We start from the raw sequence: 286,637 nt of genomic DNA, 5'->3' as shown, positions 1-286,637 counted from the left end.
ATTTTCAGAAAGCAACTTGGCTTATAGAGTTGACCAAATTGAAAGTGCCAGAATCCTGGGTTCAAGTCACTTTTGGTAAATTCTTGTGCTTCAATTTCCTTCCCTTGTGTGAAATGGGAGGCACATTTCCTTGAGATGTGCCTCCTGGAGATGTCATAGAAATAAATGAAAGTCGATTTTAAAACTTCTTGCTGGGGGCCTAGACCTTGTAAATTGTCTCTATCTCTTCTGTTTCTTAGTTACAATTTACCAGGAGTAACTTAACACTGGGACTCTCTGCCAGTGCTAAAATTAGACTCCACCACTCTGGGGCTTCCTTTTCTCCTTCTTGCTTTTGTTTTTGGGGCTGGAGGGAAACATATGTGCTGCTGGAGTTAGTGAACTAAAGACTACAGAAAACATTTCCCACCAGAAAACATTGTTTTCATCCTTTTAAAGAAGAAACCCACATCTGCCCTGGATATTGATTATTTGATTCACTCCTAGATATGGACCTGGGAAAGCCTCGGAATCCCTGGGGAGTGAGAGAGGGAGGAATAAACAGAGTTGGAATGGAGACAAGCGAGGCTCCTGATAGCTCCAGCCAGCCTCCCTTTCCCAGCCAGACAGGCTTTCTGCCACTAAAACTGAGGGTCTCTGTCACATCACAAAAGGGCCTGGAGTTACTCCTAAGTGTGCTGACATCTTTTCTGAGGGTGGGAGGCTTCAGGTATTGGACACTTTTCTTGTCCAGGGGTCTGGGAAAAAGGAACAGGCAAGGAGGGAGTCAATCTTTTCCAGCTGTAACCTAGAGAGAAAAGGAACAAATTCTTCACCAGGGAAGATTGTGTAAACAGTGCCTTTGGCTGGAGCCATAGAGTTGGGGAAGCAAAGAAAGGGAGCTTTGTTCTCCCCTACCCCAGCCAGAGCACAATCGTAGAGCTGGGATTGTTTGCTTTGGCAATGGACTCCCTGCTTGAAAAGACTAGGCGTTCCAGAGACCGGTGAGAGGCCTCTGTTGGGTTTCCCACATGGAGCTGAGGAGAGGACAACCCCCAGCCTAAATCTTTTACCTAAGGAAGTGTGCTGGGAAACCTGGAGGCCTAAGGCATCTGGCCCATTCTTCTCTAGCTTTGTTCACCTCCTTCCCTTCCCAACTTTACCACACCACAGGATGTTCGTTAGCCTCAACCTTCCTGCCTTGGAGAGTGCTTTTGGTTCTTGTACTAGTGTTCTATCCCAAAAGAAGCTGCATTTTCACAGAATGCAAGACAATCCCAGGGCTCCTCTCTAAGGAATCCAACAGGAAATAAGGGTTCCAAGCTCATTTTGTCCATCCTATTCCTTTAAGTTGTATTGCACATGACCCTTAAAGTTGTAGTCAGTCTTTCCAAAAATGTTCAAAAATGTCCCATTTTCCTTGTAGCATTAGTGTCTCACAAATGTAAAATAATATTTATGCAGTGCCAGGTGTTTTGCAAATGCCATTTCATTTCATCCTCATGACCACCTTATTAGGTAGACACAATTATCCCCATTTTACAGATTAGGATACTAGGGATTAGCAAGATAAAGCAATTTGTCCAAGTCACACAGATTGTGTATTCCTTTACTAGGGCTGCCATAACAAAGTACCACCAGTTGAGTGGCTTAACGGGAATTTATTATCTCACAGTTCTGAAGGCTAAAAGTCCAAGATCAAGGTGTCAGCAGAGTTTGTTCCTTCTGAGGGCTATGAGGCAGAATCTGTTCCATGCCTTTCCCCTAGCTTCTAGTGGCTTGCTGGTAATTTTTGGCATTCCTTGACTTGTAGATCTGTGCCTTCATATTCAGATGGCATTGTCCCTGTGTGCATGTCTATGACCAAATTTCCCCTTTTTGTAAGGATACCAGGCATATTGGATTAACCTACCATACTCCAGTATGACCTTATCTTAACTAATTACATCTTAACTAATTATATCTGCAATATTTCCAAATAAGGTCACCTCTGAGGTACTGGGGGGTTAGGACTTCAACATCTGAAGTTGGAGGGGGACACAACACAACCCATAATAGATGGTAACTTGCTATGCCAATTTGAACTTGGGTCCATCTGACTCCAAAGGCCTGTATGTTCTGTCTACTGTACTATGCTGCCTCCTAAAAATCAGAAAGTTACTCAGAATGTCTTCTGGTTTCCAGTATCTCTCATCTTCAATCCAAAGTCTGTATTGCTGCTGCTGGTTATCTTTCTAAAATGTGAATTTGATCAATCATTCTCTTACTTAAAAGATCTTTTAGTGGCTCCCAGACTAACTGGATAGAGTCAGACATTTTATGGTGATAAACAGGGTCCTTCTTTCATGCCTGTCTTTTTAGCCTGCTTTCTCACCACTCTCTCTTCCTATCCTATCACCATAAACTCCAACCATACTGACCTATTTGCAGTTTCTCAAACACATAATGCTTATACACTCCTTCAAGCCTTGATTTCATCCATCACTTCTCCCAATATGTCCCTTTTACAGTTACCCTCATTTCAACTATTCAAACAAAAAAACTGTAGGCTCGGGCTTCCCTGGTGGCGCAGTGGTTGGGAGTCCGCCTGCCGATGCGGGGGGCCCGGGTTCGTGCCCCGGTCCGGGAGGATCCCACATGCCGCGGAGCGGCTGGGCCCGTGAGCCATGGCCGCTGGGCCTGTGCGTCCGGAGCCTGTGCTCCGCAACGGGAGAGACCACAACAGTGAGAGGCCCGTGTACCGCAAAAAAAAAAAAAAAAAAACAACTGTAGGCTCATCTTTGTTTCCTCTACTTCCTTCACTCTATACGTCCATCTCCACTGTCACCACCCTAGTCTCAGCCACCATCATCTCTTAACTGTACTGCCAAAATGGCCTCCTAACTGGTCTCCCTGCATCCATTCTTGACCACTCCATAGTGAAATGATTCCTGAAAATGAAATTGTGCTTGTTTTTCTTCTGAATGAAACCACCAATGGCTTACCAAATCAAATCTGAAGTCCTCACAATGCTTGTTAGGTCTTTACAAGATCTGGTCTCTACCTACCTCTCCAACTTCACCTCAGATTACTCCTCTCATCTCTGTTATAATATGTTAGCTATCTATAATTGTATAACAAATTACCCCAGACTTACTGGCTTAAAACAACAAATATTTATTATCTGACAGTTTCTGTGAGTCAGGAATTCAGGACTGGCTTACCTAGTTGGTTTTGGCTCAGGATTTCTCATGAGGTTGCAGACAAGATGTTGGCTGGAGCTGCAGCCCCTGTTGACACACGGACTGGGGCTCAGGGATCCAATTCCAAGATGTCTCACCCAAACGGTTGTTGGCAAGAGGTCTTATCAAGTGGGCCTTTCCATAAGGCTAGTGAAGGTCCTTACAATGTGGTACCTGACTTCCCCCAAAGTGAGTGATCCGAGAGAGAACAAGGAGAAAGCTGCAATGCCTTTTATGGCCTATTCTCAGAAGTCACACACCATCACTTCTGCCATACTCTGTTTATTAGCAGTGTGTCACTAAGTCAGTCCAGCCTACACTAAAGGGGAGTGGAATTAGGCTTCACCTTTTGAAGTGAGGAGAGTCAAAGGATTTGCAGATAATCACTTCTCATCCTTTAGGCTAAGATCAAGTATAGAATTTGTGGACACATTTTAAAACCACACTTGTTACCAGTGGTGATTTTTAAATTCAGGCTTATTGAGGAATAATTCACATAAAGTTCACCATTTTTAAATGTACAATATGTTGAATTTTGGCAATGTATATAGTAATATAATCATTGCAATTGAGATATAGCACATTTCTATGACCCCAAACAAGTTTTCTTTTGCCTCTTTGTAGTCAGTCCCCTCCTCCACCATCACCACGGTCCCTAGCAACCACTGAATTGATTCTTGTCCCTGTAGTTTTTGTCTTTTCCAGAATGCCACTAAATGGTATCATGCAATATGTAAGGTTTTGTGTCTGTCTGCTTTCACTTCACATAATGCTTTTGAGATTCATCCATCTTGTTGCATGTATTATTCCTTTTTACTGCTGAGTAGTATTTCATTATGTAGATGTATACTGTAGTTTATATGTCTATTCACCAGTTGATAGACATTTAGGTAATTTCCAGTTTTGAGCTATTACAATAAAGCTGCCACAAGCATTCATGTAGAAGTCTTTGTGTGGGCATATGTTTTTATTTCTCTTGCGTAAATACCCAGGAGTGGGATTTCTGGGTTATGTGGTAAGTGTATGTGTAACTTTATAAGAAACTGCCAAATTGTTTTCCAAAGTGGGTATATCATTTACACTGCTGTCAGCAGTGTATGAGAGTTCCAGGTGTCCTCATCCTCCCCAACACTTTGTATTATCTATGTTTTTAATTTTAGCCATTCTAGTGGGTATGTGGTTATATGACACTGTGGTTTAATTTGCATTTCCATAAGGTCTAATGATGTTTAGCATTTTTTTTTTTTTTTTTTTTTTTGCGGTACGCGGGCCTCTCACTGCTGTGGCCTCTCCCGTTGTGGAGGCTCCCGACAGGCTCCACAGGCTCCCGACGCGCAGGCTCCGCGGCCATGGCTTATGGGCCCAGCTGCTCCGCGGCATGTGGGATCTTCCCGGACCAGGGCACGAACCCGCGTCCCCTGCACCGGCAGGCGGACCCTCAACCACTGCACCACCAGGGAAGCCCGTTCAGCATCTTTTTATATATTTATTTGGTGAAATGCCTGTTCAAACCTTTTGCCCATTTTAAAAATTAGGTTGTTTGTTTTCTTCTGAGTTGTGAGAGTTCTTTTTGTAATCTGGATACCAGTCCTTTATCAGGTATGTGTTTTTCATACATTTTGTCCCAGGCCATGGCTGTTTTTTTCATTTTTTAAACAGGATCTTTTGAAGACAAGTTTTCAATTTTGATGAAGTCCAAATTTATCAATTTGTTTTTATGGTTTGTGTTTTGTATGTCCTAGCTAAGAAATCTCTGCTTAACCCAAAATTATGAAGACTTTCACTTATATTTTCTTATAGAAGTTTTATAGTTTTGGGTTTTATATTTAGGTCTATCATCCATTTCAAGCTGACTTTTTTTATGTGGTGCAAGGTATGAGTTGTAGTTCTGTTTTTACATACAGATGCCTAATTGTTTCAGCACCGCTTTTTGAAAAGACTGTCTTTTCTCCATTGAATTAACTTGGCACCTTTGTTAAAATTCAATTTACCATATGCGGTTAGGCTTATTTTTAGATTCTTTTTTCACTTCCACTGATACAAATGTCTGTCCTTACACCAAAACCACACTGTCTTTTTTTTTTTTTTTTTTTTTTGCGGTACGCGGGCCTCTCACCATTGTGGCCTCTCAGTTTGCAGAGCACAGGCTCCGGAGGCGCAGGCTCAGCGGCCATGGCTCACGGGCCCAGCCACTCCGTGGCATGTGGGATCTTCCCGGACCGGGGCTCGAACCCATGTCCCCTGCATCGGCAGGCGGACTCTCGACCACTGCGCCACCAGGGAAGCCCCGACCACACTGTCTTGATTGCTGTAACTCTACAGTAAGTCTTGAAATCGGGTTGTGTGAGTCCTCTAACTTTGTTTTCTTTTTCAAAATTGTTTTGGCTATTCTAGGTCCTTTGCTACCAGCAGTTCTTGCATTTGAGTGCCCCTCCCTGCCCCCCATCTTCTCATGTCTGACTCCTTCTTGTCACTCAAGCCTCTCCTCAAATGTTTCATCCTCAGAAAGGCCTTCTTTTACCATTCAGTTTAGAATGGACACGCACTAATACACTGTGTAACACTCTATCGCATTACCCTATTTAGTGCCCCTACTACTAGAGTGTAAGCTCTATGAAAGCCTAGCTCTTGCCTGACTCATTTATTGCTGTATTCTCAGCATCCAGAATAGTACCTGCCATAATGCAGATCCTTGATAAATATTTATTCAATGAAGGAATTAAGGCCTTTGAATATGTTGTTTCTTCAAACTGAATAATCCTCCACCCTCCAAATCTCATATTTATCCACTAAAACATTTCAGTCAAAAGGCTAAGTTTTGTGCCTTCCTCTTTGTGTCTGTATATATACTTATTATAGCACTTACTATTCATATTGTAATTATTTATATATATGTTGGTCTTGGCCACAAGACTGTGAACACCTTTGACATAGTAGCCACTCAATAAATATTTTTTAGTGGAGAATAAGTGAAGAAATATCCTACATTATGGCTTATCTTCTAGTTTGTTTTTCTACAAGGTGGAGCAACTTAAAAGCAAAAACAAAAATAAAAACATACACACACAAAACTGAAAACAAAAACACCATAAAGAACCACTCTTAATATTAGATGTAACTGATAAAAACTTACATTTACCAAGTACTTACTATGTGCCAGACAGGAGGAGACCCAGTTGGGTAAGGCCTGAAGTTTATACAATTTGGGGATTCTTTTTAAGAAAAAGAAAAAATAATTACAAATATAAAATTAAGTACAGGGCCTTGGAGGTAGCCTGTGCAAGTGAGATTCCCTAAAACTTAAATGTCTTTAGTTTCAAGGCAAATCCACCTCTAGTGCCAGACACTGTTTTAAGGGTATTGCTTAATCTGCTTAAGCAACCCTATGAAGTAGAATCTCCATTTTAGAGATGAAGATATTGAGGCCTAAAGAGGCTGAGCAGTTTTTGCAAGGTCCCGCTATTGGTAAACATGATAGGGCAGATTGGAACCCAGGATGTCTGGCTTCAGAGCCCATGCTCTTTTGCACTGCTGCCTTCCTGATTCAGTGTGAAATATTTATCATCCATTATAGGTCCATATCTGGCATATCCCATCTAAGATAACTCTTAAATCTTAAAACTGACTCAGTATAGGCTTCCCTGGTGGCACAGTGGTTGAGAGTCCGCTTGCCGATGCAGGGGACACGGGTTCGTGCCCCGGTCCGGGAAGATCCCACATGCCGCGGAGCGGCTGGGCCTGTGGGCCATGGCCGCTGAGCCTGCGCATCCAGAGCCTGTGCTCCGCAACGGAAGAGGCCGCAACAGTGAGAGGCCCGCGTATCGTTAAAAAAAAAAAAAAAAAAAACTGACTCAGTATAACAAAAGATGCAGTGCGTCTATTATCTATAAATGTCTGAGGCATATTCTCCATCTAGAAGCCTGTACTTCAGAGCTTAGTCAAAGATGAAAGTAATACTGAGTCTCTGGTAGCTCTCTTGGATCCAACTATTCTATTTTGTCTCTGAAATTTGTATATCTAATTACCTTAAACATGGTTCTTTGGGGTATAGCGTAAATCATTAAAAATATCATGGGGACTTCCCTGGTGGCGCAGTGGTTGAGAGTCTGCCTGCCGATGCAGGGGACACGGGTTCGTGCCCCGGTCCGGGAAGATCCCACATGCCGCGGAGCGGCTGGGCCCGTGGGCCATGGCTGCTGAGCCTGCGCGTCCGGAGCCTGTGCTCCGCAACGGGAGAGGCCACAACAGTGAGAGACCTGCGTACCAAAAAAAAATATATATATATATATAGATATATAGATATATATCTATATATCTATATATATATATCATGCACACAGATGAACCATAGGCAGTTTAATAATGAAACCTGATTTTCTTTCGGCCACAAGTAAAAGAGTAGCCAACAGTGCTCCTGTGAACGACAATTAGGAATCAAAATGATTTGAGGCGCTTTTTTTCTCCTTAATTAAAAAGTAATTATAAGCCTGCCTATCTTCTTACTTTCCTTCCTTTCTTCTTCCTTCCTTCCTGAATAATTCAGTCTAAAAGGCATTATGTGGGGAATGTAGGAGTCCAGTTAGATGAGCAGCAGCAGTGGCCCATACCATTGTGGTATGTTAGAGCCTGAGGAGGGTAAAGAGGATTCTGATTGCATGTGTGGAATCCATTTTGGGAGCCTGGCATGGGGTGTTGGAGCTCAAGCAAGCATCCGTGGTAGGAGGAGTGATGGGAAGCAACAGCAACAGAAGACTGGCTATATACAAGTGGGATTGGTCAAATAAATAAATATATTGAAGATAACGGGAGCCAGGTTTCTTCTGCCAGATAAGGGTCTCAAATGTGGAAAACAAGAAAATCAGAATGAACCCTGTAACATTAGGTTAGAATTAGAGGTATCAGGGTAAAATGTATATATCTATATCTATAATATATAGATATAGATATATATACACATAAACACATTTTCCCCCTACTTCAGTTCACTGAGAGGACCTGGGAATAGTGACACCCCATAGCATTGATCTATGGTTTCTAAATAGCAGTTCTCCAATGAAAAGAACCATTGATTCATGGGAAAAGGGCTGATTCAGGGGCTGGGGAGGGGAAAGTACAAGATGAACCTGAAATATATGGTTGTGCCAGGACAAAGTGTGGAATGCTCAAATAATGATGGGGACATGTCACTTATAAAATAAGTCACGGATGTAGTGTACAGCATAGGGAATACAGTCAATAATACTGTAATAACTCTGTGTGGTGACAGAGGTAACTAGACTTATCATGGTGATCATTTTGTAATATATAAAAATATCAAATCACTGTGTTGTACACCTCTAATATAATATTGTAAGTCTATTATACTTCTAAAAACTGATGGAGACATCATTTCAAAAGGATATGAGACAGCTTTAAACCAACTATACTCCAATTAAAAAAAAAAACAAAGAGCTTGAAGGGGCTCCCACTGGCCAAATCTGTGACAATTTGAACATCAAACTAAATAATAACAATAAAAGATTATAATCCACTGAATAAAACAGGAATCTATGAGTCATTATGATTGTAATAATTAATAAATAAGTGGGGGGCTTCCCTGGTGGCACAGTGGTTAAGAATCTGCCTGCCAATGCAGGGGACATGGGTTCGAGCCCTGGTCCAGGAAGATCCCACATGCTGCGGAGCAACTAAGCCCATGCGTCACAACTACTGAGCCTGCTCTCTAGAGCCCGCGAGCCACAACTACTGAGCCCGTGAGCCACAACTACTGAAGCCCGTGTGCCTAGAGCCTGTGCTCTGCAACAAGAGAAGCCACCACAACGAGAAGCCCACGCACCACAACGAAGAGTAGCCCCTGCTCGCCACAACTAGAGAAAGCCTGCGCACAGCAACGAAGACCCAACGCAGCCAAAAATAAATAAATAAAATTAAAAAAATTTTTTAAATAAATAAGTGGGAAGAAGAAAAAGGTTTTCTCAGTAAAAGACAACTAATTAATGTAGAAGGAATGATGGGATTAGAAAATACCATTTAGAAGCCATCGGTAATAATTAAGCCACAAAACATCAATGAATACTAAACCAAATGGGTGAAAATTTGATGAGGAGTAGGATATTTCCATACTTTCAAAGTACTTTCCCACAAAATACTCATTAATTACAAAAGGAAAAAGAATAATCTTACAGTGGAGAAACCTGGAAGACATCACCATAATCAAGGGATGAATGTTACTAGCATTACCATTAATGGGACAAATCAAAATAATATACAGGCTGATAGAGTGCAATTAGAACAGCATCACTTCCATAGTAATTCCTGACAAAAATGCATAATCTGAATCGAATTATGAGGAAATATCAGACATACCTGATTGAGGAACATTCTACAAAAAATTGGCCTGTAATCTTCAAAAATGTCAAGGTCATGAAAATCAAAAAAAGACCAAGACAAAGACAAGTTCCATACTGAGGGAGAATAAAGCAATATGACAACTAAATGCAACATGTGACCCTCAGCTGGATCCTTTTGCACTGAGGGATATGTTTTGGACAATTGGCAAAACTTGAACAGAGTATGTGGGTTATATGGTAGTAGTGTATCAAATATCAATTTCCTGATTCTGATGGCTCTCTTGTGGTTGTGTAGGAGAATGCTCTACTTGGTAGGAATCATACCCTAAAGTATTCAGAGCTGATGGTAAATGGTTTTCCTTTTGTAAATTGTTCAGGGGGGGGAAAGTTATTTGTACTCTTCTTCTTTTTTTTTTTTTTTTAATTTTTGGCCGCACTGCACAGCATGCGGGATCTTCGTTCCCCAACCAGGGATTGAATCAGCACCCTCTGCAGAGGAAGTGCAGAGTCTTAACCACTGGACTGCCAGGGAAGTCCCTATTTGTACTATTCTTGCATTTCTCCTTTAATTTTGACATGAATTACAAATGTTTAAGTGTGAATCATTTGAAACATAGAAATGCACTGAGAATTATAGAGATGTCTGCTCTCACCACTTATATTGAACATTGTATTCAAGATTCTAGTCAGTGCATAAAGAAAGAAAAGCATATATTTTAGAAAGGAAGAAGTAAACTGTCCTTTTGCATAGGTAACATGTTACTTATATAGAAAATCCTATGGAATCTACCAAAAAGCCACTAGACTTAAGAGTTTAGCAAGGTTATAGGATTCAAGATCAACATGCAAAAATCAATTGTACTTATACATTAGCAAAAATAATCAGATATTGCCACCTAGTAGACTATAAGTGGGTCTCCAAAAGTCGTTCAACTGTTCTATCAAACCAGCTGCTTCCAGATGGTAGGGAACATGGTAAGACCAGTGAATTCCATGAGCATGAGCCCACTGCTGCACTTCTTTTGCTGTGAAATGAGTTCATTGATCAGAAGCAATAATGTGTGGAATCCCATGACAGTGGATTAGGCATTCTGTAAGTCCATGAATGATAGTTTGGGTAGAAGCATCGTAGGCAGGGAAGGAAAGTTCATAACCAGAGTAAGTGTCTATTCCAGTAAGAACAAAATGCTGCCCCTTCCATGATGAAAGTGGTCCAGTGTAATCAACCAGCCACCAGGTATCTGGCTGATCACCCTCAGGAATGGTGCCACAATGGGCTCTCTGCAGTGGCTGTAGTCAGGTTGGCTTTGGTGAATGGAAGTCCGTGTTGCTGAACCCATGCATAACCTCCATCCCTGCCACCATGGCCACTTTGTTCACAAGCCCATTGAGTGATTACAGGAGCAGCTGAGGAAAGAGGCTGTCTGGTAGCCACAGAATTATTAAAATCCTGCTCTGCTGAGGTCATCCTTTGGTGACCCTTCACAAGGTACACAAATATTTTCACTTTTTCTGCCCATTCAGAGAAGTCTGTATACATACTTCTTTTTTTTTTTTTTCTTTTTAAATTTTTTAAGCCACGCAGCTTTCAGGATCTTTAGTTCCCAACCAAGGATCGAACTTGGGCCCATGGCAGTGAAAGCGCTGAGTCCTAACCACTGGACCACCAAGGAATTCCCTGTATATATACTTCTTCCCCAAATTTCCTTGTCCCCAATTTTCCACTCATATTCCTTCTGAGTCCCTGACCATCCAGCGAAACCATTAACCACAGCCCATAAATTAGTATATAATCACATGCCTGGCCACTTCTCCTTCCAAGCAAAGTGAACAACCAGGTACACTGCTTGGAGTTCTGCCCACTGGGAGGATTTCCCTTCACCAGTGTCCTTCAGGAATGTCCCAGAAAGGGGCTGTAGTGCTGCAACTGTCTACTGCAGCGTGGTACCTGCACATCACGCAGAACTATCTGTAAACGAGGCCTAAGTCTCTTCCTTTGTCACGTGATCACAGGATACTCTGCATGAAGCCATAGGTTCAGGCTGGGAGAGAAATGGCAGTGTAGCAGGAATGGGGATCATGGGCATTTGGGCCACGTCTTCACATAACTTACTGTGCCTTCAGGGCCTGCTCAAGCCCAATCTCATATATACTATTTCTGTTTGATGATAGACTACTGCTGTGCACAAACAACTTTATGACTTAGTGGGCCAGATAACACCCAGTTCCTGATGATGGGCAGCTGAGGTTGCATGGTAAATTCGTTGCTCACTGTTAAGGATTCAGTCTCTAGTAAGGCCCAGTTGCAGACCAAGAGCTGTTTCTCAAAAGGAGAGTAGTAATCTGCAGGGCTTTCCTCCAAAATTCTAAGGTCCTATGCCACAATTTACCAACAGAAGCCTGCCAAAAGCTCCAAAGAGCATATCTGCCACTGACACTTTCAAGCACCATTGGATCTGCTGGATCATGTGGCCAAGTAGGAGAGCAGCTTGCATAAGACCTGTTGCAGAGCCTTCTCTTGCCCCCGCTCCAAACTAGCAGCTTTCTGAGTCATTTAGTAAATGGGCCAATGGAACACACCCAAAGGAGGAATATGTTGCCTCCAAAATTCAAAGAGGCCCACTAGGCACTGTGCCTATTTGTTTGTTGTAGGAGGGGCCGGATGCAACAATTTATCCTTCACCTTGGCTATCTCGAGAGCCCGTGAGCCACAACTACTGAAGCCCGCATGCCTAGAGCCCGTGCTCCGCAACAAGACAAGCCACTGCAATGAAAAGCCTGCACACTGCAACAAAGAGTAGCCCCTGCTCCCGCAACTAGAGAAAGCCTGCGCGCAAAAACGAAGACCCAACGCAGCCTAAAATAAATAATTTTTTTAAAAAAAAGATCCCTGCAAACTAAATTATTACATAGGGCTGGAGAGTTGAATATACCCCTGAGGTAGCATAGTGAAGGTGTATCGCTGGCCTTGCCAGCTTAAAGCAAAGAGCTTCTGGCAGGCCCTGTTGACAGAGATAGAGAAAAAGGTATTTGCCAGGTCTGTAGCTGCATAGTAGGTACCAGGGCACATATTAATTTGCTCAGGCAATGAAACTACATCTCCTACTGCAGCTACAATTGGAGTGACCACCTTCTTATCCTGTGCCCAGCCTATTTTTCTACTGTGTTGTTTATGCTTTTTTTAAATAAATTTATTTATTTATTCATTTATTGGGTCTTCGCTGCTGCACACGGGTTTTCTCTAGTTGCTGAGAGTGGGGGCTACTCTTTGTCGTGGTGCGCGGGCTTCTCATTGCAGTGGCTTCTCTTGTTGTGGAGCACGGGCTCTGGGCGGGTGGGCTTCAGTAGTTGTGACTCGGGGGCTGTAGAGCACAGGCCTAGTAGTTGTGGCGCACGGGCTTAGTTGCTCCCTGGCATTTGGGATCTTTGCGGACCAGGGCTTGAACCCGTGTCCCCTGTGTTGGTAGGTGGATTCTTAACCACTACGCCACCAGGGAAGCCCCTGTTTATGGTTTTTAAAAAATTAATTTCTAGGAGTTCTTTATATGTTCTATATGCTAATCCTTTGTGTGGAGTGCAAATATCTTCTAGTCCGTGATTTATGTCTTCACTTTGTTCATGGTATCTTTTGATGTAGAGAATTTAAGTTTTTTAGTCTTCTCTTTTATGGATATGCTTTTTTAGTTTTGTTTAGGATTCCTTCCCTATCATGTTGTCATAAAAATATTCTTCCACATTTTTTTCTAAAGTAAATTCTGGCTCTGTTACCTACTAGCTATGTAATCTTGGGCAAGTTTCTTAATTTTTCTGGGCCTCAGAGTTCTCATCCGTAAAATGGGGATGGTAATAATATCTACTTCATAGAGTTGTTCTTAGGATTATTCATCTGTATGAGGCAGGGACCCAAAGAAACATCTTAAATTAGGATGATATGAGATGGGTTTATTTACAGAGATATGGATAGGTAAAGGGGAACCTTAAGGGGTATTACAATATCCTGAGGGTAGTAACAGCAAAGAAGCTGTTATAACACTGAGGCCAAAAGGGAGGAATATGGTAGGTAGTGGTTATTGGAAACATAGTGATCTTAGATCTAGGGATAGGGTAAATCTGAGGCAATCTCGCAGGGAAGAGCCTGTGGAATAAATACTCTGACTTCGTTGTCCTTCCTTCTCCAAACTCGTACTGGGGTTCTGCATGGGTTGAAGCCAGAGGGCACAGGAGTCCACTGATGTCCATACTAGATACTGGGAAGAAGGGGGAGAGTGGATCTGGAGGAGCAAATGAAAGATAATGACATACTTTCAACCAGAATTTATTGATTGCCAACGTGAGCCAGGTACTGTTCTAGGCACTAAAGATACAACAATAAACTCAGTAATGAAGCCTCTAACTTTATGAGCTTACTTCCTAATGGGAGCAAACAATAAATATTATTAAACATAATATAATATGTCAGGTAAATGCTAAGAAAAAATGAAGCAAGATGAGGAGGATAGAGTGATGGGGTATGAGGTGTAGAGTGGTCAGGGAGCATTTCTGAGGAGATGTCATTTGAGCAGTGATTTGAAGGAAGTAAGGGAATGTGCATACCTGGTAGAAAAATGCAGGCTCATGCTTGGCAGTCTAAGGAAAAGTGAGGAGGTGGTGTTGTTGGAAAACAATGAGTGAGAAGACAGAAGAAGGTGGTGATGAGTGGTGGGATCCTGGATATATTTTGAAAGTAGAGGATTTTCTGCTTCTACAGGATTTGCTGATATAGGATGTTTAAGAAAGTCATCAAGGATGACTCTAAAGGATTTGGCTGAAAAACAACTGGAAGAAATGACATCAGCAAAAATGATGGATTAAGAACCTCCAAAAATCTACTCTTCCATAAAAGCAATGGGAACACTGGAACGATTGGCAGGATCAGCTTTTGTAAAACTTTGGAAATTAACCAAAGGTTTGCAACAACAAAGGGAGTGTTTATGCAAGAAAAATGGCTGAATCTCAGTAAGAACAGTGAATTATGTGGCATTTTAATTTGTCCTATTCCCATTTTCCCCTCTCTCCAGCTCCATGGTAACCTTGAAAACCAAAATCCTGCAATCACGGTGAAAACCAGCAGCCCTTTAGGCCCATGGAGGGGGCAGAATGCAGTTGGAGCTCCTTTAAAGCCTCATCTTCAGAGAATTGTCATTGTTTGACCTATCTGGTGGTTCCCTAGAAGATTCACTCCAGGCTATCTTTATTAGATCTGACTCAGAGCTTGCCTCATGCAAACAGCCTTTTCCCTGGAGGCATTTGTTTAAAATAATGAGAGGCAATTTTTCAACATTGCAGCTGCTGTGGTTGTAGATAGCAGTTGGGGTAAAAAATTTAAAAAAAATTGGCTGACCAAAAAATATAAAAGGAAAATCTGGGGATTACAATGTCCACTGGGGCTTTGGAATGTTCTGACATGTTCCTGGGAGTCTAGAAGGCCATGCACATTCATAAGGCTGGGTGCATGGTCAGGGAAGAACTTAGAAGCACTTAAACTCTCACCATTGACTAAACTTGAGGCTCTGCGTAAGCAGGAAGTGAAGCCTAAGGCAGAGTTGCGAACTGCCTGGCTGAGTGTTGAAGACATACCCCAATATGAATTCGGAGTCCCTTGGCAAAGACAGGTTGGTTCCAGGCATTTAAGAAAATCTCTGTCAACTAATTTACCTGACTGCTAGGCTAACTCTGCAGAGATCTCAGAGGATACATGACAAAGAATACAGAATGTGTAGAATTATTTCAGAAAATCCACCAAATAAACACCACCAACAACATGAAACAGCATCAAAAGAGACCTCAGGTGAGGGGAAGAATCTGATTTTTATTGTTGCCACATTATACTATTATAAATGTCCAGTTTTCAACATAAAATTATGAGATATTCAAAGAAACAAGAAAATACAGGGCTTCCCTGGTGGCGCAGTGCTTGAGAGTCCGCCTGCCGATGCAGGGGACACGGGTTCGTGCCCCAGTCTGGGACGATCCCACATGCCGCGGAGCGGCTGGGCCCGTGAGCCATGGCTGCTGAGCCTGCGCGTCCGGAGCCTGTGCTCCGTCCACAATGGGAGAGGCCACATCAGTGAGAGGCCTGCGTACCGCAAAAAGAAAATACAGATCATACAAATAAAAAAAGTAGTCAATAGAAACTGTCTTTGAAAAAGATCAGATAATGGACTTATTAGACAAAGGCTTTCAATCAGCCGTTTTAAATATATTCAAAAAACAACTAAAGAACATGTGATACACACACACACACACACACACACACAGCAGAACACTACTCAGCCTTAAAAAAGATGAAATCTGACAAATGCAACAACATGAATGAAACTTGAGGGTATTATGCTAAGTAAAATAAGACAGATGGTGAAAGACAAATACCATATGATTTCACTCATATGTGGAATAAAAAAACAAAACAAAACAAAAATGAACAAAACAAACATATAGATACAGAGAACAGAGTAGTGGTTAATAGAGGTGGGGGTGGGGGGGAGGGAGGGCAAAATGGGTAAAGGGGGTCAACTCTATGGTGACAGTTGGAAACTAAACTTTTGGTGGTGAGCACGCTGTAGTGTATAAAGAAGTCAAAATATAATGTTGTACACATGAAACTTATATAATGTTATAAACCAATGTTACCTCAATTAAAAATAGATAAATAAAATATATTCAAAAAACTAAAAGAAACCATGTATATAGAACTAAATGAAAGAGAATGTCTGACCAAAGAGAGAATATCAATGAAAACATAGAAATTATTTTTTAAAGAGCCAAATAGAAATTCTGGTATTTAAAAATGCAACAACGAAAATGAAAAATTCACTGGAAGGGCTCAACAGCAGATTTGAGCAAACAGAAGAGAGAAACAGTGAATTTGAAGGCAGGTCAATTGAAATGATTCAGTCTGAGGAATAAGAAAAGAGAATGAAGAAAAATGACCCGTGATATGCTAACAAGTGTACCACAGGAGGCGAGAGGAGGAAAGTTACAGAAAAAATATTTGAAGAAATGATGACCAAAAACTTCCCAAATTTGATGAAAAATCTTAATCTACAAATCCAAGAATTCAACAGACTCCAAGAAGGAGAAGTTCAAAGAGATCCATACTTACACACATCATAACCACATTGTCAAAAGACAAAAATTAAGAGTGAATCTTTTAAAAATATATTTATTTATTTGGCTGCATCAGGTCTTAGTTGCGGCATGTGGGATCTTTTCATTGCGGTGTGTGGGCTCAGTAGTTGTGGCATGAGGGCTCTCTAGTTGTGGTGCTCAGGCTCTAGAACACGTGGGCTTAGTTGCCCCATAGCATGGGGGGTTAGTTCCCTAACCAGGGGTTGAACACACATCCCCTGTATTGGAAGGCCGATTCTTAACCACTGGACCACCAGAGAAGTCCCTAAGAGTGAATCTTAAGGGACTTCCCTGGTGGTCCAGTGGGTAAGACTCCACGCTCCCAATGCAGGCAGCCCAGGTTCAATCCCTGGTCAGGGAACTAGATCCCACATGCATACCACAACTAAGAGTTCGCATGCTGAAACTAAGAAGTCCGCATGCCACAACTAAGAAGTCTGAATGCCGCAACGAAAAAGCTCGCATGCCACAACTATGAGCCTGCATGCCGCAAGTAAAAGATGCTGCATGCCACCACTAAAGATCCCGTGTGCCTCAACTAAGACCTGGCGTGGCCAAAGTAAGTAAGTAAATAAATAAATATTAAAAAATAAAAAGGAGTGAATCTTGAAAGCAGCAAGAGAGGAGTGACTTACCACACACAAGGGATCCTCAATACAATTTCTCATCAGAAACCATGGAAGCCAGAGGTAGTAGTGGGACATGTTCAAAATACTAGAAGAAAAAGACTGTCAAACAAAAATTTTATAGCCAGCAAAGCTATCCTTCAAAAAAATTGAATGAGAAATTGACATACCCAAATAAGCAAAAATGAGAATTCATCACTAGCATGCCTGTCCTACAAGAAATACTAAAGGAAGTCCTTTAGACTGAAGTGAAAGGTCACTAGACAGTAACTCTAATCCACATGAAGAAATAAAGCGTACCAATAAAGGTAACTACATAGGTAACTATAATGTAAAAGATGGTATAAATGTAATTTTTGTTTGTAACTCTTTCTCTCCTATAGTATTTGAAAGATAATTGTGTAAAACTATCATCATAAATCTATTCTGATGGTCATACTGACTCCAGCGGTGAAAAGCTGGAAGAAGGACCTCAGTTCTTGCCTTCTTTTAAGAAAGAATTCAGCAAAGAGATCAAGATTGTGAAAAAGATAAAAGTGTTTATTAGAAGCATAGTACATGTGGAAAAACACAGGGGTGGACTTGGAGTGAATTATGCACCATAGGGGCAGCTTAGATTGCTTATATGGGGGCAGTTTTCTGGGTTTTCTCTGGCCAGTCATCTCCATATTTGGTCCTGGTGTGCGTGCTGATCTCTCAGCCAAGATGGATTCCATCTGGTACCTTCCCCCTCCTTTTGTCCTTCCCCTAGGCTGAGGGCCTTCTCTGAGCATGTGTTGGGCCAGGAAATCTACAAGAATGCACCCAATCAGGGCCCAATGCTCCCACTGGTATCCCATCTTGAAGCATCAGCAGGAGACCAGCTACAGCTGCTCAGCCTAGGGAAACCAGTTGCAGCTGTTCAGCCTGGGCCCTATCTATCTCCTACCTCCACACAATGTGGATAGATATAATTTGTACGACAATAACAGCACAAATAAAGAATATCAGTGAAAATATAGAAATTATTACAACAGCGCAAAGGAGAAAGGAAATAAAGCTATGTAAGAGCAAAGCTTTTGTATGCAATTGAAATTAAGTTGGTGTTCATGCAAACTAGATAGTTATAAACAAATAACCCAATTACAAACTATGTAAAGGATTTGAATAAACATTTCTCCAAAGAAGACATATAAATGGCCACTGAAGCGATGTTCAGCATTACTAGGCATCAGGGAAATGTAAATCAAAACTACAATGAGGGGCTTCCCTGGTGGCTCAGTGGTTGAGAATCTGCCTGCTAATGCAGGGGACACGGGTTCGAGCCCTGGTCTGGGAAGATCCCACATGCCGTGGAGCAACTAGTCCCGTGAGCCACAACTACTGAGCCTGAGCATCTGGAGCCTGTGCTCCACAGCAAGAGGGGCCGCGATAGTGAGAGGCCCACACAGCACGATGAAGAGTGGCCCCCGCTTGCCACAACTAGAGAAAGCCCTCGCACAGAAATGAAGACCCAACACAGCAAAAAAAATAAATTAATTAATTAAAAAAAAAAACTACAGTGAGATACCATTTCACATCCACTAGGATGGCTAGAATCAGAAGGACGGGTGATAAAAGTGTTGGTGTGAGGATGTGGAGAAATTGGGACCTTCATATATTGCTGGTAAGAGTAAAATAATGCAACTGCTTCAGAAAACAGTTTGGCAGTTTCTCAAAAAGTTAAACGTAGATATACCATATGACTCAGCAAGTCCATTCCTCAGTATATATCATGAGAATTGAAAACAATGTCTATGTAAAAACTTGTAGGTGAGAATGTAAATTGATTCAGCCACTATGGAAAACAGTATGGAGGTTCCTTAAAAAACTAAAAATGGAACTACCATATGACCCAGAAATCCCACTGCTGGGCATATACCCAGAGAAAACCATAATTGAAAAAAACACATGCACCCCAATGTTCATAGCAGCACTATTTACATTAGCCAGGACATGGAAGCAACCTAAATGTCCACCAACAGAGGAATGGATAAAGATGTGGTACATATATACAATGGAATATTACTCAGCCATAAAAAGGAATGAAATTGGGTCATTTGTAGAAACGTGGATGGACCTAGAGAGTGTCATACTGAGTGAAGTAAGTCAGAAAGCGAAAAGCAAATATCGTATAATAATGCATATATGTGGAATCTAGAAAAATGGTATAGATATATAGCAAAGCAGAAATAGAGACACAGGGCTTCCCTGGTGGTGCAGTGGTTAAGAATCCGCCTGCCAATGCAGGGGACACGGGTTTGATCCCTGGTCCAGGAGGATCCCACATGCCGCAGAACAACTGAGCCCATGCACCACAACTGCTGAGCCTGTGCTCTAGAGCCTGCGAGCCACGATTACTGAGCCCGCGTGCCACAACTACTGAAGCCCACGCACCTAGAGCCCATGCTCCTCAACAAGAGAAGCCGCCGCAATGAGAAGCCCATGCACAGCAACGAAGAGTGGCCCCCACTTGCCGCAACTGGAGAAAGCCCACACACAGCAACGAAGACCCAATGCAGCCAAAAATAAATAAAATAAATTTATATAAAAAAAAAGAAATAGAGACACAGACATAGAGAACAAATGTATGGATACCAAGAGGGAAAGGGGTGGGATGGGAGGAATTGAGAGACTGGGATTGATACATATACATTATCGATACTATGTATAAAATAGACAACCCATGGGAACATACTGTATAGCACAGGGAACTGTACCTAATGCGCTGTGGTAACCTAAATGGGAGGGGATATCTGTATGCGTATGGCTCATTTTTTTGTTATGCAGTAGAGGCTAACATAACATTGTAAAGCAACCATACTCCAATAAAAATTAATTTAAAAAATAAACAAAACGAAAAACAAACTTGTAAATGGATGTTCAGAGTCACATTGTTCATAATAGCTCAAAAGTGGGAATAACCCAAATGTCCATCAACTGATGGATGGATAAACAAAAATTGGTATATTCATTCAATAGAATATTATTCAGCCATGAAAGGAATAAAGTACTGATTGACACATGTTACAACCTGAATGAACCTTGAACATTATGGTAAGTGAAAGAAGCCACAAAAGGCCACATATATTATTCCATTTATATAAAATATCTATAATAGGCAAATCCACAAAAACAGAAAGTAGACTTGTGGTTGCCAGGGTTTGGTGGGGGTAGATTGGGAGTGACTGCTAGTGAATATGGGGTTTCTTTGGGGGGTGATGAGAACGTTCTGGAATTAGATATTGGTGATAGTTGCATAACTTTGTGAATATACTAAAAATCACTGAATTGTACACTTTATTTTTATTTTATTTATTATTGAAGTATAGTTGGTTTACACGTACACTTTAAAAAGATGAATTTGGGGAGTTCCCTAGTGGTCTAGTGGTTAGGACTCAGCACTTTCACTGCCATGGCCCGGGTTCAATCCCTGGTCAGGGAACTGAGATCCCACAAGCCGTGCGGTGCAGCCAAAAAAAAAAAAAAAGATGAATTTCATGGTATGTGAATTATATCACGATAAAAAAAATACAGCTGGAACTATGAAGGTAACTTTTACTAAGATAGGGAAGATTAGGGAAGGGGCACATGTGGGCGAGAAAGGAAGAATTTGTTTTGGACATGGTAAGTTTGAAATACCAGTCAGACATCCAGGTGGATCTGTTAAGTAGGCAGCTAGAGATATGTCTGCAGTTCAGGGGAGAGATATGGATTGGAGATATACATTCCGGGAAAAAATGAATTAATGCATGTAATACACTTAGAATGGTGCCTGGAACATAGTGAGACCTATAAACATTGTCTATTATAGTAATTATTTTGCATGTATAGAGTAATAGTCAATTGGTTTAACACAACGTGTGGAATCCCTTCTTCTCTGATTTGTAATGCCACCTCTGTTATATACAAATCTCCCATATATATTGAGGTCTGTTTCTATCATTGTATTCTTTTAAGTAGGAATTGTTTTAGGGGAGAGTAGATTGGAAGCCAAGACTCCTCTCAACTTTTCTCAGTTCACTTCACAAGAACATAAGTGATTGTATGTTTCTATTTCACCTTTGTTACCTGGGGAGAAATCACCTGGATTCTTTCCACCTTTCAGAGGCTATGAGGATAGATGAGATCCTAGGGAGGAGGTTCAGAAAGCAGAGTAATATAAAGCTGCAAAAGGAAGTTACCTGAGAGAAAAGCGATTCCATGGGTAATATTTTGAGTCAACTGTCCTTATACTTACAGTAACATTTTAAAAGTTATTTTTTAGTTGTGATAAAAAAAACCACATAACAAGGCTTCCCTGGTGGTGCAGTGGTTGAGAGTCCGCCTGCCGATGCAGGGGACGCGGGTTCGTGCCCCGGTCCGGGAGGATCCCGCATGCCGCAGAGCGGCTAGGCCCGTGAGCCATGGCCGCTGAGCCTGCGCGTCTGGAGCCTGTGCTCGGCAACGGGAGAGGCCACAACAGTGAGAGGCCCGCGTACCGCAAGAAAAAACAAACAAAGAAAACACATAACATAAAATTTACCACCTTCGTAACCATATGAGAAAATTTTAAATACAGTCTTTGCATTTGATGTTTCACCGAAAATCTTCCCAAGGCTGTCTCCTTCTCACAGTTCAAACGTTATTCCTTCAAAGGGGCCTCTCAACACCAGGAGTAAAGTTGCTTTCCTACTCTTGGTCACTTTCCGTCTCATTACCCTGCAGCACTCTTCACTAACTGAAATATATAATATTTGTGTTTATTAACTGTCTCCCCCTTCCCACTAAAACATAAATTCTACCAGAGCAGGGACCTGGTCTGTCTACTCTTCTCCCCATGCCTAGAACAGTTCTTTGCATGTAGTATGTCCAAAGTATTTGTTAAAATACTTACTGAGTAATAAATATAGTGCCTTTTAATTCCAAAGAAGTTTCACACATATTATTTCATTTGATCATTACAACTCTGAGTAAAATGGGATTGCTGGCCTCACTGTAAAGATACTCAAAGAAAATGATAGAGTTGGGAGCTCGCTTTTCCCAATACATGCACTTCAGTTCTAGGGCTAAGGGTATTTCAAACTACTTTGCCATTAAGGAAGTGATAACTCTGGAGGACAATAGAAACAACCTACACATTTTTTAAAAAGTCGCCAGTTCCTGCGGTTGAACTTTTACCACACCCCATCCCCATATACAGACACACAGCAGAGATTACGGCCAGTGATGCTACTGTAAGAGCAAAGAAGAAAATGCAACTATTCGACTGTTTGGAACACTGAATCATCTTATATAGCTGTCTCGGTTTTCCCCCCACTTTTTTAATTAAAAAAAAAGTTTTTTGGCGGAGCCGCTCGTCTTGCGGGATCTTAGTTCTGGGACCAGGGATCCAACCCGTGCCCCCTGCAGCAGAAGCGCGGAGTCCTAACCACTGGAATTCCCCCGCTCTTTTTTTTTTTTTTTTTTTTTTTGCGGTACGCGGGCCTCTCACTGTTGTGGCCTCTCCCGTCACAGAGCACAGGCTCCGGACGCGCAGGCTCAGCGGCCATGGCTCACGGGCCCAGCCGCTCCGCGGCATGTGGGATCTTCCCGGACCGGGGCATGAAGCCGTGTCCCCTGCATCGGCAGGCGGACTCTCAACCACTGCGCCACCAGGGAAGCCCCCCACCCCGCTCTTTTTAAAAAAAGTTTTACTGAGGTACAACCTTGTCTCGTTTTTAAAGTGCGCTACTTTGGGATAATCTAATTCTCTAGTATGAGAACCGTTTGGATCTCCATTACTACAGGCACCTGTAAGGAGTCCCTTTCCTCCTATTTCTTTTTTTTTTTTTCCCCTTAAACTCCGCAGCCGAACACGTGCGACCAGCGATTAGGAACTCTTACAGCCTCCCTCCTTAGCCCTGCCCATCGAAAGTCCAGCCCCTTCTTTTTCCGGAGCCCCGCCCCTCGGCCCCTTTCCGACTCAGGCCCTGCGGATCTCGCCCTTCCTCCAACTCCTCTCCATATCTCGCGAGAAGTGAGCGCGCCTGGCCGGACGAGAGAAAAGTATCTGCTCCGCTTAGGGGGGAAAGAAGGAGCTGGAGACAGATTGTGGGACCGAGCGCGGGCGGGCGGGAGGCGACGGAGCTACCAGCGGGTGAGTCCAGATAATATTAACTAGTCCATGATGTGACGGGAGTCTCCCCATCAACTCTGGCCAGTCCCCGTGTCCCAGGCCGGGGTCTCCCCTCCCAGTGTGTGTTGGACGGGGGCGCTGAGGCGGTGGCTGGGCCCTGTCTGAGGAAGAGGGTGGGGCATGGACCAACGTCGACCAATAAGAGAGAAGGAAGTTACGATTGGCGGCGACGAGCACTAATGGGAGGTCATCTTTACCTTGCGGAGTGCCGCCCCTCTTCTCTCCTTCCTCCCGCCTCCTTCCTTTGGGGGGAAGGCGGGGCCAGAGGCCTGAAGTGTGGGGAGAACTTGGGGGTAAGTAGCCCCGGGGGGCACAGGGCGTGGCAAGGAGAGGGGAGTTGAATCCTGAGGGAATGGAAGTCTAGTGGATCCTGTAATGGGGTGGAATGGAGAAAGGGTAGGGGTACTAAACTGGTTGAAGACCCCAGAGCTTCTTCAAAGAGTGGGGTTAGAGACTTGGCATTGGAAGAGTCAGGGGTAATAGGCAGGAGGTGGGGATGAGTAGGTGAAAACATGGTATTTGGTTTTGCTGGGAAGATAGGGAGGAGTAAGTGGAAGTGAGAGCATGGCATTTCGATTGAATTATAAAAAAGAGGACCAGGGACATGATATCGGAGAGAAAGTATGGATATGGAGAAAATTAAGTGAACGAGTTTAGGAAGACTTCATAGAGGTGGGCTAGTGGCCAAGAGGTATCACTTTGGGAAGGGTATGGGGGAACCAGAAGGGTAAGGGGAGGTGTTTGGTTAGGAGACGGCTCATATGTACAGGTGTTTAGCCTAGGTGTCAGAAGAAGCCTGGGAAATGGATTTAGGGCTTTTGGTGGATATGGCACCCAGTCTGGTGACCAGCCTGCAAGAAAGTTGGGATGGGGTAGAGAAGGAGAAAAATAGAACACTTTCATCACTTCTGCTCAGATTTCCTTTCTCCCTCTCTTCCTGTTCTGCACTTCATCTCTTCCTCAACTCAGGGATGGGGGCTTGGGACTTAAGCGGCCAAGTTGGAGCTCCATCGGGAGTTATACGTTACTCTGAATTGCTTGTTATGTTCTGTGACTGGGGTGTTTACTACCCAGGGCACCTCCTCCCCATATTCCCACGTTGCTGCTTCCCTAACTTTAAAAGTTTGTTTTCTGCTTATCAGAGGGTGTTTTAGTATCTTTGAGGTTGTGTCATAGTAAGTGTAGGTTTGTAGGGGTGTGCAGAGTTTTCTCCACAAGCTCACTTGATTCCTACTTTTAAAAACTTTTCAGTAGTATAAATAATTCTTGCAGAGACATAGGTCTTTATAGGTATTCTAAGCACAGAAAAATGTACTAAACTGGTTTGTTTTGTTAAATGTGTTTCTTACCCACTCGTATTCTTGAAGAGTTGCTAAATGAATGGTTGCAGTTAGTTTTAGTTAGCTTATGTTTTTTTAAATGGTGTAAATAAAATGGGCACGTATTTCAGGAAAGTGAAAAATTTTCAGTTTCTTCCTTTGTGTTCCGATTCAGAAGCTAAAGATAAGTCATAATATTGATATCTTGGGGGCAAGGGTTGGGGAAATCAAACACAATTTGTACTTAAACATGGAGGATACTTTAAGGTAAGTGGAGACTATTGCGAAATGTAACACGTCTGTGAGAAAGGAAGCTAAAGAAAAGTTTGGCAGCTATACTAAGTAGTCTTACCAGTTCTTAATTCTGTACAAAAAAGGGACAAGTCTTTGCCCTTTGTTTGATAGTTGTGTATTATTTAATAATGAGCTAATATAGCCAATTAATTAATGACTTCTTTGCTATTGCATAGATTTGTCTTTTACATTCCTTTTCTTCTCCTCTTACTTTTGGAAGCAAAATAACATCTGAAATATACCGGGAAAGGTGTTACATGAGGAGAAACCAGAGTATGTTACTTTGTATTAACCTTTGGTATTCAGCAGCCATTTGTCCTCCTGGCCAGGAGGTTACCCCTGCAGCACATTGAGACCAATTAATTACTGACCTTTTAGCATTAATTACTTAATTGGGTTCCAGTATTTCACATTGAGAGCATTGTTATTGGATATTCAGACATTTTCACAGTTTGCCTGGCAGCAGCACAAAAAAATATCCAATGAGAGAGCAAAGTTCCTTGTTTTATTCTTCCATCCTAGAATTTGTGATGGCTTTGACTTGGGCGCTATCTCAGTGTTAACACCTACCAGAAAGCTAGAGAATGATGAACACTGCTCATTTTAAACTTGTGGATCAAAGGTTACGTCCTGTGATAGTTTCAGTGTTGTAACTTTTAAGCATTTTTGTTTACCATGGCTTTTAAATGTTAATAGAGACCGTTATTGTATATCTCCTTTATCTTTCCTCTCCCTGCTTCCAACCCAAAATGAAATTTGTTTTTTCATCCTACTCTCAAGCTGCTGCTTTAAGTCCCTGGCTCTGCCTGAACACAGCTGCTCTGAAGTTCTCACAAGTTATTGTTTTGTACATGTCAAGAGTGAGTTTTTCTAGGCTGCAGTAGGAAGGAGTCAGTGTTACAGCAGCCTCCTCTCCACGTCTGATGAGGAGGAGCCTTTTTGGAAGGAAGTTTTAGGTGGAGCAAATAGCATTGCCATGTAAATGTCTAATAAAAACAGCTCTCTTCTTGAAACTAGTTGGCAGGCTGGCATACAGTTGCTTCTTATCCCTGATAAAGGTACTAAAGTTAAGGTGCATATGTTGTTTCTTTGAGAAAAACAAACGCAGCATTCAGTTAAAAAGAAAAAGCATTATTTCTCTTTTAGAGTTCATGAAAAAAGTCTTCCATCTCTAGAAACATGTCAAATAAAACAATTTTTAAGCTTCTCATTTTGAATATTGCCTTCCCCTAATAGGCTTATTTTAGGATCAAGTATTGATATATTCATGAAGTGTGAAAATGCATCATTTTGGAATGTCTGGTGGGTGGTCTTTTAACTTCTGAATGCTGTAAGGAAGAGGTCCCTACTTCATAGATACCCTGTTCCGTTATTGGAGCTCTGCTTTTTAGAACATTCTTTACATTGTGAAACTCTTTACTCCTGCCATCTGAAGCTACAATAAATAAAGCTAATTCTTGTCAGCATGGTAACCCTTCAAATATTTGATGACAGTTATGTTCTGTTAAGGCTTCTCTTACTGGGGTAAATATCCCACGTTCTTTCAACCATTCTTTAAGTGACATTTTTAATAAAGTTCAGTCTCCTTATCAACTTAGTTGCCTGAGTTTTTAGGGTTTCTTATCTAGATCTGACTATAACATTTCAGATATAATCTGATCAATACAAAGTACAGGGGAGAGTAGGGCCTCTTTTATCACTGCACTCAATACCTCTGTTCTTAAAGCCTAAGATCACATTAATTTATATAATTAATTTTTAAATTTTAATTGAGGAATTTGTGTTTATCCCTGTAATTGTCATCTTGTTAGTTTTGGTTTATTGTTTTAGCGTGATAATGTTATTTAGCCTTTTATTTTAAATTTATTTTTTATTGAAGTATAGTTGAATTACAATGTGTTAATTACTGCTGTACAGCAAAGTAACTCAGTTATACATATATGTACATTCTTTTTCATATCCTTTTCCATTATGGTTTATCACAGGATTTTAAAAAATATATTTATTTACTTGGCTGCACTGGGTCTTAGTTGTGGCATGCGGGATCTTCATTGCGGCATGCAGGATCTTTAGTTGCAGCATGTAGGATCTAGTTCCCTGACCAGGGATCGAACCCAGGCCCCCTGCTTTGGGAGCATGGAGTCTTAACCACTGGACCACCAGGGAAGTCCCTTATCACAGGATATTGAATATATTTCCCTGTGCTATACAGTAGGACCTTGTTGTTTATCCATTCTCTATATACCAGTTAACATCTGCTTGTTATTTTTAGCCTCTTAACCATTCCTCCTATCTTTCTGTCGTTGATAGTTAAATTTGATAAACGTGACACCTATGTTTTTGTTTTAGGTCACTGGTAAAAATATATAAGGGTGGAACAATGCTATGTAATATCAGAACACTATCACTAAGTTGATATTAATCCATTAATGAACCTTTTGGGTAAAATTCAGTTATGAATCCACCTACTGTTTTATTACCTAACCTATATTTCATATGAAGAAAGTGAAGTTAGACATGAGTTACTATTTAGCTTTCTTATGCTAGTGTTTATAGATCACTGCATTACTTGCCAGTGGTTCATAAGCCATTTATTTAATAATTCATTTTATAATCTTCCTGGGAAACAATATTTTATCAAAATATAGTGTCTGGACTCTACCTTCCCTGGCCCCTGTTTTTTCTAAGTATTATTTTTTCCCCACTTCCAAGACCTCTGGTCCTGCTTTCTTTCTTTTTGTTTTTTGCGGTACGCAGGCCTCTCACTGCTGTGGCCTCTACCGTTGCGGAGCACAGGCTCCGGACGCGCAGGCTCAGCGGCCATGGCTCACGGGACCAGCCGCTCCGCGGCATGTGGGATCTTCCCGGACCGGGGCACGAACCCGTGTCCCCTGCATCGGCAGGCGGACTCTCAACCACTGCACCACCAGGGAAGCCCTGGTCCTGTTTTCTTTAAAAAAAAAAAAAAAAAATTCTAGAATGATTTAACAGTGTTTCCTCATAGTTGTATGTTTTTTGTCATCAGATGAAATTCTGTTTTGGAAACTCCTTTAGGAAGAAACATCATTCCCTGAACATTTTAAGTTACATATCAAAGAATTAAACTATTGCCCAGGGCTTTCCTGGTGATATATATATATATATCATTGCTATTTATAATTTATTGGTGTGGTGATCTAAGTTTGTCATGCTATGTGCTTAAGGTAAAATGGTGCTTACAAATAAAATAAAACATCAGAAGACATCTCTAGGGACTAAATAAAGACTTTATCTTGGCAGCCAACAACTTTCCTGTGTGTTAATTTTAGCCTGATAGTTGAATTATGTTTGAGCAATTTTAGCTGATAAATGCAGTTTTAAAGCACCTTCCTCTTTTGAGGTTTTAATTTTTACTTTCATTTTTAGAAAATTGCACATTGTGAATGGAAATGTTTGTACATTTTCTTTTGACACATTCTCATCCATCTGAGATTGTAGTTATGAATTCTCCTGGAAAGCAGAAGGATGGACTTGATGACCCCTCAAGGTCCTTTCCAATCTAAACATTCGTAAGTAGAGGCTCAGATCAAGGAACTTACTATTGAAAAATCAGGAAGAAAAATAGAATGTAAAGAAATTGAAATGGTTCTACTGACCCAGTGGGGATGGACAAACAAAAAGTAAGGAACATAAATGACAAGAAATAATAATTCCTTTGAGCTAAACACAAAACAAATGAACAACAACAAACATTTTGCATTGGGGTCATTTTATGTCTTAAAATATTTTATCGTGACATTTTCTCTTCAGAATTTCCCTGGTGGACACTGTGTTGAAAGAATGTGGTTGGTTTTTTTCTTTCTGTTAAGTCATAGTATTTTGTTTCCTTTCCTTCTCTTGTTTGTCCTTTTGTTGAGAAATGTTTAAAAAAAAGAAATCTGAATAATTTTCTCACTGCCTGTATACAGTGAAGCAAAATTCAGTTCAGTTTTGAAAGTAAACATATACTGCATGGCTTCCTTGGAGAGGAGGATGAATGGTAAAATTCAGGAAAGGTTTTTTTTAATATATAAATTTATTTATTTTTGGCTGTGTTGGGTCTTCGTTGCTGCGTGCAGGCTTTCCCTAGTTGCGGCGAGTGGGGGCTACTCTTTATTGCGGTGCGCGGGCTTCTCATTGCGGTGGCTTCTCTTGTTGCAGAGCCCGGGCTCTAGGCATGTGAGCTTCAGTAGTTGTGGCACACAGGCTCAGTAGTCGTGGCTCGCGGGCTCTAGAGTGCAGGCTCGGTAGTTGTGGCGCATGGGCTTAGTTGCTCTGCGGCATGTGGGATCTTCCCGGACCAGGGCTCAAACCCATGTCCCCTGCATTGGCAGGCGGATTCTTAACCACTGTGCCACCAGGGAAGCCCAGGAAAGGTTTTATGAAAAGACAAATTTACTAACTAGTTTTTAAAACTTTGTAAGCAGACATCTAGGAAAGATTCCCAACTAAACCAAAGGTGAGCTACAACAGTAGTGTCATGAAGGAGAACAGAACTCATTACAAACTCATGACTTTGTTAGCTTCTTTTCATCTTTTGGTGAGTTTAATCCTGAATGTTCTTATATATTTGAAACCTGACTGTGAAAAAAGTTTCTCTAATTCAATACTGCATTTATCCTTAATAAATATCAATCTGTGAAAAGTCTAACAAGAGCCAAGATTTAGCTTGAAAAGTTACTTTGTGAGCTTGTGGCTGGGGCCTTCATGGGAATAGTTTTGTTCTGCCATCTCCTCACCTTCTCACAAAATCCAACTTGTTTTCTTTGTGTAGAATTACTTACTAATATCTTCTTATCTGATATAGTGCTTCTTTCTGACATAGCGGACAGAGGAGATTTATGTTCTACATTGGCCACATTTTATTTGGGGCTTAAAATTTACCATGTAGTAGAAAAATAAAAAATAGAGCATAACCATTCTTTTTGAAATAGGAATATGCCTGACTTTATTATAAAAACAGGATGACTAATTGAATATAACATACGATTGCTGTAAATGATTTGTGTTGGCACCAAGTTTCTGGCTAGTAATGTTTAAGCTATCAAACTTGAGTAACACCATCCTATTTTTATTTAACATGGTTTTTCTGATATTTCTGGTACTAACATGTCTTTTGTAGCACCATTTAAATTTTTTTTTTTTTTAAGTTTTGGTCAAGCATTAGTTTGCTAATATTTTACATATCTATGCTAGGGACTTTTGAAAGTCAGTGAACATTGGAATACCCCAGGTAGGTCACTGTGTTGCCAGTATGTGGACAGTCTTAGAAAATAGATTTTTTTCTTGAGAATTTCTAAGCGTCTCCATGATTATCATTGTGGGATATTGTAGCTATTTCCTATCTGGGACCAAACTCATACTGGGGTTTAATGTTAGAGTCTATCAGGTTTGTTGTTGTTTGCAGCCTATTTAAATTAAGTCCATGAAGGTTTAAAATTCATCCTTAAAGATCAGTGTTTTGGGGTTGATTGCTATTGCTTTGTTGTTTCACTTCATCTGAAAATGAGTACACAAAAAACCAAAACACAACACTAGATTTTTGACAGCCTACCAGTTTCCAGGAATTTCTTTACTTCTAAAATCATATTGAGGCCAAACACAGATAGGTATAATGTTCTCTAGTTATTTCTAACTCAGCTTCCTGATATCACTTTAGCAAGTTGTTGTCTTTGTTTTTGCTTTATTAGCCTTTCTGAGAATAGCTCAGAATCGTTCCTTGAATCCTCCAAAAGTCTGGAGAGAAAGTTCTAGTCTAGTAGTTGCCTGTATGAAGCTGTTTCCATATAGGTTCTAAGCTTTGGCCATGTGTTGCCTAACTTATGATTCAGCCTAATTCTCACTCCCATCTGTTTTCAGTCATTTGCTGCAAAACTATTTGGTCTATTTAAGCCGGTTCCGTTCTTTGAAACCTGTCCCTGCATGCCTGAGCCTGAAATCCAGAAATTAATTTTAACTTTCCCTTTGATCAATTCAGGGCACTCTACTGTTTATTTCTCAAACTGTGGGTCTCAAACTGCTTTTAGTCTCAGTACCCACCCCTCTATACTCTTAAAAATTATTGAGAACTCCAAAGAGCTTTTGCTTATCATGGTTATATCTATTAATATTTAGTATATTAGAAATTAAAATGGAGAAAATTTAAAAATATTTATTTGCTTATTTTAAAATAACATACACACAAAAAAATAACAACATAAATAACTATCTATAGTTTTAAAAAAAATTGGGGGAAGAACATCAAATGTCTGGCTAATAAAAAACAGCTGTATTCTCATATCTGCTTCTGCGTTCAGTCTGTTACAATATGTTGTTTTGGTTGAAGTATACGAAGAAAACCTGTGCTTACACAGATATGTAATAGGAAAAGGAAAGATTCTTTTCAGATAATTGTAGATAATCTTTCTTCTTTGATACTATGTCAAAATCTGAAAAGTGATAGTTTCTTAAAGGTTAGCTATTGTGTAGAATCTGATACCACATCTGTGAACTTTTAATACTCTGTTACATAAAAATGAATTGGCCTATGTTGCCCCTTAAATAGATCTTTTACCCTTGTATGATTTGAACACCCATGAACCCTCTGAAAGGGTCTCAGGGATCTGTAGGGATCCCTGGAGCCCACTTTGAGAACTGATGTCTTATGGTACCAAACTTGAAAAATACAGTTGTTTACCATACGGGAGGAATATCCAACCATTTAGTGCATCTCAAAGGGTAGGTTACTGACCATTTGCATCAGAATTACCAAGGGTGTTTTTTAAAGTGTAGATTCTTGGGCCCCAAAGCCAAGAGAATCCAGGAGGCCTGTGAATCTGTATTTTTACATGGAGCCTAGATGAATATGCTAAAGATTGAGAACTATAGAGGTAGATTAATCAATCATGTTTTAAGAAAACCTAATTTCTAAAAAAAAAAAGAAAACCTAATTTCTAAATTTCGAGAAGTCAGATGAAAAATTAGTACTTGAATAGTCACATAATAAAAGTCCTTAATTAACAATCACTCTGACACTTGTCATAATTGGGATATCTTAACCTTGTATTTTAATTAATAATAGTTATCATAAATACCAGGAGTTGGCAAACTAAGGCCAGATGGTAAATATGTGCTTTGCAGGCATGAGGTCTCTTGTTGTAACTACAGCTCCAGCATTGTAGCACAGAAGTAGCTAGCCAGAGACAACATGCAAAAGAATAAGCATGGCTGTGTTCCCATAAAACTTTATTTATGAACACTAAAATTTGAATTTCATATAGTTTTCACATGTCACAAAATTTTCTTCCTTTGATTTTTTTCAACCATTTAAAAATGTAAAAAACATTCTTAGCTTGTGGGCCATATAAAAACAAGTGGCAGGCTAGATTTGGCCCATGGGCTGGAGTTTACCAATCCTTGATGTATACTATAACTGGATTATGAGTTTAAAAATTATTATAATAAAATATACTTTAAAAAAATTTACTTATTTTTATTTTTTGGCTGTGTTGGGTCTTCGTTGCTGTGAGCGGGCTTTCTCTAGTTGCGGTGAGCAGGCTTCTCATTGCGGTGGCTTCTCTTGTTGCGCAGCACGGGCTCTAGGCGCACAGGCTTCAGTAGTTGTGGCTCACAGGCTCTAGAGTGAAGGCTCAGTAGTTGTAGCGCATGGGCTTAGTTGCTCCGTGGCATGTGGGATCTTCCCGGACCAGGGCTCAAACCCACGTCCCCTGCAGGCAGGTGGATTCTTAACCACTGCACCACCAGGGAAGCCCAATTATAATAAAATATACTTCATGTTCAAACTATCAACATTATTTAATTTTCCTAGACAAAAATAATGCTCCAAGAAATTATAGTCCCTCAAGTTCATATTTCTGGACATTCGTTTATATAATAAACATATAAGAAACACCTATTGTGTGTAAACTTGGAAATACATGATTCACTTAGGAGTAGTCATACAATATGCAAGTTGTCATACAACTTTCAGGTGTAATAAAAAGATACAGTGTCCATTTTTATATCTTCTTTGGGGTGTGTGAGAACAGGTAACCAGGGTTCAGTCCAACCTCAACCTCTTGACTCATCTTTTGCATTTTTTTTTTCTTAACTCTCTACCTCAGTTTTCCAATCTGTTAGCAAAGTGCTTTACAAAAGGCTAATTAGTTAAAGGTTATAGACTTATATATGCTTTTTTGTTTGTTTGTTTTTGTTTTGTTTTTTACCGGTACACGGGCCTCTCACTGTTGTGGCCTCTCCCATTGCGGAGCACAGGCTCCGGATGCGCAGGCTCAGCAGCCATGGCTCACAGGCCCAGCCGCTCCGCGGCATGTGGGATCTTCCCGGACCGGGGCACGAACCCGTGTCCCCTGCATCGGCAGGCAGACTCTCAACCACTGCGCCACCAGGGAAGCCCTATGCTTTTTATGTAATCCTTTTGGGGCATTTGGTTTACCTACTAATGAAATAGTGTGTTAAACTGTTGTTATGCTAAATACTACAGTGGAAAATGAACCCAGAATTTATGAACAGAAATTTCAATTCCTAAATAATCTACTGCCTAGTAAAACATGAGTCTTATTTGTTTTCTGCGGTTAACATACCTTCATTATAGTGTCACTGTTCATAGGTTTATTGGAATCTTTTCCTAAAGTCAGTGTTCTAGATGTAATGCAAGTCACAGGAGCACAGAGTATCTTATGGAGAATAAAATGTTGAGGCTGCTATGGTGAAGAGCTTCAGTGTTTGTACTCTTTGCTTAGCAGCAGCTAAATTATCTAAGAGTCTGAAAGTTGGTATCCAAAGTTATGGTTTTGGAAGAGAACTGTTTGTATATAATTTTTTTCTTTTTAATATCATAGGGGAATGGGGCCTGTAGAGCTCTGTTTGGGTGCCGGTCTAAATTTTTTAGCGTATTTGTAGCTTACTGAAAGGCATTCAGTACCTGCTAAGCTTGGTTTCAACTCTCTTTATTCCCTTTGTGTTGGACAGTTGGGGCAATTTCTAAGTGTTTAATATAAGTACTACTTGTTGTTAGGCAGCATTTGTGGATTCTGAAAACGGGTCCTTGAGGGTAACTAATAAGGAATTATCTTGAAATGCTTGATTTACCCTGTGTATCAATCTAAGTTTCCACCATGTCTATTTCTATTTGATGCTGTTAGTTTACATTTTTAGAAAGATGTTTTTGGTAGTTCATTTTGAACTTTGTCAGGTTCTGTGGTTCTGTTGCTTTGTAGTAGAGAGTGAACAACTTTGTATAATTTTTAAATACTATACTGTTTAGTGCTTTAGAGTAGTCTAGCAGAGGGACTTCCCTGGTGGTCCAGTGGTTAAGACTTCACCTTCCAATGCAGGGGGTACAGGTTCAATCCCTGCTTGGGGAGCTAAGATCCCACATGCCTTGCAGCCAAAAGACCAAAACATAAAACAAAAGCAATATTGTAACAAATTCAATGAAGACTTTAAGAATGGTCCACATCAAAAAAAAAAAAAATCTTAAAGAAAAACCGGAATAGTCTAGCAGATACGGGCCTTTTTTTTTTTTTAAACTCAGACATGTTTTTTTTTTAAGTCATGCAGATCAGTATTCTTTTTATTATTTATATTATAAAGTTTTTGATTTATTAAAAGCAATCTGTGGGCTTCCCTGGTGGCGCAGTGGTTGAGAGTCCGCCTGCTGATGCAGGGGACACGGGTTCGTGCCCTGATCCGGGAAGATCCCACATGCCATGGAGCGGCTGGGCCCGTGAGCCATGGCCACTGAGCCTGCGCGTCCAGAGCCTGTGCTCTGAAACGGGAGAGGCCACAACAGTGAGAGTACCGCGTACTGCAAAAAAAAAAAAAAAAAAAAAGCAATCTGTGATCATTGTAGAGACTTTGGAAAATACTGAAGGTAGAAAGAGGGAAATAAAATCATCTGGAATACCATTATCCAGAGATAACCATTATTAACATTTGACGTTAATTCCCTCATCTTGTTCTATGCTTATTATTTTGTTTGCTTTTTTATAGATTTGGAATTATGGTGCATATGCAATTTTGCATCCTGCTTTTTTTTTGCGGTACGCGGGCCTCTCACTGTTGTGGCCTCTCCCATTGCGGAGCACAGGCTCCGGACGCGCAGGCTCAGCAGCCATGGCTCACGGGCCCAGCCGCTCCGCCGCATGCGGGATCTTCCTGGACCGGGGCATGAACCTGTGTCCCCTGCATCGGCAGGCGGACTCTAAACCACTGCGCCACCAGGGAAGCCCCTTGTATCGTGCTTTTTTTCCCCACTTAATGTATAACATTTTCTCATGTTGTTAAATAGCTTTCAGAAAGGTTATTATTAACAACTTAAATATATCTATTGTAAGACAATATCTTAATTTATATTTATCCATTCTTTTTAAACATTTAATTCCTTTTTCTTTTTTGTTATAAATATGACTATGATGAACATTTTCATATATAAATGGTCCATGTTTCTGGTTTTAGCCTCAGAATAAAGTCCTGAAAGAAGAATGATTTGTTCAAAGCGTGTAAAACTTTTTAAGACACTTAATATAAACATTGCCAGATTGCTTTCCAAAAAGATTGTCCATATATGTACTCCCACAAGTCCCATATTAAGGTGCCCTCTCTGCTGCATCCTTGATTAGCAAGCATTCTTTTATACTTGAAAATATACCGTAAAAGCTCTGGTCTAGGTTTTGTTTTCAAGGGTCAGTTAAGTGTCAATTAACTTGACAAATACCTCCCCTCTCCCCATTTTTAACAGTCTAACCAAAACTGTAGAGCTTCTTTTGTGTTATTTGTATGATAGGAAAAGCATAGAATTGGTTGGGTGCAGTCACATAAAGTACCATAGGCACAAAGTAGTTATAAATATGTATTTAAAATATGTCTTAAATACATATAGCTTTAAATTCGTAAATACCTGCATAGTGGTTGTCTTGTGGACCCAGCAGCTTTCTGCAAAACTTTGAAAGATAAGTGTAAAATTTCAGCAAAGTATACTTGAATATCTACTTCAGATTAAATCAGTAAATATTTATTGAACATCAACCGTGTTATGAAAGGAAAGGCTTCCAGAAGTTTTTAACTGGATCTCTATATTCTTCCCCATTCCCCTTTTGGTCACAGATAATACAGCCATTTCCTTTTTATTCATGAAGCTAAAGTAGTCCACTTCTAGTTACTAACACATCACGATTTCATTTCTTTCATAACAATTATCTGCTCTTAATCTAAAATGATTTTGTTTATTACTTTCTTTGTGTTTGCCTCTTCTTTGTAGACTGTAAGTAAGCACTATGAGGGCAGATATCTTGTGTGTCTCATTCATTGTTGAATTTTGGGGCCTAGATACGGTAGGCGCTGAATAAAGTGTTCAGTGAATTAATGAATTTTAAAAAATATATTTATTTTTGGCTGCGTCAGGTCTTAGTTGCGGCTTGCGGGCTCTTCATTGCGGTGTGCAGGCTCTCTGGTTGTGGCACGCGGGCTCAGTAGTTGTTGCGTATGGGCTCCAGAGTGCATGGGCTCTGTAGTTTGTGGCACATGGGCTCTCTAGTTGAGGCGTGTGGGCACAGTAGTTGCGGTACGCAGGCTTAGTTGCCCCGCGGCATGTGGGATCTTCTTTCCCTGACCAGGGATCAAAACCACTTCCCCTGCATTGGAAGGCAGATTCTTAACCACTGGACCAACAGGGAAGCCCCTGAATTAATGAATTTTTTTAATGATTAAATTTACTTTTTGATCCCAAAGGTAAATTGTAGTTACTAGTTTCGTACGTCTTCCTTGTCAGATCTTTTACCAAGACTTAGCCATCTTTTTTGTGCTCGTATATACTCTGGAATTGCTAGTAAAATAATTTGATAAATGACCATAAAGAATAGGAGAAGGGCTTCCCTGGTGGCGCAGTGGTTGAGAGTCCGCCTGCCGATGCAAGTGACACGGGTTCGTGCCCTGATCCGCGGAGCAGCTGGGCCCGTGAGCCATGGCCGCTGAGCCTGCGCGTCCGGAGCCTGTGCTCCGCAATGGGAGAGGCCACAACAGTGAGAGGCCCCGCGTACCACAAAAAAAAAAAAAAGAATAGGAGAAATAGTAAGGGATCTAATACGTATACTGATCAACCTATGACTAATTGAACTTGTAAATTAAGCCATCATTCTTACCCCTTACTTGGCATCTTTCATGCCAGATGACAAGGATTCTTTTCCCGACCAAACTTTAGTCAGGCTCCTGAACCTTCTTTTAGGCTTACCTGTGTACTTCCTTGTAAAACTGAATTTCAGCAAGAACCCTGCTAAGTCAGTTTAGCAAGAGCCCCCCACCCTCAGTATCTGTTCTCTCGCATATCTGATTAGGTTCTTCATCCTCTACCATCCCTCAGGTGATGTCTCATCACCCTGGCCTGTCATCAGCAAGAATCTTGTTAGGTTAGTTTAACCAGAATCCCCTTTACCCCTTATGTTTCCTCTTAGTAATTTTCTAGTCACTGAACTCCACCCTGGTCCTTGGCTGTTAATTCCCACTGGCCCATGGTGTATTCAAAACTGAGCCTGGTTTATATACTGAGATCTCCTAGCCACCATTGCAGTAGTCCTGAATAAAATCCATTTTTTACTGCTTTAACTACTGTCCAGTTCTGGTTTTCTTTGACACAGTTGAGAGAAAGATTCTTTTTTTGCAAAAGACTATTGTCTTTATTTTTGTGTCCGCTTTGCCTGGCACTTAGTAGTTCTTTAGTAATGCTTTTGAGTGAATAAATGATAGCTAGTTTGAACCCCTTCTAGATTTTCATGAATCTTTGATATTTATGGTGTATATGCCCTTCTCATTTTTTTATACTTAGCAATATCTGCTTTTTGTTATTAGGAACCTGCAAACAGGCCATTGGGTGTGTTTATATTGATACATGGCTTTTATTCCTTATCTTACGTTGGGCCATCTTAATAACATCAGTTGGTTACTAAAGAAATAATTATATTACGCCAGGTCCAGAGAACTGACTTTTTGTAGACCTCAGTGGCAGACTCCATCCTCATTCCATTAAAAAAAAAAAAAAGATAGATATACATATGTATACACACAGAATCAGAGAATCAGTTTTCTTATTTGCACATTGACCATTTTAGGATATACTTCTGGCTCTGACAGAACTATTTAAGAAAGATTCTATGGGGCTTCCCTGTTGGCACAGTGGTTGAGAGTCCGCCTGCCGATGCAGGGGACACGGGTTCGTGCCCCGGTCCAGGAAGATCCCACACACCACGGAGCGGCTGGGCCCGTGAGCCATGGCTGCTGAGCTTGCGCGTCCGGAGCCTTGTGCTCCGCAACAGGAGAGGCCACAACAGTGAGAAGCCCTCGTACCGCAAAAAAAAAAAAGTAAGATTCTATGAAATTACCCCAATTATTAAAATCATTCTCTAAACCTTGGATTTTCTTCACTTTTCTGCCAGCATTCAGATAACTTTCTCTCTTTTAAATGAATACCAATTTTTATCATTCATGCATTCTGAGCACATGAGCCTTTTCCTTGGCCCCTAGGACAGCCTTTTTATGCATCTTTGTTTTCCTGTTCTAAGATCACCACTGAGAGCGTTTCACTTTCTTTTGGAAATGTCTCTAAATATGTGTATCCCCTGTCTGTCATTTATTGCTTAGTTCTAAAGAATGCTTGAGTTTCATCCTGAAGAATAGATTGAGAAACAGATGACAGACTTGAATGCCGTGCCTGGACACGTGATCTACCTGTCAAGCAGTACAGTTACAAATGGGCTGTGAGTTAAATTCTAGTGAATGGCAGTATCATTATTCAAGATTTCACCTTTTGTCTCAGTCTTTATACTACAGAAATGTGTTGCTATTTGTTTTTGAGGAGGCATCAGTTTGACCTCTCATTATCAGAGGTTAGTTTTAAGTATCAAATAGAAATAAGCAATGACATTCTTTATATGTAGCAATTGATACAGCAGACTGGGAATGAAAGAAATTTTTAGAATGATGTTAACTGGAAATTCTTTTTAAGTGGGGAGACAGATCATTATTGTTAAATATTTCATTTTTAAAAAAGACATCACTTTAAAGTTAAAAGCAAGAATGATGGAAATGAAAAGGAGCAAGAGATTGAGGGAATGATTGAAGAATAATTGTAGGGGGACTTCCCTGGTGGTCCAGTGGTTAAGACTCCACGCTTCCAATGCAGGGGGCGTGGGTTCGATCTGGGTGGGGAGCTAAGATCCCGCGTGCTACGCGGTTGGGGCCAAAAAAAAAAGAATAATTGTAGGTATTTAAGAAAGAGGGCCTTCTTCCTCCCATTGTGATCTCTCTTCAGTGAAAATGGCAAAACAAAAGGCAGCAAAATCGGAAGGAAGCAGGAAATCCTAGTTAGTGACCGACAGATTTGAATATTTAAGAGCCATGAAAATGCTTGGTTCTGTTACATTTTAATTCTCTTCCCCAAAACTTATTTTTGCCTTTTTTTCTGCTTTTAGAAAGTCTTGATTTTTCATCTCTATTTCCTAGCAATGAAATAAAATTTGGAAGCCATAAATTGTGATGTGATTGTGCAAAACCAAGTTAAATTTTGAATTCTGTGGTTTGAGGAAAACCATTCCAGAATTTATTTAATCAACTTCCTATACCAGTGCTGCCCCACTTCTCAGCCAAGACCCTTTTCCTCCTCTAAATCGGTAGAAAACTGAGAAAACTTAGCCTCAAAAAACATAATTAAGGTAAAAATAAGGAATCCTGCCTGCTTATGTTACATCTGCTCTATCCCTTGTAGTTTACTTCCTGATTGAAAATAGGTTAGAGGATCTTGTTGAAATAAAATTCTCATTTAGTGATTTTATTAGAAAAGCAGGTTCTGGGACTAGGATGTAAAATTACCTCCAGCACAGCAGTTGTTAGGAATTTTTCCAGAGATCAGTTGCTTTCCAGAAATGTTCTGAGTTTTCAGCCATAATGGCATTGGTCTTTGCATTTATTTACTGTTGTATATTTGTATTTATTTTTTGCACTGTGTTGTAGTTCTAGGAAGTGTATTTAAAACAAACGAACAAACCAGAAGACCTCCTTGTCCTGGGGCTGTGTGAAGAATAAAGCTCTCATTTTCCCAGTACCAAGCATCAGCTTGAGCTGGCCTCTCCCAGGAACAGAATTTATTGAAGCAATTTATCCTGGCTAAATGTGATATAAATCTGTGTACACCTATGTACATACAGGCTCTCTTCCATTACAGCAGTGCTGCAGCATCAGTTTCCTTCCTAGTCAGACCCTGTTCCTATCACAATGAAGGATTGCTAAGAAGCCCTTTGTATTTTATGGGGCACCCCACAATTTTAAACAGCGATTAGTTGTGGAATTACTGATCAGACTACCAGAAATACGGGTTTCCAACCCTAGAGTGAGTCTTAAGAGAGTAGGAGAGATGTTACCACTGCCCTCTGAGTTTTAGGCATGGTTTTCTGATTGCCAGATTTGGTCTAGCACTTTAATATTTATTTTGACGTAGATCTGACTGAGGTTAACCTGACATTTTGGTTTATCTCCAAGATGAAAATTCGAAATTTGGTTATAGTTCTGAAGTCGTTTCTACGCATATTCAAATTGTAGTTCTTCCTCTTTCATCTTCCCTTGTTCGTATTCTTTCATACAGCTTTCTGTCTTGTAGAAGGATGTTTGAAAATGTCCTTTAGGAGTTTATTTTATAAAGACTATTTTTGTGACCCCCCCCTTTTTTCTCTTTCACTCTTTCAAAATACTCTGTATCTTTTAGGAATATTTTTACTATGATTTGCATTTCTAATCCTTATCCATCTCCACCTCTATTTTTATTCCTAGTTGGGATATGAGAAATTTCCCCAACACATTCATTTGGAGTTATTGTTCTTTGACAAAGAATTTTGATCAACATTTCAAAAGTTTAGCTTCAATAATTAAAAAACAACAACAGTATAAACCCTGTTAAATTCTAAAGAGAAATGGAGAGGATGGATGGTGATGCCTTTTAGTGCCATTTCTTTTATCCCCTGCAGCAGCACACATCTGTTGGCTGCAACAGAGCAGCCCAAGAACTCTGGCCGAGAGCAGCACAAACAGCCGGAACATATTCACCCAGTAAACCCCCAAAGAGTCGACATTTGTTTTATTGCTGCTTTTAAAAACCTAGCCATAAATAGAATCAGGGGGGAAGGGCACCGATATTTCTCCATTTGCCACCGACGATTCGTGGGGGGAGAAGGAGGCTCCCCGTGGGGAGAGAAGGGTTTTATTTTTATTTTTTTATTAATGAAAATCATTTCCCATGTAGCCCAATAGGATGGGTGCTTTGTTTTCTTTGGCAATAATCTGGGATAAACGGCCCTTGCCAACAGTCTCATTGTTTATACACCAGGGAGCCAGATTATGGCCCTGTAAAATGGAGCACCCCTCCTATAATCCCTTAATTAATTAAATGACAAATTTTGGTCTTCTCTAGTTCAGAAATATGGCTTCCGCATCGAGCGTTCAGTGGATTTATTGACATAGGGAACTGCACTGGTTGTAATTCAGCATACTGGAGAAGTGTGTTATATACTGTAGCAGAAAGAGGGAAAAATCTAGTAAAAGGCTTGAAATTCCTTGACTCTTTAGGTTTAAATTTTTCTAATTAAAAGTTTCAACCGAGGCACAGTAGATCATATGCCACCTGTCTAATGGGTCTCCCCAAAGTAGCCTGTGTTTACAGCTTTGATAGACGGCATTCTTGGAACACCTGTTTCTAGGCTCGATATTTTTGAAGCACTTTTTTTTTTTTTAACTCCAACGTATTTAACATAACTTTTCCCCCTACCTCCCCCTCCTCAGCTCCGCTCTGCTATATGAAATATGGGAGACGACAGACCGTTTGTGTGCAATGCCCCGGGCTGTGGACAGGTACGTTTACAATATACTTTATTGTGAATGTCTCGTTGTGAATCAAAGTGGCTGTTTTATCACTGAGGCAAAGAGTTTAAAGCCAGTGTTTTACGTGATCACTGGAGGTAATCAGATCAGAGGATTTGTAGTGTGTAAATCCAAGTTATGAGGAAATGTAGACACTCTACCGTAATGAAATCTGCCTTGCTGTCTTTCATATTGTTATTCTACTGGTGTTTGTTTCGCAACACACAGTGTTGAGGAATACATGTTGCTCTCGCCTCCTTTCTAAAGCTATTTATTTAAATACAAAGCAAGTTTAGAAATATCCTTTCTTCAACCTTCATGGATGTAAAAGTCTGCTCAACATATTTGGATAGGAAGCTGAAAATGCACCCATTCATTTTGAACCTCAATTTGCCAGAGTCTATGTTGGATTTTCTAAATAAGAAAAAGTTTCTTTTGACTGTTGATCAAGAAAATCATTGTTAGCAGCTAAGGCAAATACCTGTCTAGGAAGGACAAATCCAACATAGAATCCGAGATCTCACAGCAATGTATCAGCTACAAGTTTTCTCAGCCATTTTCCCTGTCTGACACCATTAAATGCCTTGTTCTGTGTGTTAGCTGCCATGTTATTGTTTGTATGCGTATACATTGTGTCAAATATTTTTCATCATGTACTTTTTAAATAATTTTGTTGAAACTGCCTTTTTTTTTTTTTCATTTTGTACCTTCTTAACACTTATTCCTAGATCCTCCCATTCTGCCATGTTCCACAAAGGATGAAGAAAGGAATACAAAGAAAGTTTTATTCAAGAGAGTTTTATTTGCCTTCAACAGTTGATTTTATGGAGCCTGAAGGGTTGAATTTCTTTTCAGTTAGGAATATGTCATGTGACTGTCCAGTGACACTTACTGGTAGTATGTGAGATTGCAGACTAGTTCTATTAAACATTGTAAATACTTAGAGAAGTATAAAAAGGAGAGAGTTAAGTTCCAGAGATTCCTAAGAATTGGAATTTGAGAGACAAATAGGGTTGGTGACAAGGAATGGGCAGAAGGATGACTCCAAATTCCAGTAAATGCTGAAAGTTTCATAAAAGACTAAAAAAGCCAATTCTGAAGTATTTAGCATTGTAGAGTTTATTTCCTTCCTTGTCAAAGCTTTCAACTGTATTGTTTGTTGACTGCATGTTTTCCTCATGCGGTTTATGTGTGTGTGTGTGTGTGTGTGTGTGTGTGTGTGTGTGTGTGTATATGTGTGTATGTGTGTATATATATATTTTTTACAATAGAAGCCACTTGGGAAAATAGAGTAAATTTGTTTTCAGACAGCTTTATGGGAGTACATACCTGAATCTGATTCCTCCAAATTTTTGTGTGTGAATTTGTTGATTATAGTGCTTACTGTGACTCCCATAATAGTTACGCGGTACCCTTTTTACTTATCTCACTTACTTTAAAGAATCTGCACTTTTGGTGAAAAGATTTATTTTTCTTCACTTATTGTTTAAGCTGCTCAGTGCCCCTCTTATGTATTGTATGCTTAAGACTACCCAGACAAGGAGTTAAATAAATAAAAATGGATGGTAAAAATAAAGGAATACATAGGAAAAGCATCTCTTAAGCTTTCTGAGAAAGAAAATATATCAGTAGGGTTTCTTCAGGCTATCTCATCAGAAAAAAGTAGTTTTCACTGAGATTTGTGAGATCCCAGAAGGGCTTTGTGTTTGTTTCTTTGTTTTTGTTTTGCATTATTTTGGACTAGAGGTAGGAAAACAGGGATTTTTACTTTGGGTCCTTCTTGTATTGTTGGGTTCTGTTTACCATAAGCCTTTTCCTTCCCCTACTTTTCCCTCCCATTTCTGAATTGTTTGTTGGTATTTTGGTCATTAGGATTCATTATAACCTCTGGCATAGATCCTGAGGCTTTTTTTTCCCTCAGTGAGTGTGGAACTGAGGGAGATTGCTACCTTCTTTTGGATTCAAGTTACCTGTTTCATAGAAAAAAGGATAAAAAGCTACAACTTAAGGCTTTGAGGTAGCATGATTCATCCTTTTACCTGCTTTGCCTGTCAAAACTTATGGTCAGGTGAGATTGTAGTTCTCTTAATATTTATTTACTTATTTATTTATTTGGTTGCACTGGGTCTTAGTTGCTGCAGGTGGGCTCCTTACTTGTGGCATGCGAACTCTTAGTTGTGGCATGCATGTGGGATCTAGTTCCCTGACCAGGGATTAAACCCAGGCCCCCTGCGTTGGGAACACGGAGTCTTATCCACTGCGCCATCAAGGAAGTCCCGAGATTGTAGTTCTTTAGTTATATTTAGTCTCCTTTCAGGTTTCTCCCAATATCTAGTAACAAATAACTCTAGAGTGGGATCTCTACAAGATTTACTATGATTGCTTTATGTTATATGAAATAGTGAAAATCTGACAGAGAAGATAAATTTGGTAAAGTGAACTACCCTTGGCCTGTCGTCCCAACTTCCTTATTACCTTGAAAATGGTTTCATTCTGGAGCCACTTTGAGGCCTTCAAGCCTATTTATAATCAGTTGTCACTGATTCATTGATTACTCCAGAAATGGTAGAATAATAAAACGGCTATGTAAGTCCCAGGAGGGGTAATAAGGACCATGATCATTTTTGCAAGGCATGTTTAGAACTCAGCAGCCATAGAAGTCTCAAAAATCAGTGGCTTCTACCAGTTAGATGAAGAAGGAATGAAAGCAAATTATAATTCAAGAGACTGATCCATAAAAAAACCAACCAACAAAAACTGTAGGAATCTTATATTATTTAAATATCTGTTCTCTGCCCAGATTTTACCCTGTGTACCCTTAAATTCAGAAATCATCTTATGCCATAATATTAAGGGGAGGTGAAAGGAAAATTCACCTAAAATAGACTAGTGGATTATGCGCTGCACCGTATAATCAAAACCACCGGGCTTTCAATGGATACGTAAACATGTTTTGGTTGCTAGGTCTTTAATGGCTGTTATTTTTGGATTCTGTTCATGATCCACTTCCCAACAGTAAGTCTGATGTGACACAGCTGAGTTCTAAATATGCTACATGTACTTTTTAAAAAAAGATGGCTGCTGAAGTTTGTGTTCTTTGCATTCTTATCCGGAAAGACAGGTGATAGGGTTTTTTGAGCTAACTTATTCCTATTCTCCTGTTGAGTCTCTGTTTCTCTTGAGGCCTCATCACCCTCATGAAGAGGAACTCAGGGAAAGTAATATTCCTGCTAATATTTCTTTACAGAATGTGGTAGCAGGAATAGTTAATAGAGCTGCCTCTGGAGAATGGGTTAGTGTTGTTAAGGCAGCAGAGCCCCAGATACCCTGTGGTAAAGCGCTGGTTGAATTTGAGTTGTATGGGTTTCAGAAATGTTTATAAGATAGCATCTATTTAAAAAACATTGTAACTATAAAATAGCTTTGCCTCTGTGTTATTAAAATATTAGAAATACAGTTTGGTGCTGAATCTAGGAATACTTGTAAGTTTTTAATGCTTGGGGGGCACTTTTACTTGAAGGTGGATTATAAAGTTCTGTTGCATGTGGAAGCAGGGAAAATTACTGTGTGTCAGTAATCTTGAATTTGAGATGTTACTTCATGTGGATACAGTTCAATATCTTACCTTTTGGATGCCTTTTGTCCTTTTTTTTTTTTGGCCATGCCTCCAGGCTTGTGGGATTTTAGTTCTGTGACCAGGGATTGAACCCGGGCCCTCAGCAGTGACAGCATGGAGTCCTAACCACTGGACCACCAGGGAATTCCCTTAAAATGTTTTATTGGAAATTTGTACCTTTTTTTTTTTTTTTTGGCCGCACAGCACTGCCTGTGGGATCTTAGTTCCCCAGCCAGGGATCGAACCCGTGCCCCCTGCAGTGGAAGCTCAAAGTCCTAACCACTGGACTGCCAGGGAATTCCTTGTCCAATCTTTATTACCAGGAGTCAACAATTTCCATATTCCTATACCTCCCTTTCAGGCCCATGATGCTAGTTTGCAGTATGAATTATGCAGATTTAAGTAGTCCTGGTTACCACCATCAAGTCTTTGAGCAGAAGCTGGTTGTATAAGCTTCTTACTTAGAATGTCTATTTCCTTAAGAACAGGAACACATTTCCTCTGAGAAGGTACTATTCATGGGTAGTATCATCCCATTATTAGCCATTTTTGAGAAAGGTTTCTGTCATAGCCACTGTGTATCGACTCTGTCCTTTTAAGGAAAAATCCTTTGATTGTTTCTCTACCCATTGTGATGCTGAGGTGCTGTTATTCTATCCCCAACCCACCCCCACCGAGGATATCTACTACCAGATCTTTTCTTCTCCCAGAGAACATTTAGGTACAGGTTGATGTTCTGTTCATATCTTTCTGAGACACGACACGTATAACTAGTTCAAAGAACTCCGGAGCCTGCTTTCCCTTCCGAAGGCCAAGGTAGCAGTAGAGCCCTAGTTGTGGTGGGATGGAGGGCAGCTTCTTTACATCCTTATCTTGTCATATAATAGGAATAATGTTTATGGTGCTGTAGTCCTGGCTTCACTTGGCATTTAACCAACCTCCAGTGCTGTTTATTGCTTCGTATCCTCTGCCTCCATGAACATTATCCCTTAAATCTCTATTGCTTTGTAATATATGAGGCAACAAATAGCTTCTATGATTGGTTAAATGCTGGCATGCTGCAAAGGTGTATATTTTATTGCCTATGTAACACAAATCTATAGAGATTATTCCTGTTATCCCAGCCCTCCCATGAAATAGGCTCTACTGGTACTGTGGGACTCTGGATTGTTAGTTCTGTCCCTTTGGCAAGTTTTCCTATTAACTGGCATTGGCACAAAAGAAAAGCAAGGAAGAATGGCTGGTGTTGATTACTAATTCTTTATGTTAGGGGAGCATCTTGAATTGGAGAATAACATAGGAAAAAATGGCTCTGGTACGTAAACACCACTTGTGGTGATATGTGCTGTGATATGTGCTATCTTTACATGCTTCAACAGGTGAAAACAATTTCAGGCAAACAAATAAGCCTTTCTTTCTCACCGCCTGCCAAGAGTTTTAAAAAATTCAAATTTTTGGGCTTCCCTGGTGGCGCAGTGGATGTGAGTCCGCCTGCCGATGCAGGGGACACGGGTTCGTGCCCTGGTCTGGGAAGATCCCACATGCTGCGGAGTGGCTGGGCCTGTGAGCCATGGCCGCTGAGCCTGCGCGTCTGGAGCCTGTGCTCCACAACGGGAGAGGCCACAACAGTGAGAGGCCCGCGTACCGAAGAAAAAATAATAAATAAATAAAATTCAAAATTTTATTTAATAATTCATATTTCATTCAATAATTAATCCAGTTCCCATCTGGTAAGAGTGCCTGCATGCTGTCAGGCAGCTGAAGATACACTGCCTTATACACAATTAGGCCAAATGCTAACCTTGTTTTTTGTAATAATAATATGTTGATTTTGAAATAACTTTCAGTCCACTTTAAGTATGCTGCAGTTTTATGTAATCTTGTAATAGCAGTAGACCACTGTTATGCATAGTAAAGAAAAAAACTGGGACTGGGATAAAAAATGTAGTCATGTTAAGAGCAAGGAATTAAACCCAAGTTTTTTTAATGTCAGATCTGGCACTTTTGACATTTACTCTTAGAAACAAGTGGTTGGTTATTTTAGTTTTTTGTGTTATATTTATTATTACATTACTAAGAGCATAGTAGGTTAAAAGCATCCAAGCTCCAGTCTGCCAAAAAAAAAAAGCCGTATGAACCTAATTGGAGCTATACCCAAGAAATTAAGGTGAAAATTTTCAGTTACTCACTCTTGTTTTCCTTGGATATGACTTAATATTTGGTATGGGAGCCCAGAAACTGTTCTCAGAACATTCCTGATAGAAAAAAAAATCCTCTGTCTTTGTATCTCAGTTCATCCTAAGTCAGGAGAAGGGCCTCTTTCCTAGTCCCTTCTTTTACAAACTGCTGAGTTTATAAACCGCCTTCTGGATATGAGAGCCTGTCCTTCATTAATCCCTCTTTTGCCACCCCTGCAAAACCATGTACATATAACTAGGTTGTTAACTTACAAGATATTGTCATTATTATATAGAATTCTTTGTTCTTTTATCAAAAACTCTTCCAGCTAATGCGGCAAATTGAAGCACAGCCACTGTGCTCCCTCTGTCTGGTTAGCATGTTTCTTTAATGCAGATTGACTTGCTCAGCAGTCGCGTTTTGTCTGAAGCCCTTGTTAAGGCCTACTCTGTATGTGGATTCATAACACATCTGTGTGTACATCTACACTGCTGTATAAATAATAATAAGTAATCACCAGATGGCCTATAACTGCTCCTCTGGACCCGCTGGGTCTCTTGAAGCTGTTAGGAGAGTCTTCTGGCGTTTTGCTGGGGAAAACTTGTCATAGATTTATTTCTAAAAAAATTCAAACTCACAACTGGGTGTTTAGGACTAGATATTGCTGTGTTGTAAATATTTAACAGGCTTTGTACAATGACAAGTAAAAGCGCCATTACTAACCACACACAGTGGCTATGGAGCTCTTCTTCCCTCCCGGCCATTTAGAAAGGAAACGAAATGCCGATAAATTGTGCATTACGAACAAGGTGCAAGAGATGCTCTCTGGATGCTCTTTCATAGGAGAAGAAAGAGAACTTAAATGTTCTGCTCAAAGGATGTAACAGGGCAAACTTAAGTTTTTTAACCATATGCTAGTGACTTAAATAAAACAAAATGCCCCTTTTAAATTGGACTTTATAATACAAGAAAAGCACCTTCAGCTGGAGTTTGGTCAGAGCCAGGTTTCAGTCTTAATTGTCTTTATAACTAAACGGTAAATCCCTTTAAAAGGGTTACAGTTGCAAGTGTTAGTAAACACTTAGCTAAATTTCAGTTAGCTATATTTTAGACTTTGGGTTATGTCTAAAAATTTAAGACATATAATTGATCATTTGATAGTATTATTTATAGAGCAAAACTTTTTTTTTTTCCTCTTTTCCTTCATTTTTCTAAAAAGGGGTATTTTGTTTTGGGGAAAAAATATTACTCTGGTTTAGCCTGCTTATAATTTTCTGTGCTATATTTTGTTATTATTAATCCCCTTCCTCCAGTACCTATTCCAGGGTACTTGCTCAGTACAGTAATGCATGTTTTTAAAAATAAAAATAAAACTGACTCCCTCTAAATGTTAGTGTTTCTTAGTCTTTGTTTATCATAAGATAACATAAAAAAAGCTTTTAAACAAATTGGGTATTTTTTAACTCTCAAGCCTAGTTTTTCTTTTGTCTGTTGATGGTTGAATCTATTTAACCACAGAAGAACTGTCCTATAAATCATAGCATGTGGCTGTTATATTCGAGTTCGGATGTATAGAAAGCTTTTCTCGTTCAAAATCTCATCTTGAAGAAGTGACATACAAATTGTGAGGCAGAAATGCTGCTATTTATAGTTTATTGTAGACAGATTTTGCTTTTTACGTCTTCTCATAAAATTAACAGGTTAAGGAAAGGATTTCAAGGAGGAAAGAAAGCATCATGGAGAAAAGATGGAAGCTTTGGGATTTATCTCTTTGTAATGGTGCCTTTGTGTTTTTACTTTGAAATTTCTTTGTGCAGTGAAATATGCTACCTAAGATTGTGATTTGGTAAGAATCTGGACTATTTGCAATTGTCATGTGAAAGTACAGAGAGAATGAGAATGAATTTTGTGAAATTAGCCCATTCCCAGTCTGGCACACCATGTGCCCCGTGTGGCTGCTGATTCTGCTGGCAGATTGAAGAGCTGAACCAGCTTCTGCTCTAAAGACTAAAATTGCCAGCCATCATTCCAGCTTTAAATCTTCTTGTTCACATCGATGATGTCAGATTTGGAGCAAACATAGTTCTGTCTTTAGATCCCAGGTGGAATTTGCAATTCCCTGGGTTGGAAGGAAAGAGTTCTTCCTTTTTGCCTTTGAAAAACTTGAGTAGCTCTGCAAGGAAAGTCAGCAGAATAAATCTGCAGCTTTACCTTGTCCTTTGAGTCATTGTAGAAAGCTGAGTGCTCTGTTCGGCATTCAGCAGATTGGCTGTCAGAGTTGCAGCTCTGCTTATCAGATATATAATCTCTCTTAAGAGCCATTTATGTTATTCCAGAGAGGATCATCCAATGGCAAAAGGAACGCCTCTTTTCTCCTCTCAAGGGTCAGATCTTCTTTCGATACTGGGCAATTACCCCTTGATTTTTCTGAAAAATACCTCAATCTACTATACAGATTGGCACCAGCACAGGTTGCAGACTTGGTTACAATGACAAGCTCTGATTTCTTAGCCACAGGGAGAGGCATCAGGGTGACACTCGTAAGTATGCCAGAGGCTTAATGGTGGTGATTTTTCTGCTGAGTATCTCAGTGCCCCGTATGAGCTTGGCTTCTCTTCTCTTTCTCTGAGGGAGAAAACATTTGCTTTAGTGTTTTGCACACTAGTCACTATAAAAATGCTGCGAGAGTTATCTTTCTCTCATTTCCTCAAGTCTCTTTCCTTGTCTTAATTATTGTCCTCTCCAGTTTGAGATCAAGGCTTATAGTCTTAATTTTTTACTTTTGGCTTTCCTCTTGTACTGCTTATCTTGGCTCTTATTAGCCATTGTACCTGGTGGGCATTATTAACCAGTGTTTCCTCTAATTAAAAAAGATTAATAGACTTTATTTTTTTAGAGCAGTTTTATATTTACAGAATTGAAAGTCCAAGAGTTCCCATCTACCCCCTACCTTGTTGTACCTCCAGCCTGCCACATCTTGTATTAGTGTGGTAGATTTGTTACAACTGATGAGCTAATATTGATACATTATTATTAACTAAAGTCCATAGTTTACATAAGGGTTCACTCTTTGTGTTGTTCACTCTATGCGTTTTGACAAATGTATAACATGTGTCCTCCATTACCATGTCATACAGAATAGTTTCACTGCCCTAAAAATCCCGTTGTTCCACCTATGCATCCCCCACCCCACTTCAGCCCCTGGTAACCACAGATCTTTTTACTGTCTTCATAGTTTTGCCTTTTCCAGAATGTCATATGGTTAGAATCATGCATTTCTTTAATTTTTTTTAAAGTCATGAGCAGATAACCATGTGATTGGGAATAGCTGGAGAATGGGGGAGAGAAAATTAAGATGTGAGGTCACAGCTCTGAGGTCTCTCTAAAAGTACAAGAATCAAATCTAGGGAGATTTATGTGGCCAGCCTTTTTTCTCTACTGGGAGTCTCTCTAATGTTAAAGGATTTGGCTTGCCTGGAGACAGTTTTACTGGTTTTGGGTATTGGGAACAAGGACAGGATGAACACTGAATGGGCTGTTTCTGAGGAGTCAAGGTATTAGGGCTGGGCAAGGTGAGAGGAAGTAAAGCCTGTGATCCCTTTTCCTTTGTTGAAGTACATTTAAATAATGTTGTTGAAGTACATTTAAATAATGTACTTCTACATTAATTAAAGATTCATGTAAGTTAATGTTATTAGAAAAGTATGGGAGCTATCTTTCACACTTTAGTATAAATTAGTTTAACCACAGATGTAATATTGGCTACATAAAGGAATAGAAGTTTTTATTTGGGTTTAGGGGTTAGTAGATGAGAACTGGCTAAGGTAGAATGGCCCCTAAGCCAAAGAGACATGACGACTTATGAGGATGTCAAAGGTAAACAGATTTACTTGTTAGGTTTGTTTGGGGTATCTCAACTTCCTTCTGCTAGATGCTAGTTGAGAAGTATAAATCTTTTTTTTTTTTGGACACACTGCACGGCTTATGGAATCTTAGTTCCCTGACCAGGGATTGAACCTTGGCCCCTGCAGTGAAAGCGCCGAGTCCTAAACACTGGACCACCAGGGAATTCCCGAGAAGTATAAATTAAGAAGGGCACCAGTAAACACTAGAAACAACTTAACAGGGTAGAAAGAGACATTTCCTCCTTGTCCTGGTTTGGAAATTTTATTTTATTTTATTTTACTTATTATTACTATTTTATGGCCGTGCCGCACGGCTTATGAGATGTTAGTTCCCCGACCAGGGATTGAACCCTCGCCCGTGGCAGTGAAAGCGTGGAGTCCTAACCACTGGACCACTAGGGAATTCCCATGGAAATTTTAGACTGATAAAATATGGGGGAAAGGGAGTGACCTGATTTCTTTAGTTCTGGGATTCAAGTTTCCCATCTACTTAGAATGTTAAATCCCTGGTATTGGGTAAGATCTCTTTTCATAGAGATACTGACTCTTTATCTTTTAGATTCGACTACATATGAGAATCTTTCAGTCTTGGCCTCAGCACTAATTTAATTTCCTTACTTGTTGAACTGAATTGACTCTATGGTAAAAATGAACACTAGCCTAGGGTAGGCTCTATAGCATAATGTTCAGGATTAACAGCAGTTAGTGCAGGCCAACATCTTATGTGTGCATACATACATCTACAACTTAGAGGAAATGTTGTGTTTATATAATGTATAGGAAAATTATATGGGGATCATATGGGGGGAAAGGGAGAGAACAAAAACAAAGAAAATTGTTTAACTTTATCAATGTCTAATAATAATAACAGCAGCAACAGCAACAATAACTAAAGCTAACTGAGCTCTTATATACTGTGCAGAAATAGTTTACAGATATTATTTTATTTAACCCTAGAAATCCTGAGGGAGGATATAATATTATCTCCGTTTTACAAATAAGAAAACTAAGGCTCAGAGAGGTTAAATAACTTGTACAAGGTCATACAATACTTTGTGATGGAGCTGTAATACAAACCCAGGCACACTTCAGACCAGCACTTCTACTAGGATAAATTGCTTCCTTATTCTTCTCCATTCACATGTAAATATGCACATCTAGCACAGGGAAAGAAAAAAAAAAAGAATAAGTAGTGCTTTTTTGCACTGCTCCAAATGCAATCATTTAAGTAAGTCCTAGCTATAGTTTGTTACTGATGTAGGTAGTCGTCTGGCTGCCATACCAGAGAGAGCTGGATCGACAGCTGAGCTCTGCCTGTACAGAAAGGTAAGAATTCTTACTAAAACAAAGAGCCATCTCTGCAACTGCCTCAGCCTTATTAATCTATAGTGTTTTTTATGTACCTGGGAATGCTGCTGAGATGTATCTAACTCTTTGTGAGGTAAACAACCACTGTTTAGTAGTAGGGGCATGATTTTAAAATGGGAAGGAAAACTAATTCTTGACCAACCAGAAATGTAGACAGAGCTAGAAAACCGTGACCTAAAAATCATAGCTTCAGCATTCTCCACTAATAGGCCCAAAGAAACACTGTGCTGTCATCTTTTTGAATTCTAGACTGGGTCACTTCCTGACTCATATTCCCTTCTTCCTCACTCATACTCCCTTCTTCCTCCTCTTAGTTTTATGCCTGTAAGCTCCCAAATGCAAAGGATGGTATCTGGGTGTCTTGCTTTATGTAGTACCATGTAGCAGTGGGGCTTTTGTTATTGTGGCTGCCATACTGATTGTTAACAAGAGGAAATGTGACTAAGGTAGAATTAGGGTATGATTCGGAGTATGTTACCAGTGTAGTGAGATACATGATCTGCCCAATGATTGATAACTTGTTTATTCTCTGACTTTTTGGAAGTATGACTGCATGGAGGGTCTTAACTGTTAAATAATAGAATTCTTCTCCACTCAGATCTCACAATCTTTCCTTCTTTGACTTCATAGCACTTCCATATATCTGCTCTTTCCTTTTCTCTTACGAACTGTGGTGTGTTGATACGATGGACGTTTCATTTATGATTGGAAGTGGAAATATATGGCTAAGTAGATACATGGAAATATTTTTGTGAAATAATTTGTGAGAAAAACATGTAGAAGTACACATAAAGGATCAAAAGAGATCGGAGAGTTTTTTTTTTTAATTAATTAATTAATTTGTTTTTGGCTGCGTTGGGTCTTCATTGCTACGTGTGGGCTTTCTCTAGTTGCGGCCAGAGGGGGCTACTCTTTGTTGTGGTGCACGGGCTTCTCATTGTGGTGGCTTCTCTTGTTGCAGAGCACGGGCTCTAGGCATGCGGGCTTCAGTAATTGCAGCACACGGGCTCAGTAGTTGTGGCTTGCGGGCTCTAGAGTGCAGGCTCAGTAGTTGTGGTGCACGGGCTTAGTTGCTCCGCGGCATGTGGGACCTTCCTGGACCAGGGATCGAACCCATGTCCCCTGCATTGGCAGGCAGGTTCTTAACCACTGCGCCACCAGGGAAGCCCCCCAGAGAGTCTTATTTATTTATTTATTTAACATCTTTATTGGAGTATAATTGCTTTACAATGGTGTGTTAGTTTCTGCTGTATAACAAAGTGAATCGGCTATACATATACATACATCCGCATATCTCCTCCCTCTTGCGTCTCCCTCCCACCCTACCTATCCCACCTCTCTAGGTGGGCACAAAACACTGAGCTGATCTCCCTATGCTATTCCCACTAGCTATCTATTTTACATTTGGTAGTGTATATATGTCCATGCCACTCTCACTTTGTCCCAGCTTCCCCTTCCCCCTCCCCGTGTCCTCAAGTCCATTCTCTATGTCTGCATTTTTATTCCTGTCCTGCCCCTAGGTTCTTCAGAACCATTTTTTTTTTTTTTAGATTCCATATATATGTGTTAGCATATGGTATTTGTCTTTCTTTCTGACTTACTTCACTCTGTATGACAGTCTCTAGGTCCATCCACCTCACTACAAATAACTCAGTTTCGTTTCTTTTTATGGCTGAGTAATATTCCATTGTATATATGTGCCACATCTTCTTTATCCATTCATGTGTTGATGGACACTTAGGTTGCTTCCATGTCTTGGCTGTTGTAAATAGAGCCACAGTGAACACTGTGGTACATGACTGTTTTTGAATTATGGTTTTCTCAGGGTATATGCCCAGTAGTGGGATTGCTGGGTCATATGGTAGTTCTATTTTTAGTTTTTTGAGGAATCTCCATTACTGTCCCTGGAGAGTCTTATAGTTGACATTTTTAGTAAAGGGATTCTTTGTATGTTTCTCTGAATGTCTTTATCCTTTACCAGAAAGTTGCTTAAAATATACATTTCCTTCTTGATTCTAATAATGATTCAGTATATAACCATAGACTATGTGAAACTAACTCTGCGTTCAGCTGTAGGAAGTATCTGACTAGAGCCTTGTCTTTCCTACCTTTGACCGTGAAGTCAAATTCTTGGCTTCAGAGCTAAGAATACCTTATTGGACAAGGTCACAAGCTATCAAAATGATTACTCTGGATGTCCAAAGATCTCATTTGTTTATTTTGTTGGATGCCTCTGACAAGCCAGTTAGTTGTGTATGTGTGTGTGTGTGTGTTTGTGTGTGTGTGTGTGTGTATGTGTGTCCAGCCAGGAGTTTCTGAAAAACTGTAAATACAAAGAAAAGGTGATTCAGGGCAGCAACCTATCAAACAGAAACTACAAACTTGGCTCCGAAGAGGTTATCAGGTAGACAGTGACAGCCTAATAGGATGGATGATTATTTTAAAAAATGAAAAGAAAAAGGCCCTACATTTTAATGCTGGCCTCAGTTACCTCATTTTTGTGTCTCTCTTCTCAAGCTTACTAACCAAAACAACAATAGCAACAAAAACAAAAAAATCTTTCACTACCATAAGTTATTTGACTCAAGTGAAAAGATTGTTGAGGTAATTTTAAAGATCTGTTGCGGTGTGTAGGTGGAGATAGCTGTATAATACCAGAGTGGGCAGATAGTATTACAGACATCTATCACTTCAGTTAGCATCATTTTTTTTACACAGTGGCAATCTGTGTGCATTAATTTTTTTTCACTGTGTTAATGTTTATAACTTCAGACATTTGTCGTTTTATTATACTTCAGTTTCAGGCATTTCTTAGGATTAAGGAAGAGACTGTAGTCCACTTAGACTGTATTTGGAGGGAACAATAGAAGTAATTACTCCAAAATTTTCAGGGGTCTAGGTGTCTAAATATGTTCTATAAGGTACCATGTTAGGTTCAACAATTTAGCTATTCCCTCTTCAGCCTTTCCTTTTCTTCCCTTTTAATTTTTACCTAAATAATTGCAAAAGTGAAAAGGGGAGACTTTATTTCAGCATTATTTTACTTATATGCATTTGAAGCTACAGCCAGACAGGGCCTTATGGAGGCTTGTACTTTCAGTTATGCATGTGACTGCTCAGAGGAGAGTTGTGTGCACATATGTGGTAGCTCATGGCAGAGCGGTGGTTAAAGGTTTGAACATATTGTACCTTGTAGTCCTGAGGGAGGCATTTTGCTCCTCTGTAGACAGGAATCAGCTTGTCAGAGTCGAATGGCCTTTTGTTTTCTCTTTATCTAGTAAAATGCAGTGGGCTAAAAGCCTTTCTGGGAAGCAATTTCTTCCTACACCACATGAACAGAAGGTCATGGTTGCTGTCTCTGAAACAAAGGGGGGGAAGTGGTGATAGAAAAATCAGTGGCTAGGGCATAATTGGATTGGAGCTCTGTCAAAGAGACTACAGTTCTTGTTTAGAAGCTGGACTTTTCTGCTATGCCATGCTTTTCTGTCTTATAGAAATATAAGAAATGAGTACTCTACTTCAGGCTTAATTTTTCAGGCTCTTTTTCTGAGCACTCTATGAGAATAAACTTGCAACAATCTATTTACTTTTACTTAGTGGTTTTCCAAAAAAATTTTAAGACTTTTTTTAGAGCAGTTTTAAGTTCACAGTAAAATTGAGAGGACAGTACAGAGATTCCCCATATACTCCCTGCCTCCACACAAACATAGCATTTACCATTATCAACATCCCCCACCAGAGTGGCACATTTGTTACAACTAATGAACCTACAATGATACATCATAATCACCCGAAGTCCACAGCTTACCTTAGAGTTCACTCTTGGTGTTGTACATTTGATGGGTTTGGATAAATGTATAATGACATACAGTCATCGTTACATTATCATACAGAGTATATTCACTTCCCTAAAAATCCTCGGTGCTCCACCTAGTCATCTTTCCTCCCCCCCGCACCACTCCTGGCAACCACTGATCGTTTTACTATGTCCATAGCTATGCCTTTTCCAGAGAGCCATATAGTTGGAATCATACAGTATGTAGCCTTTTTCAGATTGCCATCTTTCACTTAACATGCATTTAAGGTTCCTTCATGTCTTTCCATGGCTTGATACCTCATTTCTTTTTAGCACTGAATAGTATTCCATTGTCTGGACGTACCACAGTTTATTTATCCATTTACCTACTGAAGGATATCTTGGTTGCTTCCAAGTTTTGGCAGTTATGGATAAAGCTGCTATAAAAATCCATGGGCAGGTTTTTGTGTGAACGTAAATTTTCAGCTCCTTTGGATAAATACCAAACTGCATGGTTGCTAGATCGTATGGTAAGAATATGTTTATTTTTGTAAGAAACTGCCAAATTGTCTTATAGCTTGGCTCTACGATTTTTTCATTCCCACTGGCAATGAATTAAAGTCCCTGTTGCTTCACACCCTTGTCAGCATTTGGTGTTATCAGTGATCCAGAGTTTGGCCAATAGAATAGATGTGTAGTGGTATGTCGTTTTAATTTGCATTTCCCTGATGACATGATGTGCAGCATCTCTTTATATGTTTTTGTGCTATCTGTATATCTTTGGCGAGATGTCTGTTAAGGTCTTCGGCCTATTTTTTAATTGGGTTGTTTCCTTATTGTTGAGTTTTAAGAGTTTTTTATGTATTTTGGATAGCAGTCCTTTATCAATGTGTCTTTTGCAATGTGTCTTTTGCAAATACTTTTTCAATGTGTCTTTTGCAATGTGTCTTTTGCAAATACTTTTTCAATGTGTCTTTTGCAAATACTTTTTCTCAGGCTATGGGTGACCTTCTCATTCTCTTGACATTGTCTTTCACAGAACACAAGTTTTTATTTAATGAAGTCCAGCTTATCAATTATTTCTTTTATTGATTATGCCTTTGTTGTTGTCTCTAAAGTCATTGCCAAACCTAAGATTACCTGGGTCTTTTCCTGTGTTATCTTCTGGGAGTTTTATAGTTTTGTGTTTCACATATATGTCTATGATCCATTTTGAGTTAGTTTTTGCAAAGGATTTAAAGTCTGTATCTAAATTCACTTTTTTGCATATGGATTTCTAGTTGTCCCAGCACTATTTGTTGAAAAGATTATCTTTGCTCCACTATATTGCTTTTGCTCCTTTAAAAAAACAAAAGAGGTATAATTGATATATAACATTATATTAGTTTCAGGTGTACAACATAATGATTTGATATTTATATATACTGCAAAATGATCACCACAGTAAATCTAGTTAACATCCATCAGCATACATAATTACAGAATTTTTTTCTTATTTATTTATTTATTTATTTATTTGGCTGTGCCAGGTCTTAGTTGCGGCATGTGTGATCTTTGTTGCCATGTGTGGGGTCTTCGTTGCAACGTGCAGGATCTTTAGTTGCGGCATGTGGGATCTTTAGTTGCGGCATGTGGGATCCAGTTCCCTGACCAGGGATCAAACCTGGGCCCCCTGCATTGGGAGCGTGGAGTCTTAGCCACTGGACCACCAGGGAAGTCCCAGAATTTTTTTCTTGTGATGAGAACTTTTACTTTCTTAGCAACTTCCAAATATGTAATATATTAACTGTAGTCACCATGCTGTACCTTTCATCCCCATGACTTATTTATTTTATAACTGAAAGTTTGTACCTTTTGACCCCCTTCACGCATTTGACCCCCTTAACCCACCCCCCCTCACCGTTGGTAACCACCAGTTTGTTCTCTGTAAGTTTGGTGGGCTTTTGTTTTGTTTTAAGATTCCACATATGACTGGCCCTCTGTATCCATGGATACAGATTAGTGTTGTTCCACATCTTTTCATGTATCATTTGGCCATCTGTATGTCTTCTTTGGAAAAATATCTATTCAGATCTTCTGACATTTTTAAATTGAATTGTGTGGGGTTTTGCTTTTGAGTTGTATGAGTTCTTTATATATTTTGGATATTAACTCCTTATCAGATATATGATTTGTAAATATTTTCTCCTATTCAGTAGCTTGCCTTTTCATTCTGTGGATGATTTTCTTTGTTGTGCAGAAGCTTTTTAGTTTGATATAGTCCCACTTGTTTATTTTTGCTTTTGCTGCCTTTGCTTTTGATGTCAGATCCAAAAAAAGTCACCAGTATGGATGTCAGGGAGCTTACTGCCTGTGTTTTTTCCTAAAGAGTTTTATGGTTTCAGGTCTTACATTCAAGTTTTTAATTCATTTTGAGTTAATATTTGTATGTGGTAGAAGATAGTGGTCCAGTTTTATTCTTTTGCATGTGGTTGTCCCGTTTTTCCCAACACCATTTATGGAGGAGACTGTCCTTTCCCCCATTGTATAGTCTTGTCATAAATTAATTAACCATATATGCAGGCGTTTATTTTGGGCTCTCTTTCATTGATATATGTGTGTGTTTTTATGCCAATACCATACTATTTTGATTACTGTAGCTTTGTACTATAGTTTGAAATCAGGGAGCATGATGCTCCAGCTTTGTTCTTTCTCAAGATTGCATTGGCTATTCGGGGTCTTTTGTGAATTTTAGGAATGTTTGTTCTTTTTGTGAAAAAATGCTATTGGAATTTTGATAGGGATTGCATTGAACCTGTATATTGCTTTGGGTAGTATGGGCATTTTAACAATATTAATTCTTCCAGTTCATGAGCATGAATATCTTTCCATTTATTTGTGTCTTCTTCAGTTTCTTTTGTCAGTGTCTTAGAGTTTTCAGTGTACAGACCTTTCACTTTTGTGGTGAAATTTATTCCTAGGTATTTTACTATTTTTGATGTGATTATAAATGGGATTGTTTTCTTAATTTCTCTTTATGATAGTTCATTATTAGTGTATAGAAATGCAATAGACTTTTTGTGTATAGATTTTGTGTCCTGAAACTTTGCTGAATTCACTTATTCTAAAAATTTTTTCGTGGTCTTTGGGTTTTCTGTGTATCATCTGCAAATAATGACAGGTTTGCTTCTTCCTTTTCAATTTGGGTGCCTTTTATTTCTTTTTCTTGCCTAATTGTTCTGGCTAGGACTTGCAGTACTATGTTGAATAAAAGTGGCAAGAGTGGGCATCCTTGTCTTGTTCCTCTTAGAGGAAAAGCTTTTGGCTTTTCATTGTTCAGTATGGTGTTAGCTGTGGGCTTGCCATGTATAGCCTTTATTATGTTGAGGTATGTTCCCTCTATACTCACTTTGTTGAGAATTTTTATCATAATGGTTGTTGAATTTTGTCAAATGCTTTTTCTGCATCTAATGAGATGATAGAACACTTTTTTTTTTAATATTTATTTATTTATTTGGTTGCATGGGGTCTTAGTTGCGGCATGCATGTGGGATCTAGTTCCCCATCCAGGGATTGAACCCAGGCCCCCTGCATTGGGAGCATGGAGTCTTAACCACTGTGCCACCAGGGAAGTCCCATCGAATGCATTTTATCCTTCATTTGGTAAATGTGGTGTATCACATTGAATGATTTGGGTGTTGAACTATCCTTGCATCCCTGGAATAAACCCCACTTGATCATGGTATATGATCTCTTTAAAGTATTGTTGAATTCTGTTACTATTTTGTTCAGGATTTTTGCATCTAAGTTTATCAGGGATATTGGCCCATAATTTTCTTTTCTTGTGGTGTCCTTGACTGGTTTTGGTATCAGGGTAATGCTGGCCTTGTAAAATGAGTTTGGAAGTATTCCCTCCTCTTTTATTTTTTGGAAGTTTGAGGATTGGTATTAATTCTTCTTTGAATGTTTGGTAGAATTCACCAATGAAGCCATCTGGTGCTGGACTTTTGTTTGTTGGGAGGTTTTTGATTACTGATTCAGTCTCCTTATTGGTAAACAGTCTGTTAATATTTTCTATTTCTTCATGACTCGGTCTTGGAAGGTTGTATGTTTTTAGGAATTTATCCATTTCTTTTAGGTTGTCCAATTTGTTGACTTATAATTGTTTGTAGTAGTCTCTTATGATACTTTGTATTTCTGAGGTACCAGTTGGAATGTCTCTTTCATTTCTGTGGTGTTTTTTTGTTTTGGTTTTTTGCTTTTCTTGTTTTTGTCCTCTTTTTCTTGGTGATTTCTGTGGGTTTTTTTTTTTTTTTTTTTTTTTTTTTTTGCGGTATGCAGGCCTCTCACGCTGTGGCCTCCCCCGCTGCAGAGCACAGGCTCCGGACACGCAGGCCCAGCGGCCATGGCTCACGGGCCCAGCTGCTCCGCAGCATGTGGGATCCTCCCGGACCGGGACATGAACCTGCGTCCCCTGCATCGGCAGGTGGACTCCCAACCACTGCGCCACCAGGGAAGCCCTGTGGGGTTTCTTTGTTTGTTTGTTTTGGTTTTTTGCTTTTCTTGTTTTTTTTGTTTTTGGTCCTCTTTTTCTTGGTGGTTTGTCAATTTTGTTTATCTTTTCAAAGAACCAGCTCTTGGTTTCATGATCTTTTCTATTGTCTTTGTAGTCTCTAATTCTTTTATATAAATTTATTTGTTTGTTTGTTTTTGGCTGCATTGGGTCTTCATTGCTGCACGTGGGCTTTCTCTGGTTGTGGCAAGTGGGGGCTACTTTTCGTTGCGGTGCACGGGCTCTAGGCATGTGGGCTCAGTAGTTGTGGCTTGCGGGCTCTAGAGCACAGGCTCAGTAGTTGTGGCGCATGGGCTTAGTTGTTCCACGGCATGTGAGATCTTCCCAAACCAGGGCTCGAACCTGCGTGCCCTGCATTGGCAGGCAGATTCTTAACCACTGCGCCACCAAGGACATCCCTCTAATTCATTTATTTCTGGTCTGATCTTTGTTATTTCTTTCTTTCTCCGAACTTAGGGCCTCGTTTGTTCTTCTTTTTCAGTTCCTTGAACTGTAAAGTTAAGTTGTTTATTTGAGATTTTTCTTGTTTCTTGAGGTAGGTATTTATTTTTCTTAGCTTCCCTCTTAGAACTGATTTTGCTACATCCCATAAGTTTTGGTATCTTACATTTCCATTTTCATTTGTCTCAAGGTATTTTTTTATGTATCTTTCAAGTTCTTCATTTTTAACCCATTGGTTGTTCAGTAGCATGTCTCATTTCCACATATTTGTGAATTTTCCAGTTTTCTAGTTTCATACCACTGTGGTCGGAAAAGATGCTTGATATGATTTCAGTATTAAATTTATTAAGACTTGTTTTGTGGCCTAACGTGTGGTCTATCCTGGAGAATATTCCATGTGCACTTGAGAAGAATGTGTGCCTTTGTTCCTTTGTTAAATATCAGTTGACTATATTTATATGGGTCTATTTCTGGACTTTCTATTCTGTCCTGTTGATCTTTTAATCTGTTCTTTCACCAATACTACATTGTCTTGATTACCCATAGCTTTACAGTATATCTTGGAGTTGGGTAGTGTCAGTCTATCAACATTGTTCTTCTTCAGTATTGTGTTGGTTATTCTGGGTCTTTTGCCTCTCCGTATAAACTTTAGAATCAGTTTGTTAACATCCACAATAACTTGCTGGGATTTTGATTGGGATTGCATTAAATCTATAGATCAAGTTGCGAAGAAATGACATCTTGACAATAAATACCCATTTATTCGTCTTTGATTTCTCTCATCAGAGTTTTATAATTTTCCTCATGTAGATCTTTTACATATTTTGTTAGATTTACACCTAAGTATTTCATTTTCGGAGGTACTAATGTAAATGGCATCGTGTTTTTAATTTCAAATTCCACTTGCTTATTGCTGGTATATAGTAAAACAGTTGACGTTCATATATTAACCTTGTATCCTGCAACTTTGCTATAATTGTTTATTCTGGGAGTTTTTTGTTATTTCTTTCGGATTTTCTACATAGATGATCATGTCATCTGCGAACAGTTTTCTTTCTTCCTTCCCAATCTTTATGACTTTTATTTCCTTTTCTTATCTTATTTCATTAGCTAGGATATCCAGTACAGTGCTGAAAAGGAGTGGTGAGAGTGGGGGACATCATTGCCTTGTTCTTGATCTTAGCAGGAAAGCTTTGAGTTTTTCACCATTAAGTATAATGTTTACTGTAGGTATTCTGTAGGTGTTCTTTATCAAGTTAATGAAGTTCCCATATATTCTTAGTTTGCTGAGAGTTTTTATCATGAATGGGTGTAGGATTTTGTCAGATGCTTTTTCTTTACCTATTGATATGATCATGTGATTTTTCTTCTTTAGCCTGCTGATGTGATGGATTACATTGATTAATTTTTGAATGTTGAACAAGCCTTGCATACTTGAGATAAATCCCACTTGGTTGTGGTTTATAATTCTTTTTATACATTGTTGGATTTGATTTACTAACATTTTGTTGAGGATTTTTGCATCCATGTTCATGACAGAGAATGGTCTGTAGTCATCTTTTCTTGTAATGTCTTTCTCTGGTTTGGGTATTAGAGTAATGCTGGCCTCACGGAATAAGTTAGGAAATATTCTCTCTGCTTCTATACTCTAGAGGAGATTGTAGAGAATTGGTATAATTTATTCCTTAAATGTTTGCTAGAATTCACCAGTGGACCATCTGGACCTTTCTGTTTTGGAAGGTTGTTAATTATTGAGTCAATTTATTTAATAGATATAGACCTATTCAGATTGTCCATTTCTTCTTCTGTGAGTTTTAGCAGATTGTGTCTTTTAAGGAATTGGCCCATTTCATCTAGGTTATCAAGTTTGTGGGCATAGAGTTGTTCATAATAGTCCTTTATTATCCTTTTAACATCCATGTAATCTGGAGTGGTGTCCCTCTTTCATATCTGATACTAATAATTTGTGTCTTCTCTCTTTTCTTTTTTTTTTAATATTATCTTTATTTTCCTTTATCATGACTTCCCCAATTCTTATAAAGCTGGTTTCTCCCTACCATGTAGTCTCATAACATGTCCAGATTTCATTAGGTTGTACTTAATTTTTTTTTTTTTTGGCTGCGTTGGGTCTTAGTTGCGGCATGCAGGATCTTTGTTGAGGCATGCAGGATCTTTCACTGCAGCACTCAGGCTTCTCTGTAGTTGTGGCGCATGGGCTTCTCTCTAGTTGTGGCGTGCGGGTTTTCTCTTCTCTTGTTGTGGCGCACAGGCTCCAGAGCGTGTGAGCTCTGTTGTGGCATGCGGGTTTCAGAGTGCATGGGCTCTGTAGTTTGCATCACGCGGGCTCTGTAGTTTGCGTCACGCAGGCTCTCTAGTTGAGGCACTGAGCTCAATAGTTGCGGTGCACAGGCTTAGTTGCCCCATGGCATGTGGGATCTTAGTTCCCTGACCAGGGATTGAACCCACGTCCCCTGCACTGTAAGGTGGATTCTTTACCACTGGACCACCAGAGAACTCCCTTTCTTTCTTTTCTTAGTTAGCTTATCTAAAGGTTTATCAACTTTATTGATCTTTTCAAAGAATCAGGTTTTGGTTTTATTGATTTCCTGTTTTTAATTTCATTGATTTCTGTTCTAATTTTTATTATTAATTTTCTTCTGCTTACTTTGGCTTTAATTTGCTTTTCTTTTTTATGTCCATTGTCATCTGAGAGCAGACATTGTATGATTTCCATTCTCTTAAATTTGTTAAGGTGTGTTATATGGCCTCAAGTGAGGTCTGTCTTAGTGAATGTTCCTTCCATGTGAACTTGAGAAGAATGTGTAATCTGCTATTCTTGGATGAAGCATTCTATAGATGTCAATTATATTCAGTTGATTGATGGTGCTGTTGAGTTCAACTATGTCCTTACTGATTTTCTGCCTGCTGGATCTGTCCATTTCTGATAGAGGAATGTCAAAGTCTCCAACTATAATAGTGGATTCATCTATTTCTCCTAGCAGTTCTATCAGTTTTGGTCTCATGTATTTTGACATTCTGTTGTTAGGCACATGTATATTAAGGATATATTTGTCTTTTTGGAGTATTTATCCCTTTATCTTTATGTAATATTTCTTTATCCCTGATGACTTTCCTTGCTCTGAAGACTGCTCTGTCTGAAATTACTACTGAAATAGCTACTCCCCTTTACTTTTTTTTTTTTGCGGTATGCGGGCCTATCACTGCTGTGGCCTCTCCTGTTGCGGAGCACAGGCTCCAGATGCGCAGGCTCAGCGGCCATGGCTCACGGGCCCAGCCGCTCCACGGCATGTGGGATCCTCCTGGACCGGGGCACGAACCCATGTCCCCTGCATTGGCAGGGGGACTCTCAACCACTGCGCCACCAGGGAAGCCCTCCCCTTTCTTTTGATTAGTGTTACCATGGTATATCTTTTTGCATCCCCTTACTTTTATTCTATACATGTCTTTATATTTAAAGTGTGTTTCCTATAAACAACATATAGTTGGGTCTTGTTTTTTGATCCACTCTGATCATCTCTTTTAATTGGTGTATTTAGACTATTGACATTTAAAGTGATTATTGATAGTTGGTTTAATATCTACCATATTCGTTACGCTCACAGTTCAGGAGGCCAGAAGTCCGGAATCAAGGTGCAGGCAGAGCCATGCTCCCTCTGGAGGCTCTCAGGAGAATCCTTTCCTTACCTCTTCCAGCTTCTGGTGGCTTCCAACAATTTTTGGCTTGTGGCCACATCACTCCAATCTCTGATTCTGCCTTCACATCACCTTCTTCTTTGCCTCTTTCTTATAAGGGTACTTGTGATGGCATTGAGGGCCCAACTGTATAGTCTAGGATAACCTCTTCATCTCAAAACCCTTAATTTAGTCATCATATAAGGTAACATTCACAGGTTCTAGGAATTAGAACATGGGCATATCTTTGAGAACTGTTATGGGTTGAATTGTGCACCCATATTTACATGTTGAAATCTTAGTCCCAAGTACCTCAGAATGTGACCTTATTTGGAAAGAGGATCATAGACGTAATTAGTTGATATGAGGTCATACTGGAGTAGGGTAGGCCCCTAATCCAGTATAACTGGTGTCCTTATAAAAAGAGGAAACAGGACACAGACGTACACCCAGGGAATAAAGATTGGAGTTATGCTGCCACAAGCCAAGGAAGACCAAAGATTGCTGGCAAACCGCCAGAAGCTAGGAGAGAAACATGGGACAGATTCTCCTTCACATCCTTCGGAGGGAACCAGCCCTGCTGACATCTTGATTTTAAACTCTGGCCTCCAGAATTATGAGACAATAAATTTCTGTTGTTTAAGACCCCAGGGTTGTGGTACTTTGTCAGCTCTAGCAAACTAGTATAGGAGCTGTTATTGACCTACCACACCATGGTTGAAATTAGCAGTTTGCTATAGTGAGTTGTTACCAAGAAGTAGGGACTAGGAGTACCACAGTCTACTTAGATCTTCCCTGACCCCTATCGGTGTGCTTGATGGTTTTTATATTTATCCTTTCTCTCCTCTCTTCTCCTAACAGATGGGCCTGTTGTAATGTGATATGACGGTTAATAGGATCCCATTACCACCTGCTGGTTTGTCTCCATTCTGATATAATGGGGGGAAGGTAGGGGAGTGGGGGTTCTATGTAACTGGATCAATTTATCATTTTAGACAACAATCAAAAATTGACTATAGGTTTTCACAAATGTCTCTAGTGAGAGACTTAGTGTACACAGAGGATCCATTGTTAAAATCAAGGCATTTCCTATTGTGTATTTTTCCAGGTACCTCTAAACTTGAGTAAGCCTGGGGACACGTTTCCAAAAACTAGTCCATGAATAATTTTCTCAATTCATTCAGCGCTTCTTTAGCTTTTGTGGGTTCAATTTAATAAAAAAATATTTGAATATCTGCAATGTGCTGGACACCATGCTAGATACTGTGACAGAAAGATGGATAAGACATCAACAGATTCATTGTCTCATAGGGAAAGCAGACACATAAAAATGTAATTGCTTGTAATATGATAAATGTAATAATATAAGTATTTGCAAGTATTGAGAGGTCTATTAGACATCAGGGAAGGTTTCATGGAGGAAATGATGCTTTAACTGGTTTTGAAAGGTAAATAGAAATTTGCCAGACAGAGAAGGTGGAGAAGAACATTCCACACATAAGAGAACAGCAGATACAAAAGAATGAAACAGCATAGCATGTTCAGAGAAACTGCAGATACCTTTATGTTGCTGGAGCATAAATTTTGGTGGAGAGCAGCAAGAGGTGAGGCTGGAGAGGTTAGCCGGGGCAGTTTCCCCAGTATTTGATGTTGTTGCTATATTAGATCACTATGAAAGTCAAGGAGCATGTGGATAAGTGTTACTGTTAGGCAGCATAGATTCCATTCTTTTCCCCTGCCTGCCTGTGTTCTTTTATTATAGACTTCTATTCAGTGGCCAACATTCTAAAATATATCTCTAATGGCTAAAAAGCAAACATCCAAATTTAATGAGTTTGCCATTTGCCTGGTTTTATTTCAGAACTTTCCAAGTTAGACACAAAGATAAATCAGCCGAATATGTCAACAAATCAGGGTAAGAAGTTTTTTCTGCATTAAATTAAGGTGACAAGGCAGAATCAGTATACCCTGTATAAGCTTCTGGTTTATTCTAGAGACTGCCAAACCATTTGAGTCTTGTCTTTGCCCATTTCTTCATCAGCCTGTAACCTCTTCTATGGTTCCTAAGGCTCTGGGCACTTAAGATTTGATAGCTTGCTTAAAACAAAAGTGTATTGCTGCATTTTGAAATTATTTTAGAGTGAGTGAGTGTAATCTTGTAAGCTTGCCCCAACAATCACTCAGTTTTGGAGACCGAGATCTCTCTCTCCTTCTCCTGTCCCCTCTGTCTTTCTCTCTCCGTCGCTCTCTCTCTTCCCCAGCTTTAATTTTTCTTTTGGCTTAACTGTTACAGTAGTAAATTGTATACGCCCTTACAAGGCAGGGTTTTAGTTATTGTATGCTCTGTACTGTGACTCATATATGCTCTGCTCAGTTTGTTGAAAGCATTCAGAATCTCCTGTATTATCAAGAAGTATTTAGAATATTCTTTTTCCGTAATGAAATTTTCAGCAGCCCAAGAGAAAAACACAGTGTAGTAGATTTTCCTAACTTTAATGGTTATGGTCCACACTGTTCACAATGCATGCTTGTCCTTCCCACCCATATGAGAGATCCAGGGATGACATCGCTTACTGTGTAGGAAATTAGACGATAAAAGTATTTGATGTTCTTTGGGACTTCCCCGGTGGAGCAGTGGTTAAGAATCTGCCTGCCAATGCAGGGGACATGGGGTTCAATCCTTGGTCCAGGAAGATCCCACTTGCCACGGAGCAACTAAGCCCATGTGCCACAACTGCTGAGCCTGAGCTCTAGAACCCATGTGCCACAACTGCTGAGCCTGTGCTGTAGGACCAACATGCTGCAACTCCTGAAACCCACACGCCTAGAGCCCATGTTCCGCAAAAAGAGAAGCCACCTCAATTAGAAGCCCGCGCACCACAACGAAGAGTAGCCCCCACTTGCCACGACTAGAGAAAGCCCATGTGCAGCAACGAAGACCCAACACAGCCAAAAAATAATTAATTAATTTAAAAAACAAACAAAACAACAAAAAAAGTACTTGATGTTTTTCAGGGGCTCATTATATCTTAATAAGAATTTGGGAAGAGAGATGAGATTGAAAAATATAAGTCTGTAATTTCAATAAGAACTTAATAGGACTGTGTGATAATCATTTTGATCCAAAAAGAAGTTTCCTTGCTTTGTTAAGAACTAAAGTTGTCCCTTTGGGAACTTTAATGGTACCCCAACTAAGTGGCTACATCTGGAAAGTAGAATACTGAAAGGTCTACCATTAGGCAAGAGCTATGGAGAAAGCAATTAACCATGTAACTGACAGGGGACCAAGCCCTGCTGAATTGTCCCTGGGATTTCTCTGCTCCTAGGCACTGGCCCTTTAAAGTTCGTTGAGCATTTAATCCATCCAAGTAAGTAGCGACCAGCTAAAGAAAGATAATGGACCTGTTGTTGTTAATTCTTTAGCATAGTTCTCAAGAGTGCCCTGGCATTTAGTGAAGAGCCAGCTATTAGGTACTGAGGGAGAGGGGCAGCCAGGAATGAGAAAAGATGTCCTTCTGCCTGAAACTCCATACCTTAGTGAAGAGTGATCTTTAACTACTTCAGTTTCAAGAGCAGCATGATAGGGTGCCTCTCCTACTGTTTTGTCCTTCCCAACTCAGACACAATATAGCTATTGTTTTTAAGGAGCCCTGAGGCAAAAACTGATGATGAGATAGAATAATTTATTTGGTATACTATGTGAAAATGAAAATGGAATTCCACATTAGGGTCCAATTGATAAGTATTCTTAAAGGTATAGAACGAGATATTTTATTGCATATTCCATATCCACGTTCCTTACATAGAAAATGAGGAAAAATCTATATTCTGAAAACCATCATGTACTGGTTAGGAATGGTTTCAGCTACAAGTACCTAACGGTAGCTTAAAACTTCATGAACACCTGTAACACAAGTCTAAGAATTAAGACTGAGCAATTAAGCAAGGTTATTGAGGACTTCCTACCTCTCTGTTCTGCCATTTTTAGCTATTTTACCTTTTAGTCTCAAGTGTGTTGCCTCACTGTCAGAGGATGAGGAAGAAAAAAGGAGTAGCACCAGGAATTTTCTTCTTCTAGCTTTCCCTTTTGTAAGGAAGCAAATGCCATTCCCAGAAGTGCAGTCTTCTGCCCCAATCCCCAGTGGATTTCTGTGTCTCATTGGCCTGAACTGTGTGGTGGCTTTAATCTTAGCTGCATGGGAAACTGGAAAAATGAGTATCTGGCTTTTCAGCCTTTATAATGGGAGGCAAGCAAGGGAGAAGGGTTGGGAATGAGGGTTGGGTTTAGAAACTAATAGTGTCTTTCCCAAACCTCTTACATTTCTGTTCCCACCCCCACCCTACCCCCACCTTCCCCCAAGCAATCTAATATGCAAGGCATTAATTGACAACAGTCATTTCAGGACCAGAGAGGCCTGATAAGCCATACAGATTTCCAGTTTTAAAGCCACTGGACACAGAATTTAGTTTATGGCCTTACTGAAAAAAGTCACACGAAAATAGTATTAAAAAGAGAGAGGGAGGACTTCCCTGTTGGCGCAGCAGTTGAAAGTCCACCTGCCGATACAGGGGACATGGCTTCCAGCCCTGGTCCGGGAAGATCCCACATGCTGCAGAGCAGCTAAGCCCGTGTGCCACAACTACTGAGCCTGTGCTGTAGAGCCTGTGAGCCACAACTGCTGAGCCTGCGTGCTACAACTACTGAAGCCTGCAGGCCTAGAGCCTGTGCTCCGCAACAAGAGAAGCCAATGCGACGAGAAGCCTGTGCACCACAACGAAGAGTAGCCCCTGCTCGCTGCAACTAGAGAAAGCCCGCGTGCAGCAATGAAGACCCAATGCAGCCATAAATAAATAAATAAATAAATTTAATAATAAAAAGAGAGAGAGAGAGGGATTCTGGGAAGGTGGCAGAGTAGAAAGGATCAAGAATCTGTTTCCCCACATAGACAATTGCACTAGCAGAATCTGTCTGATGTTAACTATTTTGGAAATTTGGAGTCTGTTGAAGGCTTGCAACTTCTAGGGGAAGAATTGGAGGATAAATTGTGGTTAATTTCAGTCAATTTCAGCTCAGCACAGTAGCAGTTACCCATCACCCCACCCTCAGCCAGTGCCAAGCATCTGTGCATGTGTTCCTAGAGCAGTTTGCACACAGCATGTGGGGGAGCTAGGATGGTCAAAAAGGTCCTTTCCTCTAAGTAGCAGAGATCTATGCTCTGGGTGCTGATTGTTGCTTCTGATCACAGAGGTATAGACAGGTAGCCATTTTGTTGAACCTCTTCACATTGTTACAAGCCCCTCCTTCTCTGGCTCAAGTGACTTCTAGGGGATTTAAAGGTCCTGTGCCCTTTTTCTCCCCTTCATTTTTCACTTTTTTCCCCTTTTGGAAGCCAGACATTAAAGTCAAGGACATTCAAAAACAGCCACATATATGGGGAAAATTAGGAAGTGACTGTGCATACCTAGGGAATGTGTCAGAAAAGACCTAAGAAGGCATTAAATTTACACCTCATGCTGATCCTTGGCACAGAGACCCTACAACAATCATAAAAACAAAAACAATATCAAAAATCAGCAAATTCTGCAGAAGGGAGAAAGAATATGATTTCCAGAGTTGTTTTATTAGATTGAAATGACTGGTGTTCAACAAAAAACCACAAGGCGTACAAAGCAACAGCAAAGTATGGCCCATTCAAAGGATAAAAAAAAATGGGGCTTCCCTGGTGGCACAGCGGTTGAGAGTCTGCCTGCCGATGCAGGGGACACGGGTTCGTGCCCCAGTCCGGGAAGATCCCACATGCCGCGGAGCGGCTGGGCCCATGAGCCATGGCCGCTGAGCCTGTGCGTCCGGAGCCTGTGCTCCACAACAGGAGAGGCCATGGCAGTGAGAGGCCTGCATACCGCAAAAAAAAAAAATCAACATAAACTGTCCCTGAGAAAGGCCTCATGACAGATTTGCTAGACAAAGACTTTAAAACACCTGTCTTAAATCTCAAAGAACTAAAGGAAGATGTAGAGAAAGTCAAGAAAACAATGTATGAACAAAACATAAATATCAATAAAGAGATAGAAAACCTAAAAAATTCTGGAGCTGAAAATTCAGTTACTGAAATGATAAATTCACTAGAGGGATTCAAAGGCAGATTTGAGCAGGCAGAAGAAAGAATCAGTGAACTTGAAAATAGGAGTTTGGGGAATTCCCTGGCAGTCCAGTGGTTAGGACTCAGTCCTTTCACTGCCAGGGCCCAGGTTTGATCCCTGGTTGGGGAAGTAAGACCCCGCAAGCTGTGCAGCGAGGCCAAAAAAAAACAAAAAGAAAAGAAAAGAAAATAGGCATTTGGAAATTATCAAGTGTGAAGAACAGAAAGTGAATACTGACAAGAAGCAAGCAAAGCCTGAGGGACCTGTGGGATACCATCAGGCAGACAAATATATGCATTGTTGGAGTTCCAGAAGTACAGGGAAGGAGGCAGGGAGGGAATAGAGAAAGAGAGAAGAAGGGACAGAGAGAAAAATTGAGGAAATAATGTCTGAACAATTCCCAAATTTGGTGAAAGACATAACTATAAACATCCAGAAAGCTCATACTCCTGGGGCCTTCCCTGGTGGTCCAGTGGTTAAGACTTTGCCTTTCAATGCAGAGGGTGTGGGTTCGATCCCTGGTCGGGGAGCTAAGATCCCACCTGCCTCAGGGCCAAAAACCCCAAAACAGAAGCAATATTACAACACATTCAATAAAGACTTAAAAAAACTTTTTAAAAACCCCTCAAATTCCAAGGAAGAAGAACTCAGAGACCCACATCAAAACACATTATAACAAACTTTCAAAGGCCAAAAACAAAGAAAGAATCTTGAGAGCAGCAAGAGAGAAGTGAATCATCACATACAAGGAATCATCAATAAGATTATAAGTAGACTTCTGATCAGAAACTTTGGAGGCCAGAAAACAGTTGACCAAACATATGCAAAGTGCTAAAAAAAAAAACCTGTCAACCAAGAATCCTATATCCAGCAAAGCTGCCCTTCAAAAGTGAGAGAGAAATTAAGACATTCCCAGAGAGGTAAAAGCTGAGGGAGTTCGTGACTGCTAGACCTGCCATGCAAGAAATGCTGGAGGGAGTCTTGAAAAGTGAAATGAAAGTATACTAGACAGTAACTCAAAGCTGTGGGGAAAAATAAGAATCTCAAGAAAGGTAAATACATGGGCAATTATAAAGCTAATATTATTACTGTAAGAATGAATGACTTGTAATTGTACTTTTTGTTTCCTACATGATTTAAGACAGTAATACATTTAAGGAAAAAAATTTATATTGTAAAAGCTAGTATTACTGTAACTTTGGTTTGTCACTTCAAATATTGTTTTCCATGTAATTTAAGAGATTAATGCATTTAAAAAATTATGTTTTGGGGTCCGCAATGTATAAAGTTGTAATTTTGTGACATCAGCAGCTGAAAGGGGTAGGCAGAGAAATGTAAAGGAGCGGAGTTTTTGTATGTTACTGAAGTTAAGATGGTATACATTCAAATTAGAGTATTAAAACTTTAGTATATTAAATGTAATCCCCATGGTAGCCACAAAGAAAATAGTTGTAGAATATACACAAAAGGAAATGAGAAAGAAATTTAGACCTTTCACTACAAAAACTCAACACAAAAGAAGACAGTAATGCAAGAAATGAGGGGCAACAAAGCTATAAGACATATGGAAGACAAACAGCACAATGACAGAAGTAAGTTCCTCCTTATTAGTAATTACTTCAAATGTAAATGGATTAAACTCTCCACTCAAAAGACAGAGATTGACAGAATGGATAAAAACACATGATCCAAAAAAGAATGCAGTATTGCCATTTGCAGCAACATGGATGAACCTAGAGAACATCATGCCAAGTGAAATAAGCCAGACAGAGAAAGACAAATATTATATGATATCAGTTATATGTGGAATCTAAAAAATAATGCAAATGAATCTTTATAAAACAGAAACAGACTCACAGACCTAGAAAATAAACTTATGGTTACCAAAGGAAATGGAGGCATAAATTAGGAGTATGAGATTAACAGATACACACTACTGTATATAAAATAGATAAGCAATAAGGATTTACTGTATAACACAGGAAACAATACTCAATATCTTGTAATAACCTATCATTGAAAAATAATGTGAAAAAATATATATGTATAACTGAATCACTTTGCTGTACACCAGAAACTAATGCAATATTGTAAATCAACTACACTTTAATAAAAACAAAACAAAACAAAATACCCTATATGATCCAACTGTATGCTGTCTACAAGAGACTTACTTGAGACCCAAAGACACAAATAGGTTGCAAGTGAATGGATGGGAACTTCTCTGGTGGTCCAGTGGGTAAGACTTTGTGCTCCCAATGCAGGGGGCCCAGGTTCAATCCCTGGTCAGGGAACTAGATGCTGCATGCATGCCACAACTGAGTTCTCATGCCACAACTAAGAAGTCCACAACTAAGAGTTCACATGCCACAACGAAGAAGTCTGTGTGCTGCGACAAAGATCCCACATGCTGCAACTAAGACTCAGTGCAGCCAAAATAAAAATAAATAAATATTTTTTTAAAGTGAATGGATGAAAAAAGATGCTCCATGCAAATAGTATTCAAAAGAGCAGAGTGGTGGCTCCACTAACACCAGAATAAATAGATTTTAGATCAAAATAGGTTACAAAGACAGGAGACAAAGAAGGACATTATATATTAATAAAAGTTTCAGTGCAGTAAGAAGATATATCAACTATGTATAAGACTCTTAGAAGAAAAATAGGACAAAAGCTTCATGATATTGGATTTGACAGTGATTTCTTGGATATGACACCAGAGGAGCAAGTAAGAGAAAAAAATAGGTCGGATTTTATTAAAATTAAAACATTTTTGTACATTTAAAGACAATGTCCACAGAGTAAAAAGGCAACCTACAGAATGGGAAAAAATCTTTGCAAGTCATATATTGGATACAGGATTAATACCCAGAATGTTTAGAGAATTTCTAAAATTCAGCAACAGCAAAAAAACAACCTGATAAAAAAATAGGCGAGGGACTTCCCTGGTGGCGCAGTGGTTAAGAATCCGCCTGCCATGCAGCGGACATGGGTTTGAGCCCTGGTCCAGCAAGATCCCACATGCCGTGGAGCAACTAAGCCCGTGCGCCACAACAACCGAGCCTGCATTCTAGAGCCCACGAGCCACAACTTCTGAGCCCGCATGCCACAACTACTGAAGCCCATGCTCTACAACAAGAAAAGCCACTGCAATGAGAAGCCTGCACATTGCAATGAAGAGTAGCCCCTGCTTGACGCAACTAAAGAAAGCTCATGCACAGCAACGCAGACCCAACACAGCCATAAATAAATAAATAAATAATTTAAAAAAAAAATAGGCGAAAACGTTGAATAGACATTTCTCCAAAGAAGATATATACAAGTAGCCAACCAGCACATGAAAAAATGCTTAATATCACTCATCATTAGGGAAATGCAAATCAAAACTACAATACTACTTCACACCCATTAGAATGGTTACTTAAAAAAAAAAAACAGATAATAACCAGTGTTGGCAAGAATATGGAGAAATTGGAACTCTTCTGACCTGTTGGTGGGAATGTAAGATGGTACAGCCAATGAGGAAAACAGTATGACAGTTCCTCAAAAAATTAAAAATAGGGTTACTATATGATCCAGCAATTCCACTTTTGGGTATATACCCAAAAGAACTGAAAGCAGAGATATTTGTACAACTGTATTCATAGCATTATTCACAATATCTAAAATGCAAAAGCAACCCAAGTGTCCATCTACTGATAAATGAACAAAAAAATGTGGAATATACATACAGTGGGCTATCATGCAGCCTTAAAAAGAAGGAAATTCTGCAATATGCTACAACGTGGAGGAACCTTGAAGATGTGCTGAGTGAAATAAGTCACAAAAAGACAAATACTGTATGATTTCACTCATATGAGGTACTTAGAGTAGTCAGAATCATAAGGACAGAAAGTATAATGGTGGTGCCAGGGAATGAGGGGAGGGGAGAATGGGGAATTATTGTCTAATGGGTATAGAGTTTCAGTTCTACAAAATAGAGTTGGAGACTTCCCTGGTGGTGCAGTGGTTGAGAATCTGCCTGCCAATGCAGGGAACATGGGTTCGAGCCCTGGTCCGGCAAGATTCCATATGCCTCGGAGCAGCTAAGCCCGTGTGCCACAACTATTGAGCCTACGCTTCAGAGCCTATGCTTTAGAGCCTGCAAGCCACAACTACTGAGCCCACGTGCCACAACTACTGAAGCCCACGCACCTAGAGCCCATGCTCTGCAACAAGAGAAGCCACCGCAGTGAGAAGCCCACGCACCGCAACGAAGAGTAGCCCCCGCTCGCCGCAACTAGAGAAAGCCCGCACGCAGCAATGAAGACCCAACACAGCCAAAAAATAAATTAAAAAAAGAAAAAGAGTTATGGGGGATGGATGGTGGTGATGGTTGCCAACAACATGAATGTATTTAATACCACTGAACTGTACATTTAAAACGGTTTATATGGTAAATTTTGTGTTATGTATATTTTACCACAATAAAAAAATAAAAAGAGCAAGAGGAGGAGCAGAAAAGATTTATACTTACTGCTTTCCTGTGATACTAGGGAATCCCATGGAAGTTGAGATGACCAGGACTTTCTAAGTACATTGAAACCTGAAGTAAAATTATATTTTTCAATCCCATAATAAACAAGATTCATAAATAAAATAAAATACCTATTTTTCCTCAGTTAAACTGACAAGAAATTATATTTGCCACCCTCTTTTCTACACTGCCCAATCCCTAGTTGGAGTTGGCCTGTATGACCTTTGGAGCTTGTTTCCTTTCTGCTGTGATTTATTAGGCAAAAGATACCACCCATGGGGCTCATGATTTTTCACATTTGTCATAAACAGGAGGAGGGAACAGGAACGAAAATAAAATGAGCGATTGGGTGTGGCTGAGTGTTAAAAACTTCTGCTACTTAGAGGAATAGTTGCATCATTGGTCTGTATGTTATGGAATAATGCATTAATGTTAATCCCAGATCCTAACAGTGAAGATCCAGCAATTCAGTGTTGACTGTGGGTTTGAATATCATTTTTCCACTCCCCAACCCCCAACTGGTTTGTTGATTTGATTGTAATATACCTTTTCCTCTTGTCAGCTTCTCCAGGGTAAACTTTGTAAACAGAAGAATCCAGTTCTTGACATGGCTTGACTCCTGTGGGATGCTGATATTCTGCCCAGTAAAATTCAAGTAATTGAGATCCTAAAAGAAAATGCTTAAAAGGATGTGGTTAAAATTACCACTAGTGGTTTGGGGAGTGAAGAAGGAAAAGGTTGCTGTTGATGAATTGACATTTTTTGCACAGAGCATTTTAGCTGGTAATAAAGTTCAGCAATGGACTCAGATACCCAAAGAAAGTAAATTGACCCACAAGACATGGCACCAGTATCCTTTCATACAACAGCAATATAACTCCAGTGTACTGAAAGAGTCCTAAGTGCCTTTCTGTAATAAAGGGAATCTGGTGTCTAACAAAACAGTGGGAACGATACACTGATTCTCACTTATTTGCATGATGAAATATACTTTGGAAGTAGAGATGGAAAGGGATCAGATCATTCTGAAAGTGTGCCCTGTTAAAGGTCTTAGGATCTAAAGGTGATAAAGCTTTTCAACAGTTTTTCTCATACCACTATATAAAACTTGACCTAATCACTTAAAAAGGAATTTATTGAGCGCCTATTGTGTGCTCTCCACGGGGTTAAGCCCCAACCTGGGGTTGGTGGGGAAGGTAAGGAATAAGTGTAGGGGAACTCCTTGGCGGTCCAGTGGTTAGGACTCGGCGGTATTACTGCCGGGGCCGGATTCAATCCCTGGTTGGGGAACTAAGATTACAAAAGCCACATGTCATGGCCATAAAAAAAAAAAAAAAAAAAAAGGAGTAAGTGTAGGATACATTTTTAACCCTCTGGTAGTTTATAGTTTAAAGGATAAAACTATATCCTTTATAGTGAGACCATGTAGACTAGAATTCTAAATTATATGGTGCAGATTGTTCAGAGTACCATACAAGTTCAGGAAAGATAGACTACTGAAAATTAGAGAAGCTTTCAAAAAGCAATTGGATTTCAGCTGGACCTTGGAAAGTTGTAGTACTTGGATAAACTGAGGGGAGAGAGGAAGGCATGTCTGAGAATAGGGCGATTGTGTGGAAGCACAAAATTGAAAACAGGTGGATTTTGCAGATCAGTAGAGACTGACCTGGATAGAAAGTGTTAGTGGAAAAATAGGAGAAAATAAAGTTATAAAAATACAAGAGGACCAGGGACTTCCCTGGTGGCACAGTGGCTAAGAATCTACCTGCCAGTGCAGAGGACACAGGTTCAAGCCCTGGTCTGGGAAGATCCCACATGCCACGGAGCAACTAAGCCTGTGCAGCACAACTACTGAGCCTGCACTCTAGAGTCCACAAACCACAACTACTGAGCCTGTGTGCTGCAAGTACTGAAGCCCACACGCCTAGAGCCCGTGCTCTGCCACAGGAGAAACCACTGCAATGAGAAGCCTGCGCACCTCATGAAAAGTAGCCCCCGCTCGCCACAACTAGAGAAAGCCCGCACGCAGCAACGAAGACCCAACGCAGCCAAAAATAAATAAATAAAATATTAAATTATTTTTAAAAAATCATTTACAAAAAATACAAGAGGACCAGAAAACTAATAGATTTTACATTGCTTTAAAATCTCCTTTGGAAATGATTTCAGCCCCCGCCACCCTCTGAGTCAAGAAATTCTTCCCAATGATTTAAATCCCCTTTGCTGCCATTTTGATCTTTTCCTGTTGTCTTAATTTTTGAAATTCTATTTGTTTCTTATTCTAAGCTCCTCCCATTAGGGTATTCTTGGTCCCCACTGGGCCCAGCCTTTAGTTCCATAGGAAAGAGCTGGTGTTTACAATATCAACTCTCCTTTTGAATGTTGATGATGAAAATACTCCTACCATTGTACACATGGATAAGAGTTTTATAAGTTGGGGATGCTTTGTAGCCCTTTAATGAGATATGCTAGTTGGCATTTATTCAACAGCTGTTTATTAAGCACCCACTATGTGCAGGTACTGTTCTAAGTGCTTGGAATACTTCCACGAGCAAACATATGAGGATTCTTGCCCTTGAGGGGCATATATTCTATCAGATGGCTTCTCTGCTAGACCAACTATCAAATAATGTCTCTCCTCTCAAAATTCCTTCTTTTTACAAGGGACTGATTTAGTCAGCTGCCAGAATCTTCTAAGACACTCAAACAGCCTTCCCCAAGCAGAAAATTCCTCAATCCACAGACAAAGAAATTTACCTTAGGTACAGTTTGGTGGGTTTTTCCCCCTCCCTTTAGTTTATACTCCTTCATTCCCCTGACAACATTTTCTCTTAGAATATTTTGAGAAGAAGTTTCCTGTTCTTATTTTTCCTCTGTAAATTACCTTGCTCACACATGCAGCCTATGAGCTGCTGCTGCTGTGGTTGTATTTATTTGTTGAACAATCCTGTACTTTGAAATGATTCATTCAAGAGCCATGAAGCATTCAAAGCAGGATGTGTGACTCATTTCGTAAACAGCAGCATCTTGAAGTAGAAAGCAGGAGCCTAAGATTGACTAAGGTACAAACGAAAGTTATGTTGGATTGAGGTATGTGTATTTAGTCCCTTCCCTTCTCCCTTTCCCCACTTTCCCAAATATAAATGCTGCATTGGGAATAGAAGCTCTGCAGTGAGGGTGAGAAGCCTTATTAAGACTGTTGCTGATCTCCCAGTTTCTTCTTTCAGGATATGTGATCAGCTGAAGTGATTAAATAGTGTTCAAAAAAAGGTCAGCTATTCTTGCCACCCTACTCAGCACCAAGATCACTGTATTCTATAGCTTTCTACCTATAGTTCTCAGTTTTCTCCCGCTTTTTCAAACTATTTTCTTTCATCAGAATATGCCCAAGTGTAGATACTGTAATAAAAGAAAGCTATTCTGTCCATGAAGCGCTGCCAAACCCACCAAGTTTGGAGAAGAGAGTAGTTAGGTTTCAGCGTAAGTGACTTTCAGACTATCATAACTATAAACTCAGTTGCCTGATAGTTTAGGCATTCAGGGCTCATTTCCTAATAGCTAAAGAGTTCTGATTTGTCTCCTTCCCCCAGCCTACTCTTCTAAAACAAGGAAAGGGACGTGAATTAATCATAGGTCAGGATATAAGAGCATTTTTAAATGTGAGACAAATCCACATGGAAACTGGAGCTGTGGTGGCCAAAAACAACATTTCAGGAATGAATTTGGCTAGGGGTTGAGTGCATACTGCACAGAAATTTCATTAGTCACAAAACTTTACCAAGGATTTACTTGAAACTACTACATTTCTGATGCCCATATGCTTGTGCTTGGCTCAGAGTCAAAAGACAAACATTTAGCTTTAGTTTGGCCTGAGCTCTCATTTGCCCTGAGCCTTCTCTTCAATTCTGTTTAGTGTTGCTGTTTCAGAAAGCTTCTGGGAGACTAGTCTTAACGGGATTAGGAAAAGAACTCTAAGTACTGACCTATTTAGAATTATTCTACAAAGAAAAACTAATTTTTACTACAATACCGGTCTGCCTTGAGATTTAAAAAGGGAAAGAGGAGAGAACTAACTGAATACATGCTGTATGCCAGGTACTAAGTGTTTTATATAATTATTTCATTTAAAAGCTTAAGAAAAGTGGGGTATGAGGGGGCCTTCTGGGGTGCCCGAGATATTTCATCTCTCGATCTGGGTTGTAATTACACCAGCATGTACTTATATAAAAATTCATTGAGCTGTATACTTGAGATTTTTTACAGTTTGTATACATTATACATCAACTTTTTAAAAATTAAAAAATTTAAGGCTTCAGGGACTTCCCTGGTGGTGCAGTGGTTAAGAATCCACCTGCCAATGCAAGGGACACGGGTTCGAGCCCTAGTCCGGGAAGATCACACATGCCGTAGAGCAGCTAAGCCTGTGCAGCACAACTATTGAGCCTGCGCTCTAGAGCCCATGAGCCACAACTACTGAAGCCCGCACGCCTAGAGCCCGTGCTCCGCAACAAGAGAAGCCACCGCAGTGAGAGAAGCCCGCGCACGGCACGAAGAGTAGCCCCCGCTTGCCACAACTAGAGAAAGCCTGTACACAGCAACGAAGACCCAACACAGCCAAAAATAAATAAATAAAATAAATTTTTTAAAAAATTTAAGGCTTCATTCATTGACATGTATTCCTGATTTCCAGTTCACACCATGCTTGTTCTTCAAGCCATTCCTAACTTTATTTGGCTCTGCTTATTTTGTCAGTTTGCTAGTAGGTAGGATTCCAGTTTCTCTTCTTTTTTTTCATTAATTAATTATTTATTTATTTATTTTGGCTGCGTTGGGTCTTCATTGCCGCGCGCGGACTTTTCTCTCTGGTTGTGGCGAGCGGGGGCTACTCTTCATTGCGGTGTGTGTGCTTCTCATTGCGGTGGCATCTCTTGTTGTGAGCACGGGCTCTAGGCACGTGGACTTCAGTAGTTGTGGTGCACTGGCTCAGTAGTTGCGACCTGCGGGCTCTAGAGCACAGCCTCAGAAGTTGTGGCGCACAGGCTTAGTTGCTCCGCGGCATGTGGGATCTTCCCGGACCAAGGATCGAACCTGTGTCCCCTGCATTGGCAGGCGGACTCTTAACCACTGCCCCACCAGGGAAGTCCCAGGGTTCCAGTTTCTCATCACAGCAGGATGGGTGAGAATGAAACTTCCTAGAAATGGAAACTTTTTATCAAAACTGTACTTTCACTGCCCATCCTAATACTAATACCACTTTTCAGATTGACTCCCTCATAGTCCTGATATTCCATTTTATGCTTCTTAACATTTCTTAAACTAAGAAAATTTCCTTTCTTGATTTTTTTTTTCCCTCCATTGGGGAGTAAAATTCAGAAGTAGCCAAAATTGTTTTGATTTGCTTTTTCTGTTACCTCCTTGCTACTAACAAGGCAGTGCATGAGAATTCCATTTAGTCTTTTCTCCCAATTACAAACAGTACCTTCTGTCTCCATCTTCCTAATTTCCCTATCCTAAGTATTTGCAGATCAGTAGTACGTCAGCCATTTTATGAAATGAGGTTGGGAGTTTTCTGCCTGTGTTTTTTTCCTTCCAAGTTTCAGATCCAAAAACATGTGTTGGCAGTTTGGCAAGAGAAACTAAAAAACAGCCCTTTTTTTGGTTTGTTTGTTTCTTTCTTTCCCTGTTATCTTGTAGCAGGGTTTCTCAGCAGAGACACAAATGACATTTTGGGTCAGATAATTTTTTATTTTGGAGAGCTGGCCAGTGCATTATAGGATATATATCAGCATCCCAGGCCTCAACCCTCTAGAGTTCGGTAACATCCCCCAGGTTGTGACAAGCAAATATTTCTCCAAACATTGCCAAATGTCGGGGGCAGAGTTGCCCCTTGTTGAGAACCACTGCCATATAGTATAAACTGTATTTAGAAAAAATGTGTGTGGGGGGAAAAAATCAAGTTTGGGGAATTCCGTGGCAGTCCAGTGGTTAGGACTCCACACTTTCACTGCTGAGGGCCTGGGTTCAATCCCTGGTTGGGGAACTAAGATCCCACAAGCCACGTGGCATGGCCAAAAAAATAAATTAAAAAAAAAAAAAAGAATCAAGTTTGGCACATGATTAAAATTCCCATTAGATCTTCGAGCATGTTATCTAGGTCGGAGCTGTCCAAAAGAAATATATTGCAAATCACAAAATGCAAGCTACGTATCTAATTTTAAATTTTCTAGTAGAAACATTAAAAATCAAAAAGTGACATTAATTTTAATAATATTTTTATTTGACCCAGTGTATTCAAAATATTGTCATTTCAACATATAATCAAAATAAAATTAATGAGATATTTTACATTCTCTTTTTCTTTTTTTGTACTAAATCTTTGACTTAGTACAGTACATCTCAATTTAGACTAGCCGCATTTCAAGCGCTCAGTAGCCACACGCGGCTAGTGGCTGCCGTATTGGATAGGGCAAATCTAAATCATCTTGGTCTATGGATAGGGTACAAATTAGCACATAATACTTTCCCTCTCCCATTTATGCCAAGAAGCTGTCCTGATTCACTTACTTGAGCAAATAAGACTCTAAACTTTATTGTGTTGCTATTCACATCTTCTCCCAAGGCATATAAAATGCCTTCCTAATCCACTGTAACTCAAATTCTTTAGCCCCCATTTTGAATAATATCAGCCCTCAGTTTTCTTGGAGATGGTGAATATCTACATGTTTATTGATAATTATCATTATTTACCCTACAACCAGAGTGAATGTTCCCTAAATTGAGTGGCTCTTTGCCATAACCTTAGTCATAGGTAAGAGCAAAGAACAAAGGAAGACCCACGAAGGGTATTAACAAATGAGAGAGCTAGATTTTTAAATGGGCAATAATTCAGGGCTTCCCTGGTGGCGCAGATGGTTGAGAGTCCGCCTGCCGATGCAGGGGACACGGGTTCGTGCCCCGGTCCGGGAAGATCCCGCATGCCGTGGAGTGGCTGGGCCTGTGAGCCATGGCCACTGAGCCTGCGCGTCCGGAGCCTGTGCTCCGCAACGGGAGAGGCCACAGCAGTGAGAGGCCCGCGTACCGCAAAAAAAAAAAGGGCAGTAATTCAAAAAGGAAATCCTTTTGGGAGCCCCTAATGTATTTTTTAATAAGGTCAGATTTTTATCACTTAATTTTAGATGTTTTAATTGAGAAATTGCTTTTAGAGGTATGGTTTCCTAAGCATGTGGTTCAAGATTGATCTAGAGAATTCTTGAGTTAACTCTTAATAAACGAGAGAGAATATAAGGAACAATGAAAATCATAGCCAGAGTGACATTCACTTTGATTTAAAAAAAAAAAAACTTCAGTAAACTTTTATTCTCTCCCTCCTACTCTGGGCATACAAGAATTGTGTTAGAAATAGCAGGGAGAGATGACCGGAGCCGAGACCAGGCCAGTGCCCCTCTTCTTAAAATTCTGCCCTTTTGGCTCATCCTCTGAAGCATACTACCTGATTTAGTCAGGAGGGATTCTTAACTTTTGTGGTGTCATAACCCCCAATGGCAGTTTGGTGAGGCCTATGAACCCCTTCTCAGAATAATATTTTTAATTTTTTTTTTATTTTTATTTTTTTTGCGGTACATGGGCCTCTCACTGTTGTGGCCTCTCCCGCCGCGGAGCACAGGCTCCGGACACGCAGGCCCAGCGGCCACGGCCCACGGGCCCAGCCGCTCCGTGGCATGTGGGATCTTCCCGGACTGGGGCACGAACCCGTGTCCCCTGCATCGGCAGGCGGACTCTCAACCACTGCGCCACCAGGGAAGCCCCCAGAATAATATTTTTAAATCAATAAAATAAAAGACATAGGACTATAAAGGAAGCAATTATTTTGATATATAGTTATTAAAAATGTTTTTAAAATATTTGATAATTAACATATGTGCTTTTTTAAGCATAATGCTGTCTATAAGTTCTAGTGGTAGGTCTAGTGACTATCATAATTTTGAAGTAGTGATGAGTATAAAGGCTATTTTGAGATATCTGCAATAACTATAATGTGATATGAAAATATGTGCAATTTCTATTATGAATTAGGAATGCTAAATTTCAGTTAGAGTTTAGTGAAAATAAAGACGTGATTTTTTTTTTCTACCCACATTCACAGCTATCAAAACCCTGTGAGATGCTGATAGGTGGGAGATCCCTTCAGTCACCTTCAGTCCTCTTCATATCCCAGCTTTTGATTTGGAAAAAATAAAGAGCTCAAAGGGGAATAGGGTGGTGTGGAAGGGAGTGGGGGGTGTGCAGCAGAGAACTAGAGAACTAGAGGACAAACAGGAACTAGAGGACAAGCAAGTCAGGACTGTGCAGAGAAGTTGTAACAAGAAGCGGAGTTGCCTTTTAAAATATTAAATAGTCCTGGGCTTCCCTGGTGGCGCAGTGGCTGAGAGTCCGCCTGCTGATGCAGGGGACGTGGGTTCGTGCCCCGGTCCGGGAGGATCCCACATGCCACGGAGCGGCTGGGCCCGTGAGCCATGGCCACTGAGCCTGAGCGTCTGGAGCCTGTGCTCCGCAGCGGGAGAGGCCACAGCAGTGAGAGGCCCGTGTACAGAAAAAAAATGTATATATATTAAACAGTCCTAACGAGAGCGAAACCTGGAGGTTTAAAATCTTTCTCCAAGGGACTTCCTTGGTGGTGCAGTGGTTAAGTATTCACCTGCCAATGCAGGGGACACAGGTTCGAGCCCTGGTCAGGGAAGATCCCACATGCCTGTGGAGCAACTAAGCCCGTGCGCCACAACTAGTGAGCCGGCGTGCCACAACTACTGAAGCCCGTACTCCTAGAGCCTGTGCTTCACAAGAGAAGCTACTGCAATGAGAAGCCCACACACCGCAACAGAGTAGCCCCCGCTCACGCAACTAGAGAGAAAGCCCACGCGCAGCAACAAAGACCCAACGCAGCCAACAAAAATGAATAAATAAATAAAATAAAATAAATTCTAAAATAAAATAAAATCGTCCTCCAAGCAGTTTTGGATAAGCTGTATTTCCAATAGTAGAAAAGGACTTTTTTGCATGAAAGTCATTCTTCTGTATTCTGGAACATTGTGCCAATTTTTTAAAGCTACCTACAGGAAATTTCCTTCAAGTTACCTATAAATGTATTTTTGAAAAAAGATTGTTATTACCATTACATTTTGAAAACGTATACCTGTCTAATCCACTGTTCTTCCTATCCTTGTGAAATGATGTTTTTTTCCTCCTTTTTAGACTAGTTCTGCTCATTTCCTTTTACTGAATACCCAGCAATCCCAGACCCTCCATGGTGACTTGTTTAACCTAGAAATATACCCATGGTTAACAGACTGTTCCCCCCCCTTTCCCACCCCCACCCTAATTTCATTAGGAAAAATCTGTGACTGACAAAGTTGATATCTACGGTTCACCAGCGATAGAGAAAACTAAAGTTCTTGGCTAAATATCCCCACACTTTATTCGGTTTTGTCCTAGATCCATTGGAAACCACTAAGGCAGTGTTCTTTTGACTGTTGTACTTCTTGATTCTTCATATTTTCATTGAAATTTTCCTTCACCCTTCAGGCCTATAGGTCCAGCCTGGAAGGATTTTAGGTCTTAAGCTGGCTTTAGTTATGATAGGGCTCAGAGCAAATTTGGGAAAAGCTACTTTTAGATAAAATAAAGGAATTTAAACAGTTCAGTGTTGCTTTCTTGACTGGATAGGTGCTAGGATGGGGCCAACTCCTGTCTGGTTTGCAGTCAGGAAGAGCTGTGGATAGAGGGCTAAAGGTAGTTTTGGTGGGAAGTGTGTATCTATCTAATGAGGAAAGTGAAAAGAGGGGACTAACCAATCATTATTTTTAGAAACAAAAAGACAAATAGCACCATGTTTTGGAGCCTGGCTGGTGAAAGAGCTGTGGAAAACTGCAGCATCCAAGCTGTTACTGTGTTGCAGGCATGTTTTAATGAAGGAACTAGCCAGCCAGCCTCAGAGGAAATTTTGAGTGTATCATTGTTCTGAATTACTGCTGTTCATCTGTTCCCTTCACCTCCCCCTTCTGAAGAAGGGGTGGGAGCATAAATTATTGTCCAGTAACACTGTCTTACTTAGTCATAAACTGAGGCAGACCTAGCCTCACATTTTCATTGTCCTTTCACCCAAACCCTTAAATAAGTAAAATCTCTATACCATCTCCTTTTTCCCTTCCCTCATCCTGGCCACAGGCTTCTCCCTACCCAACAAAAATTTTTTGCTTGCATTTTTATTCTACCATTATATAGCCAACAACATTGCCCTGGCCCCTTTATGGCTGATGGAGCCCAGGCGGCCTGCCCGATTAAGGGAGACAGCATTTGGCCAATGGGGCTGGTGTGTGCCATTACTGCTGGCTGTTGGGCCTCTGTCCTCTACAGCTCCATCCTGGCTCATTAAAACCCTGAGCCAAAGATCTGGGCAGACGCCTGCTGCAGCACTGTGGGGGCCAGGAAGTTAAATTGTTCTCCTAATCCTGCATAATTTATCTCCCTGTTAGCCCGCTCATAAACAGTCCAATTCAGCCCCACTGTGGTCTGAATTTCCTATTTTTGTGATGACCAACTAGTACCCAGCCTTTCCCTTCTCCTTTCTTTATTATTTTTATTAAAAATTATTTTCCCCTTGTTTGCTACGAGTTTGCCTTAATGTTTTTTTCATTTGGAACCTCCTTCCTGGATCCCACTTCACCAACAATCTGTCCATTTCTCTAGTTTGGACCTGATATTACAGAGCAGTTGGTGCTATGGTCTTCCCCTTACCCTCTCCTCCAAGATTTCTAGTGCTTTGTTTTCTCCTTCCCTATTTTCTCTTTTTTAATCCATCTCCTCTCCTTTTCCATCATTTCCATTTTTTCCTCCTTTCTATTCCTTCTCCAGTCCCTCTTTCCAGGGACCAACCTTGTTGCAGGATGTTTGGTAGGACATTTTGAAAAGGCACTGAATGGCTTATTTTTTTTTCACATCTCTGCTTCTGTTTCGTTTCAGAGATTTACAAACGAGGACCACCTGGCAGTTCATAAACACAAGCATGAGATGACATTGAAATTTGGCCCAGCCCGAACTGACTCAGTCATCATTGCAGGTATTTGCTGCCCCAGAAGCCATGTGCCTTGATATCACCAGACAGTTAAGATTAATACCAGGGACCAGATGTACTGGGAGCTGTACTCCCCTTCTCCCATTAAGAGCCCTTATGTGATCTGCATTTAATCAGGAAAGAGGAACACTGAAAGCTCCCAAGTTTCTATTGTGTCCTCCACTCTCAGTTTTTAATACGATTGGGTTCTGTGGTTTTTGAGGTGGGTGTGTTGAGGTTTTGTTTTAGCTTTCTTTCAGTCTATTCCCTCCTTGCCTTCTTTTTATTAGGACTTTGGAAGATTTACAGACAAAAGACACCTTTGACATTTCTCCCTACCCACAGTGAAGGGGTGAACAAAAGAAAGCAAGAGAGCCGACCTAGCCTGGCTACTTCTCCTCCACTGGGTGTCAGTGTCGTCTTCCCCCCACCCCCAGTAGGCAGATTGTCAGTTTGTAAATTCAACTTCCCTTTATGAACCCAGACACCATTGAGGACAAACAAGACACTTAGTCAGTGGGACTTTTCTAGGCCGATTTGGGTGACCTGGAACCTCTCACTGGTTGTTTTAGATATTGTTTTGCTTACCTATGCCATTCTCAAGGGAGCATTCTCAGCAACTGCTCTCAAACCGTGCAGCAGTTCTGTTGTGCCATTTTCAGCTAGACAAACAAACCAAAATGGGTTTTTTCTTTTGATACCGTGAGGGGTTCTGATTTAGCCTGAGTTAAAGCAAGCTTACCCCAATGTTTAACCAAGGGGATTTAGTTGGTGATTACTGTATTATATCAGTTAATAACTCAGGTAAGGCACAATTTCTCTAAGTACTACTAGCCAAAATGCTGCCTGAGACACAGAGAAGGAAAGAGAGGACCTCCTACCATACTTCTGTACATGAAGAAAGGGGCTTGCACTGCAGATCCTGTTCCTTATTAATTCAGCAAGTATTTGTTGAGTATCTACTGTTTGCACCAGGCACTTTGCTCGAGTTGGGGACATTGTCATTGATGATCCTGAAGCAAGCCTGGGGGAGGTCCTTGGAAAGAGTGGAGAGGACGTGAGCGTATATGTAGGCAACACATACTTAAGTTTATTGTCAGGGCGTGTATACATGAAAAAAATGTCTAGTATTTGCAGTCAAGTGTAAGTGAATAATACAAACAATATCAATACTAAGAGAATTATTATTAAGTGAAATTGATTGGAGCAGTTTATGAAAGAGTTAAATTTGGGTCAAAGTTATCAAGTTGGAGAGGTTATTCCAAATGCGTGGAAAGGCCTATGCCGCCCTCCAGCAGTGGGGAGAGAAATTGATACAGGACAATCCCAAGGAGATAAAATGTTTTCCTGTTATTCTTCACATTCTGTTTTGGAGTGTTCGCCCCATCGCACACTTCAGCTATCCTATCTAGTCTGGTGATTCTCGTATCTCTAAATTAAGACCTGGTTATCTCACATGTATTTCAACACCTTATTGAACACTTACTTGGCTGTCTTTCTGTCATTCAAATCTTCATGTCAATGACTGTCAATTAGGGAACTCCTTGTCCCCTAAACCAGCGGTCCCCAACCTTTTTGGCACCAGGAACCGGTTTCATGGAAGACAGTTTTTCCTAGGACCACGGGCAGGGTGGGAGTGGGGGGGTAGGGGTAGGGTTCAGGGGGTGATGGGAGCGATGGGGGGCAGCAGATAAAGCTTTGCTCGGCTCACCTGCCGCTCACCTCCTGCTGTGCGGCCCAGCTCCTAACAGGCTGCGAACTGGTAACGGCCCGCCCACGGGTTGGGGACCCCTGCCCTAAACCAATTCCTCTCCTTTGTTATTCACTGATAGCAGTATTATCAAAATCTTGAGTTGTTTTATTCTTTCTTCAAATTCTGACTGTTCTGTTCTTTTCTGTTCTTCCTGCCATCCACTGTCACTGTGCTTGAATTCCTCCATAGTCTCCTAGCTGGCCTCCTTGACTCGTCTCTCATTCTAATCCACCTTTCATTCTGTCGAAAAGCCAGACTTCCTGAAATTCTTCTCTGCTCAAAATCTGTCATTATCTTCCTGTTTTCTCTTACTTTAAGGCTATTTATATTTGGGTTTTCAGGCTTTCTATAACCTAGCCCCATGGTGTCCACCCAACTTTATTTTATTTATTTATTTTTAAGTGTCTAGCCAGTTTATACACCACACTGGTAGTAGAATCAGGGCTGGTTCTCTTTCCACTGAATCAGGTACCTGCCTCTTTTAATATGATAATCTTCTAGGTGTGATAATAATCTTCTAGAAGTAGATTTCAACTTGATATCAGAAAATTTCTCACAGAATTCATTCAAAATGTTAGAGGCTGCCTTAGAGGTAGTGAAGTCCCCAGGACTGGAGATGGGGCTGGGAAGGGCACTGGGACATGGCTGGAGGGGCACAGGAACCATGGAGCTAATGAGGCTTAACATTCAGGGCCCTGTACTCACATGGTTCCTCCTTAAGATCTTAGGAGGGGCCCTAACAATGTATTAACATGGTGATATGTTTTTGTAGTACTTGCAAAAATAAGATATTTTAAAATTCTTTTTCTTAAGGAGGGCCCCCCAGAATTATATAAGTTTCAGGCCTAGATCCACTCCTAGGTAGCACAGAGTTTTGCAAAGCACTAGGCAAGGAGACCAGAGAACCTGGGTTCCAGTCATGGCACTGCTTTGGCCCAAATGGGCAGAATGGCACTTGCTCTGCTTCCCTCACAGGGAGTAAAATCACAAATGTTAAATGGGCTGAAAAACATAAAATGTGAAAAATATAAGTGAGTAACATAACTTAGATTTCCTGTCTGTGTTATGGGATAATCATCGCTGTTTCTCAGGTTATTGAAGATAACACATGAAAAAATGTGTCCTCAGGGCATTTTCCTGTCTCTTTTCCCTCTGCTACAACTTCCTCTAACCCCTAGCCCCCAACACTACAGCCACTAGAACACTCATTTGTCATCATCTGTTGCCACTTTTTTATATATATATATATATTTTTTTTTTGGCCACACTGCACGGCTTGTGGGATTTCAATTCCCCAACCAGGGATTGAACCCAGGCCCTTGGCAGTGAGAGCGCAGAGTCCTAACCACTGGACCGCCAGGGAGTTCCTGCCACTTTTATATATTTGTTCAGAGGGCTCCCACTGTCTGTAAAGTCTATCTTTGCTGGAAAAAATCCTTATCAATAAGGCCTAGTTCTGCCACATCCTCTCCTCCTACCCCAGAAATGACCTCCCTTAGCACTGTTTCTTGTTGATCTTACAGACTAGGACTCTGAGGGCTGATGTAACACATAGCTGAGTTCTGGGGGCCCCACAAGATAATCCTCAGGAATCTTGATCTTCTGCCATCCCCGGGCTCTTAGCATCAGAGCATAGACGCCTGGTTCTTGATGTATACATGATAGGGGTCACTGCGCTTATCCACTTTGCGGGAGCGGGTGTATCCCAGGATGAGGCTGCCCACAGTGGCAGCAAATAGGAACATGATGAAGAGAATGTACCTGTAGGAGTTGTCATCGCGGCCGGGTAGGCTGGCCCGCCTCTCCTCAGTCAGGTTGTCTGACCCTGGCCGGCAGAGCAAGTTGCTGTGAAGAGTGGCATTTAGAGCCTTCAGCACAGCGTGCAGGCTCTCATACCAGGTCTCAGTCCCATTTGGTGGTCTCCATAGCAACAGGGATTCAGGTGGGGGAAGAATCGGAGGATGCTCTCCTTCAGAAGCCTTCCTTGTTTCTCGTCCTCTCTGATCAGCCCTAACTCTCTCCATTTAGGGGTACCATTCTGTAGTCCTGCCGGTCGGCAAGGCTCCTGGGGGTGCCGTCTGTTCATTGGACACCTCGTCCTGGGCTTGTGGGTGCCCCACACTGCACCCCAAGGCACTCCGCCAGCCCGTCTGCTCGGAGCCTGCGGCCAGCACCGCCTGCGCCCCCTCCAATATGCGCCCCACCCAACTTTAGATGCAACTTACATCCCTAACATGGGATGTAAGTTGACATAGACATACCTTTTTCTCCTCATCTATATATTGGTGCCCATACCCTGCCTCTCTCTGTGCCTTCACCTGACTTACTCCTCTTACCTTCCTAATCTCCTCTCTTCTCTACCATCTGAAGCCATTCTTTAAAGGCCCAGCTGAAGTCCCGCTTCTTGAAACCTTTCCTAACTGCTGTCATTAATTCGTCTTTATTTAGTTTCTATAACAATTTTTTTCTCTACTGTACATGGCACCTGTTTTTTTGTATACTATGATACTATATATATAAATTGATTTCCTCAACTGAAAAACATACTCTTAGTTCTCTATGGCAAGAACCATGTCTTGTATTTGGCCCAGACTCCTATACTCTTATCTCCCCCTCCCCCAAATATACACACAAGTGTATGCTTATAGCACCAAAACACAGAATGTATTCAGTAAACACCTGTTGATTTCTTTGGAATCATCAGAGCAGGCTAAGGGTTTTCTTATACATTTTCTGGCTGTTTGGCTGTTTGTTCATGAATGGGAAAAGTTTATATGAGCCTCAGACCAGAGATCCAAAAGGCCCTCTTCTGCCATAGCCATGCCCTTAGCTGCCCCGTCCTGTTCCACCTGAGTCGTGACTTTTTCATGTGCCCTTACTGAAGTACTCTCTAAGCATAAGGGAATATTATCTCCACTCACCCAGAGATGGAGGGAAAGTGGCTTTATCGTTGGCCAACCAAAGCTGCCAGAGAACCTTTTAAAACTATTTTGGGAGGTAGTGGTAATTTTTCCAAACATTCTTTTGATTCAGAAGAGGTTTTGTTTAAATAAAAAAAAAAATTATGTTTCCATGGAAAATCCCACTGGACTATTCCCAGTTGATCATGCTAGAAGGAGCGATTTTAGCCCCAGGTCTCACTCCTTAAAATATCATTTAAACATTGTTCTGTCCCTATCATTCAATTTAGTGGTTTGGAGTATGAGATGAATCCCTGAGGTGATTAGTATGTCAAGGAAAACTATCATAATAGAGTTAGGACCAGGGAACAAGATTCAACTGACCTAAGAGAGAAGAACTAGAAAAACTGGGTGGGGAGAGAGAAGCTCAAATCTAAAATTCAGGTCGCTTAAAAAGTTCCCATGGCTTACCAAGAGACTTCCTCTTCCCAAGGGCAGAGGCACTGTGCTGAGGAAAGATTTGTGCAGCCTCTGAGAGGATATTTTGGCTGGCAAATCTAAATCCAAATATCCTGGTTTCTCGAATTTGCTCTCAGACCCAGGTCTCTATGAAATGAGCTCTAATTGTTTGCAGTTTCCTTTTCTAGCTCATGATCTTGCTGTCTTGTTCCCCAGACCCTAGATTTGCCTGGAATGCCTTCAGAAGGTAATAGACCCTTACCTCAGTGACAACTGAAAGACAAGGCACCATTTCTTACCTTGGTAGCTTTAGCAAGTAGACTCAACCATCTGATCCTCAGTTTCTTCTCATCAGATTTTAACGTCCATCTGCGTATACCTACTCACTTCAGACCTAGCAGGGAGTAAGTGTAAAGAGAAAATGTCACTTAACTGTACTTGATTTTCCTATCTAGAGGTTTCACAGACTCCACCTGGGTGGGCGGTTTTGTTTTGCTTGGGGGTGAGGGAGCTGAAACCGGCCTCTGGGAGAAAGGTGGTTACATAGATAGTCACACAAAAACATTGTTCTAACTTCCCTCTGCTGGCCTTGAGGCAACACAGCACAGACACCCTCTGGTGGTCTAACACCAGTCTTTACTTACTAGAGCTCAATTAAAGCAAATTTGCCTGAACACAGAGATTCACTCCAAATAGAAGAATAAAAGTGTGTTCTCTATGTGCTCTCAAGTTTTAATTTCAGGTCAAAACTAAAATAGAGGTTCCTTTTCTTTTCATGTCTACAGATCAAACTCCTACTCCGACTAGATTCCTGAAGAACTGTGAAGAGGTGGGGCTCTTCAATGAACTAGCTAGCTCCTTTGAACATGAATTCAAGAAAGCTGCAGATGAGGATGAAAAAAAGGCAAGAGACGGGACTTTTGCTGAAAAACTGGTAGTGTTCAGATCTAGGCAACTTTCATTGTGTCCTGGGATAATTAATAATTAAGCAAATTAATAATTAATTAGCTTAATTGGTTAAAGCACAAAATTATGGGCTTGGTTCTGTAGAACCAGATAGTACTCACAGATCCCAGTCAGCCACTCAGGTCTTTAGGTGGTCCCGATGATGGATCAGCACAAGTGTTGGATCTTCATCAAAAATCAGTCTTCTTGCTCTTCCAGTGGAGCATTTTCAGTAATCTGTTTTTTAATTATTTTTGTTCTGAATATGTTGAAGATGTTAAAAAAGATTATAAATTACTCAGATTTTGTTAGATAACATCTTTTTTGCTAAATCCCACTCTTTTCTGAGCTAATCAGACTTGTCACCTGGACTGTTTTATTCAATCAGCCAATCAATAAACATTTATTGAATTTCAACTCTTCTTTGTTTCAGTGTATATCACTCTTACCTTCAAGTAGCTCTCTAGTAATATTCAACACATTAAGCTTAAGGAAGGATGTTCTTAAAGCCTTTCAAAGGAGATCAACAAGGATGGTGAAAGAACTGGAAATTAGGTCACTTTGGGAACATTTAAAGAAACTGAGGACATTTTGCTTGGAAAAGAAATTTTATTGGAACAAAATTGCAGTCTTCAAACATTGCTAGTTGAAGAGCTTTCCTGTAAAAGAGGGGTTAAACTTAATATTCCCTGTGCCCCAGGGGTAGAAATAGGACCAGGACAGGAAGCTATAACAAAGTGTGTTCATTTATGTGTAGGCCACTTAGTATAGATATTGTAGAGAGGATTAAAATATTGGAATCACTTCAGATTCTGAGGTGCTGTGATTCTGATTTTAACCTTTATATTCAAGATCCCTAGAGAATCCTTTAGTGTGGAAGATCAGACGAAATAGTTCAAGAAGCAGAGTCAAAGAAAAATAATTCCCATGGAATAAGGGGTTTTGGAAAAAAAGGAAATTGAGAAGGTCAAAGTTTACTGTACTTTAGAATTAGAATTCTGGGTTATTAGTCACTATGTAAAATCATGTTTGTGTTCTATAATAATTCAGAAAAAAATTCCAGTATATCTCAAAACATATATACATTAACACATGTACCTCCCATAATTGCGTGGTACAGTGAGGCATGGAATCCCATGAGAATATAGGAAAGCCAAGACATAAGAAAAAATTTCCAGGAGGAGCTCTTTCCCTCTTAAGAGGGAGATAGCAGGTAAATCAAGAGAGTTTGTGCATGATTTTTTCATCCATCTTAAATTATAAGAATGAAGTTTTCTTATCACTGGGGGTCTTTCCAAGTTCCATAGCTTTTCTGTGATCTTCATTTCGTGCTGTCTCCCGCAAACTAAAAGAAAGTGGGGAAACGGTGGCATATATTTGTAGTTCTTTCAAACAGCAGAACTAGCCACAGTCTGCTTGTCATTCTTTTTCTTCAGAGACCCAGGTCCGTCATCAATCAGTTGCTTCAACCTATGTAGTATAATTTTATTTTACAGTTTCCTTACCTCATCCCCCCTGTCATTTCTCCCTCCCCCCAAACAAAGAAATCAGTCAAATTGTTTCCACCAGGATGTGAAGGATTTTAAACCAAACTCATTATAGGCAAATTCAAGAAAATTAACCTCCTTTTAAGGCTCCAGGTCTTTTCCACTTCCATTTTAGCTCACTTGACACAGGAAGCCATTCATAGTTAGGCCTCTACTCATTGGGCATCTCTCAGTGTTTCTCCCTGCTGGGTCAGGGGTGGTCTTCACGTCTACTTGATGAGAAGCACAGGCTCAGTGGAAAATTGTCTCCAGGAGCGTTTAATGAGCCCCAAACTTTTCTGAACCACAGCTTTTCTAGGAGATGCCTCTAGCAGATTTTAAACTTGTGATTGTATTCACTTAGAGGCCTCTCCTTCCTACAGCCCTCTGACTTCAGGGATCTGAGAATTAGCCCAACTGGACCTGACATCTGTGTAGAAAAAATGAGGGCAGAAATGAAATCATCTATGCTGTTGCTCATCCTTATCAGATTGGAGAGAAAGAACCATTACCACTACATTACCATGTATTAGACACTAGATTATCTTCAGTTTGCTCAAATACCAATATTTCTAGTGATTAAGATAGCAAGGGATAAATTAAAAACAAGCTCCTCTTTCATCAAGAAACCTAGGATATGGGAAGAATAGAACAAAGGACGCACTTTGTCATGAAACTGAACTGCAGTGCCAGCTCTCCTATTGTGGTGCAGTATCAGGGTCATCTCAGATGGTTTATTGTTCTCTTCAAAGCCACTTATGGCTCCACAGTTCTGTGAGTTGATTGCACTACTGCCAGAAAAGTACTCTTTCCTTTCTGGATTTCTCCAGTCGTGCTCCTAGAACCAAGTTCTAATTTCTTTCACTGATGAAATGACCAGCCTTTCCTTTCTTTGTTATCCCCAAACCCTAACTTCTAGCCTCTAGCACCAGATTTTTGTTATCCCCAAACCCTAACTTCTAGCCTCTAGCACCAGATTTTGGGGTGAGAACACCATCAAGCATGGGGAGTTCCCCAGAAAAGATATTTCCTGTCTTGTTGACAGTACTTTAATAGCCAGTTTGATTTGGTTTGCTTTTGATAATTGGGTAACCTAGTCATTCTGATCGGCAGAAAATTTGGTCACAGCTCGCTAGTAGCCAATGGACCTGGTTGCGAATACGAAGGCACTGGATTCAGGAATCGTGCTTTCCTGAAAAATAATATAGTCATTGTATTTGCATGGATAAATGACATCTTTTTTTATTTTCTCCTTTCAGGGCCTTTATAAGCATTTTAAGGTTGCTTTTTTTTTTTCCCTTTCGGAATTTTTATAAGTGTTCACCCGTGACGAGGCAGATATAACTTCATTTTATAGGAGGGAAACAGAAGCCCTGAGAAGTTAAAGGATTTGGCCAGAGTTGTACATAAAACCTGGGCTCCACATTTCTTTGACTTTCAGTTTGGTGCTTTGACCAAGGACTGAACTTCTTAGAAGTATATTCCCTCATCTTTTAACTGGGAAGGTATAGCTTTAACTTGAAGGGAATCATGAGGTTGAACTATGCTCACTTCTCTCTTTTAACAGGCTGCTTCTGGGCCCCTTGACATGTCTCTGCCTTCTACACCAGACATCAAAATCAAAGAAGAAGAGCCAGTGGAGGTAGACTCATCCCCACCTGACAGTCCTGCCTCTAGCCCCTGCTCCCCACCACTCAGGGAGAAGGTAAAACTCTACCAAGAGTCATCTCAAACGTTAATTGATAGATTAAGTTTTGATGCGTTTGTTGTATAAATATTGTGTGATACAGGAGGATTGATTTTATGTATATATTCTTTTTTTTTTTTTTTTTTTTTTTTGCGGTACGCGGGCCTCCCGCTGCTGTGGCCTCTCCCGTTGCGGAGCACAGGCTCCGGACACGCAGGCTCAGCGGCCATGGCTCACAGGCCCAGCCGCTTTGCGGCATGTGGGATCTTCCTGGACCGGGGCACGAACCTGTGTCCCCTGCATCGGCAGGCGGACTCTCAACCACTGCGCCACCAGGGAAGCCCAATTATATTTAAATAAATGTTAATTGTTTAGAAGATTTATGTAAATTACACCTATTCTCTGACCCAGCAACTCCACTTCTAAGTCTGTATGGAAGAGAAATTAGTGCGTATGTCCACCAAAAGAAGTATATAAGAAAGTTCATAGCAGTTGTATTCGTAATAGTCAAAAAACTGGAAGCAGTCCAAATGTCCATCAACAAGACTTGTTGCATATATAAAAAGTCATTTAGTTTTATTTTATGCTTTAGATTAATGTACTTTATGTGTGTTGTACTACTTCAATTGATAAGTGGAAAAGAAAAATCACATAATTCATAAATTGAACATTAAACAATTTAGAAACAATGTCTTCCCAGAGGGAAGTTTTCTAGTGATTCAAAGGGAGTATCTGTCAGGATTCTGATTATTATTATTTTTTTTTTTTTTTTTTTTTTTGTGGTACACGGGCCTCTCACTGTTGTGGCCTCTCCCGTTGCGGAGCACAGGCTCCGGACGCGCAGGCTCAGCGGCCATGGCTCATGGGCCTAGCTGCTCCACGGCATGTGGGATCTTCCCGAACCGGGGCATGAACCCGTTTCCCCTGCATCGGCAGGTGGACTCTCAACCACTGCGCCACCAGGGAAGCCCTGATTATTATTTTTTTAAAGGAAACTTTTTGTGAAGTATTTTTAATAAATTTATTGAAATATCACACACATACAGAAAAGCACATAAATTGTAAGTATACAGCTTACTGAATTTTCACAAAGTTTACAGCTTATGTAACCAACACCTTGATAATTTCATCATAACCTCAGAAGGCCCATCATACCTCCTTCCAGTCTCTACTGTGCTACCAGTGGTTATTAATTTTAATATCCACTGTGGATAGAGCATCTGTACCTCATCTTACCTCCCTCCAAAACTGGTTTGCTAACATCTCAAAACTACCCTCTCCATAAACATTACAACTGTATCCCCCCTCCTCTTTTCATCAGCAGCTAGGTCCTAGAGGCTGTTTAGAGTTGTTTCCAGGGCCACTGTAGCCACTGGCAGTCTAAGGTCCTTACAGCTTAACAATGGGAAGCAGTTTGTTTTATCACAATATGATCATTATTCAAACTTCCGTAGCCCTTTCTTTAAGGGGTCTATAGGAGACGTTGGGTTAAGACCAATTGGGTTGCCTTATCACCAGTCTTATACCTGTCTTTTCCCATTAGAGATCAGTGGACACTTGAGCATCAAGTTTAGAATGAGAGTATCTAGATCATGAAAAATTATAACACTCCTGGGACTTCCCGGGCGGTCCAGTGTTTAAGACTCCACGCTTCCACTGCAGATCCCTGGTTGGGGAACTAAGATCCCACATGCTGCACGGCATGGTCCCCTGCCAAAAAAAATTATAACACTCCTTAGAATTTATATGGTACTCTAGTGCTTCTACAGAAATTTCAAGTGATCTGCCAACTGTCATCTCACTCATATAGCCATCATCCCTGAAAGGGAGATAGCCAAAAGGTCTTAACTCAGCATTCCTACTGAATGGGTGAGTGAGGTATGGGTCCATGATCACGATGGAATCAGGTCATGATTTACATGAGTAGTCCAAGTGCTCTTTCCAATAAATTTATACTAGATTTTACCAGCTATGTATTTCCCTATAAGCAGTCCCTTAAAGCATTTTGTGATCTGTTGGTGTCTTCTCCCCAGGATGTTGCCCCAAAGCCTGTTGTGATCTCTACGCCCACACCTACCATCGTACGCCCTGGCTCCCTGCCTCTCCACTTGGGCTATGATCCACTTCACCCAACCCTTCCTTCCCCAACCTCCGTCATCACACAGGCTCCACCATCCAACAGGCAACTGGGGTAAGTAAAGAGAGCAGGGAGAAACAGTGAAGCCTGAATGTCTTTCCTCTCTGTGAAATTATTTGATTAAATAGAGACTGTTTCTGAATACTCAAGGAAAACAAGTCACTGAGATTGTCTCTCAACATAAATTTTTCACCCCATAAACAGAATCTTCTTTACCTTTTTAGTAGGCAAGCAAGAATTTATTTGGGGGTGTACTGCCTTAATTTGGAGGTTTAATACTTCTTCGATCTAAAAGAAGAATCCTTAGAACTTTAGGAAGTTCATTATAGTGGTGGAGGTCACACAGGGAAGTATATATATAGTTCTTGGCTTCAATCATCTGGATGTTTATGGAGGAGCTGAAACCCATTAAGTCATTTTTTTTTTTTTTTTTTTTTTTTTTTTTGCTGTACGCGGGCCTCTCACTGCTGCAGCCTCTCCCGTTGCAGGGCACAGGCTCTGGACGCGCAGGCTCAGCGGCCATGGCTCACGGGCCCAGCCGCTCCGCGGCATGTGGGATCTTCCCGGACCGGGGCACGAAGCCGTGTCCCCTGCATCGGCAGGCGGACTCTCAACCACTGCGCCTCCAGGGAAGCCCAAGTCATCCTTTTTAAGTCTGGTTGTTCCCCTCAGTCCCAGTTAGGGTTCTTGGTCTTTGCTATTCCTAATTTTGTCTTCACTCCCAGCATGGCCCATACAGATTTCCTAGTGGGATGACTTAAGATCCTGTCCCCAGGTACCCATGGCTTAAGAGGTTGTTGTCAGGCTTCAGCCTCTTAAAGTTTATTGTTCTCTAGACCCACTAAGAAAAATACAAAGGGATGGCTTCTTTCTTAGACAGAGTAGAGCAAAATGTGGAAAGGAACAGGAGGAACTTACTCAGATTTGGCTATCATATGACATAATTCAGCTTTGCAAAATGGCAGCTTTGTTCGAAGTATTCCTTGCCTAAGGCAAGACAGAATTTATACAGCCAGTGGCAGGGATGTTTATTTAATTGTTCTAAACTCTTAATAGGATTAGCTTCCCACCCACTTGAATTCAGTGGTGCATTTAATTTGCAAGGTGTAAAGATCTTGCGATTTCTCTCCATCTATAAGGTAAGGTAAGTAGCATTCCCTGCTTTATCCACCTTCATGAGGGTGCCAGGATTTTACAACGCTACTAGAAAAGACTGGGAAATCTGCTGTAATTATAGGAGGAGGATCATTGGCCAAAGGGTCTGTATTATGAGCATTTCTCTTCATATTTCCTCTAGGTCTCCCACTGGCTCCCTCCCTCTCGTCATGCATCTTGCTAATGGACAGACCATGCCTGTGCTGCCAGGGCCTCCAGTACAGATGCCTTCTGTTATATCGGTGAGCTCTGAAGTTGGGGCAGCCTACCCTACCAAGACATTAACCCCCCCCTTCCACCTGAATGCTCATAGACACACATGAGCCCCAGGGAAACGTGGGCTCTGATCTGTAGTAGTTGAACATGGCAGCCTGCCCGTACTCTTCACTAACCTCTGCCAATCCAGCACTATGGAACACTAGACAAAGGCTCATCTGGACAATTGGCTCCTGGTCCAAGAATTGATTTTGCCAGCCTGCTGATTGGTTGATTTCACTTGGCACTAAGTACCTCACAAATTGCCCACCACTTTCCTCAAGATACAGCCTCAGCCTTCCCCATAGAAATTGTCATAGCACTGGAGGATTAGGTCCCCTATCCTGTGGCGCTCCATGGGGGATGGTATTTCCCAGGCTGTTTCTGCATGCCCTATGCGCAGGTTGCATAGAACAGGCCCTAATGTGCCAATCTCAAAAGCACTTCATTTGGGGAAGCTGTTGCCCCACTAATAGCATTATGTTCCCTTCTGGTTTTTCTTCCTTCTCTTGATCCAGCTGGCCAGACCTGTGTCTATGGTGCCCAACATTCCTGGTATCCCTGGCCCACCAGTTAACAGCAGTGGTTCCATTTCTCCCTCTGGCCACCCTATGCCATCAGAAGCCAAGATGGTGAGTACATCCCAGCCCGGGGCAACGCTGGCCCTTCTGAAAGAAGTGGTATCTTCTGGGGCTTGCAGAGCTAAAGACCCACCCAGTTGTGGGGTCTGGAGAAGAAAAGACCCTGATTCATGACTCCTGTCTCCTCTCTTCCACCTTTAGAGACTGGTACATAGACCATGGCAGTGAAAAGAAGCAGCACAGATTGTTTGGAATGGAACTATTGCTGTTTCAGTTCCAGGGTGACAGATGGAGGGGTGGATGAGTGGGCAGGAGAGCTGGCCAGGAGGTGAATAACTGCGTAATAACCAGCCCCTGGCCAGGTTCCAGGAGAGAGCTTTCATCTGGACTCTATAGCTTCAGCAACCCCCGCCCTCCAACTGTGCCCAGGATGATAGTGAGGGGACAGAGTAGGTATTTTAGGGATCATGTGCACATTCTCTCTCCCTGTCATTTTCTTTTAATCCCTCTGTTAAGGGAAAATCAGTGTGGGAATTTTAGTTGTCTGTAACATCAGTAATAAAATCTAAGCCCACTCTTCTCACCCTTGATAGAATCTCACCCTTGACAAGCTATTTTTCCTTATCTTTTCCTACAGAGACTAAAAGCTACCCTAACCCACCAAGTCTCCTCAATCAACGGTGGCTGTGGAATGGTGGTGGGGACTGCCAGCACCATGGTGACAGCCCGTCCAGAGCAAAGCCAGATCCTCGTCCAGCACCCTGACGCCCCATCCCCTGCCCAGCCACAGGTCAGTTAGACCCTTGGATGGGGGAACCAGTTTGTGTCACCATTACTCTTTAAGTCATACCTGTTTTTTCAAGGAGGAAGAAAATGAAAGAAGAGTGGATTTCAGCATTCTGGGCGTCTACCTGCACTTTGGTTCTTGTTGACAGTTTGAAAGTAGCAAAATGCACTATTCTTTATCCATCCTTGGGTTGTACTAAATGCAGACAGACTGGATAATGCAGAACTGTCACAGAGGAGGTCTCAGTTTTTGTTTTCTGCTTTTTGGTTATTTCTATATGTGAATGCTGTATCTGCAGAACCCTCTAAAATGTGACAGGACCTCACTTCAGACCACTTTGTACACCAAAGGAGGCTTCCCCTAGTCTCTCCTATCTTAGGTCTTAGCCCCCACCCACCTAAAAAAACTTACCTGATTAGATTTATAGCAAAAATCAGATAATAACAATATATTAGGGACTTCCCTGGTGATGCAGTGGTTAAGAATCCACCTGCCAATGCAGGGGACACGGGTTCAAGCCCTGCTCCGGGAAGATCCCACGTGCCGCAGAGCAACTAAGCCTGTGCACCACAGCTACTGAGCCTGCGCTCTAGAGCCCACGAGCCACAGTTACTGAGCCCGCACACCACGACTACTGAAGCACGTGCGCCTAGAGCCCGTGTGCCGTAACTACTTAGCCCATGCGCCGCAACCACTGAAGCCCACGCACTCTAGGGCCCACGTGCCACAACTACTGAAGCCCGCACTCCTAGAGCCCGTGCTCTGCAACAAGAGAAGCCACCACAGTGAGAAGCCCATGCACCACAACGAAGAGTAGCCCCCGCTCACCACAACAAAGAAAGCCTGCACGTAGCAATGAAGACCCAACACAGCCAAAAAAAAAAAGAAAAACAATATATTAATAAAATGTGATGTCACAGTATTAAGATGGCTCAGTAAACAAATACACACCCCCAAAAAACACTTTTTCCTCATCAATTGAATGTCTTTTTATCAGGAGAAATTAAAGTCTTAAAAAAGCCAGAGGGATCCCATTTAGAAGCCCAACTCTTTTTTTCAGGGAGGCCTCAGTTTACTAATTTTCTTTGAAAACTGAATAGGCCTCAGTTTTCATATTGTCTGTACTGGTTAGGTGACAACAACCTGAGATCAGTTTCTAGAGTTAACATCTTTTGCCCATCCCCTTTTCCTGATGTCACCACCTGCTTTATCAGTTACCACCACATGTCCTAACATTTAATGACCATATGCTGCCTTAAAGCTTGGCCAACAACAAAAGCTTTCATCTGAGTTTTCTTGTTGGAAGCTAAGCCTGCCCACCCTCCTGTAACCCCTTCTAATGCCAGTCCCTTCTGGAAATGGTAAAGCAGTAGTCCCCTTGCCCAAGTTGTGCTGCTTCCCCTCTTGAGGAAATGACATGACTTATTTTTTAGTTACCACTAATTCCTTTCCTTCTTATTCTTCCTCTCTTTCTCTCGGTCTGTTCTTTTACCTCCATTCCCTGCATGTCTTGTTGAGTTGTCTATGAGAGAATAGGAACCCATCATTTCCTTTTCCCCATTCTCCTCCTAAAGCACCAATCTTTACATGTGCTCCAGTGAGCTCAGGACAAAGAGGAAATTGAAAATCACAGGAGAATTTGTGTAAACTTCCCTTAGTACAGTGAGAAGCAATGACCCCAAGGCCTGTAGCTCATTAAAATAAGTTTGAAATTTCCTCTCCACTTTTTTTCTTTTAGGAGAGAGAATATTAATCTGAATAAATAAAATGATCTCTTCATTATCTGTGTTAATGGAGAACATGATTCAGTAGGGCCTGAAGTAGAATAAGATTCTGTTTTCTTATAAGCTTATGCTTATTCTCATGCAACTAATGTGAGCTCTGGCATTTGGGAACTACCAATATAGATGTTCTCTAATAGCAACAGATTCAGGAAGAATTTATTTTTGGCGTTGTTTTACATTACATAGTTTCTTTTATACAGATGGTTGACCTTTCTATATTTTAATTTTGACCGTTATTGTAAAATTGGTCTATCTTCTTTGAATACATACCAGCTAACAGAAAAGGAAGATGATTCAAAAGTGCTTTAGCGACAAGAGACATCAGCCTGAAGTTTAAAAACAAAAGACAGTCTTAAATCGCCAATTTGTAAAGAGATTAAAAAATGTTTTTCTCTTTAAAAACAAACAGAACAAACAAGGCAGGAAGCAGGGGCGTTGCTGAGGATGATTAATAACTGATTTAAATAAAAAGAATATATTGGGAGTTCCCTGGTGGCCTAGTGGTTAGGATTCTGGCCTTTCACTGCTGTGGCCCAGGTTTAATCCCTGGTCGGGGAACTGAGATCCTGCAAGCCGTGCGGTGTGGCCAAAAAAAAAGAGAATATACTAATTCATATATCTCCATGATAGTTCATATCTCACTGATAGTAAAATCTTTTCTCCTTTTCTGAAACTTGTAGCACACAGTTATTTGTATATATTGCTTGACCAGATAGGTGATTCTCCAATTTTTTATTCCATAGTCTCCCTAAAATTTCCCCTGACACCTCCCTTGATTATAATTTCCCTGCCTACGAGATTTCCTGTTAAGAAACAAAAAGTGATCCTAGTTTCACTTTTATCTGTCTGTCTCAGAAATAATCAGAGTATGGAACTGAGAAGACTGAAAGAAAACAGGAGGCAGGATGAGGAACTACTACAGAAGAGAAGCTAAGGGACATAGTAATGAGACTCGCTGTGGTTACAGAGACTGGTATATACTTTTACCAGATCTTTGCCAGAGCTTACGTCAGGTTTAGTTTGGAAAGGACTGACATTCCCTTCAAGTAACTCCTCTTCCTTCTGGGCAACAGGTCTCACCAGCCCAACCCACTCCTAGTACTGGAGGGCGACGTCGGCGCACGGTGGATGAAGATCCAGATGAGCGGCGGCAGCGCTTTCTGGAGCGCAACCGGGCCGCAGCCTCGCGCTGCCGTCAAAAGCGGAAGCTGTGGGTGTCCTCCCTAGAGAAGAAGGCTGAGGAACTCACGTCTCAGAACATTCAGCTGAGTGTGAGTGTGTCCTGGGTGATTATTAGGATTGTTGAATCTGGAACGTGAGATTGAATCAGGAAAAAGTGGGACGATATAATAGAAGATGATAATTCTTTAAGACAGATCCAGAACATATGCCAGGGAGAATGCAGAAAGAATGTCTTAACAGTCAGAGTTGAAACCTCTTCCCCAGGGACTGGAAAGGACACTTACCACTACCCCCAAATCTGCTACTAGAATGAGTCATCCATAGACCAGTTTGGATGAAGGGAATTAGATCAAGCGCCCCAGGGTGCTCTTTTTAAGTCATCAGTAGAATCTGACAGGGGTAGTGGAACACCCAAAGGGAAAGTATTTGCCCAGGTAACACAGCTTAAGAAAAGAAAGAAAAAGCCACTCAAACGCAAATAGAAGGGTTATAATATAGATATTTTCATTTATTTTTGGCTGTGCTGGATCTTCTTTGCTGTGCGCGGGGCTTTCTCTAGTTGGCGGCGAGCGGGAGCTACTCTAACTTGTGCGCGGGCTTCTCATTGCGGTGGCTTCTGTTGTTGCAGAGCGTGGGCTCTAGGCGCGCAGGCTTTAGTAGTTGCAGAATGCGGGCTCAGTAGTTGTGGCTCGCGGGCTCTAGAGTGTGGGCTCAGTAATTGTGGCGCATGGGCTTAGTTGCTCCGCAGCATGTGGGATCTTCCCGGACCAGGGCTTGAACCCATGTCCCCTGCATTGGCAGGTGGATTCTTAACCACTGAACCACCAGGGAAGTCCCCAGATAATTTCTTGAATATTATTTTCCCTTCTTCTGATTATTTATTAAAATATTCCATTACAAAGGTAATATATTTATATAACATATATATAATATACACATACATACACACACAGAGGTACAGATTAAAAATAAAGTCTCTCTTCAATATGTCTTTCCTAGTCTCATTCTCTTCCTTGTAGATAAGTTTGGTGTGTACCTACCAGACATGTATGTATTTCTAATATTTTTTTCATTTATAGCTTTTGTGGGGGAGTCAGGGAGGGACTGTCTGTTGTAACATAAAACAGTATCTCCTGGAGATCTAGCCATGTATACAGAGGACCTACCTCGTGTTTGTAAATAGCTGTACTGTGTAGCATTCTATAGTGTAAGTTATGTTATAAGGTATGGATACTTACAATGTTTCTAATTTTTTGCCATAACAGCAGTGCTGCAGTGTACATTGTATGCACTTGAGTAGATAGCTCTGTTAAATAGATTCCTGGAAGTTAGCTTTCTTAATCAAAGGACATATGCATTATTAATTTGGGTGTAATCGTATTTATCCTAAATAAGAGTCATTTTTCTGTTTAAAATCCCTGCTATCACTGTAAGCAGCTCCTGTCATGGAATTCATGGCTGTATTGGCCCTGGGCCGTCTAAAGCCTTGCTGGGTCTTTCCCAGATTTGAGGGAGAGAATCCAGACAGCATTCTGTCCTCACTTTGGGCATAGCTACGGGGGGGTTCAAGAGTGGAGCATAAATTTCCTTCATATTCTTTTCTTCCCTCCCTCCTCAGAATGAAGTCACATTACTACGCAATGAGGTGGCTCAATTGAAACAGCTGCTGTTAGCTCATAAAGACTGCCCAGTCACAGCACTACAGAAAAAGACCCAAGGCTATTTAGGTGAGTGGCTCACAACCTAAGCAAGACCAGTCAGTCAGTACACTGCATGTAATGAGTGTCTCAACTCTTTATAATTTTATAACTCCATTCTGAATGTTCTGGGGGGCCCAGATTGACGAGTGAGCAGCCTTTGTGGAACAACCAGTCCTATCAAAAAAAATTTTTGAGAACAATATAGTTACCCTAATTATCTATTGTAGCTGGAGAAAAAGGGTAGCAATTTGTATTGGGTACCTACTTTGTGTGAGGCACTCAACCATCTTCCCAGTTCTCTCATGAAATCGATATTACCTGCGTTTATACACAAGAAAACTGCACTCAGATTAGTCACTTACCTGAAGTTACACAGTTGGTGAAGTGGCAGAGCCAAGATTCACATCCAGCTCTTCTTATTCCAAAGCCACTGTCTTGGCTTCAAGAGGATATAATACATTGGGGTTTGTTAAGCATTGAGATTTGGTGGTACATTTTATCTTTCTAATGATGGGCTAATGTTGGTTTCAGTTTGTAATCTGTGAGCACAAATAATATAGTGCTAGGAAGAGCTGGTCACAGAGTCATGCTCTGGATAAGCACAATCCTGAAATTAAAATTACTGTGAATAATTTGCTTATGGACAGTAAAAACTAATAAATCATTTTCCTTTACAAATTAAATAAATTCATAGAAATGTTGGCTATCAAATTTTGATATATTGAATTATTTTTCCACTAATGTCTTTATCATTTCAGAGATGTGTTCCCATAGAAAAAGAGTAACCACATCACCAATTTTAAACATCTCTATTTAAATTTTAATTTTAATGTGTACTTCAGGGTACATTCATTCATTAGGCAGATATTGATTGAGCCTGTTCTGTGCCAGGCACTGTTTTACATGCTGAGGACATAATAGGGAACCAAATAGATTAGATTAAAGTCCCTGCCCACGAGGGGCTTATATTTTAGTAGGTGAGACAGACAATAAACTAGATAAATAGGTACAATATATATAGTATGTTAGATAAGAATAAATGCTTGGAAGACAAAAATAAAACAAGAAAGAGGAATATGAAGTGTTAGCAGCAGGGTTGAAATTTTAGACAAGACCTTAAGGAAGTGAGGGAGCTAGCCATGCATTAATATGGGAGAAAAGTACTGCAAGCGGGAGGAATAGCAAATGCAAAGACCCGCAGTGGGAGCGTGTCCGGCACATTCTAGGAACACCAAGGAGGCTTGGTGTTGGAGAGAATGGGGAATGAAGACTATTTGGAGATGAGGTAGGGGAGGGAATGGAAGCATTTTCCTTTAGGGCCTCATTGGTCATAGTGAGGACCTTAGCTTTTACTCTACTTTGGGGATCATTAGAGGGTTGTTTTCAGCAGAATAGTGACATGACTGATCTGACTTATTTTGAACAGGGTCACTCTGTTAAGAGAGTGAGGAATGCATGGGCAGAAGCAGGCAGTCCACTTAGTGGGGCTATCATAATCATATGAGCAAGAGGTGATGGAGCCTTGGACTGGATGGCCGTAGTGAAAGTGGTGAGAAGGGATTTAATTCAGGATATATTTCGAAGATAGAGTGACAAGGTTTGATGACGGCCAGATGGGGCAGTATATGGGAGGAAAAAGAAAATCAAAAATTGCACCAAAGGTTTTGGACTGAGCGACTGCAGGAACAGAGTTGCCATTGATGGAGATAGGGGAAAGTGTAGGAAGAAATGGACTGGGTGGTATATCGGGAGCTCAGGTTTGGAAGCCTCTTAGGCTTGCAGCTGGAGCTGTCAAGCAGGCAGCTGGTTGTATGGGTCTGCAGTTCAGAGGAAAGGCTGAAGGTACAACTTGGCGAGTCAGCAGAATATGGATAGTTTTTAAAGCCATGAAACTGGATGAAATGTTATTGTCAAAGAGAGCACATAGGTAGAAAAAGAGAAGTTCCAGGACTGAGCCCTGGGTACTCCAATATTTAGAGGTCAGAGAGATGAGAAGGGACCCACAAGAGAGACTGAGAATGCGTAGCCAAGCAGGTAGGAGGAAAGCCAGCTGAGCAGCTGAGTGTGGTGTTCTGTAAGCCAAGATAAGAAAGTGTTTCGAGAAGTTTAGTGATCAACTATTTCAGTCCTTTTGATGGGCTAAGGATGACAAGGGCTGAGTATTTATCAGTATGAAGTCTATATACAGTAAGGTTTCTATTCAGTCCCTACAAGAACTCTGACAGATAGTCAACCTTTGAAATTACTTATTTGTTACAGCAAAGATGTATTTAGTTCCTACTGTGTGGTACGGACATAGTGGTAGGTACCTGACATAAGACAAACGAGACACTCTCCTATCTCTGAGAGACTCACAGGGTTATGAGGAGATAAACATGTCCAGCCATGGGTAAGGGAAGCACAGGTATCCCAAAGAGCCCCTAGACTGGGAACTTCCTGAGGACAAGGGGCCTGTCTATTCTTTATATACCCTAGTGCCTGGCACACGGGCAATACTCAGTAAATATTTGATGAATAAATGAATGTATGCTCTGAAAGCACAAACGATGAAATAGTTAATTTCCTGAGCGTAACAAAGAAGGCTTCACAGAGGAGGTAGTATTTGAATCCTGAAAGAAGACTCAGGCATTTATCAGGAGGTCAGAAATACAACCAACTATTGAAATTTTGCCCTTATTCTACACATCTCTGTTTAAGTAGCCAGAGAGGCTATCTGATGTTCAGTGAAACTCCTTGACTGTTAAGCAACATGGAGTTACCTTTGTATGCAGCTAGACATTTGTGTTTAGTAATAAAAGTTACTGTCACTTTAGGTGGAGTGGCATAACTCAAAGTAAATGTGTTAAATCGTTAATGCCTAGCTAGTTAATAGTCAGGAGGGTCTGACAGACCTCTTTGTAGTTGGTTGTGTTGACTGAACCTTGGCCAAGGACTGGTCATTTGTAACATCATTTGATTGTAGCTTGATATCTATCAGGTTTACCTATGGTGCAACTACATGCTAAAGGAATATTAAAAATAGTAGAATGATTGCAATGTTGTGAGCATTAATAAGAGAGGATAGCTAAAAAGAGATCTATTTTAAATCACCTTCAAAGACATGAATAAGAGGAAGTGTGTTCCAATAAGGGTAATGAACTGTGCAGAGACCTAGAAGCCAGGCAGTGTAATTAACACGTTGGGGGTTTGCTTTATGGGGATAGATGGGTTAATTTTGGCCTAGCTTGCTTCTCTTCTCACAACTTCCAGTTTCCTAGCCCATTTATGGCTTAGAAGCCAAGATTCTGGGACGTTTTCCCCCCTAAAAACATGGGCTTCATTTTCCTTTGGGCTCCTTTAGAATTATGGCAAAAGGTAGTTCTGCCTATTTCCCCATTCTGTTTTCTAACCACTTGCTCTCTGCTTTTTGCCCTCCTTCCTGGCAGAAAGCCCCAAGGAAAGCTCAGAGCCAACGGGTTCTCCAGCCCCTGTGATTCAGCACAGCTCAGCAACAGCCCCGAGCAATGGCCTCAGCGTTCGCTCTGCAGCTGAAGCTGTGGCCACCTCAGTCCTCACTCAGATGGCCAGCCAAAGGACAGAACTGAGCATGCCCATACAGTCGCATGTGATCATGACCCCACAGTCTCAGTCTGCGGGCAGATGATGCCTCCCCTGGTGGAGAGGTCCCCAGCCAGAGCTCGCCCGCCCGAGAGCCAAGAGAGATGTCATCTTATCCTCTCCCATCTGCCTTGGACATGGCAGTATGGGGGGGAAATTGTGTGTTGTGAGTAATGGTCAGATGTGGGGCTTTTCTCACATGGTCATTTACGTTGACACCTGTACTAGGAGCCTCCAAGCCCCAGAGCCACATAGATCATACCCCAAGGGGGAAGTTTCTGATGTACCCACAGCCAAAGGCCTTTCCCGATGGTCCGAACAATCATCCCTGCCCATGCACGTGTACCTGTCTCTTTTAACACTAACCCTTGTACTTCTAGGTTTCGGTTTCTCAGTTCCCTCTCTTTCCACCAAGCCATGGCTATTACCTTCTTGATTCTTAGCAGCATGCCACTTCCTACTAGGTAGAGGGAGGCTAGAGTTGATGGCATATCAATGGCTGACCCATCCCTAGCCACCCCATGGACTCAGGACTTTGTCTCCCAGTAGCTGCTTATTTATGCCTTTTTCCCCCTCCGTAAATTCTAGTTAAAACATCCACTTATGGAGAATGTGAGGTTACCTTTGATGTATGAAGTAGCAGTATTTCCCAGCTCTTCCATAAACTTTAGTCCTCCCTACTTGCCACCAAAACAAAAACAGAGAAATGAAACCTCAAACGGTCTAGTCCTTTCTCATTTATTTCCAGAGCTATTTGGGTACCTCATTTTATGTCTTTGAGTTTTCCCAGTCTAGTGGTGGGGTCTTTTCCACCTCCCACTAAGCCTTGGCAACCTCATCTTGTGGCCTTATTAGATACTGCTTGGTAGTGAAAAGGGAAAGAGCCCAGGATCTGACTGGCTGGTTCCCTTCCCATCCCCCACTCCATCCTCCTTCAGTTCTAATCATCAGGACAGGCAGGAACAATGTAGTTTAAAGCTTGTTCCATCAAGTTACTAGATTGATTCTTTTATGTTTTACAAGAGTTTACTAGCCAAAGCATACAGATTGCTTTTGGTCATCTTTCCACTCCTGCCTCTCCCTCTTCGTGCCCCTGCCTGCATTCCTGCCTCTGTCTCTCTTCTATAATTAGTTCCGATGCAGCCCTCTGGAAGCTGTCCTGTAGGGGATTCTTGTGCTCCCTCACCTCCCCTCGCCCCCCATCTCTCAGTCTCACACATCTGTCTTCTTTTCTGAGTCAGGGTCTGGTATTCACAACTGGTCCTCACTGGATCTGCCTTCGCTCTCTTTCACTAGGCTCCAAGCCTAGCCACTAGGTCTCTCTGGTTCTGTAGCGTTTCTTTAGCTCTTTTTCTTCTCTCTGCCCCCTGGATGCAATGCTTCTCCATAGTCTACGCCCCAGGACCCTGAGGCATCATAGCCGAGGTCCTGAGTGGGTTTTCTTGAGTATAAGTTAGGGTGGGGGGAGGCACGGGAAGGGAAGGTGGAGCACTGATGTCAGCAGAAGAGCCCTGCTCGTTGAAGAGTCTGACCTGCCTGGGAAATTGGTGACTGTTGCTCTCAGCCATTCTTACTTTGAAAAGTTGTGTTGCAGGGGGGGAAATTCATCCCTCCTGTCCCTCTTTCTTCCCCATTCAGACTCCTCCTCTTCCTTTGGCTCTGAACTATGCAATTTCTACCAAGGCCATAGGAAGCAGTCCAAAGCCAGAGGCCTGTGGATAGATAGGTCAGCTTTAATAGCCCTTCAGTATGAAGCCCTTCCAATTGTCCCAGAGCCACTTTCTGCCATCTGCCCAAGCCAATAATGTCCTTTTCTCTCTCTCTCCTACCTCCATCTTATACATGCATACAGAGTGACTGCCAGCTTCCTTTCTTATTTTATCTTCCAAAATTGGCTATCGTAGAGGAATGAGGAAATGTTCTAAGCTACGAGATTCCCATCTCCTCAGACTGATAAACTGGTGAGCCAGTTAGAGGACATGTTCTACTGCATTTGTTTTTAATTTCCCCTCCTGCTTTTCAGAGCTGGTGTTGAAGAAGCCACACCTGGTGAAGAGAAAGGAGAGAAAACATGGTTTTCTCATCCTCCCCCACCCAGAACCCAACAGGAACAGCCCCTGAGGTGACTCAGACTAGCAAATGGCACGGCAGATGGTCAGGATGCAGGTTACCACCTCCAGGGACTCCACTTGCCTTTAAAACTTCACAGCCATAACTTGCGCTCAGGACTTTTCCTTTAGATGGCTGCTCCCTGGGATTTTCTCCTGCCTCAGTTGTGTTTCATTTTTTGTTATCTTTATTTCCCACTTGTAGCCTTGCCCTAAAGCTTGACTGCGTTTATGGCTCCTAAGGAGCCTTCATAAGACCCTTGACTGTTTTTCTTCCCCCTTCAGTCATGTGTTTTTCAAGTTAAGAATCAGTTTGTCGCTGCACACATGCCCTGCCTCACTGCTTGGCCTTGGAGGAAGTTTGAGTCCTGCCAGTCTGTCCCTGTGTAGGATGGCTAATTTATGTAGAGGGTCTTATTTAGTTTCTTAATCCCCATGTCTAATTCTCTTTGAGTCCTTATTTCATTTTCATCAGTGGGAAGTTAGTATTGGGGACCTAACCGAGAGGCATTGGCAGAACCTTAGTAGTAAAGCAGCAGTGAAATGAGGAAGGAACAACGACAGGACCTCCCCCACCCCAGACAGCTCTTCAGTTGGTCCTTAGTCTCACTAAGAAGGCAGAGCGATTGCTTGCCCTGAAGTCTCTCCTGTAGTCAAGGGGAATGACATTTACCTTGTTACTGCAGCCAGTTGTGTGGCCACTCTCCCCTGCTCCTTGCCCTCCAGACTCCTTTGGACCAGAACATCATGGAGGGTGTCACTTAGCTCTTTTTAAGGAACATGGCCTTTCTAGGGGCCTAAGGGAAGACACTTTTTAAAAGGGACTGGGAATGTGGATGCCTTAGGACTCTTCTAAGTGAACACAGGACTCAGGCCTCCCACTTCACTCCAAGGACACAGCAGCTAGAGACCCAAGGCCATAGAGAAAGGGGCCAGAGCCAGGTCTTCTGGTCCACAGACTTAATGCCCCATTGTCTTAGTATATGTGCTGCCGAAGCGAGCACTGCCCCATTGTCTTAAAAGAAAGCTTGCTTAGAGTTGAAAAGTCTGAAAGCCTCCCACACTATGAGGAAGGACTAGAAAGAGTACAGCCTCCTTTACTTCATCTTTCCCTGTTGGCCGTACACCCAAATCTGGCTTCCTTCGGCCTCTGCTCCTCTCCTTGGCCCGAAGTCCTAGACTGTGCACACTCTCGGTGGCAGTAAAAGAGGAGATGGCCTAACTGAACCTCATTTTGCTGCCTTCCCTGTGCCTGTTCCGTGGTTCCAGTTCCTTTGCTGACTTACTGCCCTCCAGCACCACCCATTCTGGTAGACAGGGTGCTTAACCCTAACCACCCCCCATCTACAGCCTGAACCACCAAGTAGACACCAAAATATTCCTCCTCTGGTCCCTAAGTCCCCCGTTTGCTCACACTGAGAGGCTCCTTTAAAGGTGCTAGCCCTAAGACAGCTCTTCCCCACAAAGTTCCCTTTTCTTTCCTTCCCATCCCCAAATCATTATTTTTCATTAATATTGTACATTGTATACACAGGAAGGAAATGTACACTTTTTTTTTTTAATGTCATAACCAGTCTGTTTAGAATCCAGTCCTCCTAGCTGTATCACATATGCCTTTGTTGATATGCTCTTTCTGCTTTCTTTAGACTTTTGTTTGACTGGGGCGGAGGGAAGAGCAGGACAGGTGAGGATCCTAAGGCAGATTAGAGGCCCCCCATCCTACTTCAGCCTCCCACAACCCTAATCATTCCCTTCATAGTACAGACTGATTTCTGTTTCTGTTTGCACACATGCAAGTGCACACAGACATAAATCCTCACCATCCCAGGGTGGTGACCCAGCAGGGGTGAGTGTAGGTGGTTGCTAGCCAACATTCCCACCCTCCATACCAGTTCATTCGTGTCTCTTTGGGGTAAAGTTCTTCCCTGGAATGAGAAAAGGCTGGGGAGAGTAGGGCAGCTTAAGGCAGCTTACATCCTCTGTAGATGCAGGTTTGTATTGTAGCTGCTAGGGTTTCTCTTTTTAATGGGGGCTGGTAGCACAGAGCTATCTCATCAGCGTTAACTACTGGTGAGTGAGGATTTCGCTGTAAGAAATGGCTTTGAGCACTAGTTTCATTGACTTTCCCTTAGGGCAGTGGTTCTCAGAATGTAGTCCAGGACCAGCAGGACCATCATCTGGGAACTTGTTAGAAATGCACATTCAGGCCCCATCCCAGACATACTGAATCAGAAACTCGGGATGGGCTCTAACAAGCACTCAACGTGATTCTAACACACACTAAAGTTTGAGAACCATTGCCTTAGGGGCAAGCTGGGAAATTCTTACAGGGTATCAAGGATATTTTAAGTACCATCCTCTGCCTTAGCACTAGCATGTTTTTCCATTTCCTCCAGTCCCTCCCTCCACTCCCATTAAAACAACAACAATGTCACTCATCTCAAAATCTAGGTTTGTCTTCCTCTGCTTACTCCTAAAACCTGCCCTGCGTGGGTCTGGACAGGAGTTGTCCCATATTCCCTTGCAGACTGGTCACTCCATGTTCTTTGTTACAGGAAGGACCGGCTGTCCTGTTCTCCCACTCACCCCACCCCCAACACACACCTTTCAGGCAGGGAGATGAGCCTTCAGCCCCAACAGTGGAGGCTACAGCCTCCTGACATGGTATCTGTTGAAAAGCTGTGTGTGCCTATCGTTATATCTCTGTTCATCTGTATATCTTGACATGTAGCAACACCTCTCCATGTCATCAAGGAACTTGACTCTGGGTCTGGGTTTCCCCAGTCCCCAGTGGTAGACTTTGACAGGTGGGAGGATGCAGTGCTACAGGCTGTTTTGTTATGAAACTGTCTTCTCCCTTCCCCTCCACGCACTTCAGCATGATCCCTGTGAGCAGGCTCACAGTCTCCTGGGACGGGGCTGAGGCAGAGGCTTCGCTCTCTTCTCCCTGACCGTCCCTCCTCCTGCCCCCTTGCCACATAGCAGTTATCCCCCGGCCATGCCTTCTCCCCCCTCCCTTGCCCTGACATATATTGTGCCTTATTTATGCTGCAAATATAACATTAAACTATCAAGAGAAGCACTGTTCCGTCTGATGTTTCAATACTCTGATCTACAAGTCCCATTGTCCATTCTTTCTGGGAATTCATTGGGCTTTCATGTCTGCGATCTTCACTCTCCCATTTCTTAGGACAGAAACAGCTGGCATTCTTATCCCTCCTTTTTATGCAGGGGAAGACACAGCCTAGGGGAGGTGGGTGGTTTGTATAAATTACGTAACACAACAGAAGGCTCAGATCTGTGCACTGCCCTTAGGGACGAGGGCCCTTGGCATCATGGGAGCCCTCACTAGAGAACTTGTGTGTTTTGCGTGAATGGGGCTCGGAGGGCGGTGGAAGGCAAGTGGCCTCTTAACCTTTCAGTGTTATGTCCCCCACCCCCGCGATTAAAAAATAATAAGCCCTACCCTCAAGAAGTTTCCAGCATGCCTGGGGAGTGCACTTAGACGCAGACAGAAGAAGTGCTCTATGATTCTATGAGTTCTGTGTGTGTGGGGAGGAGGGGAGTCTGGAAATGAGAGGTGGAGTTTATTTAGAAACAGGCAAGATAGTTTACAAGAAAAAAACAGGTCGTGCTCAGGAACTATGGGGAGATGTGGGGCAGTCACTACTACTAATTCCTTGCATCTGTGTCTTCCTTGATACCACAGGTGAGGAGGGTGACCAGGCTAAAGAACTTGACCAGGAGATAGCTGGGTACCTCTGAGGGGTTTCCAATAGGAGAGAGGAGATGTACATGCTGTTTGTGGCCGGTGTTCGGTGTAACTGACACAGACAGGGAGCGCCAGTCTCCCCTGCGGAGCGGGAAAGGCAGTGGTGGTCTTCATTGTGGTCAGAAGCACGTGGGAGTCCAGAGAGAAGTAAAGGAAGTTGCTGAAAGCCAAATACCGAAACAAGATTGAGAGGTTTTGGAGGTGGGGATGAGACTGAAGGGAGGACAGTTTCCCAAGTTAAAAGAATTAACCCATTCCAACTTCTAGCCAAAGAAGAGACCCATCACCTCCATCCAGGACACAGGAAGCAGCTAGACCAGCCCCTTTCTGAATGCAGCCTCAGCTCAGATCCACTTGTAACTGGCGATCAGAGAAATCACAGAGGGTAAACATTTATTGTGTGCCTGCTGTGTGCTAGGTGGAGTGCTAGATGCTTTGCATTCATCAAGTTATTTACTGTTCACAAAACCTCTTGATAACAGGAGCAGTTACCTCATGATACTGATGATGACCCGAGGTTTAGCTTGAGACACTTGCCCAAGGCACACAGCGAAGTGCAAGAGCTGGATTAAAACGGCTCTGACCCTGGAACGGCTCTGCAGCACCCCATCTACCCTCACACCTTGTTCCTCTGAACTTGGTCAGATAAGAATGGACAAGGACCTTGATACAGCGCAGGACCCATTTCCCACAGAAGAACCATCTCCTCGTGGACTTGATGCTCCCATGTAAGAAGTGGTGAAACTACAAGATGTAATGATGATGAATGTCAGGTTCTATGCTTGGGACCAGCGGTGAGACAAAGCTTACAAAAAGGTTCACCCTAGCTTAGGCTGCATTGATAGACGTGAGTATCAAAACCTGATCTAACCTACCTATCCTAAGTGTACGTTGGTTTCTAGATGCCTCACTTTAAAGAAGGGGGAACGCTTCCCCTTGAACAAAGAAAGACAAAAGAAAGAAGGAAGGAAGAATGAAATCTGTCCTCAAACATGGGAAAGGCTTGTAACATGAAAGACGAGAGGTGTTCTCTGAGAATGAGGGAAACCAGGACCCCTGGTGGAGGCCACAGGGAGATGAAAGCCAGCTCCTTGCAAGGATGATTCTGTCTGGACTGAGGAGATAGCAAGTTCCCCAGGACCCAGGACAATCACAGCTAACGTTGTGAGGAAGCCTGCTCTATGCCAGGTCCTGTGCTGCATGGGTTACAAAAAGTATCTCAAATAATGCTCACCGTAGGAAGTGGTTCCTTTTAACGTTGCCATGTCTTAGGTGAAGAAACTTCTTACAGAGAGCTAAGCATCTTGTCGAAGTCTGATTCACAGGCCCTTTATGTCATGGCACCTCTGCAGCATCAAGAGCCACACTGGTGGGACTGCTGAGGAAGGGACTCTAGGATCAGAAGGGAAACTGTACCAGATGACTTGGAAGGAACGCTTCCTGAGAGGCAGTGACTGATTTTTCCTAAGGTGGCATTCTAGGCACCTGCCCCAGTAGGTCAGAGCCAGAGCCAGGCAGAGGCTGGAGTGACTAGAGCGAGGTGGGCACCCCAGTATCCTGCCCCTGCCTTTCTGGGACTCGGTGGGGTCAGGGCCTGAGGACCTCCAGCCACCCTACCCTTCAACAAACTCTGTTCCAGAAAAAGGAAATGGCCGGGCCTGACAATGCAGAGCTGTGACCACAGGGTGGCAGCAGTGCTTCAGCTGCAGAGCACTGCTCCCTAGGCTGAAGTGAGGCAGGTCCTCAACAGTGCGAGTGAAGATGGGGGTCTGTCTACAGACATCTGAAGCAATCTCCACTTTCTGGGGGCTCTGAAACCTTTTAGTCTCCTGTATCTCACTTTTCTATCCACAGGCAAATCTCAGAGTAGTGATTCCATTTTTGATCCTCCAACAGGCACGTACATACCCATGGGTGTGAATGGGCTGCGTGGCCCTTCCTGCAGCCTCTCCAGTCACCAGACTGGGTCATCCTGGCTGACTCTGACCCTGGCTTCCCTCCTTCCTTCCTAGGACATAATGCCTAGCCGGGCAGGACTGTCTCTATGCTTTTATTCTACAAGTTAGGAAAGAGGAGGTGATCAGTTGTTGCTCTCCAACCTGTTGAGGGATTGGGAGTTCTTGAAGGTCCCCCAGGGCCTGGCTCTGACAAAGCATCTGCAATTAATGATGCTTCTTGAGCTCTGGAGACAGGATTTATGCATCTAATAAAGTCTATAACTCCAGGCTTAGGGGCTGGGGCCGGAGGCTGAGAGCTGGAAGTCCCACGGGGGCCAGAGGGAAGCGGGGCTGGGGCGGGGGGTCCCAGACGGCTCTTCATGGCGCCGTGCCTTTCCACTGCCTGCTCTAGATTCCCCCTCAGGCTGCTGTCGGGGGTGAGGAACGGGGACAGCAGGTATAAGAGGCGGGTGTGGCCAAAGGAAGGCAGATGGCAGCATGGACTCCAGACGGGCAGCAGTGCTGCTGCTGCTGTTAGTAACAGACTGGGGCCGCGCTGAAGGACCAGGGGGCCGGGATGAAGGAGACCAGAGCTTCACGGTAAGTCAGCATGCCCACCCCCTTGTCACCATTTTCCTGTACCTCAGCTTGAGAATTGTACTCCAGGTTCAAATACTCCTTGGCTGCCAGGGTCACTGGGTCCTCACATCTGAGAAAATGACTCCTTAGCCTCCTACAACTTGCCCCTGGAAGCCACTCCCTTCCCCTCGTGACCTAAATGCCCAAGGCCTTAGCCCATCTTCCTTCCCGGATGCCCCTGTACCACAGGAGGAAGACCGTGGCGCTCGCCCACTGCAGGATGCCCAGACCCCCGGGGCACTCTTGCGCTCCCTGCTCCAGGCCATGCAGAGACCCAGCCGGAGTCCAGCCTTCCTGTTTCAGCCCCAGAGGTGAGTCTAAGAGGGACATGGGCAAGGCAAGGGCCAGAGTGAGAGGGGCGGGAGGGCAGCAGGGAAGGGGGGCACTGGAAGGGCCTACAGCTGAAGATGGATCTCTCCTAAGGTTTGGCAGAAACACCCGGGGCTCCTGGAGCGACGAAAGGCTGAGCTCCCCATTCTGGAGCCTGGCTGCCCCTCAGCGCTTTGGGAAGAAGTGACATGCCATCCTTTGATGTTTGCATGCAAGGCCCACACCCGAAAGTGCCACGTGTCCCCCCAAATAAAGCTGTCTGGCTTCTGAATCAGTGTGCGTGTCTGTCTGTATGAGACAGAGGACCAGGAGGGAGTCCCAAGACAAGAACCACAGCCCCCTCCGTCTCTGCCAAACCAAGCTCTCCAGGAACAGGCGATGGAGTTCCCAGAGGTCAGTGCACCCAACCTCCTGCCACCGGAAAGGCAAACATGGGGACCTGTGGGGAGCAAAGTGGGGAGGCACACCAGGGGAAGTAACCTGGTGCTAACCTCTGCCACCGACTACTCAGGGAAACAGAGCAGGGTTTAAGAATCCAAAAAGCAGCACGTTTATTTGAGGCTCTTAGTGGAGAGCTCCCGATTTCATTCCCCTTCGTCATTACCAGTTACGTGAGGACAGAACCCGGGCCAGCTGAGGCCCCTGGTTTCTGGCCCTGTGCCCTCCTCAGCCTGCAGGCAGGCAGTCTGTGTCAGAGGTAGAGGTGGCACCTCCAGGGGGTACCAGAGCTGGGCAGATGCACGGGCCGGGGGCAGGAAGAGCAGGGAGCAAAGGACGAATGTCCACGAGTCCAGCCGGGGCTTTATTTGCTGCCCGCCATGATCTTGAGGTACTGCAGGGCGCGGCGCGCAGCCTCGCCTCGGGCTGCCTCCCTGGTAGTTGCAGAGCCGTGACACACGGTGGCCGGCTGTGTGGACAGCTCCACCAGGCACTGGCAGAGCCCACTGAGGCTCAACTCCTCTGCAGACCAAGAGAGAAGAGGGAGGCAGTGCTAGGCAGGAAGGCAGCACCGGGAAGGGGGTGTCCATGTCATCACCATGCGCTCCCGAACCCTTACTCCCATCCATACTTGCTCTGGTCCAGTCCCACCATCCCCCGGCCCCCCAGTAGCCATACCAATATCCAGGTAGCTGACGTGGAAGGCCTGCTCCTCAGAGAGCTCGCTGAGGACACTGCAGCAAGCAGAGCCCAGAGCGCCCAGGGAGCCCGCGGAGCAGCTGCGCAGGGACAGGATCTTCTCTCCCACCGAATTCCGCAGAGAATCCCAGGTGCAGCCTGGGCCCCGGTTCCGAAGTCCATCTAGACGGGAGCCCACACCCTGACAAGATGGGGACAGGAAGAAGGATGCAGCCAGGGACTCTGAGACCCAATCATTTAACAGACATCCTATGTCCAAGGAGAGAAAAGCCCAAAGGACGCTTCCTCCCATTGCCTCCTCCAGTCAGTCCCTGTGTGGCCACCTCTAGCTATTAGACCGTGGACCGGATGGCCAGGCAGCCTTCCTCATTCCAGTAACAGAAGCCTACAGGGCCCCTGCCCTGGGCCAGCTCCCTCCCCCAGCGCACTCACCATGCAGGCCTATAGCTGAGGCCGAGAGGGGGCCCAAGAAACCCTGGGTCTGGTAGGAGAAAGGGCGGAAGCAGCCCTGGGACCCCGAGAGGCTCACTTGCAGGTCACAGACCCGAGCCCCCAGTGCCCGGCCCCCGCGTGGGGGACGGAGCCCGGGGCCCGGCCCACAAGGCACTCACGAGGGAAAAGTGATCGTCCTCAGGCTCCGCCTCACTCCCCTCCCGCGCATCCAGAGGCACCGTGTGCACGCGAAGCAGCATTTTGGCCGCTGCATTGCGCTTTGCCAGCTTTTTGGAAGTGCCACTGCCTGCAAGGGGGAGAGGGTTGCTGAATCATGGTTCCCAATAGACGCCGTGCTTCCACCCGCTCAGGGGATGTCAACTGAAAAGAGGAGCTCAGGACCTGCTGCTACGCGTCCGAGAACCTAGCCGGCCAAAAGAGGAGGGCAGAACAGGGTGCAAGGAGAAAGCTAGCAGGAAGGAGCCAAGCTGGGGGTCTCCGCCAGGAAAGCAGAGAGAGGCTGGGAGCTGCCTGTGGCTGTGGCTGGGGTGCTGCGGGATGGACAGTAGCTACAGGAACTCCCCTCCGCCCAGTTACCAATCTCAATGAAACGCTCCACCCGGCAGGTCATGGTAAACTCTTTGCGGTGGGCTGGTCCAGACTCCTGGGTCACTGTGTACTCAGGCAACCGCCAGCCTTTCTGCACCACCAGTTCCTTGGAAGGGAGAAACAAGGGTGCACAAGACAGTGAGAAAAGAGTCCTCACATCCTCTCCCCCTCCCACCCTGGAAGCCTCAGACTCGGAGTTAAAGAAGGAATAAAGGAGGGGTGGGAGAAGCCCTCAGAACAAGGTAACAGCCCCACATCAGCTACCCCCATGGCCCCTGGTACAAGGGAAGACAGGCATGCATGGGAAATGAGGATGGGGACACACCTGCAAAGCACCAACGGGGTTGCACTCAGACTGCTGAGGGGAGACAGGGGGCTGCACCTCCATGGGGGGGCTCCTGAAGGAAAAAGGGCCCAGGGCCAAAGCTGAGGGGGCTGGCTCCTTCGGCAGCTACCCATGAGTCCTAAGCCCTGCTCTGGTTTCCCCCACTGCCATCTCCCTACTCCCCACCAGGCAGGCAGCTGTCTCTCCAAACGTCAAGCCGGCTTTCTTGCCCCTCCCACCCCAGCAAGGTCTCCTCCAGCTCCCAGGCCCATTTCGATTTTCCGGAACACTTGACTGTCGCCTCGCCAGGACAGTGGAGAGGGGTGTATGTCCAGTCCCCAGAAGCACCTGATGGGACTCAAACACAGGGCCATCATATGGCCAACTCAGAAGAAAATGGGGCCTGCAAGACCTTTAACATCAACCATGTGGCTACTGAAAAATTATAAATTACCTCCCATCTCAGGAGCTTACCAGCTGGTGCAAATTCTTCAAACTCTGGTCCCCAACTATTCCATCCTCTGTTTACACTCAGACTTCCTCATGCCTGACCAGCCTGGGTGCAAGGGCTAGGGGCCAGGAGCCAGGACCCCTTCCCGCCCCCCCAGGGCAGGCAGGAAACACAAGATACCTGGTTGGGACAGCAGATGAAACAGGAGTAGCAGCCGCTGCAGCTGTAAACACCGGCACGTCCTCAGGCAGTGAAGAGTCTAGGGGAGAAAAAGAACTTCCCGAGGGGAAGGGGGCCTTTGATTCACACCCACGTGGGGTGGGGGTGGGGAATAAAGGGTGTGGGACCCAGGTCCTCCTGACCTGCCCATCCCCTAAGAAAATCTCTTCCCACTAGAGACAAAAACTCAGGGAAGCTCAACCACCAGTTCCTCCTGAGATCTTTTGCTGCCAAACACTTGATCAAAAAGACTAAGAAAAGCGGGAGGAGGGTCTCTTCCTACCCAAGAACCACGGGAGCAACAAACACCAACCTGAATGTGGAAGACGGAATATGCCATCTTGCTGGAGAGGGGAAGTATGTTGGGGAGCAGCTCCCTCCAGCCTCAGCCTCCACCCCTCCCCCTCCCCAGGCCCCAACCTGGGCCCCAAACCACAGCCATAACCCCTCACTGGGGCTGGCCATTGCCCCCCAGAATCCTTCACAGCAGCAGGAGCCCTGGAAGCATCCTGCTCGGGTTCCAGAGGAAGCTCTCAGGAAGAGGTCAAGTCAGCGTGGTTCAGTGTCACGAGGCCAAGCCTACGGGGCAGAGGGGCAGGTGCAGGGGCCTGGGTTCCTGACAGAGCCTCTAGGATGCCTTGGCTGTACCTCCCTCACCTGCTGTCCTCCAGGGCCGGCTCCAGCATGCTCCCCCCTTTGAGGTGTTTGAGGGCCACCTCGGCTGCCTTGTGCTTGGCTGCCTTCTTGCTGGGGCCCTGACCTGAGAGAGGGGGTGTGGGCAATACTGGAGGTCACTGGAAGGACAGAAGAGAAACCAGCATCCCACAGCCTCTCTCCTCACAGCCAGAAGGAGTCAACCAAGCCCCCTCTCATCAACCTCCCCCTGCCCAAGACTGGAAGTGTTCACGCTAACTGCTGTAATGAAGGGCCCTTATCTTTCCATGAGTTCCCCAAATCAAGCCATGCCGGGCAGAACTCCTCCTGAGGTCAGACACTTTGTCTGGAGGTTCTTTCTCTGCCTCACTTTCCTCTGGGAAGCACTTTCTTTCCTCTCAATAAATAGAGCTGGCTGGAAAAATAGAAAGAGTGCAGGCTCTAGAGGCAAAACCTGGCTCTGCCACCTACTAGGCATGTGACCTTGCCCCAGTCATTGAATCTCTCTGAGCCTCGGTTTCCTCAGATTCAACATGAGGATACTACCACCTACATCAACTGGATCCGACCACGGTTTAAGGTAAGTGTGAACTTGATTAAGCACCTGGAGCAGAGTCCAGCACAGCGGGCACTCACTCCCCCAAATGCTGCACTGAGATTTCGATTTATCTCCTCTTACTTCTTCCTGCAGGATAACAACGATCTGCCGGGTCACTGTGGCAGCGCGGCTTTGCTTCTCTAACTCTCCCGAGTCCTACCCACCTCCTCACAGACCTGTGCTCCTAACCCAGTCAGGGATTTTCCCCCTGAAATCTCTCCTGCCCTCACTGGTCTTGGAGAAAAGGACGTGAATAGATTCCAAGCAATAAAGCCAATGGGGCCCTGTGAATGCACACCCCAGCCAGGCTGTCCAAGCCTTCCTCACCAGTGCAGCTGGTGTCGCCAACGGTGACCCGGAAGGTGAAATTAGGCTGGTGGGCTTGGCCCTCGGCTTTGAGAAGGTCGTACACGGGCGTCTTCCCTATTCTGGTCCCATACTCCTGCAGAAGGCTGATCGGGGTCTTGCCCGGGTTGGCTGCCAGCATTTGCTCTATACTGGGGGGAAGGGCACAAACCCTCATCACACCTCCCCTCTCTGCACCCACCTGGCCAAGCACTGCCATATCAGATCCAGGCACACTACGGGGGACATAGGGTCCAGGGGACCTTAGGCAGCCACCGGCTGGGTTCAGTGTGGAGTAGAGGTGCAGGCTGGGAAAGCAGGGTCCACTGCCCCAGGGCAAGCGGGGAAAGCACTGTTCCTTGTCTTAGTTAAGGCGAGGGATCCTGTACCCCAGTGCAGTTTGGAAGTGCATGTCCCCTGACACAGTGCAGGCCAGGTCCCCAGTACCCACCAAATGCACTGAATGTCGGGGGCATAAAGCCCAACGCCCCAGTGCAGTCTGGGAACCGGGCCAACCCCGAACTAGCTAATGCTGGAGGCTGTGGCCACTGCCGGGGTGCATGCCGGGAATCACGGCCCACTACCCCAGTGCTTGCCGGGAACAACCCTCAGGCCAGGTGCATGCTGGGGCCGCGACGCTACTCCCTCCGCACCGTGCCAAGTTATGCGCCCTGCAGGGATCGGTACTAGGCGGCTCACCTGGGCAGCCCGCAGCCCGTGGTAATGCCGGAGCCCTGCTCCTCTTCACTCATTCCCTCCTCCGTCTCTGCGGGCGCCACCGTGACTGCAGCCTCCACGCGCCCCAATACACCGCCGACGAGCTAGGGCCGGGGCCAAGCCCCGAGTCGCGGCCGGTCGGGCCTGCCGCGGAGCATGCTGGGATATGGAGTCCCCCGCCCACCCGACTCTAAGAGTCTCCATCAGGAGGGGAGCTATCCGCCCCACAACCCTCCGCGTGGTTTGCCCGGGCAGGCAGCACCGCCTTCTGGGAGGAGCGGACTCATCCACTGTCGCCTCCCGAGCTGAGGGTGGTTTTTTGTTTTTTGTTTTTTGTTTTTAATATCGCCCCGCCTCCTTCCTTCCGCGTTTCCTAGCCTCAGGGCTGGGGCTCTGGGCGTGCGTACTAGCAGAGTGGAAGCGTCTAGGGGCGGGGCGGTAAGGGCGAACTCGAGACTGGGGGCCTTCGGGTCCCTTGAAAACTACAGAACCCAGGAGCTTGCGCGCCATCTTTGTCGCAGCTGGAGGGGCAGGGTCAAACGTGCACGAAAAGTTTCGCGGCGTAATTGGTTATTCCCGACTGCGCTCGCTTACTCTAGGAGGATTGCGACTGGTTACTTCACCTAGAGGGGCGGGGACAAGGGAAGAGTCAACCCCCTTGATCCCGCCTCTTTCTGAGAAAAGGTTGTGATTGGCCCAGGTGCAAGGCGGCTGTCGGTTCCTGACTCTGCACTCTGGGAGGGTGGGCCCTGCCTGGACGCGGGAGGGCACTATCCTTTGCCCCTCAGGGCAGCGGGGCAGTTGTAAATCCTAGCCCATCTCAGTCTCAGTTACCGCTCAGCCTTTGGCCTAAGCCCCTAGCTCTCGGGCCTTCGTCTCACAGAACCTGCTTCTTTTTCCTAGGTTGTCCTTCACCTCCCTTCCCCTTAATTCTGCCCTGCAGCCTGTCGGTTTCCGCTTTTCCAAAGCCTTTTTAGAATGGCCCGACACCTTTCTGTAGCTGGTTCCCCTACGCCAGGAGACCCCCCTCTGGTGCCTGAGAATCAGGCTATAGTGGGACAACAGGATTAGTAGGACTAAGGCACACAGTGGTCTCATTCCCTCTGCCGTGGGTCTTGGGTCTCTCAGCTAAAGAGAGGATTCTGGCCTCTTAAGACTAATCAACTAATCTGTGTGCGGAGCAGAACGCGTAGTTTTGGGTCCCAGAGCTCCATTCCCTCTTCGCCAAGGTCTCACAGCCACTGGCCTGAAAGATGTAGGGAAAATCTTGTGACCTTGGAGAGAAAGAGATCACGAAAAATGTCTGACTCTAATGAGTGTTCTGGGAATGGATCAGGGAAGAGATGGGCTTCTCTGTGCGGGGGTGGAGGTCCAGAGGAATCTTGGAATAATAACAAGGGGTCATCCAGGAACACTGGACGGGGACGGGGCATTGAGCTGAGTGGATTCCAGCTGTGTGGAACTGGAGTTGTGACAATTAGAGGAAAGAAGACAGGCCAAGATCCTTTGACAGGGGGAACGATGCTGGGGGGTGGAGGGGGTCCCACCTGAGGGGCTGCTGTCTCAGGGTATAGGAGGGAGCTTATAAGACCAGCATAGTGGGCTCCTACAGAGTCGGCTTAAGGCCGGGGGTGGGATCGCTCCAGGTCCCCGCCAGCAGGGAGGTGCGGGGCCCGGACGACCAGGGACGAGCCTGGAACGTGCCTGATGGCAGCAGCAGGCTCCTTTAAGAGGCCGCGGCTCCAGCGCAGCATCCCCCGTTCAGGGCGTGTCCGTCCCGGGGGGCCCGGGGCGGGGGCCTTGGAAGGAGCGGGAGTTCAAGCCGAGTGAGGACGGGGCTTGGGGTCGGGGGGTGGGGGGAGAAAGCTGGGGCTGACACCCGTGCACCCGGACACCGTACGAGCATCGCCTGTGACAGCGCCCCTGGTCCGGTCGAGGGCAGCGGGGGGAGGAGGGAAGGAGGAGGAGAAGGAGGAGGAGGCGGGAGCAGCATCCGGAGCCGAGCTGCAGCAGCGCCGCCTTTTGTGCTGCGGCCGCGGAGCCCCCGAGGTGAGAGCCGGGCCGAGTTGTGGAGGGTCGGGGGCAGGGGTGGGTCTGGGTCCTGGGGTCCGGGTGCCGAGGGAGGGTCGGGAGGTAGATGTGGCGGGGTGCGGCGAGGGTGGCGCGGGGATGCTGAGACCGTGGGGATGGAGGAACTGGGGACCTGGACCCGACGCCTGTGGGGATGGGAAGGAGGGGAACCGAGCGGAGGGACGCCGCGGCCAGCTTGGAGGCGAAGGGCCTCCAGAGCTGGAAAGGAGTGTGTGGGGTGGGGGTGGGGGCACGATTGGGGGACGGACGTAAAGGACAGGGGGCAAGGGAACATCCTCCTCTCCTCCCACTCACCCTCAGGAGGGGGGAGAGGGAAGGAGGAGGAAGAGTTTGGGCCCCCTCAGGGCAGGAAAGGAAGGACAAGGCCTCATGTGCCCCTCACCCCCCTCCCCCTACACACACACACTTAGCAGGCTGCACCTGAGGATTATAGGCAAGAGCACCTGTTCCTGGATGCCCAGGTGATGGTCATTCTCCCCTGCCCCGTTCTTACGTGGCTTTCTCCCTCCTCGGTCTCTCCATCGCCTCTGGCTCCCCTAACCCACTTCCCCAGCCCAGGCCTTTCATGAACCTCCTCCCTTTTCCCTACACACTCCTCAAACTCCTTGGCTTAGAAATAAGCAGGAATCCTTTCCACAGAGTTAAAACTCCTACAACCATGGCCGTGGCTAAGGGGAGGGAAGAGAAAGGGTCAGAGGCTCTACAGACAGTGGAAGGAAATAGTGGGGTATCCCTTAGAATTGAGGGAAGAGTCCCACCTTTTAGCTCCTTCACCTGCTCCCTCTTGGGAGGAGAGTGGGTCAGCAGCCCTCAACCAGGAAGGGGTGCACACGAGGTCCAACACAGAATCATCTCAAGCCACAGTCAGTGCCTCCCTCTAAACACAGTTTCCCTTCCAACTCACAGAATGGACTCCATGGCTCTGGGAGCTCTGATTTTTCAGCCAGAGGGTCATGTCTAGGGAAGGCAAGTAGGAGGGATTCAGGAAGGAAAGGGCCTGCGTACGCCCCGCGTCTTCCCGTCCAGGCACTGAAGTTCCTCTGAGCTTTAGGGCCTCTGCTCCCTCTTATCTCACACTTAAGGGAGGAAAAAACTTCTGCCCTCTCCAGCCTGCCACCCATCTACTCACTCACTGTGGGGACTGAGGCAATGCTTGGAAGACCAATGGTGTGATACAGTAACCCCAGCACATGTGAAAACGAACCACTAAATATCCTTCCCCTAATTCAACCCAAGTATGGGCAGGGGAGGCAAGAAGTTTACCTAAGGAAGTGGCTCAGGACTTTCTGGTTGTCCTTACGGCTAAGGATGGCAAAACCCCTCTAAAAACTGACTGCTGTTTCTGGGTCCTTCCCCCTGAGGTGATGTGCTGCTCTGGCTCTGCCAGGAAGAGGACCCTAAATTCTACCACCCACCAGCCTGGACTCGCCCAATGGCTCATCACGTGCAGTCCCACCTAGCCCTGCTGGTCTGGGAGAAAGAAGGGATTAGGGAATCAACCCCTTCAGGAGTCCCCGTCGAGGCAGAACAAGGAGAATGTGGAGATGACGCCAGCAGGGGACACGGGGGCTTCACTGATGGGCTGGCTACAGACACTAGTTTGCTCCCGGGAGAACTAGGGGCAGCTGTGTTGGGGAAGGGTGACGAGGCGGCAGGGGCGCGCTATTCCACAGGAGAAGAAGGATCCTCCAGGATAGAGCCCTTTTCCTTTGGTTCCTTCTTTCTTCACTCTCCTTTTTATCCCTTGTGTTTATCCAGCTCCCTTTCCACCTATACCATCTCTGCTGCCTCTTGCTTTGCGGAGACAACGGAAAGAAGGGGAGGGACACACGTTTATAAAAATCTACTACTGCTTGTTAGGCGCTTTCCATGTGCTAATGTTTATAGGGAGCTTCCTGTGTACCAGGTACCAGGCCAGGAACTTTATGTGGAGTATCTCAATACTGCTTATAACAATACTGAGAGGTAGAATAATCATCATTTCTATTTTAGGGATGAGGAAACTGAAACGTAAAGAAGTTAAGGAATCTGTTCAAAATCAAAAAATCAGTATGTGGCAACAGAGTTTAGGATTTGAACCAGGTGTATCTGACCCAGAGCCTATGTTATTACCCACATAATATCCTGCATTGCCACTGTCCCCATTTAGAGATGAAGAAACTGAGGTTTGTTAAGAAGTCTCATACTCCAGGTCGCCCAGCTGCTCAGGAGCAGAGACAGGACCTCAAGCAAAGCCTCTCTGCTTCTCAGGCCATCCACCCTTCCTCCCTAGCTCACTGTCCAAGGCTAGGTGACAGGAATGGATATAGGCACTCTGTAATTTTCATTTCTTCTTTTTCAGTTTAAAATAGATTTTTTAATTTCTTAATAAAAATACCCACAATTCCACCTACTTAGAAATGGTTACACATTGGTTTCTATCCTTCCAGATCTTTTTTTTTTTTTTTTTTTGGCGTTACACGGGGCTCTCACCGTTGTGGCCTCTCCCGTTGCGGAGCACAGGCTCTGGATGCGCAGGCTCAGCGGCCATGGCTCACGGGCCTAGCCGCTCCGCGGCATGTGGGATCCTCCCAGACCGGGGCACGAACCTGTGTCCCCTGCATCGGCAGGCGGACTCTCAACCACTGTGCCACCAGGGAAGCCCCTTCCAGATCTTTTTAAATGCACATACGGCTCAGGAACAATTTGTTAAAATACGCTGAACTTCTTCCAGGTGCACCTGAGGTCCTAAGTATCAGGGACCCCTGTGACCCATCATACCTTGCTCCTACCCTCGCCTTCCCCTCAAACCTTAACGGGTAGGGCTGCGGGGTGATCCTGGGCCACGATGGCCAGGGGGTGAGGACAGGGTACAGGGAATTAGGCCTTCCCCCTCAGTCCAGAGGAGGTGGGATATAAGGATTTGCGAAGGAAGGACAGGGGCCTCTAGCACACCGCTGCCATTGTGACATGGTTCCCCTGGGACATGAAATCAAGATTTGTCCTGGGGAAGTAGAAGGTTCTGGTCTCCCTTCTGGTCAGACAGAAGAGATGGCCTCTCCAGAATCCACAGAGAAAGACCTGGTGTCCAGCCAACCAGAAAGACAAAGCCGGAGCCCCGGCACTGTGCTCATGGCATTCCCCACATCATCTTACTTAACCCTCACCATCCCATAAGGTAGGGTTGGGAGCCTCGGAGGGATTACGTTCCTTGAACTAATTCACGGCAATATGAGGTTTTAGTTCTGATCTCTCCAAATCCAAAGCTGGTTCTTTTTTCCTAAACAGTACTGCGCCCCTCTCTCCCAGCCCCTTCACTGCCCACACTACTGGAGGAAGAGGCGGTGGCGGCTAGGGTTCTCAGGGCTGGACCTGTGTGAGGCTGGGGGCCTGGAGTTAGGGGTGATCTCCAGTTTTGCCCAGGCTCTCAGGGGAAGGCATTCCCCCCTTATGAGGGCGTAACAGAAAAGCTGTAGTTCTTTCCATCTGAGAACAACCCTGGGGCCAGGACCATGGATCCTGTAAAAAGCAAAACAAAAACAAGCTGCAGCCATTGGCCGGGAGCCTTGGCCAGGAGGGGTTAGAGTCCTTTACTCTCTCAGGATCTCAAAGCCTGGATTGGTGGAACTACCATTCCCAAGTCTTGGGTCTCCTTTCTGTGTGAAGACATCCCCTCCTCCCCCAGTTAGGAGAGAAGGGGAATCTTCCTTTCCTGAGTGCAAAATAGGGTCCAAGACAGTGGCGAGTGCTCAGTGTGAGAGCCCAAGACTTAGACAGATGGCCTGGCCTCTCAACTGAGCCCCCAAGACAGCCAGACAAGCAGCTTGGCATTGAGATTCTGCTGTTAGAACAGGAGTGAGAAACGATGTAATGGGTTGCTTTGCCACAGGCCTCCAGCATCTCAGGCAGGAGAACCTGGGAGGAGGAATGAAAGGGGTGTGGGGTACTCCCTGCCCACACTCCACCCCTACAGCCACCTGGAGGGAACCACCAGCAAACAGAGAACCTGGTAGCTGAAACTGAATTGGGGCTTCCTGGGGTGTCCAAAGAGCGGCTTCCCCTGGAAGATGCATAGTTTAGGGACCGCTCTCTCCCCTCACCCAATCTGGAGCCGAGTTCTGCACAGTGACCTTTCGGTAAATATGGTTGACAGAATGACTGACAGAGATATCCAGCCCCTCCTGTCACATCCCTGCCCTTCCCCCATGCTCTGCATAATTGATGGCCAGGGAGACATCCCTCCCCTAGGGTGACCAAATGTCTGGGGCAGGGGTTCCTAGCCATGATATCCCCTCCCCCCGCCGCAAAGCCCTGGCGCCAAGGCCCAGGTGGGGGGCAGTGGGACACAGCTGGCAGGTCAGAGATAAAGGACACAGAGAGAGTGTGTGTTGGGAGAGAGGAATCTCCAGTTTACTATAATCTCCTGGGGCCTCAGCTCCACCCCCACCCCCCCACCCCCAATACACACACACACTCCTTCAGGTCAATCTGGAAGAGCTGTCATTAGCCTGAGAACAGGGAGGGGTGGACTGAGCGTGGCTGGGTTCCCTCCCTTTCCTTAGGTCCCATCTCCTATTTCTTCAGCTACTTCCACTGCCCGAAATGACAAACAGGTGAAATGGCTTCTCTCCCTCTCCCCAGCTGCTGGCCCTGGATACTGGAGGGGCCCCTGGGGAGGCCAGGGGAACTGGAGGGAGCCTTGGCTGCAAGTGTCTCAGAGCGTGTCACCCTCTCTATGCCTAAGGCTCCAGGTTGCCAAACACCAGGTGAAGGCTGAAAAATTCCTTTAAAAAGCCAGGTGTTGTGCCTACTCAGAGCTCAGCTTCTAAATAGGAAATGAATCGGGGAGGGCACAGATGATCTGTTTTTCAATCCCCTTTCAGCTCCTTTTACTCAGTGTCCTCTGCTTTTCAAAATCAGTTTTTCAGTCCATCCTTCTTAGGAGTGTCTCTCCCTGTGCTTTACGCTGTTCGGTCTTTCTCTCAACTAGGTAGGCTCTCCTTCTCTGGCCGTGCCTGTCGCCCTTTCGCGTGTCCAGTCTCCCTGTCTTACCATTTCCTGCTTTCTCTGTGGCACCGCACCCCCAAAGTCAACCCAAGTCCCCTCTCTTCACCACCACCGGCTCTCCCTCCAATGCACGCGGGGACGGGGGTCGGCATGGGGAGGAGGGGACGCAGAGGCGGTCAGCCGGTGGGGTCCGAGGTCCCCGCCTGCCAGCCCGCAACCAGCACGTGGGCCAGCCCGGGTCAGGGGCGGGGCCCCACCCCCGCGATCGCCGCTCACGTGACTCCGGGCTAATCTTGTCCCGGTGACTTCACGCGCCGCCTCGGGCCCAGTCGTCATGGTTACGCCGCAGCGCCCAGCGCTTCCCCCAACCCGCTGCGTCCCCTCCCCTTCCCCGCCCGGACCCCCTCCTCCTGCCGCCGGGCCCCCGCCCCCAGCCCCAAGCCACGTGACGGCCGGGAAGGAGGTCGGGAAGCGGGAGGGGGCGCTGGGGCCGTAACCCCTTCCTCTCCGCTTCGAACGGCCCTCACTCTGGCTTCAAGCAGCCGGAGCGCCCCAGTCCCGCTAGCCCTCCCTGCAGGCCCACCCGGGCGGAGCGCCGGGAGCCCCGGCCTTCGTTCTCAGTGGTCCGGAAGGGACGCCCAGCGTGAGGGGCGCAGGCGAAAGCCCTCGGGTCCTCCCGCGGCCGTTCTCCGGCGAATTGGCACGTTGCTTGGCCTGTCATTTGCCTTACTACGTGCATCTCACCTCTTGAAGCCGCCGTTATCTCGCGGGATATGTTGGGGATTCGGAGGCTGGGATTTCAGCTTTCTGAGCCTCAGTTTTCTCAAGAATATAAAGGGACCAATGATAATACCTCCTTCCCTGGGTGGTTCTGAGGAGTGAGGGAGCTAATGCACGCGTAGTGTACGTCTGGCCCATAGGACGATCCTCTGGGGTGTGTAGGGCAGTGGACTTACTGGACACCTTCCTGCTCGCCGGGTGCTGTTCGAAGCCTTGGGATCCCGTGCGACATCGTCACTCTCAGGAGTACAGGCTCTCGGAGGAGCCGGACGCCCCCTCGACCGCACTGTGTCTCCAGGATAATGGGAGCCATGATGGAGGAAGCACAGAGGGCTGTGCCAGCCCAGAAGGGACAGTAACTCAGAGCAGCGGGGACAGGGAAGAAGACTTCCAGGATGAAGTGAGACTTGGAAAACAACAGATGGGGCTTGAGAAGCGCCTTCCAGGCTGAGCACAGAGCTTGAGCCTCTTCCTAGCTAACAGCACCTTGGGCAGGTTATTTAAGACCTCTGCTACCTCTGACAAATGGGTGTAAGGATGCCTAACTTAGAGTTTTTAGGATTTAATAAGCCAATGCACCTATAACAGAGGCTAGCATACATGGTAAGCTTTCCATAAGTGTTAGCATTCTCATTAGGTGCCCTGGCCCAAACGCCTGATGTAGCTTGGTAACAGGCTCTGTCCATTATGGCCTGGGTACCAACAGCAGTGGGAGACGAGGCTGGGGAGGGGCCAAGAGCATGGAGGTGAGGCTGCAGGACCAAGTGGGGGCTACTAGAGGGGTTGGAGAGGAGGGGTGCTGGCCAATTTGTGCTTTAGAAAGATCCTTCTAAAGGCTAGGTGGAGAATGGGGTGGGGGGAGCCTTAGAAGAACTTGGAGACCATTTAAGGGGCAGTTGTCCTGGGCCAGCTGACACAGCTAATGAGGCCTGAATTAAGGCAGTAACATGGAACTAGAGAAGAGAGACTAGAAAGGCACTGGGTCAGGGCTATTCGAATGTGCCAGGCATAATAAGAATCAACTGGGGTGCTTGTTAAACACTCACCCAGGCAAACCCCACACCTGCCCACTGAAAAGGTCTTTGAGAGGCCTGGAAATCAAGAGTTACAAGAGCTGAGACAATCAGAGGTGCATCCCCACCCAGTGAGCCCTTTTTATTGTAGATTCCTGCCACCCCTCTCCAGTCGTGATTCAGAGGCTCCGATGCAGGTGGTTAAGGAGGGACCCTACTATGCTGAATAGTTAGAGAGGACGGCTGGCCTCAAGAATCCCTACACCTCAGGATGATCTGGTAACTGACTAGATGTGGAGGGAAATGGGAGACCAGATGACTTCTGGTGTCAGGCTTGGGACAAGATTGGTATAGGTTGAAGAATTCGCTGTGCCTGAGTGATAGCTAGTTTATTCCTTTGTACAGTTGGAGAAATGGAGGCTCAACTACAGCTTGCCTGAGGTCACGCAGCCAGTAAGCGACAGAGGCAAAGCTAGGATTCAGATTTTGTAATAGCTGCTTTATAGATAGCACCCAGCTATGAACTGGGACAAATCTCTATTGTTTGGAAAGCTGGATCTTGGTTTGGGGAGTGCGGGAGAGGGCAATGGAGAAAGAGGAAAGGAGACAGGGCCTTCTCTAACTGAACCCTGGGGGAGCAGTGGGACTGATGGGAGGGCTAAGGGGGGTGAAGCACTAGGCTACAGCTTGTCCTGACAGTTTCTGCATCCTCCTTGGACGGTTCTGCCTTTTTCCCTCGTCTGTGCTGGGCAGATAATGGAGCTCATTGGTTACAGCCGTCACTTACCTCGGAGAGGCCCAGGTGTGTACGTGTGCGCACCCGAGAGGGAGACTCAGATGTGAGCCCTGAATATGCCTTAGGATAAGACTCTCAGCAGAGTCATGTATCAAGTACATGAGTGTGAGGCCCCGGAATGTCATGTGAGAGTGCCTGAGCGGCGCCGAGTCCTAGCAGTGTCACCTGTGTGTGCTTCAATGTGAGGGAGGCGTGAGAGTGTTACTGTTGTGTGCCTAAGGTTGAGACTCAAAATGTGTATATCCGAAGGACCCTTATATGACACGTGTGTGCATGTGAGCCTCAAGTGAAAGAAATATGTGCTCCAGAGGTAAATTACAGTAATCTTACAGGGAGAAGGGAACTAGTCTATTACCTTACTTGGGTTTGGGACGTACCTTACCAGTATGTACCTGAGCAGGGCTGTTACCTGTATTTACCTGAGAATGGTACTTAGGTATGTTGCCTGTATACCTAAGGAAGACTTGTGTCACTAATAGATGCTTGAGAGGAAGCTTATGTTTCCCAAGATGGATCCCAGGGGAAGCTTGGAGGGGGATAGGTACCTGAGGGTGAGGTTCAAGTGTTACTTCCAGGAGGCTCTTGTGAGCCCAGCTCCCCACCCCACACCTCTGCCTCTAGGGCGAGCCTCCTGAGCTGGGGCACCTGCGGCTTTGACGGCCCGTCCTCCTTTTTCCCACAGGGCCCACCGCTCACCACTACACCGGGGCCCAGAGGCCATGGCCTGCCTCCATGAGACCCGCACACCCTCCCCTTCCTTTGGGGGTTTCGTGTCCACCCTAAGCGAGGCGTCCATGCGCAAGCTGGACCCAGACACTTCCGACTGCACCCCCGAGAAGGACCTGACGCCTACCCAGTGTGTACTCCGAGATGTAGTGCCGCTCGGGGGGCAGGGCGGGGGCGGGCCCAGCCCCTCCCCAGGTGGAGAGCCGCCCCCTGAGCCTTTTGCCAACAGTGTCCTGCAGCTGCACGAGCAGGATGCTGGGGGCCCAGGGGGAGCCACTGGGTCCCCTGAGAGTCGGGCGTCCAGAGTTCGAGCAGATGAGGTGCGACTACAGTGCCAGAGCGGCAGCGGCTTCCTGGAAGGCCTCTTCGGCTGCCTGCGCCCTGTCTGGACCATGATTGGGAAGGCCTATTCCACGGAGCACAAACAGCAGCAGGAAGGTAGGCCGTGTCCTCAAGGAGACCCTCTCCCCATCTCCCTGAGCCTGACATCCGTTTGGACAGCCCCACCTAAGTTGCCTGATGATCCTTTTCTCTCCCCAGAGCCCAGCCCCTTATTTGTCCATCAGCCACTGACTCCCCATTTTTTTTTTTAATTTATTAATTAATTTATTTTGGGCTGCGTTGGGTCTTCGTTGCTGTGCGCGGGCTTTCTCTAGTTGCGGCGAGCGGGCTTCTCGTTGCTGTGGCTTCTCGTTGCGGAGCACGGGCTCTAGGCACGTGGGCTTCAGTAGTTGTGGTGCACGGGCTTAGTTGCTCCGCAGCATGTAGGATCTTCCCGGACCGGGGCTCGAACTGTGTCCCCTGCATTGGCAGGCAGATTCTTAACCACCATGACACCAGGGAAGTCCCCCCAGTTTCTTTTTAGACCACCCCTTCATTTCCTTCCTGTCCCCTCATCTTCTCAGCCCATTTTAGCTACTTTTCTGCCTCACCCTCCTTGAGTCATCTCAGCCAACCCAATGCTTTTCCCTGAGCCTGACCACCCCAAGGCCCCAGGTGTGGCTCTCTGAGCCTGTGGCACTGTGCCTCCTGTCCACAGACCTTTGGGAGGTCCCCTTTGAGGAAATCCTGGACCTGCAGTGGGTGGGCTCAGGGGCCCAGGGCGCCGTCTTCCTGGGGCGCTTCCATGGGGAGGAGGTGGCTGTGAAGAAGGTACGGGACCTGAAGGAGACTGACATCAAGCACCTGCGAAAGCTGAAGCACCCTAACATCATCACCTTCAAGTAAGGTCTGGGGCGGGGCCGGGGTTCTCTTTTGAGGGCAGGGATCTACCGCACCCTTCCTGCAGCGGGTGCCAGAATGGCGTGGGTGGGAATGGGGGTGCCAGGTGTGAACCAAGTGGATGCTGGGCTGGCTGAGCCCTTCATGCCACTGTGTTTGGCTCCCAGGGGTGTATGTACCCAGGCTCCCTGCTACTGCATCCTTATGGAGTTCTGCGCTCAGGGCCAGCTGTATGAGGTGCTGCGGGCTGGCCGCCCTGTCACCCCCTCCTTGCTGGTTGACTGGTCCATGGGCATTGCCGGCGGCATGAACTACCTGCACCTGCACAAGATTATCCACCGAGACCTCAAGTCCCCCAAGTGAGTAAGCAAGCGAGCAGGGAGAAGCTACTGTGCACGGTCTCCTGTAGGTGTCCCCACCCAGGTCAGTGTGGCCATCTCCCTGCTTTCAGACCCTGTCCTAAAGTCCATGTGGCCATCTCAGAAACCCCTCCCAAGTGATAGCCCTATCTCAAGAGGGCTGTGGTAAGCCCCCCGTTTCTGGGTGTCCCAGATGACTTCAAACAGAAAGGTAGAGTTGCTGCAGCTAGATGAGGTGCGTGGAGGGGCCCGGGCCCCAGCTGACTACACTCTTTACCAGCATGCTCATCACGTACGACGATGTGGTGAAGATCTCCGATTTTGGCACTTCCAAGGAGCTGAGTGACAAGAGCACCAAGATGTCCTTTGCAGGGACAGTAGCCTGGATGGCCCCTGAAGTGATCCGCAACGAGCCCGTGTCTGAGAAGGTCGACATCTGGTGAGGGCCAGGCTGAGGACTGAGAATAGCAGGCAGCCAGCATGAGACCTGGCGGGGTGGGGGGTTCTTCCAGGGCCTGAGTACAAGTGAGAAGTGAGACAAGCCTGCGGTAACCTGCAGGGCCTCTGGAGGAAGACCCCCCCAAGTGATGTCCCCTCTTATCCCTAGGTCCTTTGGTGTGGTGCTATGGGAACTGCTGACTGGTGAGATCCCCTACAAAGACGTAGATTCCTCAGCCATCATCTGGGGTGTGGGAAGCAACAGTCTCCATCTGCCTGTGCCCTCCAGCTGCCCAGACGGCTTCAAAATCCTGCTTCGTCAGTGCTGGTAAGGACCACCTGGCCAAGCTGGAAGCAAGGGAGGTGGCTGACGGTTAGCCAGCACCCAGGACCTGGGCATCCAGGCCCAGAATCCTGAACAGGGAAAGGGGAAAGAGCTTCCAAATATGGCTCTCCAAGAAAGACCCCAGGACTCAGAGTGTGTATCAAGGGGACTAGGATAAAGAACGGAGAGAAATTGGGCTGACCAATAGTCTGTAGGGGCGCACAAACTGTGTGTGACTTTGGGCAAGCAGTGTTCCCTCTGAACCTGTTTCCTTATCTGCAAAATGGGGACAACAGTATCTGATATAGAGGGTGGCTATGAAGCGCCTGTGAAGGACCAGCACAGCCGCTGAGCATGGCTGGTTGAGCCTCAAGTATCGACTGTCATAGAACGCGGGAGGCCCTGGACCCTTGTTTGGAACCTAGACCATGGAGGAAGGTGGGAGATTTCTAATCTTTGGCTAAGCATTTCCCCAAATGTGTTTCTTTTAATGGAGTTACTCAAAAAGGTTTGTTTTGGCAAACAAGTTGGAAAATGGGATTAAATAGGTTTCCTTACTGCAGGACTTTGATATGCTAACAGATGGCCTGTAACATTTCCTAGATAGTTGACCAGGGAGTTTTGTCACAGAATCATTGTAGAGTTGGATTCTCCAGGACACCCTTTGGGAAAGGATGCTCTAGTTCCTTTCTGGACCTCCCTGCAATTCCTTTCTCTCCCATGACTCCACTTCCTCCAGGAACAGCAAACCACGAAATCGTCCATCATTCCGACAGATCCTGCTGCATCTGGACATCGCCTCAGCCGATGTACTCTCCACACCCCAGGAGACTTACTTTAAGTCCCAGGTGTGCTGTGGGGAGGAAAACGAATACCTTAGCTCCCTCTCTTTGCAGGGGTAATGGTGTCCTTTGAGGGGAGGCTGGGAAGAAGGGTGGCTGGGGATGGACAGATTAGCTCTTGAAGGACTGAGACCTGGTCTTGGTTGATCCTGTGCCCCACTCCTGTCTGCTCCAACACACACAGTGTGCAGCAGTGCAGGCACCTGCGAAGGCTTTCTACAGGTCTCACCCCTAATTTTCTCTCCACCCCCAGGCAGAGTGGCGTGAAGAGGTAAAGCTGCATTTTGAAAAAATTAAGTCAGAAGGGACCTGTCTGCACCGCCTAGAAGAAGAGCTGGTGATGCGGAGACGGGAGGAGCTCAGGTGTGTGTTTTGGGAAGGTGATTTCACCAATAGCAGGGCCTGCAGACCAGTTCCCAGAGACTGGGATAAACTATGGCACCGGGTGAAGCCAGCTCACCTCGGGGACCTTTCTGCCCATTTCAGACACGCCTTGGACATCAGGGAACACTATGAGCGGAAGCTGGAGAGAGCCAACAACCTGTACATGGAACTTAATGCCCTCATGTTGCAGCTGGAGCTGAAGGAACGGGAGCTACTCAGGTAATCACACACACCCTCATACACCAAATCCCATCTTCCTGGAGCTGTGCCTGACTTGGAGATCCTACTGAGCCTCGGCCCCCATTCCTGGTCCCACGCCCAGCTAACGTGTTTTGTCTTTAGGAGGGAGCAAGCTTTAGAGCGGAGGTGCCCAGGTCTGCTGAAGTCACACCCTTCCCGAGGCCTCCTGCACGGGAACACAATGGAGAAGCTCATCAAGAAGAGGAATGTCCCACAGAAGCTGTCACCCCACAGCAAAAGGTAGCACCAGAGTTTACAAGTGCCATCGCTTGTGAATGGCAAGGGGGATGCTGGAGAGGCAGGAGTAGGGCTCAAGGATGCCAGGAAGACGGATACTGAGATGGGAGAGAGGTGCCTTGTACTGCCTGAGGTTAGGGAGTGCTTTCATGTGATAAATTTGTTAATCTCCAACTTGCACTTTCCCTCTCCCACCAGGCCAGATATCCTCAAGACTGAGTCTTTGCTACCCAAGCTAGATGCAGCCCTGAGTGGGGTGGGGCTTCCTGGGTGTGCTAAGGGCCCCCCCTCACCAGGACGGAGTCGCCGTGGCAAGACCCGTCACCGCAAGGCCAGCGCCAAGGGCAGCTGCGGGGACCTGCCCGGGCTTCGTGCAGTTGTTCCACCCCATGAACCTGGGGGACCAGGAAGCCCAGTGGGGCTAGGAGGGGGACCCTCAGCCTGGGAAGCCTGCCCTCCAGCCCTCCGTGGGCTCCACCATGACCTCCTGCTCCGAAAGATGTCTTCATCGTCCCCCGACCTGCTGTCAGCGGCATTGGGAGCCCGGGGCCGGGGGGCTACAGGGGGAGCTGGGGACCCTGGCTCACCACCTCCAGCCCGGGGTGACACCCCGCCAAGTGAGGGCTCGGCACCCGGCTCCACCAGCCCGGATTCACCAGGGGGAGCCAAAGGGGAGCCACCTCCACCAGTAGGGCCTGGTGACGGTGTAGGGCTGCTGGGAACTGGAAGGGAAGGGACGGCGGGACGGGGAGGAAGCCGGGCTGGGTCCCAGCACTTGACCCCAGCTGCACTGCTGTACAGGGCTGCTGTCACCCGAAGTCAGGTAAAGTATGGAATGGTTCCTGAGCTCTTCCCCTTTCCTTCTTCTCCATGGGGTGCGGTGCAAGTCCTTAATTTACCTCCCACGTTAGGTTCTTGATCTTAAGCCATTCCCAACTTAACCCTTTAAAACCATGTTTCCTTATCCTGGGTCCTTGATGACCTCTTCCCCCTTTGACCAGTCTGCTCATCTCTCCTGCAGAAACGTGGAATCTCATCAGAGGAAGAGGAAGGAGAAGTGGACAGTGAAGTAGAGCTGACCTCAAGCCAGAGGTGAGTGATGCAATCAGGAGATAATGGCATTCTTTGCTTTCTGAACTGCAAGGTGTAGTCAAGCTATAATCCTGGTCTGCCCAACATACAGGTGGTCTCAGGGCCTGAACATGCGCCAGTCGCTATCTACCTTCAGCTCAGAGAATCCGTCAGATGGGGAGGAGGGCACAGCTAGTGAGCCTTCCCCCAGTGGCACACCTGAAGTTGGCAGTACGAACACTGATGAGCGGCCAGATGAGCGGTCTGATGACATGTGCTCCCAGGGCTCAGAAATCCCACTGGACCCACCTTCCTCAGAGGTGGTTACTGGCCGGGAACCCAGCTCCTTGCCCATCCCACACCACAACCTACTCAGAGGGGAACAGGTGAGTCGCAACCAGGTACTGGACAGGGAGCAGATGTCCAGTCATTTGAGAGCTGCTGGGGAGACAGATGCAGAGGCCAGAAAGATAGGTACTTCGCCCCTGTGTCACTCTGTATCTGAAGCTGTTTCCTCCCGTACTAAAGAGCAAATATCCACATGGTAGAATTTGGGAGATCTAGAGTACCTAGCAAGGTTGCGTGCACAGTACCTATAAATTGCAGCCAGGGAGGAATCCTGAAACTAGAAGTCTGGTGCCTTGGAGAATGGCCTGAGCAACTGAAATCGGGAGACAGTAAAACCTCTAAACCTGCAACTACAAAGACCACAGTGAAGGATCCTGAAGGAATCTATTTGCCAAGAGATGCTGAGCCGCACATCACTGCCTTTCTGCTCTTCTTCACAGGGCCCTCCCAACTCTGAGGACTCAGACTGTGACAGCACTGAACTGGAAAATGCCAACAGTGGTGAAGCCTTGCGGCCCCCAGCCTCCCTCCCTCCATGAAAGCCACTCTTATCCTTGTACATAGAGAAATATTTATATAAGTAATATATATGCGCCACATAATCAACAAAGACAGGGCTATCCCAGCCTAAGTCTGGCTCAAGGGAGACTGACCCCTGACCAAGTCACCTGATAAACTCTAGGGACACTGGCAGCTGTGGAAATGAAAGACAAGTACTGCCCTAGAGATATGGGTAAGGGCAAACTGGCCCCTTCCTGCTTCACTCCAATACGTTCAGCAAGTGGTGAGGCGACAGAAAAGCCAAACTTGCCTAGTTTCCTCTCTATTCTTTCTGCCCAAACTATGAGGAGCAGGAAAGGGAGCCATTTAGACTGCACTTTTTTGTTTTCCGTTTACTCTGTTTACACATTTTGCACTTGGGAGGAGGGAGGCTAAGGCTGGGTCCTCCCCTCTGAGGTTTCTCAGGTGGCAATGTAATTTCTTTGTCCCTCCATCTCTCTGCCCAAGCGCTGGCTTAGGGACTAGGGGGAGGCCAGGAGATTGTGAAAGCATGTGATGGCTCAGGCTGAAGAACTGGGGTGTTGTTTTAAGTCCCTGCTTTTATCTTGGTGCCTGATTGGGGTGGGGACTGTCATATTGTAACCCCTGTGAAAAAACCTTGAAATATAACCACTCCATGCAGGCAAGCTGTTGAGGGTTTTCTTGGTGACTGAATGGGGTAGCCTGCATGGCTAAGTAGGAGCCTTGGGCTCCAGATGTTATCTGAGGACTCTGAGTGACTTCCTCCTTTTTATGCTTTTCTCACTACCAAACTGAACATCACTTACAGCCCCAACCTTGTAAAAATCTACATAAATGGGAACAGGTCTGTCTTTATAAAGGATTCTAGTAGGACCCATAAAACACCCATTCTTTTTAAAAACAGGAGACTACAGTTTTAAGTCTGGACAAGAGTATAGGCATTCCCAGCAACCTGAACCCCAGTGAGACACACATTCAGCTGCTTCCATGTGTATGCATGTGCATCCCTCCCCACCCACCCAGTTGAAGTGCTTGCTTACACTTTGCAGACAAATCTTAGGAAAATATAACCCCCCATCTTTTGGACCAAGGGCACAGCCAGCTTGCTATATCTATTAAGGTCACTCTGCAATGCAGGCTCAAGGGCTACAGAAAAAGATGGGAGTGGTAAAACAGAAGAAAACATCTTCAATGGAATAAAGGCTTACATTCAAAACCCAAGCAGGGTCCGTGTCCTTTGACGGATAAAAGGTGCAAAAATAACAGCAAGACACCAGGAACAAAACCCACATGAAATCACTGTGGCATCCAGTTTCTATTCACAAAGAAAAAGCTCCAGTCCATCTTTTAATTTTTTTGAAAAATTCCTGACATTACAGAACTAAACTGAAATGTATTAATATTCCACTCTTACATTTCCATGACAAACAAAAAAATTTCATGAGCCAAAAAAAACCCAAAAAAAAAAACAAAACAAAACAAAAAAAAAACAGGGAGAAGCTTATAAAACTAAATATGGATCTCAGCATTAACAGCTGAACAGAGAAAGGAATTAAAACGCTTTAATTAAAAAATCACGAGTGGATAAAGTGTGTAGAAACTGAAAATTTACAAACTATTTAAAACCTGGAATCGCTGACTGTTCAGAAACTACACAGATGGATCATGGGTGGTGGTGAACAGCAGAAAGGGATTATGGATGAATCTGCATTGTTCTAGCTGCTCCCCATGCCACCCGTCTCCGAGGAAAGCCTGTAACACACACACAAAAAAAAACTCGAAGTTAGTTTTCTGAGTGCCCAGCAGTACCTCACCTCCAGAACTTTTAGCCTGGCTGATGAGATGTGAAGAAGTACATAATCTGCTTCAGTTATCAAGGGAGACATTTTAAAGACTTTTTGGATTAATCAGTACCATGGTCCTATAACCCCTGCAATCCAAGCTTCCTGAGGCAAGTTACCTCACAACCAAGGGAAATTGAGGACCTTGGTTATTAATTGTGGGTATCCCTCAAACTATGCTCTATACAATCTTTGTGGGAGATGTTAAGCACTCTCTGAAAATACACCCCCCCACACACACACACACTAAAGCTTTAGAGGGTCGCAATATACAGACACTTTCTTTACTGCCCAGCTTATTTTTTAGTTTCTCCCAAGCTACTAATAGAACAGTCCCAGGTCTCTCCATCAATGTGAAGACTATTACTATTAAGAGATGCTTGAGTTTTTAAACACTAAGGCATGTTAAAGAGGGAGCAGCAAGTGTTAAGTATGGGTCAAGAATTATACCCAACCTATAGTTTTTAGGCCTAGTTTTCAAGACTAAGTGGAAGTCAAAACAATGTTTTCAGCAACTCCCTAGCGCACTCTAGAAGCTCCCCAATTTGTGGTCCTGTTAAGCCAAATTCTCCATCCAAATATACCTGGCTACAATGCCTGTTTCAAATAGACTATTTGAGGTCCTGGAATCCAATTTTGGGCTTTGAAGGAAAGGTCTTTAGATGTTCGGCTATCAGCCTGCTTCACTGATATTAGGTAGCCAGCAGGACTTAGCTCCCATTTTGAACAGAACTAAATGTGTAAGACCCAGTCTCAGTTTATAATTTTTTTTTTTTTTTGGCCGTACCTCGTGGCATGCAGAACTTCCCCAACCAGGGATCGAACCCACACCCCTGCAGTGGAAACGTGGAGTTTTAACCACTGGACCAGCAGGGAAGCCTGAGTTTATAACTTTATTTCATAAAGATTTAAAATTTACTGGCAATCGTGTCAAGACAGCATGTGCATCTCTTCCAGAATAACGCAAATCCAAAAACTGGCCAGGAAGGCAGGGGCAGAGGGGGTGGGGGAAGGGCAGGTAATAGGTCCTTCAACTACAAACTGCATTTAGTTTCAAGTCAGAAATGCTACTGTGACCTCAGCATAAAGGAAAATAGTTCTTAAAGGGGGTAGATTCTCGCCAACCTCAAAATGGGATGATTTAGAGCAACGTGAACAACAGACCCTGAATCAGAGAGTTTAGTGGGAACTGAAGGTTGAGGAAAGGAGCTGCTGCAAACAGTTTAGATCTAGGACCTAAAAAAAACTAAGTTCACATAAGGTGGTGGCACTCTGGCACCAAAAAGAACAGTCCAGAATTTATACACAGCCTGGGCAGGAATTGGGGGTGGCAGGGAGAGGGGGCAAGGAGAAGGGAAAACCCAACCAGAAATACTGTGTTAAGGACTCCAGAATAGAAGGACCACATGGGGGAGCTGTAAGCTACTAAGAAATCAAGCACCAAGAAGTACCTTTGGATGTGGTGATTTTGGTCAGCCCTTAAAACATCTGACTTCCTTCCAAGCAATCCTTTAGGGAGTACTCATTAGGTAAAGAGGCCTTCTAAAATCAAAAACTAGATAAAATAAAAACCAGGTTTCTGGGGGAGATGGTATCAGCAAGATATAAAAAGAGCTTACTAAGGAAAGCTGGACCACATGATAAAGGAGCATCTAGCCACCAACAAGAAAAACCCTATCTGGACAATGAAATTTGCCCCCCTAGTCCTTCAGGCAGACTTGGGACGTGTAACACTAATTCACAGCCCCAATATGAGATTGAGGGACCACGAAACCAGAAGTTAATATATTGCAATATAATTAGGTTTTCTGTTGTTGTTTGTTTTTTAAACAATGTAAGCCAAAGGGGATATGGGAAAAGGTCACCAGGAAAGAAATCTCCACACTGGTTTTCTAAGTCCCTGGGAAGAGCATCATACTTTCATTACCCTGGCAATATGCATTCAGGCTGAGTGGAAACTATCAGAGCCCTTCCACCATTTTACCTACGGCATTTCTACTCTTTTATGGAGAGAGATCTTGGGATACGAAAAAGAATGAGGCTTCAGGGAGATCAAGCACAATCTTAGAAGACTGAGTAAATGTAAAGCACAAATTGCTAGTCCTGACTACTCACTCATGTGATCTGCAAATTTAAAGTCTCCCAGAGCATCTATTTCTTTAATCTGATAAAGTGAATCAATGAGTTACAGTTGATCTTAAAGGTCCCTTCCAAATCTAGGTCTTTAATCCTCTAATTATGATGGGGTTGGTGGGGAGACAAAGGTAGGCGGGGAATAGAAGGGTAAAGGGACCTGGTTGAATAATCAGGGTTGACTTAGGATAACTGGACAGAATCCTGCCAAATCTGAGGCAATGTCACCCACTGGTTGTTCAAGATTTATCCAATGTCACAGGGAGAGGGGTAATACTAGTTCAGAGGAATGCAGACAGAAGCCGGCAAACTTTATTAGACTTTCCCCAACTTGCCTCCCCATTCTGGGTAAAGAAATAACTTCTTTCCTTCACAGCACAGTCAACTAAGGTTCTTACTGTGGCAACTTTATTACAGCTAGAAACACAAATCTGGCCAAGAAGGCTGGCTGATAACCATGAAAAAAAAAAAAAAAGGTTAATGGAGAAGCTTTTATTCATTAACACAGAGCCTAAAACATTGTTATATTGCAAGGCAGAATAAAGCTACAAAATGTAACAGAATGAGAAAGAAGAGCAAGAACTGTGGCTCTAGATAAGAATTCAACAAGTCAGACTCTGAAACAGGCACTCAAGCAGAAACGGCCTAAACCTAAACAGTTTACCATTGCCCCTGCCCCCACCCTGTTATCCCCCAAAACAGTAAAAAGGAAACGGTCACAAGCTCACAATAGTTTGGTTCTCACCAATGTTAACAAAGGGAAAACAAAAACAAAACCAAAAAATACTTGAGGGGGTGCCCCAAGATATATGCAATCAGTAGGGAGAGAATCTCTGTTTCTCGCTTTTCAGTTTGTTAGTTACACATGGCACGGCAGAGGTGGTGGTGGTGGTAGCTGAAGCCCCGGCACCCTTAGCAGCAGACACAACATTTAGAGCCAGGAGAGGGATGGGTTTCATGCCAAGCAGACTGGAGACACAAGGGGCGGTCGGAAGAGGGTTGGGGAGGCTGGAGGGTGCGTCGGAGGTCCCCGCTGTGGCGAGCGAGGGGGTGGTGGTGGAGGAGGAAGAAGAAGAAGAAGGGGTGGAGGGTTGAGAGAGGTTGATGCTGAGGTGATCAGGGATCGTGACGGAGGCTGCCTGGGAGGAGGGTTTAGCGTTTTCTAAACTGTAACAGAGGAAAAAAAGGAACAAAAAAAAAAAGGGTGGGTGGAAGGGAAGAGCACAAAAGGGAAAAGTACAGGACAAAATCCGCTTCAGTTATCAGTAAGTGCCTCTGGTTGCCAGTTAGGAAGGCTTAATATCAACTTATGACAAGCTGTCTTTTATTCTGTGTCCCACCCTCTAAAAATGTATACTTTGCCAAATTCCATTCCACAATGCTATTTAAAACTGCTATGGTGAAGAAAAAGCTGACAGACTGAGAAAAATCACACACCTCCATATTACCTGACACACTGATCCAACCCAGAAGGCAGAAAAGAACGATTTCAAGCAGAAAATGAAAGAGTACCCATCCACCTCCAAACAAGAACAAATGTTTCACCCACCAATCACTTGAGCAGCTTTGGGATACTAATGCACAGAATTTTTAATTGTTTTTTCTGTAACTGATATTAAAATTTGCTTCTACCGCCACAGCAAACTAACCAAATATATCAGGATGGAAAGGGACAAGAGCCTGAAGTAGGTCACTCATTTCAGACTTCAAAGATTGTAGCATTTTCAATGAAAAATGCTGAGAACAGAAGCATAGATAAAATAAAGCCTCATTTCTGGTGATGGGCTGGGAGAGGAAAAAAGGCCCTTTGTTTTTAACTGACTGTACTTCTCATATAGACCTTAGAAAACTGGAAGAGAGAAACTTTAAGCACTGTTGAAAAGTTCAGTTTAATAAAGTAAAACTACCACTGCTCCTCCTAAAATAAGCTCTAAATCACAGTAATGACCTGTAGCTCCCAAATGCCTGCATGTGTCTATGGCAGAACTGCAGGCATTTGCTGAAGTCTGTTGGACATCCTACGGCTAAAGATGAACTCTTCAAAGGCAGGGAGGCTCCTCTCAAGACTCCATTTTGTTTACCTAAATCCAAGGACAGTTGCAATCCATAAAAAAGGTGCCAAAATCAGTAGAAATGCTCAGGGTCCATTACTGAAAACAGAGAACTCTTTCTTTACCTAGTATTCATAATAAAACCAGTTTGCTTTCTGCGTTCAAACTGGGCCAATATGAGAAAGTGAAGAGTTAGCTGTGTGCACACATAGTCCTTGCTTGGTGTTAAATGAAGCTTTAAAAAGTTTTGACCCAAATCCATAGCTTGGACAGTTTCATTAAAAAGGATGATCCTGAAAAGAGTGACTAAAATCAGGAAACAAAGGTGGACCACGTTCTGCTTCCTTACAACTTAGCCACTGACCTAGTACAGGGGTCAGGCAAGCAGGTTACGTGGAAGCACTATCTGACAACATTGAGGGCAGGTCTACCCAAGCAGAAGAAAAATCGCTTGGTTTCCAGCTTCCAAGAACACGATTCTTTCCTCTTAACAACCCACCACCCCCATTAGAAAGAAGGAAACAAACCTTTGCAAACAGTCTCAAAATTAACTACCATTTCAGTCTGAACAGTAAGAATTTGACATCTTGGTAGCTGAAGAAGAAAGCAGATCTAGACAGAGGAAAGTCTTTTCTACATAAAGACTAGAAAATACCTCAAGGCATCAAAAGACATAGGCAAAAGTCAGAACCACTACTGGGGATCTGATGAATTCTTAACCAGGGGATAAAAGACCATGGAATAAATACATGATCTGCATAAGCATGGCAAAAAATAGATCCCATACTTACAAATTCCTTTCCCTTGCACTAGATTCAGGAACCCATAAAATTTTTATGCACAACAGAGACTGTGACAGAGGTAAATAACAACTAGGTAAAAGTCTACATAAAAGGGATAGCTAAGTCCCTTGGGGAATGAGCTGCTAACACTGGTTTAAGATGTTAGTAAGCAATTAAGAACATGACTTAGGCACATGTGCTGAGAAAGCAAGTAATATAAATGCCTTGTAGGATACCCATTGGACTGTGAATAGTCCTGCTACAACTGTGTGTATTAACATTAGCTACGTTTGGATAAAAAAAGTAAAATCTCAGAAAGTCATTAAGAGATGAGATGAGATTGTGGGGGAAAGGAAAATACTAAGCATTTCTGAAACATCCAATACCCGTACCTCTCCTTTTCCACAAGCTCTGAACAATGGAACACACTGGCAACTTGAGAAAAATGGATGTTTTCAGAATAAACGGTAATGACTGCCTCCAAGAAACTGTCTTGCTGTCACATAACTTCATTATCCTTATTTCAATTAAGGGTGCTTTGGAGCCTAAACCCCATTAGTAAGGCATTAGTCTATATGACATCTACAGCAAGACCCACATTTGGTTTTAAGTCGGTGCTCCACCCAGAGCAGTCCTACTGGTGAAGACATGCTCCATACCTTCCACTCCCAAAACCATCAAAAGGTCAAATGCAAACAATCTATTCCCCTTCCCCCAACCCCATGCAAACTTATTACAAACTGGTTTCTTTTTCTGCTACACTAAGGATGGGTGAAAACTAGAGCTAGACTTTAAACTTTTTCTTTTGCCATCTCTACGCTTCCCATTTCCATCCCTCAAAGAATCCCACACTTTACATTAACAGTGTAACTTCCCCCAACACATACATTATTTATGCTGGCATGAATAACACGAAAGATAGGGAACACTTACCTGACATTGATTAGATATTGAGCCAGGCTAATGCTGGCAGCAGATCCAGTGATGGTAACCTGCCTATCAGTAGATCCTTCCACTGGGTTCGCAATTTTGATCTGCGCCCCAGACATCTGACGGATCTCATTGATTTTGGCGCCTTGACGCCCGATTATGCAGCCAATCAACTTAAGGGAGAAAAACAACAAGGCATACCAAATTAAGAGTTGCATGGTTAGGTCCAAGAATTCCACCCCACTCCTCAGGCTTCTATAGCGTGGGTCCACAAACATGACAATGGAAACTATCTGCATCCTACACATTCTACTCATATACTCCTGATTTTAAAAATTGAGTTATCGATTATATCTCAACTCTTGCCCTATTCTTCTGTCTGATCACTACAGGTCAGGGCCAACTCTAAGCTGAATGACTCCTAGGAGCATTAGCTCACTTCCTCAGAGTACTAACTCCAAAGACAAAATAAAGCAGAGCAAACATGATGATAAACCTAGCTAACCAGAGATAGGGATAAAGATAAAAGTATATTCTGTTTTTGGTAAAAAAGATGCCATAACTCATCCTGCCATGATTCCTACTTCACCATCGTGACAAGAATTCTGGCTAATTTCTAATGCTTTTGCCTTGGGAAAAAGTAAAAAATTGGCCAACATTTGCACTGTCCAATACTGTAGACACTAATAACGTGATAACTAAACACATGAAGTGTGGCCAGTAAGATTGAGAAATTGAATTATTATTCTCAACAGCTACACGTGGTTAGTGACTACCACGTTGGGATAGTACAGACAGAACATCCAAGGACCACTGAATTAGGGATAAGGCTTCAAGTTCTACAAAAAACAAAGGCAAATGGGAATTTCTATTTGAGACAAAAAGCTTCTTTCTGGCTCATCAATTTCCTCCATCAGTTTTTACTTGAGATTTTATGTAGTTTTAAGAATTTAATTTGGTGTCTACAAGCCCATTTTCGTAAGAGTGGCATGATGCCGTTGAAAAGACCTCTATTCTTTAAAACCAATTCTCTTATTTTCATCCCATGCAACCCAACCATATACTTACATCGTTTGGAATGGTGAGTTCATGAGAAGTAGTCTGAGCAGATGCATCCAAACCTGCTAAAAGACAGAAGAGAGCAAAGAAGTTCAATGCACAGCATACAAACTCCCACTGATTTGTACATTAACCTAACAGAAGGAAAACGAACTGGAAACCCAGCATTGGCTGTTGGGATTCATCACTAACTTGGAAGCCTCCAAGGAGGAAAGAGGGGGAGAGGGGTGTAGAAATAATGCTGGAAAGGTTCCTCTGTACACACAGAAGAGGCTGATTTCATGACACTTCCTGCAAAGCCCAGCCTATTAGGGTGTAAGGGGATGGAAGCAAGGGGCAAGGGAATGTGGTATCCTCAATTCTCAGGACCAAAATCTAAACAAGTACTTCTGCACTTCTCCCATTTTCTGGTTGGATTTCCTGCTGTTGTGTTCCAATTTTATCTCACCTGATGCTATCACCAGCGCCAATATCATGCCTGTTATTGGGTACCATGGACTTTTGGCACACATGCAGAGTTGCTTTAAATATACCTATATCAGATTAACACCCTCCTAACACACCCTTACCCCTAACCTACACTTGAAGGTCAGTGAGAATGAGATGGCAGTAAGGTGTGGGAAGTTCATTTCTCCAGATTTATTCCCTGTCTTTTGCTCAATAATTTGTTCTGGGTTTTGTTTTCCAAAGAAAAAGAAAAAAAACTCCTATCAGCAAACACCCATACCCATCTGACACCTGGACTAGACCAGACCAGCTGGCTAACTCACAAGTCTAGTCTTGCTCTCAGCTGTGGCTGCTAAAACTCAGCATTTTTAGAAGGGGGTAGGCCAGATCCATCAAGGGACCCTCAGGGATACCAGGCCCACCCCCGCTTTGCTCTCTCAGCTCCTTTCTGCCATGTGCATGTTCTGCTGGTATGTCATGGGCAGTGAAACAAGACTCCCACCAGTTTATTAATATAACAGTAGAATACTACAGATTTTTTTTTTAATCATTACCCCAATAGCCTTTCACCTCTGGAGAGCTGGATTCAATGCCTGTTAAGATACAAGTGAAAATGAGTTTGGTGGTCTCATCCTAACCCTATCGGACAAGTTATTCCTTATATATATATAAAAAAAGCCCAAAAAAACAAAACAAAACAAAACAAAAACAAAAACCACTACACAATTTGGCACAAATGGATTGTTTCTACCCAGATCTATGAACAGCTGGTGGAGAGAAAGGGGGTGCCAATCAGATCAAAGGGGCAGCAGCGAAGATGGGTTAGAAGAAATATCAGCCTACCCTTTGCCTGACAAGCATCCCCAGACCTCACCCCAAACCTTCCAGGGTCTTTTTTCTCTTTTAGAATAACTCACCCCAAATGAAAACCAAGTTAACAAACACATTACCTCCTTTGGTTTAGCCATAGAAAACAGGCAAGTTTAAACCAGCAGGATGCTGGGTAATGAAGTTTGTTTTAAACAGATGTCAAACTGAGACCTTGGGGCTGGCCTCTGTCTTGTACTACACCTTACAGAAATAAACACTGAGGTATCCATACCACTGAATCCGGTGTTGCCATGCGTCATGGGAAAATGAGACTGTTGCATTGCCAACTGGTGCAGCTTGGTCAACTGCAGGAAGGAAACAGAAGAGGCTGGCATTAGAAGAGCAAAACAGTCAGGGCTCAAGCACATTCAAATTTGAAAATGCAGAGCTCCTGATCCCCAAAGTTGGCTACTACTCAAACTATGACAGAGGGTAAGATATGGGGCTGGTATCACCATCCTGGGGATGGGCACAACAAGAAGGTAAGGGTTAGAAATAGAAAGGGTATCAGTACAAAGAGAATGAGCGCATTTGGGGTGTGTGAAAAGACAAGCAGCAGCACCCGCCTGACAACCATCCCCCTGTGGGCTATTTAATGAAGGTGTTTGCAGCCATTGCAACAGTTGCCCCAGGGACAAGCACAGACAGGCTAGGAAAACAAACTGTGCAGTGGTGCTAGGGAAAACACACCATGCAGGGTTCTGTCAGTACTGGGAGGAGGGAAGGAGATGAGGGGGCAGGGAAACTGCAAGGAGGAGAGAGATTAAGGTGAAACCAAACTGGGTTTAGCACACCCCCACCCCATGATTTCTACAGCTATTTTTCTTCATCTATATAAACTGTCCTGGCTGTTGTAAAACCATCCCTCTTCAAGTCTACTTCCCCTCCTGGGGGCTATCACTAACCAAGAGCCAATCTTAACTTCCCAAATCTAAAGCTCAGCACCTGAAAGAGTTAGTAAGGATAGAGGATAAGTGCAGAAAGAAATGCCCTTGAAGTCTAAATACCAGCACTTTTTAAGTTGGAGTTTTTAGTGACAAAGAAGGTTTTATTGAGTTGAATTCCCAAATATTCAGCTTCCTATCCCTCCCTGTGTAAATAAACCCCTTTTCCCCACCCCTCCAGATGCTTTTTAAATTGTCACCTCAGACTGAGGAGTACAGAAGGGCAAAGCCAACCTCCCACCTCCCATCCCCCGCCATGGAAAGGACTCCAAGCAGAGATGCACAGCCCACTGTCAATTTAAACTGTGCCCTGGGATAACAAATGACAGTATACCGTGGAACATTTCTCTTTTAGAGTAATCTGGAACATGGGAGAAAGCAGAATCTAATAATCTGCCAGATTATAATTTCCAGGGATTAAATGGCAAAAACAAGGTGCTACTATGTATGTCCTGATTAAAGATTATTTAAGGGCCAAAATATGGAGTTCACCTTGTGAGGAAAACAATACTGCAAATGTTTAAGACCCAACTCACTCCTGCCTACATGGAGAAAAGAGACAATTTTGGACGGGAGAAGGAACTTTTCAAAACAAGAAGTGAAAACAAAACTTACATCTGGCTGTGGAATGGCATACTGTCCTTGAATGGTATAGGCCTACAAAAGGAGGAAAACAGTTCCTATTAAAAACCAATCACGGACAGCCACCCAGTGGGGGGAAAAAGACAGATTTCAACTGGCCAGGAAGCCAGAGTTGAACTAGAGAATAGGGAGGCCAGGGGTTGAGGCAGTAGATGGTATCTCACAAATACAGTCAGACCTGTTGGCCTTCTTTAAACCCTAATATGATGGCTTATTCCGGGATGCCTATAAAGGGAGCCATGTTCCCTGCAATCAAAGACAAAATAACACATCTGTTTCTTAATGAAAACGTGGGAAGTGGGATTAAACAATGCCTCGACTGCCCGAGCCCCCTTCCTTCTCCCTGTGTACAAGATAGCCTAGAAGGAAAACGGTCTTTCCTCAGCCACCCCAACCCTTCTACCAATCATGGTGACATGAATGATTTTTATCTGCACAAACCTACATGGCATGTTTTGAAACACTTCCCTTTTCCTATCTTATTTTTCTCTACATCTGCCTAAAGACCTTAAGTGCACTGGAAGCTAGTTGGGTCCCTAGCACTAGGGAGCTGACCATAGGAACATACACACACAAAAAAATCACTGTGTTCTAAGTCCTGCCTTCTCCCACCTCCCCTCCATAAAAGGCACTTGCAGCTCCCACTACACCCTCCTCCCCCCACACCATAACCTCCCGAAAAGGGAGCTGGGTCTTCAGGGCAATGGGGTGGGGACAAGGAGAATCGGGAAGGGAGGGGAAGGAAGGAGCAGCTGGTTCACAGGATGTGAGGCTTCTCACATCACAGTGGCCAGTACCCCCAAAAGTGCACCCAGGTTGGGGTGGGAAGGTGAAAATGGGGTAGGAGGAGTAGGAGACAGGGAAAAGGGGTTGAACAAAAAAAGGAAAAAAAAGGAAAAAAAAAAGAGAGTTGGTGTTACCATCTGGTGGGCTACGCAGCCTGTGTGAAATGAGGTGGGGGGGTCAGTCCAGGTCCCCGTGGACAGGTGGTGTCCACAGCACAAAAATCACCAGCGCCACTGGCCCCCCGCGTGTTGGCAGTCTCGGCTGAGGCGGAAGGATTGAGTGAGCCTTGGAGACTGAACATCCCCTCTCACCTCTAGAGGTGGTCCCTCCAGGTCAGGGTTGAGGCACATGGACGGGGTGGTGTGGGGAAAGCTCGCACTGTCGCTGCCTGTGCTGTACCTGTCCTGTGGATAAATAGAGGATTTCAGTCTCCAGGGCTGTCAATCCGGCACCTTGTCACCAGCATGAAATTCACACAAAAAAAGTTGTTTAATTTTTTCTTTTCCTTTAAAAAGGAGCTCACAACACAATTTGAAACGAGCTGCAATCAGTGAATTAAAAAAAAAAGTTAACCTATGGTGGCAGATTTCACACTGCACAATTGGGCTATTTTCAGTCAGAATGAAGGGGTGGGGCAACAGAGCTGATGCCAGCTCCTGGTCAGTGTGCGATTAAATTGAACCCCTACAGAGCCCACTTTGTCACAGAGGAACAAAAGACACAGGTCCATCTGTGGACACTGCATGAACTGGTCCATTTAAAAAGGCCCATGGGAATAATCCAAGACAGGGCCACTCATGGAAGAAGAAGCTGCAAGTTTTTAGAGGGTGGTCAATTGAATAAAGGGGAGGGAGGGAAGGAAAGCAAAGAGGTAAGAAGGGGTGGGTGGGAAGGGGAGGGAAGGAAAGGGAAATGAAGGAAGACTTGTAAATGGAGAGGACTGCTGCTGTGCAGTATGGACTCTAGATAATCCCAAGTGGGAGTGGAAGAATCCAGAAGAGTAGGAACTTGTAGTTCCAGGGTAGAAGGGAAAACGCCTAGAACTAAACCTCCCTGCTACACTGACTCTGGGCCTGTTTATCCTGCCTAACTATCCAGACTCATGGAGAGCCCCTTGACCAAACCAGTTTGTACAAGGCTAGTGTTAAAAGCAAGGTACTAAACTATGAGATGATTAATTTCTTGTGAACGCTTCCAGAACTACAAGACAAACTAAGTCCCCCAAAACTTATTCAGTTTTATGACAACTCAATAGAATATGAATGAGATGGACTTTAAGTGCTTCTCCAGTTCAAATATAAGATGGAACTAGTTGAATATCTGTGCTTTTAACAGGTCAGCCCCATGTACGAAAAGGCACTTTGAGCACTATACTTGTTTAGGCAGCTACCAAAATCAAGGTCACTATTTCAGCCTGAACCTCAATATTTTAAAAACCTACCTACTCCTCAAATACTAACCAAAAAGCATAAAACCATGGTGCTAATCAGTGCCCTTTGTCATAAAAATCTAAATTCAGAATAAACCACGTGCCAAGGATCCAGAGTTTAGGTGGGTGAAGGAGGAGAGGCCAAAGGGGTGCTTTGGTGTTCTTACTCTAACACCAAAGGTCACAGACCCAACATGCTCTCCCCCTTCTATTCTTAGACACTGAACCCTTACCCCAGCTGATTTGTTATGCCATGTGGGTTCAAACCAGTGTTTATGAGGTTAAGAGCCCGGGGACAACACACTGGAGTTTGGGAGTGAAGGGGTAGGAGTAGGGGAGGTGAGGTGGGGAGAAGGGGAAGTTTGTAGGACACTCAATTTCAGGACCCCCAATTTGAGACCACCATCCAAGAATCTCTTTCAGAGGTCCAACTCTTTGCTACCTTTATTCAGACCTCTAAAGAACACCCCACACATGAAAAAACATGGGATGGGGTGGGGTAGGGAAAGAAGTAGTGACACCAAGGCAATTTAACCCGTTCTTCTAACCCAACCCACCTTAAATTACTAAGTAAATTACCTCTTCCGAGTGCCTACAAAACTCCCATTGCCTGCTAAAAATTAAATAAGATAGCATTCATAGCTTTCTCCAGTACAAAAAATAAATAAAACTGAAAGCAGGTCAAATTATGGCCAGAGTACAGGTTTCAGCAAGCATGCAGAGTGGCCTGATGTGCTGCTGGCAAAGTTTTGACATTTCAAACATAATCCTTGTTCACCTTAGCCCGCCAATAAAAAATTTCTTACCTGACCACCTGCAAAGATGACTGGAGAACTGGACGGCTTGGGCCGGTACGGGATGGTCACGCCCTTCGGGGGGGACTGGGAGAGAGTCAGAGGGGAAAAAAACAAAAAGAGATAAGGTTTCAAAGCTGCTTCAGCTGTGTGGCTTAAGCTCACACAGGTCAGTTAAATTAAAAACTGTATTATTTCCATTCCCTCACCTACCAACGTTGTCTCTGGCTAGATCTAATCTCAAATCATCTGCAGTTATTTGCCTTTAAAGCAGTAAGATGGTCCGTGGACTACAGAGCTCACACTAATTCTCATCAAGGCAGATTCCCCTGTAATAATTTAGGCATTATTTCCATGTGTTCAAATAAGTCTAATTAACACGAAAAACCTGTATGTGTATATATGTACGTTTGAGTTGGTAATTAAGATCCTACATTTTGGCCTGAATAGGAAATAAAGACAAAATAGGAAATAAAACTCCCAAATGTTGCACCTAGGACTGTCCATAAATAGTTCAAAGGCTCAATCAATATTTTCCTAAACTCTACTTGAAAATTCTACTTTCCTTTCTCACCAATATGGGACCAACTCCCTATGACAATTCTAAAAAGGTTTAATTCCCCTTAATTTTGCTATTCTTGTTAATTGAATAGCATCCACCAGAACCTCATAAGTCATTCAGAAACACCATTATGGATACATTTTTTTAATATATACAGCATTCTGAATATAATCCTGCCTCATCAGAAATTAATTTAAAGAATATATCAAAGTTGCATGTAGCTAAAATAGTGTAATCTGAAAGGCAATTTAACTTAGCTTCTCACGAACCCAGATACATCTTTTGTCCACTCATTCCTAGTAGTGAATCTTCCCCTACCAACTCTGCTAAAATCGCTGTAAACCAAATGATCACCACTGCTTAGTTTCTATTTTTGCTTGCACTATAAGAAAAGTCAAAGCTGGGGGAAGGAAAATATGAACTCAGGGAACCTCTTCCCCACCCCCACTGAAGGCTTCTAACAGCCTCACCTAATTCTAGTCTTACTAAATATAGATCAGTCTGTCTCCCTAAATCACCCTCCCCCCATTCTCAGCATGAGCCTGAGGGCTTACCTCCAACATGACCACGCAGATCTGTTTCACACACTCAATGATGGACTGCGGAATGCCAGCAATAGTGATGGCCCGCTCAGTTGAGTTGGGGAGCATATCCCCTGCCACCTGGACCTGAGCCCCTGTACTCTTTGGGGGTAAAAAAAATTTAAAAATCAGAGAAAACAGCTCATACTCTTCAGTATCTCCCAGCAGAAATCTTAAGAATCTAAAGCTCAGTAGACACTTATCCCATCTCCTATCTTACCCTTTTTATCCTCCCTTCCCACTCTTCCCTTATTCCAGACAAGACTGTTTAATCAGTTATAAATTATCCTCTGAAAGCTGAAAATAAGGCTGAATAACAGCGTAAATTTAACCTGGTCTCAAGAAAAAGGTCCCTCTAGAACAGTTTCCTCTCAGCTAATGATAGCTCTGTAGGCCATCAAACAAAATACCCACAAATACCACCCACCTTTCATTCTCTTATTTAACAAATGTTTATATCAAGCCCATGCTATATGTGCCAGGTACCACCCCAGGTACTTGGAATACATCAATGAACAAAATCAAAATCCCTGCTCACATGGCATGTACAAAAGGTTCCCAAAAACTACAATTAGTTTTCCTTTAGGAGCCATTCAAATTTCATTCCAACATCCAATTCAATAACTCCCAGATATAATTAAAAGCTTCCATAATTTCATGTAACTTCCATAATTTAAAAGGGAGAATTACAACTACATCCCAATACACCTTCATTTTCCCCTTGCTATTTAGGGATTTGGCCAAGAAAAATACTTGATATTATCGATCAAACTGAAAGCTCTTTAAACATAAAAAAAAGATAACGTAGTCTCATGGAAAAGTTGCCAATGGGTCATATGCAATAGGTGGAAATTCTGGTTAACTTTTCTGATTTATTGTTGTTAAAATATATGGAATATAAAATATATATATATACACATATATCAAGCAAATTACAGTCTTCTAGGACTATTATTTTAATAAAAATCTTCATCTCAATGAACACAAACTTTTCCTAGACATAGTAAAGGCTAATAGAAGAAGCACATTTAGAATAATTTACATTTCAAAAAGAAAATGAGCACAAGTTACCAACCTCACGTATTTCCTTGATCTTGCAACCACCTTTCCCAATGAGAGAGCCACACTGACTAGCAGGGACCACCAGCCTCAGAGTGACTGGGGGTCTACTGGCAGCTGTACTATTGGTCATAGAGCTGCTGATGTCCTACAACAAGAAATTAGTCAAAACATCAGAATATAAAAGTTTAAACAGATCCCTGGGAACCCATAACTGCCATAAAAGAACCTTACAAGGGACATATTATGTCACAATCTGCATCAACAAAGGTTCAAATATTGCCTCCCCCCAAAACCCTATTTCTGAAAAGATAAAATGGCCTACAAACGTCCTCAGGTTTAGCCCTAAATATATTTTCCTTCACACCGGAAGTACTCTTGGTAGAGAGAAAACTTACTTTGATAATTAAAGAGTTTTCTCAGTAGAAGACAAAATTAAATATTAAGAGATAAAACAATGCAATCCAAATTCAAGTAACCGGGCTTCCCTGGTGGTGCAGTGGTTGAGAGTCCGCCTGCCGATGCAGGGGACATGGGTTCGTGCCCCGGTCCGGGAAGACCCCACATGCGGCGGAGCGGCTGGGCCTGTGAGCCATGGCCGCTGGGCCTGAGCATCCGGAGCCTGTGCTCCGCAATGGGGAGAGGCCACAACAGTGAGAGGCCCGTGTACGGCAAAAAAAAACCCAAAAAACAAAACAAATTCAAGTAACCAATTCTGTTCTCTTAGAAAACTACATAAAGATTAAATACTGTACTTCCATTTATCCTTGTCTTAATTTCTTGGTAATAATACCATTGTACAGATAATGAAATTGAGGCTGAGTACCTACCCCAATCACATCTAAAAAGCTGTAGATTTTAAACTAAAGGACTGTATTGGTTCCAAAGCCCATAGTCTTTCCAGTTACAATATGCTGCATCTGAAAGTCATGGCTTTAAACTAGTTAAGTTTAGCCTTCTGAGGATTAAATGGTTTTAGCCTAATCTCTATGTAGTAGCTAGACCTGGGAACTCCTCAAACATAAGCCCCTAAAGTCAAGAACATGCTTCTTATTTGTTGAAAGCATGAATAGATTTTCTGAATTTTTTAAAAATATATTTATTTGGCTGCACCGGGTCTTAGTTGTGGCACGCAGGCTCTCTGGTGCAGCATGTGGGATCTAGTTCCCTGATCAGGGATTGAACCCGGTCCCCCGGCGCTGGGAGCTCGGAGTCTTAGCCACTGGACCACCAGGGAAGTCGCTAGATTTTCTGAACTTTTTTTAAGCTACAAGCTCTGGATTAGCAGGGTCTTGCAGATCAAAGGATAACATTTCTGATCTTGGCAAGGGTAAGATTTCAGGCACCATTAAGGCATCAAGCAGCAGCCCCGAAGCTCTCCTCTGCCTGCAATGTCAATTGCATGATTAGCACTATTACTGCAGAAGTGGGAGGAAGCTGAAGACTGGACCTAGGGCAATGGTTGTTCAGCATTTTAAGGTTGAAACCAGTTAATTATTAAAAAAACTTCCTTCAGTCAGAAAATCTCTGGTATTGATATTTTGCTTCTGATCACTTATAAAACGCATTCCCTCCCTTCAAGTATAGCTCAAGTATAGTATAGACACAGTTACCAGATTGATTTTTTTTTTAAATATATAACTGCATCCAGCATTGGGAGATACCTGTATTTATGGAGTATATTAGTGTTCAGAAGGGCTCCTGACAAAAGCATGTTAATTTAGTCCACTCAACTATGAATTAGGGGACATAATTACCAACACAGTGGTGGCATACCTTCAAAACTGCTGGTTAAGAAATAAAACATGCTGGTTTTTCACACATTTTTTAGAGTCCCTGATAATAGTCAAACTATTTGGGGGTTTTTCTGGGGGCTCTTTTATTCAAGTATAGTCAATATACACTATTTAGGTTTCAGATGTACAACATAGTGATTTGACATTTAAATACATTACAAGATGATCAGCACAGTAAGTGTAATAACCGTTTGCCACCAAACAAAGTTAACCTCCCATTACTTATTTTATAACTGGAAAATAGGGAATGCTTCACAAATGTGCGTGTCATCCTTACACAGAGGCCACGCCAATCTTCTCTGTATCATTCCAATTGTAGTTTATGTGCTGCCAAAATGAGCACTCAAACTACAGTTGGGGGTTAGGGGTGCCGACATCCCACCCCAGTCAGAAGTCCATGTATCACTTAACTTATCCTCAGTTCTGCATCCACAGATTCAAGCAACCTCTGATTGTGTAGCTCTACAATACGTATTGTGTAGTACATATTTATTAAAAAAAAAAAAAAAATCAAGTACAAGTAGACCTGCATACTTCACACTCATGTTGTTCAAGGGACAACTGTATTTTTCTACCGATTAAAGTGACATCTTTTTTTAATTACAAATGGTCCAATTTGGGGGATGATGAATGGGAGCAAAGAACCCATTTACGGAGTTTTATGATCTAGTCTGTCCTTGAATTTTAAAAGCCCTTAGAAATCATTAAACTACCTAGAAGCACAAAATAAAGAATGAGGGGCAGGGAACAACAAACCTCTTCCAGTTTGTCAATGATCATAGCAAAGGCTTTGAAGATGGCATTAGTGGGTCCAGCCAAAGTGATAATCCTCTCAGGACAATTCCCTTCTGAGATGTTGATACGTGCACCACTCTGGATAGGAAACAGAGCCAAAAGGTTAAAAAGATCTGAGCGCGCGCGCGCACACACACACACACACACAAATATATAATCCCTCCTAAATAAGATGGGCAAGAAACTGCCTGTATACATGATTCTGACACAAGGCAATATCGACATCACTTCAAATAGTGCTCCATATTTGTCCTCAAACATAAACTACAGAAGCTGCTTTAAGTCTTGAATGACCTGAGACTTCCTAAAATTACATTTCCCAGCATACTATTTGTCATTACAAATAACTGCGCCAGAAAAATACAAGCTTCTCCTATTAAGATCTCCCCCTCAGGCTTCCCTGGTGGCACAGTAGTTAAGAATCTGCCTGCCAATGCACGGGACACGGGTTCGAGCCCTGGTCCAGGTGGATCCCACATGCCGTGGAGCAGCTGAGCCCGTATGCCACAACTACTGGGCCTGCGGCTCGAGCCCGTGAGCCAGAACTGCTGAGCCCGCGTGTCACAGCTGCTGGGGCCCACCTGCCTGGAGCCTGTGCTCCGCAACAAGAGAAGCCACCACAATGAGAGGCCCGTGCACCGCAACAAAGAGTGGCCCCCGCTCGTCGCAACGAAGACCCAACCCAGCCAAAAATAAAATAAATAAATCTTAAAAAAAAAAAAGAGAGAGAGAGAAAAAGATCTCCTCCCTTCTGGGACTTCCCTGGCGGTCCAGTGGTTAAGACTCTGCACTTTCACTGAAGCAGGCGCAGGTTTGATCTCCGGTCGGAGAACTAAGATCCCACATGCCGCACGGCCAAAAAAAAAAATTCCCCCTTCTAATCTCTCATTAAATTTTTTTTTGCTTTTGTTTTAAAGGTTTTTTACTTCCCAAGTTAACAGTCCCTTAACCCCCCCATCCGCAATAACTCACCTCCTCACGCATCTTCTTAACTGATTCTCCTTTCTGTAAGAGGAAAAGTCAAGAGTGAGTTCCAACTGCTATTTAAACGCAGACTGACTAAATAGTAATTAGAGTTGAAGTGATGTCTTACCTTCCCGATGATACTGCCAACTTCCTGCAATGGAGAAAATTAGTGTCAAATATGAGGAAATCTGAAGCATTCATTATCACAAAAAGTAATTTTTAACAGTCCAAAGCAATGGAAAAACTAAGATTTATTGGGAAAAGGAATGGACAGGCTTATTATTTTCTTTGCCCAAAATATAAGCAAAGCTATCAAACAACTGTGAAGAAATAATGGAGTAATTAAATGCTATCTTTAATATAAATCCTTTTTTAAAATACCAAATATATCACCCCACCTTAAAGTTACCCCAAAATTGTTTGGGCAGGGGAAATCTACCTATCACAAGCTATAGCAACATCCATGAGAAAAACTTATCATCCAGGTATGAGACAGTCTTTGGCTCTAGCCTCTGGTTAAGCCTTTCCTGCTCAGTGGCGCTTCCTAGTAAAGTCTGTTCGTTTTCCCACTACACTCTCATCTCCTCCGCTAGAGAAGAGTTCTAAAGCCAGACACCCCACAGTGCTAATCTGATGAGCTCCGAGATCCATGCCCTCTCTTCCTGGCCCCTCCCCTAGCAGTTACTATGACCCAATTTCCCAAGCTGGTGCATACCTTTCCATGCATAAGTAGCCGGATGGTGAGAGTGACATTTAATCCACCTTCAATCACACCGGTGTCCATGTCGAGCAGTGTTCTGAGGAGCTGGACTTTAAGTGGTCAAGTCTTTGGTCACTGGTGGGGGTGAAAGTCAAAAACTGAAATGAAAACATGACGAAAATCAGAGTAGGAAAACAACAGAAATTTACTTTAACCATTATCAATGTTTTCTAATGAACTCTTTTCCTTAAATGACAGTCTATCAGTTGGCAGGCTTATATACATCCAGCACAACTGCATTAACAGCTCAGGTTCTGTTACAGAGTATGGAAGGCAACTTTCCAGTCTGCTCTCATTAACGGTATGGTTTCCGCTGACTCTCAGGATGTGAAAGATTCCTTCAATTGGCAATGGTTCTAAGGGAACTGCTGAACGTGCACCAGTTGTCCTTCAGCAGAATAAGCTTCAAGAGAATACAGAAACACCTGGAAATCATGAGGGCAAACCTCAAACTAATCAACTACACTCAGGGCAACGACCTTTCGCTTCCCTGTTAGGAAGCTTCTTGGGTTGAAAGCTAGAGAGGACACATGTAAACGTTCTTACTGGCAGCAATTTCTAGGTAAAGAAATTGATGAGAGGCATCTCACATTAAAATTTTGAATGTCAATAGATGCCACCAAATAATTTTTAAAAGATTTACATCAAAAACCTCATTGAAAAAGCATCTGAAATGCCTTCTATTGCAGGCTGGGTTCCATATTCCCCTTTGGGAAATGACTCAATACATTAAGTGCAGCCTGAGTCCTCTTTTCCCAACCTAGCTTGATAGTCACTCAAGATCTGAAAATTTTCCTTGCTTCTGTGTTAACCTCTGTTACCACTCAAGTCTTCATTCAAATCTATTAAATCTTAAATTTTCTTCCAAAGGAAACAATCGAAATTAAAACTGGTACTGCTAAAAATTTATTGTGTAGTTGTTTTAAACAACAGCAGTAACGAGCCCTTCCTACTGAGGCCCTTTCCCCACGTATCCTCTAAAGAAATGTTCCTAACATTTCTGCTTTAGAATAATTGACTACGTGTAGAAAGAATGTTTTTGGATATACCTTAGCCTACAACACCTCTTTAGGCCCTAAGAGTGGTTCTTCCCAAAGTTGTGAAATTTCTCCAGTGACATTTTTAGTATCCATCCCTTCAAAACAACATCAGTGATCTCTCTCCTACAGCCAGTCTTCCCCCTTCACAAAACCAGCCACCGTTTTAACTTTGCTCTAACACAAAGCCCATATCCTAAGTATTTAAAGTGTTTAAGTGGCTGCCAAACCATTCTGTATATGGCAAGCTGCCCTATGGCTACCTCAAGTAAGTGACTGAGGTGACTGAGGCATCCCCAAAGCACTTCATTCCCCCATTTCCAGACTATAATTAATTACTGGCAAAATCCCAGAATTCAACACTTTTCACTCAAGGAAAAACAATAGTGCTAGGGGTGAGGGGGGGAACGGGGAGAGAGAGTTAAGTCTGTGCAGAAAACTTTCTTTTTTCAGTAAGACATGGTAAAAATTTGGCAGTTTAATTCCCTATCCCCATTCACATAATAGGAAGCACGTTACAAATACCACAATAAATGCAAGTTCGAAAAGGCAAGAAAATTGAAAACCTATTTGAAGCCATTTCTTGAGGTAAGGAACAAAGGTGCATTTCCAACTCCAAATCATCCAAGAAATCCCTGTCATACTTCTCTCCTGACTAGGTCAACGTCAGTGTACCCAATCCCAGGAATCCAGCTGTTAATCCTGCAGTCCATTACCCCTTCTCCTATAAATAGCTCGGTCTGGGTCTATAGCGGCATTTTGTAATTTCAAAATTCGTTACCTCGAGAGAACGTCCTGCATAACTCGGTAACTGGGAGCCCGTCTACCCTTTCTTTAACTCCACAGCCCCCCTCCCCTTGGTCATCCAAGCATTTTCCACTCAAAAAATGCACCCCCTATCCCTCCACTAGAAAAGACGGGAAAAAAAATAAACGGTTCGGTCGGGGGGGGGCGCTGCGATCCAGGGGGAGGAGCCGGACTAGTAGCGCCTCCTCGTGTGGCTGCGCCAGCGCCTGACCCCCGCGGGGAGCCGCGCTCACCCGCCCGGCCAGCAAGCCGGCCATCGCCTCCCCTCACCCGCCTCAACCAACAAATCCACCGCCGCCCCCCCCTACCGCGCGCGCGCCCTCCTTGACTCCTGCGCAGCCGCCACCGGGAAAAAGCGGGGGGGGAGGGGGGAGGGGGAAGGCCTTTCGCGAGGCCTAGTAGGCCTCGCCGGAGCCAGGGCCTCGCGTGAATGGCCGGCCAAGCAGAGTGAGGAGGTAGGCGCTCACGCGGGACTACGCGAGGTCGGGGCTCGTGACGAGGACCGGAGACCGCTAAGAAAGATGGCAAGAATAGAAATAGAGCTATAGCCGCGGGCGGAGGGAGAATCTTGAAGCTTACCTGCAGGCGCGAGGCGACTGAGGGGAAAAGGGGAGCGGGCGGGAAGGGGAAGGGCGGGAGGCCGGGGGCGGAACAATAGGGGCGGGCGGGAAGGCGAGGGGGGCCCCGCGGGCGGGCGGAGGAGGAAGGGGGGGGTGGAGGAGGAGGAGGAGGAAGGGGGAAAGAGACCCCGGGGCGGGTGGAGGGCGGCGGAGGGCGGGCGGGCGGGCGGAGGGCGGGCGGGCGGGAGAGGGCGCAGGCTGCGGCTGCTCCGGCTGCTGCCTCTGCTGGTCTGGGAGGGGGACGGGGCGGAGCGGCCCGCTTTCAACCCCGCGCACCCTCCGACCCCGGAAGCGCTAACCGCCCCGGGGGCCGGCGAGGCGACTGCGTCGTCCAAACCCTCCCCACGCAATACGGACGGCCTCCCAACAGCCTAGAGCGGCTCCGTGGACACCACTGACACCAGCGAGACAACTGGTAGCAGACGGCGAAGTTCATGATAGAGCGGCAGCGTGGGGGGGGGCAGGGAGGAAACTAGTGTCCCCTAGCGGGCTGGCTGGAAAGCCCAGGCGTAAGTGCGGAGAGAGTTGGCAGTCGCCATGGATAAAGGAAACGGGGGAAAATGGGATGTGTGAGGAGAAACTGACAAGAGCCGGGAAAACCCAGTAGTCTATAGTGATACTCAGAAAGAGAAAAAAAGCTAATTTGCCACATTGGAGGTCACTTTTACACCAACTTACTCTGAAAATTGGTAATTAAAAGGAAAGATTTAAGCATTTACCCTTTCTTTTAGGAAGAAGTGTAGTTCATCTCTAGTCGATAAGGGAAAACTTTTTTCAAGAGTTCCATATAATGAATGTAGGGAAATAAAAAAGTTAGAAAATCACCATTTATTCTCCAACCCAAAATGAAATAATTGATTCAAGCAAGTGCCATCAATCATCAAAACTCTAAGGGAAAGTTTGTTAGGGAGCAGGATGTTATCCTGGTGCCAAATATCACATGGACTATTTGGAAAAAAAGAAAGAAACCCGAAAATTTTAAATCGAAACATCATATAGTCACCACCTTACCCAAGTGATCAAACTTTGCATCACTAATAGTACAACTTTGACATAGTCCTTGGTGAGATGCAATAAGTACATAGCATCATCTATTAAGTATTCTTGTCAAGTGTTTAATCTTAATATAATCAAGCCTTCAGACCCGATTTGCAATTTACAGGAAATTTACAAGGGATAAAGGAAAAAGTTAAACACAACAAGGAGATAATCAGCAAATCCAGAATCCAGGACATTCTACAAGACAACTAGGCTGTTCTCTTCGAAAAGAAAGAGAGGAGGAAAAGGAATGGGAGGGAAAAGAGGAGAAATTTAAAAGAATGATAATCAAATGTAATGTGTGGATCTTGTTTGGATCCTGTTTTTTTTTTTTAAGAAGAAAAACAGCTATATAAGACATTTCGGAGACAACTGAGGAAATTCAAACATGAACTGAACATTAGCAAATTTTAGGAGGTGGTGTTAGTTTTCTTAAGTGTGATAATGGAATTGTGGTTATGCAGGAGAAATGCTGTTTTAAGAGGTACATGATGAAATATTTAAGGGTGAAGGGTCATGATGCATGAAACAGACTTTCAAATGGTTCACATAGGTATATAAATGAAGCAAACTTGGTAAAATGTTAACAGTTGTTGAGTGTAGGTGGTAGGTTTATGGGTGATCATTGTACTGTTCTTCAAACTTTTAAAAAATAATTTTCAGGGAATTCCCTGGCGGTCCAGTGGTTAGGTCTCTGCACTTTCACTGCCATGGCCTGGGTTCATTCCCTGATAGGGGAACTAAGATCCTGTAAGCCCCGTGGTGTGCCCCCCCCAAATAATAATAATTTTCATAATAAAAATTGGAAAAAATATGATGTGGAATGGAACAAGATTGGCAAAGTGTTGATAATCATTGAGGCTAGGTTATGGGAAATAGGAGTTCATTAAACTGCTTTCTCTACTCCTGTATATATCTGTAAATTTCCAAATTAAAACTTTTGTTTAAAAAATAGAGAAGAGCCCTGGAAGGGAATAAAACAAAATAAAAAGAAGGATATTGAAAGAGACAGCTACTACAGGGTTATTATTTACCCTTGTTTGAGTTCTTCAGGTGTCAGTTCTGGCCTTAATATTAGTCAAGTATTATTGGGCAACCCCAATTCAGTGGAGTTATCTGAAAAGAGATAGCTTTCTGAAGTGGAAAATAAGGCTTGGGGTCTCCAATGCCTTTCTTTCCACCCTCCAAATGATGGGTGGGCATTAGGAACAACGTGAGATAGAAATAAAAAGAAGTCTGTCATTTGGCAAAGGCAAGGGGCAGAGCAAATACTGACAGAGAGCAAAGGAGGTAGGAAAATGTTAGGACACTCAGAAAAAAGCAAACCAAGGAGCAGGCTTACTGTGAGGCCTGGGCTGAAGGTCAGATTAACCTCAAGATTTTGCAGTTGGGTCATTTACACCCCAGGGGCTCTAAGAGCTGGGGTGAAAGTGAGTGGCTATCTGTGAAATCATCTCTAATAATGGGCGCAAAACAAAGATCAAATTAAAAGTTGATAAAATAATACAACATAACTCTACTAACAATAACATGGCTTCTGCTGGGACTGGCCAACAGTTGCAGCCAGCTTTGAAAAAGATGCATCCAATAGCAACACTTGATAATTTTATGAATCAATAAATTCTTCTCAGAAGTGGAACCAAATTAGTCAAGTGAGTGAACTTGCCTACAGCTACAAAACAACCTGAAACAGGGAAATGATTCCGAAAAGACAGCAAACTGAAGACTCATCCTATGACTTAACAGTCCCCAAAGCTACAGTGTCAATTTGGATTTTTTTTTTTTTTTTTTTTTTTGGTACGCGGTCCTCACTGTTGTGGCCTCTCCCGTTGCAGAGCACAGGCTCCGGGCACGCAGACTCAGCGGCCATGGCTCACGGGCCTAGCCGATCCACGGCACGTGGGATCTTCCCGGACCGGGGCACGAACCCATGTCCCCTGCATCGGCAGGCGGACTCTCAACCACTGCGACACCAGGGAAGCCCTGGATTTTATTAATAGACCTAATGGGTTTCCTATCCTTTCCCATTTTCAATTACTTGTGTGGAAATCTTACTATACTTAGTTCCTAGTAAGAAAAGAATGGCAGAATCCCAGATCCTCTCATGGACATTGGGCCTAAGACAAAAACATGTGAGAACCACCATCTTTAGAGTCTTATACTGATGCACAAAACACGGCGCACCAACCTAGTGCTCTCGGGAGCCAGGCAAGTAATGTAACTGGCCTAATGAAAGGCAACAGGGGGACTTCCCTGGTGGCGCAGTGGTGCTAGAGTTTCCAGCTTGAAATCTGAAACTTTATTGAAAATGTCTGATAATTAACACACAGAGTGGTCCCTCAAAAAAAAAAAAAAAGTCCATGGCCAGATATAGCTGTAAGCATCCAATTTTTCAACCTCTGGCAAAGATATATGTACCAAAACACTCCCCACAGCAGTTAAATGTATAGCAAAGTTGAAAACATTCTAATATTCCAGCAATAAAAGATTGGTTGAATGAAATGCTGTTAAAACAATGTTATCCACACACACACACATACACATACTGATATGGAATCAACTCCGAAATAGATAATTAAATGGGAAACTGTTAGGTCCAAAAGAGGGCCTGTACTATGCTCCCATTTGATATAAAGTCGGGGTAGGGGCAATAGGAACAATGTAAGGTAGAAATAGAAAGGGAGGGGATATTTAACTATGTTCAGAATAGCTCTGGAAGTTTACAAAAGAATTTGGTAGTTGTGGTTGCCTTTGGGGAGGAAGCTGGAAATCTGGGATGAGAAGAGAACCTTACTTTTCACCGAGCATCCTATTAAAAATGTTACAATTTTCCCCCAAGTACATGTATTACTTTTAGCTTTCAAAAAGTTAATAGACTTTTGAGAAACAATAGCAAAACAGCAAGGTGTTGTGCATGTGACTTAGAAAAGCCAGGAAGGGGAATTGGGCTGTCCATGGTTAAAACTGGGGAAGGAGGTCAGTGAATTTTCTCCCTAATTTCTTTGTTTCTCTTTGTGTTTTCCCCCTTGAGCCACTTCTCATTATCTCTCCTTAATTTGTGGTTTGCTTGTCAACATCTGTTTCTCTTTCACCTCACAATCTCCCTGTGCCCACATCTCCCTCTCCTCCTCGAAAAGCAAGAGCTGATGAGTAAATAAAAACGGAGTATGATTGGGAAAAAAAACATTAGAATGGCCCCCAAATCCAGGACACTGGAAAACAGGCCTTGGTCTTGGATATCCTAATAAAATTAGAAGCTAGCTCTAATATATTTATTTTAAGCATTTATTTCATATAACTCACCCTAGGGACAAGTGGTAGATGCAATCCAGCCAACTAAAAACACTCCTTCCCTGTTCAAGCCCCACACTCAATCCCTAAGCCCTGTGGGTTCCACCTCAGTAAAATCTCTCAAGTCCACTCCTTCCTCTAGACCCATCTAGAGCCTCATTTCCTGCTTTCAGGCTCCCATATGGTATCTCAGGCTCAGGAATTCTTGAACTTTCATCCCACGCCTTTTTACAACTCTGTGCCTCTGCAAAACTGCTTCTTCTGCCTGAAATCCACTGGGTTAAAAGCATAGACACAGGAGCCACACTGCCCGAGTTCGAATCCTGACTTAAGTTTTCTTCTTCCACAAAATGGAAGCAGAGTACCTACCTCACAGAGTTGCTGGGAAGATTAACACAAGTTATAAATGTACAGCACTTAGTGCCTGGCACATGATAAATGCTTGGTGTTAGCTGATGTTATTTATCAACTAGGAACCTCCTATGCATCCTGAGGCCCAGCCAGGACCTCACTCATTTCCCACTGGCACTGTCACTCCTTCCTTTGCTCCCCCACTGCTTGATCCCTGTCTCTGTTGTGGTCCCTTTTACTGTATTGTAATAACCTATTCACATATCTATCTGCTCCCTTAGCTCTTGCAGGCCATGAAGAGCAGGGACTGTCTTATTCATCTTTGTACCTCAACACCCGGAACACAGTATTTCCTAAATAATACTTTTCCAGGGAATTAATCTAGCTCCATTGGGATACCTGTGATTCCCAAACATGCTATGGAGCTTTAGACCCTGTACCTAAGCACATGCCTTTCCCAGTCCTTCTCTGCCATCCACTTGGTAGATCCATTCTTTCATTTTTTTGTGTACTCATGTTTCTCCACTCACGGCCCTAAAGGTCAAACGTCACTTTCCCTGTGAAGTCATCTTTGACTCCTCCTTCACTTCCCAATTATTTCTAGGTTTATATCTCTCTGGCATTTTATAGCATCTGTACTAATTAGTTCTCTTAGATGTCTTTTTTCTCTACTCAACAGATCTTTGAGAACCCGATGTGTAATACCATGTATGGCACTTGGTAAATCAGTGGCTCTCAGTTCTAGCTATACATCAGAATCACCCACAGTGTTTTAAAAATCCTGATTTGCTGGGCCCCATCCTTATCAAGAGTCTTTCAGGCAAAGCCCTAAATCACTCTCTGATAGCTGATGGGCAGCCAGGGTTGAGAACCTTGGTAGCAGATATGAAAACTTATGCTAAAGACCTATATCCATTCATCAAATGGAAGACAGTAAAGATTCATTCCACTAAGCCTGAACCAATTCTGAAGGATCCTCCCACTAGAGACATATAAGGACAGTATGCTGTCTTCCTGATGACGCTCTGGTTCCTTACCATGAAACTGATGCACTTTAAAGGGTCCGTGGAAGGCGAAAGTAGTAGAATGTGCTAGACCCAACCACGGTAATGGCACAGGTGAACAGAGACCAGGAGAAACAGCTTTATTTGGACTGAGAGTTGGAGAGTGAGAGGAGGACCTGAGATAGCATCCTGAGCTAAGGAGTAGAGATCAGTTTCCAAAATGGCAGTCAGAGCTCATCAGCCAAATGGACTCCACTTCCCAGCAGCCTTGTAGTGAGTGCAATCAATAAAACGCCTGCTGGGAAATGTTTATTTGCCACTAAATCATCCAAGCATGCCACAATTACAAGAAAGGTACAGGTTGCTTTTTCCTTTCCATAATTAAATTTCCACAGCAGCTCCCCAATCATGAGTATTACAAAAGAAAGTAAAGAAATCACATTTTACAGATCTTAGACTTGTCTGCAGCATTTAGCTCAAATCTCACCATTTTCAAAAAATAGTTCTCCTGCAAAATTCACCAGCTAAAAGTTCTATCCAAGCAGTGGGAAGACGGCCTTTGCTAGCCCATGGCAATTCTTTCCCATTTTCCCTAGCCAGTTAGGGTTGAACAGCAGAGTGAGGCTTAGATTGCAGGGGTGGCGGGGGGAGGGACACAAGGGCTAATTTCCCCCAGTACAAGATGGCATCTGAAGCTTGATGGGAGAGCAGAACTGGAGAGACTTGAGGGAAGGGTCCAGGCCCTGTGTTCAGTCAGAGTCACTGCTGGAAGAGGAGGAGGAGGAGGAATGCTGCAAGGGGAAAGGGGAAAGGAGATACCATCAGACCCAGATGAACTCTGATCACTCCATGGGACATTCTTTGGTGCCCTACACCTCCACCCAAGTACCCTTTGCTTTCTAAGAAGGTCAGGAGTCTTGAACCAGACTGTCCCTTAAACAGCAAAAACAAGGATTTCCTTCAGCAGTGAGCATACAGGAATGGATGAAACCATCCTAAATCACTGCACAGAAGTTACTGCATTTGGAGCAAATTTCCAATTTTCTTTACCTAAGCCAATGCCTAAGCAAGGAATAAATTACAGGCACAAGCATAGTACAGTGCAGGGAAACAGCTGCTACCTTATAATAATGATTAGCTGCATGGACATTCCTAGTGGCTATGAGTCTAAGAAAAGTGAGTAGAAACAGCAGCTGTGTGTGCATCTGTCTCTACTTCTTCCTAAGTCCCAACTGGGAGAAAGTGAGGAAGGCGGGAGAGAAAGCTGGGAGAGTCCTAGTCAAGGTTCTTTACATGCATACTCCCATCAATAACTGTCATAAAAAACATTTTTTAGTCTCTCCATTCAATCTCACCTTTCCTTCTCTTCAGACTTCTACCAAAAATCCAGAACTAGGATTAGCACCCAAAGCCATAAGGCAAATACATACTAGGCAGAAAAATGTAAATTAAGGCCTCCTCAAGATCGAGGTTGGTTCAACACTTCCAGAATTGTCCTGAGAGCTACTTTTACCCTTGCTAATTAACACTCCTCTGGAATGCTACAAGGGGAAAAGGGAAAGGAGATAGCATCAGACCCAGATGAACTCTGATCACTCCATGGGACATTCTTTGGTGCCCTACATCTCCACCCAAGTGCCCTTTGCTTTCTAAGAAGGTCAGGAGTCTTGAACCAGACTGTCCCTTAAACAGCAAAAGCAAGGATTTCCTTCAGCAGTGAGCATACAGGATACTTAGCCTTGGGGCTGAGCATGAAACTCAGGGTTTTATTTGAGGCTGAGAGTCACTGACTGCTCTTGTCCTGTTTCCCTGCCAGACAGTAGGACAATAAGGCCCACGTAATTACCACAACACCCTGAGAATACTGAAGGAGAGAAAGAAACTCCAGGAACTAGGGCCAGATTATTATCTGTTAATTATTATATAAGATTTTGCTTTGTCAAAGGACTGACTCTATTGCTTGACATTTGACCACCTCAGTGGGTGTGTCCAACCTGCTAAAACAAACATGGGGTGGGGAGGGGTGGAATTCCGGGAAGAGAAAGGCAAATTAGAAAGGCTTTTGATTCTGATATCCATTCTAAGCCTCAGCCTAGCCCCTCCCAGATAGAAGACCTAATTAGCCTAATAATTCTTCTCAAGATTATCAAGATTATCTGATTCTTCCCAGTGGGAATCCTTTACACAATCGCTGCCCCATGTCCTCAGACTTCGAATCCTCCTTCCTTGCCCACCCACTGCCTCTCTAGTCCCTCTGAGGGGGCACCCCTTACTAGCCAGGATCCAGAGGGCACTGACCTTGCCATGTTTGTGGTGTTTCTGCTTCTTTTTATGAGCTTTTCTCATTTTCTTTTGCATCTTCTTGTCAATCACCATTCCTGGTCCTACCATGCCAGGAGCCAATGGATTCACAGGACACATGCCAGGGGCAGGTGGTGGGTACGGAGGGGGGTAGGGACCTGAGGGTTGGCATCCTGGATACCCCGGTTGTGGCACAGGGTGACAGGGCCCACCAGGGGGAAAGGCTGGATTCCCCTGGGGTGCTCCTGGGGGAGTGGGAAAGGGGCCTGGAGGAAAGGGAGGGGTGGCAGGTGGTGGATGGGCAGGATTGCAACCTCCAGGGTACCCGACGTTAGGGGGGTGTGGATATGGCCCTGGCTGCCCTGGTGGAAGAAGCAAAGAATCAATTAAGATTAGAACTGCCCAGAACCTCTGACAACAAACAACAACAAAAAGAAGAGGATTTCGTTTCTCACTCAATAAAGGCAAACGGAAAGGTGAGGAAAGAAAATGGAGGGTAGGGGAGACAAACTTACGTAAGAGAGATAAAAGGTAACGTCCCTGGCAGGGCGGGGGAGAAAGGGAGGCAGTGAACTCTAGGGAAGGATGAGAACATCAGTCAGCTATGGACTGAGGACTTTGCTTTTGCGGGTTCGGGGAGAGGTGGAGGAGAAACTGACACAGAAACCTTCTGTTGTGGCCCTTCTGAAAAGTGGTTGGAGCAAGAAAGGAGATCCCCCAAACACCTACCGGCATTGGGATTCCACATGTTCAGCTATTTCTTCCAGCCTGAGGAGAAACAAATGAAGGCAAGAAGCTGACGGCCCAGAAATGGGCAGGGGTTTTAGAGACCAAGCTCAACTCCAACGCCTCCCGCTCCGCAACAGCCTCTCAGAGAACTACCAAGACCTCCACAGAAGAAATGTTTCTTTCCACCCGTTCCTTCGCCCCCAACACCTATTCTATTCCTAGTTCCCTAACCACAGGAACCTTGCTCCCAGGGCCCCTCCACCTTCCACTAGCTCTGGCCGCGGCTGGAGGTTTCTAAGTCCTCCGGAGAGGGGCAGACTCCGCGAATCTCGCTATCCCCATCACTCAGAGACCGAGTCCGGAAGACTTTAGCCACCTATAAGCTGCGAAAGGATCTTAAACAACTTAACCGCTCCCGGGGAAGAGTGACGGGGGACAGGACCCCCACCCCAGGCTAAGAAAAGGACCTGCCTTGAGGCGAAAGGAGGTAGGCGGCTCAGGAAAGATTCTCAAACACTTACATGGCTAGACATACCCCCTCCCACATTAAAAAAGGCAAATAGAGATCCTGGCTCCCAGCTCCGAAGGGACCCCCTCACCCAGGAATGGAAGAAGGAGGAAACTGAGGAATCCAGGCGTCCAGTCACCTCTACACCACTGCTTGGGCGGACTCCTCCTTTCAGCCTCCACTCTCACTTCCTGGTCACCCTCCCACCTTAAGCTTCAGCATCCGCCTCTGCTACCGCCTGATTGGTACTATGTGGTCATTCAGCATTACGATTGGAGAACATAGTCGTCAATCACTCTAGGCTCGAAGGCAGCATTTGCGGTAGGGGCGGAGCCAGGCGCTTTAGGACGCGGCAGTACAGAGGAGCGGGCGGGCCGGAAATTCCTGGGGGCGGGGCTAGGAGAAACCGGCTAGGAGAGAGCGGGGCCAGTTTCTGGGCGAAGTCCTTGAGTGCCTTGGGGAAACTCAACCCTTGACCTCTGAGCCTTTAGTCCAGTGGGTGCCACACCTTGTAATGTGAATATACTGTGATAAGCGGTATACAGACATATATATATATATATATATATATATATATATATATATATATATGGATGGAGCGCTTAAGGAAGGGCGGAGAGCTGCTAAATCTCACCCCAAGCCTCAATATTGCGGCCTCCCTCTTAGTCCCCACAGGAAATAAGAAAACATTCTTGGGGAAAATACAGAGATTTCTAATCTCTCCTAGGATTCTCTATCTCAATTGCATAGCTCCGCCATCTGTCAAATTGCATAAACCAGAAACCAAGAAGTCATCCTGATGGCTCTCTCTTTCCTTCACCTTTCCCCCGCATCTCCTTCCAACTTCAGGAAGGGTCGTTTTGTTTCCCAAATAAATCTAGAATCACTACACTTCTCTCCATCGTCTCTGCTCCCAGCCTACCATCATCTCTCAACTGGATTGCAGCAATGGCCTCTATTTTTTTTAATAACACAATTAACAAGCTTGATTTAATGAATATATATAGAACCATACACCCAAAATTTAAAAGTACTTATCCTTCTTAAGCATACATAAAACATTTTAAAAAATTGGTCTCAACTAATATAATTCAAATTTCAGAGAATTGTGTATTATATACTGTATTCTTTGACCACAACATAAAATATAAATACAAATGAAACCGAGCAGGACCCTGTGGGGCCCTCACGGGTACAAAAACCTTTCCGTGTCCCCTTTTCTAGTTTGTAGGAAAAAGGGTTTAGCCTCCTAGACCTTCCCTGAATTCCAAAGGGCAGATTCAAACAGTTGCTAATTAGGGAAGGGAGGGAATGCAGAAACAAAGGATGAACAGTCAAAAAACAATAGTGCATCAATAAAGCAGGGTCCTGGTTTCTCCTGAAGGTGAGACAGGCTGGGACCTGGGACCCTTTGCTGCAGTGCTGCAGTTTTTGCACCTGGACACACCTCTCCTCGAGCAACAAAATACAGAGAGACTGTACGGGACTAAAAATAATGTGCATGCACAGTTGGGGCAAATTCTGGACAAAAGATACAAAAGAGACCAAAAACCCAACTGCCGCTTTTGAAGAGCCTGCAGCAAATGCAGGGTACTGCGCATGCCCCCTGCACACACCACCACCTAAGGGGTGGGCAAAACACCTAAGCCACCACTCCAACCCGACCCCTGGACACACCCCTACCCTCACCCCACATAAGGAACAAGCTCACCACCCACCCCTCAGGGAGCGAGCCAGAGAGGGAACCTGTTGTACATTCTTGCTCCCCCCTGCTGTAGCAGGGGCCCCAGTAAAGCCTTGCCTGAATTTCTTGTCTGACCTCTGATCAATTTCTATTGATTAGGGAGGCCAAGAACCCTCATCTGTAACAAAGGGATATACATAACAATATATTTTTGAGTTATTCTGTGAAAACTAAGACCCCCACCCAGTTGGAGGATGGTAAATTCCAGCTGAGCACAAGATTCCTGGAATACCATCTCAGTTACCTCACCACCAACCAATTAGAAGAAAGTCACATGTCCTGCAGGCCTCGCTCCAAACTTTGCCTATAAAAACTCCTCCCCGAAAAACATAAAAAAATTTGGGTCTTTTGAGCACAAACCACTGGTTCTCCTTGCTCAGTCCTGCAATAAATCTTTCTCTGCTCCAAGCTCCGATGTTCTGGTTTGGCCTCACTGTGCGTCGGGCACAGGAGCTTGTGTGCATTCAGCAACACAAACATACGTTTGGAAGTTAAAAAAAAAGTCTTGCAAATAACTTTGGGTCAAAGTATAATACATGATGGAAATTAAATACTTTGAACTCAACCATAATGAAAACATTACATCCCAAATTTGTGAGCTACAAAAAATTTGAAGATAAATTTTATACTGAGTTTGTCATCTTGAACTAAAATTTTTGATAGATTTTTAATTTTTTTAGATATTTATTTATTTATTTGGTTGCGCTGGGTCTTAGTTGCAGCGCATGGGATCTTCGTTGTAGCATGTGGGATCTTTAGTTGCGGCATGTGAACTCTTAGCTGCAGCATGTAGACTCTTAGTTGAGATATGTGGGATCTAGTTTCCTGACCAGGGAATGAACCCAGGCCCTCTGCATTGAGAGCACAAAGTCAACCACTGGACCACCAGGGAAGTCCAAATTTATTTATTTTTTTTTTTGCTGTACGCGGGTCTATCACTGCTGTGGCCTCTCCTGTTGCGGAGCACCGGCCCCGGACGCGCAGGCTCAGCGGCCATGGCTCACGGGCCCAGACAGTCCGCGGCATGTGGGATCTTCCCGGACCGGGGCACAAACCCGTGTCCTCTGCAACAGCAGGCAGACTCTCAACCATTGTGCCACTAGGGAAGCCTGGAAGTCCCAATTTTTAATTTTTAATTAAAATTTTTTTGTTATATATATTTTATTGAAATACAGTTGACATACAATATTATGTTTTACATAACCATAGTACATATTGATATATTTTTATATCAGGTTTGTGCTAAATATTTGAGATGAATTGGGACTGGCACTTTTTTTGTTTTTGTTTTTAACGCAATTTATATCTGAGTTACTTCTTCCTTGCAAGATCATTGAGTTTGAAAGAAACTATTGATGTGTCTATATGGGCATGATGCCTCTTAGAATTTAAATATTTAAAACTATTTCTTTTTTAAAGCAGCTTTATTGAAATATAGTTCATATACCATACAATTCACTCATTTAAAGGGTACAGTTCAATAGTTTTTAGCATATTCTGAGCTTGTGCAACCATTGCCATTATTTAATTTTAGAACATTTTTTGTCCCCCTTAAAATAATTCCACACCCCATTAGTAGTGAATCCTCATTCCCCTCCCTACCTCTCCCCCATTCCGCCCAAGCCCTTAGCAACCACTAATCAATTTATAAATTCTCCTGTTTTATACAAACGGAAAATTGTACAACATGTGGCCTATCGTGACTGGCTTCTTTCACTTTGCGTAATATTTCAGGGTTCATCCATGTTGTAGTATGAATCAGTAGTTCATTCTTTTTTATGAAGGAAATACTGAATAATATGCCACTGTTTGGATATACCACATTTAGTTTATCCATTCATCAGCTGATGGACATTTGAATTGTTTTTACGTTTTGCCTATTATATATATCACTGCTATGAACATTCATGTACAAATTCGTGCATCCATATGTGTTTTTTATTATCAGCATAGAAATGTATTTGAATTCAAAATTATATGGTTATATTTAGAATAATGTAATAATTATCTAAAACACATCATCCTTGGCTCTGAAATAGTTCTAAAGATGTCATTCTTTTTTTTTTTTATGTCATTTTTTTGAAGTCAAAAAACATGTAGTAAGAATGTACAAGGAGGACTGCCCTGGTGGCACAGTGGTTAAGAATCCACTGGCCAATGCTAGGGGACACGGTGTCGAGCCCTGGTCTGGGAAGATCCCACATGCAGCAGAGCAACTAAGCCCGCGCACCACAACTACTGAGCCTGCGCTCTAGAGCCTGCGAGCCACAACTACAGAGCCCACAAGCCACAACTACTGAAGCCTGTGCGCCTAGAGCCCGTGCTCCGCAACAACAGAAGCCACCTCAATGAGAAGCCTGGGTGCCGCAATGAAGAGTAGCTCCCACTCACTGCAACTAGAGAAAGCCCATGCAGCAATGAAAAACCAACACAGCCAAAAATAAATAAATAAATAAAATTACTAAAAAAAAAAAAAAAAGAATGTACAAGGAAACAAAAATATAAAAAACAAGTTCGCTGAGTATTGGGAGTTGTTACAAGAGAGACACACCAAGATAAATGTAACAGAGTCCAAATTATATACCATGCAGCAAGGCGTTCTCTTGCTTTATCAACTCCTAGAAAATAAATTAGTAACCTCAGTAATGCAAGAATACCACCACTTGGTTAAAAGGACAAACTTTCTGAGGGACACAGGTAGTAATTCACTATACTTCCCCTTTCTATAAGTCCTTTCTTCACACCAGTTTATTTTTGTTCCCCTAAAATATGTTTTATCCTTTTTAAAAAAATGTGGTTTTATTTGTAAGTTGGAGTAAATAATATCCTGATTGAAATACGCAACTATTTAGTTAAAGATGCTCAGGGATCAAATTTTTGAAAAAGGTCAGTCAGCTAGTTAGCAGGGACCATCAGTAGCTAACAGAAAAAAAAATTTCAGATATTATATGTTTGCTAAATGGATTAAAAAAAAAAAAGGTCTTCCCTGGTGGCACAGTGGTCGAGAGTCCGCCTGCCGATGCAGGGGACACGGCTTCGTGCCCCGGTCCGGGAGGATCCCACATGCCGTGGAGCGGCTGGGCCCGTGAGCCATGGCCGCTGGGCCTGCGCGTCTGGAGCCTGCGCTCCGCAACGGGAGAGGCCACAACAATGAGAGGCCCGCGTACCGCAAAAAAAAAAAAAAAAAAGAATAAGCAGTTAAAAATGGGTGAAAAATCCCAGGGTTTACTGTGACCAAGACAATCAAAAGCAGACAGACCCATTTACTTGTGGAGCAAGCTATAAGGAGGTTCCAAGATAGACTCTGGTTTCCAACAGTGTCCACCGCCAAAGGGCAAACTCAGAATGTCTCCTCCTCTGTAGAAACTGGAACACAGATGAGCAGGCTTTTTCTGAGTAGCCCTTCACATACATCATCCTGTAGATCTGATGGGCCTGACTGCCCAGAATGATTGGGCTCTTTGTGCTAACCACAGAGTCTTGTGCTAATCCCAGATCCTTAGTCATGAGTGTTGTTCTGAATCCACCCTGATAGTTATCAGGCAAGGGAACTCCGTGAATCATGCCAGGTATGGGATTATAAGTATCACTTGACCAAAGCTGTCCTGAGCTCACATATAGGTTTTTAGCCAATGGTTTTGGGTCAAGCCCCAACCTGATTCCCAGATTCATAGCATCAGCAGTTCCAATCATACCATCCATACCAGCAGCGTGTTGTAGCCGATCCTCACATCCTGCCCAGTCCCAAGGGCTCCCAATGCACCACATTGGAGCCCTTGTACCCCAGCAACTCTTGGGCAGCAGCAAATTCATCTGTGACTCCTCCCACCATAAACATTAGGTTCCCAGACTGAGCAGCTCCCACACCACCAGAAACAGGGGCATCCATGAAACTTGCTCCCATTTTCTCAACTTTTTGGCCAATTCTTTCGAAACTGTAGGATCAATAGTACTGGAGTCTATTAATAGTGAGCCTTTCTTCACTTTTGTTGGAATTCCATTTGCTCCAGAATAAGCTTCTATTGCACTGATACTGGTGGGCAACACTGTAATAATTCCGTTAGCTTTTTTGGCTACATCTGCTGGGGAAGACACTACCTGTATACCTGCATCGAGAAATTCTTTGCATGCATCAGGGAACACATCATAAATAACAAGCGGATAGCCATGTTTCATGAGATTTTTTTGCCATTGGATGCCCCATTTGCCTAGTCCAGTGAATCCAGCTGGAATCTTAGAAGCCATTGACCTAGAACACACCACTGCAAGGCTGGCCCCTGCCAGCGGCTCCAGTAGGGAGGCTCGAGGCCCTCCACAGAGCTGTAAGGAGGCTGCCTTGCTGCCCCGGCTCATCCACTGACTGTGAGGGTGCGTGGGGACGCGTGCAACCACCATATGTTTTCAATTCTGTTGGGTATTTACTTAAGAGAGGAATTGCTAGGTAATACGGTAACTGTATGTTTAACTTTTTTGAGGAACTGCCAGACTACTTTCCAAAATAGCCACACCATTTTATACCCCCACCAGCAATGTATAAGTGTTCCAATTACCCCACATCTGCACCAGCACTTGTTGCTGTCTGTCTTTATTAGTATAGCCATGCTAGTGGGTACGAAGTGGTGTTTCATTAAATGTCCTGTCAGCATCCACTCTGGCCCTCTTCTAATTCATTCTCCCACCTCAGAAATTGTTTTCTAAAGCCAACTGTGACATCACCCTACTGCTTAAGATTCTTCAACGGCTTTGCATTATCCTTAAGACAAAGGTGGAAAGTATTTTTACATGTACGTATTCATTTTTGTTGAATAGGTAATATGTTCACATGCTTTGAAAACCAAAAAGGACCAAGAGGTAGAAAGTGAAAAGTCTCCCTCCCACTCTTGTTCTCCTTTACCCAGCCTCCCCCAACCCACATAACTGGTTTCTTATATATACTTCCACAGTTTCTTCATTACAATCAAGCAAATACTGATATAAATTTATATCCCCTCTTTTAAGTATACAAACAGCAAACTATGCAGAGTTTAATTTGCAACTTTCCCCCCACTTAATATATCTTGGGGATGTTTCCATACCAGTCAGCACAGTGTGTCTTCAGTCTTTTTCACAACCCTATTTGATTCTTTTGTATGACGTACCATAATCAATTTAACCAGTCAAAAGATATTTGTGTTATTTTCAATCTTCTGCTACTAAAAACAATGCTGCAACAAATAACCTGACAAATATGTCATTTTACATATTTTTACTTTTTTATAGGTATTGATGAATTACCCTCCATAGAGGTTATATTTATTTACATTCTCACCAGCAATACATGAGTGTCTGTTTCCTCCAACTTGTCCAACAAAAAAATACTCAAAATCTTATTACTGCAATGTCTGCAGTGGTCTGGCCCTGCTACCTTGCTGGTCTCCTCTCATACTACTCACCCTGGCTTTCTGCTCTTCAGCCCCTAGGCTTCTTTCATCCCTCCAGAAGACCTTGGTTCCATTTGCAGGAGGGCCTTTGCACTTGCTGCTTCTGCAGCCTGGAATGCTCTCCCCGTCTCTCTCCACTTTGCCTAATTAAATCCTGCTCATTCATCAGCTCTCAGCTCCAGGATCACTTCTTCAGGGAAGCCTCCTTGACACCCTAGTCAGGTAAAACTCCTTTGTTGCAGCCTCTAGTCGAATCTTGTCTTTCCTTTAGCACACCTATCTCAGTTTATAATTAGACATGAATCAGTAATTACTTAATGTTAGCTTCCTACATTAGACTGTAAGCTTCTTGAAAGTAAGGACACTTAACAGTTCACACAGTGCCTGGTACATAGGATGGTATAAATGAATACACTGTTAAATAAATAACTACATGAATGAATGAATGAACAAATGGACAAAGAGGAATAGAGCAAGGTGGTTCTGGAGTTAGAGAGACTTGGATTCAAATCCTGACTTTGACACTTATTGTGTGACCTTGAATAAGTTATTTAACCTCAATTCCCTCATTTGTAAAACAGTGGCAATGGTACCTACCTCATACGGTTGTGATGAGATAATCGTGTGTCTGTCACATAATAAGTACTTACTATATGCTACCATGTATTACTATCATGATTCTTGTTAATATTAAGAACTTTTACTGTTAGACTAGGATGATTTTAACCTCTCTTCAGGACCCTCATAGGTTGCCAATATCCTCCATACCTCTCTTCACCTACCTGCTAGTTGGGAAATTCTTTCTCAGATTTAAACTCAGATTTTTTTTTTTTTTTCTCACTCCAAGCAGCTTGTGGGATATTAGTTCCCTGACCAGGGATGGAACCCGTGACCCCTGCCGTGGAAGCACAGAGTCCTAACCACTTGACTGTCAGGGAATTCCCTAAATGCAGATTATTTAAAAAGCATTTAAATAATGCTTGGAAAGCTCATTTCTCTGATTCATTAAATCATTAATGATTTACCATGCTTCTGTCATTCATTCATTCAACAAATATTTCTCAATCTATCCAGGTACTGTTCTAAGCACTAGGGATAGAGTGAAAACACAGAGAAAAAATCCTTGCCTTCATCGAGGTAATGACTTAGTGGGAGAGGCAGAATATAAATAAATATATAATAAAATGTCAGATAGTGATGTGTACTATGTAGAAAAATTAATTGAAATAAGGGGAGGAGCTGTGGTGCCAGTATTTACAGATCCTTGTAAGCCATGGGAAAGAGTTTAGATTTTATTCTAAGTGTGAATGGAAGCCTCTGGAGGGTTATGAGCAGAGGAACGACATGATCTGATTTTCATTTTAAAAGAGTCATTCTGTAAACCAATGTTTATAGAAGCATTATTCGTAACAGCCCAAAGATGGAAACAACCCAAATGTCCATCAACAGATGAATGGATAAACAAAATGTGGTATATGCATACAACGGAATAGTATTCAGCCCTAAAAAGGAAGGAGAGTCTGACACATGCTACACTATGGATGAACCTTGAAGATATTATGCTGAGTGAATTAAGCCAGGCACAAAAAGACACATGCTGTATGATTCCACTTAAATGAAGTACCTAGAGTAGTCAAATTCATAGAGACAGAAAGTAATCAGCAGGGACTGGAGGCAGTGGGGAATGGAGATTGATTGTTTAATAGGCACAGAATTTAAGTTTAGAAAGATGAAAAAGTTCTGGAGGACGATGATCACAGTTGCACAACAGAGTGAATGTATTTAATGTCACTGTACTGTACGCTTAAAAATGGTTAAAATAGTAAAATAATAATAATAGTAATTATTATTATTATTCTGGCTACTGTGTGGTGAAAGAGCAAAATAGGGAGAAATGGTTAAAGTGGAAGCAGAGAACCCAGTTAGGAGGCTACTACTGTACTCCAGAGAAGGAATGGCGGTGGCTTGGATGGAAGTTGTAGAGATGATCAGGGGGGGTCAGACTCTGGGTATTTTTTTTTTTTTAATCGAAGTATAGTTGATTTACCAGGTATTATTTTTTAAGGTAGAGCTTAGCAGATTTGGACTGGAGGTAGAGGTGAAAGAAACAGAGAAATGAAGGATGAACCCAAGAATATTGAGCAACTAGGAAATAGTTGTGTCATTTACTGAAATAAGACGGGGGAGGAGCAGATGTGAGTACTTCTGGACAAAGTTAAGTTTAGGATGGCTATCAGATATCCAAGTGGAAGTGTTAAGAAGGCAGTTGGATTTGGCAGTCTGGCGCTCAGGGAGAGGTCTTGTCTGAAGAGAAAAAAATCGAGAGTTATCAAGGTATCTAAAGGAGCCAGTAAGCCAGAAAGAGAAAAACAAATATCGTATATTAATGCATATATGTGGAATCTAGAAAAATGGTACAGATGAACCTATTTGCAGGGTGGGAATAGAGACGCAGACATAGAGAATGGACATGTGGACACGGCGGGGAAAGGAGAGGGTGGGACAAATTAGGAGATTAGGATTGACATATATACACTACCATGCGTAAAATAGCTAGTGGGAACATGCTATAAAGCACAGGAAGCTCAGCTCAGTGCTCTGTGATGACCTAGATGGGTGGGATGGGGGTGCGGGAGGGAGGTCCAAGAGGGAGGGGATATAGGTATACATAAAGCTGATTCACTTCATTGTACAGCAGAAACTAACACAACATTGTAAATCAATTATACTCCAATAAAAATAAGTAAATAAATAAACAAACAAATAAAAGAGCCAGATAGGGACTTCCCTGGTGGTCCGGTGGTTAAGAATCCACCTTCCAATGCAGGGGACACAGGTTCAATTTCTGGTCGGGGAACTAAGAACCCACATGCTGTGGGGCAACTAAGCCCGCACGCCACAACTACTGAGCCCATGCGCCACAACTAGAAAGTCTGCATGCTCTGGAGCCCATGCGCCACAACTACAAACCCTGTGCACCACAACTAGAGAGCCCATGTGCCGCAACTACTGAGCCCAAGCACTCTGGAGCCCACGTGCCACAACTAGAGGGAAGCCCTCGCACTGCAACAAAGAGCCCGTGTGCCACAACTAAGACCTGACACAGCCAAAAATAAATAAATAAATATTTTTAACAAATAAAAATTTTTTAAAATTCAAGGAGCCAGATAAGCTCAGCCAGGGAGCAGGGGTAGCCAGAGTAGAAAAGAGGGCCCAGCCCGTGGCCTCAGGCCTGCCAATATTTAGAAACTGGCAAGAGAAGAGGAATGAGCAAAGGATAAGAAAGGATACAGATTTTCCCCTTCTTCAGTGAGGAAGTGGAAAATCAGAGGAAAGTGTGAAGAAAAGATTCAAGGAGGGAGCTATCAAATGTTCAAATGCTGCTGATAAATTATGTAGGATGCAGACTGAGAACTGGCCATTGGATTTTGCACGAATAGTGAACTTTTAAAAATAAATTTATTTATTCATTTATTTATTTATTTTGGCTGCGTTGGGTCTTCGCTGCTGCACGTGGGTTTTCTCTAGTTGCAGCGATCAGGGCCTGCTCTTCGTTGCAGTGCACGGGCTTCTCACTGCGGTGGCTTCTCCTGTTGTGGAGCACGGGGGCTCTAGGTGTGTGGGCTTCAGTAGCTGCGGCATGCGGGCTCAGTAGTTGTGGCTTGCGGGCTTAGTTGCTCCGCGGCATGTGGGGTCTTCCCGGACCAGGGATCGAACGCGTGTCCCCTGCATTGGCAGGTGGATTCTTAACCACTGCGTCACCAGGGAAGTCCCAAGAATAGTGAACTTTTTAAGAGTGGTTTTTGGTTATTTTTTAAGATGTTGGGGGTAGGAGTTTACTAATTATTTTATTTTTTTGCTGTGTTGGGGCTTCGTTTCTGTGCGAGGGCTTTCTCTAGTTGTGGCAAGCAGGGGCCACTCTTCATCGCGGCACGCGGGCCTCTCACTATCACGGCCTCTCTTGTTGCGGAGCACAGGCTCCAGACGCGCAGGCTCAGTAGTTGTGGCTCAAGGGCCTAGTTGCTCCGCGGCATGTGGGATCTTCCCGGACCAGGGCTCGAACCCGTGTCCCCTGCATCGGCAGGCGGACTCTCAACCACTGCGCCACCAGGGAAGCCCTAAGAGTGGTTTTAATTACATTCTAGGGCTGAAATTTTGCCTGCAACGAATTGAGAAGAGAACGAAACGTGAGAAGGTGGAGGCAGTAAATAAAAGCAATTCTTCCAAGGAGTGTTGGTAAACAAGAAGCAGAGAAATGGAGCAGTAATCATAAGAGAATGGGCGAAAAAAAAAAAGAGGATGGGCAGTCTGGGAAGGGCTCTTTAAGATGGGAGAGTTTAAATCATGTTTGTAAACTGATGTGAATAATCCAGTAGAGAGAAAAAATGCTTTTGCTGGAGAAAGAAGGGATAACCGAAGGAGCAAATTTCCTGTGACCAGGAAAAGAGGGGTTCAAGTTTACATGAGGAGACATTGACCCTAGATAGGACAGTTCACTTAGTACAGTGTAGTGGTTGAGAGAATGACCTCTTGTTACCTGAAAACTGGGTTCACCTCTTGGTAGGTGTCAAGCCAAAAGACACAACCAAGCCAAAGAAGAAGGAAGAAGATGGAAGGATTTATTGCTTGCAGCAAGTAAGGAGAACACTGGGAATCTGTCCCAAAGCAGTGTTTCCCTGAACAGCAAAATTGGGGAATTTTTAAGCTAAGCGTACATGCATATTCATGAAGGGGCTTAAGCAGAGGAAAATTCAGCATAGAAGTGGGGCAAAGGTTGACAGAGTCCAGCTTTAGTTGATTGAAGTCATGAGTGTCAGAAAAGGTGAACATCATCGTTCCATTCTCCACCTTGGTGGGAGCCTGCAGAACTTATCAGATTGTTATATATACCCCTTGAGGAGGAATTAGGACTCTGTTTTATCCCTGAACTATTGTTTCTTGACAGCTTTTCCTTTGTTCCTGCATTCCCTCAATTCCCTTAAGATCTTTTTTTTTTTTTTTGGCTGCGTTGGGTCTTTGTTGCTGCGCGTGGGCTTTCTCTGGTTGCAGCGAGCAGGGGCTATTCTTCGTTGCGGTGCGGTGGTTTCTCTTTGTTGCAGAGCACGGGTTCTAGGCACATGGGCTTCAGTAGTTGTGGTGCACGGGCTTTGTTGCTCTGTGGCATGTGGGATCTTCCTGGACCAGGGACTGAACCCCTATCCTCTGCATTGGCAGGTGGATTCTTAACCCCTGTGCCACCAGGGAAGTCCTCCTTGCAGTTTCTTACTGCACCACATGACAGTACAGCTCACTGGGCCAGAAATGCCCTACTGCTCCAACACTCCTGGAAAACTCCTGGTCTTCAAGACACATCTCAAGCATCCTGTGCTCTGTGAGGCCTCCCCACTCAAGCCTCAGGAGAGGATACTGCCCCAGGACACTGTATGGGTGGCCAACAAAATGAGCTGTGGATCTCGGAGCAGTTTCAGAGCAGCAATTTCATCTTTCTCATCCTTTTCCCAGTGCCAGTGTGAGATCCCACCAAATAAAGGCTTATGAAAGAGAAGGAAAAGGAGAGAGACAGGAATGCAGGATCACTGGAAGGGAGGAAGGCCTCAGGACCAGGACATAGAGTCAGGGAAGCTGACTTTATCTCTTTCCTGTGCACACCCCTCCCCACACCAGTCACTGTTCAGAAGCAGTGGATTGGATACCCAGGGAAGGATCCATCCAAGCATTTGACAAGTAGGAAAGGCCGTGGCAAGGCAGAGCAGACAGGCATCTGATCACCATATTTATGTTTCCATGTACACCGACTCTACATAAACTGCATATTTACACATGAGAACTGGTACAGGCAGGTTGAGGATTTCTGGAACAAGGGCCTTGCTGAACACTCAAGTGGCAGACACTCAGCTGAGGCCTACGAGGGAGAATGGCAGGGCGGAGGACTGGAGAGACGGTCTTCTGGGCAGAGAGGTGGGCAGCCCTGTGGACAGCCCTGTGGGAAGGGGTGGGCCTCCTGAGGACGGGCCAGGGAAGCCAGGCGCTGCTGTACACACTCAGCTGTCAGCCGTGCTTCTGGGTCTGCATCCCAGCAGTCCTCCAGGAGTTCTCTCAGGCCACCAGGGTCCTGGGAAGAATGACCAGGAGGCAGGCTTTACCCCAGGATCCTGAGTGGCCCCATGAGTGGCCCCAGGGTTAAAAGGTATCTATCATGGCCCTGTTCTCAACACTCTTCTTCTGATCCTTCCTGGAGCCTTCTTCCTCCCCTTCACTGAAATCCAGCCCTTTGCATCTTGTTCCCTATGAGACAGGTTCTCTCCAAAGAGTCCACCTTTTCCTCTGAGGAGCTAATTCAGGTTAATTAATGGCTTACCGTGCTGATGGGAAATTACTCTCCTTCCTCTCAGGCAATCAGGGTCTTCTACAAACAATGCCTGGGCCTTTGTTATCTAACCCAACAGACACTTGTGCAGTGGAAACTTCAGATCAGGTAGCAGAAGAATGGGCTTCCTGTTAGGAAACTATTTTCCTCAGAAACCCTGAAATTTCACTATTACGCCACTGTTTTAACCCTTTATACTTAGTTCTGGCTTTTATTGGGTCATGGCAGAAACACAGATGTGTAGGACAAAATGAGGAATTATTGGATTAAATGTTGGGCTCCAGTGTACTAGGAGAGGAGCCATCTTGGGGGCAGAGCTCAGGGCAGAAGCAAAGCCAAGGAGGGCTTCCTGGAGGAAGGAACTGAGGAACAGGGCAAACTGATGATGGAGAGAAGAGAGATGGACAAAGCAAGACTGAGCAAGAGGAAGGTGTGTGTCTCAGGAATGGGCTGTGTGAGACTTACGGTGGAAGGGGATGAACTGAGGTTCAGAGCAAGTTTGCCCTGCTCCAGCTGAACATGAGCCAGGAGGGTGGGAGATGAGAGGGGATAGGAGTAGGTGGGCTGGTCCTGGTAGACAAGTCCTTGAAGCCCGTGCCAGGACTCTGCAGGTCCCCAGCCCACCAGCCTGTGGCCTCTTACCGTGGCAAAGCAGCACCAGGTGGATGGGATGTGAGGGCGCCTTCTCTCCTCCACTGCCAAGGTCCACAGCTCACAGGTGGTAGGGGTGCTACCCAGTTCTGCCTCATAGGCCAGTTGGAAGGGTGGTGTTCTGCTGTCTGGGAAGAGGCACAGGGGGTGTCAGCTAACCCGAGGGGGTGCCTTCTTGCGGAACGGCCAAGAGGAAGAAGGGAAGAGCCTCCTGGGTCAGGAGGTAGGTGGGTCTGGAATGGGTGGGTGGGGCATGAGGGGAGTGAGGCCACTGTCACATCCAACCTTACCGGGTCTCAAATCTGGGCAGCGGCTCATGATCTCCCACAGGAGCAGAGCCAGAGAGTAAACATCAGCTCGCCGGAGGGCCGTGCCCCAGTCCTGTAGGTCCAGAGTCTTGTCCAAGAGCTCCGGTGCCATGTACCTCTGGGTGCCAGCCTAGACAGCAAGGCATGGAGGGCCAACACTCATCACCACGGCACTCCTCACCACACAATGGTCCACGCAACAACCCCCCAACTAGACTCAGCAACATCCCACGTGCTATAGGTGCTGCCGCACTGTTGTCACATCTTCATCAGCACCACCACCAGCATCCTGGGGCTCACCCTTATCCAGAGTACTGACCTCCATGATGGCAGCTGGGCCTCGGGGTTGAGTAGGAGCCCAGTTTGGGGGCTGGGCAAGGCCAGGGAGCACCAAGGCGAGGCCCAGGTCTCCAATGGCGCATGACCCATCGTCCCGAATGAGCACATTCTGGCTGCTCAGATCCCGGTGGGCGATACCTGGTTTATATTGGCCTGTGGGAGAAGCCAGGTTGAAGGGACATGAATCTTCTTCCTCTCTCTTTTTGACCCAATCCTTCCCCTCCAAGCTAAGGGAAAATCAGAAACAGCGGTGTGGCTCCTGACTCCCATGGCTTCCTGCCCCCAGCTCACCCACCATCCTGCCAGCGTTCCTCATGGAGAAACGCCAGGCCCTGAGCCAGGGACAGTGCCATCCGCAGGGAACTTCCCCAGTCACTGGTGTGCTGGGCCAAGTAGTGGCACAGGGAACCCTGGGGAGAAGCAGAGAGAAGAGAGGGACACACCAAGCTGGAGGTGGCTGATCCACCCCAGGGAGCAGAGATCAATTGATCCCCCTGCATCTCCCCGCAGACTTACACACCGACACACCCAGGGCAAGGCAGCAGGCAGTGGAGGAGTGAGCACGTGCATCAGTTGGATTGACAGGAAAAACAGTAGCTCTAGTTCAAGTGTCCCGAGCACTTACTGCGTGCCAGGCCTCCTGTAGCCCTCACTACAACCCTGGGAGGTAGGTACTCCTGTCACTCCTGTTTTACAGATAAGGAGTTTGCTGGAACTCCCTGGGCAAGAGAGTAGCAGAGCTTGACCCTCAGCAGTCTGACTCCAGCAACACTCACCTTTAGCCACCTCATACTGCCTCACAGGACTTGGGGTAAAGACAGAAACAGAAGAGGCAGAGCGGGTTAGGCGGAGCACCCTCGCGAACCACCTGGCCTGAGGTGTCACCCTGTAGCCGGGCGCGGATGGGGAGAGCCGTTGGGTAGGAGAGCAGCTGGCAGGGAGCAACTGGGAATTGGAGGGAAAGGAGCAATAGAGTCCCTCATTCTGCAAACATTACTGAGCACTTTCAGTGTGCCAGGAAAGGTAAACAAACAAACAAAACTAATAAAGCAGTGATTTTCGAGCTAGGCAGTGAGGTACATTGGTCAAAGAAGGGACTTGCCAGAATTCAAGATTTCAGAGGTGAAGGAATTACAGGTGCTGATAAAGTCCCACGTCCTTAGCAGGCCCACAAGGCCAGTGTGGTCTGGCCCCTGCCTACTGATTCCTCTTCATCCTCTTTTATAGTACCTTTACTTTTTTTTTTTTTTTTAATATTTACTTATTTGGTTGCACCGGGTCTTAGTTGTGGCAGGTGGGCTCCTTTAGCTGCATCTCGCGGGCTCCTTAGCTGCAGCACGGGACTTCTTACTTGTGGCATGAAGACTCTTATTTGCAGTACACAGGGATCTAGTTCCCTGGCCAGGGATCGAACCCAGGCCCCCTGCATTGGGAGCGCAGACTCTTACCCACGGCGCCACCAGGGAAGTCCCTCTTGTAATACCTTTTCTTTCCGCACTTAACGCACTTGACATTTTACACATCTTTTTGTGTTTGCTTGATCCATTTCTGCTTCCCTACTACTCTATAAAATCTGGAAAGGCAGGGACTGGGTGTGTTTTTCCTAGCACAGGAAGTGCGACATATAGTTCATAAACATTAGTTGAATGCCTGGAGGTAATTCTTTAACAATGGTTTTCCTTGAGGTTGGGAATACGAATTGTTTTGATTTCTCCCTTTTCTTGTCAATGTAAGTCAAAAACGTTAGCAAGTACTGCTTATAATAATAAAAGGTAAAAACAATACAAATCACTTTTAATGTTCTACAGAAAAGGAAATCTAAACAATAAGAATAAAGCAAAAGAATAAGCGTGGACACAGCACCCCCGCCCCGACACCTTCCCACACACAGGCACACACACACACATGCACTCCTCAGCACTCACCTTGGGGTGTAGTTCCAGTACCAGCAGGGGCCCACAGGGCAGGGGACCAGGGCTGCCCCTGCTGGCGGTGATCAAGCGGACAATGTGGTCATGCCGTAGGCCCGGCAGCCCGTACAACGCTCTCTCAGCTTGGAACTGGGCCACAGCCCTCAGGGGGAAGGCCTTGATGGCTACCAGCTTGCCTTGCAGCTGCCCGGCCCACACCACTGCGTGACCTCCTTCCCGGATTACCTGGTGAGGACATGGTGCTGGGTGTGGGCCCCAGCTAGGAGCAGAGCCAGGCTTCCTCCCCAGCACACCCTCCGAGAGCGCCCAGAGGAGCCCGCCGCCCACCCTCCCCGGGCACCTGGGAGAAGCACAGCTCGGGCAGCTCCGGCAGCTCGGCACTCCAGTCCCTGCCTGAGTGTGGCTCTGGCTCCGGCTCTGGCCCTGGCTCTGGCCCACCGTGCACTGGGCAGGCCTTCCGTTGTAGCAGGGCTGAGGCAGAGAAGAGCCTTAGGGCCGGGGTGCATGGGTATGGAGACTGGGAAGGGGGCTTTGTGGGAAGTGATGGGGGTCAGGGCGCTGGGACAGTGTGTTGGGGTCACAAGGGAGGGGTGGGGCAGATTAGTACCCAAGATGATGTTGCTCAGCAGCAGCAGGAGAAGGAGCAGCCCCAGCAGCACCAGTGCCGTCCAGATGGACTCGCCTGGACGTTAAAGCAAGAACGCGGGCTGGATGAGCCCTGCCCCAAATCGTGCTCTCTGCTCCTCTCCCGCTCCTCAGAGAAGTTGCTTCTCCACCCGCCCCCACCCTGGTCACAAGCCCCTTTATCTCCCAGTCACCAGGGCAACCAACTTCTCAAGGCCAGGAGGAGGAACGCTTGGGATGGGGGGTAGGGTGAGAATTGGCCCTGGTTCTACCTCTCACTCTAACCTGGGCTCCAGCCCCCACCTGGCTCCAGCATCCTGGGTGGCTACCTGGGATGGCCTTGGGACCCTGGGAACCAGGTGTCCCAGGGCTCCCCAGACGAGGCAGATGGCTGTAATTGGCATTGCAGAAGTCAGTGCCACAGGAGCAGGTGAAGAGAGTAAAGCTGGGACTAGGATGGGCTCGGGGGCTCGGATCACAGTGGGGGGACTCACAGCCTGGCTCATCACTGTCTCGGCATCCTGATGGGATGGGATTGGGAGAAGAGGAGAGAAAGGGGGCGAGAGAGAGAGAGAGAGAGAGAGAGAGAGAGAGAGAGAGAAAGAGAGAGAAAGAGTGTACGAGTGAGCATAACGGGGTCTGGGAACACGGAGGGGGTCCCTTCTCTATCAGAGGCGTCCCTTCCATCTCTTACGGGCTTTTCTTTCCCTCCACACATTCCCTTTCTACTCCTCTCCTCAGCTGCCACCCCCGCCCCCGCAGGATGTGCCTCTCTCCCCCACTGGCTATCGCCTGCCATGTGCTGTGCCACTCACCTTGCATCTCCACCTGTGCCTGGTCTTGGGTCAGGTTCCAGATCCCAAAGCAGCAGCGGCTGTAGAGGCAGCGGATAACCCTGGGGGGCCCTGGTCCTGCATCTAGCAGCTTCCCCAGATTCTTGGTGCTTCCCCGCACTCCAGGGGCCTCAAAGAACACACAGGTCCGCCTGCCTGGGGGTGCTGCGGCCCAGGGTAAGGAGAGGGGAGGGTTCGAGATGAGAGTGAGTGCAGGGGCAAAAACAGCAGCCAAAGAGAGACAAAACATGTTTTATATCCCAGGGCCAGCCTGGTAAAGCCACAGGAGGAAACAGGGTCAGCAGAGGCCTGGAACCCGACCCCCACCAAGGGGACCCATAGCTGTACCCATCACCTTCACTTGCCCACCCCATCACCGCTCTTCCAAAGGCGTGGCTGCTGCTTCAAGTGCCCCCTCCTTTAATGGGTAGGTGGAAGGACCCTGCTCCCCCCTGTAGACACTTACCTTGCACAGCTGTGGGAAGCAGTGCCCAAAGCCCCAGAATCCCCAGCATCTTGCAGTGGGAGGTGGGGAGCATGAGCCAACACAGCTGCCCCTGGCCAGAGCTTCCTTCAGATGCGGGCACCGTGGGGCTTCTGATCCTTCAGTCCCCAACTCCGCCCCCTCCCTCTTCCCAGTCTCTGTGGGGGAGACGGCTGCTGAGGGGGAGAGGATGGGTGTGGGGAGAAGCAGGGAGAGAGAGGGAGCAGCAGAGAACCAATCTCACGTCTTCCTCTCTTCAGCCACCTCCTCTTTCCTCTGTAAAGTGGGAGGAGGGCGCCTTAGTGGTCCCGCTGAGAACCCAGCAATGCCTAATTTCAAACCTCTGCCCTTTGCTGACCCTAGGACAAAATGCTGGATCCTGTCAGCCCTTCCCAGGCTGGAAACCAAAGAGAGGTCAAGTGCTCAGACCCATTCAGCTGTGCCCGAGAGCCTTTCTAGCCCTTATTTTCCGGGCTCAGATCTGCAGTTCCCTGGGCACAAAGAGGCTTCACAGCCTATACTAGAGTTGACCTCATTTTCCAAACTCAAGAGTCAGAAAGCGGTTGTATAAAATTACTCAAAGTTTTTAAAAAATCACATTGAAAATAGGTATGTTGGTAAATTTTATGTCATCAAAATTTTTTTTTTTTGCGATACGCGGGCCTCTCACAGTCGTGGCCTCTCCCGTTGTGGAGCACAGACTCCGGACCCGCAGGCTCAGCGGCCATGGCTCACGGGCCCAGCCGCTTCACGGCATGTGGGATCTTCCCGGACCGGGGCACGAACCCACGTCCCCTGCATCGGCAGGCGGACTCTCAACCACTGTGCCCCCAGGGAAGCCCTGTCATCAAAATTTTTTAAAAATCACATTGAGTCACACACTAAACACATCACCATTATTGAAAAGGTAACAAACTTTTATTGACCACCTACGTGCTAGGGCACAGCTAGGGCTATGAATTTTACAATCATCTCATCTAATTCTCCCATTGAGCTATTTATCATTATTTTCACTTTATAGGTAAGAAAGCTGAACTTAGGTAACTTGCCCAAGGGCACTCTGCTAGGAAATAGCACAGCTAGGATTTGGACCTTGTTAAGTCTGACTCTAAAGCCCAGGCCCTGTTCTTTGCACTTATGCCATGATGCCGGAAAGAAAATACAGATTGAGAAAATGTGCATCAATACCTGTGAGCAGGCCACTAACTAGAAAAAGATACAGTTCAAACTATCACCACCAGAGGTCAGCAGACATAGGAGAAACTCCGGGACATAGTGAGGGGGCAGAAAGGGCATCCTCTGATGACTAATATCCATAGTACATCTCCGATATCTATTAAGCTGCACGAACTGTAAAATGTAAAGAGAGGGCACGGGGTATGTAGAGGGAATGTCAGCATGGAGATGGAAGGAGAGAGGTCTATAGCTTGTGCTGCAGTCGAGAGACAGGAGGTGTCCAACTCCACCAGATTACTGATCAGAATAAGGGAAACTACAGAGCAGCTGCCTCCCATGAGAATTAGAGCCAGAGGAGACTGGTTCCGTTTTCCTAACCTTCTGTTCCCCTGGTGGCTGCCTGGAAACCCTTTCTGGGGATGGTCTGGCTTAGATCAGGGCTGAGGGCCTGAGTACTCTTTGATTCTGGAGGCTTTCTCCCGGGGAGGCTGCATGAGAGGGTGAAAGCTCCAGTAGTGTGAAGCAGCAGCTAGAGGAATGACCAGGGCTTAGAGGCTGCTGGATAGCTGCCCATCCCCTCCTGGGTCCTTTTGGGAGTCCAGTGAGGTGGAATGTTGTACTTAGTTACAATTATCTTCCTTCACCAGCTCCCAGATCAGTAAGTCTGGGACTGAGGGGAGGAGTTGAAGGTGAAATAGTTTCTTGTGTCAGGAGTGTCTTAGGAGACTCTCCTCCAGAGGAGAGCAAGGTAAGGATCAGGCAGGAAGGCAGAGTCTCCTCACCCAAAGCCTTGGATAACTACTCTCAAGACAGAAACGTTCCAGTCAGGTTTACAGGAACTGGCAGTCAGAGTTTAAAGTTGAGGTGGTGAGAGAAGGGGTAAGGATTTGAGAGCTGGGGGATTAGGAAGGTCCTGAGAGAGAACTTCAGCATAGAAGAAAGGCTTCCTGGATTCCATATACACAAAGCTCTTCATTAGGATCCCCTGATTAAAGTCTGCAGTGGCCCAATAATTTGCCTTTGACCCCACTGATGACAAGGCTAAAGTGAATTATTCAATTTATAAAATATTAGGTCCTAGTCTTAAAAAGGTGTTCCATTAAGTGCTGGACCTACAAAGGTACATGTGATTCCTGCCCTCCAGGAACTCACAGTCTAGAAAGGCAGGAAAATATATCAATAAGCAACCAGAAAACTGTGTCAAGCTAGGGGTATGAACAAGGAGCTATACAAGCAGAAAGATCAAACAAGCTAATTCTGTTCAGGGAATAGAAGACAAGGGAAGAAAAGTGCCCAGAGGTTTCACAGCAAAAGCGATATTTAAATTGTCTCAAGGTAAACACACTGAAAACAAATAAAAGGAGGCTGATTATTACAGATCAAAGGAACAGCAAAAATAAAGGCAGCAAGAATAAAGGTATGAACATAAAGTGTGTATGGTGGTGTGTTGGGGTCAGGGGAGATTGAGCAGGAAAAAGGGGTATAAGATATGAAGCAGAAAATCGTGACTAGAGATAGACTGGGACCGGACTGGAAAGTGTAGACTTCCTGAAAGCAAAGGATTTTACGCAGGGGTCTGGTGGCAAAGTGGAAGATGGATGACTGAGGCTCAGGGAGACTAGAAGAAGGGAGATCAGTTACAAGACCTAAGCAGTAGCCAGGGTGAGTACTAGGACAATGGAAATTTTAAAAAAAAGAGGGAGGGAATTCCCTGGAGGTCCAGTGGTTAGGACTCCACGCTTCCACTGCAGGGGGCCCCAGGTGTGATCCCTGGTCAAGAAACTAAGATCCTGCAAGCCGCTCGGCGAGACCAAAAAAAAAAAATCCACAACCCCAACCTCCCAAAAAATAGATAAATAAAAGAGGGAAATAATTGAGATACACTGTATTTATTTATTTATTTTGGGCTGCGTGTGGGCTTTTCTCTAGTTGCGGCGAGCGAGGGCTACTTTTCATTGCAGTGCACGGTCTTATTGCGGTGGCTTCTCTTGTTGCAGAGCACGGGCTCTAGGCGCGTGGGCTTCAGTAGTTGTGGCTCGCGGGCTCTAGAGCGCAGGCTCAGCAGTTGTGGTGCTCGGGCTTAGCTGCCCCATGGCATGTGGGATTTTCCCGGACCAGAGCTCGAACCTGTGTCCCCTGAATTGGCAGGCAGATTTTTAACCACTGCGCCACCAGGGAAGTACCGAGATACACAGTATTGCTAATTGACAGGATTGGTAATCAAATGAACGTTGGTAGATGAAAGGCAGAATTATAAGATGATTCTGAGGGGAATGGGGGAATTCCCTCGTGGTTCAGTGGTTAAGAATCCACCTTCCAATGCAAGGGACATGGGTTCGATCCCTGGTGGGGAACCAAGATCCCATATGCTGCGGGGTAACTAAGACTGGACGCTGCAACTACTGAGCGCGCAAGCTCTGGAACCCTTGCGCCACAACTAGAAAGAAGCCCGCGAGTGTTGCAACGAAAGATCCCGATGCCGCAACTAAGATCCGATGCAGCCAAATAAATATTTTAAAAAAGAGATGATTCTGAGGTTTCAAGCATAAGTGATCAAGGAGTAGTAATACTGTTAAGTGAGGTGAGGAACACAAAGGATTATTTTTCTTTCTTACATGTAGAGTTTGAGTTATCTGTGGGACTTCCAGATGAAAATGTCCACTAAGCAGGCTGCCAGGATGAGAAAAAAGTGAGGCATTTTGATTTGGGAGTCATCAAAATGTATGTAATAGATAAAGAATGGATGCAACTTGTTTAGGGGTGAAGAGTAAGGAAAGGACCCAGGATGGGGAACAGCAGTATTTCAGGGACAGAGGAAGAAGTGGCTATGAAGGAGACTAAAACAAATAGAAAGGTTAAAGGAAAACCAGAAGTGCCTCAGTTTCACACTCAGTGGGAAGAAAGCACTAAGACACACACTGTTGCAAATAGGTCTAAGAGGCTAAGGACTGAAAGACCACGTGAGCAGGCAACCAAAGCGCTGGTATTGATAAGAAAAAATTTGGTAAACAATAGGTGCTTAACAAAGTGGACTGAGAGGTGAATAAAAGAGAAAAGTTAAATGTAAACTACTTTCACTAACTCTGGAAATGTTAAGAATCAGATCAGCAGCTTGAAGAGGAAGCACAAGTTTTTCAAAATGGGGGGGTGGGGGGCAGGGAGGCAGATTTTAACATGTTTATAGGCTGATAAAAGGGGACCCAGGAGAGACTGAAGATAAAAGGAGAAAATACTATCGAAACAAAGAAAAGAAGTTAAAGAAAACATGGTTGAGAGCACAAGTGGCAGGGTTGGCCTTGCAAAGAAAAAATATTTCTCTCAGAAGAGAAAAGGGGGTAAACTGGCACTGGTGAGTACCTACATATTTGTTAGACAGAAGAGAGGGAAAGTCTGAGGAAACTGATGCTTCTGTTTCATGAAATAGGAAGCAAATCACCTGCTGAAAACTGGGGTCAGGATTGGGAAATTTGCAATTAATGTTATGTCTCACTCACCAGACTATGAAGTACTTGTTAGCGGGGCTTGTCTTATTTCATTTTTTATCCTCAACCTAGCACACAGTAAGGGCTCAATAAATGTTTACTGACTGAATAGCTGGCACAACTATTAAAGGCCCACTTATGGCTCCAAAGCCAAAAAATAAACACTCCTCCCCAAAAAAACCTCCAATAAAGTCAAATATTAAAATGTTATATTGCTAATGGCTACATAAGGAAATCAACTGGCTGGCTGAGTGATTGACAAAACTGACATAGGGAATCAAATGACCAAAAATAATCAAGAATGCTGGTAGCTATATATAAACAAGCAACCAAGGATTCTTAGATAGGTAGGAAGGGAAGTAAAGGTATAGGCTGATGGGAAATGGGAAAGGCTGTCAAAATAACTTCAATTTCAGTTTCAAGGGGCCATGATCCAGATTCAATCATTTGAGACACAGGTTGGTAATTAACTAAACGTAAAATATGTTGGAGCTAGATCTTGGTTTCTAAATACCATTCTCCAATAAAAAGCACAAAGGCTCCTTGGAGAAATATCTGATCTAGGGCTGGGGCAGGGAAAATACAATATGAGCCTGAAGCATCTTGTGTATCAGAAAGAAAGAAAGTGCTCAAAAAAATAAATGGATGTAGCCATATCAAGGGGACACAGAAATCAACTTGAAAGCACTCCCAATGTCCAAAGCTGGGACAATTCCATCAAAATAGTGTATAATTGGATTATAACCACCCGCCTATAAAATAAATATACGTGAGTACATGCTAGTTTAAATTAATGAAGAAGAGACAGTTTCCTCACAGAAGCTTAATTCCCACCAACCCCATTAAGGGTGGCCTAGACTTACTTGCAAAGAATAGGGAAAGAGAAACAGTGGAGAAACCAAGCAAACACTACCTAAACCAGGTGTTGAAGGTTTTACCATCAGTAATGTCACGTGGTTATCACATACTCCTTGATAGGATGTGAAGGGCATTTCACCTGTGCACGTATTTTTTTTAAAAAACCTGTAAGCTCAGTCTAATCATGAGAAAAAAATCAGACAAATTCAGACTGGGGGATATTCTACAGAACATGGCCAATACTCCCAAAGACTGTCAAGGTCATGAAGAACAAGAGAAGACTAAGAAACTGTCACAGAGAAGACTAGGGAGACATATCAACTAAACGCCATGTGGTATCCTGCAATAGACCCTGGAACAGAAAAAGGCCAACAATGGATGAAGCCCATAAAGCCTGAGATTTAGCTAAAGTAATGTACCAGTGTCAGTTTCTTAATTTTGACAATGTACCATGACAATGTTAACAATGGAGAAAACTAGGGAAGGGGCATATAGAAACCCTCTGTACCATCTTTGCAACTTTCCTTTGAACTTAAAAGTATTTCGAATAAAAAGCTAAATAAAAAAAAAGTTGGGCCTGCCCCTGTTCCTCTAGGTCCTCCACATTTCTATGTAGTCGTGGCACACTGATTTGGTCATGAAACTCTTTACCCGAGAGTTAAGTGTTGGACAACTGCACTGATTAACATGTATGTAACAACAGTGTAGCTGGAAACCTTTGTTGGGTTTAGTATATGAAGTTATAACCATATTCTCCCCATTCCCAACCCTCTCAACACACCAGAGACATGGCTTTTTATTAAAAAAACTTTTTTTAATTGGTTTACAAAGGAGCTACAGACTACATTGAACTAATCTTTGTACAAAAAGGAAAAAAAAAAAAAAGCCCCAAAACACCCAGAGACAAAAGGTAGGGGGAGAGACAAGAAAGGAAGATACAAAAGAGCAGGAAGAAATTAAGACAAGAGATTAGCATCATACATACACAAGATCAAGGAGAAAAAAGAGCAAGAGAGATGAGAGAGCATTTAAAAGTTATTTCCCCACACAGCCCCGGTGATCATTGGATTGGAACCAACAACAATCACAGCATGAGATTATTAAGAGATTTAAAAAAGGCAACAGTGGTATGGAGACTGGTTATTGACAGTGTTAAGAGAGAGAAATAAACTTGTTTTAGGCACCAGAGACTGGAGCACTGCCCCTCCCTCCCAGAGGAGGAGAGACTCGGGAAGAGGAAGCAGGCCCTGGAGCAGCTGCCATTGGTGTGTGTAGACGTGGTCTCCTCAGGTCAACCTCAGCATGTTTTCCCAAAATCTTTGTGCCCTAGACTCTAGGTGAAAGCTATGGGATGCCACTGGGAGAAAGCGGTGATCAGAAATATGAAGACTTGCCCTTGTGCACACTGTTCAAGAGCAGCTGCTGGGAAAGTGGGGGTCTGGGTAGAGAATCCCATTCCTCTGTGGAGAAGGCACAGTGTAATTCCTGAAGGTGAGAAAGAGGAAAACACACACCCCAGGAGAGGTATCAACAAGGTCCTCACCACAGGCAGCCTCAGCCCCTTATGTTATGCTTTTTTTCGGATACTGAAGGGAGCTGAGGGACAATCACCATGCCTCTTCTTGCTCAGCAGGGACATGGAAGGCTGGGGTTGTTTGATAATGAGGAAAGGAGAAAATGGGACAAAATACTCATTTCCCTCAAATGAACATTGGGGAAGAAATCTTTTTGGGTTCGGAGAAGTCAAACTAGAGAAGACCTAGGAGGGGAATAAAGCCAGGGACTCCCATTTTTTTCCCTTTCCCAGACTCCAATCTAAGGCAAGTGAGCTAAATCTGGAAGAGGGAGTAGGAATTTAAGCTTAAGGCTGCTTCATGTCCTCCTGGGGGCTGGTGTTTAGGGAAGGCAGACAAAGAAAAGAAACAGGTCAACCTCAAAGCTGGTCTGCTCATCCTCCTAGATGAGGTCTGTACCCCAGGAGTAGAGCCAAGAGAGGCACCACAGAGCACACAGGCTCCTAAACAAAAGTAATAACCTACCCATACTTTATCAGCAGTTTTCAAAAGCAATGTTTTCCGGGATTGGAGAAGTGCCATATCCTCCTCCCTTTCCCCAAAGCTACTGCTGCCACCTTTCATCCTTGCACATAAGTTACTGGCTCTCTTCTAAGGGAGATGAAACTCTGAGATTTCACATTTCTCCTCCCAACTCCAAGAGGCTACTCAGCTTTGAATAGGGGAAAGGAGAGTTATGCAAAGGGCCCCTCACTTGAGGCAGCTAGACTATCCTCATTTCCTTGGTACCTGGATCAGAACTCCTTTGATCTGATCCCAAGGTCCAAAAGGCATCAGGGTACTTACAATTGAATGAAAACTTTAAGTAACTAGCACCAGGGCTCCCCCAAAGCACAAAAGGGGCCTGATTAATACCCTCAGAAGAACCCCTCAAAAGGTATATAAATTTATTGCGTCCTAGCAAAGATCTGCAGCTTCCAGTATTCACACAATGTGAAGATATTAACAATACAAAATATATTCTGAAGTCAAACATCTGCAGTTCATAGTGCTTTCTCAGATTTGTTAAAAAAATACAATGCTTAGTTTCCTATATAGGATATACAAAAGCAAAAAATATATATATGTATATAGTAGAAATAAAATCAATCAGCCATAGTAATTTACAGCCTTTGTCTCTAACCCTCCCCCAATCATAATCTTTACCCCACACTTCAGTCTATACTTTCTGGGATCAAGAGTTCTATCTATTCTGAACTCTGAGAAATGTCTGTTAAATTGCATTCTGCATAGCACCCACAAACAGGGTGCCAGTTGGGAAGTCCCTGAAGGAAGATAGTGTGGGCTGTTACTGCTCTGGGTAAAAAGTCAGACAGTCAAATGATAAGCAGATAAATGTGACTGGGCAACCTGAACGGACAAGGGAATAATGTTACCACTCCTCTGGGCACCCCGCACCCCACAAGATTTGGTCATTAAAAGGTTAAATAAAAAAGCAACTCTTGAAAAAAATTTAGAATCAATAGCCTGTCAGTTACATTAATTTCTTCTGGCAAAAAGTTCAGGGAAAGGGACTTTCATCAATAAACTCCTGACTCAAGGAATGTGGGCTCCTAACTTCCTGTGGAAAAGACTGAGTGACTTACTGCTGCTGGGAGACAAAAGCAGAAGCTGCTTCAGTTTTAGGGCCAAACAAGATACTGGATCTGGAGCTTCCTTGCTGAGAAGGAAATAGGGCAAGTGGAAAGAACTGGATATAAATTCACTCGTGCTAATGAATGGAGTTGAGGGTAAACCAGCATTCCATTCCAGAGAAAAACATCATCAAATAACCTTCTAAAAGCTTGTAGGCTTCAGCATCATTAAGCTAGTTTATATCTAACAACTTCATACTGGGGAAGATTCCATTCCTTGAAATGCTCTAGCAAAATACTACACACTTCAGTGAGTTATCCTGCCCCTTTTCTCCAAAAGATGCCTATGAACATGATTACAGACATAAAATAACAGGTTCTGAGTTCTGCCTTTCAGAGGGAACAAAGGGTGCGATAAGTGGCTGGGCATGGATAACTTCTACTTCTGGGCATGGATAACTTCTACAGTATTAATAGAATTTGATCTGGGGAAAAGTTCCTTGCAATACTTCCTGTGTTAAAAACAGTATTAAGTCTGCAGAGAAAGGACCAAATGAAGTAAACTTTTGTTTAGAATGTTAAGTTATTGTATTTCAGGTTAAACAACACCACAAACTTACCCAAACCCTAATTCGGATAGATTTTATATAAAATATATAGTAGAATTATAGCATCATCTATTTGTAGTCAAGGTAAATAGATTCATGAAAGGAACTAGGACTCTGCTATAAATCCGGATGTTTGTTTCACTTTCAAACACAAAAATAGTTTCTTCTTTTAAAAGTGCAGTAGAATATCCCCCATTCATAATTGTAACTAATTTAGCAAAAGCAAAGAAATGACCTCAGGAACATACCCAGGTTTTAAGATAGATTTCTAGGTAATGGGCCTGAAAGGCATTTGATCTGAATTTATTTTCCAACAATTTCAAATATTAATTTCTCATCTGTGTGTAGATATATACAGGCACAAACACACATTCACACACAGTCATACACAAACACTTCACTTTCTATCAGATTAGGGTAATTTTTTATTGCAGGTCTCTTATAGTATTGGCTAACAGAAAACCTATCCCCAACCTAACAGATTACACACATACACACAGCCATTTCCACACTTCCTCACAGTGAAAAGCTCTCTGACAAGACACCAGAAAGTCGAGAGAGACAATGTTTTAATGGCTGGGCCTTGAGGACAACTCTGGTTGCATTTAAATCTCAGTGCCAAATGCACTAAGAGTTCCCTGCCGCTATAAGTTTTGGATCAGTCTCTTCAGCAATCAGGCCACGGAGAAAGCAGGATGGTTTTTCCTGATCTCTCCTATAAACCACAGTGGTAAGACAAGATTTCTCTTTGTTCTGGGCTATCATTCCCATGATCGTGTGTGCTTCCTTTCCCCTTAGGAACCACCCAAGGAAGAGTTAAGGGAAAAGATCAAAGAACCACTGCCTTGCCACTGGTCCATGTTCTGGAGTTTTGCAGAATGGAAACCCAGAACAGGTTCATTGGCTGATGCTCCTTAATAACATAATGGGAAAGAAACTACTGGGGATGTTCAAAAGAGGAAGTGTATTTCCTTTCAGAATGTGAACTCAGAAGCCCACACATCAAAGCTGAGAGCTACCTTGGAAGACAGTTGTACAAAGGTCCAAATAATCCACTAACTCCTGAACTGGACTACTTGAGTCACTTCCGCTTCTGAGCACATCATTTTCCTATTGAAAGCCCCTACCTATTATTTGACCATCTTTTCACAGTTTATATAAACTGATCCCAGATTATAACCTTCAAAGGGTCTCTTGTACAATTTCGTAGAAGGACTTCTGATTCTTGATGCTTAGAGCAGCTAATGAAGAGAGAGGTGCCTTTGACTCTCCAGCGCCAAGAGGGTGCCTGCGTCAGTAGTATTTTGAACACTCTCTTCACAGCTACCTCAAGCATTTGCCTGAGCTTCAAGGCTACTCTACTCTGCTGCTGGGACTAGGGACTTTAAAAGAATGACAGAAGTGCCTCATCCAGGGACCACTACCAAAAACAAAGCATGAAGTGATCAGGTAAGAGAAGGGGAGACAGAAATGGTTGAGTCAAGGAAGGAGTGCAAGAAGCTGATCCCAAATTAAAAGACAAAATTAAGAAAGGAAAACATTATGTATGTATATATAAACTAAAAGCAGAGCATATAAATGCTTAATCTGGTGGGAAGCCAAGACAACATCTATAGAAAATCTTGATGTGTCACAACAAGGCTCAGCCATAAGGAAATAAGGCAATATAAAAAAAAAAATGACCAAGTTATTTTGGTCACAGAATGGTCTCCTTCCTCCTCCCAGCCAACCCCTGCAAATGCATCTCTATATATCTTTTATATATATATATATATATATAATATAGAATCTGCTTTTTGTTAAAAAGTATTTCAATGATCATATATATTTATCAAGGCATGATGGCTTTAGGAAAGGGGGGATCCATCATGGGGGAGCTGAGAAGGGAAATGCAGGAAGTGGAGACTGGGGTAAGAAGTGTTAAGAAACTGTTTGGGGTCAAACAAATGCTCATCAAAGGGTGGCACCAACAGAATTTTCACTAATGTTTCCCACTTCAAGGAGGTACTGATGATACAGGTGGATGCCAGGACCCCATCTCTTCTCTTGTATCCCTCCCCCAATTCTTCCCACCACCATGCATTTTTAATGCCTCACGGCTCTCTCTCTCCCACATGTCTCTTGGACCCATGCTACCTTGCATCCCAGGGTTGATGGGTATGGCCCATATGTCTCTGGCCCCGGGTGCCTGATCTCAGAAGCCATTGCCACTGATATTAATGGACTGCAGATCTGCCACCTGCATGACGTTGATGCCACTGTTGGCAAGACGGGCAATACCCTCTGGACAGATGGCCTCCATGGCTACCATGTTGGTGGTGATGAGGGCCGAAGGGGTGGAAGTGCCGCTGCCTTCTGAACCTGCCCCACTGTCCAGGGGCAAAGTGCCCACACTTAGGGCTACACCTGGGCCTCCCTTCTTATTCTGGTGGGTCTTAATATGCTTTGACAGGTGGTCACTCCTCATGAAGCGCTTGGGACACTCAGGGCAGGCAAATTTCTTCTCACCTAGGTAAAGGAAGAGAAAGAAGATGAGAAACTCACATCTCAGGAAGCCTTGTCCAATTCACTGCTTTCAAACTATATAAGGCAGAATAAAGCTAGTCCTAGAAGGTGATTACAAACAAGAAAAACCTGGTGGCTATCTTTTGCCTTTTGGGGGAACAAAAAATAAGTAAAGGCTGGGGAATACTCAGAAAGGAAGGAGTATAGCAGAAAAGTAAGGCAGGACCTTCAAAATCCCACTCAAAAGCTAGCTCCTTCCTTCTTAAGGGTTTTCCAGATTAACTCCAATTCCATTCATGATCCATACAATCAGTTTCAAACATAAGTTGCTCAGAAATTTTAGTTATTTCATAGATATATTTTGTGTCTTTTTCTTTTTTTGACTTGAAATGTTAGAAATTTCTTTATTATTACTCATTAAGCATCAGCTTAATACTGCGGAAATTTCAAATCGCCCCCCAACCCCAAATTCTTGATAAAGAGCTCTTTTAGTAAAGACACGCTCTCTTCTCTCCTCTGTATAAAACTTTACAATAAAGGCAAAGAACTGTGTACATCTTGCTGTAAATGCTGCCCATAGCTGTGGAGACAGTGTCTTCCCAAGGCACCCTTTACTGTCCAGGTCCTGAAAGACTCTTGTTCATGAACTGTCTCTTCGCAAAGCGAGTCCACCACTTGCTGTGTTTATCTTCCTGAGGGTCAAAAACTTTCTCACAAAGTCTCAGTCCAGTCTCTTGCCTCAGCTGTTGTAAGCAGGCCCTCACCACTTCATCTTCCTGTTTGTTTGCAGGTTTGGCGTAAATTGCATTAAGTGGAAAACCAGGCTCTCCAGGAATGGGAAAATTAGTGATTCCCAGCGTATACATTTCTTTCTCGCCTTGGCTTTTAGAATTGCAATTTTCTGAGTTTCTTTAGACACTGAGAAATGTAAAGAGTTATATATATCAAGGTCCTATCAGCTTCATTCTTAATTTCATAGTTTTTGAAGAAGACATTGGCCTTGAAGTAACAGATAGCTTCATCCACAATATCTGTATCTTTTGTCTCTCTAGGAGTGGGTCCTTTGAAGTGACTTCTGATAGGCAACAGTGCCATGATTCCAATGAGTGTGGTGTCAGGGTCCATGGGGGAAGAGTGGTAAGCCGGCATCTTGGAGGCACCCAGGTTTCAACCCCAATGAGGAGGATCGGGTTAGAGCACGGTGCTATTTTGTGTCTTTTTATTCTGGTCTATTACTACCTCTCCCTTCCCCAAGTTCCTGCTCACCTGTGTGTGTGCGTTTGTGCCTCTGTAACTCGTCCGAACGTGTGAAGCGCTTCCCACAGTATGACCAGGTACACATGAATGGTCTCTCGCCTGTATGCCAGCGCAAGTGTGCCCGTAGGTGTGAGGTCTTGCCATATACTTTGCCACAGCCTTGCATATGGCAAATGTGCTGTTTCTTCTTGCCAGGATCCCCAGAGCCCCTGGAAGCGAGAACACAACTATTCATCATTCATTCTAGAGACAAAAATGAAAGAATCACAAAGTATACATCATAATTACTGGATCCACTCAAAACTAATCCAAACTTTTATTTAAAAAAAAAAGCCCTCTCTTTAGTATCAAAAGATAAATCTTTAGTTGACTCGGATGTTTGATGTTTGAAGAGATAATCATTCTCAAGGTGACTTGTGAAATGTGAGAGGCATTTTCTTATATTTTTCTGGAAGTTAAGTCTCAATACAAGCATTTTCCATGAGAACTACTGTGAATATGGTGACATGGTGATATTTTTGGCTGGGAACTTACTTAATGAACAAAGCGTCTCTCCATTTAAGCACTTGGTGGAGAACTTTAACGAAAACATAATATTTTACAACTATAGAACTTTTCTCCTAGAATAAAGGTCAAGAGCCAAACAGTAAAGATTAAAAGCTGAAAAGAGGGCTTCCCTGGTGGCACACTGGTTAAGAATCCACCTGCCAATGCAGGGGACACAGGTTCGAGGAAGATCCCACGCGCCGCGGAGGAACTAAACCCGTGCACCACAACTACTGAGCCTGCGCTCTACAGCCCACAAGCCACAACTACTGAAGCCCATGTGCTGAGAGCCCACGCTCCGCAACAAGAGAATCCACTGCTATGAGAAGCCCACGCACCGCAATGAAGAGTAGCCCCTGCTCACCGCAACTAGAGAAAGCCTGCGCAGCAACCAAGACCCAAGGCAGCCAAAAATAATTTAAAACAAACAAACACAGAAACTGAAAAGACAGCAATATCAGAGACTTCAGTGGAAAAGGATGATGGGATGGATAAAAGTCAAAAGAGGGGAAATAAGGACCCTAACTAATTCAAGGTATGTAAAAAAAAATATTCCCTATATGGAGCAAATCCTAAGCTCCTCTCAGGAAATCAGCTCTGAAATGTTTTTGCCAAACCAATTTGTACCATGTGTGAACCATTAGTGGGCACTGGGGAGATTTCCAAGAGGGATTTTTCTTGGGTTTTAACAGCACATATTAGTGGGGCATGGGGAGGGGGGAACCAACACTAACAGAAATGAAATCATACTTAGGTAGAAATCACAGAATTTCCTTCAAAAACTTAAATCCACTTTAAGCTTTGTGAGAGGGAAACTCTATTGTACTCAAGTGCTTTTGATTCAAGTTTTTCCTGTAATATAGGGTAACCTACAAAGAATTCAAATTATTTCTTGTTTTGGTACATTTCTTATTTTTGTGCTTATTTTTAATGGAACAAAACTTTAACAGATTTTTTTCAAAGGCATTTAAAAAACTATGTGACTTTTGGGCTTCCCTGATGGTGCAGTGGTTAAGAATCCACCTGCCATTGCAGGGGACATGGGTTCGAGTCCTGGTCCAGGAAGACCCCACATGCCACGGAGCAACTAAGCCCGTGTGCCACAACTACTGAGCCGGCGCTATAGAGCCCACGAGCCACAACTACTGAAGCCCGCATGCCTGGAGCCTGTGCTCCACAAGAGACGCCACTGCAATGAGAAGCCCGCGCACCACAATGAAGAGTAGCCCCCGCTCGCTGCAACTAGAGAAAGCCCCCGTGCAGCAACGAAGACCCAAGGCAGGGGCTTTCCTGGTGGCACAGTGGTTAAGAATCCGCCTGCCATTGCAGGGGACATGGGTTTGAGCCCTGGTCCAGGAAGATCACACATGCCGTGGAGCAAGGAAGCCTGTGCGCCACAACTACTGAAGACCGCGTGCCTAGAGCCCGTGCTCCGCTACAAGAGAAGCCACTGCGATGAGAAGCCTGCGCACCACAACGAAGAGTAGCCCCCGCTTGCCGCAACTAGAGAAAAGCCCACGCACAGCAACGAAGACCCAACTCAGCCAAAAATAAAATAAATTTATTTTAAAAAAAAGACCCAATGCAGCCAATAAATAAATAAATTTATAAAAAACTATGTGACTTTCTATTCTCTTTCAAAATCAGTGACTTGAAAAAAAGTAACTTGGAGCTCTCCAGAGATAATACTGAATAGCCAGTACACTAATGAGAAAATTCGTCAGAATTCTCTTCTGTAGGACATATTAGATTCCTTGATGGAAGAATTTTCTACCCAGAATAAGTATTTTTATCAATTTTGAGAGAAAAAAAGATTATGGAAAACTCATGATTTTCACACAGCCACTGTAAAAAATCATTACAGTAGGTATGTTTCTTTTTCTTTGCCAGGCTGTTTTATAAGCTATCTTGTTAGGGGACTTCCCTGGTGGAGCAGTGGTTAAGCATCCGCCTGCCAATGCAGAAGACACGGGTTCGAGCCCTGGTCCGGGAAGATCCCACATGCCGCAGAGCAGCTAAGCCCGTGCGCCACAACTACTGAGCCTGCGCTCTAGAGCCTGCGAGCCACAACTACTGAAGCCCGTGCACCTAGAGCCCATGCTCCTCAACAAGAGAAGCCACCGCGATGAGAAGCCTGCGCACCACAACAAAGAGTAAACCCCACTCGCCACAACTAGAGAAAGCCCACGTGCAGCAACGAAGACCCAACACAGCCAAAACTAAATAAATAAAATAAATAAATTTATTAAAAAAAAAAAAAAGAGTTGAAAAGGATCAGAGCTGGAACCAAGACCCCATATATAATCTAATCAAAAGCACTGTGCTGTCTCTGATCCCTTTGCAACACTGCCAACACTTAAAAATTTTTAAAAATAACCCTTTCTTTTTACCTCCAAGTCTATTAATTTTTCTTCTTTATACGCTTAAGAGATTGGCTGAGTCAACTTACCTTCCTTCACTATCTTTACAGTAGGGGCAGGTGCATGCTTCCCGCCGGGTCCTCCGACCAGCTTGGGGTTGGGGATCTGGGCTGTTCTCTCCTTCCTCTCCACCTGTTGGGTCATCATGTATTCCATCACCACCAGCCCCATGGAGGCCAAGCTGAGCTCCATGATCACCTGAAATTAAGCGAGTAAAAGGGTCAAGGTGGGAAGTAGGGGAAGTCGTCACAGTCGCAGGCATCTCAGTGACACTTCACTTTTACAGCACCATTTCTTCAAAACTTTGAAGTCACATTCACTGATACTGCCCATACTTGAAATCTCAAGAATCAGAGTTGAAGAAACAAAGAGCCAATAAGTCTATGAAAACATGCTCATTCTCACTCAATTTTTAAAATGCAACTCTATTTATAATAGACTTGTAATTTTTCACCTACCAGGTTACAAAAAGTTAAAACTCTAATAATGCACAGAATTGGCAAAGGATACAGGGAAACAGGCGTTTTTATATACAGGTGGTGATATCCTGCAGCTTGCAGGATATTAGTTCCCCAACGAGAGACTGAACCTGCGCCCTCAGTAGTGGAAATGCGGAGTCCTAACCACTGGACCACCAGGGAATTCCCAGTACAACCTTTTTGAAGGCCAATTTGGCAATATTATTAAAAATTTAAGTGCACATCTTCAAAGAAATTTCACTTTGAATCAGCAATGTCCTATGGATATATTCACGAGTACACAAAGATATGTGACAGTAATGTTTTCTGTAGCTTTATAATAACAAAAACGGAAAAAAATCAAAATGTACACCACTGAGGAACTAGTTAAGTAAATTACGATAAACTTATGCAATGGACTACTATACGTGCATTAAAAAGAATGAGATAAAGTTCTGTACTGTTATAGAAAGATGTACAACAAATCTCTTATTCATTCCCAGAACTAAAGTGCTATGAAACCAACCAAATGGAAGTGACTAAAAATAAGACTTCAAGGGATTCCAAACTAGAAAACATACAAAACCAGAAAGAGGAAACTTCCTAAAATGAGCAAAAAATTGTGCTGAATATTCAGCGGGAAATAGTACATGTACATTATAAATTTTAACACAAAGAGAAAAGGAAAGAGCTGAGGTCAAAGTTAATTTTTTCTTTTTTTTCTTTTGGCCATGCTGCGCAGCATGACAGAATCTTAGTTCCCCAACCAGGGACTGAACCCACGCCCCTTGCAGTGGAAGCACAGTCTTAACCACTGAACTGCCATGGAAGGTCCTCTAAGTTAATTCTGTGTAGCTAGATATACACCCCAGGAAAGTTTCGGTTTGGGATTGGATGCTTTTCAGAATGCTACAAAAAGGAAGAAAATATCGTGCATACAATCTATTATGTTACTTGATGTCATTTCCTTTTAAAGATAAATTTGTGGACTTCCCTGGTGGCACAGTGGTTAAGAATCCACCTGGCAATGCAGGGGACATGGGTTCAATCCCTGGTCCGGAAAGATCCCACATGCTGTGGAGCAACTAAGCCCGTGCGCCACAGTTACTGAGCCTGCCCTCTAGAGTCCGCGAGCCACAACTACTGAGCCCACGTGCCACAACTACTGAAGCCTGCGTGCCTAGAGCCTGTGCTCTGCAACAAGAGAAGCCACCACAATGAGAAACCCGTGCACTGCAATGAAGAGCAGCCCCCGCCCGCATGCCGCAACTAGAGAAAGCCCACGTGTAGCAACAGTCCCAAAGCAGCCAAAAATAACTAAAATTATTTTTTAAAAAATAAATAAAGATAAATCTGTATGAATCACTATAATTTCTGTCCTGGTTAAATTAAAATAGATAAATGCTACAAAGCTCCAGGCCAGTGTTTTCTCAAACTTTTTAAACTTGCAACCCACAGTTAAAAAATATATATGACACTGTGACCTAGTACATAAACATGTAACTGAAACAAGTTTCACAAAAAATGCTTACCCTTATGATAAGCAGGGTATTCTGAAATTTTCTAGACTCTATTTAAATTTTTTTTCCTTAATGCTGGTCATGACCCAGTATATCGATTTTATGAGTTACTAATGGGTCACACTTGACATTTTCAAACACCGCCGCTCTAGGCCAATAGACAGAAGCAATGTTTTAAAGGAATACGTAACATTCTTTTCAAGCTTTCAAATCTATCAATAAGCATTCACCTATGAAAGCACCTTGTAAATAAGTTAATGACTCTATTCATATTTAAGATTCCAATAATTGGAGAGTGTTGAAATGGCCAGCTTTGTTTTATCTATTTTATGAAGAAGGAAACTAAATAAATGGGGTAGGTCAGACTTAACATCTAGAAACCTAGGCTCTTAACTTTACTTTTGTACCTAATTTCAACTCTTTTCAGCTCATCAACGTAATTTCGAGTCACAATACCTAATAAGCAGCTCTCTTTGTACTTTCTTTCTCACTCTACCACTTCTAAGCACCAGCTTATTGCATTAAAATAAATTTAATTTGAATATTTTGAGATTTTCATGATACTTGCAGAACTAAAACTGGGAAGTATTGGAGTACAGGTTAAGAACAAGTTTTGAAGTAAGACAGACCCTAGGTAAGAGCCCCTACACTATGATTTGATTTGCTTTTCTGGCAGTGATCGAGTAACTTCTCTAGTTATCAATTTCTCCATCAGTAAAATTGGGATGAAATCTTAACAATCTCATAAAGTTATTGTGAAAAACAAATGAAATAATACATGTAGGGAGCTTAGCATAGTACCTGTCACATAGCAAACATTCAATACATTGTAGCTATTACTATTAGGAAAATATCTTGTGGAAAAAAGATAGTGAGAAATCATGGAATAAGATACACCAGTATTTCACATAATCATTCCACCTTAAAATTGTATGTGTTACTGAGTGGAAACTCCCCCTAGTGGGGATGGAGAATTTATCCTTTAAAATAAGCCAAATAGCTCAGCAGACAAGACAGGATGCTAGTTAGTATTGCCAGTGGTTACCTACCAAAAATTACCTTCAGAAGAGAAATTTATAAAACTGTAGATCCAGCTATCTATAATAAGTCTTTAGAAATAAGACAAAACTGTGGTGTATATCAGCAGATCATCTTCTTTGATCTATTTTCCAAGCTAACCTAACTCCATTAAAATTTGAGAAGCAATTCATTAATCCCCAAAGTTCTCCCTTGTCCCAATCAACTGGAAAGAGGCAAATCTTTCTCCACTTTATTGAAACATAAGAATAATATTCAAGATAGGCATAATACACTAAATAGGAACACAGAGAAATACTTAGATATCAGGACTACTAAAACTAAATCTCTAACCCTCTTTTCAAATTCTTATGAAATGGACAGTCAAAAATTAACATCCTCCTGGACCCCCACAATGATTTCAAATTTTTTTAAAATAAGAAAACTGAGAATGGGCTTAGATAAAATGAACAATTTTGAATTTCATTTAACAAAAAGAACGGATAAAATGTCAACAAAGCATCAACATCAGACCAAAATCTGTTTCCTGCCTCTTTTAATAACAGTTTTAGAAAAAGAACAGTTTTATCTTAAAATGTGGCACTGGTTAAGCAATGAAATAAATTATGGATTTTCCTTTCCATGATTAAAATAACTAGTAAACCAAAGGCACAGTTTAATGACAGTCTTGCCCAACCCAGTGGTTGCCTCTAGCATCAGTTTCTGAAATAGCTATGGTAGTTACACACTTTTTTAGTTTCCTCAAAGTGAAGAAGTGTGCTGAAGTCATGAACTTTCAAGACCACCACATGGTAAGTCAAACACCCTATTCTTCTCTGAGAAAAAACTTGGGTAATACTAAAATAAGATCAAATAAGAACCTCCTCAGTAATTTTCAGAAGGGTGGTTCCCATACACTTCCCTATTTATCTGCTTTCTGAAATGATTTTGGGAACACTGTGTTCTTTAACTTTAATTCAGTAAGTATTAATACAGTAAGACTAAAACTTTAAAACTATACCTATATTAAACACACACTGGGTTTCCTGAATATGTTTCAATTTACACAACAGATTTAACTCAAAGAAGCGTATCTCAGACCACAAAGTGTTTGTGTCTTTTCAGCCATGTTGAAACAGAATATTGGTAACACCACTTATGCGTGAGGAACAGGTATCCAGAATATGTCCCCAAATCAAGAAATAAAAACATCTCTAAGGACTTCCCTGGTGGTCCAGTGGGTAAGACTCTGTGCTCCCAATGCTGGGGGCCCGGGTTCGATCCCTGGTTGGGGAACTAGATCCCACATTCCACAAGTAAGAGCCCACATGCTGCAACTAAGACCCCACATGTTGCAACTAAGACCCGGTGCTGCATTAAAAAAAAAAAAGTCTCTAGTAACAGAAATAGATGATTCACAATACATAAGGATCCAGGGATTGAACCGAAGCCCTCAGCAGTTAAATTCCTAACCCCTGGACTGTCAGGGAATTCTCCTTTATATTTCTAAACAATAATAATTTTATTAATCTAGTTTCCCAGTCCAAACAAAGTATATTAGAGGTAGAAAATTAGAGAAAAAGGAATAGAAGAATCATACCTTTAATGGCACAAAAACTGACAACTGGGAGTGATATACATAAATGACCCATAAATCCATCCCTATATTGACTATTTGGTTACTCTTGAAGTACAGTCTAATGTAAAAGAGATAAGATAAATGCTTGATTCTGTCAATTAGTAGTTTTTAAAATAATGAGTTGGTTTCCTAGACTCCTTAAAAAGTGACTAACGGGGCTTCCCTGGTGGCGCAGTGGTTGAGAGTCCGCCTGCCGATGCAGGGGACACGGGTTCGTGCCCCGGTCCGGGATGATGGCTGGGCCCGTGAGCCATGGCCGCTGAGCCTGTGCGTCTGGAGCCTGTGCTCCGCAACGGGAGAGGCCACAACAGTGAGAGGCCCACGTATGGGGAAAAAAAAAAAAAAGTGACTAATGAGTTCTCCTTTTCTTAAAAATCAAGTTTCCTGAGATACAATTCACATACAATAAAAATTCACCCTTTTAGTAAGTTTAGACCAGGGTTCTCAAACTGGCACCATTATACTCCCCAGGAGACATCTGACAATATAGGCATTTTTGATTTTCATGTTTGGCATCTTAGTGCTGCTAAATATTCTACAATGCATAGGACAGCTTTGCTCCTCCCCCCCCAAATAATTACCTGGATCAAAATGTCAATAGTGCTGAGGTTGAGAAACTATGCTTTAGGCAAATGTATACAGTAAGTAATGTAACCACTAATAAAGCATGATACAGAATATTTCCACCACCTCAAGTAGTTCCCTTAAGCCCCCCCCCATAGTCAGTCTTTTTTGCATTGATATGAACTCATGGATTTAAACATATTTGATGCTTCTATCCACTGCAGTTATTATCCTTACTGATGCTCAAGCTATCCTGTACTTGGCCACAGAAACATCAAGTTGGCTCCTTTGTTCTTTGACAAGATGTCTCACGTTTGATATTAATTTTCTGCTCTAGATCTAGAATCAGCTATTTCTTCAAGTATTCCTAGTTTCTTTTCATGGGAAATTAGTATTCAGGTACCGTAATCTGGTCCTCTAGTCATTTTAACTATTTGAAGCTCTAGTAGATTCCACAGGAAGGGATCATGTGAACACTCTTTCCTTTATTCTTACATGTTAGTGATCTTTATACTTGGAGGTCTATTTGTCTGAACAGAAAATTCTTGGTTGTTGTTTTATTTCCTTGATTCTCTTAAATGTTAATCCATTGCATTCTAACACTAAACATGCTGTCAAAAAGTCTAGTGAAAATCCATTTTCCTTCATTTGTAAGTGATTAGGTCTTTTTTTGCTAGGATGCCCAAATGTCATTTTTCTTTAAAGTCCACCAGTTTTAATAGACTATGTCTCAGTGTTGGCCATTCTGGGTCGATTTCCCCAGGCACATTTTAAAATTTTTAAAATAAATTTATTTATTTATTTAAATTTTTTTGCCTGCATTGGGTCTTTGTTGCTGTGTGCCGGCTTTCTCTAGTTGCGGCAAGCAGAGGCTACTCTTTGTTGTGGCGCGTGGGCTTCTCTTTGCGGTGGCTTCTTTTGTTGCAGAGCATGGGCTCTAGGCGCACAGGCTTCAATAGTTGTGGCACATGGGCTCAATAGTTGTGGCTTGTGGACCCAAGAGCACATGCTCAGTAGCTGTGGCTTGCGGGCTTAGTTGCTCCACAGCATGTGGGATCTTCCTGGACCAGAGCTCGAACCCGTGTCCCCTGTATTGGCAGGTGGATTCTTAACCACTGTGCCACCAGGGAAGTCCCTCCCAGGCACATTTTGGGAAAGTTTTCTTTCTGTCCCATGCATTTGGCTGTTTTCTTCCTCAGGAACTTAGTTAAGATGAATGTTGGTTCCTCCTTGCCTATATTTTGTATCATTTCTTCTCAAACCCCTTTACTTCTTTTTTTTGTAATTTATTTTTATTTATTTATGGCTGAGTTGGGTCTTCGTTGCCGTGCGCGGGCTCTTTTCTCTAGTTGTGTTGAGCGGGGGCTATCCTTCGTTGCGGTGTGTGTGCTCACTGCGGTGGCTTCTCTTGTTGCAGAGCAGGGGCTCTAAGCACGCAGTCTTCAGTAGTTGCGCCTCACAGGCTCTAGGGCGCGGGCTCAGTAGTTGTGGCACATGAGCTTATTTGCTCTGCAGCATGTGGGATCTTCCTGGACCGGGGATCGAATCCATGTCCCCTGCATTAGCAGGTGGATTCTTAACCACTGCGCCACCAGGGAAGTCTTTCTTTTTTTGCTTTCTTTTATTTTAAAAGCTTCCCTCCTTCTATTAAATATAACAAATTGATTGCTTTATTTTGTGTTGAGTCATATTTGTTGTCATAATTTGATGTTCCTTTTATTTTCATCTTTATTTCTGAAATGATTTTTTCCTCTTATTTCTAATTTTTTTGTGTGGTCCATCAGTTCTCTTTTCAAATTCTCCTTTTCTCCAATCACCTCAATTCTGATATTTTCCTAAATAGAATGTAAACTTCCATCATTTCCTAAATTAGCTAATTTTCAATTTTCATCTGTTTGGTGAGCATGTCTTTCCAGGAGCCTTCCACTGCCTTAGGGAGTTTTTCTGCTTCTTTCTGTTGTTGCTATTGCTATCTTTTGCTAATAGTAGTTGTACATGGATTCAAACTCATTTTTAAACTTAAGTGAGTTTTCCTGTAATTTTGTGAGGAAGGGGTATGAGCCAGGATGGGTTTTTCTAAGCTTCATGGCTTTAGAGATTTTCTCTTATTTTTGAAAAGTGACTAACAAACAAAACACAAAACAAAAAACATACAACTCTTCCTTCTTTCTACCCTCTGCTCTTTCTCTGACTTTTACCTTGTCCTTTTCTTTGTTCCTGTCTTGCTCAAAGTGGATTCTACCCCTAGAAGTTTCTCTCAGTGCAGTTTTGCATTAGAACTTCAGTTTGTTAATTTCAAAAGTTGCCACAGTTTATCTCCATTCCCTCCTACACACCCTCTAAGGGCAGAACCCCTTCCCAGTTTCAGTTACTGTTCTAGATGTTTCTCCAGTGAATACCTGTTGGTGATTTAGAGGTTCTCCTGTTCTCAGGGCCATCAGAAACCCTGTTGCCTTCCCTCTGCTTCCTTCCCTTCACAAATGCCAATAATCAAAGATCTACAGTTCACTGCAGATACAAGGTTTGATTGTAAAGTTTTTGGTTTTGCTGTCCTAGTTTCTCTAGCTATTGTAATTTTTTTTGTTTTGGAACAATTTTAGATTGATAGAAACATTACAAAGATACTTCAGAAAGTTCTTGTATATTCTTCTTCCTTTAATGTTAACATCTTACATAACCAAGGTACATTAGTCAAAACCAATAAATTAATATTGGTATAATACTAGTAACTAAACTGTAGACTTTACTTGGATTTCACCAGTTTTTCACTAATGTCCTTACTCTCTACCAGGATCCTATCACAATACCACATTGCATTTAATTGTCACGTGTCCTTAGGCTCCTCCGATCTGTGACAGTGTCTCAGTCTTTCATGACCTTGACAGTTTTGAAGAATACTGGTTGGTATTTTGTAGAATGTCCCTCAATTTGGATTTGTCTGATGTTTTCTCATTAGACTGGAGTTATGGGTCTTGGAGAAGAATACCACATAAGTGAAATGCCCTTCTTATCATATCATATTAAGAGGTACATGATATCAACATACTCTGTTTTTAGGAGGAAGATCCAGGAAGATTTAAAAAACTGGCCGCCATTACGTTCCCACAATTTTCAGTAAATAATCTTTTGAAAGTTTTAAAATAAAAAAAGAGGGCTTCCCTGGTGGCGCAGTGGTTAAGAATCCACCTGCCAATGCAGGGGACACGGGTTCAAGCCCTGGTCCAGGAAGATCCCACATGGCACAGAGCAACTAAGCCCGTGCGCCACAACTACTGAGCCTGCGCTCTAGAGCCCGCGAGCCACAACTACTGAAGCCTGTGCGCCTAGAGCCTGTGCTCCGCAACAAGAGAAGCCACCGCGATGAGATGAGAAGCCCGTGCACTGCAACAAAGAGTAGTCCCCTTTCAACTAGAGAAAGCCCGCACGCAGCAACAAAGACCCAACGCAGCCAAAAATAAATAATAAATAAAATAAATAAATTTTAAAAAATAAAAGAAACAAAGAGTCATTCATCTAAAATAATTATTTAGGTGGACTCCTCATGCTCTATGTGTGGTCAGTGGTATGTATATGTATGTGCACTAGGCTATGGCACTCAATAGCAGATACTAATTCTTTTTTTTTTTTTTGGCTGCTCTGCGCAGCATGTGGGATCTTAGTTCCCTGACCAGGGATCAAACCTACGCTCTCTGCATTGTTAGTGCGGAGTGTTAACCACTGGATCACCAGGGAAGTCCCAGCAGATACTAATTCTTGTTCCCAGTTTTCAATCTCTCTTTCTTTCTGCCTAAAAGCCACCTGATTTTTGTTCAGGGTAACAGTGTGCCAGGTTAAAAATATTCTCCTTCCCAGATTCCCTTGCAGATCAGGAGTAGCCAAGTAGCAAGGTCTTGGTCAATCAGGTATAAAACAAAATTGCTGGATAAGACTTTCAGGAAACCTCTTTAATTGGGAACAACTAGGCTTGCTTCCTCCTTTATCCCGTCTGGAAAGGTCACAATGACCCACAGTGGAGTAACTGCAAGCACGGCAATTGTCCCACACTAAGGCAAAAGTAAACGTGGCAGGGGTTCCTACTGTTACCTGGAGATGCCACACCAACTTTGGACTCACTGTCTCCAGATTTCATATTATATGAGAAAAATAAACCCCTACCTGGTCAAGCCACTGCAATAGGTTTTCTAGTACATACAGCTAAATGCATTCCCTAACTACAAAAAAAAAAAGAAAAAAGAAAAAGGGAATTATGTTTTCTTAATGTGAGTCATGACTACATTGGGCATAGAAATTTTTCTTGACTGCAATCTGTATCTCAGTATGTTCTACCAGTATTCTGTGTCACTATTTTGTGTGACTCAAATTGATGAGAGTCTTTAATTTTCTTTGTCCAACTCCCAGAACTATGCCGTAAGTGGGTAAGCATGTAACAAAAAATTCTGATGATAATTTTGTATTAAACTAGACCACATAAGAATAGAGAATGGGCAACAGAAATTTATTTCCTTCTGCTCCAGGATGCAAGCCCTTGCTAATTCATCAGTAACTTGTGCTCTATAAAAATCCATAAAAAAAAAAAAAATCCATATATACACCTTGCTTCTAAACTTATTTATTACACATTGAATCTTTCCTGTTTTAAAATTACAACATATTTTACACACACACACACACGCATGTATAAGTTATAGGCTTTACTACATATAAACTTACTTAAGAGCTTATCCCTATAGTGCCTTATACCACCATGTGGACTTCCTAAAGGCAATCTGTAGAAATGTTTATCAATTATTTACTGTCTATTGCTCCAGGTACTATACAAAGCTCCGAAGATTCAAAGAAATAGTTCTCACTGTTGAAAAGCTTGTAGTTCACTAAAGAGAGAAACAGATAATTTCAAAATAATGATACGAACGTTACAGTAAAAGCCATCCAAAAGATGTTCCAGAATTGAAAGGGTAATTTCTCCAGTCTGGAATTTCAGAGAAGGCTTGCTTCCTAAAGGAACTGAGATTTGGGCCAAACTTCAAAGAATGTATAGGAGTTAGCCAAGTGAAAAATGTTGGCAAGGGAAGGGCATCCCAGGCACAGGGAAGACTATGGGCAGCATAAAGGAATGTAGTGGAGTGTGGGATGATGGTGGAGTAGAGAAGATGTAGGTGGAGAGATGAACTTCAGAACAGATGATATTATTAGATGCAAGACAGATATTTAAATGACTGATTTTTTAAAAAGGTGATGGTAGATAGAGTATGGAGAGATAAGCACTTTCATACAACTGCTAGTAGCATGACTGCACAAAAGCATATGTCAGGGAAACAGCACGGTGTGTGTAGGGCATGTTGGCAATACAGACCAAGTCTATAAGATAGAGTGTCTATATAGACCAAGTTTATATAGACCAAGTCAATATAGACCAAGTCTATAAGATATAAGTGACTAATGTTTAACCCAGCAAGTATACCTCTAGGAATAAGGACACGTGCCAGATATTGTATCAAGCTCTGGCGATAGATATAATCCTGGTCATTATAGAGCTTCCCAGCTTCATTATCTCACTGGGAAGACACAAAATGAAATCAACAAGTATAATATCTGTCCTATAATTTGTATATTAAAGTACTAATAAAACACTCTAATAAGAGAAGTATTAGAGTTGGGAGGGGGACTATTAGAAAGAAAATAGTGGAATATTCTGGGCTATTTCATTAGATAATGGTGAGAGATAATAAAGGTCTAAAGTAGGGCAGTGGTTCCAATAAAGAGTAAGGCATGGATAAAAAAGTATTTAGGGGCTTCCCTGGTGGCGCAGTGGTTGAGAGTCTGCCTGCCGATGCAGGGGACACAGGTTTGTGCTCCGGTCCGGGAAGATCCCACATGCCGTGAAGCGGCTAGGCCCGTGAGTCATGGCCGCTGAGCCTGCGCGCGTCCGGAGCCTGTGCTCCGCAATGGGAGAGGCCACAACAGTGAGAGGCCCATGTACCGCAAAAAAAAAAAAAAAAAGTATTTAGGATTTAAAAGAAAGCAGGATTTAAGCGGCTGAATACAGGGAACTTCAAAGTTTCTGGGATATAACTGAAAACAGCAAGACTGCCAGGGATATGAACAAAAGACAGGCAACAAGCATTTTTAAAGATTTTTTGAAGATACAGACTAAGGGACTCATTAAAACTAAATAACCCAGGGAATTCCCTGGCAGTCCAGTGGTTACGACTCCGTGCTTCCACTGCAGGGAACCGGGGTTTGATCCCTAGTCAGGGAACTAAGATCCCACAAGCTGTGCAGTGCAGCCAAAAAAACAAAAACAAAACCAAAAACTGAATAACCCAGTAAATTCACTCCTAGGTATATAATCAAGAGATATAAAAACATGTCCACACAAAAACTTGTACACAAATGCTCAAAGCAGCATTAGTCATAATAGCCAAAAAGCAGAGACAACCCAAATGTATATCAACTGATGAATGGATAAACAAAAATCGGTATACCCACACAATGAAATATTATTTGGCAATAAAAAAGAATGAAGTACTGATACATGCTACAACATGAATGAACCTTGAAAACATTACGCTAAGTGAAAGAAGCCAATCCCAAAAGACCATATATTGTATGATTTCATCTATAAGAAACATTCAGAACTGGCAAGTACATAGAGATGGCAAGTAGATTAGTGACTGTCTTGGACTGGGGATGAGGAACGAGAATGGGGCATGATAGCTAATGGGTCAAGTGGTGTTTCTTTTTGGGGTGATGAAAATGTGCTTAAATTCGAATTGTGGTGGTAGTTGCACAATTCTGTGAATATACTAAAATCCACTGAACTGTACGTTTTAAATGGGTGAATTATAGAGTATATGAATTGTAGCTCAATAAAGCTGTTTTAAAAAGCAAACTATAGTTCAAAAAGTTCTTTTTTAAAAAAGGAAGGAAGGAAAAAAGAAAAGGTTCAAAGGGGAAAAGTGAAAAGAAAAAACCTACACTGTCAGGGATGAGGGGTACCACAGGAATAGGGAGACAGAAAATATTTATTTTTTATTTATTTTAATACAATAAATCTTTATTTCATCTCTGTTGTGTGCCACACACTAAATTTAGGTTCTACGGTCAAGGACTCAAACTCTAGTGAGATAAAACACAAGACAGAAAAAGGTATCTCTAGCTGCCTTTTTTGCTCTGGATGTCAGGAAGCTGAGAGACAAACCATATGTTCAAAGTAACTTTAGATATTGAAGTTACAATATCACACCCTTGTCACACTTCAAAAATAATTCTGGGCAGATAAAGTACAATGTTTACAAAAATGTCTGGAAAGAAAGACTGGAAAAAAATTTAAAAACACTAATATTGGTTTCTTTAAATGATGGGTTGACTTCTTTATATTTTTCATATTAAACAGAATGAAAAATAAAGGGAGGGAGGGGAGTTAAATACACACACACACACATATATTTAAATATGAAAAGAAAACAATTATCAAACTTTTAGGGACTTCCCTGGTGGCACAGTGGTTAAGAATCCACCAGCCAATGCAGGGGACTCGGGTTCGAGCCCTAGTCCGGGAAGATTCCACATGCCGTGGAGCAACTAAGCCCATGAGCCACAACTACGGAGCCTGCACTCTAGAGCCCATGCTCCGCAACAAAGAGTAGCCCCCACTCGCTGCAACTAGAGAAAAGCCCGCGTGCAGCAATGAAGACCCAATGCAGACAAAAATAAATGATTAAAAGACAAAAACTTTTATAAGGCATAGACCGTAGAGATCTATGTTATGATTTTTTGAATTCATTAAAGAAACCACAAAAGAAAAGATCAATTCATTTGACATACAAAAATAAAAAGCTTCTGTATTAGAAAAAGCCAGTAAGAACTTGAGGAAGTTATTTTCAGCAAATGAATTTCTTTATTTAAAAAAAGAGCTCAGGCAAGTTCGTAAAAATATTATCATGCCAGTAGACAAATCAACTGGTATAATCTGTAAACAAGTAGAAGGAGGGCTTCCCTGGTGGCACAGTGATTAAGAATCCGCCTGCCAATGCAGGGCACATGGGTTCGAGACCTGGTCCAGGAAGATCCCACATGTCCCGGAGCAAATAAGCCCGCGGTATGTGAGATCTACTGAGCCTGCGCTCTAGAGCCCGTGAGCCACAACTACTGAAGCCCGTGCGCCTAGAGCCGCTGCTCTGCAACAAGACAAGCCACCGCAATGAGAGGCTCAGGCACCGCAGCGAAGAGTAGCCCCCGCTCACCACAACTAGAGAAAGCCAGCACACAGCAATGAGACCCAATGCAGCCAAAAATAAATAAATAAATAAATAAATTTAAAAAAAAAAGAACCCGCCTGCCAATGCAGGGGACATGGGTTCGAGCCCCGGTCCGGGAAGATCCCACATGCCATGGAGCGACTAAGCCTGTGCACCACAACTACTGAGCCTGTGCTCTAGAGCCTGCGAGCCACAACTACTGAGCCCCTGTGCCACAACTACTGAAGCCTGCGCACCTAGAGCCCGTGCTCCACAACAAGATAAGCCACCGCAATGAGAAGCCTGCACACCACAACAAACAGTTGCGCCCGCTCGCTTCAACTAGAGAAAGCCTGCGTACAGCAACAAAGATCCAATGCAACCAAAAATAAAAAATAGTAAATAAACAAGGAGAAGGAAAAATATTCAACCTCACTAATAAGCAAAAACATAACTTATTTGGGGAAAGGTCAGAGTCCATAAAAATGCTCATCATTGAAAAAAATCCAACTATGGAAAAAGTCATTTGAACAGACACTCATCAAATTATTTACAACAGCAATAGAAGAAATGAATTAAAATGTAAATAAACTGTTCAAGTAACCTGATGGACTACTAGGCAGTCAGTAAAATTTATGATTAATTAAAGTATAACAATTTAGACAATATGCTTATGCTATATTACCAAACAAACTAAGAAACACATTACATGCATACTAAGAAAAAAAGCTATACTAAAGAAACACTGGGTTGGCCGCAAAGTTCGTTAGGGTTTTTCCATAGGATGTTACAGAAAAATCCGAACGAACTTTGTGGCCAACCCAATACATACATTAAAATTTATATAGAATAGAGCAAACACCAAATTGGTGACTGTAATGGGAAGTGCTATTAGTTTTGTTTTTCCCCTTTCTCCTTCTCATATTTTCTATAGTGTAATTATACAACTTTTATCATTAAAAACACCGACACAGTGAAAACAAAAATCAGCCTATGCATCTCCCCACTTTTTGGTATATTAACAGTGTTTTACAGTGTTTTTTTTTTTTTGTTTGTTTGTTTCAATATATTTGGCTGCACTGGGTCTTTAGTTGCGGCACTCAGGATCTTCATTGCCACATTCGGGATCTTTTAGTTGCGGCATGTGAACTCTTAGTTTCAGCACGTGGGACCTAGTTCCCTGACCAGGAACTGAACCCAGGGCCCCTGCTTTGGGAGCATGGAGTCTTAGCCACTTAGACCACCAGGGAAGTCCCTATTTTTTTAAAATTTATTTTATTTTTTATTTTTTAAGTGGACCTGAAATTATCAATGTAGAACTTTTTTTTTAATTGGAGTATAGTTGCTTTACAGTATTGTGTTAGTTTCTACTGTACAGCAAAGTGAATCAGCTATACGTATACATATATCCCCTCTTTTTTGGATTTCCTTCCCATTTAGGTCACTGCAGAGCACTGAGTAGAGTGCCTTGTGCTATACAGCAAGTTCTCATTAGTTATCTATTTTATACATAGTATCAATAGTGTACATATGTCAATCTCCATTATAGCGTTTTTTAAAAATTGGTTCTTCACATTGCAGAAACTGCAGTCTTCCCAAAGTACAGGGCAATCAGCACAATGATTGCAAAGACTCTCACCAGTAGGTGTCGCTGTAACTAAGTGATAGGTGTTTTAAAAGCCCACTCTCCCAGGGAAGTGTTGAGGAGGAAGAAAAAAAGAGGGGAAAGGCGTGCAGTGTACGCACAAATTTTAAATGGGACCATTTGAAGAACTGTAATTCAGATGTGTCTCCATCAAAACTACATTTTTTCCCCCAGTTTTGGTAATGCTTCCTTAACTAAACACTCTCTGGTTTTACATTATCCATCGTCAATCCAAAGGTACACATTTCCTTATTTTTCATGTCCAAGAAAACTAAGGATTTGAAAATTTGATCATTAGTAACATACCAAAATTCTTATAAATTCCAAGACTTTCACTTACTTCCTATCTCTGTCAACATCATTCCATAGTGAAAATTGTTTTTCAAGACAGAGAAATGAACTAAAATTGCCTTATCTTTCTGCCAGCTCTCACCATAGTGATAATTTCCTGGGAAAGGGACTCACTTTAACATCCCTCGCAAACTAGCTATAATTACCTATTATTATTCAGACTGTTATGATTTAAAATTCATTTAAATATATAATATATACCAGAGGAAAGCTGTGAGAAGGAGCATAAAGCTTAAGAGAATATAGTTGGGAATTCTCTGCTGGTACAGTGGTTAGGACTCTGTGCTCTTACTGCTGAGAGCCCAGGTTCAATCCCCAGTCAGGGAGCTAAGTTTTAAATTCTTATTAAAATTTTTTTTTGGCTGGGCCGTGCTACTGCAAGTCGCACGGCCCAGCCAAAAAAAAATTTTAATAAGAATTTAAAAAATAATAAAAAATTTTAAAAGACACCCTTTTTAAAAAAAAGAGAGAATACAGTTGTTTGGTTTAGTAAGAACACGAAAGTGATACAATAAATAGGAGAATGAGAAAAATTAATTTTGGACTTATTTCATGCCTCTATCACTTCCCTGATTAAAGGAGAGATGAACACAATCCTAATCACTGGACCACCAGGGAATTCCCTTGACTGACTTACGAACTGTTCATATTCAACTGACATTTTAAATTACTGAGAGCCTCTGATGATTAAAATTAATAAGGGCCATTACATACACTGTAATGCACTATAATGGTGCAGTTGGACAAACTTAGGTATGAATCCTGGTTTCACCACTTATTAGCCAAGGAACCTCTCTGAGCCTTACTTTCCTCAATGGCAAAAAGGATACTGGGATAACTAATAAAAATTAAAATACAGCATACCTAGCATTGTTCCTGGCACTTAGGAGGTACTCAGTAAGTCACCGTATATTAAGAAAATAAAAAGGCTAAATGTGACTTCTAATGTTTTTTTCCTCCCATCTACACATGTACCATTACTACCCACAGTATGTTCTCTTGAATTTATCTAGGGGAGTTGTAACACCAAATTGTATCATTAGTGTTTAAAACAGCAGCAATAAATACTGTAAAACAAAGAATAAAATGCACAGTAATCTAATATTTTGTTTCTAACCACTGGATTTACCACTGAAAAAGGATAATCATATCGAACTCTTCAAATTATACATAATTCCCATTAAAAATAGCCTGGGGTTGATTAGTAATGCAGAAATAACTGTTTTGAATACACTGTATACTTCTGAAAGGAGAAAGAAGCTGTGGATAAAATTTCACGTTTTCAGAAATTTTCCTAGATAAAATGTAGCAAGGAGATGCTGTTTGATGATAAAGCATGAAAGAATGCTGAAGCAAAGTAGAGATGTACATAGTAAAGATAAGTACCTCACACTCAAGTATACTAGAGGCTTTCGCTAACAAAACCAAATTAATTTCTCTAGTAGGGCCTGAAGAAAAATGAATAATAGTAGCCATCTATCATGTTCTGTAAATAACAGTCTAAAAAATATTTATAGTACTATTAACAGTAATGAAAACCAAAAAGGGGATGAAAATATCCCAAATTCTACCATCACAACAAATTAACTATTATTATCCTTTTCATCTTCCCCTCAATTACTACTTATTTACACAAATAAACTTTATATATTTATAATCATAATACAGTAACATTAAGCATAAAAATCTGAATTAATATTAAGAAGTAACTCTTCAGGGGACTTCCCTGGAGGTCCAGTGGTTAAGACTCTGAGCTTCCAATGCAGGGGGTGCAGGTTCGATCCCTGGTTGGGGAACTAAGATCCCACATGCCACTCGGCGGGGCCAAAAAAAAAAAAAAAGGAAGTTAACTATTCAGATCCATACCATCCTGAGATCCCTGAAGTGACAATGTAAATAGGCACTTACATATTGGGTACCTTTTAATGATAGGGCTCTCTAAGTTTATACCCACAGTGCAATTATATAATCTGATACAGTACAGCTGACATTTTTTTGTTTTTCAAGAAGGCACCTTTTATTTATTTATTTAAATTTACTTATTTAACTTATATTTATTTTTGGCTGCGTTGGGTCTTCGTTGCTGCACATGGGCTTTCTCTGGTTGTGGCGAGCGGGGGCTACTCCTCGTTGCAGTGCATCGGCTTCTCACTGTGGTGGCTTATCTTCTTGCGGAGCACGGGCTCTAGGTGCACGGGCTTCAGAAGTTGCGGCACGCAGGCTCAATAGTTGTGGCTCACGGGCTTAGTTGCTCCGCGGCATGTGGGATCTTCCCAAACCAGGGCTCGAACCCGTGTGCCCCGCACTGGCAGGCCGACTCCCAACCACTGCGCCACCAGGGAAGCCCCCAGCTGACATTTTAAACCTCCCAAGCATAAACCCCAAGGTAACTTTTTAATATGAGAATTAGACTTCTCCTTGTCTTAATTTGTCCAGTTTACTAGATAAATACTAAGCAGATACTCTATTTATATCTAGTGTTACAGAAACACATCACAGCTTTAAACTGTCAATGACAGTATGACAAAAGAATAAAAGATGGAAATGCTACTCCATGAAAATATACAGATGTTCATCTATGCATTTGTGAATTCCTTTTCCTAAACTGGTATCCTTCAACTTTTGCTTAATATGGCAATGAATAATTCAGATGTATGCATTTTATTTAACGTATTCTGAGTTTCCTGTTCTGTTCTTTTAATACTGATTATGTAATAAATGAATCAGCTAACATACTCTTGAGGACTTATTCTAAGAAAATGATTTAAAATGAGAAAACTGGACTTCCCTGGTGGTGCAGTGGTTAAGAATCCGCCTACCAATGCAGGGGACACGGCTTTGAGCCCTGGTCCTGGAAGATCCCACATGCCGCAGAGCAGCTGAGACCGCATGCCACAACTACTGAAGCCCATGCGCCTAGAGCCCGTGCTCCGCAACAAGAGAAGTGCAACGAGAAACCCGCGCACCGCAATAAAGAGTAGCCCCCGCTAGCTAGCTGCAACTAGAGAAAAGCCCACATGCAGCAGTGAAGACCCAACGCAGCCATAAATAAATAACTAAAATAAGAAAACTATATGTTCTATTATATTCTATATTTAAAATACAGGAAATCTTGAAACTGCCTGAGTATTTGACAAAAGAGAAATAAACTGTGGCAAACAACTTGATATAATATTATGCAGTAATTTAAAATCACCCCTCTGAAAGTGAAATATAAAACAAGGATCCCTACTACTGTGACTCTTATTTAAAAAGACAAGAATGAAATGATTCCCGGGAGGCTGAGGTCGGCGGATCGTGGGTGCCCGGGGGTTTGGGACTACCACGCTGTGTAGAGTGGGCGTCCGCACCGGGCCTGGCACCAACATGGGGCTCCCGGGGGAGCCCGGGGGTACCAGGTTGTCTAAGGAGGGGGGGACCCGGCCCAGGCCGGACACGGAGCAGGTCAAACTCCCCGTGTTGGGCGGCGGTGGGACCGCGCCTGCGAGCAGTGCCTGCAGTTCTGCCCGGACATCCGACGAGACCCGGTCTCTTAAAAAAAAAAAAAAAAAAAAAAAAAAAAAAAAAAAAAAAAAGAATGAAATGAGGTACAAATATTAAAAAGGAGTAGGTAAAATTATTTGTAGATGACATGACAGTATACCTGGAAAATAACTAAAAATCACTAAAGAAAGTCACTAACAATTATTGAAAGCAATAAGATTGTAATACAGCCATTTTAAAATTAACACACAATAAGTCAATAGGTTTCCTATATACAAATAAGAGCCAGTTAGAAATAAAATGGAAGAAAAGATCCTATTTGCAATAGCAACGAAAACTATACAATACGAAGCTTAAAGTTAGCAAGAAATGTGTAGGATCAATAAGAAAATAATGAAAGTATAGTATGAGTCAATCAAAATAAAAATTCCAAAAGATTTTATTAGGGGAACCTGACAAAATATGTCCAATTCATCTGAAAGAATAAGAGACTAACTAGGAAAAAAAATTTTTAGTAGTAATAAGGGAAAATATTAAAACTTTCATAAAGGAAGAATTATTAAAACAAAGTGTCGGACTTCCCTGGTGGCGCACTGGTTGAGAGTCCGCCTGCTGATGCAGGGGACACGGGTTCGTGCCCCGGTCTGGGAAGATCCCACATGCCGCGGAGCGGCTGGGCCCGTGAGCCATGGCCGCTGAGCCTGCGCATCCGGAACCTGTGCTCCGCAATCGGAGAAGCCACAACAGTGAGAGGCCCGCGTACAGCAAAAAAAAAAAAAAAAAAAAAAAGTGTACAATTAGGTGGCATTTAGTGCATTCACGATGTTGTGCGACTACCACCTCCCTCTATTTTCAAAACTTTCATCACCCTAGAAAAGCCCCTCTGTCCATTAACGAATCACTGCCCATTCTCCCCTCACCCCATCTTCTGGCAATCACTGTCTCTATGGATTTTCCTATTCTAGATATTTCATATAAATGGAATCATACAACATGTGACCTTTTTTGGTCTGGCTTCTTTCACTTAACAGAATGTTTTCCAGGTTCACTCACATTGTAGCATGTAACACTACTTCATTTCTTTTTATGGCTGAATAATATTTCATCAAATGGATATATTACTTTGTTTATCCATTGGACATTTAGGTTGTTTCCACCTTTTGGGTATTATGAATAGTGCTGCTACAAACATCTGTGTACAAGTTTCTGTGTGGATGTACGTTTTCATTTCTCCTAGAAATATACCTAGAAGTATAGAATTGCTCACTTACAAAATTTTAATCTAAAAAGTATAAACAACAATATTCACCAGAGCATTACTTATGACAGTGAAATTTTAGGAAAAAAAGTATATCAGTAGGGTTAAGCATATCCTAGTACAAACACACTAAGGAATTCCCATACAATCATTTAAAATGATGATGTAGATGTATATTTATTATTATTTATGGAAAATATGTTTATGATATTCTATTCAGTAAATATAAGATTATGGAGAATTGTGAACAGTATGATTCTACTTCATAAAACAATATGCAGACTTCTTTGTAAATTGTACACAAAGGTACAAAAAGATATCTGGAAGGATGATCACCAAAATTTCAACAGTGATTTTCTTTGGATAGTTAATGTTCAATAAATTTTTACTTTACTTTCATTATTATTTGAATAATATTTATTTTACTTTCAGTATTATTTGCATTGTTTCATGTTTTTACCAATATCACTTAAACAGGTTACTTAAAAATATATTTAGGGAGTTACCTGGTGGCCTAGTGGTTAGGATTCTGGGCTTTCACTGCCTTGGCCTGGGTTCAATCCCTCGGGAACTGAGACCTCATAAGCCAGGCAGCATGGCCAAAAAAATAAAAAATTTTTTTCCTATCCTCAAAGGTAAGTTTTCTAATTTTAGCTCTATAGATATTTATAAAGTGAATGCTTTGAATTTCCCCATTTCCCACAATGAAACTGTAATTTACATAGCAGTGTGCGTAACCAGTGTTCTCCCTTTAGATCATTTATTCTGCACCTATATGTTTATGGTACCAAACATGCTCTGTATAAAGAAAAACAGAGGTGGTTCCTGCCCTTCAGGCATTTAAGATCTAAAACACGGACATACCTAAAACTGTACAAAGAGCAGCTAACAAATGTCTTAGATATTTGTTTGTATGTATTTGTACATCTGTGAATTTACATCACCAGAAAGAACTGAGCAGCTATAATCATCCTTGTTCTTAGATGAACAGAAGTCAAGAAATTCCAAAATCACTAGATTGAGTCGGTTCAGACCTAACCAGCTTCTCAATTTTTTACTTTCCTTTTGCGATAGAAGATTAAAACAAGTGAGTTTACACACACAACCATTACTTGATAAAACATACAGTTCAGCAGCAATTTTAAAAAATTTTAGAAGGGCAGACAAATCTTGTGAGCTTTAATAATATTTATAATGTACCATTTTGTGACCTGGGATATGGGTAAAAGAATATCCACTGTATTATCCTTTACACCTGCCTAGATGTCTTAAATTATTTCACAATCATTTTTGAAGTGTTGAGTTTTTTCTCGGGGGGTGGGGGTGAGATAGGTGAGACAGGAATTAGCTGAGATTACAAAAGGAAGTAAAACAGTGATTGAGTAAAACCAAGTTCTAGAAAGGTAAAAGGAAAAAATAAAATTGTTTTAATGTACAGAAAACCAAACAACTCTTAAGAAAATAGGGACAGAAAAATGATTCATTGAAACAGAAATTGAGAAACCTAATTATCATTATATGAAGTGTCAACAAAGTGTTCATCAAGGAGAATGTTTTTCTAGCAAACAGTCTATCAAGCTCATAACCAGGCCAACGAGAGATGAAGAAACAGAAAATCCACGGGTAATCTTAAAAACCTCTACTGTCAACTACTGTTTTTACTAGAATGGTTTATGAAAGAACAAAGCATACTGGTTGGAATTTACTTCCTTTGGCAGTTGTGGTAGTTCAATGACTACACCAATGGACAAGAAACATAATGGGTGAGAAAGAACGTGAAGGTCTAGACACAACAACTTGAAAGAGCTGCCTTCAACTAAATGATTAAAATCCTACCTTTAAATGGATGGAAGACAGAACTTTTATTGAGAGGTGGGCACTAATATGTGTTGAGCACCTATTATGTGCTCTCACATGTTCTCTACCTCATTTAATCTTAATAATCCCATGGGGGTAAATATTAATACTAACTAACTCTCTTTTACAGATAAAGAAACCTCAGCTCATAGCGGATGAAGAACTTCCCCTAAGTCACATAGCCAGTAAGAAGCAAAGTTATGATTTGGATCCTAGTGTATCACTCCCCTGTCTACACTGAATATCTCATTCAGGGCAAACTTTCTTTTTCTTTCACAAAGAATTTTCAATTACTTCTAGTTTCAGAGCTGGAGTTATTTCGTCCAGCTAAACTGTTCAATCTTATACTACACAGGATGTGAGACTTGTTCATCTGCAAAAACAGTATTTAAAACAAAAAACAAACCGCAGTATTTTGGCTTTAAGATCCCACTTACAGTCAGTCATCTATAACTTCCCATCCAGAAGAGTACTAACCAAGTAGAAAAACTTTTCCCAACAACTGTTCCCAATCTCCCAACAATTTTGTGGATTTTTATATTGTACTTTCAAAGAGTCATTTCATTTTCCCTCCTAACAGCAGCATAGCAAACAGGAAAAAAAAGAAAAAACTACTCTTTAGCGAGTGCCTGTGTTTGTTCATAGTACCAACATCTCACGAGAGGTTGGGAATAGAAATGGGGGTGGTGTGGAGGTGGTATAAGAAAACAGGAGACATGACACAATGTGACTCATTTATAAACAGAACCATTCATGTGCAGCAGTAGCTTTCATTTTCAGCCTCCATTTCAGGTTTCAGAAGGCAGCTGCATGGGCCTGATGGTGGTTTTGAACCAGAACTAGAAAAACCTTAGAACTTGACTTCTGAACAGAAGCTCATGTTTTCCAAACATAGCCTTTATATTTTTGTTTCCTCTAGGTACAATATTGTAGAGCATGCTGAGCACAATGCCAGGTATCTCCAAACCATCTGCTCTACTGTGGTCCTGGGATACCTTGCTTTTAAGAGGGGGTCTTCAGATGATGCAACATTAGTAGTCCTTCAGTAACATTCTCATTAAGAGAATCATTCTGGACAATACTATCTATAATACTGACGCTTTATGGAGCTAAAAAAATGAAAAGTTTGTTTAAGTTTGATGCTTAGCTTTTTGGAAAGGGACCAATTTCTTGGGTGGTACCACTTTTAAACAGCATCAAACTCCTTTGCAAGCAAAGCTATGATTAAAACCAAACAGTCCATGGAGTAAAAATTTTCAACGCTAGGAAAGAAGTACGGGAAATGAAAGTGCCTATTTCATGTAACCCTTATTACATGTGCCTATTTCTTAAAGTTTAGATGCCTATTTCTTAAATTTTTATGGTAAAACCCATCTAGATAATGTAATATGATAATACTTTATAACGTCTCCATTCTGGTTACTGCAATAAAATTTTAAGACTTAAGTCAATTATTCATCAGAATGTTTTCAGGAATAAATCAAAGAACCATCAGTAATTTAAGTCTGGATGCATCTGAATTTCACATTTCAGTTAAAAATAATACAATGTGGGGACTTCCCTGGTGGCGCAGTGGTTGAGAATCCACCTGCCAATGCAGGGGACACAGGTTCAAGCCCTGGTCCAGGAAGATCCCACATGCTGCGGAGCAACTAAGCCAATGCACTACAACTACCGAGCCTGCGCTCTAGAGCCTGCGTACCACAACTACTGAAGCTCACATGCCTAAAGCCCGTGCTCTGCAACAAGAGAAGCCACCGCAGTGAGAAGCCTGCGCATCGCAAAGAGTAGCCCCCGCTCAGGCAACTAGAGAAAGCTCGCGTGTAGCAGCGAAGACCCAACACAGCCAAAAATAATAAATAAATAAAATAAATATAAAAAAGAAATGCATAATAAACGACCCTTCACAATCCGGCCCCAATTTCCCTTAAAAAAAAAAAAAAAAAAAAACATTGTACCTGCTGTATTAAAAAAATAATAAAATCAGGACTTCCCTGGTGGCACAGTGGTTAAGAATCCACCTGCCAATGCAGGGGACATGGGTTCGATCCCTGGTCTGGGAAGATTCCACATGCCATGGAACAACTAAACCATGCACCATAACTATTGAGCCTGTGCTCTAGAGCCCGCGAGCCGCAACTACTAAGCCCGCGCACCTAGAGCCTGTGCTCCGCAACAAGAGAAGCCACTGCAAAGAGAAGCTTGCACTGCAATGAAGAGTAGCCCCTGCTCACCACAACTAGAGAAAGCCCACGCGCAGCAACAAAGACCCAATGCAGCCAAAAATAAATAAATAAAATAAATTTATTAAAATAAAATAAAAATAATAAAATTAAATTAAAAAAAAAACATTGTGTATCATGACAATTATTTTCCCTTTTTTTTTTTTGCCGTGCCGCACAGCTTGTGGGATATTAGTTCCCCGACCAGGAATCAAACCCACGCCCCCTGCATGGAAGCTTGGAGTCCTAACCACTGGACCGCCAGGGAATTCCCTATCATGACAATTTTTCATGTGCAATCTTAAACGGTAATAATTCCTGTCTCAAATCTCAATCCTTGAGCTCCATTTTAAGCATCTTACGTTACAAATATCCGTATTTAAATAATGTAAAAGCAGCTGGATATCAGCTATAGTATATTAATGATCTTGCTCCATTAGATTACGAAATCTGGAAATAATCTTATAGGAAATCTGTAAATAATCTTATCTGGAAATAATCTTATAATCAGACAAAAAAGCTTAAAATGTAGTTCTAACTGAAAACATAGTATGGAAATGTAGTTTTTGAAACTTTTTGTTTATAGAAGCTAAAAGCAAAGCTACAAAATACATTTCCTCAGAAAATTAAAAACAGAATTACTTGGGAGTTCCCTGACGTTCCGCTGGTTAGGACTTGGCGCTTTCACTGCCAGAGCCCAGGTTCAATCACTGGTCGCAGAACTGAGATCCCTGCAAGCCGCACGGCACGGCCAGAAATAAATAAATAAATGAAAAAATTAAAAATTAAAAAAAATAGAATTACCATATGATCCAGCAATCCTACTTCTGGGTATATATCCAAAAGAACTGAAAGCAGGATCTCAAAGAGATATTTGCACACCCAAGTCACAGCCACACTATTCACAATTGCCAAGAGGTGGAAGAAAGCCAAATGGCCATCACAGATGAACGGATAAAGAAAATGTAGTATATACATACAATGGAATATTATTCAGCATTAAAAAGGAAGGAAATCCTGTCACATGCTACAATACGGATGAGCTCACAAGACATTATGCTAGATGAAATAAGCTTGTTGCAAAAAGACAAATACCCTATGATTCCACTTACATGAGATATCTAAGGTAGTCAAATTCATAGAAATACAAAGTAGAACCTACTTTGTATGGCTGCAAGGGGCTGGGAAGAGGGGGAAGTAGGATTTTAATAGGTATAGGTAGTGTTTCAGTTTTGTAAGATGAAAAAGTTTTGGAGATCTGTTGCATAACAATGTGAATATACTTGATATCACTGAACTGTATGTACACTTAAAAATGGTTAAGATGGTATATTTTATGTTATGTGGTTTTTACCACAATTAAAAATAATTATTTAAAAATATCTATATTACTTTTCATATTCTTTCGTTTTAATCAATTTTTCCTAAAACTACATAAATGCTAGGGATTTAACAGCAACCAAGCAAAAATATCATTAAGTACATCACAATATATATATATACAAATCTCTTTCCTCTTTCCATGCATCTTCTTTTACAAACTTGAGCCAAAATTATAAATAAAAGTAAAAACAAGTATTAAAGGACATGACAGCATTTTTATTTATTTTTTAAAATAAATTTATTTTATTTTTGGCTGCGTTGGGTCTTTGTTGCTGTGCATGGGCTTTTCTCTAGTTGCGATGAGCAGGGGCTACTCTTCATTGCGGTGCGCGGGCTTCTCGTTGCACTAAGTGTAGGTAACTATAACGCAACAGCAACTGGAGCTCCAAGAAGGCCCGGGAACATACCTGTTTCAATGAATTCCAAGAGCCTAACACATCTGACACACAATAAATGCTCAATAAATTTTGCTAAAATTCAGACTTCCCTGGTGGCGCAGTGGTTAAGAATCCGCCTGCCATTGCAGGGGACACGGGTTTGAGCCCTGGTCTGGGAAGATCCCACATGCCACGGAGCAACTAAGCCTGTGTACCACAACTACTAAGCCTGCGCTCTACAGCCCACGAGCCACAACTACTGAAGCCCGTGCACCTAGAGCCCATGCTCTGCAACAAGAGAAGCCACTGCAATGAGAAGCACGTGCACCACAATGAAGAGTAGCGCCCGGTCACCGAAACTACAGAAAGCCCGCACGCGGCAACAAAGACCCAACGCAGCCAAAAATAAACAAATAAATTTATTTTAAAAAAAGAGAGAGTAGTAGTGTAGTGGAAAGGATACTGATCTGAAGTCAGAAGACCTCTATCACTCTGTAAATTTTGTCAGTGACCTTTGGCAAGTCACTGAATCTTTCTACACCTTAGGTTTCCAAAAGGAGGGTATTGGAGGCACTTCCTTGGTGGCACAGTGGCTAAGACTCCATGCTCCCAATGCAGGGGGCCCGGGCTCGATCCCTGGTCGGGGAACTAGATCCCACATGCATGCCGTAACTAAGGAGCCCACGAACTGCAGCTAAGGAACCCGCCTGCTGCAACTAAGACCCAGCACAACCAAATAAATATTTTTTTTTAAAAAAAGGAGGGAATTGGAGAGGATCCTCACCCCCCTTCTAAGCAATCCAAACAGGGTCAAGTTAATGAAGAACATATGGAATAATCTGAAATGATCCATCTCAATAGCATTTAACCTTACTTAAATTATTTGCAGCAAATATTTGATTTCCTGTGAAAACGTTTAAAATTTTTTTTTCAGAGATGTAGATTTTTTGTTTTGTTTTTCTTTTGTTTTGGCCTCACCGTGCGGCTTGCAGGATCTCAGTTCCCTGACCAGAGACTGAACCCAGGCCCATAGCAGTGAAAAGAGCCGAGTCCTAACCACTGGACCACCAGGGAATTCCTTCAGAGATGTAGATTTTTTTTTTTCAGAGATGTAGATTTTTAACTGAGTTCTCTCATCTTGTAATGGGCGAGTCTTTGTCTTGACCTGGGTATTTTATATTTTAACTGCTTCTTTGAAATCATTAAATTATTATTTATTTTGCACACAGATATAGGGTGAGAAGGATTCATAGTAAATTAGACAGGCATGCCCAACTTGTCAAACGAGTTATACTTTGCAGTTTCCATAAGCCACTCAGAGTTTAAAACACACTGGAGTGAGGGACTTCCCTGGTGGTCCAGTGGTTAAGACTCCACGCTCCCAGTGCAGGGGGCCCAAGTTCGATCCCTGGTCAGGGAACTAGATCCCGCATACATGCTGCAACTAAAGATCCTGCACACCACAACAGAGATCCGTGCCGCAACTAAGACTGGGAGCAGCCAAATAAATAAACGAATAGTTTTTAAATAAATAAATAATTAATTAAAATTTAAAAACACTGGAAGGAAAAGTATAAATTCAAATTACAGCCCAGATTTGCAACCAACTCTGAAGAAAAAAACTTTCTTCAGAAACTTTTTCAGGGTCTTTTAAGGGGCCCAATTCTTAAAACCTAGAATAGTATTAACAATGTAGTCATAGTGTGGCATATACCTTTTAAATAATGCTTCAGAACACCAGGGCCTGTATAATAATGCTAAATGTTACAGAAAGGTATAGTACTATTGTGATATCCCTTCTGTATGAAATATGAAAAATATGCCTGTTTTTCAATTAAACAGCAAATTGAAAAATTTCAACTAATTATTATCTATTAATGTTTACAGACACCCAACCAGTAACTTACAAAGCGTTATGTAATAAAGCTTTTCTACAGATGTTCATCTTACATTTAAAACATTTTCAAGGAGGGAAAACAAAACAATCAGAAGCAAGGAATGAGCAGAACTAAATTTTTAGTGCCAACATTTATATGCTACTTTACAAAGTAGAACAATTAAAGGGAAAGGGAGATATGAGAACAGATACTAAATTTTTCTGAAACACTAGGCACCCTTGTGCTCGTTATTTAATTAAGAACTAAAATGGCCACATTACACAATGCAACAGGATTTAACAATGACGTCATTGACAGAAAGCCACTGGAATGAATAAATAGGAGCAATTGAAAAGGTCTCAAGACTGCCTTCTCAGTCTTTTCAAATCAATCAAGGCACCTAGGTTTTAAAGGAGACCTTTTCTACTTAAACTGAACTCGTTTAAAAAGCACTTAAAAAATCACACTAAGAATCAAATATAATATTAGATACAACAAATGATGCAGAAACATTTATATTTGATAAAAGTATTATTATTTTAAAATAGAAAATTCTCTTGTATGACCTTTTGCACTAGAATGTTAATTCTGAACACATTTAAATCCTCTAAACCTACTTATCACTAATGTTCAAATGAACTAGTCTAAAATACAACTCTCTTAACAAATTAGGTCTCAGCAATCTGACCCCAAGTTTAGCAACACTTGGCAAACCAACTCTGGTATCGCATTCAACTTAACTTCTAAGAGGAGACATTTTCCTGACCCCGATAAAACTGAGCAGATGTGAAATTTTTATTTTTAGTGCCTGAAATTTGCTTCTTGAGTGTATTATAGCCATCAAGGAAATGTGCTCTATTCTCTTGCCAAAGCCCACCCCTGCACTCTTTATTAGGCAGAACTCCCACAAAGTCATCCAAACTAAGTCTTTCAAAACCAGGCCCCTCCTCAACCTGGGGGAAGAGTTTTCTGGATTTAGCAGTGGCTGAGAAAAAATCTGAAGCTTTAAGCTTAAAAAAAAAACAAAAAAAACAAAAAACCAAGATCTTTGAGCATATGACCAGAAAATGAAAGGGAAAAGGGTGCTGATAAAGGGGAAAGGATGTTGATTAAAAAAAAAAGCTGCTAACTTAAAAAACAACAAAAACTAAGAGCCTATAGATCATTTCACTGTCTGGAAACTAAACTCAGTTTACTGGGTGGTCTCTTCTTCACTACCACCCACCAGGGGCAGAGCTGTGAAAAACAGGAATACAGAGACGGGGGGCTTATTTGGTTCTAAGTTTGTGCCTTTGCCTGTATATTCAAGCAAACAAACATAGTGAAAGTCAAAATGAGAGCTTAGAAGATTTTTAAACGTTACCTTTAAAAACTAATAAATGTGGGAATTCCCTGGCAGTCCAGTGGTTGGGACTCCTTGCCTCCACTGCTGGGGGGCGGTGGGGGGGAGGGGTGATGGGTTCCTTAGATCCCTGGTTGGGTAACTAGGATCCCAACAAGCTGTGCAGTGTGGCCAAAAAAAGAAAAAAAGAAAAAAAAGAAAAGTAAACATACTAACCTGCAGTCTTCCACAACCATGTAATAATAATGTCTCACTTTGCAGAGTGCTATCTACCTACCTCTCTGTATCTTGTAGCTTACAACATGATTTCATATCCAAAGCTCTTTCCACTACATCATACTGCCAAGAGGTTGAGTTTTTCTAATAAAATAACTATATACCAGAAAAACCATATATCAGAAATAACTATATATGAGACACTTTGTAGCAGCCACACAACAGCTAAGAAGCACTAAGCTTCCAGGAAATGACTTTATTATCTTTCATTAAGGCTGAAGTCAGATCAATTGAAGGGGAAAAAAATGTTGCACAAGTATGACTAACCAGAAAGAAACACGTATCTTCAGAAACCACTATTAATAAAGCAATCTCAACTCTCACAAAATGGCCTTTCAGAGCCTCATTCTCTCCTTAGTGAATGTCAAACTGCTGCTACCTTACAAAAAGGCATGCATTTTCTAGAGCTCAGAGACCATCAGTAACAGCTAGGTCGGTAGCCCTATCTTATGACATAGTAAATGGCAGACTTCCCCAGAGCATGATTTAGCAATGAAAGTGTCTCAGAACTGTTCCTTAGAGCTGAAGTTATAAACCGTTTAAAAATTGAAAGGATCCAAATTATTATTAACTAGAACAATCTCAGTTTTGCTTTCCTTTGAAGAGCAAAACTGCTGGATACAACAATCTAAGAGCAAAGAGAAAACAAACACACAAATGTAGATTACCCAGAAAGTGTCTAATTTTCCAGGCTGTTGGGTTCAGTTTTTATTAAACTTTTCCCATTTCTACTCCCATAATTTTTAGCCTATAAAAAACTTGCCAGCTCTAGAGCCTTAAATTTCAAAGGAACAAAAATATCTTTTCCGAAACATTTTAAACAGTCTAAAGGATTTCTCATGTCCCAAGTTAAAACTAACAGGTAATGAATGCCCCAGACTAGAACTAACAGCAAGTAGTCTCATCACTTAAGTGCTTCCCAGTATCTCAAAGTACTCATCTAGAAAATAAGGCAGTTGTATGAGACGATTTTCTCAGGTCCCTTCCAGCTCTAACTTTCTATTCCAAGATCTCCAATTCACTAAGAAAATTACTGTCTGTTAAGGCTCAAAATGTACTAATTTTAAACACACTACAAGACTGTAAGAAAGTAGGGAACTTGAGCAGACCTCCCCAGCACAGATTTTCCTAAACTGCAAGAGGCAGGAAATATGGTTGCCTATTTGTTATCCTCTCTTACATAAGAACCAGTCTAAACGGAATGAGAACTCTATAATAAAAGTAAACAGCTAATAAACCCACACATATTCCAACAGAAGTAGAAGTTTGGTGGTATTAAACTATTTCCCATCATAACTTGTATATATCATGCCAGAATATAAAAGTGTGTATGTATCCTAATGTGCTTTATTAAAGATTAGCTCCATCACCATGGAATTTAAAATGATAAATTCTAAATAAACTAACTTTCACCTTTTAAAATAAATGTTTTAAATTTCAAATTAACCAATACTAGTGAACATAGTTCAAAATAAATGACTGAATAGTAGCATCAACTGATTCAACATACATTCCAATATATACCTCTTCCCTGACGACTCTTTCCCCTTCAAAGTTCTCCTCATTCCCAACTCCTCTCAGCTCCACCTCCCCAACTCCATTCTGGTCCCCACTCCCTTTCTCGCCCCTCCCTTCTCAACCACACACTACTTTCAAAGCAGACTAGGAAGCGGCTCTCTGATATAGGAAGTATGAGAATCACCTAGGAAGCCTAAGAAACAAAAAATAAATTAATTAAACAAAAAAAGAATCACCTAAGAAGCTTATTAAAAATACACATAAGTACTTTCAAGGTAAGTAGGAGTTGAAAAAATTAAACCTTGCTTGCTCAGAGGGTACGCTCTTCTGGTTAACTAAAGATTAACCAGGGAACTTATTTTGTTGAAAAGTCCTTTGGAATCCATCACTTTTCCCTTGCTTACAGCTCATAAGAAGTATCTGATGATTTAATAACTGCCCTACAAATAGGTTAAGTTTAGAACCAATTCCTATCCCCGCAGGGGTGAGCCCTCAGGCCAAATAAAGCCCTCACTGGTAAGAATGGTTTTATATTTTTAAAGTGTTGCAAAAACCAAACAAAAAAGTACATGTAACTGAAACCACACGTGGCCCACAAGGCCTAAAATATTTACTGTCTGGCCCTTTACAGAAAAAGTTTGCCGACCCTTGTTCTGTAGCACCAAAGGCACTGAAAGTACAGAGACCCCAGGGACATTGCCCAGAAGGGCTCCTTTCTCATCAGATTAACTGAGGAAAAGAAAAAAAGGTTCCATTAAGTCAGTTCCAAATGACTCAGAATCATTGCTATTTCTCTAACTGACTTGCCCTCAAGAAAGTGTTACCCTCAAAAGATTCTACTCCCTTCTTTAGACTCAATAGTTTCAGCTGGGATGCTAAGTAGCTCTGGAGATAAATACAAAAGATTTCAAGCCTTACCTGAGGCATTTGCTATAGCCAAGGGCAGGCTTGGAAGCTGGTGCACCTGGATTCCTGAAGCACCCAATGCACTGAGGTTAATGGTCTGGAGGCCAGGCATGGAGGAGAGTTGAGCAGCATTCACAGTGACTGTCCCAGCAGGGATGGAAGCAGCTGAGGCAATAGGTGTAAGGGTGGTACTGCTGCTGCTGGTCTGCCCCAAGGAAACACCCTGCATTGGGGCCAAGGTGATTGTCTGGGCCTGTGGGTTCTGAACTTGGAGGTTCTGCAGCTGAAGAGTCTGCCAACTGACCTGTCCATTGGGCCCCACTGTTGGTGTCCGGATGATGATAGGGCCAGAGTTTGGAACAGCCTGAAGCTGAAGGTTCTGGAGGGTTTCCTGGGAGATAGCTTGAGTTGTAAAGGTCTGCCCTGACAGTGGGGCTGCTTGGAGGGCCTGGAGGGCCTGTCCCCCTTGAACTAGTTGAGGCTGGATGAGAATTTGTTGTTGTTGCTGCGTCTGCTGGTTTTGTTCTCCCTCTTTTTGTTGACTTGCTTGCAGTGAGCCTCCAGATGTCTGGTTCTGCTGGATGTTCAGAGCATCAGATCCCTGCAGCCCACTGACCCTCTGCGGTGTCTGGCTTTGAGAGTTGGTCCCTGCTGATCCGCTGGTGGTAAAGTTCATAATTCCCATGTTGCTGGTGGTAGTAGTTGTTGAGTAGCTATTGGCATTGGTGAAAAAGGAGCTGGAACTGGCTTGTGATGATACCAAACTGGCAGAACTGATGGCAGTCCCTGAGGTGACAGGCTGTGAGCCACTCTCCTGGGACCCAGAGCTGCTGATCGTGACTGCCTGAGAGCTAGGAGTCAAGGTAGCTGCAGAAACGCTGTTGACAGGTAGCAAGGTAATATTCCCATTCAGGGCCACTGGTACATTGGTCACATACTGAGTCTGTCCTGAGAGTACATTATTAGCCAGGCCTTGGAGGGGGACAGCCTGCTGGAGTAGGTTTGGCATAGCAGCAATGATGTTGCCTCCACTTCCTCGATTTGTGATGATCTGTTGGTTTGCACCTGGTATGATCTGTATCTGACCTGAACCATCCTGCTGCACTTGGGCCCCAGTGGCAGCAAACTGCAGCTGTTGCCCATCAACGGTCTGGAACTGTGGGATTACTTGATACTGAATATTAGGCATCACTCCAGGCAGTCCTGTCAGGACTTGCTGGTTCTGTAGGTTGGAGGTGGCAGCCACAACATACTGCCCACCAGAGACCGTACGATTCTTGGAAGACTCACTGCCATTGTTGCCATTGGTACTGCTGCCACTCTGTTCCTTCGAGGTAGGGGTAGCCCCAGAGGAGGAAGAGATGATCTGCCAGCCATTGGCACCCTGGGAAAGTTGTGTGGCTGTGAGGTCAAGCTCACCTGTGCCCCCTGACTGGCTTGGGCCCTGGGAGTTGTTACTGTTTTCATTGGGTGACTCAATTCTGCTGCAAGTTGCTGCCAGGAGGGCCAAAGGGGATGGCTGGGATTCCTGGCCAGAAATAAAGGAGAGGAAAGGAGTTACTTTAGTGACACCCATCTGCCAGCCCAGGGGGTAGTACACAAAATATAAACAGCAAAACAACAACAATAACAAAAAAAACCCAAACAAAAAGCTGACCTATCTATACTGCTGAAATTCTCATTTGGGGGGATCTCCAAGCTACTTGTCTCTCTGTGCTTACTTCCCTATTTATAAAAGTTCAGCCCTTTCTTAAAAATTTTCCTATGAAAAGTAAGACAATCATCTACGAATATTTACATCCTCTCAACACCTTCCCCACTCTGTCCAGATCATCACTTACCTGCCCTCCTCCTCCTCCACTGCTGCTGCTACTGCCTGTGCTGCTGCTTCGAGCCTGAGAAAAGGCACCACCACCATTACCATTGCCCCCATTATTGCCACCAACTCCTTTTTCAATCTTCACCACAGCTGTCATTTCATCCATGGAGTGATCTTGGTCTAAAAAGAATTTGAAAATAACTTAAAGTTGGAGAAAGGAAAAGGGTAAAGTGAGGAAGGGTAAAGGAGGCTGTGATGAAACAGAAATGACTAACAGGAAGGTGAAAGGCGCCAGTATTAAGAAAAAAAAAAAGGATTGGGGGAGAAGAAACAGTTGTAGGACCAGTAGGATGTAAACTAGGCTAGGTGGTGCCAAAACTGGGCCTCGACTCTCCCTTGCACAAAATTAAACTCATAAAACACTGAAAAGGTGCTTTTGATATAGGAAATGTGAAGGTCGGTGGGCATGTTGAAAGAGTTTAAAAGTACCCTGGGGAAAAAAAGGATAGGTAAGGCACAAAACAACACGTGAGTGGATGGAAAGCGAGCTAAAAGTAGGGTCAAAGGAGATAAGGAAAAAGAAAAATTCAAGTGTGAAAAGTAACAAGAGGAAAGGAAGAGAAAGGGGAAAAGAACAGATAAAAAGTTTGAGTGGGGAAACATCTGTGAATACTAGTAAGGGGCTAAAGAGGTCCAGGCGTTAGAAATCAGGCGTTTCGGGGCGGCTACAGGGCGGGCCCTAGAGTGAAAGGGCGGTTTCGGGGTGAGGGGCGTGGAAAGGGCGGGACGGTAGGGGGGGAGGGGTAATTTGCGGGGGGGAGGGGTAATCTACGGCCGGGGGGTGGGGGAGGGCCCTGGGGCCGGCGGCGACCAGAGGGCGGACCAGGGAGGCGGTTGGCCCGGGCGGGGCCTGCACTGCTCGGGCCGCCCCCGCGGCTCCAGCCCCCGGCAGGAGGAGCCTCAGGCGAGCGGCCGAGTAGTGGGGGGTAAGGCCCGTCCCCCGTGGCCGGGGCGGGCAGGGGGCGGGCGAGGCCACGCTGCCCCCTCCCCCGGGGCGGGTGGCCCATCCCCCTCCTCCGCGGAGGCCCCGCCACTGCCCCTTCTCCCTCCCTTCCCTCCGCCCCGGGCGGGACCAAGGCCGCCGCCGCCGCCTCCCGCCCGTCCCCCCTACGGCGGGGACCGCCCGGTCGGCCCTCGCGCGCGCCCCCTCACTCCCCTTCCACCCCTAAGCTTGGAGTGGACTCATCCTTACCGCTCATGGTGGCAGCCGAGGGACGAGCTCAAGGGGGTCCTGTCCGGGGGGGTTGGGGGGGGCCAGGAAAAACGCGGACGCTGACGAGGCAAGCGAACCCGGACCGGACAGGGAGGGGGGGGGTAAGGAGGAGGGAGCAGCGCGCCACAAGCCCGGCCTAGGCCCCGCCCCTTCACTGCTGCCCCGCCCAATGAGGGAGGGAGAAAGGAGGGACTTGCAGAAAAAAGACGGGTAGACTGCCCAATGGTAAGACTCGCTTGTACTCTTAAGGCGTGCAAGACAAAGTTGCGTGCGAGGTGTCCGCCCAAAAAGAGCGCCCTCTCAGTTTTAAAGACCAATGAAAGACGCAGGAAGTGAAGGTGGGCGGGAACTAGAGTTGATAGGCTTGAAAAGAAGCCAGTCAACTGCCCGGCGGGCTCCCTGAGAGGTAGGGATAGGTAGAGCTTTCATTGGACTGACAGAACAACAACCAACCAGAACCCTGGACGTGCCTGGGCAAAGTCCTGGTGGGAGGAGGTAAGAAGTAGACAGGAATGGGATAGGATGAAACTGATCAAAACCAGTCAGAAATCAGGCGGGCAGCCAGGAAAGTTATGATTGGATTAACACTGAAAAGAGACACGATAGGACGCAAGTTGACGTGAATAAAAGCCAATTGAACGCCGCGTGAGCTCTGAGGGCAGGAACTTGGAGTGGGCAGAGGAGAATTGGCGTCTCCCTCAGTCATTCAGTCCAATGAGGCGGAGGGGGGAGCCTGGCACCGCCTCCAACTTAACCAATGGGCGTTACTAGAGCCGGGAGGGAACAGGGCTGTGCCAGGAGGAGTTCGTCGCCATTTTGGCCCTCCTCAGGGAACGTCTTCTCCGTAGTTAGGTAGCAACGCTTCAGCGGAACCGTGCAGCTCAACAAGTGTCGGGGCCGAGCTACTCGGCACGTAGGTCTGCCTTGACACCAGGGCTCGTCTGAGTCTTAATGTAACCGCTCTTAAAAGTACTTCTCAAGTCTCCCCCGGGTGGGCGAACAGGCAAGCGGATGCCTCTGAATGTGGTGTAAGCCCTGTAGATACAAGCGCAACGAAATCTGGGGAGAGTGTTCACACATTCAGTTAATAATGTGCTGACCAATTTGAACGGTCTTTGTGACTGCAGCAAACGCCCTTTTATTAAATTCCCCCCAGACAGAGGTGCTAGCTATTTAACTTAAGGCGGGTTAACTTTTTAAGAGCTTCTCTTTGAAGACTAAAGCATGTTGGAGAAGTTCCCAGAGTCAAGATTCTGTAAGCCACTTCCCCCCCGCCCCCTTTAATTGTAAATACAGTCTAAGCAAAAAGCAAGCTAGCAAGATAGAGTTCCTGCTTTTTGCAACTACAAAGGTTAAAGGAGATCTTTCCTGAGACACCTGAATTTCTGGGTCTCCCATTCTGCCTCTCCTGTATCCTAGTTTTGGTGGAGGCAGCCTGGGTGGTTTGTCAATAACATGACAAGGTCATTCTCTTTCTCACTTGTATGTTATATGTTGGCACTTCATTATCTGCAATTCAGCACTTGATAGTGTCACGTTTTGAAGTCTGGATTCCCCCAAAACTGAGACCTCTTGCTGTTTTGGGCAAGGCCTTAAGGTGAAAGCCTATAGTGTTAGGTGCCTAGGTCAGCTAGGCATCTTGCATTCCTTATGTCATTCTCATAAGGAAGATATTAGTATTAGAGATATTATGTATTTTATAAGTGAAGAAATTGAGGCTGGGAAGTAACTTGCCCAAGATCACAAAGCTAATAGGTTGTACTGCCATATTCCAACCCAGAATAGTCCCACAAAAAGTCTTCTATAAATTCTTAAGTGAATAAAGCAATGCCTTGTATAATCATTTATAAAAATGGGCTTAATAAAAAAAAACTTTAATTTTTGGCCACACCCCACTGCACGTGAGAGCTTAGTTCCCTGACCAGAGATTGAACATGCACACCCTGCATGTAAGGTGGAGTCTTAACCACTGGATGGCCAGGGAAGTCCCAAATTTATTTAGTTTTTAAAAAGCTTTTTATTGTTACCTTCTAACTCCTGAAAAAAATCCTGCCCATACTTCCAGAACAGCTCAAATGGTATCATACTCCTATAAAACATCACATTTCTATTAATAGCATCTCTCCCTAGGTCAAAGTTTCTCAAAATATAATATCAGAGTCTTTACTGGTATCCTCTGGACTGCTTTTTTAAAAAGGTGGATTCCTAGACCCCATCTCAGACCTAATAAATGAGATTCTCTAGAGTGGGGCATGAGAATATGCATTCTTAAATAGCTCTTTCAGGTGATTAGTCCCTAAATCAGAGTTTAAGAAACACTAAGGGAAGAAATTGGAGAGAAGAAACTTCCAGAAGGAAAGAAACTTCCTGGAGGGAAGAAGCTGTATTACTCATCTTTGTAAACCAAGCTCTGGAGATTCCAACAGCTGTTCAGTGTATTTAGCAAAGGACCACACCCAAACTTGCTGGGGGGGAGGGAGGAGGAACTAACAACGTGGAGCAGCCCTCTGAACGTTTCACGTGCTTTGTCTAATCCTTTCAACCAATTTAAGAAATTGTCATCCTCTTCTACAGATGAGAAACCTGAGGCTCAGATACTTCAGTTAAATTATGACTGTTTTGTTTAGTTCCAACGCTTGTGTTTTTTCCAGCAATTCTAAGCTAGTCTAAACCTGAAATGGGGACTAGGGTTTGATTTTATTCCATGTAGTGAGAAAAACGGCCTAGATTTAGACTCAGAAATTCAAGAGCCACCATCCTTTTCACAATACTCTCTCCTTGCTTCTCCAGGACAAGACAGAATTCAGATCCTGGCTAGTGAGGGATGTCCTCGACATAAGCTTGTTTATTGATAGTTCCTGAGAGCATATGGACATGATCCATCTTGTCCAATTCATCTGTGAAAACCTGAACAAATTTAATTTTTTTTAATTAATTAATTTATATATTTTTGTCTGCGTTGGGTCTTCGTTGCTGTGTGCAGTCTTTCTCTAGTTGCGGTGAGCGGGGGTTACTCTTTGTTGCGGTGCATGGGCTTCTCATTGTGGTGGCTTCTCTTGTTGTGGAGCACAGGGTCTAGGCGCACGGGCTTCGGTAGTCGTGGCTCGCAGGCTCTAGAGTGCAGGCTCAGTAGCTGTGGCGCACGGGCTTAGCTGCTCCGCGGCATGTGGGATCTTCCCGGACTGGGGCACGAACCCGTGTCCCCTGCATCGGCAGGCGGACTCTCAACCACTGCACCACCAGGGAAGCCCTAAAACTGATTTTCAAGCTGCTCTTTGATTCTAGCAATTTCCCACTTAGCAATCTGGTAGCGGGAACATTTTACAAATTAAAATACACAAATGATTCAAAATTCTCCTTTTATACCATCATTGTAACCTCCCTCTCAGTAAGCTCTCAACTACAGCTGTTAAGAACAAAACACACTGACTAAAATTTCATTTACCTGTCCTACCTTCTCTAGGATAAAGGAGTGTAGGAAAGAAAAATAGTCCCTGACAAGAAAATTAAGTCTCAACGGTCTTATAAACCTTTACATTCTAGCTCTCTGAACAGGAAAACAAGCCTAGATATTTCACATCATGCACGCTCAGGTCATTTGCAAGGCAATGGTGACTTGGAGAAGCTAAATGGATCATCACAACACGCCTTTCAGTCTTTTCAGGACCCTGCAAAAGCAAGTAACTAAGAAGAACTCTAACAAGAAGGGGTTTCTTTCTGTTTGAGAAACCCAGATGAAAATGTTGATGAAAAATCCGAGACAGGCTACAGATATTCTTTACTATTATTATTATTTAAAATGACTCATTCTGCATCTTTGCCGGCTTTGTTTCCTTACCTGAGATCCATCACGGTTCATCCCTGCCTAGAATCTGCCTGGTACTAGGAAGGCCTTCTTCCAGTCCGGCAACTAGTGGTTCTGGTGGTCTTGAAGGCCCTGGACGAGGAAGAAAGGCTGGGGGAACCGGGGAGGGGTTTTCTGTCTGAGAGTTGGGAGGCATAGTCAAGAACACAATTTAGTTATTGTTGGAGCTGAACTCTGGCCCAAACTTCTGGAATATTCTCTTTTCTGAAGAAGACTGCAAGAAGACAGGCCTGACTGTAAACCCAGCTGATGGTCCCTGCACCTTTAAGACCCTTTGGCAAATAAAAGTAGAGGTGGTTTCAGGCATGGTGGGAAAGAGGAATAGAAACTGCTGTGAGACACGATCCATCTGCATTCTTGACAGCTAGAGGAGGCAAGTTGGAGTCACCAGGGAGGCTCAGAGAGGAGCCTGGACCCCACAGTGAACAAGCAGAGAGCTTCACTGAACATTTAAATCTGACCCCTAGGGACTCCAGCTGAAAACAAACACATAATCAAAACATTTCCCTCCCTCAAATATCCAACCCCCTCAGGCTCCTCAGCTCACCAGACCTGGAAGGAAGCCTGTGCTTACTGCCAAGTTACCCTCACCAGTCACCGCCATCGCCACCGCCACCCGGACCTCTGCCTAGGGTGACTGGGGTACTGCCTGGCAGTTCAGCATTAAAAACAAAACAAAACTTCCTCTTTTAACCAAAAATGAAGCAGTTTCCTTTTCTCCTTCCTCTCCTGGGGAAGAAGCCCTGAGACCCCTCCGGAGTCCAGAGCTGAGAAGAGAGCTGCACCACCCCCAGCTTCCCACTCCCAGAAAGGAGAATGGCCCCGACTGGTTCAACAGGTCTATAAAAAGGACCTGCCCTGCCGGGGCACCCACAGCAGAGGCTAGAGGAGGAAAGGGGAGGGGACCGGAGGGGCGCCGGCGGGGGCTGGCCCGGTTTCCCCCTCCCACGGTACTGGGGCCACCCTGAGGGCGGGCAGAGGGCCGGGCTGGGGGTGGAGGGAGCTGGATTCATAAACAAACCCGCCTGGGCCACGAGGTGCCCAGAGGAGTGGGGTGGGGTTTGCCGGCCTCTCAGGCCCAGCCTGGAGCTGGGACACCGGTGTGGGCCGGGCCGGGGCCTCTCCACCCCCAGTTTCCGGCTAGCGGTGGACCAGCTGGCTCTCCCCAAGCGCTATACCCCTCCTTCCTGCTTTGCCCTCCCTCCCTTGAGCCCGAAAAGCCAGCTGAAGTTCGTAGAGGCCTGACACCTGACTCCTCTTTTCTCCCGGAAGTTTTCACTGTTCCCCCAGGAGAGTGGGTGGTTCCTACGGGGGAAAGGCCCTGGAACACCATGTTCATACCTTCTTGAGGTGCCCAGGGAGATGGTGGAGAGGGCAGGCGCTTCACAGGCTTTTGCCACCAAGAGAGGTTTTCCCAGCGCTGCCCTGAGGCCGATGCCCAGCCTAGAGGTAACCCTTACCGCGTCCTGCCTTCTCTCTGCCCTCCCCTCCCCCACCACTGTAGGTGATCAGAGGTGCCTGGACAAAAGTCCCTGGGTGTCTTCCAGGAAGAACTTACCTTCAGCCACTCACAAGACTAGTAACTAATACTTGTAGATAGTATAGTGTCTCTTTCTTACTGATTGGGAAATAAATTTAGAACTTGAGAAGTGTGTCCAGCCAAGGTCTCAAGGCAGAGGTAGGTGGGACTCTCTGATGCCAATTCTACTCCAGCATTTCCGAAAGTGTGGTGGCATTGAACATTTCTGTATGTGTTCTTTGAATAAATTTTTATTTTTATTTTATTATTTTTTTATGCATTTATTGTATTTTATTTATTTATTTTTGGCTGCAGGTCTTCATTGCTGCGCGCGGGCTTTCTCTAGTTGCGGCGAGCTGGGGCTACTCTTCGTTGTGGTGCGCGGGCTTCTCATTGCAGTGGCTTCTCTTGTTGTGGAGCACGGGCTCCAGGCGCCAAGCTTCAGTAGTTGTGGCATGCGGGCTCAGTAGTTGTGGCGCAGGTGGTTAGTTGCTCTGCGGCATGTGGGATCTTCCCAGACCAGGGATCGAGCCCATGTCCCCTGCACTGGCAGGTGGATTCTTAACCATTGCGCCACCAGGGAAGTCCCTAATAAATTTTTAGAAAGAAATTGAACTACATACCAAACCTGTCATTTCACAGGTGTTATTGTTAGGGTGAAGAAAAAAGTAATGGTATAGGGACTTCCCTGGTGGTCCAATGGTTAAGACTCCGCATTCTCAATGCACGGGGCCTGGGTATGATCCCTGGTCAGGGAACTAGATCCTGCATGCCGCAAGGAAGATCCCGCACTCGGCAACAAAGATCCCGCATGCCGCAACTAAGACCCGGCGCAGCCAAATAAATAAATATTTAAAAAAAAAAAAAAAAAAGTAATGGTAGGGCTTCCCTGGTGGCGCAGTGGTTGAGAGTCCGCCTGCCGATGCAGGGGACACAGGTTTGTGCCCTGGTCCAGGAAGATCCCACATGCCGCGGAGCGGCTGGGCCCGTGAGCCATGGCCGCTGAGCCTGTGCGTCCGGAGCCTGTGCTCGGCAACGGGAGAGGCCGCAACAGTGAGAGGCCCGCGTACCGCAAAAAAAAAAAAAAAAAAAAAGTAATGGTATATTATGGAACAAGGGGAGCCTGATTGTGGTAAAAATAGGAAGGTGGAGTGTGATGGATGGACCTAGAAATTATCATATTAAATGGAATAAGTCAAATAGAGAAAGACAAATATCATATAATATCAGTTGTATGTGGAATCTAAAAAAAATGATACAAATGAACTTATTTACAAAACAGAAATAGACTCACAGACATAGAAAACAAACTTACAGTTACCAAAGGGGATAGTGGGTGGGTGGAGGTGGTGAGGATAAATTAGGAGTTTGGGATTAACATATACACACTGCTATATATAAAATAGGTAAATAACAAGGACCTACTGTATAGCACAGGGAACTATACTCAATATCTTTTAATAACCAATAATGGAAACAAATCTGAAAAAGAATATATATATAACAGAATCACTTTGCTGTACACTTGAAACTAACACAACATTGTAAATTAACTAGACTTCAATAAAAATGTTAAAAAAAGAAAAAGAAGGTGGAGTATGAATGACTGAAGCTGGGGAAATACATGGTAACATCCTGATCTCACCATCTTACATGCAGCTATTTCTAAGAAAGATGAGGGAGAATGAGGATTCTTCAGTGAGGGGCTAGTCCAGGTGACCCACAGGCTTCTTCTAGCACTGACATTCTAAAGTTTAACATCAATCAAAGAGTATTTAAGGCAGAAACTGGAAGCCAGAGTACAAGCAAAATTGAGCCAGCAGAGTCAGGAATTTTCTCTGAGCCTCACCACCATCAGGCCAACCGCCAAAGGTCCCAGATTGGAAGAGGAAGGCTTCCTGATCTCCACAGTGGAGAGTGCAGGACACGGTGAACAGGTCTTGAAATGGTTTGTCTCCCCCCAGTCCTGGGGAATTTTGCCTGGTTAGTCTCCTCATTCCTACAAGGTGCACACAGCAGGGCTGAAAGGAGGCACTGCTGCCGGTGTGATATCTCTGTCCCAGGACCCTCTGCTCAATCCTGCCAAAGGACTGAGCCAGTCCAAGCTGCCAACATCAAGCTGATGGTTTCTGAGTGCCTCCTCCCTGACCTCAACCCACACCGTGCTGCTAAGGCCAGCAGCCACGGAGGCTGGGGCCCAGTCAGAGCTCAGCCTCCAGGTCCAGAGGTGGTTAACTGCCTAGATCCCCTCGGGCTTAGCTTCCTCCAGCAGCTTCAAAAACACAGGACACCAGACCACCAGCCATGTGCACATATGTGCATTATGTGGCCCTGATATAAGGCAATATGAAGAACACTGCATCACCTAACAAATACTCTTTCCAAGAATATCGAACCTGAATCTAAGGAAATCTTTAGATCTAATCTCCAGTTTCCAGAAAATATGGGGACTGGAGGAACAAGGTAAGTCAAAACACAAAGAAACTAATCAGAAAAATCCAAAAGGTAGGTCATTCTACAGGGTAACTGACTATTTCTTCAACAAGTCAATGGAGGACTTTCCTGGCAGTCCAGTGGTTAAGACTCTACATTTGCAATGCAGGGGGCGAGGGTTTGATCCCTGGTCGGGGAACTAACATCCCACGTGCTAGGCACGGCCAAAAAAAAAGAACAGGTCAGGGCTTCCCTGGTGATGCAGTGGTTAAGAATCTGCCTGCCAGAAATAGGGACACAGATGTAGAGAACAAACGAATGGACACCAAGGGGGGAAAGTGGCGGTGGGGGGTGGGGGGAGATGGTGGTGGGATGAATTGTGAGATTGGGATTGACATATATATGCTAATCTGTATAAAATGGATAACTAATAAGAACCTGCTGTATAAAAAAATAAATTAAAAAAAAAAGAATTCGCCTGCCAATGCAGGAGACACGGGTTCGAGCCCTGATCTGGGAAGATCCCACATGCCGTGGAGCAACTAAGCCAGTGCACCACAGCTACTGAGCCTGCGCTCTAGAGCCCGTGAGCCACAACTACTGAGCCCACGTGCCACAACTACTGATGTGCCTAGAGCCCATGTGCCTAGAGCCCATGCTCTGCAACAAGAGAAGCCACTGCAATGAGAAGCCTGCACACCGCAATGAAGAGTAGCCCCCGCTTGCTGCAACTAGAGAAAGCCCGCGCACAGCAACGAAGACCCAATGCAGTCAAAAGTAAATAAAATAAAATAAAATAACACATCAGTGGCGTGGAAAAGGAGGAGGAAGAGCTGCTCTTGCTTAAAGGAGACTTAAGAGGCAAAACAGTCACATGCAACACGATCCTATTTTGAACAAAACAGCAACAGTAAAAAGACCTTTTAGGGAGAGCTGGGAAAATTTGAATATGGACTGGGTATTAGATGATATTAAGGAATAATTGTTAATACGTAAGGGTTTAATTCAAAATGTCTGTAAATTATATTAAAATGCTTAAAAAAAGAATAACTGGGGGAATGCCCTGGCTCTCCAGTGCTTAGGACTGTGTGCCTCCACTGCCGGGGGCGTGGGTTTGATCCCTGGTTGGGGAACTAGGATCCCACAAGCTGCACGGTGCAGCCAAAAAATAAATAAATAAGTAGATAAATGAATGAATAACTGACCTAAATGTGGCAAATATCAATAATTGGTTTTTGGCCCCACCCTCCAAATATTAATAATTGTTAAGTCCAGATGACAGTTATATCAGAATCATTTTCCTCTCCCTTCAGATTTTTTTTAAATTAATTTATTTTTATTTTTGGCTGTTTTGGGTCTTTGTTGCTGTGCGTGGGCTTTCTCTAGTTGCAGGGAGCAAGGGATACTCTTTTTTATTTTAATTTTATTTATTTATTTATTATCTTCAGCTGCATTGGGTCTTTGTTGCTGCGCATGGGGTTTCTCTAGTTGCGGCGAGTGGGGACTACTCTTCGCTGTGGTGCACGGGCTTCTCATTGTGGTGGCCTCTCTTGTTGTGGAGCACGGGCTCTAGGTGCGTGGGCTTCACTAGTTGTGGCACGCAGGCTCAGTAGTTGTGGCTTGCAGGCTATAGCGCACAGGCTCGGTAGTTGTGGTGCATGACCTTATTTGCTCCACGGCATGTGGGATCTTCCGGGATCAGGGCTCGAACCCGTGTCCCCTGCATTGGCAGGTGGATTCTTAACCACTGCGCCACCAGGGAAGTCCTCCATTCCGCTTTAAATGATTTTTTAATAATACAGTTTAAAAATTAAATAATAATAATTAAAATTCCCACTGGCTCATTTCTCCTTTTACATCTCGAGTCTCAGGCCCATGGCCTCCTTTCCTTTCTGCTGGAGTTTACACCTTCGTGGCTGTTCTCTCCTCTTCTCCCCTTGCCACATCAGCCTATGGCATAGTGCCAAAGACATGCCACCACTTGCCATACAGCTCAAGGTTTGGTGATTTAGAGGAGGGGAGTAGAAGTACGAGGCTTCTCCTATGGCACGCTTTTAGAATCCGTTTCTGCGTGGTGGTAGTAGAATTTTGGGGAGACACTCTTCTCCACACTGCAGTCACCCATGTCTGAGCTAGTCAGCATCTATCACACCATGTTGCTAACTCAGAGAAGTAAAGGATTTAGGGGAAATGGGAGCAATCTCCCCTGGGGCAGGCTTCTGACCAAGGCTGAGGAGGGAGACAGTAAGCTGGAGAACTTCCTTCCTCCCAACTTGTGTGATTATTTATCCCCCCCCGCCAGGGAATTCCTGGTGTGTCCACTAGTTAAGACTCCCCACTTTCACTGCCGGGGGCCCACATTCACTGCCAGGGCCCCACGTTTGATCCCTGGTCGGGAATCCTGTAAGCCACGTGGCTAAAAATTTAAAAATACTTTTATCCCCCACCTCAGACCAAAGCCAATCTCTCTGCTGTGCACTTTTATTCGTTGTTGACCATGTTCTGTGCAAGATAGGGCTCTAGGCACTGAGGAAGATGAGACGAAGGAGACACGCTCCTTCCTCAAGGAACTCATGGCTTAGTAGAGGAGGCTGACTCATACTCAGCTAATTATAATATCCTGTCTTACATGCAATGAAGGAGATACATACACAAGGGATCCCCCTCCTTTTTTTTTTTTTTTTTGGCCTCACTGTGCAGCTTGTGAGATCTTATTTCCCCTACCAGGGATTGAACCTGGGCCCTCGGCAGTGAGAGCACAGAGTCCTAACCACTGGACTGCTAGGGAATTCCCAAAGGGATCCCTTTTTAAGGGACCTTGTGACCAGTTTTCTCCCCAACAAACTTTTACTCTCTCTCTTAGACGCCTATCCTCCCCACTCATAGCAGTAATCAGTCATTGAGTCCCATCAGCCTTATTCCGCAAACATCTTTCAGATTCATCCCTTAGGCAGGTGAACCCAACATTGTTTACTTGTTACTGTAAACAGTGCATTTCTTGTCTCTAGGTTGACCCTCTTCAAAATAGGCCCCAGGGAGTCTTATCTCACTGATAAGACATAGCTTATCATCTGGTACAAATCAAATTAAGTCTTTCCAGGACTTACCTTTCACCTAGCGAGCAAAGCTCCAGCCATGCCCACTCAACTACTTATCACTCATAAAATAGACCAAATGGTTTTCTCCATGACATCCTACTGATACACATACAGGTGAATGCCTGGGGTGCCCTTCCCCGTAGTAGTTCAAGAACTCACTTTTCAGGAATTCCCTGGTGGTCCAGGTCCAGTGGTTAGGACTCTGTGCTCTCATTGCCCAGGGCCTGGGTTCAATCCCTGGTCGGGGAACTAAGATCCCACAAGCCACATGGTGCAGCCAAAAAAAAAAAAGAACTCACTTTTCAAGTCTTAGATCAAGCTTCATCCCTGGAATCCTTTCCAGAAATATTCCCTTCTCTGTAGAATTGGCCACACTTCTCCATGTGGTGCCCCCAGTTGCAATCTGATACAACCTCTGCTGTTTTCCATCTTGCAGCCTTCAACACTTTGTTGCACTTACTTGTCTGCACATTTATAAATACAGTGGAGAGAAGTAAACCTGGGTCACGGAGCCACAGGTCAAAGTTCACATCCAGGCTTAGAAACTGTGCAACTTGAAGCAAGTTACTTAATCTCTCTGAGCCTTAATTGCCTCATCTATAAAATGAAAATATTATTACTCACCTGGAAGAGTTGTAGAGAAATTAAATGGAAATGTGGTAAGTCTTTTTTGCTTTTGTTGTGGGATTTTTTTTTTTAATCTGCTTGGTTTTTGTTTTTACTACCCAAGTAACACATGAACATCCTGTGTTTGTATAAGATTTGAAACAGTCAGAAGTTTAGTGAGTATGTGCACATCTCCCATCATTAACCTACCCCACACACACCATTCTCTCTTCTTCCAAGGTAGGGAACCACCTTCACCAGTTCATAGTTTGGTCTGCAGTTTTTCAATCCCTTTTCTATGCATTTACATATATTTATATACATCCAACAGATATTTACTCAACATCTGTTATGTGCCAGGCACTGACTGTTCTGCTTTTGTTGTTGTTGTCATTGTTGTTGTTGGTTTAGGTCAGAGGTCTTTCTTTTTTTAAAAAAAACTTTTTATTTTATATTGGAGTAGGGAAGGCACTGACTGTTCTGGTGTGACAGTAAAGACACCACAGTGAACAAAATAGAAAAAAACGTTTGCTCTTTTAAGCTTACTTGCTACGTTCACATATATTCTTTGTTGGTGGTATTTTTTATGTAACTAAGTAAGTATTATTCTATAACTTGCTTTTTTTTTTACTTAACAAAATATGCTGAAGATATTTCATTAGTTTATTTCATTCTTTCTTAATTTTTCAAACTCTTCTGGAGCAAACATCTTTGTATTTATATACTTATGCCCATGTATGGCATTTAAGAGACAGTGGAGAGCTGTATAGCATAGTGGTTAAGAGCACAGATTCTCAATTATACCCCAATAAAGATGTTAAAAAAAAAAAAAAGACCACAGATTCTGGAGACAGGTGTAAATCCTGACTCTGTCACCTACTAGCTATATGACCTTGGGCAAGTCACTTAACGTCCTTTCCTTACTTACTCTATCTATAAAATGAGGAAATAAGAGTATTTACTGGGTGGAATGGTTGAGGTATGGTAGGAATCCCAACACATGGTTAAGTACAGATCAGTATTATCGGTATAGATTTTTAGGTGGAATTGCAGAGTCAAGATTATACATATTTAAAATTTTGATACACTGCCAAAGTATCTTCCAAAAATATCTCCAGTTACACTAACACCAACACTGTGAAAGTGATAGTTTCCCTGAATTCTCTCCATTTTTTTTTTTTAATTTGTTTATTTTTGGCTGCGTTGGGTCTTCAGTGCTGCGCACGGGCTTTCTCCAGTTGCGGTGAGCGGGGGGCCACTCTTTCTTGCCGTGCGCGGGCTTCTCAATGCAGTGGCCTCTCCTGTTGAGGAGCACCGGCTCTGAGGAGCACCAGCTTTAGGGCATGCGGGCTTCAGTAGTTGTGGCACGTGGGCTCAGTATTTGTGTCTCACGGGCTCAGCAGCTCTGCAGCATGTGGGATCTTCCATGACCAGAGCTCGAACCCGTGTCCCCTGCATTGGCAGGCGGATTCTTAATGACTGTGCCACCAGGGAAGTCCCTCCAATTTTTAAAATTGTTTTTGGGACTTCCCTGGTGGTCCAGTGGTTAACACTCCACGCTTCCAATGAAGGGGGCACGGGTTTGATCCCTGGTCTGGGAACTAAGATCACGAATGCGGTAAGGCCAAAAAAATTAAAAAAAAAAAAAGTTGTTCTCAATCTAACAATTCCATTATTGAAATTTGTTGTTTTCTGATTAATTGAGATTTACAAGGACAAGTGTGTCCATTTGTATTTTGTCCTCTATGAATTGTCCTTTCATGTCCTTTGTCCATTTTTCTATTGAATCGTTTGGCTTAAGCCCTTTACGTGTATTAGATATTAATTCTTTGTTAAAAATATGTCAAATATTTTCTCCCTGTCCATTGTCTTTTTGTTTGTTTTTGAGATCAAAGGCAGTCAACTTTAGTGAGGTATAATTTTTACACAATAAAATGTACCCATTTTAAATGTACATTTTGATGAGTTTAGATGAATATATATATACACGTGTAACTATCACAACAATCAAGATATAAAACATTACAGACTTCCCTGGTGGCACAGTGGTTAAGAACCCACCTGCCAAGGCACGGGACACGGATTTGAGCCCTGGTTCGGGAAGATCCCATTTGCCGCGGAGCAACTAAGCCCATGCACCACAACTACTGAGCCTAGATGTGCTCTAGAGCCCGCATGCCACAACTACTGAAGCCCGCGCGCCTAGATCCTGTGCTCCACAACGAGAGAAGCCACCACAACGAGAAGCCCGCGCACTGCAAGGACAAGTAGCCCCTGCTTGCCACAACTAGGGAAAACCCGCACGCAGCAACGAAGACCAAACACAGCCAAAAATAAATAAATAAAATAAATAAATAAATAAAAAAGATATAAAACATTACCCTAAAAAGTTCCCTGTGACCCATCCCCCCAAACAATCCACGCCAACCCCTCCCCCACCTCAGCCCCCAGTTTTTTGTGTTGTTTTTTTTTTTTTGGCTGCCTTGGGTCTTTGTTGCTGCGCCCAGGCTTTCTCTACTTGCGGCTAGTGGGGGCTACTCTGCTGTGGTGCACGTGCTTCTCATTGCGGTGGCTTCTCTTGTTGTGGAAGACAGGATCTAGGCGCGCAGGCTTCAGTAGTTGTGGCATGCCGGCTCATTAGTTGTGACTCGCGAGCTTAGTTGCTCCGAGGCATGTGGGATCTTCCCGGACCAGGGATAGAACCCGTGTCCCCTGCATTGGCAGGTGGATTCTTTTTTTTTTTAATACCTCTTTACTGGATTATAATTGCTTCACAATACTGTATTAGTTTCTGTTGTACAACAAAGTGAATCAGCCATATGCATACATATATCCCCATATCCCCTCCCTCTTGAGCCTCCCCCCCACCCTTCCTACCCCACTCCTCTAGGTCATCACAAAGCACGGAGCTGATCTCCCTGTGCTAAGCTGCTGCTTCCCACTAGCTGACTATTTTACATTTGGTAGTGTATATATGTCGATGCTACTCTCACTTCGCCCCAGCTTCCCCCTGCCCCCTCCACGCCGTGTCCTCAAGTCCATTCTCTATGTCTACGTCTTTGTTTTTTTTTTTTTTTTTGCGGTACGTGGGCCTCTCACTGCTGTGGCCTCTCCCGCTGCGGAGCACAGGCTCCAGACGTGCAGGCTTAGCAGCCATGGCTCACAGGCCCAGCCGCTCCACGGCACGTGGGATCCTCCCGGACCGGGGCACGAACCCCTGCATCGGCAGGCGGACTCCCAACCACTGCGCCACCAGGGAAGCCCTATGTCTACGTCTTTATTCCTGCCCTGCCACTAGGTTCATCAGTAGGCAGGTGGATTCTTCACCACTGTGCCACCAGGGAAGTCCCTGACCTGTTTTCTGAATTCTAGATTTGATTCTGGAAAAGAATTAGATTTGTGGGCTACCCTGGTGGCGCAGTGGTTGAGAGTCCGCCTGCCGATGCAGGGGTTCGTGCCCCGGTCCGGGAAGATCCCACATGCTGTGGAGCGGCTGGGCCCGTGAGCCATGGCCGCTGAGCCTGCGGGTCTGGAGCCTGTGCTCCGCAATAAGAGAGGCCACAACAGTGAGAGGCCCGTGTACTGCAAAAAAAAAAAAAAGAATTAGATTTGTGTTTTCAGAAATATAATCAGACAGTATTTGGTATGTACTTTTTGTTTTGCTCTAGCTTTTTTCCCTCAACATAATGTTTTTGAGATTCTTCCACACTGCTGGGTATATCAGTAGCTTATTCCCTATTATTACTTAGTAGTATTATGGCAAATATATGTTTAACTTTATAAGAAACTGCCAAAATGTTTTCTAAAATTGCTGTACTATTTTACATTTTTATTTATAGATTTATTTACTTATTGGCTGCATTGGGTCTTCATTGCTGAGTGCGGGCTTTGTCTAGTTGCGGCGAGTGGGGGCTACTCCTCCTTGTGGTGCGCGGGCTTCTCATTGCAGTGGCTTCATTTGTTGCGGAGCTCTAGGCACCCAGGCTTCAGTAGCTGTGGCACATGAGTTTCAGTAATCGTGGCTCGTGGGCTCTAGAGCTCAGGCTCAGTAGTTATGGCACACAGGCTTAGTTGCTCCGCGGCATGTGGGATCTTCCCGGACTGGAGCTCGAACCCGTGTCCCCTGCATTGGCAGGCGGATTCTTAACCACTGTGCCACGAGGGAAGACCCTATTTTTAAATATACGTAAATACTAGATACTAACCCTTTTTAAAAAGTATTGGAAGTATTTTCTTCTGTCAGTTGCCTTTTAACTTTGTTATTGTGATCTATGCAGCAGAACTTTTTTTATTTTAACAAAATTCACATTTTATTTAGGTTGAAATAAATTATACAAAACTAATTTTCTTCATCAAATATAACAACAATATTTTCTGTATTATTCCTAGATAAACCACAAAAGTCTTATTTTTGTAGGTTTTCTAGGCTTTGCTTGTAAATCAAGATGAGGCAGTAGATACCGTCATGGAAAAAGACAGAAGAAAACAGTCAAATCAGTTGTCACCTCCCATTGAGTACATTAGTCATTGTTAATCTGCCTGTTTAAATGGCCTGTTTGAACTCCCATGCTTTGGAGACCTAACTGTTCTTCCAGAAGATAGCATTGAAAGTACCATGTTACATTCTGTGTGATCTCTGCTAATGGCACTTTGGAATTGTATTAAAGTCATTTTAGACATAACATTTATCACTGTGGGTCCAACTGTCAGGTATTGAGTTATCAGTTCTTTGAAGGAATAAATTTTGAGGAGGTATAGGAGGAAGGAATACATTTTATAAAACATTACAATGAAGCACATGACTGACCTTTGAATAGTAGGAGTTTTAAGTATGCTGTTAAAAATCTCTAAGGGAGGGCTTCCCTGGTGGCACAGTGGTTGAGAGTCCGCCTGCCGATGCAGATGACACGGGTTCGTGCCCCGGTCCGGGAGAATTCCACATGCCGCGGAGCGGCTGGGCCCGTGAGCCATGGCCGCTGAGCCTGCGCGTCCGGAGCCTGTGCTCCGCAGCGGGAGGGGCCACAACAGTGAGAGGCCCGTGTACCGCAAAAAAAAAAAAAAAAAATCTGTAAGGGACAGTTAAGAAAATTATCAGACTGTAAGAGAAACGTGTGGACTCGCCAAACAAGGATTTCAATGTAGATTTTGTCTTTATCAAATGAAGTTAAAGAAACAAGTTACAGTTAAAGTTTGAATAGACGAGCCTGCCATTATTGTTCCACATCTGGTTGTTGCTGTGCTATGAAAATGGGCGAAAGTGTCTCAAAGCATACCTGAGGAACACTTTGACAGACCAAAGGTCAAGTAACTTGGCTTTGTTTAACATAAATTTTGACATAAAACACGATTTGGATTTAATGGTGGATACATATATCAAACTCTACACAAGTAAGTCAGAGCTTCCTACAGATAATTTAGAAACCGTTGAAAATACCTAAGAGACTTTTAAAATAAGCTTTCTCTTATATTTGATATTTGAAAAACTCTGTCAGAACTTATTTTTTAACAGATCAAATCTTTCTTTTTGTACCTTTGTATCCCCGGCACCTAGATCTGTGCCGGGCACAAAATAACCAGTAACTTAGTGTTTACTGAATGATCCAACAACAGTGAGGAATTCTACTGCCATCCCCAGGAGTTTGTAAATACAGTCACATTTCCATCATTTAGTTAACACAAACTAGTCACAGGAGATGAATTTAACCATCAGTAAGAGACTCCAAAATATTATCTGCAAAGGAGAGGCTGATGAGATTTGGGAACACCTAACTCCAGTCTTTGGTCCACTGTATACCCACTGAGAGCCTTCTTTAAAAATTTCAGGGACTTCCCTGGTGGTCCAGTGGGTAAGACTCCACGCTCCCAATGCAGAGGGCCTGGGTTCAATCCCTGGTCGGGGAACTAGATCCCACATGCATGCCACAACTAAGAAGTCCGCATGCCAGCAACTAAAATCCCGCATGCTGCAACGGAGATCCTGAGTACCGCAGCTAAGACCTGGCACAGCCAGAATAAATAAATAAATATATATTTTTAAATTTCATGTGATTTTATTACACTCCCCTGCTTAAACATTTCCAAAGCTTTACGGCACCCTTGGGATAAAGTCCCCCAACCTTAACTTGGCCTATAAGGCTCTGAGTCATCTGGTCTTCAAGTTTGGCCACCATTTCCTCCTTCTCGTCCATATATGTTTTCAGTTCTTCCAACATGCCATGATCTTCCCCAAGCCATTGTCCTTACTTATGCTGCTCCATCTGCCTGGAGCACTCCTGTCTCCCTCCACCCCCACCTAACTGCCAATCACCTTTCTGGACTCAGTTTAACCCTGTAATTACTCATTCAACTTTTGCCTTCCCCCCAGATTATAAGCTCCACAAGAGAGAAGACCATGCTGCTCTTATTTGCCTCCTTGTCTCCACTGTCTACTAGAGCGCCTGGCTCATAATAGACACTTGATAAAGGTTGAATGGATGAATGCATTAAAGGTAAGCCAGGAGTGGGAGGAATTGTAGAATTCATTAAGAAGTCTGGATTTTATCTTGGGGGTAATGGAAGCCATTAAAAGATTTGAAGCAGAAGAGTAAAATATAAAAGGCTCAATCAGTCCCACTAGGCTGAGATGAAATGTTCAGATAATCAGACAACAGAAATTGCACAGTGATAGAGTAAACACATAAGGAGACCCTAATCCAGCCTGGAAATGCCTGAACTGAGCAGGAGATCATGATTCCTAACCTACCTGTGCATCTTTTTTTTTTTTTTAATGAAGTTCTATTCTTTTTATAAAACTTATTTATTTGTTTATTTGATTTGTGGCCACGTTGGGTTTTTGTTGTTGCATGCAGGCTTTCTCTAGTTGTGGTGAGCAGGAGACACTCTTTGTTGCGGTGCGCGGGCTTCTCATTGCGGTGGCTTCTCTTGTTGAGGAGCACAGGCTCTAGGCTCATGGGCTTCAGTAGTTGTGGCATGCGGGCTCAGTAGTTGTGGTGTACAGGCTCAGTTGCTCCGCGGCAAGTGGGATCTTCCCGGACCAGGGCTCGAACCCGTGTCCCCTACATTGGCAGGCAGATTCTTAACCACTGTGCCACCAGGGAAGTCCCTACCTGCAGATCTTTTAAAAAACACTCATACATGGCCCCACTCCAGTCCAACTAAACCAAGTACTTTTGGGGTCGGTTGAGGCTCAGACATCTATACATACTATATTCTCTGGGCTGTGCATTAAAACCCTATGACTTATTTATTTCATAACTGAGAGTTTGTACGTCTTAGTCTCCTTCACCTCTGGTAACCACTAGTTTGTTCTCTGTGTCTGTGAGTCTGTTCTATTATATTTTCTTATTTTGTTTTTTAGATTCCATGTATAAGTGAAAACATACAGTATTTGTCTTTCTCTGCATCTATACATTTTTAAAGCTCATAAAGTCATTCCAATATGAAGCTAGAGTTGAAAACCACAGATTTATAAGGATATTCCAGAGAGAGAGTAAAGGCAAAACAGCTAAGTGTTGCTGGACATAAGTTCTAGACACAGAGAGCCCTGGACTTTATCTTCTAGATTATGGAGAACTTTTGAAGGATTTTGGATGGGGAAATGAGAGTCTGGAACATAGAATTTTTTTTTCAATCTAGGTGCAAAGAGTCAATAAGTTAGTCAGAGTCTTTGTTTCATAGTGAAGAAGGAGGGAAGGGGGCAGGGCACAACCTTTAAAAGAATGACATAGCCATAGGACATGACAAAAAACTGGGTCTAGGATGGCGGAAGATTCAACTTCCAGTAGACCTTGAGCCTCATTATATGCTCATTGTAATACATTAGCATGCTAAATGACACACCCAACAATGCCTTGACAGTTCTGAGGCCAACCATAAAAGGCCAAAAGTGGGCCGTGGCCCAGTTCCTGGAAATCTACGCCCCTTCCCCCAAATAATTGGAATAATCCTCCCACTCATTAGCCTGTGAAATTACCCAGTCCATAAAAACTAACCAGGCCATATTTCCAGGCTTCTCACCTACTGAGATGGCCCACGCTCTCTCTGTGGAGTGTGTTCCTCCCAAGACCATTCTCGCCTTTTGAGACAGACCTCATTCTGCCCATGGAATGTGTATCTCTCTAAATAAATCCACTTCTTTTTAAAAGAATTTATCTATTTTATTTTTGGCTGTGTTGGGTCTTTGTTGCTGTGCACAGGCTTTCTCTAGTTGCTGCGAGTGGGGGCTTCTCTTGTTGTGGAGCACAGGCTCTAGAAGCATGGGCTTCAGTAGTTGCGGCACGTGGGCTCAGTAGTTGCAGCGCATGGGCTTAGTTGCTCCACGTCATGTGGAATCTTCCTGGATCAGGGATCAAACCCATGTCTGCTGCATTGGTAGGTTGATTCTTAACCACTGCGTCACCAGGGAAGTCATCTGGGAGTGAATTTTTACCTAACATCTTTTTGGTCTTCTATGAGAGTAATTTACCCCCATTTTACAGACAAGGAGACTGAGGCTCACAGAGTTTGCACAACTGGCAAGTGGTGGAGCTTGAGTTCACACCTTAGTCTGTCTGACTTCCAAGACAGTGCACTTTACTACTCCAAACTGCCTCTATGTCATAAGAGCATGGCTGTTTACCAGGTTTCTTCCACTAGATTGCACACTTCGTGTTAAATGCTATTATGGACCCTTCTAACACGTACCTGGCACACAGTAGATGCTCAGGAAATGTCCGTAAAAGACTGGTAGGCTGGTGGGTGGGACAGAAAATAGACCCTTGCTTGTTGAATTCTGGCCTACGAGTCTGGACAGTTTTACCTTTGACAGGGGTCATGCCTTCTCTGAGTCAAGGCTGGGGGAAGGCACAGAATCAGTACCATAACCCTCTGAGGATTCTTCCCACCCCAGCCCTTACCTCGGCACTGGCAGGTCTGCCATTGCATTGTCGCCTGCAAAAGATGCCAACACTCTGGCCCAGGAACAAGCCCTGGAGAGTGGGTGATATAGGTGGAGTCCTTGGGTAGCTCACTCCTGCCACCTGGTGGTACTGAGCAGCCTTGCTCATCCTTCTTTCAGAGCTGAGGCTCTAGGGAAGGTCTTGTCTGAAAATAGAAGTTGTTTGCACACTGCCCTTCTCTCCAAGGGTTTTTCTTTCTCTGGAATCCCTTCCCATTTGCAGAACACACGGAACTGAGCTGGATGGAGTTAAGACCCTTAAAGATCCTAAGCTCCGAAAAGATTGTGATGCTTATCCCTAGCATAAGGGCTTCAAGATAGAAACAATACTGAAAGTGATAAGTGCAAGCAACGATGTGACACAAAACTGACTTCTCTTATGATGACTACTTTAATGCTTTTATTTTTTTTATTTCTTAATTTTTTTGCGGTACGCGGGCCTCTCACTGTTGTGGCCTCTCCCGTTGCGGAGCACAGGCTCCGGATGCACAGGCTCAGCGGCCATGGCTCACCGGCCCAGTCGCTCCGCGGCATGTGGGATCTACCCGGGCCCGGGGCACGAACACGCGTCCCCTGCATCGGCAGGCGGACTCTCAACCACTGCGCCACCAGGGAAGCCCAATGCTTTTATTTTTTAATATGAAATAACAAATTATATCAAATTTTCTGTTTATTTTAGTGTCCCTGCTTTGCTGCCCTGTGTACTAAGAACTACTGGGTACTGCTGGGTACCAAGGTAGCACACCGTGGACTCTCCTTTGGAAAAGAGAATCTTCCTAATTTAAGCCTATGAACTACTTGAGGGCGAGGGTTATTGTATTTTATACATGTTTGTCTTCACTGGGACCCTGTGGAACCTGGGAGATAATAAGAGATAACAATCAATGATTGGCTTGTTGTCTTTACCTGAAATGCATCCCTGACTGGCCTGTTGTCAGGACCCTTGGGAGACCATCTCTACTTTGTCACAGCCTTTTGTGTGTGTGTGTGTGCCTCAATGCTCAGCATGCAGGATCTTAATTCCCCAACCAGGGATCAAACCCGTGTACCCTGCAGTGGAAGAATGGAGTCTTAACCACTGGACTGCCAGGGAAGTCCCTGTCACAGCCTTGCTGGGTGCCTAATACCTACCTGCCTATCTCTCTGCATCTTTAGTTTTTCTCTTTGCAAGTCAGAACCCTCCCTCCGCACTCCAAGAAACCTGATTTCAGTTCCAAGAAAGGATCTCAAATCCCTAGAACTTTAGAGCTAGAAGAAACCAAGATACTAATAATCCCCACCATTTGCTGAATACTGTTTTTTTAAAGTGGTTTTTATTAAGAATAACCATTTTGCTTTTTAAAAAAAGTTTTATTGAAGAATCTTTATTTTTATCCTTTTAAAAAACTTTTTTTAAGAATAGCCATTTTGGGAGACTTCCCGTGGCGCAGTGGTTAAGAATCCGCCTGCCAATGCAGGGGACACAGGTTCGAGCCCTGGTCCGGAAAGATCCCACATGCCACGGAGCAACTAAGCCTGTGCGCCACAACTACTGAGCCTGCACTCTAGAGCCCGTGAGCCACAACTACTGAGCCCACGTGCCACAATGAAGAGTAGCCCCCTCTTGCTGCAACTAGAGAAAGCCCGCATGCAGCAACAAAGACCCAACGCAGCCAAAAATAAATAAATAAAATAAATAAATTAAAAAAAAAAAGAATAGCCATTTTGGAGCCTTCCCTGGTGGCACAGCGGACAAGACTCCGTGCTCCCAATGCAAGGGCCCTGGGTTTGATCCCTGGTCAGGGAACTAGATCCAACATGCATGCCACAACTAAGAGTTCACATGTCACAACTAAGGAGCCCATGAGCCGCAACTAAGGAGGCTATGAGCTGCAACTAAGGAGCCCGCCTGCCACAACTAACACCCAACACAACCAATAAATAAATAAATAAATATTAAAAAAAAAAAAACCAAGAATAGCCATTTTGGGACTTTCCTGGCGGTCCAGTGGTTAAGACTCCATGCTTCCACTCCAGGGGGTGCAGGTTGGACCCCTGGTCTGAGAACTAGGATCCCACATGCCACATGGCTAAATAAATAAATAAATAAATAAAATAAAAAATTAAGAGTAGCCGGGTTTTTTTGTTTTTTTAATATTTATTTATTTATGGCTGCATTGGGTCTTTGTGCTGTGCGGGCTTTATTTAGTTGTGGCGAGCAGGGGCTATTCATTGTGGTCCTCAGGCTTCTCACTGCAATGGCTTCTGTTGCACAGGCTTCAGTAGTTGTGGTACGCGGACTCAGTAGTTGTGGCTCGCAGGGTCTAGAGCACAGGCTCAGTAGTTGTGGCACACGGGCTTAGTTGCTCCGCGGCATGTGGGATCTTCCCGGACCAGGGCTCGAACCCGTGTCCCCTGAATTGGCAGGTGGATTCTTAACCACTGTGCCACCAGGGAAGTCCCAAGAATTGCCATTTTGAATTTTGTCAAATGTCTTCTTAGCATCTATTAAATTGATGATGTGACTTTTCTTGTTTAACATATTAACATGCTCTTTATTCATGACTTCCGTTATTAAAGACCTATTCTAGCATTCCTGAGATGAATCAGAAAGGAACCTTAGCACTCACTGAAGTCAGTGGTTCTCAATTAGATGTAGCCAAATTCGTTTATTTTCAGATGAGGAAACGGACGCAATGAGAGGTAAAGTGGGTCATCTATGCTTTCAAATATGGTCCTTGGTTTTTTTAATTTTATTTATTTATATTTTTGCCCTACCCAGGTTGTTAAGATCCTAAAGGGCAAGCACTGAGAGTCCTATGTAGCATTTTCTGTATAATATTTCACCTAAGGGTCCACTCAGTAAATCCTATTGATTACTAAATTGATTAGTAGGCTTTTATACTGGAGCTAGAAAAAGAAGTTGCAAGCTAGAAAGGTAGATGGAAGATGGTAGTTATACCAAAAGAGGACTTCTAGATAGTGGCGAGGTAAACCATTAAACAAGTGAATAAAGATGGCTTGAGGCATCCCCTCCTCAGGTGAGCTTGAGAAAGAGGAGGATATGCCTTCTAACTAGGCCACATGACTGTGGAAAGAACATAATGACTTTTGGCCAGGCTGATTAGCTTTGGTTCTTCCTATGATTATCACATTTCCTCATCCCTCCACGGTGACCTTATATCCTAGAGTTTTCAGAACTTTAAAACTTCAGATATTTCCCTTAAACCAGTGAGAGTTTCCAGAAAACAGCAGACTATGTCTCTCCATCCTCAGCTTTTTCAATGCTCTGTCCCATTTTGTATCCATGCCCAAATCTGTACCTTTCCCAGCAAAAGACAAACACGCAGGATGTAAGAATTAGGCCTCTGAACTGGAAAGGCAGTGGACAGAAGAGGATAAGGCTAAAGAATAGGCTGAATTGAATATAACAAAAAAGGAACATACTCACTAGTGGTTACCAGTGGGGAGAGGGAAAGGGGGAGGGGCAATATAGGAGTAAGGGATTAAGAGGTACAAACTATTATGTATAAAATAAGCTACAAGGATATATTGGGAATATAACCAATATTTTATAATGACTATAAATGGAATGTAACCTTTAAAAATTGTGAAGCACTATATTGTACACCTGTAACTTACATAATATTGTACATCAACTATACTTTAATAAGAAAAAATAAAAGAGCCGAGCTGGGGGTACAATTCCCATGCTCTTCTTCTCAATCTGGCTGAGACAGAAGGGATCAAGGGGGAGCAGAGGTGGGGGGTGGAGGGTGGGCTGTCACCAATGAGCCACAGATCCCCAGGCTCCTGGGGCTGCACATTCTTGCCCTCTCTCTGTCTCCTGACTGCCATGACTGAGTCCGCTGGACGCCGTATGCTTCTTCTGCAGGAATTTGGAAGTAGCTAGAAAGTGCTCTGAGGGTAGCACTGAGGGGGAGCATTGCAGCCTTCCTCTACCCCAGCTCTCAAGACCCTGGAAAGAGGGGTCAGGCCTGAGAACCATCCAGAAATGGAATGGGGTTGTGGGTGCTGCCTGGCAGGGCACAGGCAGCCCTAGATGTCTCGGTCTGTCCCCTCACCTCTGTTAAGTAAGGCCTGCCTGCTTTCCTACCCCGTATTCTTGGATTCCTAAGGTCTCCTTAGCTGTCAGGGAAGGCCCAAGGCCCAAGGAGACTTTAAAGGAGTGAGGGACTGAGGAGAGAGAGAGTGTGATCACCCACGTGTGTGCTGAATGTACTTATTTGACTTCAATGTATGTCTCCTTCTAAGACCTGGCCCTCGTGGTTGTCAGTGTCGCCATGAATACCCATGGGGGTGTGACTGTGGCATGCGGTGTGTGCCTTTGTGTGTCGGGGGCAGGGGCTCCCTGTGGTGTGCATGTGTGTTGGGAGGGGGTGATGGTGAGAGCCTGGCTCCCTCCCCTCCTCCCCCATCCCTGGTCCCATCTGGCCTTGATCAACGGGTCCCTGGGGAGGGAGCCGCGGTTTCGGATACAGGAAAATGTTCCAGGAAGCGGCCACTGTGCTGGGCCCTGCTCAGGCTCCCCCAGCGGAAATTGTTCCAGGAGGGAGGGGGAGAGTGTTGAGATAGGATTAAGGGAGGAGGGGGTGGCTCTTGGCTCCCCTCTCCATTGGATAAAGCAGGATAAACTGATGGGAAGCTCAGGTCAGCCAGGAACCTGGATGCTGCTACCTAAATCCTTTAATGCAGGAAAACTGAAAGCCAGCGAGAGGGTTCCCTTTCTTGTCTCTTTCTAGTGAAGTTTAAGGACTGGGATCTGGGTGGTCCCTGGAGATCCCTTTTCTGGCCCTGCCAGTACTTACCCAAGCTGGGGACCAGGACACCTGGGTCTTGTCTGAAAGTGGTGTGGCTTGATGGGGCGGGGGAGGAGGGGGCATAGGATTCAGCCCCTTCTCCTCACTGAGGGGGCTTTGAAGCTTGGATCCAGGACTGGGAGGGCTGCCTAATTGGGATAATGGAGGTTAATGGGGCGCCTGGAGGGGGTGGCCACGCTCCTAGATCAAAGAGGCCAGCTCTTCCCAACCACCACAGCTGGAGGTCACAGCTGGAGGGGGAGGGGCGCGGGGCTTCGGGCCAGCCAGCAGGAGGTGCTCTGGTCCCTGAATGCCTGTCCTCTCGAGTGTCTGACCCCTTCTTTGCTTGGAACTACTTTTGCCTAGAGAGTGCTTGTGGGGAGCTGGGGGGTTGAGGAATGGGGGAGTCCTGAGATTCAGACTCCTCTTTGGGTGGATGAGGAAGAGAAAGAGCACGAGAGGCTGGCAGCCTGGGGTCAACGGGATGTTAGCGCCTTGGGGACCTCGGGCCCTGCAGGGTCCAGAGGAGGACGCCTGGGCTGGGGAGGCAGGACTCCCGCCCTAGGTTCAGGCGGTGGAGAAAGGACTGGGCGGGGCCGCTGGGGGGCACTGACTGCGGCTGAGAGGAAAGGGGCACACAGCTCCCCGCCGCCGCCTCCTCCCCCCTCCCCCCGGTTGGCGCTCTCTCTCGGGCTCTAATCGGCGCGGCGGCCGCAGCGGGCAGAGTCAGCGCCGCCAGTCTCCGGGACGCGACTCCCAGCAATTGTGGTCGGGACCGCAGATATGCAGCTGCCTCCTGCCCGGGCGCCCGGCCCGGCCGGCCCCGCCCGCGCCCCGCCCCCTGCCCCCGGCCGGCCCGCCCCTCCGCCTCCCGGCCGCGCGCGGGGACACTGAGGCACGGCTGGGAGGCGACGTCTCCGGCCGCCCCGAGCCCAGCCCAGACTGCGTGAGGCGGCTGGGGAGGTCCCAGACCTCGCGATCTGCTGGTCCCGGGGCACCCATCCGCGCAACGGCTAGAGCTAGGTCTGAGAGCGCCAGTCTTGCCTTAGCCTTACCGCTCGCCCGGCCTCAAATCTCCCCGCCTAGAAAGTCAAGCAGTGATTGCTTTGGGATCCAGCGGGGGGCGTCCGACTGAGGGTGTGTGGGGAGGAATGGCGGTGGCTGAGCCCCCAAGACTCTCATTAACCCGGGCAGAGGAAAAAAGAAGGATGGAGAAGCATGGCCTGTGCAGACTTTGAACTTACAGAGAGTTTCTTCGTAGGAGAGGAGAAGGGGGGTGGGGGTGGGTGGGAGGGGAGGGGAGGGAGGGAGGGATGGGTGAAGAAGGGAAAAGGAAATAGTTAAAGAGGGGTTAAGGCAGAGTGCGTGTGTTGGGGGTTCTCCTGGGAGGCTGGAGGCCAGGTCCTCAGATGCAGCATGGTCCTTCACTCTGTTGACCCGACCCAGCAGCTGGCTGTCAAGGGGCCATTTTCAGAACTGAATAGATACCTCTCACATGCCCGCACGTCCTGTGTGCCTGTGCCCACACCAACACACTTATCAAGAGACGTCATCCTTGACTGCTTGGTCTTCCTCACTTCTCGCATCCAATCAATCACCAAATCTTGTCTATACCACCTCCTATATATCACCTTTCCATTGACTTTTACTCACCCCCTTTGCTGCTGCAGGCCACACCTTCTCACCTCTTGCCTGGGCTGCCACTGTAAACTGGTCTTGCCTCTGATATTGCCCTCCTTCAAACTCTGACAATACTATTAGGCACCATTTATGGAACAACTACTAAGTGCCAAACCCTGTGGTAAGAGTTCCACATGTATTATTCCTAATCCTTATAACAACCCTGGGAGGTTGCTATATTACGTTTCCCCATTCTAAAGAAGAAGAATCCAAGGCATCAAAGGTTAAACAGCTTGCCCAACCTTACACCATAGTAAACAGCTGATTTGCCCAGAACTGCCGGGCTCTAAGTCCCTAGTCCATTCTCTTCTATGCAGCCAGGGTCATCTTTCTGAAATACAAATATTCCCATATGTTGCCCTGAGCATCTAGTTCAGATCCCTTGCACTGCTGATCAGACCTTCTCCATCAGCCCCTACTGTCTGTGCTCTAGTCACACTCAACTCTCAGCACCTTAAAATGTCATTAATCCCTCAGACCTCTGGGCCTTTGCATACACTCTTCCCCCTGCATGTAACACTCTTCCTCTCTTCACCTGGCTGACTCCTATTCATCCTTCAGTTTCTTTACCTAGTCATCCCTGCTTCCAGGAAGCCTTCCTTGATTCTCCCAACACTGGCTTAGATTCATTTTTTTGTCTCCAGTAACATCTAGTACTTACTCTCTTAAGATACTTTCCACTCTACGTTGGTTGCTGGTTTGTGAGGCAAAGGACTGGGTCTGTATTGTTCGTGGTTGCAAGCCTGAGCCTAGCCCTGCATGCGTGGCACAAAGTAGGTGCTTGCTGAGCATTTGTTGAATGAAAGAATGTTCTTCGGGTCTAGTCTATATCTTTTTTTTTTTTTTGTGGTACGCGGGCCTCTCACTGTTGTGGCCTCTCCCGTTGCGGAGCACAGGCTCCGGATGCTCAGCGGCCATGGCTCACGGGCCCAGCCGCCCCAGGGCATATGGGATCCTCCCGGACCGGGGCACGAACCCGTGTCCCCTGCATCGGCAGGTGGACTCTCAACCACTGCGCCACTAGAGAAGCCCTAGTCTAGGTCTTAAAAAACTGTTCTTCTAAGAAGAATCTAAGCAAGTCAGAGAAATCAGGGGATTGGGGCGGAGTGTGTCTAAGATTTTGAAGGACCGTTGCCTTGGGTTGTTTAGCCCCATTGCTAAGGATAGAAAATGTGATGAGGACCCTGACACCCCAAGTTCTCTTTGTTTAAAGACAGTAATATATTTCTTGCATCAGATTCCAGGGTATCATTCTTACAAAGAGGCACTTGCTAGAGATGACCGAGATGACCAGAGCCTTAATTCCATGCTGATCCTTTTGAAACGCCTACCCAGTGCAGGTTCCTCTGTTCCAGCATCAGGCCTCTCAGTGTTACCCTTCCATCCATTTCCCTCTTTGTCCCTGGCCATCCCTGCTTCTTCCTCCCCCTCCCAGAGCACTTTTTCTGATTCTTGATCTGCCTCCCCTGGAACTGCTATATTATCTCAGGGCTCCAATGTCAACTAAGGAGACTGAGGCTCAGAGCAGAGGGGAACCAGGGCCAGCACCAGGAGTCCTGCCTTTTAGCCCAGGCACTGGAAGAAGCGAAGGGGAGACGCAGCAGAGAGGGAGGGAGCTGAGGTATCACACATACCTAAATGTGCTTATGTGAACATTAGGGTGGGGAGCTCCTTCTTCAAGCTGTCCTATACAGGGGTTGCTGGCCTCCTAAAAGCTTCCCTTCTTCCCTGTGTCCTCAGCTTTGCCATCCGGAACGGGATTATCTTCCCCAAGCTCCCTGAGCCTAGTCTCAGAATGTCAAGGCGCCGAGCAGTGTCCGAATCCCAAGGTCATGAGTGGATCTTCCCCCCACCCAAGGAGCAAGTTTCCCTGGTCACCAGCCCTGTTACTTTTGGAGGACCCTCTCAGATTAGCAGCTGTCCCTCAAGGGCTCTTACCTGTAGTCCCACCATCTCTGTTTCCCCCTGTGTCTCTCCCTTTGTCTTTCTGTTTCCCTGACTCTGGGTGCCTTCTTCTTTCCTGTCCCCTCTGTGTTCTCTGTCACTAGTGTCTCCACTGGAGACAAGGGTTGGGCCTGGGTGCATGGGGGGGTAGTGGCCAGACCAGGGGCCCGGGACATGAGCGCAACTTTCCAAGCTTCTCTTCCAGGCCCCTGTGGTTGGGGAGCTCCACAGAGGGAGAGATGAGTCAGCGGGGCCGCAGAGCAGGGGGGGTCTGGGTGGGGGTGGGGATGCCGGGGTTCCCCAGGGCCAGGGAGTTTGCTAGGACCATCTGGGTCTCTGAACTCTGGTGGATATGGAGAATAAAGGATCAGCGAGTCCCCAAAGGTACACTACACTAGTAGGAATTGCAGGCAACAATTTGTAGGACTAGCAGTGCCCATCACGTCACCCTTATGCCCAGATTCTTGTAGAAAGGCGTTCCTAAATCCCCTCTAGGAGACCTCCGGGATTTCTAGAGCTGTAAGCTTGTGATGTTAGACCTGTGTGTATGTCTGTGATATTTGCCATATCTGTAAATGTATGTATTGACGTGAGTCTGTGTGAGTCCCTGCGGGGTATTGTAGCTAACTGTGAGTCCATCTGCATGTATGTATGCTGGTGTGAGTGCATTTTTGTGATTGGAGGTTAGGGTCAGTGTCTTGGCGTAAGCATCATCTGTATAACGTATGTATTTATATCCGTGTGTGTCAGGGTGGATGCCTGCAGAGTGTATGTATGTTCATAATTCAGCATGTGTGCAAGAGTATATCTGAAAGTGTGTCACTTATTAGGTACGTATTAGAGAACGTGTTGATCTGTATCTCAGGGCTTTGTTCGCTGTTTGCTGGTGACTCTCTCTAGGGTAGCCAAACTCATAACAACAAAGGAAGAGTTAGGAGTCCCTCTGGATTGGGGCTCTCAGAGGAAGCCCAGCCTAGGATGGTGGGCGGAGGGCAGTGGGGTGGAAGGAGGTCGCTTCCCTGAAGAGGAGGGAGGTAGATGTCTCTCCCCAGTGTTCACTCTCTCTCCACCCTCACTGACCTTTCCAAAAACAGCTAAAGAGAACTGAGGCAGGTTCCAGATTCAACCCCCTCTAACCTAGAAATCCCACCCTGATTCTTCTAGGCGAGGGAGGGAGGGAAGGGAGCGGTCCCTGTGGTTCAGCCCAGTCCTGGGGTTGAAAGATCAGAAAGGCACCATCCCACCCCTTCCTTCAGGGGCGTCCATCTCTGGAGCTCAGCGTCTGGGTGGCCATGGGCGGAGGCTGAGGGGCCCCCAGGGTGGTGGGGGGTGGTGGATAGAAACCAGATGCCTAGGGGGTTTATACTGGAAGGACCAGAGCCGCAGCCTCTACCCGCCCCTGCCACATGGCGCCTCTGCCTGGCTGCCCCACCCCCTGGGAGGCTGGGCTGAGGGAGGCCTGCGAGGGTGGAGGCAGGTCCTTGGTCAGCGCTCCCAGTTGTTGACCCCAGCCTCTGGGGGCACTGGGAAGGGGGCGGGGGTCTGGGCCCAGGAATAGCAGGGCCTCAGCTGGGCTGCAGGACTATCTTAAACAAGGGTGTGGAAGAAGTCAGAACCCAGGGTCCTGAGGGAGGCAGCTGGGGGCTTCAGGCAGCCCCTCTGCCTGGCTTTGGCGCAGACTCTTGGGAGGGGGCGCTGTGTCCAGGGACTCTCCTACTGGGGTCGGCACATCAGGGGCCCTGGCTCACATCTTGCTGGGGACCCTGCTCCTTCCTTGTCCTTCCCTAGCACCCCTGCTCCTTCCCAGGTAGGATTAGGGATCCAGATCCCCAAAGGAAGTGGAGAAGGCTGACCATCCCTGCCCCCATCTCCTCTCCTCAACCCCCCACCTCCTTTCATCCTGCCTCCTTTTCCCCTTTAGTTTCTTCCTTTCCTCCCCAACCCCTCTCTCACTCTTCTCATCTCTTCTCTGGAGTCTAGACGTTGCTCCTCTGCCTCAGTTGCTTGCCTGATCTGAAAGCGTCTGGCTTTCTGCTGGTGGTGCAGTAATTCCTCCAAAGCTTCCCCTTTTCCTCCCCAACTTCTGAGCCCGCTCGCGTGGGCGCCGAGAAATCCATCTGACACCTCAGGCTCAGAAGCACCCCCCACCAGGGGGAGACTTTGAGGTCATGGGACACCCCACCACGGGCACTTCCTCTTGGGCAGACGGGTGGGGTGGCCCGTGTAATCATCGGACACAATTATGCACTATTTATACTCCATCCCTGCCCCCCACCTGCCTGGCCGTTTTGACCCTCTGCCTCCGCTGTCCTGTCCTTCTGAAGCCATTGTCTCCTCATCTTTGTTCCTCTGGGCCTATTTCTTTTCCTTTTTTTTTCATTTTTTCTGCTCTCTGTCTTTTTTTAAGCCACATACTGGTCTTCTGTTTTCCTCTCTTCTCTCCCTGTTATATCCCTCGCTTCTCTTCTGATTTTCTTGGATTGTTTCATTTGCGCTGTATGCCTCTCAGTCTTTCTGTGTTTCTTCTTTTGCTTCTTTTCCTGGGAGACTGGTGTCTGCCAGTCACCCTGGTTCCCTAACCCTCTCCTCAAAAGTTGGGCCCCCAGGCTTCCTTGGGGGAAATTAAATCATGGGGCTGGAATCCCGAACTGCTCCCCCCACCCCCACCCCCGCCCCCTCCTCCCCTGAACTTTGATCCTGCCCGCTGGTTAAACTGCAGTTAACCCTCCCTGGACGTCCAGCTGCTCCTGCCCGCTCCCCACCTTTGCCTTGAGGAGCTGAGCTGGGAGAGTAAAAGGAGCCCGGAAGTAGGCACCCAGGAAGAGAAAGTGAGGGGACTGGTTGGGGAGTGAGGGAAGGGGTTGCGGGGTAAGGACCAGGCTCCATTCCTCTGATGGGCAGGGCTGAGAGCGGGAGAGGGGTGTGTTGCGGAAGAACTTGCAAAACAACCCCAGCTGGCTGGGCGCCTCCGTGGGAGAGATGCTGGCTCTACCACTTGGCTGCCCAGTCCTCTCTCTCCCATAAACTTACCTTAGGGCCCAGGTTTCAGTTAATGGACTTTTTGAATTTCCCTCTTCCAACTGGTTGAGTTTCTTTTCTTCCCCATTTTGATGAGAAGTCAAAGTTGGGAAGTCCTGCCTAAGCTCTAACTTCAATTCTTCCTGCTGCAGAGGGAACTGATGCATGACAATGAGAAAGGGAACCAGGCACTCCCTCCTGGAAAGCATGGTCACTCAGGAGAAGATCATGAGTGATCACTTTGATCACTGCATCAAAGGATGGAGATTTGATGTGTGGCCAAGAAGGGCCTAGGGATGGTAACTGGCAAGGAACAATGGAGGCTAGGGCCTCCCTTTGGGGGGGCTAATCCAAAGAGGCTAGGCTCAGGCTTGGATGAGTTGACCCAATGACCTCCTGCCCTTACCCTCACTCCTGCCTGCCTTAAATTTTCTCTGAACCAGAAGATCTAGCTTCTGCCCCACAAAGTGAGGCAGGCCTAGGTGCCACTTCCCAAGAGTGAAAGTCAGGCATTGGGAGGAAGATTGGTGAGCCCCAAACCTGTGCCAAGCTCTCCCCCACCTCCAGGCCTTGCTCTGGAACCTACCTCGGTGACCCTAAAAGCCTGGGCAGCGGAAGCCTCCACCTCAGAGCGCACTCCCCCTCCTGGCTTTCACAACACACGTACACACTGCACTCCTGCCCTCGAGGTGGGTGACTGGGGAAGCAAGCATCTCTGTGGTCAGCCCGGGTGTGTGTGTGGCTTGTGTGCCTCCAGCCATGTCACTGTGATCATTTGTGTGAGTTTGTCTCTGTTCATTCACGACGGTGGTGGCTGTGCCCGGGTGCATAGCACTGTGCGTGTGGACGTGCACACGTATCATCCTGTGTTTGTCCATGAGCGTGTATGTCAGTGTGCTCCAGTCTCTCTGTGTGAGTGTCGTCCCCAATCCCCCATCCCCCCCCCCCGGATCTCTAATTAGTGGTTTGGGGTTTGTTCCTTTTCCCTCCTGTTCCTTCCCTCAGCGGCAGCAGCGGCGGCAGCAGCAGCGGCGGCAGCAGAAGCAGCAGGAGCAGCCCCGCCACCCGCCGACCAGCAGCCAGGACTCTGGAGTCAAAGTAGGATTCTAGGATCAGAGCCTGAGTGGCAACAGGAGTGGAGCTGGCCTAGGAGAGGAGCGAAGCCCTCCCAGGACCCTCAGGCGACCCCTTGCCAGCACTCCCAGTGCCAGACCTCCAGGGAGGAGAGACCCAGGACACCCAGCCCCAGATCCCCCAGGTACAGGACACTGGGGAGCTGTGTCTGGGAGGGGTTCCCACAGATGCTGATGGGATCGCTGGGGGCAGGGTGTGGGACACCTGGGCCCGCCGTCCCTCCGCTTTGCCCTCAGCGCCCCCCAGCACACCCTGACAACTTGCCCTGTCCCTACCCGCTCCTGCTTCCAGCCCTTCTCTGGGAGCCCCGTTTCTCCTCTCCCGCCCAGATCCCTTCTTTGGGGAGCTCAGCAACTGGAGCAGGAAATGTGGACCCTCTGCCTCCCTCTCTCGCCCTGCTCATTGGATCCGGAGCCTTCTCCGCTGGGAAAGCTGTAATTAGAGGGTGGATCCCTACAGACAGAGAGCAGCCCCCCCCCAGCCCCTACCCCCAGTCCCTTCTAACTTTAGATCTCTTCTCTCCCATTCTCCCATTCTCCCTCCCTCTCCCTCTCCCTCTGTCTCCGGCTCAGCTCTCTCCATCTGCCTGGCTCCCTGGGACCCGTTCCCCAGCCTCAGGATGGCGTCCTCCCTGCTTGAGGTAACTGCCCCCTCCGACACCCAGGACACCAGCCATGATCTTAATGGTCCTAATTCCTGTCCACTTCCCACCTCCCAACTCACACAGACAGTTGCCGTGGTGCTTGTCACTTCCAGGGGTCAGAGGAGTGAGGAGCAGGGGGCAGGAGAAGGGAGGAGAGAGCAGGGCCAGGGGTCAGAGAACAGTCACAGGAGGATGAGAGGGGATTAGCTTAGAAGGAGGCATGGACCCCTAAGGTCAGCCAAGCACACCAACTCTGAGGAGTGGAAAAGGGATGCAGAAAGGAGTTGGGGGCTGAGGAGAGAGGAGTGGGAGAGGGAGAAGCTGGTAGCAGACAGGGGGAGAGAAAGAAGGCCAGAGGACCGGCTGAGTGAGCACAGAGTAGCAGTGAGTACACGGTTCCTTGGGGGTCCTGGCTCTCGGGAGTCAGCCTAGGCAGTGTCCTGTCTGGTTTGTAGGTGGGGAGGGGGCTGGGCTTCTGGGCTCGTAGGAGAGGAGGTGGGCAATGAGAGAAGGGAGAGGGCAGTCCCTGCATGTGGGGGGCTGACCAGAGGAACTGGGCCCAGGCCTGAGAGGCAACCAAGGAGGAGGGCCAGGGTCTGAGGCCGCCTGCCCGGCTCACAAATATTTAGCTTTCAGCCAAAGACAAACTCAGCTCTATTTTGGGAGTGGGAGGCTCCAGGGCGGACTGAGCCACTTCCCCTCCAGGCCGGGACCCCAGCATCCCTTGCCTCTGGCACTGGGGATGGAGGGAACTAGGGTACCATGGGGGTCAGGGGTTGGGGGCTTGAGAAATGTCTGACTTTGCCGGGGCTTCTGGGAGACTCATGGCACATAGTTGGAAAGGGGGACTCAGGGTCACTCAGAGCCTGTTTGAATGTCCTGAGTTCTCCTAGCTTCTGGGTCTCTGACTCTGTGTCTCTGTCAGCACCTCTGCTTTCCGGGTCCCTCCGCAGGAATTTGGGACCACAGAGCCCTCCCCAAAGATCAACTCCCAGCAGTAGCCTTGACCTTCTGTATTCCTGGGCCCCTCTGAAGGCCCCCTCTCTGTTCCCGGTGCACTAGCTCAGGTCCAAGGGGTGATGGGCCAGACAGGAAGCCGACTCATGCAGCCTGCAGGAGAGGTGTGTGTGAGATAGACTGGGAGCCTTTTAACACCTGTGTTCACTGGCCTGCATGTAAGTGTCAGGATGTAAAGCTGCACACCCGCACGCGTGGCTGGCTTTGTGAGAGCACAGGGGTGTGTGTGTATAAGCTGGGGCACCTGAGCGTCTGTTAGTCCAAGTGGGGAATGGTGTGTGTAAGTCTGGTGGATAGCGAGTTTGTGACTGAGTCTGAGGGAATGGCATGCAAGGCAATGGGGTGGACACCATAACCCAGTCAGGGGGCCTCAGGTGCTGTGCTCTACCCCCTGCTGCAAGGAGGCAGATCGCTCACCCCCAGGACACTCTCAGTTGAACCATATCGTTGAAACACTGGGGTTGGTCTTGAGGAAGCTGGAGGACTAAGGTGCATGGAAATCCTGGGTCCACCCAAGGCAGGGGCAGTGTCAGTGGGCGTGGGCTTCATGTCAGAGTTGCCAGCGTGGCACTGGTGCCTGCAGGAGCGGCTGGGCCAAAGGCCTGTTGAAAAGACACGGGATTGGGGTAGCACTTGGCAAGAGGAGTGTGTCATGGAAACTGGGCTTTCATGTCCCTCACTCCCCGTGAGCTGGAGATGCCTCCAACACCAAGGCTTCTAGCCTCTGTCTCTTTCACCTATTCTGGGGGGCGCCTGGGCCCTCAACCTTCTTCTCCCGCCCCCATCCGGAAGTCCTCTTTGGCAGTGGGAAAAACTTGGGGTTTCAGAGAGGAGAGCTTGATGGAAGGCTCACCTGGGCTGAGCGAGATGCAGAGGAACAGGGTGGAGGGAGAAATGGGGGTGGGGGCTAGCTGGGGATGGACACTTGGAAGGTGGGAAAACTAAGCAACTTGGGAGGAGGTGGAGAGTGGAGAAGTGGAAACTGCGACCTTGGGTGCCCAGAACCTACGGCCAGTCAACGCTCAGATGTCCAGTGAACATTCCCGTGGGAGGTCAGCGGAAAGAGGGGGCTCTCCTCCCTGTGTGAGTGAGAGAGCTGGGACAGCTCCTTGTCTTGTTCCTTCTCCACAGACTCTCCCTTCAGTACCTGAAGCCTGTTTTCTTGTGGTTGTCATTGTTTTCAATGGATGGTGGGTGGAAGTGAGAGGAAAAGCAACTGGAAGGTGGGCTCCTGGGCCCCCGGTGTGAGGTCGTGGATGAGTATTTAGAATCTTGAACCAGGACCCTCTCCCCAGTTCTCAGAAGAGCCCACGCAGCAAGAGAAGGAAACCGAGGCTGTGGTGAAACTTAGCCAGGTGCCCAGCTCTTGGCCTCCAGGAACTCCAGAACCGTCTGAGTGGGCTGGCGCCTTGCTCCCCCTTCCCTGCCCTCAGGGGCCCTGGGGGCCTCCGCTCCCCAGTGCTGGGGTCTCCCGTTGGCCTGGGGCTGCTGGCCTTCTTTCACCCCTCCTTCCCTCCCCACGGCTGGGTGGGGTCCCTGGGCTTGGCTGAGGCCCCTGTGGCCACAGTGTGAGGGCCGGGCGGGGGGGACGGCGTCGGCGTTTTTAAAAATAAACCGACCGCAGGGAAACCAACGGAGCCGGGCCGGGCAGGCAGAGGGGGAGGGGGTGGTCAGGGGGAGAAGGAGGGAGGAGTGGCCTGGTCTGGGGGTTTTCTGGGGCCCAGCGCCCTGGGGGTTTTCTCTTAGGTAGGAAATCTGCCTTCTTCCTCCCCCTCCCCCTTTTCTTTTTTCTCCCTCCTTTCTTTTCCTCTGTTTTCCTGTGCCTTCCTTGCCCAGTCTCTTTCCATCACCTCTCTGTCTTTGTTTATTTTGCTTTCTTCTCTCTCCGTCCCTTTTGTCGTTTTTTTTGCTTTCTTCTCTTTTGGGTCCCTGCCCATTTCTGCCCCTGAGGGCCAGCTGCCCCTCTGTTTTCATTTTCCCCCCTGCGGGCTTTTCCGTCAGTCAGCTCTTCACCCTGCAGGGTCCTCTGCTCCAGGTGTCTCTGGGTCTCTGCCTCTCTCCTTTGAACTCCACGTCTTTACCTGTCCTTTCTGCTAGGCTTTGCCTCCTGCCCCATCAGCTACCCTTCCTTACCTACCCTCTGCTTGGGGGATGAGAGGCTCCAGGGAAATCCTGGCTGGGCAGGATGCAGGGCTCCTGCCAGGTTTGAGGATGCTTTCAGTGGCTCAAATCTGGGAGTCCATGGGGTCAACAGGACCTCAGAGAGAGGTAACTAGACAGGGGGAGCAGCAGGTTTGCATTTGCGGAACAGTGCAAGACTGGCGACTGCACACACCCCTCACTGCAACCTTTAGACCCCAGATCTACCTCTAGGATCGGTGTCACGGGCACATACAGCACATACCACGTGCTGGGAGCTAGCAGGCAGGTCTGGGAACCCTGGATTCGCGGGTTCTTTTTCAGATTTGAGGGCCCCAGTCAAGGAACTGTACGGGGTCAGCCTTTGAGGGCATCTTTTTTTTTGGTGGGATTCTCAGTAATGGATGCCTATCTATGCCAGCCTGGGATCCGGGAGGGCATCCATCGCCCAGGAGGGCGTCCCAAGTCTGACTCAGGGAGGGGTACCATGAGCTCCTGAGAGATGGTGATCTCAGAGTGGTTTGGCCTGGTAGCAGCAGCACGATGGGCACGAATGGCATTGTGTGTGTTTCTAAAAGACTCCCATGCCCTGTATCTACATGCATCTTCCTTCACTCCCTGCGCTGGAGGGGTGAAGAGAGACGAGCTCTGTGGCCTCTGTGTGTTAGGGTACACTGAGGCATGGGAGTGTGTGGCTGTGAGCTAGTATCTTAGCCACCCCAGTTCCCTGCCCTGCAGGGGCGTGAGGACTTCAGCTCTCCCAGCCCTCCCAAAGGGGTACCAGCTGGCTCCACAAAGCAGGAGGTGCCCAATGCCCGCTTGAAAGACATTCTTGCCTCAGCCACAGTCCTGGCTTGGCGGCAGCCCTGTTCCCTCTCAATGTCCCAGTGTCTCTGCCCTCGCTTCCTCTTGCTCCCCAGCCCCAGGGTCCCTGCCAAGAGAAAGAGATTCCTTACCAAGGACATGAGGACGCCGCTTCGGGGAGACCAGGCCACTGCCTTAGTCAGGAGACGAAGCAGAGACAGGAAGTGAATAAGGGGTCAAGCTGGGAAAATCTGGAACGCGGGGAGCTACAGTCCCCTTTGACTTCACCTTCTTCCCAGGCTGCCTTTTCAGCCTCATCTTTCCTCTCCAAGTCCCCGACCACGGCCTCTGCTCCCAACCCATTTCCAGGGGTCAGGATCTCTAATTCTCACCGCACCCAAGTGCTGCCTCTATCCCCAGCTCTTCTCATGGCTATTTAAGAAGCGTCTCCCATTCCTCAGCGGCCCTTGCACACACCCCCAGCACCACAGGGAGCTCTGCTTCCTGCCTGCTGGGTTGGGTGTTAGGCCGCTGTCTCGGTCCTTTGCTCTTTTTCCAGACTCCATCTGAGCTCTGCCCTGGGCCCCAGTCCTCAGTGCCGCCCCTCACCACCTCTGATTCCCCATCCTCTTCAACTCTTCCTTGACCCCTTTCTTCTGTCGTCCAAGTCTCTGGGGTGCACAGTCCTTCATGTGTCCTCCTCTGCCCCTAAACACTGCTTCCCTCTCTCCACAGGAGGAAGCTCATTATGGCTGCAGTCCCCTGGCCATGCTGACAGCGGCGTGCAGCAAATTTGGTGGCTCCAGCCCTCTGCGGGACTCAGCGACACTGGGCAAAGCAGGCACAAAGAAGCCATACTCTCTGGGCAGTGACCTTTCGGCCCCCAAAACCATGGGCGATGCCTACCCAGCCCCCTTTTCAAGCACCAATGGGCTCCTCTCACCTGCAGGCAGTCCTCCAGCACCCACCTCGGGCTATGCCAATGACTACCCTCCCTTTTCCCACTCATTCCCTGGGCCCACGGGCACCCAGGACCCTGGGCTACTAGTGCCCAAGGGGCACAGCTCTTCTGACTGCCTGCCCAGTGTCTACACCTCTCTGGACATGGCACACCCCTATGGCTCCTGGTACAAGGCAGGCATCCACGCAGGCATCTCACCAGGCCCTGGCAATGCTCCTACTCCTTGGTGGGACATGCACCCTGGGGGCAACTGGCTAGGTGGCGGGCAGGGCCAGGGTGATGGGCTGCAAGGGACACTACCCACAGGCCCTGCTCAGCCTCCACTGAACCCCCAGCTGTCCACCTACCCATCCGACTTTGCCCCCCTTAATCCTGCCCCCTACCCAGCTCCCCACCTCCTGCAGCCAGGGCCCCAGCATGTCTTGCCCCAAGATGTCTATAAACCCAAGGCGGTGGGCAACAGCGGGCAGCTGGAGGGGAGTGGTGGAGCCAAACCCCCTCGGGGTGCAGGCACAGGGGGCAGTGCTGGCTACGGGGGCAGTGGAGCAGGGCGCTCCTCCTGCGACTGCCCCAACTGCCAGGAGCTAGAGCGCCTGGGCGCCGCGGCGGCCGGGCTGCGGAAGAAGCCGATCCACAGCTGCCACATTCCGGGCTGCGGCAAAGTGTATGGCAAGGCCTCCCATCTGAAGGCCCACCTGCGCTGGCACACGGGCGAGAGGCCCTTCGTCTGCAACTGGCTCTTCTGCGGCAAGAGGTTCACCCGTTCGGACGAGCTGGAGCGCCATGTGCGCACTCACACCCGGGAGAAGAAGTTCACCTGCCTGCTCTGCTCCAAGCGCTTTACCCGAAGCGACCACCTGAGCAAACACCAACGCACCCACGGCGAACCAGGCCCAGGACCCCCACCCAGCGGCCCCAAGGAGCTGGGGGAGGGCCGCAGCGCCGGGGAAGAAGAGACCAATCAGACGCCCCGACCTCCGGCCTCACCGGCACCCGCAGAAAAAGTCCCTGAAGGCAGCCCAGAGCAGAGCAACCTGCTGGAGATCTGAGCCGAGTGGAGGTTTCCAGCCCCTGGGCTGCCTTGCCAGTCTCTCCTCGCTCTGTGGACCACTGCTTGCCCCTCACTCCCTTTGCCCCATGCATGCTGCCCTTTGGGACTCGCTCCATCTCTCCCCCCATCATTCTGGGCCTGGGTATCTCCTCGCATGCCTCCTCCTCTCACTTCCTCCCCCTTGCCATGGGCCCCTTCCGCAAACTCTCATCTTAGGCCCTCACCTCTTGCCTGATTTCTGCTCTCAGGGCTTCTGAAGCTCTTTCCTCGCCACTGCTCAGTATCTCTCTCCTCTGCTCTTACCACACCAACTCATTTTCTCTCCATTTGGGCTCCCAACACTTTATTTCTCCATCTCACTAACTCCTTGACATGCATCTTTTCTGCTTCCCAAGCTTATTTACCACTATCCCTTAGCTTCCAGGCTCCAGTCTCCTCAGTGGACTTCGTAGTCCATTGCCTTCCATGCTCCAGAGCATTCTTCCTTTTTACAAACACAATGATGATGATGATGATAATAATTTATTGCCCCCTGGTGGCCTCTTCATTAGGGACCAGAGTTGGGGGATTGGGGTAAGTGACCTGGCAGGGAGCAGGGTGCCAAGAGGGGGGCAGACCAGTGGGGATCTGATCCCAAAGATGGGGTGACCCCAGGGTCAGGGAGGCTGCCCCCAGGCCTGTATATTTAACCCCTATGTTCCAAGAGAAATGAATAGTAATAATAATAATTCTATTTATCTAAGTTATGATGACAGGTCAGGTAGAGTGAGCTGGGGAGGGAAGCGGGTCCATTTCTGCTATGGAAATTTTAGCCAAATGCATCCCTCTCTAGAAAAAGTGATAGTGAGATCTTGTTAATAGAATTTCTATCATCAGGGTCTCAGTTAATGGTGTTTCTCGTAATGGAATCTCTGCTAATAGGGTTGATTAGCTAGATCTCTGTTAAAAGAGTTAATGGAGTATCTCACAATTAGGGGATCCCTAATATTTCCAGCCCTGGCCAGAAGCTGTGAAACCTCAAGTCCTATGGAGGGGAGGACTGGAATGTACCCCAGCTCCCTTGACCCCAGAGCAGGTTCTTCCACTGCCCCTCCCCTGACACCATGACCCCATCAGGCTAATCCCTTGTTGCCATGGTAACAGAGAGCTTGCAGCTGCCATCTTAGACATGCTCTTTGGGGAAGCCCACTTAACCGGAGGAGGACACTGGTTTGGAGGTGTCTCTCTAGAAGAATAGGTGGGGAAGGCTTTCTCTGGGATCAGATCAAGAAAATCAAGTATTTATTGAGTGCCTACTCTGTGCAAGGCACTGTGCTAGGCTGGTGCCTAGAAGCCATAAGAAAGAAGAATTTATAGAGCTAGGAGGACAGAGGTTCCCAAGCTGACTTGGGGGTGCGTCCACAGGCCCCCAACCTGGGACTTCCGATGCTCCCAACTCCACCTCCAGTGACTTTTAAAGCCGCTTCGTGCCTTTGAATGCCTTTCCTGTGACTTTGGATCCTCCTTTTCTATCTCTTGCTCCCTCAAGGCCCCAAGTTAAAGGTTTAAAGCCGCCGGAGCTTGGGGAGAGGGTAATATTGTGGAAGGGAAGGGATCATGCCCTCATGGAGTCTTTTTTTTTTTTTAATTTAATAAATAAAAAATTCGATTTAAAATTTTGTCCTGGTGAGAAAAGAGGAAGAGGAGGGGAGAAGAGTGAGCCACAGGATTTCTGGCTGGCAAACTGGGGAGTCCCCGCGGGCACTGTCGTGCCTGTTTGCACGTTACGCCCGGGGTAGAATACTTCGGCGGCCCGGCCCTGCGGCGGAGGTCAGTTTTTGACCGCCCAGCCCAGAGCTCTCTGCGGAGTTGGGAAGGCGAAGAGGTTTTCTTCACCCGGCTCTTTCTCGGGCTCGGCACCAGCGGACACGGCCTGGACAGCAGCCGGGCGGCGCGCCGGCCCCGCGGTCGCCGTGCGGACTACGGCGCGGCCCGGGCCGGGCGAGGTGCGGCTACCGCGGGTGGACCCGCCTGGCACGTAACCCGCCCCCGGCCCCGGGCCTGCAATCAGTCGTGCCCGCCACGGACTCAGCGGAGGAACAAAAGCCACTCTGTCGCGGCCAGCCCCCAGCCACAATAGGGCTTTGTGCGGCCTCCGCCCCCTACGGCTCCCCCGCCGGGCGGAGGGGCGCACGAGCCGCTCCCCCAGCCTGGGCCCGACTGCGGGCGGCGCCCCCGTCCGCCGGTGCCCCTTGCGGGCTCGGGAGAGGCGCTCCGCGCTAGAGCGGGGGAGGGGTCGGCGGGTCCCAGGCGGTGCTCGGGCTGCCGGTCCCCTCCCCACCCCGCCCCCGTCCAGGTGCGAAATCTCCTGCCCTTGGGCGGGGCTCCGGGCTTCAAAGGCGCTTTGAAGAAGGATCCGAGTTCCGAGGACCCTCCGGCCGGCCGGGGGCCGCGGCGGAAGAGCGGCTGAGAGGGGCGGGAGACGCCTGGGCGCGGGGCTGCGAGAGTGGGCGGCCCGAAGTGGACCCCCGGGCTCGGCGCCCACCCCGCGGGGCCGGCTCCTCGGGACCCCCCAGGGCCTGGCCCTCTCGCCTCCCGGCCTCCGCCTGTCCGGTGCCAGCTCCCGCCCGCCGCAGCCTCGCGGTCCTCCCCTCCCCGGTCCCTCGGCTCCTTTCATCTTCCTTAGACTCCGCTTGGGGTTTTGCTGGTTTCTGGGAGATAAAAACCGCCTCAAATAGCGGCGGCGCGCTGCCAGGACAAACAGGGCCGGGCGGGCCATGTGCGCCTGGTTACCGGCCCCGGGCCGGGGCGCCGGGCTTCGGCGCGCCCAGGAAGGGGCGGCGGGCCGAGGTCCAGGCACCCAGGCTCCCGCGATGCCTCCCGCCTCCCAAAGTGGGGGGCCCCATTTTAGAAGTTTCGGGCAGTGGCCAGGACGCTGCCTCGGTTTCCCGCCCAGGTCGTAGGGAGGGGCCACGGTGGAGACTGCCCGCCGAGCGCTCTGAGCCCCTGGGGCGGTGGGTCACAGTCACTGTGTCGCCAGGGCCGCCGCGCCCCCTGGTGAAGTTAGTGGGGAGTGCGCTAGGCCTGGACTTCAGCCTCCCAAGAATCTGCAAATTGTGAAAAACCATTCAGCAAACCTTAAATAAGCTGTATGGGGGAGGCGGTTGTGGAGTATGAAGACACAGAGCACTGTTCCTTCTCTCCAGGTCACATTACAGGGTAAGAGGCAGGCACCTAACTGATAATTATAACACAGTCTGTTGGTGAAAATCAGGCTTCATTCAAGGGAGGGTGGAAGTCATAGTCCCAGGCTGTAGTGAGTTCTTGGGGTATCTGGGGTTGGATGATACAAACAAAAAATTTGTGGGTGGCTTCTCACTGCTCTCCACCAGTCTGTCAGGGTCACGGACTCCCACTTTTCCTTCAAACCTGTCCTGCTTCCCCGTCTCAAGGAGAGCTTTCCCAGCCAATTTCTCCAAACTATCCCCAGTTTTAATAATCTGCTCTTTAAGTTTTCTGTGACTTCCCAAGTGACAGTGAACTAATTAAATGGGGGGAGGGGCTACTTAAAGAGTTGTCTGTGCAGTATCACCTGCGGGCTTTTTGGAACTACAAGTTCAGAGCTCCACCCCAGAATTTGCATTTTAACAAGATCCTCAGATGATTCCTATGTCCATTAACATTTTGGAGCCCCTGGTTTTCTGACCCGGGAATAACTCTTGGGGGAACTTTTCATGTAGAAAGGAGGGGCAGATATAGAATCCGAGAATGTTAAACCAGAATGTCTCCTATAGTATCCAATGAGACTGGCTGCTCTTGGGGATGGGGAACTGTATGCCTTATACAGTTTTGGGTCCCCAGAGCTTGGTCCTTGGAATTGCTCATTAACATCTGTTAAATGAATGAACCAATGCC

The 286,637-nt window shown here is 44.4% G+C and overlaps 9 protein-coding genes and 2 pseudogenes across 31 annotated transcripts; 4 read left to right on the top strand and 7 right to left on the bottom strand.

The window, feature by feature from the left end:
* Positions 1 to 23,751: 23,751 nt before the first annotated feature.
* Positions 23,752 to 110,190, top strand: LOC309968569 (cyclic AMP-dependent transcription factor ATF-7). Of its 3 annotated transcripts, none has more exons than XM_082849859.1 (11): positions 23,752 to 23,811; positions 41,968 to 42,036; positions 93,256 to 93,374; positions 96,509 to 96,646; positions 98,662 to 98,819; positions 100,063 to 100,162; positions 100,694 to 100,807; positions 101,394 to 101,546; positions 104,401 to 104,598; positions 106,128 to 106,236; positions 109,635 to 110,190. In XM_082849859.1, exons 2-11 carry the CDS (start codon positions 41,982 to 41,984, stop codon positions 109,850 to 109,852), a joined length of 1,362 nt encoding a protein of 453 aa, XP_082705985.1. In that variant the 5' UTR covers positions 23,752 to 23,811; positions 41,968 to 41,981; the 3' UTR covers positions 109,853 to 110,190. The 3 variants fall into 3 exon arrangements, with proteins under 3 accessions (XP_082705985.1, XP_082705984.1, XP_082705986.1); XM_082849858.1 differs by lacking the exon at positions 23,752 to 23,811 and adding an exon at positions 87,268 to 87,364 and having other exon boundaries at positions 41,712 to 42,036; XM_082849860.1 differs by lacking the exon at positions 23,752 to 23,811 and adding an exon at positions 87,268 to 87,364 and having other exon boundaries at positions 41,712 to 42,036; positions 93,256 to 93,407.
* Positions 110,191 to 118,121: 7,931 nt separating this feature from the next.
* On the top strand, positions 118,122 to 118,779 carry NPFF (neuropeptide FF-amide peptide precursor; the record flags this gene model as incomplete). Its single annotated transcript, XM_082849857.1, has 3 exons — positions 118,122 to 118,223; positions 118,452 to 118,573; positions 118,686 to 118,779. 3 exons carry the CDS (start codon positions 118,122 to 118,124, stop codon positions 118,777 to 118,779), a joined length of 318 nt encoding a protein of 105 aa, XP_082705983.1.
* A 365-nt stretch (positions 118,780 to 119,144) lies between these two features.
* TARBP2 (TARBP2 subunit of RISC loading complex) lies at positions 119,145 to 124,523 on the bottom strand. 2 transcript variants are annotated; one of them, XM_082849440.1, is made up of 9 exons: positions 124,062 to 124,523; positions 123,345 to 123,514; positions 122,423 to 122,525; positions 121,727 to 121,822; positions 121,096 to 121,168; positions 120,759 to 120,876; positions 120,341 to 120,468; positions 119,709 to 119,910; positions 119,145 to 119,552 (listed from the first exon to the last, which is right to left on the bottom strand). In XM_082849440.1, the coding sequence occupies exons 1-9, from the start codon at positions 124,112 to 124,114 to the stop codon at positions 119,395 to 119,397; spliced, it is 1,101 nt and encodes a 366-aa protein (XP_082705566.1). In that variant the 5' UTR covers positions 124,115 to 124,523; the 3' UTR covers positions 119,145 to 119,394. The 2 variants fall into 2 exon arrangements, with proteins under 2 accessions (XP_082705566.1, XP_082705567.1); XM_082849441.1 differs by lacking the exon at positions 124,062 to 124,523 and adding an exon at positions 123,814 to 123,873.
* Positions 124,524 to 134,464: 9,941 nt separating this feature from the next.
* MAP3K12 (mitogen-activated protein kinase kinase kinase 12) lies at positions 134,465 to 140,475 on the top strand (the record flags this gene model as incomplete). Of its 2 annotated transcripts, XM_082850293.1 has the most annotated exons (14): positions 134,465 to 134,601; positions 134,701 to 134,909; positions 135,511 to 135,694; positions 135,860 to 136,051; positions 136,332 to 136,490; positions 136,659 to 136,817; positions 137,554 to 137,662; positions 137,910 to 138,019; positions 138,143 to 138,259; positions 138,383 to 138,520; positions 138,716 to 139,340; positions 139,539 to 139,609; positions 139,701 to 139,974; positions 140,377 to 140,475. In XM_082850293.1, 14 exons carry the CDS (start codon positions 134,465 to 134,467, stop codon positions 140,473 to 140,475), a joined length of 2,583 nt encoding a protein of 860 aa, XP_082706419.1. The 2 variants fall into 2 exon arrangements, with proteins under 2 accessions (XP_082706419.1, XP_082706418.1); XM_082850292.1 differs by having other exon boundaries at positions 134,465 to 134,909.
* A 1,279-nt stretch (positions 140,476 to 141,754) lies between these two features.
* On the bottom strand, positions 141,755 to 164,244 carry PCBP2 (poly(rC) binding protein 2). Of its 15 annotated transcripts, none has more exons than XM_082851171.1 (15): positions 164,109 to 164,242; positions 161,641 to 161,783; positions 161,053 to 161,076; positions 160,932 to 160,964; positions 159,921 to 160,037; positions 157,385 to 157,516; positions 156,283 to 156,411; positions 155,179 to 155,253; positions 153,255 to 153,347; positions 152,131 to 152,172; positions 150,804 to 150,876; positions 150,256 to 150,294; positions 149,264 to 149,319; positions 148,199 to 148,368; positions 141,755 to 142,210 (listed from the first exon to the last, which is right to left on the bottom strand). In XM_082851171.1, exons 2-15 carry the CDS (start codon positions 161,707 to 161,709, stop codon positions 142,174 to 142,176), a joined length of 1,089 nt encoding a protein of 362 aa, XP_082707297.1. In that variant the 5' UTR covers positions 161,710 to 161,783; positions 164,109 to 164,242; the 3' UTR covers positions 141,755 to 142,173. The 15 variants fall into 15 exon arrangements, with proteins under 15 accessions (XP_082707297.1, XP_082707298.1, XP_082707288.1 ...); XM_082851172.1 differs by having other exon boundaries at positions 149,264 to 149,316; XM_082851162.1 differs by having other exon boundaries at positions 155,179 to 155,266; positions 156,284 to 156,411.
* Positions 164,245 to 169,958: 5,714 nt separating this feature from the next.
* On the bottom strand, positions 169,959 to 173,559 carry PRR13 (proline rich 13). 2 transcript variants are annotated; one of them, XM_082850588.1, is made up of 4 exons: positions 173,463 to 173,559; positions 172,864 to 172,902; positions 172,132 to 172,496; positions 169,959 to 170,624 (listed from the first exon to the last, which is right to left on the bottom strand). In XM_082850588.1, the coding sequence occupies exons 2-4, from the start codon at positions 172,880 to 172,882 to the stop codon at positions 170,583 to 170,585; spliced, it is 426 nt and encodes a 141-aa protein (XP_082706714.1). In that variant the 5' UTR covers positions 172,883 to 172,902; positions 173,463 to 173,559; the 3' UTR covers positions 169,959 to 170,582. The 2 variants fall into 2 exon arrangements, with proteins under 2 accessions (XP_082706714.1, XP_082706715.1); XM_082850589.1 differs by having other exon boundaries at positions 173,385 to 173,526.
* A 4,835-nt stretch (positions 173,560 to 178,394) lies between these two features.
* Positions 178,395 to 179,468, bottom strand: LOC309968931 (3-hydroxyisobutyrate dehydrogenase, mitochondrial-like; annotated as a pseudogene). The gene has a single exon. The product of its transcript is annotated as a 3-hydroxyisobutyrate dehydrogenase, mitochondrial-like (transcript).
* Positions 179,469 to 186,437: 6,969 nt separating this feature from the next.
* On the bottom strand, positions 186,438 to 192,307 carry AMHR2 (anti-Mullerian hormone receptor type 2; the record flags this gene model as incomplete). 2 transcript variants are annotated; one of them, XM_082850336.1, is made up of 11 exons in its annotated part: positions 186,438 to 186,647; positions 187,545 to 187,681; positions 187,844 to 187,991; positions 188,181 to 188,353; positions 188,496 to 188,610; positions 190,126 to 190,356; positions 190,472 to 190,602; positions 190,739 to 190,813; positions 191,085 to 191,276; positions 191,571 to 191,753; positions 192,055 to 192,307. In XM_082850336.1, the coding sequence occupies 11 exons, from the start codon at positions 192,125 to 192,127 to the stop codon at positions 186,438 to 186,440; spliced, it is 1,668 nt and encodes a 555-aa protein (XP_082706462.1). The 2 variants fall into 2 exon arrangements, with proteins under 2 accessions (XP_082706462.1, XP_082706461.1); XM_082850335.1 differs by lacking the exons at positions 187,545 to 187,681; positions 187,844 to 187,991 and having other exon boundaries at positions 192,055 to 192,103.
* A 5,968-nt stretch (positions 192,308 to 198,275) lies between these two features.
* Positions 198,276 to 243,134, bottom strand: SP1 (Sp1 transcription factor). Its single transcript, XM_082849855.1, has 6 exons — positions 243,077 to 243,134; positions 241,847 to 242,004; positions 240,018 to 241,533; positions 208,102 to 208,270; positions 205,116 to 205,315; positions 198,276 to 203,852 (listed from the first exon to the last, which is right to left on the bottom strand). Exons 1-6 carry the CDS (start codon positions 243,081 to 243,083, stop codon positions 203,539 to 203,541), a joined length of 2,364 nt encoding a protein of 787 aa, XP_082705981.1. The 5' UTR covers positions 243,084 to 243,134; the 3' UTR covers positions 198,276 to 203,538.
* Positions 204,458 to 205,029, bottom strand: LOC309968532 (actin-related protein 2/3 complex subunit 3-like; annotated as a pseudogene). The gene has a single exon. The product of its transcript is annotated as an actin-related protein 2/3 complex subunit 3-like (transcript).
* A 38,329-nt stretch (positions 243,135 to 281,463) lies between the features above and the next one.
* Positions 281,464 to 282,741, top strand: SP7 (Sp7 transcription factor; the record flags this gene model as incomplete). The annotated part of the gene is made up of 1 exon (XM_082850673.1): positions 281,464 to 282,741. Exon 1 carries the CDS (start codon positions 281,500 to 281,502, stop codon positions 282,739 to 282,741), a length of 1,242 nt encoding a protein of 413 aa, XP_082706799.1. The 5' UTR covers positions 281,464 to 281,499.
* Positions 282,742 to 286,637: the final 3,896 nt, after the last annotated feature.

The sequence above is a fragment of the Leucopleurus acutus genome (assembly GCF_964270905.1).
Source record: "Leucopleurus acutus genome assembly, chromosome: 11".
Classification (NCBI taxonomy): domain Eukaryota; kingdom Metazoa; phylum Chordata; class Mammalia; order Artiodactyla; family Delphinidae; genus Leucopleurus; species Leucopleurus acutus.
This window is presented reverse-complemented; position numbering and strand designations above follow the sequence as displayed.

Coding starts and splice junctions, on each gene's coding strand:
- LOC309968569 (XM_082849860.1), top strand. CDS start 41,989: ATGGGAGACGACAGACCGTTTGTGTGCAATGCCCCGGGCTGTGGACAG. Junction 96,647..98,661: donor CCCCACCACTCAGGGAGAAG/GTAAAACTCTAC, acceptor TCTTCTCCCCAG/GATGTTGCCCCAAAGCCTGT. Junction 98,820..100,062: donor CCATCCAACAGGCAACTGGG/GTAAGTAAAGAG, acceptor TATTTCCTCTAG/GTCTCCCACTGGCTCCCTCC.
- TARBP2 (XM_082849440.1), bottom strand. CDS start 124,114: ATGAGTGAAGAGGAGCAGGGCTCCGGCATTACCACGGGCTGCGGGCTG. Junction 122,526..123,344: donor TGGCGACACCAGCTGCACTG/GTGAGGAAGGCT, acceptor CCCCTCTCTCAG/GTCAGGGCCCCAGCAAGAAG. Junction 121,823..122,422: donor CCGGCCCTGGAGGACAGCAG/GTGAGGGAGGTA, acceptor CCCCTCGGGAAG/TTCTTTTTCTCCCCTAGACT.
- PCBP2 (XM_082851168.1), bottom strand. CDS start 161,709: ATGGACACCGGTGTGATTGAAGGTGGATTAAATGTCACTCTCACCATC. Junction 156,412..157,384: donor AGATCAAGGAAATACGTGAG/GTTGGTAACTTG, acceptor TTACCCCCAAAG/AGTACAGGGGCTCAGGTCCA. Junction 149,320..150,255: donor AGAGGTGAAAGGCTATTGGG/GTAATGATTAAA, acceptor TCTGTCTTTTAG/CAGGTTTGGATGCATCTGCT.
- PRR13 (XM_082850588.1), bottom strand. Junction 170,625..172,131: donor AACACCACAAACATGGCAAG/GTCAGTGCCCTC, acceptor TTCCCCTTGCAG/CATTCCTCCTCCTCCTCCTC.
- SP1 (XM_082849855.1), bottom strand. Junction 208,271..240,017: donor GGCTATAGCAAATGCCTCAG/GTAAGGCTTGAA, acceptor GCTTAATTTCAG/GTGATCATGGAGCTCAGCTT. Junction 205,316..208,101: donor TGTAAAGATAGTGAAGGAAG/GTAAGTTGACTC, acceptor TCTCGCTTCCAG/GGGCTCTGGGGATCCTGGCA.